Source organism: Brienomyrus brachyistius, chromosome 14 (genome assembly GCF_023856365.1).
Source record: "Brienomyrus brachyistius isolate T26 chromosome 14, BBRACH_0.4, whole genome shotgun sequence".
Taxonomy (NCBI): Eukaryota; Metazoa; Chordata; class Actinopteri; order Osteoglossiformes; family Mormyridae; genus Brienomyrus; species Brienomyrus brachyistius.
Window position 1 is genome coordinate 1,123,196 of NC_064546.1, and position 284,979 is coordinate 1,408,174.

General features: G+C 46.3%; 15 protein-coding genes and 2 long non-coding RNA genes across 30 annotated transcripts in view; 8 read left to right on the forward strand and 9 right to left on the reverse strand.

Moving 5' to 3' along the window:
- The first annotated feature begins 20,833 nt into the window (after window positions 1-20,833).
- LOC125708090 (uncharacterized) lies at window positions 20,834-28,670 on the forward strand. Its single transcript, XR_007382415.1, has 3 exons — window positions 20,834-21,113; window positions 22,191-22,319; window positions 28,567-28,670. It is a non-coding gene; the product is annotated as an uncharacterized LOC125708090 (long non-coding RNA).
- Window positions 23,054-28,133, reverse strand: vrtn (vertebrae development associated). The gene is made up of 2 exons (XM_048975607.1): window positions 27,440-28,133; window positions 23,054-26,433 (listed from the first exon to the last, which is right to left on the reverse strand). Exons 1-2 carry the CDS (start codon window positions 27,513-27,515, stop codon window positions 24,416-24,418), a joined length of 2,094 nt encoding a protein of 697 aa, XP_048831564.1. The 5' UTR covers window positions 27,516-28,133; the 3' UTR covers window positions 23,054-24,415.
- A 3,171-nt stretch (window positions 28,671-31,841) lies between the features above and the next one.
- On the reverse strand, window positions 31,842-35,118 carry LOC125708126 (uncharacterized). Its single transcript, XM_048975690.1, has 6 exons — window positions 35,002-35,118; window positions 34,234-34,542; window positions 33,374-33,649; window positions 32,464-32,589; window positions 32,292-32,323; window positions 31,842-32,209 (listed from the first exon to the last, which is right to left on the reverse strand). Exons 1-6 carry the CDS (start codon window positions 35,057-35,059, stop codon window positions 32,090-32,092), a joined length of 921 nt encoding a protein of 306 aa, XP_048831647.1. The 5' UTR covers window positions 35,060-35,118; the 3' UTR covers window positions 31,842-32,089.
- Window positions 35,119-38,870: 3,752 nt separating this feature from the next.
- On the forward strand, window positions 38,871-42,276 carry LOC125708137 (uncharacterized). Its single transcript, XM_048975708.1, has 5 exons — window positions 38,871-38,978; window positions 39,514-39,822; window positions 40,416-40,691; window positions 41,703-41,819; window positions 42,033-42,276. Exons 1-5 carry the CDS (start codon window positions 38,921-38,923, stop codon window positions 42,089-42,091), a joined length of 819 nt encoding a protein of 272 aa, XP_048831665.1. The 5' UTR covers window positions 38,871-38,920; the 3' UTR covers window positions 42,092-42,276.
- Window positions 42,277-49,317: 7,041 nt separating this feature from the next.
- On the reverse strand, window positions 49,318-57,696 carry vsx2 (visual system homeobox 2). The gene is made up of 5 exons (XM_048975002.1): window positions 57,282-57,696; window positions 56,628-56,712; window positions 55,233-55,356; window positions 52,458-52,638; window positions 49,318-49,631 (listed from the first exon to the last, which is right to left on the reverse strand). Exons 1-5 carry the CDS (start codon window positions 57,694-57,696, stop codon window positions 49,318-49,320), a joined length of 1,119 nt encoding a protein of 372 aa, XP_048830959.1.
- Window positions 57,697-65,778: 8,082 nt separating this feature from the next.
- On the reverse strand, window positions 65,779-80,491 carry lin52 (lin-52 DREAM MuvB core complex component). The gene is made up of 6 exons (XM_048975412.1): window positions 80,403-80,491; window positions 79,725-79,799; window positions 79,572-79,609; window positions 79,382-79,448; window positions 79,085-79,168; window positions 65,779-66,273 (listed from the first exon to the last, which is right to left on the reverse strand). The coding sequence occupies exons 1-6, from the start codon at window positions 80,419-80,421 to the stop codon at window positions 66,218-66,220; spliced, it is 339 nt and encodes a 112-aa protein (XP_048831369.1). The 5' UTR covers window positions 80,422-80,491; the 3' UTR covers window positions 65,779-66,217.
- Window positions 80,492-80,695: 204 nt separating this feature from the next.
- On the reverse strand, window positions 80,696-90,069 carry pomt2 (protein-O-mannosyltransferase 2). Of its 2 annotated transcripts, XM_048975429.1 has the most exons (21): window positions 89,250-90,067; window positions 88,874-88,958; window positions 88,647-88,751; window positions 88,445-88,553; window positions 88,141-88,249; window positions 87,759-87,918; window positions 87,568-87,674; window positions 85,913-85,995; window positions 85,694-85,803; window positions 85,314-85,380; window positions 85,161-85,221; window positions 84,972-85,050; window positions 84,143-84,294; window positions 83,552-83,643; window positions 83,127-83,203; window positions 82,960-83,031; window positions 82,815-82,874; window positions 82,455-82,560; window positions 82,224-82,364; window positions 82,028-82,139; window positions 80,696-81,641 (listed from the first exon to the last, which is right to left on the reverse strand). In XM_048975429.1, exons 1-21 carry the CDS (start codon window positions 89,552-89,554, stop codon window positions 81,536-81,538), a joined length of 2,298 nt encoding a protein of 765 aa, XP_048831386.1. In that variant the 5' UTR covers window positions 89,555-90,067; the 3' UTR covers window positions 80,696-81,535. The 2 variants fall into 2 exon arrangements, 1 of the variants encoding a protein (XP_048831386.1); XR_007382398.1 differs by lacking the exons at window positions 80,696-81,641; window positions 82,028-82,139 and having other exon boundaries at window positions 82,226-82,364; window positions 82,455-82,601; window positions 89,250-90,069.
- A 442-nt stretch (window positions 90,070-90,511) lies between these two features.
- On the reverse strand, window positions 90,512-143,774 carry LOC125707496 (latent-transforming growth factor beta-binding protein 2-like). Its single transcript, XM_048974707.1, has 31 exons — window positions 143,318-143,774; window positions 140,473-140,670; window positions 138,922-139,235; window positions 137,961-138,063; window positions 128,525-128,599; window positions 118,485-118,607; window positions 117,771-117,935; window positions 115,924-116,160; window positions 115,080-115,099; window positions 114,808-114,841; window positions 114,407-114,508; window positions 114,016-114,141; window positions 113,593-113,721; window positions 113,069-113,188; window positions 112,652-112,771; window positions 110,126-110,248; window positions 109,716-109,838; window positions 109,500-109,625; window positions 109,109-109,231; window positions 108,819-108,944; window positions 106,644-106,766; window positions 99,880-100,005; window positions 99,609-99,755; window positions 98,733-98,981; window positions 98,272-98,358; window positions 97,745-97,873; window positions 97,387-97,527; window positions 97,130-97,306; window positions 95,373-95,675; window positions 94,970-95,119; window positions 90,512-92,879 (listed from the first exon to the last, which is right to left on the reverse strand). Exons 1-31 carry the CDS (start codon window positions 143,562-143,564, stop codon window positions 92,704-92,706), a joined length of 4,542 nt encoding a protein of 1,513 aa, XP_048830664.1. The 5' UTR covers window positions 143,565-143,774; the 3' UTR covers window positions 90,512-92,703.
- LOC125707497 (uncharacterized) lies at window positions 143,358-148,236 on the forward strand. The gene is made up of 3 exons (XR_007382294.1): window positions 143,358-143,478; window positions 145,662-146,697; window positions 147,843-148,236. It is a non-coding gene; the product is annotated as an uncharacterized LOC125707497 (long non-coding RNA).
- A 63,601-nt stretch (window positions 148,237-211,837) lies between these two features.
- Window positions 211,838-225,620, reverse strand: arel1 (apoptosis resistant E3 ubiquitin protein ligase 1). Of its 7 annotated transcripts, none has more exons than XM_048974687.1 (23): window positions 225,478-225,619; window positions 225,262-225,320; window positions 223,993-224,269; window positions 222,950-223,118; window positions 221,831-222,051; window positions 221,313-221,384; window positions 220,970-221,196; window positions 219,971-220,208; window positions 219,317-219,486; window positions 218,643-218,823; window positions 218,092-218,336; window positions 217,799-217,876; window positions 217,551-217,692; window positions 217,316-217,437; window positions 217,073-217,148; window positions 216,457-216,566; window positions 216,094-216,273; window positions 215,731-215,856; window positions 215,147-215,276; window positions 215,007-215,065; window positions 214,798-214,887; window positions 214,532-214,707; window positions 211,838-214,405 (listed from the first exon to the last, which is right to left on the reverse strand). In XM_048974687.1, the coding sequence occupies exons 3-23, from the start codon at window positions 224,138-224,140 to the stop codon at window positions 214,303-214,305; spliced, it is 3,063 nt and encodes a 1,020-aa protein (XP_048830644.1). In that variant the 5' UTR covers window positions 224,141-224,269; window positions 225,262-225,320; window positions 225,478-225,619; the 3' UTR covers window positions 211,838-214,302. The 7 variants fall into 7 exon arrangements, with proteins under 7 accessions (XP_048830644.1, XP_048830645.1, XP_048830648.1 ...); XM_048974688.1 differs by having other exon boundaries at window positions 225,446-225,619; XM_048974691.1 differs by lacking the exon at window positions 225,262-225,320 and having other exon boundaries at window positions 225,602-225,620.
- Window positions 225,621-225,622: 2 nt separating this feature from the next.
- fcf1 (FCF1 rRNA-processing protein) lies at window positions 225,623-228,929 on the forward strand. Its single transcript, XM_048974693.1, has 8 exons — window positions 225,623-225,774; window positions 226,105-226,169; window positions 226,449-226,523; window positions 226,662-226,810; window positions 226,911-226,983; window positions 227,121-227,208; window positions 228,059-228,153; window positions 228,451-228,929. Exons 1-8 carry the CDS (start codon window positions 225,772-225,774, stop codon window positions 228,497-228,499), a joined length of 597 nt encoding a protein of 198 aa, XP_048830650.1. The 5' UTR covers window positions 225,623-225,771; the 3' UTR covers window positions 228,500-228,929.
- Window positions 228,930-229,147: 218 nt separating this feature from the next.
- vash1 (vasohibin 1) lies at window positions 229,148-240,839 on the forward strand. Its single transcript, XM_048974586.1, has 7 exons — window positions 229,148-230,389; window positions 231,531-231,619; window positions 232,847-232,903; window positions 234,326-234,400; window positions 236,180-236,561; window positions 238,290-238,399; window positions 238,721-240,839. The coding sequence occupies exons 1-7, from the start codon at window positions 230,129-230,131 to the stop codon at window positions 238,791-238,793; spliced, it is 1,047 nt and encodes a 348-aa protein (XP_048830543.1). The 5' UTR covers window positions 229,148-230,128; the 3' UTR covers window positions 238,794-240,839.
- A 1,458-nt stretch (window positions 240,840-242,297) lies between these two features.
- Window positions 242,298-262,639, reverse strand: angel1 (angel homolog 1 (Drosophila)). 7 transcript variants are annotated; one of them, XR_007382288.1, is made up of 11 exons: window positions 248,507-248,630; window positions 247,230-247,913; window positions 246,671-246,885; window positions 246,483-246,552; window positions 245,520-245,977; window positions 245,065-245,203; window positions 244,603-244,713; window positions 244,467-244,500; window positions 244,203-244,378; window positions 242,960-243,192; window positions 242,298-242,798 (listed from the first exon to the last, which is right to left on the reverse strand). XR_007382288.1 is itself a non-coding variant. In XM_048974581.1 (10 exons), the coding sequence occupies exons 2-10, from the start codon at window positions 247,861-247,863 to the stop codon at window positions 243,032-243,034; spliced, it is 1,998 nt and encodes a 665-aa protein (XP_048830538.1). In that variant the 5' UTR covers window positions 247,864-247,913; window positions 262,500-262,639; the 3' UTR covers window positions 242,298-243,031. The 7 variants fall into 7 exon arrangements, 6 of the variants coding, with proteins under 6 accessions (XP_048830538.1, XP_048830539.1, XP_048830536.1 ...); XM_048974581.1 differs by lacking the exon at window positions 248,507-248,630 and adding an exon at window positions 262,500-262,639 and having other exon boundaries at window positions 242,298-243,192; XM_048974582.1 differs by lacking the exon at window positions 248,507-248,630 and adding an exon at window positions 262,491-262,572 and having other exon boundaries at window positions 242,298-243,192.
- Window positions 248,736-253,867, forward strand: LOC125707444 (leucine-rich repeat-containing protein 74A). Its single transcript, XM_048974585.1, has 14 exons — window positions 248,736-249,062; window positions 249,169-249,302; window positions 249,821-249,996; window positions 250,084-250,191; window positions 250,479-250,572; window positions 250,675-250,724; window positions 250,859-250,940; window positions 251,057-251,142; window positions 251,246-251,440; window positions 251,704-251,799; window positions 251,952-252,095; window positions 252,210-252,314; window positions 252,408-252,493; window positions 252,862-253,867. Exons 2-14 carry the CDS (start codon window positions 249,179-249,181, stop codon window positions 253,448-253,450), a joined length of 1,935 nt encoding a protein of 644 aa, XP_048830542.1. The 5' UTR covers window positions 248,736-249,062; window positions 249,169-249,178; the 3' UTR covers window positions 253,451-253,867.
- Window positions 255,499-264,282, forward strand: rps6kl1 (ribosomal protein S6 kinase-like 1). Its single transcript, XM_048974584.1, has 11 exons — window positions 255,499-255,632; window positions 256,941-257,215; window positions 257,582-257,706; window positions 258,124-258,216; window positions 258,796-258,843; window positions 259,396-259,528; window positions 259,831-261,015; window positions 261,352-261,441; window positions 261,712-261,794; window positions 262,123-262,218; window positions 262,511-264,282. Exons 2-11 carry the CDS (start codon window positions 257,080-257,082, stop codon window positions 262,619-262,621), a joined length of 2,100 nt encoding a protein of 699 aa, XP_048830541.1. The 5' UTR covers window positions 255,499-255,632; window positions 256,941-257,079; the 3' UTR covers window positions 262,622-264,282.
- A 3,257-nt stretch (window positions 264,283-267,539) lies between these two features.
- Window positions 267,540-276,428, reverse strand: dlst (dihydrolipoamide S-succinyltransferase). The gene is made up of 15 exons (XM_048974571.1): window positions 276,268-276,428; window positions 273,305-273,338; window positions 273,098-273,140; window positions 272,695-272,756; window positions 272,340-272,414; window positions 272,194-272,249; window positions 271,639-271,747; window positions 271,227-271,385; window positions 271,062-271,147; window positions 270,627-270,724; window positions 269,394-269,524; window positions 268,929-269,002; window positions 268,691-268,774; window positions 268,374-268,541; window positions 267,540-268,291 (listed from the first exon to the last, which is right to left on the reverse strand). Exons 1-15 carry the CDS (start codon window positions 276,328-276,330, stop codon window positions 268,157-268,159), a joined length of 1,377 nt encoding a protein of 458 aa, XP_048830528.1. The 5' UTR covers window positions 276,331-276,428; the 3' UTR covers window positions 267,540-268,156.
- A 413-nt stretch (window positions 276,429-276,841) lies between these two features.
- The window catches only part of prox2 (prospero homeobox 2), a 10,568-nt gene continuing 2,430 nt past the window's right edge, over window positions 276,842-284,979 (forward strand). The window contains exons 1-4 of the mRNA XM_048975606.1: window positions 276,842-276,942; window positions 279,733-281,298; window positions 282,809-282,919; window positions 284,394-284,588. Of these exons, the coding sequence (XP_048831563.1) occupies window positions 279,778-281,298; window positions 282,809-282,919; window positions 284,394-284,588 (1,827 nt within the window). The 5' untranslated portion in view covers window positions 276,842-276,942; window positions 279,733-279,777. The remainder of the gene's footprint in view (window positions 276,943-279,732; window positions 281,299-282,808; window positions 282,920-284,393; window positions 284,589-284,979) is intronic.

Genomic DNA, 284,979 nt, shown 5'->3' on the forward strand with positions numbered 1-284,979 from the left:
ACATCGCTGTAAAGCACCTCAGGGGGTGCCATGACTTACTGCAAGGCCTCACCTCCCAAACAAAAGATGTGATTACACCTCACATGACATTGGGGAGAGGGGTGCCAAGCTTCCAGGGCTGTAGACGTGACTGGTTTGCTGCACTGAATATGCTGTACTGAATATGCTGCGCTGAATATGCTGCACTGAAGTGCCGTAAAGGCGACTCACTCAATGCACTTTATCACTCCATCTGCTCCTCCGCGTGTAGCGAGACATTAAAAGGGAGGGGGGAAAAGTCACGTGGAGCAGCAGCAAGGGGGGTCGACCTCCCACTGAACACATGTTTCAGACGTAGCCCGGCGGAACAAAAAAAAGGCAGATATCTGTCCCAGCAAAGCCTTCAGTGAGAGGTCACTGACGTAGGAATCTCATTTTTTGTTCTGTTATTTTTTATTTATTCCATAATCACATACCTCTACAGCACCTCTTCATATGTCTGCTTTGATGTTTGTAAGTGCCTTTGTGGTGTTTTGTGCCGTCTGATTCAGCTGGCTGCTATGTGTTGCTGACTGGATGGTGCAAATAAGAATTCCCGTGTGCCGATGTGCAAAAGGCAAATAAAGACCTTTAATCTTGAAACGAGGCAAAACCAAGGGTGAGGGGACTGACAGAAGAAAAAACAGGACAGGTGTATGAAAAGCTGAGACAAGCTGAATTAGGGCCAGGTTTATCTCTGCCATGATAACCTTTAGTGGGTCAGGGAAGGAATACAGTTTCGGGAGGGCTTGGGGGGGTGGATGGCATAGCATTTCAGAACCCCCCCCTCCCCCCCCGCCCCCCATTTCACAGGGCAGGAGGAATTTGGCCAGCAGAACATGAACCCAAACCCAGAACTACCAGCATAGATACCGAGGCTTCGTGTGAAACTCCCAGCTGCCAGAACGAAGCTCAAAAGCATATGAAGGAACCCAGGAGGCCCCAGCAAAGATGGCAGCTCCCCCTGAGTCTAAGAGATTGTGCTTCAAAAGCTTTTAGCGATGAGAGGAAATCTATCGGCAGAGGATTTGAGGACCTCTAAGCCCCAGCCTCATTTACCGTCGGGGTTAGGAGGTGGAGCGACAAATCGGGCTCCTCTGAACCAGCCCCGCTTTCGGAACATTTCCCTCTCTGTGAGCCCTGACCCCCGGCCAGGTCTCCGATTCCACGCCTCCCATCCTCCGACTTAAGCGCCGTCGCCAGAACGAGGTTACCATGGTGATGTTTCCGGGTTTCAACTCACAGGGTCAACGGCCGCGTTAAGTCTCACTTAATTGTGACTTCAGTGCCGGTGAGTCATTCCCAGATTCCCATAGTGAGAGTACAGGGGGACACGCTGTCGCACATTCAGCTAGCGTGACTATTTAGGTCGCTTCCGCTAACATTATTAGCCATCCCTACGCGTGAGTGCCGTTGTCATACTATGAATAGAATTTTTTTCCTCGCCTAAGTACAAAAAATACAAACTAGGCGAACATCACAGTTGCTGTATCTTGGTACCCACACAAGGGAAAGGCAGGGAACCACAAGTTACATCTAAAATAAATCAAGTGTTTTTGGCTCCACGAGTGACAATGCTGGTGGGGGGTGGGTGGGGGGAGGCAGCCCCAGTGAGGAGCGCACATTTCCGCTTACACTGCATCAGTTGTCGTTGACGTGTCTGAGCCTCAGGGCCGTTGTTCCATCAACACCCGTCTGGCGAGTACTCGCTTCCACTGCTTCCTCCCGTTCTGCTTCATTATACAAGCGTCCCTGTTTACGATTTCAATTTCACATTGTTTTTTTTTTTTATTGACCTCGGAGTGGGTGTAATACACTCATCTACCGAGCACATCAAAGGAAAAAATACTTCGACTAGAGAAGAAGCTTCCTTTTCCTGGGTTCTTCCTCAGCGTTAGGATTAGTGCCGCTGGGGAATAAGCTGTAGGCCTCTCCATCGAGTTTTACATTTGTAGGAATGAGGGGATTTGCCCAGTAATTTCCCACAAATGGCGATATCCGTGCCACGGAGAAAGCGAATTTCCCCGTCGACATGCTTTCGCTCGGATAACGTCATTCCCCTTCACCAATCCGTCTGACGGCTCTTTAATGTCTTAAGCCGGTATCATAATCACTCTGAATATGCGGCAGCGTGATTGAAATTTCAAAGCCTTCGCACTGCGATAAAAGAAATTAATTTCGACTGCAGGATGTCGCTCAAAGCAGCCTCGTTAACACGCACTGAAGGCATGTGAGAGCGATAAGCAGCCTCCGTTTGCGCTTCATGCGATCGAATTCTATCGAGTGTCAAAGATTGGTTTTATTTCTTCCCCAATATCACACGATTGTCCCTCCATCACAGATAAACACAAATGCTGCAGGTTTAATTGTTTGCCGAAATCCCATTATAATACTGATGTGGTGCTTTTGATTGTATGTCATTTATTTAAGTTTGAACAAACAAAACTTAATAAGTAAAACAAAACTAAAAATTTATGGTTAGTTGTAATAGGTACTTCTGTGCATGTCATGTGTCGGGCTGTTACATCTACGACAATCCTACTCAGCAATCTGGCGGCACTGCTCTGGCCTGCCAGTAAGAGGCGCTGTAAACTCCAGCCGATTTTATAAACGGGAACAGGAACAGATGAAATTGTAAGAGGTGAGGAGGCGTAGGGGGTGCTCTGCAGGCAGCCAGTGTGGAGGCGTGCATGGGCCAGCTGAACCATTTGGGATGCTTTTATGCCAACGCAATGTGCGAAGGCAAACTACAGTAATCACTGAAAGGTGGCAGATTTCACCCCCTGTGTGAACACTTAAGGGGTTATAATAAAAACTCACATAACTCTAAAATGATGGTTTGGCACAGATATCCCAGAACGGGGCGGGGTCAAGCGAAGACCATTCATTTTATTTACAAGCGGCATGCATAGTGCTGTGTAATGTCAGCCCGTGTTTCACATTCAATACACATTCTTCTGAACACATATGACATTTACGGCCTTTAGTCTTCAAAAAGAAATCATGCGAATACAGCATAAAAACGTTTAAATTTTTTATTTATTTACCGTATTTTTTTATCCAAAAAAAGCAGGATCAGCCAGTCCCTGGAGCAACTGGGGTTATTGGCCCAATGTCGAAATTACCCTGCCGACGCAGAGACTTGAACCGTCAACCTTCCGGTCATAGTATGAGCTACATTTTTAGTGCTACCTAATCACATGTCTAAACTGTTTTGATTGCATGACAAAAGCACCAGCTGTCTCAGTTTCAGCTGCTACAGAGGAGCAGTAGGTCCTTATTAGCAGTTAAAATACCTCTCAGTAAAGGTACCGCTGCCTCCTCACTGGCCCAGTTCCAAAGGCTCCAAACCCATCAAAATGCAAAGTATGGAAATGAACTTTTCCTTATAGTGCTTTGCAGTCCTTTTGAAGTGCCTCGAAGTACTGAGTGAGTACATAAACCTCAGTGAGTGGCCGTGAAGCAAAATCAGGAAGTGTGAAAGGAGCACGGTCCCCCCTAATGCACTTCCAGCGTGTTCTGCTGTCTCATTAAATCCGTTGCTCTGGTACCGCAGGTGTAGATGCATTCCGACAGCATAAATAAGCATATTAAGTACCCACTCTGTCGTTTTTCACCGCTGACGTGTCAGAACCTAAAGCCCAGGCTGAATGTAAAGTACAAAAATATACCGTATGGCCCGAGAGATGGAAACCACATGAGCGGGTCTGTGATCCAGACTCGCTAGTGCTCAAAGACAAGGTCACGTGGCTCTGTCAGTAAAGAAGCGGCATTCGTTTGGAGTGCCGACAAGGAGACCCAGCGGATCAGCCCGTGATCAGAAGATCGCTGGTTTGACCCGTAGCTTTGGCAGAACAGTCACATGACTGTGGGCCCTTGACTGGCCTTGGTCAAGGGCCCACAGACATGTGACTGTTCCTCTTAACCCGCAGCTCCAAGGGTGCCGCACAATGGCTGACCCCACGCTGCGACCCCCCGAGCTATGAGATGGGGTAGGCGAAGACATGTGCTACTTGTGCAAATGGCCAACAAAGGATTTATCAACAAGGCGAAAGTGAGATATACTCAAACACTGGCATTTGTCCTGATATGTGGAGTGAGGCCAGGTATAGTACCGACATCCAGGGTGTAAGGGGTCCTATGCTGCCTGCGATGGCCTCCAGGGCTCCCTGAATAGGCAACAGTTGGAAGTCGGCCTAACAGACCTTAAGACGGCTTTGATTACTCCACCAATTAATTCCTTTAACCAGTACATCAATAATAAGGGTTTGCACATTCACAATTGTGTTAATTATATATGTATGTGTGTGTGTGCGTGTGTGTGTGTGCGCGTGCAAACAGCATCACATATGAAAAAACACTACCGCGAGAAGTTAAAGATGCTAATACTGAAATCCTGTTAATATAATCCTGCGTCAAACTCCCGTTAAATGGATTCCAGTGCTTAAGGAATTACAAGGTGCAAAACTTATAGACTGGGTGATAATTACGTGCCACAACAGTTTAATTAATTACCTCTCCAAGCTTTTGCAAATTCGCGCCAGAAGGCTGCGTCAGCTTCCCGTCTAGCTACAGAGTGGGAATGTGGGAACACGAATCAGCTTCATCGGATTTCTACTTTTTTTCCAGGCTAAATCTATACTGCCTTACTGCAAATTCCACATACATCAAACAAAACAGATTAAAAGTGTCTAAAATCATACTTGATGGGTTCTTCAGCCAATGGAAAGTTTTCCATTATGCTAAATGGGGAGGTTCTCAGAGTATGATAACATTGCATTGGCCAGAGCAGTGAGTTATGCATATTCAATCAAACAGTAGAGGACCAATCAAACTGTGGGACAATTAAGTGAGTCAGCAATTGTGTTGCTTGGTCACCCTCAGAGCGAATGTAGCGGCTGCTGTGCTACAGACATCTGATCAGATATAAATTCCGATGGACCAGTTACCATAACAGCCCTAACACCTCCAGGGTCACTCTTTTCCACACTCTTACTGTTCGGTTCACCGCAGTCACCGAATACACAAAAGGCAATCAGACATGCAAGGCAAGCTTTCAGGCTAAACTTACTAGCACCCTGCAACCGACCTTCTATAACCAAGATTCTCCTATTGCAATCAGTGCTAATTGTTAATACGCTAATGTGATTTTTTTTTATATAAGCATGAGAGTGAGGAGGTATTATTGGTTAGGGTGGGAATAAACTGATTCCCCTGTCAGCACAAACCTCGGTCCCACCCCCCACCCCCCACCACAACACACACCATCAGACAAGCCAAGCCATCTGTGGAAAGACAATGGTTGTCACTCCAGTGGCACTAATTAGCAGGACAGCGAGTTCATCCCATCATGGGGGCCCAGCCATTGGCACGTTCTTCAGAAGGGAATGAAAAATGGGAGTTTGGGAGGGGTGGAGGGTACGAGTGGGACACTTCCTGTTCTACAGCCATCCCAACACACGCTGACTGACATCTATGATACCACTGCACAGCGATGCAGTCTTCCAGAGCCTGGATTGCTTGAACCACCTGACCATAATGATGAGAACACACCTCTACAATCATAAGAGAAAACAACCCTATCAGTCTCCATTAGAATAGCCATAACAGTAAAGTGTAATTATACCGTGATGGTACGTTTTACACCATACCAGGGGGCAAATAAATTTATACATGTCAATGGGCCTGGTTTGGGCCACAATGTGCATATAAAGTGTCTTTGAGTGAAGCTTTCCATAATTTTACAGCCTGAAAAGTCAGACTCCCGTGTTCTGAAGACTAGACCCCGGCTGAGCATGTAACAGACACTGTTTGTCTGTTTATATCGAACCAGGAATTCTTCAGGGAGCTTAAGCACCTTGAACGCCTGCTACCTTCAGAGACAGACATGTCAGTACCTCTAGATGAGCAAGTAGGGGTGAAGCAAGCCAAGACTCAGAAAAGCTGGTGTATAAGGTGTCAGATGGTGGATGTGGAGGTGGAAGGCTAAGCATCACTTGCATAAAGGCAGAGAAGCCGGTGGCATAGAGGTTTAAAAGCACCATGTTTACCCCCTAAAGCCCGTTAGCTTGAATTTAATCTGCTGTAAATCCATCCTCATGAACGTTGGTCGCCATAAGAGCAAAGCAGCAGGATGCAGTGTCTTTAGATCTCCCTGAAGCATCAACACCAATTGTAGTAGGAGGACCCAGCAGGTCAGAAGCCCAGCATGCCTCAGCTCACAGAAGAGCAGACCGAGGATCTCTGAAGCTCGGCTTCATTTCGTGCAGCCCATTTCCAGCAGGCCCGCTGCGGGTGGCGGACGGTACCACATCATCGCCGTTGCTAAGGGCCCGGGCATGGTCGCTATGATGAGTAATATGCAGGGATGAAGTAAGTATCCAGCATAAACATATGTGCATAAAAAGCAGCTTTCAGGTGAGGAGAATGGCCAAAATAAAATACCCCCTGTGAGAGAGAGAGAAATGTCAGGGTCTATTTAAAGGAAAGCCTAATCTGACATCAGATTGTGGCATTTTTCATTTTGTGCGCACACACACACACACACGCACACACACACACACACAAAAGTCTTTCTTTTTCCAATTGCATGCTGGTGTTATCTCAGCCAGAAGAAATCTGTTCATGTCTCTCTCTCTCTCTCTCTCTCTTCTCTCTCTCGCCTCTTCTTCACAGCACTGCTCTGCCATGATAGGGCCTGCACGCCCCTGGGACGCCTAAAGCGAAGCTGACCTTTGAGGCACCCTGCTCAGCCTTCCTGCGGTTGGGCTCCCTGTTTCGGGTGGAGCAAACCCAGCTAGAGCCATGGGGACTGAGCGGCCCAATACGGGATCCATCCATTGTTCAAAAGCGGATTTTTGTACTGTTCTGCAGTACAAAACAGGTCAGAGCCAGGCCCAGAGCCGAGACGCTATGCTGGCACGCTCAGATAACTTCAATGAGGGAGAGCGGCGCTGTTAAACATTTGGGCCTGACAGTTTTGCAGATTTGAAGGGGCTTCATGAAAGGTCTGCTGCTATATTCTTGGCTGATTCCTTGACAAGAAAATCACATCTGTATAACCATCCAGCCGCATAAAACTGGTAAAAAGTAATATTACCTCAGCATGGGGCTTTTGACAGAATGCTAATATTATACAAAAAGTGTTTGTCTGGTCGCCCAATAAACTCCTATTCTCTCTCACGCACAGACACACAAAGCCATCTCTCCCATCGTCTCCTCCAAAGACAGCCCTCTTAACACAGCCAGGACTGTCAGTGACAAAAACGAATCTTCATCGGAGCGAAGCCGACCGGCCTGACATCTAAGCGTTCGTGTCCCAACCCGCTGGTTGCATTAACTGTTTTTTCATTAACTCTAAAATCCCTAGGAAGCAAAAGTTTACAGAAACTCCAAACACAAATAAACATTCAGATGAGTGACAAATAAACTCAAAATCTAGGCTGAGCGCATTTAGAGAGGCCCTCTGCTGGTGGCTGCTGTGCACTGCAGGCCAGCCACTTCCCCTCACCTTAGGCTCTGCACGCATAAGGGGCTCAAAGAAGTCATTTTCTCCTGGCTTGTCTCCTGCTGTCTCTCCTTGCCCTCGGCTGCTTTGTCGCAAACATGCCAGTTCGTTTGGAGAAGCGGCTGTGAAGCCTTTGTCCTCAAAAGCATGGCAGGCACTGAAAACCCTGATGGGTCCATTTCATCGTCTGACTGCGAGTTCTCTGCTAAGTGCCCAGGATTACCAAGGGGGCTGCAGGTCTCTGATATGCTGGCCCCCATACAACATGCTTTTATCTAAGAATAATACATTCATTCATTTTAACACATTTTAATGCGAAACCAGACCTATCTGTGCATTACTGCTTTTCTTGTACAGGATCACAGGGAGCCCGCAGCCTCCAGGAAGCACAGAGCATGGGGAAGGAGACGCCTTGGATGGGGTACCAGTCCATTGCAGGGCACTCTCTCTCTCTCTCTCACACACACACACACACACACACACACACACACACACACACACTGGACTATCTTGAGATGCTAGCTTACCGACTGGGATGGGAAACCATGCTGCCCATTGAAAACTCGCACACAAACACAAGAGAGAATGCAAACCCCGAATGTAGACCTTACTGGAAACAGAGGGGTGTCTTGACCGGAAGGAGAATAAGACCATAATATGGCGTGATGTTTTAGGTCATTCTACGAGTTTCGTGCTGTTTAAGTACTTCTGATGTCCTACATTACTGATAAGACTTTTCAGAACATTGATAAAAATACACATCAACTTGTGCATATCAAAGTCTTGCATTTTTTAATATGCAGTAGAACAGAGATTAGAATCTAAATTTATCTGAACATTTGTTGTTCCTTAGACCATTTGGAATTTTGACTGTCCCAATTAACCATTATGACAATAACATTATTCATTTTGAGTAAACAATGTTAAATAATACTACACTTTTTGAATTCAGATGTCCATATTTCATGCATTACACAATTTCTCTGAAAAAGACTTATATGAAACAGAATTGTTTGCCGTTGTCTTTGTGTTCATTCAACCCTATAATGCAACCACTTTCCCCTCCCCATAAAATAATGGTATGATCCATTTGACATCATTTATGAGGAAATGACATCATCAAAGTGTTCAGAACAGCATGGTACTGCAAGTGTCTCCCTTTCTATGAATATTTTGTCTTTTTTATGCACTTATGGACTTATAGTTAACAAGATTTTACAAAAAAGTGTTATTGTAGCTATGAAGTACAAAAATATCCCAGTTGGATAATACCATGTGGTGCACTGATAGATGTTAGCATCAACACATTAGCAACAGATTAGCACGAAATCGTCAGCCCCGTCACATTTCTTAATGTAATGGGGTTGAAAACTTGTTACTGAATTTCTGTTACGTCTTTGTAATATTCATTTTTTTTATCATTATATATGATATTTAGTTATTAATGGGAATGTTTATTGTTAAAGGTTTTACAGTATCAACTCACTAAACAGGGAATTTCCTGATAAATAACTTACCATAAAAGTGACAAAGATCTTATTCTCTGGCACATTAACGTCTTAATTTCCATCAAACTAATGTTCATTGGTTTTATAAATAGATAGTAAGGGATGTATTAAAGGGCTTTGAGGGGGTCATTGAGATGTCATTGTTACTGTCTGCTTCATCAATGGCGAAAACAGCAACAGAAAGGCAAAGACAGTACAGGGGATAAAGAAAAAGCTGATTCAGAATGAAGGCAAAGGTGCCTCAGGAGTGAACACATGGAAAGGAGATGCTGAGGAGCGAAGGAAAGAAATGAAGATCTAGATAAGAAAGGTCAAAAGAGGAGCAGAAAGAGGCGGAGAGAAGTGGATGAATGGCAAGAGCGAAGTGGGACAGTATTGCCACCCCTCTACAAAGCCCTGAAACATTTCCAGTGTTCATATCACAAAAGGAATCAGTTATCGTGTGTCTGTCTGTCTGTGTCTGTCTGTCTGTGTGTGTGTGTCTGTATGTGTTTGTGTGTGTATGTGTGTCTGTCTGTCTGTGTGTGTCTGTGCCTGTATGTGTGTGAGTGTGTGTCTGTCTGTCTATGCGTGCCTGTATGTGTGTCTGTCTGTCTGTGTGTCTGTGCCTGTATGTGTGTGAGTGTGTGTCTGTCTGTCTATGTGTGCCTGTATGTGTGGGTGTGTGTCTGTCTGTGTGTGCCTGTGTGTGTTTATGTGTGTGAGTGTGTGTCTGTCTGTCTGTGTCTGTCTGTCTGTCTCTGTGTTTGTCTGTGTCTGCCTGTGTGTGTGTATGTCTGTCTGTTTGTGTGTGTGTGTCTGTGTGTGTATATGTGCTTCTGTCTGTGTCTCTGTCTGGGTGTCTGTCTGTCTGTCTGTCTGTCTGTGTGTGTTACAGTGAGTGAGAGAGTATATACATGCATATTAATATGATTTCTGCTTATAGTAGAAAAATATGACACTGACATTTGTTCATTTAACCCTGTTACATGATTCCCAACCCTGCTATTGCACATTCATCCCAGTTATGTGATACATTTTTTTGCATTTTTGTATTAAATAAACAAAACATGACATCAGCACGTGTTTAATTGTGTGCATTAAATCTGGAAAAATAAGTTAAAATTACTTAAAATTACACAACATCTCTGCACATTTCTAGCAGAAATACTGACAGATGACAAATTATTTCATCATAATAATTTTTTAAATGTAATTATAATACGTGATTATTTGCAAGTGACATCTAAACCAAGAAATCATGCCAGAATATGTATTGTAAGCATGAATAGTTGGATTACAAAATGATTGTCACAGGGTTGAATTAAAGTCTGACATGCTTCTGAAAATAATGCAAAATAATTATTTAAATTTTGATGTTAAGATGGGAAAAACAATTTTCTATGAGGTGTAAACACTACTATGTCACATCACATCAACAATGGTTTAAAATTCTAATATACTTTTTTCTCATTTTTGGTACTGAGAACACACCTCTACAACCATAAGCGAAAACAACCCTATCAGTCTCCATCAGAATAGGCATGACAGTAAAGTGTAATTATACCACGATGGTACGTTCTACACCATTCCAGGGGGCAAATATATTTATACATGCCAGTGGACCTGGTTTGAGTCACAGTGTGTATATAGGGTGTCTGTGATGGTACTTATTCTATAGGACCACTGTCCTACATGCAGCAGCTGTGTGATGTGTGTCCCGTAGGGAGGTGTCACCCATGGGCTTGGCTTGTTGCAGAAGAACAGCGGACCTCTCGCACGAAGAAGGAGCTGAGCCGTTTCCAGGAAGCCAGGGCGCTGTCGGCCCTCTGCCCCAGCGCCTCTACATCTGCTTCAAGAAGATTAAGTCTACAGAAAGAGAATCAGCAGCTGCTCTAAAACTGCCCCCCCCCCCCCCCCCCCCCCCCCTAACCTGCAGGTGGCGCTGCAGACGCCCTGGCCGGAGAGGGAGTACAAGAGCTGTATCACGTCACGATACCTGCTACAACTGGATGGAGCAGGGAGATTACAGAAAGAATAAGAATATTTTATTGGATTATTGATAAAAAGAACGTCTTTTTATTCACATGTAATATTTAAGAGCTGATGATTATGAAGTATTGGGCCTGCAGTCATTTAGAAGCCGTGCTGCTCTGTGATGTTTTCATTGTTCTGATAGAGGTGACTCTCTCTCTCTCTCTCTCTCGCCAAGTTCTCTCCGCTAAGGGTCTTGTGCTCTCCACTCAATGCTAACAGCACAGCAGCCATCAGGCCTGACCCTGTCTGATCTCCCCCCTGCCTCAGATACTTGGAACATGTCTGCCTGACAGTTGCCGGACTTAAGTATCCACCTCAAAGCCTCACTTAATCCCTTCCTGCTTTCTCCAAACGCATTAATCTTTCACCCCAATATGGGGCAGCACGTTTCTTCCAGAGTCCAGCAGATCAGATCTAACTTCTGCTCCGCACCAGTCTGAAGGGGGTGGCTGTGTTCGGGCTTGTCCAGCAACGGGCGAGTACACGACAATTCTCAGTTCGCACTTAGAGTAAACATTCTAACCCTCTCCCCAAACATGTTAAGGTCAGAAGTCGTGTGTCAGAATCATGGCCCATTATAGGATGAACTTCTCCAATACAGACTCTCCACCTACGTATGTTTTATATATATATATATATATATATATATATATATATATATATATATATATATATATATATATATATATATATATATATATATATATATATATCTCCAATCACTTCCATAGCCATAGGTGTATAAAATTAAGCACCTTAGGGATGCAGACTACTTCTACAGACATTTCTAAAAGAATGGGTCGCTCTCAGGATCACAAGAGTGGTACCGTGATAGGATGCCACCTGTGCAATGGTATTATAACAATGTGGAAGCAATTGGGAACAACAGCAACTCAGCCACGAAGTGGTAGACCACGTAAAATCACAGAGCGGGGACAACGCATGCTGAGGAGCACAGTGTGCAGAAGTCACCAACTGACTGCAGAGTCAATAGCTACAGACCTCCAAACTGTGTGGCCTTCAAATTAGCTCAAGAACAGTGTGTAGAGAACTTCATGGAATTAGTCTCCATGGCCAAGCAGCTGAATCCAAACCTTACATCACTAAGTGCAATGCAAAGCGTCGGATGCAGTGGTGTAAAGTACGTCGCCACTGGACTCTAGAGCAGTGGAGACGTGTTCTCTGGAAGTCTCTGAATCACGCATCTCTGTCTGGCAATCTGAGGGACAAGTCTGGGTTTGCCGGCTGCCAGGAGAACAGTACATGCCTGACTGCATTTTGCCAAATGTAACGTTTGGTGGAGGGGTGGTTATGGTGTGGGGATGTTTTTCAGGGGTTGGACTTGGTCCCTTAGTTCCAGTTAAAGGAACTCTTAATGCTGCAGCATTCAAAGCCATTTTGGACAATTTCATGCTCCCGACTTTGTGGGAACAGTTTGGGGACGGCCCCTTCCTGTTCCAACATGACTGTGCACCAGTGCACAAAGTCCTGACCTCAACCCGATGCAGCACCTTTGGGATGAATTAGAGCAGAGACCGTGAGCCAGGCCTTCTCATCCAGCATCAGTGCCTGACCTCACAAATGCTCTCCTGGAAGAATGGTCAGAAATTCCCATAAACTCACCCCTAAATCTTGTGGACAGCCTTCTCAGAAGAGTTGAAGCTGTTATAGCTGCAAAGGGTGGGCCAGCTCCATATTAAAGCCTATGTATTAAGAATGGGATGTCATTAAAGTTCATGTGTGTGTAAAGGCAGGTGCTTTTGGCAGTATAGTGTATGTGTATATATACACAGAGAGAGAGAGAGAGAAAGCGAGCTATTACATACTCAGTAATAGTGTTTTTGGTGGTCGATCACATTCAGAGAGTTTCTGAAGTATTTTTTGAGCCAGGAAGATATGTGTCAGGGCATCGGGGGGTGTGTGATTGAAGGCCCTCCGTAAGAGAACCATTCGCTGCTGGTGTTCCTGTTTGATGATTGACAGTCCATGTTCATGCTGAGTCCCTGTATGAATCCTTCTTTATATATAAAAGCCAAAAGTTTTTCATTTTTTTTTACTTTTTCACAATATTTTACCACTGATCATTAATTGTTTTTTTTTTTGGTTTCATTAAACATTTTTCACCATGACCTTGTGATCCCCCACCCCATTACAGGTGTGTATATAAGCCGTTAACAAGCAGTAGACTGTGTGGTTAAGGTCAGCAAGCCCCCCCACCAACACGACAGACCCAAGGCCAATTTTACACTGGTGCCAGCTTCACGGCAAGACTGGACAAGGTGGGCCAGATTAATGTTTCTTTTTCCTTTGAAAAGCCAAGGTCTCGGCTGAGTTCCTGTTTAAAAACAGCTTGTCCTTCGTTCACTGCTAACAGCGCCGAGTAAATGCTGGTTGCAAGGCACTCGGCAGGGAACGGACCATTTCTTTTCCACTCAGATGATAATTAGCGAAGGTTTGTTCAATTATTTTCCCGTCACTATTTTAATTTGGAGGCCTTTAGACAGTCATATTAATTATGGAGAATGAGTGTGTGCAGAAGAGGCTGTCACCAAACCCAAACTTTGCCATGTATTTTAAAGAATATATTATATATTCACTGCGCGACTGAGCTTAAATCTCCTAAAAACTGAACCAGCTTCACCAGTTATTTCCTGTTGGAGGAGGGGGGGGGGGGCGGGTCAACTTGTGGTGAAAAACTCAGCAGTTCTCCCATTATGCACTACATTTCTCTGAACACCTCCTGGACGTTCTATCCATTATGAATGAGTGACTCATCTGTTGCTGTACCTACCTTTTTTTTGCATTTAATAACTCGTCACACGCAAGGATCAGGAGGGAACGTTCTGTCCCTGCCTCGCATTTGACGGTGGGCACAGACACTCACCGTGGCTTCCCGGATAATGCCCAGAGCAGTGAGGCCGCACCATAACTACCACAGTACCATCTTGTCTCAGAGACCCCCAAAAGCAACCAGCGCAGGTATAAGCGGCAGTACGGAGGTCAATTTGGCATCTTCTCAGAGGTGCTAACATCAACCCAGCCCCCGTCAACTTTCATAGCTTTCGGGGGGGCAGGGGGGATGCATAACTGCCACACAAACCCATTAAGACGAGCACCTGGGTTTTCAGGGGAGATAGGTTGCTATAGTTACAGTTAAAACAGACCACTAAGGCTTTATGGTGGGGGTGGGGTCATCAGACCCAGAATGGGCATCGCCTCGTGTCATTGGTTACTCAGATGCAGCGCTGCTATTAAATTTAAGTCGTTTCACAGGTAAAGCTGTACTGTTCTGGACAGCAGGCCTGGAGAGAGCTGTGTGTACGTCTGAAAAAAGGGAGATCCAGATAGGATCCGTAGGAAAAAAACACATTCCATTATGGTCATGCTCACAATTGTAAAAACAGCAGATAAAGCTTCATTTCATATTTCATTACATTTCATTTCATTTTTCATTTCATTTCATTTCCAAATCCCCAAACACACTTTGACTATAAATAAAATGCAGGGTGTTGGGAGCTGCACAGCCCAGTAAAACATGAGCAGTTCGATTAAAAGTGACACATCGGCAGCCCTGCTTGGCTGCAGAGAGGCTGTGCCTTTCCTCTCCATTTCCCACGAATGGCGTGTTACATCTAAGGGCTTCCTCTGCAAGCAGCATGTGGTGACCCCCCCTCTGAGGGCTGGCTGGTGTTCTTCACGTTTGGGGTGAAGGTGGATCCCAGCTCACTGTCTCCTCTCGTCCAGACACAATCAGGAAAATAATGCCGCTTTCCATTAAGCTCAGGAGTCGGAGTGTCACACCTGAGTTAACCGCAACAAGTCGCAAAGCCATTTACCAATACCAGTTCTAGTTCATCGTTAACCATTGTTACCAGTTGATAACTCATTTTGCGGTATTTTGTGCAGTCCTAGTTCAGGGGGGGTGCCAGTTGAAATTCCCGACTAGGGACCTGGAAATTTTGACTTCCCAGTTCAAAAGGAATGCAGCATAACACAAACAAGCACAATATACTCTGCATGCAATAAGTCTGCAAAATGCCTCGGCCAGGTGTGTGTGTGTGTGTGGGGGGGGGGGGGGGGGGGGGGCATAAAATAAAGCGCAAATGGAACTGCATGCACTCACTGAATTTCAATTTGCCATTATTACTCCAGCATCTAATCCTCTCCGCTCAAAGGTGCCTGGCCAGCTGATCTGTGGGCCTCCTCTGTACTGGCTTACCTTCCTGCAAAGGGGGGGCGGAGTGGAGGGGGCCGGATGGTTTCCAACCAAAATCCAGACCCTGCAGCTAGCAGTGTTAGCGCCAAGCCGTTCAGAGATCCCTACCCGACAAGCCTCATCCCTGGATCACACCAGATGCTGAGCTCGTCCACCTCATGCAAACGACGGCCGCACTTGGAGAGGAACAGAGTGCCGACAGAGGACCACATATATTTCAAGAATTCTTTATAAATAAACAGACAAGGCTGTACTCAAAAATCAACGTGCAGTTAAAGACAGGACTTTGGGCCACTAGTGATGTAGCAGACACACACAAGCAGACAGATGGAGAGGTTCGGTTGTTGTGCCCTTCAGCAAGGTACATAACCCAGACTCCTCCGTAAAACACCAGGCAGTGAAAATGAGCTAGAATTCACTTTGTACATTTTGTAACAGTGTCAGCTACGTAATTAAAAGATCAAACACCTGCAATGTGCTTCACTGGCCAGCAGGGAGGTGGGGGGGGGGGTGAAACAGTGGGCAGAGTTCAGGGATACAGTGCATCTCAGGGCACGGCACAGGATACGATACATCTAGGGACCTAGTGCAAGGTATGGTGCATTATGGGAAGTAGTGCGGTGTCTGATGCATCACAGGGCATGGTCCAGGACACGGCGCATCACAGGACACGGCATAGGGTACGGTGCATCATTAGCGAAATCACAGGGTGTGGTGCATCATGAGGCATGGTGCAAGATACGATGCATCACAAGACATGGTGCAGGATACGATGCATCACAAGACATGGTGCAGGATACGGTGCATTAAAGGACATGACATAGGGTACGGTGCATCACGGCACTTCACAGGGCACAGTGCAGGGTATGGTACATCACGGGGCGCAGTGCAGGGTACGGTACATCACGGGGTGCAGTGCAGGGTACGGTACATCACGGGGCACAGTGCAGGGTACGGTACATCACGGGCACATTGCAGGGTACGGTACATCATGGGGTGCAGTGCAGGGTGCAGAACATCACGGGGCACAGTGCAGAGTATGGTACATCATGGGGTGCAGTGCAGGGTGCAGAACATCACGGGGCACAGTGCAAGGTACGGTACATCACGGGGCACAGTGCAGGGTATGGTACATCACGGGGTGCAGTGCAGGGTGCGGAACATCACGGGGCACAGTGCAGGGTACGGTACATCACGGGGTGCAGTGCAGGGTACGGTACATCACGGGGTGCAGTGCATTGCGGCACCTCTCTGTTTCGTTTTAGTGATATGTACTTTTCTGCTGCAGTTATAGTCTGTGTCACCGGTGTGAGTTTGAGTTGATCTTAAGCCAGATGAACAGAACACTACTCAGCTGTTGTTGTCAGGTCCAACAACAGTGGCAGCTCTCAGATCTGAACTGGAATGTCAGTTGTTCATTTCGACAAGAGGATTAAGGTTAGAGACATAACCAGCTTCCCAGACTCGATAAGGCGAGCAGCGTTTACCCAAAGCCATCTGGGCAATCTGTGAGAACACAGTGCATAGAGAGGTGCAGCAGAATGTCCCAAATTTGTGCTTCCGTATTACTGTAATGTTACTCCTAAGCTCGGTGCTTCCACCTACAGGTCGGCCTCCATCTTGACCTGTAGCTGGACTATGCAATGAAGTTTCCTAATAAATGGAGTTTATGCTGATTCAAGCATTAACTACACACAGCCAAGATGTAATACAGCTATACTTCACTACAAACACTCTACAAAAAGCTTAGGTAATAATGCTGAATCTTGGGACTACCATTGATTTGGCTATCATCACCTGCCATCCTGATGCCTATTATGTCTACAGCTGATGCATATCTCGGTCCTGAAAGAGATACAGCAAAATCCATCATGGTCACGAAAAACATCACTGTAGGAAGCAAGGTGTCAAAGATACGTTTATCTGCAAGGGCCTGAAAAAGCAGTCAAGACTGACAGCAGACCCTCAGCCGAAAATAACGCAGAATCGCAGGGCAATGGCTGGGTTTGGTCAATATTCTGCTACACATGCATTAATATCGCATGTTTCCAGGCACTGTGGACGCATTTGCCACGGACAATTTGTCAGGCACGCGCGATCTCAATTTGGAGCCGAAGCAGGATGGGTCAGAGCAAATGTATTAGAGGAGCACGTCAGGATTAGCTGAGGCTTCACCCCAGTGCTGTCGGGGGGAGGGGGTTTAACACTAGGGCCACGTTAAACATCATCACCGCAGAGCTGCAGTGGAGCGAACGCGAATGCACCAACAGCGACCTCATTGCACAGCAAATCCACTGAAGCGAGTTGCAACGTTTAGGTACTGCTGCAGGGTTGCCAGCCCTAGCCTGGTCCCCCCCCTGCCTCCCCATCACGCAGACCTCATCCAAATAAACCCCAAGTGCCCACATCAGCCCATCTGCATGCCGATCGAATGCAACAGCAAAACATGCGCTGGGATTCCTGCATTTGGGGGGATGCCAGACTTTCTATTCGGACTACAAACACGCAGCCAAAGGCTCCCTGCGCCTATCCTAAGTTAATATCCAGGACATGGCTTTTCACATTTACTTTAATTGTTCCATTCCCCCCCCCCCCCCCCCACCCCCCGCACCCACTTATTAAGCACTGACGTTACTATTTTGGTTTTGTACTTATTTTCATTGAAACTCGGGGCTGTGAATGGAAGCCAAACTATATAAAGCATCCTGTATTTCCGCCAAATGCACGCAGTCAGACTTCCAGCATGCTTAACCCCCTCCCCCCCCCCCTTCCATTTACAGTCACCTGCTCCACAGTGTTCAACATTTAACTGCCGACTATCCTCTGGACTCAATGCCACATTTCTCACTCTCTTTATATACGGTGAATTCGCCGGCCCAGTGAAATAGTGGGCGGGCTTATCAAAGCCAGATGCTTGATGGTTAAACACGCTGCTCCAGCTTACAGTAAAGGATCGGGCTTGTTTGGGGAGAAAAGATATTAACTTTATAGTAACATTCCCTGTCGCTCCATTCTGCCTCTTGAATACTGCATGGTCTGTTTCCATAGTAAGTTAAACAGAACTGTTCACACTTAGCTGACCAAGGCTGCAGGGACCTGGATCCTGTTCCAGAAAGGATGGGATAAGGACACACACGTGGGGGAAGGTGTGCAAACTCAGCACATGGTAAATCTCCAGCGGTATTGAGGAGACACACCCAAGCAGAAGTAATGTGACAACATGAAAAGGGTCTTGTCGGTCAATGCAGTTTCGCACCATTAACACTGAGGCGGGACAGGGCAGAGAAGCGTGTTTATAAACACTGGGATTCTCTCCCACCCGAGGCCGGGTCTGCCTTCCACACTGGATCGACATCAGTTTGCCTATCGCTCAAACAGATCAACAGAGGGCGCCATCACCTCATCATGCTCTACTTTGACCGGACCTGGACAACAGCAGCTCCTATGTTAAGATTCTTTTCATTGCTTTTAGTTCAGCCCAAGATCAAGCGTCTGGCGGAGGGGTGTAGCAACAACATCCCGTGCCTGAATAACCAGAAGTTCACATTTCTAGGTGTCCACATCTCCGAAGCCCATAGTTGGGGCCTCAACAAAACCGATTCTCATAACAAGGCATATAAGCAGCTCTACTTTCTGAGGCTACTTAAGGAGGTTTACATAATTCCCCCTCATTCTGGTGAATTTCTACTGCTCTACCATTGAGAGCATCCTCAGATACTGTATCTCAGTGTGATACCACAGCTGTACAGAAGCAGGACAGAAGACTCTCTAACGAGTGGATTAAACCATCCAGCATACTGCTCACTCCCATCCAGGAAGTTCTCAGGAGCTTCTGCTGCCACACCAGCTGGCTGAGGAACAGCTTCTTCCCCACCGCTGTCCATGCGCTCAGTAGCACCGTACGGAGTTCATTCTCCAGCCCACCCCACTCCACACACACTTGGTGCCTTGCCTGATCTCTGCTTTGTTTGTTTGCAATAACTGCTCGTATTGCACAATGATCAATGAACAGTTTTCACTTGTATCATTGCATCTTGTTAGTCATGCTCTCTGTACTTCCGGTCTGCAGCTAATGCTATGGTCTATCATATGCATGTTTTGCACAGAACAATATTACCTATTATATTTCTATGCATCTATTTACACCCTGGACCTCGTTGGACTGACCCTCAACCGTCCAACGCCTCGGCTGAAGCTGACAGTGACCCCCAGGAGCCCATTCTGACTCAGCTTCATTTACATTGAGCATTTATAATTGTGAGCAGACTCTGAGCCTCATCATTAAGCCTCACGCCACGTCTTTGTCTTCAGTAATGTTACCAAGGAAATGTGTTTGTGTTCAAAAAAGTGTTGAGAAACTTAACTATGTCCAATTTCTCTTTTTGTTAATACTATACTTAGGATTTTTATGTTCGACAGAAATATATACACAGAAAGATGCACACGGCTCACAGACACTCTTGGAACGTTAGCTTAATTCTGTAAAAATTTTGCAGACATATTGGTTTCATAACAAAAGTGCATTGGGAAGCAATGTTTAAGATACGTGCACATATCTTCAATGGACTCGTTTACTTTTTCCTTAAGTGTCATAATTTAACTTTGTTCTTTTCTTGCCATTTTTCTATTAATTGCAGGTGTAGTCAATGGCTCCCTAATGGACACTAAACACAAAGTTTTGGTGTTTTATACTATTGCAAAGGTGTAACTAATTAAAAAGCATCTAATGAGACATCTTTGTCAATGAGCTTTTTAACTCAGAACAGCTCATTTAGAACTGGGTATCAATATATTACTGCTTGAAATTAATGTTTTAACTATATATATCCATCCTGAAAATTCCCGGATTAGCATCTCTTCCCATTAACTACTTAATGATTATAGGAAAGTCAATATTTCGAGTAAGTTTTGCCTTTTCAATTAACTGGAAAAGAGAACATTACTATACTTATTCATTGTAACTCCTTCGGGAAGAGGTCAAAGAAATCATTTTAAGAGAAGCGGCAGTGTGGAAGAGCTAATTAACGGAAAGAGCGGTAATGATATTTCGCTTTAGTGTCCTTTAAATTCCCCGGGTATTTACGTTTTATGATTTTGGGAAGCCAATAAACAATGTTTAGGGTTTAATTAAACTGATATTTGCAGAACGAATATAGGCCTACGTATTAAAATAAAGTGACGCTGAACAGTCAAGAAACACGCACGCCGCCTTATATGAAAGAGGAGAATCCATTTACAGCTCACCATCGCCATCTAGTGGCTACATTAATGCGTCGCTGTTCCTGTGCTTAGAGAGAGTTCAGAAAGGTTTATAGAATTAACACATATACTAACAAATATAGTAACTGTAGGAAATAAATGTAAAAAAAAAATGCAAAAAAATGTTACAAGAAGGATCAACGAACATAAGGCAAATATATAAGTTTATACTACGGGACCGTTGAATGCTTGAATCTGATTGGCTGACGAACGTTCTGAGGTGTGCAATTATTTTCAGGGAAACGCACGGCGAACGTAGTTCCAGGCAGCTCTCTTGACCGCATTACAGTTCCATATCACTTCGCATAGTTAACTGTAATAACGGAAATTAGCATACAGTACCTATACAGCACACAGGACTAACAAAAACAACAACATGACAGACGATTTTCCGAAAGTAAATTTTAATATTTACGGTGAATATGAAACTTTCAACAACTGGGCTGCAGCAGTATTAGTTAGCCTAGTGTACCAGCTTAAAGGCTACACATGACATTTCTCACTAGCGAGGTAATAACAGCGCTGCATCTTAAAGCAGACTTACAGTTTAGAGACGGTGCTTCAGAACACTGTTGAGGGACACACAGAGGTAGCCTAATTCATACAAGCTCTCTCTCTTTGCGTCTCTGTCTCTCTCGCTCTCTTTCTAATAACTTCATTATTAACTGCATTAGTCTGCTATCAACGGCTCAAGCCTCCATTGCCAGCTTTAAAATGACGTTTTGGAACTAGCAAAAGAGTCGTTGGATGAGATGCGGAAGAAATAATCCTACTCACAATAGCGATTTAAGTAGAAAAATCCCTTGAAATATATCATCTGATCGATCTCTTGAGGTGTGGCAACCGTAGTATAAGCGGAATAATTGACTCCGGACCGTTGAATTATTAGAAAAATAATGCACCACCTCAGGTGTGCATTATTTTCTAATAATTCAACGGCCCGTCATCAATTATTCCTTACATATTAATTAATATAACTGACCACTACTTATCTATTAGTTATATCTTTTTTTTACTTCAGCAAACCTACTTATTGGTTTATAAGAATCATGATTATCAATACCTAGTAGGTAGATAATGATTACGTACAGTATAAAGTGAGGGGTAACATTTCACGACTTGCTGTCAAGTATATAATCAGTAATTTGCTTGTAACTAAGATTTAATGTATTAACCACAAACTAAGTAACTGAGTTCATCATTATTTAGGAGCATCGTAGTATATTATTTGTGCCCCCTTAAGTAAAGTGTTACTACTCTTTGCCAACTTATGGGTCACGATTCAGATTTAATCATGGAAAGTTCTGAAGGGGTTGTGAGTCCGAGTTGGAAATTTAAACATTTGAAAACCAGCCAGCTCCTAAATGCTAATCTATGATCAGACCCAACAGTCTGTTTGTTCTTTATGAACAAATCCTGGATATGCAGATGCTTAGTGCAAAATATTCAATCACCGAATACTCAGTCACTGAATACTCAATCAAATAAGCCGAACCGCAGATGTTCATTTGCTTGATACGTGTTGATGGGCATAGATTACCGATGCGTCGAGCATTTGATCACCAAACTGAACTCCGTGAGTTCAGAGCCAGCAGGTATACAATCAGAGTGCTTTTGCCTTTCAGTATCATATTTATGCAAGGCTGGCTTCTCTGCTCTCACCCAGCTAAAGCACGAAAACAGAAGCAAAGTGAATGCCGAACAGGACCTCCAGATAGCAGACTTCAGTTACCCCAAACGTATTAAGAAGAGGCAGCTCCAGGTTTCTCATTAATAAGAAGTGGATCATAAAAATGTAAGTTCATTATAAAATGAAAACCCATCACCCGCTTACTTACTGTTAGAATGGCTTAAGATCAGAAACAATCATTTTTTCAATGTTAAATTGTAGCAGGTATGATGTGGAATTTGTGAGTTTGACTACTTCATTTTAGCTTTGCCGCTTTACTATATAGTTTTGTCCCCCAATCTGGTCCTTGGGGACCCGCAGAGTCTACATTTTTGCTCCCTCCTAGCTCCCTGCCAGATAGTCCACATTGCCAGGAGCTGGGAGGGAGCAAAAATGTGGACTGTCTGTGGGTCCCCAAGGACCGTATTGGGACACACTGCTCTGGCAAAGAACTGGGAAGGACCAAAAAAAATAGGGACAGGGTAGGGACACGTTAAGAAATTGGTGGCATGTAAAAATTTTGGCGGTGGAACAAAATAGGTCATGAATCACTGCCCTAAATTATATATTAGCAGCAATTAATATCCTTCCCTTAAAGCAGTGTTTCCCAGCCCAGTCCTCGGGAACCCTGAACAGTCCAATGGTTTTGCTTCCTCTCAGCTCCTAGTGTGTGTGTACCAGGTATTCGATATATGACTGGGAGCTGCGAAGGAAGTAAAAACGTGGACTGTCCGGGACTCCAAGGACTGGGGTTCAGAAACACCGCCTTATAGCTTCATGCGTGACAGAATTAGTGTACAAAATGCCCTCTGGTGAGTCACAGAAGAACACTGTATAAGGACATCACAGTACAAGACAACTTAAGTGGACAGTTTATTGATTTCCCGGTTTCACACTGAAAATCATGTTCCCCATTCCACTGAAGATATACGTATATTTACACTGTTCGTTTTGGTCATGCACAAATCAAGTGAAAAAAAAATACAAGAAAAAGTGATTCAGAGGAACAATCCAAGAACAGGAACCCATTTACTTCATGTTACCCAATATCTGGGGGGGGGGGACGTTCTTCACGTAGAATCCTGGAGCTCATAACATAATTCAATATAAAATCAAATAAAATGTCCCATATGACCACGGTAACCCTAAATCGAAACCAGAGAGAAAAGAAATAAGCTTGATTTTCAGAAAATTAAAATAGAAAAATATACTTTACATCTTTTGGACTAATATAACCCTGAATAGTGGACGAATCTCTCAGATGGGAAACAAACATCATGGAGAGAATTCTAAAAAGATAAAGATTGAACAGCAAACACAAGCACGCTCCGCATTTCTCGCATCAAGAGCAATTCTTAGTGCAGTATATACATACATCTGCTTTGTCTCCTAACAGGACCCAGAGTTCGGCACAAATAGTCTTCAAAAGCACAAACATAGCCAATGTCCTTTTCATTCCTGCCGATTTCAACTTGTGTGATACTTACGAAGCTTCCAAACTCAAGGACAGAGGGTTTCAGGAAAGAAAAGTACCCCTTTAACACAGCTTTAGTACCGTTCTCCACACGGGGGAGGGAAGAGTAACATTCAAAAAGCAGGTATACATTCATAATACTCAATTTTCACCAAAAGATTCAAAGGAAATACCCCAAACCAAGGAAATAAGTACTCAAAGTCCCAGTGAACAGAGAAACAATTTTGCCCTTTAAACTTTCAGTGAGAAGTGTCACAAAAACATTTTTTTTTGGGGGGGGGGGGGTGATTTTCTCCTTTACACTAATGGGAATTGTAACATGATTTTGGAGTTGGAGGGGATTCCAGACCCACCACTTTCAAATTGTGAAAAGGGATTTTAGAAAGCCAGGTTTCCAAAGACAATCCTTCATTATCTAGTTGAAACTGCTTTCAGCCCAGAGGGCATCAGCACCTCTTAAGTGGAGTCAGTGTCTTGTTTCAAAAACATGCAAATTTCGACATGTTGAAAGCAACACTGAATAGGTGAAGAGGTACTTAAGATGCTGAAACTGCAATTAGATATTTTCAGACTTCACTTGGATGCCTGACTCCAAAGAGACTGCCCATTGCAGCTGAACTAACCCATGAAAAAGCTCGTCTTCTCCTACTTGAGGCTATTACCAAAAAAAGCTTTATAAAAAAAAACCCTTTAAGACCTACTGCCAGCTCAACACCCCCCCTCCCCCACCACCAACCCAACCCACCAATCAGCCATGAACTAGTGGAAGCCCATGGTGCAATGCTCTCTTCCACATGTAGTAGGTAGAACGGGGGGTGAGGGGAAAGTAAGACCTGAACTCTTTGAAGGTAGGGAAGGACTTCTCCTCGAAACGCTGCTGCAGGAACAGCTTGGCTTTAGCCTTGAAGTTAGCCAAGGCCACCACATCCATGACAAACATCTGCTCTTCTGCATGCTTCTCTGGGACAGTGTACCCTGACAAGGTAACATTATAAGGGCTCAAGGTGTGACCATTCAGATGCTCTACATTCTTCTCGAATGGAAGAGCATCCGGCTCCATTGATGGTGCCTTCAGGTCATTTGAGACTTCAGACCAATCAGATGCTGAGGTCACAGGCTCTTTGGCCACCTTCTCATGGCTGAAACCCTTCTTCCATTTCCAATAAGAGAAGGATGAAACAGACGGGTACTTGAGCTTGAACTTGGCAAAGGTCATCTTTGACCTCTGGGCTCGTCTCTTGGCTTCGTCCCTCAGTTTCTTCTTTCGAAGATAGCAGGTCTGAAAGCTCTTGTGATTTTGTCTGCAGACCTTCACCCTTGGGGTGCTGGTCCACTGGGCATCATGCTGAGTAGGGTCCGCATCAGAGCCATCTTCACTGCTTCCCAACGAATCTTTGAAGCCAGGATTGGCCTGCATTGCCTCTCTCCTCCAATTGTAGTATGTGGACCTTGAGATGCCAGGAAAACTCCTCTTGAAATTCCTGTATGGGAAGGAGGTGTTAACAGCAATGCAGCTCTGCAGGCATCTCTTTGCCTCTTGCATAAAAGCAAGGTTTTGAGCTCGATCCGCTCCGACCTTCTCGCCCAACTGATTCACTAGGCCAGGTAAACCATCACAGCGGTTTTTGGTGCTTCCTTCCGGGGATGGCCAAGAGTTCTGCTCAAAACTTTCCCCAGATCCCACGTCTTCACCGTTCACTGAGAAGCAACCACCTGACGCTTGCAGCTCATGCTTCCAGGCATAATATGTTGAACGAGATATATCAGGGAAAAACTCCTTGAACTGATGAAGAGGTAAGAGTTTTCCCTCTGTGTAACATGCCTGGAGGAAATGCTTAGCTTCATACCTGGCAGCCGCTTTTTTCCGATGTTCCTGGGTTTGCCTCTTCCACCTGTAAAAGGTACTCTTTGTGATGTTGTACCGGTCCTTGAGGTTGGAGTAAGAGAGTTGAGGGTCCTGATTCAAAAGCTCTAAAGTCTTTAGCGGCAGACCTTGATGTTCATCATTACAGCTTCCCTTCTGAAGGTCAGACAGCTGGACTAAAGCCACAAAATGATGGGGCTTGAATACAGAAATAGACTCTAACTCCCCTGACCACATGATATGGAGGGTCATATGACTGGAATACTGGGGCAAGGACCTCGGACGGATGAGGCGGTTGAAGTATGGCCGAATCTTCAGGTTGTACATCGGGTAGATGGAGTAGATGTTGCACTTGAGGACAGACGCCAGGGCATAAATGTGCCACATGTTGGCAAAGGAGCCTGGGAAACAGGAAGCTTTCACGTCTGCATCAAATATGGCCTCCAGGACAGCCATGGGCAGGTTGAGCATCTCTACCGACTCCTCTGTGCACAGGGAAAAACGAGCGGCCTGGAGCATCACCTTGGAGTCTATCATCCCATTCAGGTAGTACCTCTTCCAAAGCAGCATCTCCACAACAGTCCTCACTTGCAACTCCAGACTGAGGGTTGTATTTCCCAAGAGCAGCATGCTGGCTGCATCAAACAGAAGGTTTCCCTCCCCTTTGCAGGCCAGCGGCACCATGTCTTTGGGGGCATCGCCGGGATAGAGGCAGTGGGCCACCTGGTCCAGTTCCACCTTACCCAAGAACTCCTCACAGAGGGTAGTGGGGAGAAGAAATGCAGCCAGGGCTCGCTCTACTTCCTGGGCCACCCTGACCAGCGAGTCCAGGCCCTCACACTCCGTGGCCTCCTGCAGCTCCCCCAGGACAAAGCGTACCACCTCATTCCTCTGAATCATTTCTGAAATTGAAGAAAATAAGATGGAAAAAACCAGAGTGTGCAAGATGGGCGAAGAAGACTGGTGAACACTGACATTAATATACTTGGTATAGTGCGACCATCACATATGCAAATATCAGAAAACTCCAGTTTAATGGAGGGCAATGTAATATACATTGAAGTTAACTATTAAGCACAAATTCTAAGTATTAAAACTCCAAGCGTAGAAAAAGAAATCTGACTTGCGGACAAAAAAAAAAACAGGGTCAATAAATTGATCTGATCATTATGCTAATTACGTACAAAGCCTAAGAACCGATTCCTAATTTTAGACCTACACATCATGAGCATAAGCGCAAGACTTACAGGTTAAAGGTAACTCCTTTATTAATTCACCCCTATGATTAAGACCATATATGCCTCAGGAAACAAGTTAACATTAATAACCAAACCACATATTTAGGATTTAAATCCAATATCCTATAAATGAACCATTATTAACAAAAGAATTTCAAAATGCAAACAAAATAACTCATTATGGTGTTAAGAACTGAGATCCTTTTTACGTTTCACTATGTAGTGGGCATGCAATGTTTAAAACGACTCCAGAGAGGATGGCGAGTTTAAGTACGCAAACTTGTACTTGTACTTAAAACCACTTATGAACTACGTGGAATTCGTTGGAGGGGTGAAATGAGAGAGAAAAAAAACAAGTTTCGGGGCCTTAATGATTTTATTTCGAACTTTATGATTGTTTCACGGCGTCAATAACGAAGCAACAAACACGAATACCAAACACCAAAGATCCGCCGCGCATGCAAGATTTGCCCTAATTTAACTGTATGACTGAACAAAAGCTTAACAGAACAGTTCAAGCAAAAACTGCCGTGCGCGCTTTTTCACTTAAATCAGTGGAGAAAACAACATTTACAAATGAACAAACATAATGTTGGAATGAGGTCCATGGAGACAAATGAGGCATTTAGATTTGGCTACTCGTTCAACTAAAATTATTTGCTTTCCATACCTGAAAGAAATGTGGTTAACCTCCTCAGGTTTGGTTTCTCTGATAATAAAAGCAGAGCGTTGCGGTAACTTCTCATCCGTATTCAGTGTGAATCCATTTTAGGTCGTGTTCTGAAACCGGTCTACGGACGAACGACGCAGGAATGGAAGCGAATCCAAACCGGACTCCAAACACTTGAAATGATGTCAATGGTACCTCCCTCCAGGAAATAGTCAATCACCAGCTTCTTTTTGTCTTCTGCCTGAAAAAAGAACACCCCCCTCAAAGCCAGGGTCAATTTCAATGTAAAGCGCGAATTGAAGATATTTGTGGGGAAACATTACAAACAATAACTTAGTATAGTTTCGCCCTGCTGTTTATCTTAAGCGATACTCCGATTCGCTGCGTGCCCGGTGTTACAAATTGCAGAAAATGTTTAGTTATACCGGACTAATAAAAGCCCTTGATAAACATGAAACAATGTGGGTAGTCCACAACCCTATATATTAACTTTAAATTTTATTTAATCATGAATAACAATTAGTATTTGGAACCATTAAGGTCCTTGAAACACTAACTGTTTTTGTTATTGGGATAGGTTATGTAGGGCCATAGTTTTACGTGCATTTGAATAATAATAAATGTTTTTTTCTTTTAAAACATTCATTCAAATGCATTATCCTACATTTTAGAGATCTCAGTGAAATATATGCAGCTACGTGTCATAAAAAGCTAATTTAATTTCATATAAGATTCTCTGTCAGTATTTTTGAATCAAATGACTCATTGCATTTTAATATTTGATATGAAGTGTGTCACTGTAATGAGTTACACTGTCATAAAATAAAAGCAGAACTGAGTGGCTCTACAAATATCACATTTTCGCGTCATTAGTGTTTTGACTTTCGTTGAGCTCCTGGCTGAATACAGATTTTTCAAAGGATTTTATTTGCACTGCCAGCAGTTCCGTTACTGTGCCATGTCTTGGGGAAGGTTGCTTTCTGGCACATTTCCATATTTTCTATTACCATTTTTGAGCAAGCAATTGTTCAGCTTCACCAGACACGATTCTAAGTCTTTGTTCGCATCAAATCTCAAGTAATGTCTGCCGCTCGATGGAAGATCAGACCATTTCTCGATTATATTAGCAGGTTCACAGGCAGGGCAACGAGGAGAGAAGTTAGGACGATTCCAGGGGCTCATGAATGACAGGGACCGAAAAAAAATTGGAAGAAAATTGGATTGGTCTGGGTTGGGGGCACAATATGACAAGCTGTCATGGGCCCCGGACCACAGGAACAACCAGAACTGGAACAGTTGAGTGATCTCCCTTCCCTGTTAGGGATGCAATTTGCCCACATAAACAAACGGACTTGACCAGACGGGGTGTGAACGAATGCAAGCCCCGGCACCCTCGCCCTCCACCCTCCGGCAGATAGCTCCCGACACCTCTGACCAGCCTGCCTTTTGGAAGACGTTCAGAATCAAAGCTTCCTCACCCCCCATCACCTTGACACTCGCTTGCCCTCGGCACCCCCACCCCTTACCCCCAAATCTGTCGAGCCAGGGTCTCTGCATTTGTCCCAGCTGTCCAGGCCCATTGGGTGGTGTTTGGAGTTGGGGGGGAGGTTGGTTTTTACTCACAGCTGGACGTGTAGATGTAGACAGCTTGGTGCCGGGGCACTTCAGTCTCTTTCAGAGCGAGGAAAACCCCCCTCAGCTGATTCACCCCTTCATCTGGGCCCATGTGGATTCAGTGCTTCTGTGATTTACCACAATGAGCCCAAAATGCAAATGAGGCCGCAGAATATGTGTACTAATGTAAGGCCCACAATCTGAGTAACCAGACTCTCTAGATCTTTTCCCTGTAAAACTTTACATTTAAATATATATTTTATGCTCAGCTTCACGTTCATTCAGCCCATTATCAAGCCTCCAATATCTTCATCAGTGTATTGTAAAAATGAAACTGTGTTGTGTGTCTGTACGTATTGCCTTTCCTTGGTTGTACATTTTATTCCTCAGCGTTGTCTGTATTGTACCTGTGTCAGCTTTCAGCATTGAGCTACTTAAATTTGTAGAAACCACCATATTTATCACATCGTACGTTTGCCTCTCTCTTTTGTGCATCTTGTGCCTTCTGTTTACTCTCTGTAATTGTTAATTGTCTATTGTAACTGTAGCAAGGTGTGTCAGCAAAAAAATCCACCACCCTACGTCATGTTGCAATAAAGATTCTGATTTAGAGTCTTTCCCTTTTCTAAGCCATAGATGCCTGACCGGCAAGAGGAAACATTTATCATTTAGGAACTAAATAGTCAGAGTTTAGCAGTAAGCACTGGTACTTATTGTTGTAACCAAGTCATTCTTTTATGACTTCAGCTGGGGTCCTTCTGGCCTTGGTAGTGAGGGAACACCATGGAGAATGTGTATTTGGATGACTGACGGCTTTTTTTAATCCAGGAAACCCATCTTTTCAAATGAAGATTTTGTTTTCAGTGCAGACAGTACAGAGGGTCTGGGGCTGGATGTTCAGGTATCTTTCTGCCCTCTTTGTTGCGAACAAGCCTATAAAAACCACCCACTCCCGTTCACCAGACCCCACACCCCCCTAGCCAGCCCCCTCGCTCCATTCCACACCTTAAGTGTGCATATTATCTGAGCTCGGCCACATCTTGGAGGAACAGTGGTGGGCTGGCCACAAGTGTTGAAAATGCTAATGACGCAGCGTCAGGGTCGGCTCCGTCAGTCTGGCATGCGGCAGAGGAGCGGGGGATGGGGGGTGGGGGTAGCACAGGACGACAGGTCAACCCCCCAATCTTCAAAGGTGCAGCAGGGGACAGGACTTCGGAGATGGGAGCAGGAGGTATGCGGCCTACCGGCTTTTGTTCTTGAGCTTGGCATTGTGGGCCGTGCCTCAGTCAAGAGCGAGGACTTCACGCCTCTGGTGGGGGCCGGGGGGAGACCGCCCCCCAGCATACATCCTGAATGTCTGTACAGTTAATACTGGTCATTGTTCCGAGATTCACCCCAAGGTGTCACAGAAAGACAGCCGTTTATTTTTCCTTCTCTTACCATCTAATTTGTTTTTTTTTTGCACTTGTGTGTATTTTCTTAAACAGGACGACCTCGTTGAGAGCATTCTCTATATGACACAATATTGTTCTATTTTTCATGTGTCATTTTATCATTTTATTATTTCCATTTGGGTTTTCTTTCTCTTTGGAAGGTTTGTATGATGCTGAATAAAATTCTCAACCTGGCTTTTTTTAAGTAGGTTTGTGACATTGACGTCACAACAACGTTTTTGAACTGGTAGCCTTGGAGAAATTTATCCTTAAATTAAATTAAAATTAAACAACAACAATGGTGGGCTGAGGATTAATCTTCAATTCCACATATAACATCTCCCAGTCTGCTTGCTGAAATGTGGCCATAAGACTGAAGTATGTCATCACATTATTTTATAATGGTGGCTGGCTGTAGCCAGTGAGAAAGGTTCTTCTAGGAAGACTAGCTAACATATGCAGACACAGCAGAGATCACATGTCAACAAACTACACTTTTTTTCCAGCACAATCGAGATTTCCATGCACAGGTAGGTAATAGGAATTTAGGTCCTTTTGCTTGTGACCACTGCAGGACTCTAAAAGCACAATTATTTGCCCGGGCACCCAGACCTGGCATCATGGGCCTCGCCGCCATTAAATCTGAGGGGGACGTGTCCTCCTCACATTTCATAATAATTCGTTTGGACCCCCCAGAATTTAACATAAAATATTATGCTCTTAATGCTGTTTCTATTCCTTCGAAAAAGAATCCAGTCCACTTTGTCGATATGAGAATACACATACCAATGAAAGATCTCTCCGGATTTTCCAGGTTACCTACAACAATCCACCACACGCAAGTGAAGTAGGTAGCAGTTAAAGACAGGCTGATGAATATGCACTAGTTGAATGAGGACTTATTGTTGAGTCTCTAAAATAGTCATTGAATTAAGTGACTTTTGTAGGTAAAATTAGGTGTTTAACAACATATTTAAAATACACCAGAATGCAGGAAATGGAATCTAATTCATTAAAAAAATTCTAGGGGAGGGTCCCTGGACCTCCCGCCAGTATGTCCCCCCCCCCCCCCACATTCAAAATGGTTCTGACGCCCCTGCCTGGCATACGGGTGTAATACCCTTGTCAGGAACAAGTAGTTCGTTAAATGTGATCAATGTATGCCTGAAGCATAATTTCTATATTTTCCCAGATTATGTAGACTACAGTGGAGCACATGGTAGTACATATTGACCCTATGATGTTTCTGCTCACCCTCTTATGTGGGCCAAACATTATTTAAAACGTTATTTTTAAATGTTCGTGGCTGTGGTATGATTTTTAACTTTTAAAGACACTAGCGATATCAGTGAATCAATAGTTTAATCAACTTTATTTAATAAAATACATAAATCATGAATATTTTGTTATTGCAGGTGATATAAAAAACAGAAGGATCCAGTTTATATATACAGCGTAAAATTGGGAAAGACAAAAGACCAGGAAAGACAAAAGAAATAAAAAATAAATTGCTTTGGGCTCACAGTGGATTTGGATATTTTGTTAGATAACTGTTCTGGGTTCAGTTCTGAGTTGGTGAAGCTCACATACCCCATCCGGGAAGTTAAACGCCGACTTTGAGGGTTGCGTATTCCGTGTCAGGGTGGGGGTGCACTCTGCCCCTCTCCTGCCGGCCGTCCATTCTGACGCAAACATCAGCGTACACCACGGTTCCAGTTTCCACCTAAACGGAAGCAAATGCAGCGTGACTGGAGGGACCATCATAGACGTGAGTAAAATATCAGACTGTAGCAGAGTTTACTCACTTTGTCCTGAGAGGAAGGGGTGTCTTTATCCCCTGAAAAATGGAGAAACCCTATTATTCATCCATCAAGCATGCCTACATGTGATTGTGACCATAAAGTCGGTGAGGTTTTGTAATTAAACTACAACTTCCTCAATATTAATATTATTTTAGTTGGATTTCATTTGTGTCACCTGTTTTTGTCACATCGTCCCTCTTCTCCTTTCTTTTACAGGTTATTATAATTATCGTGATGCACACTCCTGCGCACAGGACCGCGCAGAAAGTAACTACAGCAATCACAGTGAAGTTTGCCGGAGCTGGAAAAGAAAATTAGACAGATTGAGCAAGGACTTACGGTCACAAATGATCACATGATGATGAAGCAACGAACAGAAGGAGGGCAAGGACTTAATTACAACAGAAAAACGAGATAACGAAGAGGCAGATGTGACACGTAAGACAATTAAGGGAGGGCAGGAAGAACAGGCAACAGATTCAGCGATTTATACTAACACACAGTTCCCACACACTGGGAATTAATACATTAGTAAGGAGCACACACTGATTACTGCATGGTGTCGCTCCGCACCCAACACACGGCGAACCACCTCAGAGAAGAGACCAGAAGGCAGCCAGTGATGCCTCAGCACCACACTAGTCTGAATGAAATAGTGTGAGGTTTTTTTCTGGGGGTTGGAACGCCAATCCTGCCACCACCCCCCAAAATTTCTCCTTTAAGCTGGAGGACCTCTTTGCTGGGCAGGATGGCTTCTGGCCAGCTTCAAAGCTATACCCAGAGCGTTAATGGATTTTGAGAAACCTGATCAACCCAGTGAGCTATGGTGGGACAATAGGAACACACTCGGGCTAAGGGACGAGATGGAAGAGGGACCAGGATGGCCAATCACCTGCAGGTCAAAATGGAGCATGTAGGACAGGGTTGGATGTGCGCCAGCACTGACACGCATATGTAGCATTGCAGATGCAGTACGATTACTGCTACTCTGAATGTGAGTCCATGACCATTGTTTGATTCTATATGAATACAGTTTATCTTTTCTGGCACCATTCTAAGTGAGACAGGAGAAGAGGAGTCCCTACCAGAGAGAGAGGTTATGTAGCTGGCTGAGCTCTCCAGTTTCCCATCCACGGTCAGCTGACACGTCCAGTTCCCGTTGTGGTCTGACTGATCCAGAGTCCCAGTCAGAGTTGAATGACATCTGCTCTGTGTGATGTTGTACCTGGTATCCTGCTTTAGGTCACTGCCATCATCCTTCAGCCAAGTCAGATTCATGTCGTTTTGTATATGTTTAGTACAGATCTCATATGTGTGCAGGGAGCAGTTCAGTGTCTTGGGTTTTAGCTGTGAGGAAGTGACTGGGGAAAAAAGAGAAAGAAGAGTAGTTTGAGGGAACCCTGAATTGTCGGCTCTTTATGTATGGAAGGAAGGCGTGACCCTTTTAGTAGGAAAAGCGTGTCGCGGGTGATGAGTCGGTTTTAGGCAGCTAGTGTGAGGCAGTGAATGTGATTTGGACCAACGTCCAGGTTCTTTATCTATTTCATCAGGACTCTGAGCTTCCAGATGCAAATGAAGATGGAAACATTAATATTTCCACTGACGAATGATGAGATTTGCTGCAAGTACATTGATAATTGCTGAGAATCATTCCAGTAGATGTACATCACTGGCCAACTATAAATAGCTGGTCTATGGCGAAATTCGTAGCACTAATGATGCAATGTTTTTGGTTTTAACAAAATTATTTTTGTCACTTGCATTTTTTTTTGGAGAAATTATGACCAAGTATACATACAGTATGACTCTTCTGCCTAAGATGCCTTAAAAACTAAAAACAGAATAACTTTTTCAGCATTTGTTTCCAAATGTCTTTCTTTTAAGTATTTAAAATATTGCTGTGACTCAAACCCTTACATTCCTTGGGATTCACAGAAATACTTACTGCTCAGAACAGTGAGATGAACTAATGAGTCGTCGTATTCTTCTTGATCGTTATACACACGGCAGTTATATTGCCCAGCGTCTGCAGGTGTTACATTAAGAATCGTTAGAGAGCAATTTGGCTCCACTGTCAGGCGTTTGGTTCTGTTGCCAGACAGGTTATTTCTGACCACCCCATGTCCAACTATTTCAATGGTTCCATTCATGTTGTGGTTCCAGGTGGTGGTGGAGCACTTAGTGGACGTCCTGTGACATGGCAGAGTGACCTTCTGTCCCTCGCTGGAGAACACGGTGGTTTCCCTGGCATATCCTTTAAAGAATCCCAGTCAGATACATTAGGAACATTAAACTACTGTTGATTCCTAACAGTACATGTGGTCCAAAACCACTGTTTATCAACACCATAACAGAATTAATAGTTTTCACTCCTAAATATTTTTCTGAATACTACTTATTGCTACAAATAGTCTATAGAGAGAATATTCTGTAGACTTACTCAAACCTGATCAGAATTCACTTTAACTCCAGACACAATAAACATTTAAACATGTATAAAAAGACAAAGTAACATCTGTTTATTCTATGCAGAGGTCACTGAACGATTTCTGCCACCATGCATGTGTGTCTTATGATACACACTCACAATGCTGTGCAGTGAGTACAGCCTGCAAGTGGAAAATGTACAAACAGTGTAGCCCAGGTAATATGAGAGAAAGAGAGAAAGAGAGAGAGCATGAACATTAACAGTCCCATGTCCTGTCCTCCTTACCTCTACACATTCTGAGAAGAGCCCACAGTACAATGCTGGTCCACACGCTGGCTGCCATTGTCTGGCTCTCAGCTGTGTCATTTAATGTGTGTGGGGTGTGACACTGTGTTTTATGTCGAAATTAGGGAACTTGCTCTCAGACTGGGGTAATGGAAAGTTCGGCATTATTTTGTAACACAGGAAATGACAAAACATCTTAAAGATGAGATAAAGAGCTAAGCCACAACTTTCCAGTTAAGTTGTGTGTGTGTGTGTGTGTATATATATATATATATATATATATACTATATACTAGACATATGTAACGGCGTTATGTAATTAAATTACAAAATAAATGGAATTATAATCTGTTACAGTTACTGAGAAAAAATATGTTGGTGAATATCAAAATGTTGGTCGGCCCAATTGCAAAGGTAGGGTTGCCAACTTTTTGCACGCATATTTACGTGCATGCAACAGTTTTATTACCTTGTAAATAGTCTGTAGGGTTTGTTTGTTTTTAACAGGGTAACTAGTAACCTTCCCAACACTTGTCTGCACCAGAAACCTGGCTAAACGTTACTTAAAGGATACATGAGAAAATTGGAGACACAAATTTCAAATCGAATGAAAACGATGGTTGGAACTATTACCGCACCGGATTGCAAAACTGAGAACTGGGAAAGTTATATTTAAAAAGTGGAACTTAACTGCTACATCATAGAAAAATGACTGGAAAGTGGCTGTTTCACTGAGTGTAATGGACAGGAAGATGTATGGTTTAATAACCATTAGTTTAATAACCCCACACAAACCAGCAGACCAAAAGTTTAAAAGAAATCGTTGATGTTTCCCCAAAAGCTCAGAGCACATACAGGTCTGTAATTTCTATGAGCCTGAAACCCCGATGACCTCACCTGGTCAGTCATGTACAAACTCAGATCTAAAGCCAGATATTGGCTGTACCATCTCAGGCAGCTGAGACTGTCAACAGATCTTTTAACAATCTAGTTCTACTGGGAACCGCTTACCACACACATGAAAAATAGGCGCCTCTCTGACTCTCTGGATGAAGCACTGCTGCTGTGAGGCGTGAGACACGCATCACACAGGCAGTGAGGCTGCTCTAATCTGTTAACATGGGGGCCAAAATGAAGATCAATACTTTCCATAGCCGGGACACACACGCCACACATCTGGTGTGTCTCGGGCCTAACTTGCGTCTTTGGCCACTTATCACTATTCGCAATGGCGCTTTTACAAAGTACAGATGACAACAGATCAGAAAAATTACAACCCTTTTGGTCTTCTATAAGTGTGTTCTGGGCCTTAAGTGGCAAAAAAACGCTGTTACAAATGTCATCGGTAAGAGAGAACGCCGTTCTCTCAGAAATATGAGTGAGCGGTTTAGAGTGTACTCAGAAAGATGAGTGAGCGGTTTAGAGTGTACTCAGAAAGATGAGTGAGCGGTTTAGAGTGTACTCAGAAAGATGAGTGAGCGGTTTAGAGTGTACTCAGAAAGATGAGTGAGCGGTTTAGAGTGTACTCAGAAAGATGAGTGAGCGGTTTAGAGTGTACTCAGAAAGATGAGTGAGCGGTTTAGAGTGTACTCAGAAAGATGGCAGATTTGCCCAGAATGCACCGTGCTGTCATGTCACTTGCCAACAAGGGAGGGTCAACCTTTGTTAACTTTATGTTAAAAATTCCATGTTTAGCCAGATAAGTTTGAGGATAAGTAACAGTAACTCTGGCTTTTCAATATGCTCTGGCCTAATTACAAAGGCAGGATTGCCAACTTTTTGCACACGTATTTACATGTACAAAAAACACATTATTTAAAGGATACGTGAGAAAATTGGAGACACAAATTTCAAAACGAATGAAAATGTTGATGGTTGGAACTATTACCGCACTAGATTGCAAAACTGAAGACTGGGCAAGTTACATTTAAAAAGTGGAACTTAACTGCTACATCGTGGGAAAATGACTAGAAAGTGGCTGTTTTACTGAGTGTAATAGACACTGTATCATTAACCCCATACAAACCAGCAGACAAAACGTTTTAAGGAAATCGTTGATATACACCACTGGGAGAGAAACAGTCAAAACAATAAGCAGGTCTGTAATTTCCATGAGTCTGAATCCCTGATGACCTCACCTGGTCCAGTCATGTACAGACTCAGATCTAAAGCCGGACATTGGCTGTACCATCTCCGGCAGCTGAGGAGGTTCAAGGTCTCTCCAGCCATTTTCGAGGCATTCTACTTGGGCGCACTGAAAAGCATCCTCATCACTCGAATCACAGCCTGGTTTGGTAACTGCTCTGCTCTGCAGAGGGTGGTACATTCAGCAGAATGAATCAGGAACACTGATCTGACTTTCCTGTGGGACATGTACCTCAGACGATGGGGGAGCAGAGCTGCCAAAATCTGCAGGGACACAATCCACCCAAACAGCTACCTCTTTACCAGGCTGAGGTCTGGAAAGGACTTCTGCTGTATCTCAGCCAGAACTGAGAGGCTCAGAAGGAGCCTCTTTCCTCAGCCATCAGGTCGCTAAATACAGGACATTTATGTAAACCATATAGATATCTTAACTGAAATGGACCAGTCCCTAAATACACAGTTATTTGTGTTTCTTGACAAACTGCAATAGCAGAGCAAGTCTGGCTTGGATAGCAGGTGCATGGCAGGATGATGCCAGATTATTGCCAGAGTAGCTGTACTATTTTTTTTGTTTGTTTGTTTGTTTTGTTTTGTTTAATAGAAATCAATCCATAAGAAATCAATCAATCGAGACAGTTTCTTAGCGCTCCCCTAAGGGTCTCAGAGGAGGCTAATTGGGGAGCTCTTGTCCTTTTCAGGCGAGTCAATCTCCCCTTAGCTGCTTTGTAATTCGAAACATGGTTGTACTTGGATTAAATGTATATAGCAGAAACCCTTATTATTATTATACACTAGATAATTAATTGGTAAACGACTTAAGGTTAGCATGATCAAATGTTTTAAATACACTACAAAGTCGTTACAATCACTCTTCTGTTTTGAGGACATTATCAAGTTGCCTTTGATAATACTGGGGACATTTTTTTATTTGGTGTTTGCTGCACTGAAAAATGATTGCGTGTTTGTTTTCCTTTTTGCCATTTTGGCTAGTTGGCAAAACACAAAGAGCATGTAGGTTTTTTACCCTCCTGTGTTAGTTTCCTGTTCCTATCTCTTATATTAAACCGGTCGGTGCCGACCCGTGTCTTTAACCATAAAATACCCTCCAAACAATAATTTATCATCCAATTTGTTAATTACCTCTTGGTTACCTTGTTAAGTTTCTTTATCCATGAAAAGATTGGTTTTAATATTTTTGGTGTGGCCTCCTGGACCTTCTGACAGCAAACCTCGTGTTTTCAATAAAAAATAGTGGTAAAATAAGCCGCAAGAGGATTATATAAATAAACTGAATTGGTCTTATCTTGACTTACATGTCTGGTCATGCCTTGCCTAGCGAACATTTTTATTTATTTATTTATTTTGTTTAAATAGAGGTTCCTGATGCCGTACACAAACTTATGCGGTGCTTTTATGCATTTTAAACTTACAAACGGGTCTGTGCCGACCCCAACACCACAAGACGGTTACAGTAGGAGAGAAGCAAAACCCACTAATTAACTAATAAACTTAAAGGTTCACCCACAAGGTAACAGAGTGAACAAGATGCAGTCTGGTTAGAAACACACAACCAACGTTTAAGTGCCTTTGCAGAGTAGCTACTTACTGGTGGTCAGTAACCACTGAGCCACTGACTCTCAGGCTAATGTCTGTGGCAATGACTTATATTTACTAGACCTGCTATCACGTGACTGCAAGTGCAAGTTCCCTAATTTCAACATAAAACACACTGTCACACACTACACACATTAAATGACACAGCTGAGAGCCAGATAATGGCAGCCAGCGTTTGGACCAGCATTGTACTGTGGGCTCTTCTCAGAATGTATAGAGGTAAGGAGGACAGGACATGGGACTGTTAATGTTCATGCTCTCTCTCTCTCTCTCTCTCTCTCACTTCTCTCCGCTGTCTCTCTCTCTCTCACTTCTCTCCTCTGTCTCTCTCTCTCTCTCTCTCTCTCATATTACCTGAGCTACACTGTTTGTACATTTTCCACTTGCAGGCTGTACTCACTGCACAGCATTGTGAGTGTGTATCATAAGACACACATGCATGGTGGCAGAAATCCACTACCGATCAGTGACCTCTGCATAGAATAAACAGATGTTACTTTGTCTTTTTATACATGTTTAAATGTTTATTGTGTCTGGAGTAAAAGTGAATTCCGATCAGGTCTGAGTAAGTTTACAGAATATTTCTCTCTATTGACTATTTGTAGCAATGAATAGAATTCAGAAAAATATTTAGGAGTGGAAAAACTATTAATTCTGTTATGGTGTTGATAAACAATGGTTTTGGACCACATGTACTGTTAGGAATCAACAGTAGTTTAATGTTCCTAATGTATCTGACTGGTATTCTTTAAAGGATATGCCTGGGAAACCACCGTGTTCTCCAGCGAGGGACAGAAGGTCACTCTGCCATGTCACAGGACGTCCACTAACTGCTCCTCCACCACCTGGAACCACAACAGGGATCGAACCATTCAAATAGTTGGATATGGGATGGTCAGAGAAAACCTGTCTGGCAACATAACCAAACGCCTGACAGTGGAGCCAAATTGCTCTCTAACGATTCTTAATGTAACACCTGCAGACGCTGGGCGATATAACTGCCGTGTGTATAACGATCTAAAAAACCACGACGACTCGTTAATTCATCTCACTGTTCTGAGCAGTAAGTATTTTTGTGAATCCCAAGGAATGTAAGGGTTTGAGTCACAGCAATATTTTAAATACTTAAAAGAAAGACATTTGGAAACAAATGCTGAAAAAGTTATTCTGTTTTAAGTTTTTAAGGCATCTTAGGCAGAAGAGTCATATGTAGACATAGACATTAAAAAATGACTTGGTCATAATTTCTCCAAAAAAAAAAAATGCAAACAACAAAAATAATTTTGTTAAAACCAAAAACATTGCATCATTAGTGCTATGAATTTCGCCATAGACCAGCTATGGCCAGTGCTGAACATCTACTGGAATGATTCTCAGCAATTATCAATGTACTTGCAGCAAATCTCATCATTCATCAGTGGAAATATTAATGTTTCCATCTTCATTTGCATCTGGAAGCTCAATGTCCTGATGAAATGGATAAAGAACCTGGACGTTGGTCCAAATCACATTCACTGCCTCACACTAGCTGCCTAAAACCAACTCATCACCCGCGACACGCTTTTCCTACTAAAAGGGTCACGCCTTCCTTCCATACATAAAGAGCCGACAATACATGGTTCCCTCAAACTACTCTCCTTTCTCTTTTTTCCCCAGTCACTTCCTCACAGCTAAAACCCGAGACACTGAACTGCTCCCTGCACACATATGAGATCTGTACTAAACATATACAAAACGACATGAATCTGATTTGGCTGAAGGGTGATGGCAGTGACCTAAAGCAAGATACCAGGTACAACATCACACAGAGCAGATGTCATTCAACTCTGACTGGGACTCTGGATCAGTCAGACCACAACGGGAAGTGGACGTGTCAGCTGACCGTGGATGGGAAACTGGAGAGCTCAGCCAGCTACATAACCTCTCTCTCTGGTAGGGACCCCTCCTATCCACATACATGCCGGACAGCACCAGCATTCCCGAATTTTATTACATTATTTATTAATACTGGTCTTGTGTGACTTAGCACTTTAGGACGCTGTGTCTATGATCGGAAGGTTGTTGGGTCAAATCCCAGGGTCGCAGAAGGGTACAATCTCTGCATCTCTGTCAACAGACAACACCTCTTAAATGAATACAGACAGTCCCCAAGTTAATAACATCCAACTTACCTGCAAATTCAGCTCAAAGTTAGACTTAGGGAATGGAACTCATTGTAACCTGGAGATTGCCTGCACATCCAAGTCCTTTTTATGAAAATGATTAGTGCTTTATTTTCAACATGTTCCAATTCATAGATAAACATAAAAGAAATCTCCACTGGAAAATACGTGTAATAATTTCCAGCTGGTAGTTTTTTACAGGATCTGTCTGTGTTGTGCTGATGGGCACCGACAGTTTTAGCGCTGTCTCTGTGGTGCCCGCGCCAACTCCCCAAAGTGGCATCAGTTTATTTTCACTAAGGTTACTCTCCAGCTCCTCCATAGATGCTCTAAAGCAGGGGTAGGGAACCTGATCCATGGAGAGCCGGTGTGGGTTTTTGGGATGACCTCTCAATCAGCCAATAATAAAGCAGCGATTCTCAACTCCAGTCCTTGGAATCCACTGTTATTGGCTGATTGAGAGGTCATCCCAAAAACCCACACCGGCCCTCCATGGATCAGGTTCCCTACCCCTGCTCTAAATCTTTAACCCATATATTAAAAAATAATACAAATTATCATAAATGACCTTAAATCTACAGTGTGACATGTCTGTAGAAAGAATTGTTTTCTTAAAAGGATAAACATTCACAATATAATAATATTAAAAATTCACATATTTGCTGCTCTTAAAATGTGTATATATTAACAAAGCTATGAAGCTGTGGGGCACCTCTGTCTGCCATCCCATCGTCAGCTCGGTGTCTAACCTGACTGTCCCTCTGTCCCCATGTGACTGGAGAAAGCGGCACAGCCATAGGGCTGCCAATCCGACTGGCTGTTTTTTTCTTTATTCTGGCTCTGCCTCTGATCATTGGAGCTGTAATTTACACCAGGAAGAGGACCCAACCAATCAGAGGTCTGTGTGATGGACATCCCTCTATAGACTGTACACTGACGTGTGTCTTATACAATGTATCAGTCACATACATTAGCAGAGCAGTCACATCAGTACTAAGCCAGTGACCTACATGGTTATGGCAGCTGTCACTTCTCAGACTGGTACCCATGGTGGGAGGCCCTGGTTTACCTAGTCCCCTGTTTAACTACTTGCCTGTTCCCTCTCCTGCAGACCAAGTGTCCTCAGGGACGGAACTTCACGAGTATGTTAATACAAATAACAAGCCCTGATTGATCAACACTCCATCAGTGTTAGACCATCGAGCACCTGCCGAGCGAAGCTTGAGACTGGTGGACATGGAGATGGTGGACAGCCTTCCACAGCCTCACCTCATCAGGTCCATCATTCACAACTGCTGCTTGAAACCCAATAATATGGCTTTTTTACTACCTATTAAAAACTTAGCAATTGTGTATATATGGCTATACTTCTTAATCCCTAATTGGCTACATTTTTAATCCCTAAATGGCTACATTTTTAATCCCTTTCCTGCTTGTTCCTTTTTAATTCCCTGGATTGTGCTGCAGGCTCCAGCATTATCATATCTTATAACCTTCCCAGGACCTGAGATACCATTTAAAATTCAATCATCTGCCACAACAGTCTTTCAAAGATTTCTGGTTAATTTACAAAACTAACTTTAAGACACGACTGTATGCATAAAGGATTTCATTAACTTATTTTCTATTTTCTAAGGTCCAGAATCCTCTGTTACATGGCTCATACCTTATAATAAATCTTATAATATCCCTTACTGATAAATCATGGCAACAATAACAATTTAACTGCCAATAGGAAGTATGCTTGTAGTACTATTAAATTCCCGCCAGATGGAAGCATTTCGCAAAATGATGATAGTGTGGCTGCCAGGACTAGAGCTGCAGTAACTAATAAACATTAGTAAACTAATTAACTAATACAATCGTGGCAAAAAGTTTTGAGTATGAGTTTTTATAAGCTGCCGAACAGAAAAAAAATGTTTTCAAAGTGTGACTCGTTGTGCTCTGTCTCTATTGTTTGTATTCACTCGTGTCTTCGCAGTCTCCCCCGTCTTACTTCAGTAAGATTCCAGCTACTTCAATTTTGTGATGCTACAGTATTTTAACTATTTATTTGACCTGCAGCATGGTTTTAAGTTAAAAGTAAATCTGGCCAACAATTCTATCTTTCGTTTTCCGCAGAATAAAAAAAAACAATGCAAAGTTATTCCGCTAATAAACAGGCTAGTTGTTTCACTGCCTGCACGGACAATGTTAGAAAAACGATATCGGTTATAGACTGAATTTTCCGGGTATGCGGAGGTTTGCACGTTACGGGGCCTTTTTTGCGGAGGCCCGTAAATGGTTGAATTAGTAAATAAAATATGGTGTATCTTATTACTGTTATCTTACAAATGCTACTCGATTAACTCTTATATAAAAACAATAACATCAGTCGTGCGGATGTTACATACACCTGTAAAACGGATACAATCGATGTGTGTTTATGTTGTGTCTTCAGCGATGCCACAGCGCCCTCTACTGTTTAATAATTTACCGCAAATTATTTATAAAAATCCTTCACACTGGCGCAAAAAATCTCAAGTGTGGCAGACGGCTGTTCATAATCTCAACACCCACCCTGTTTAGTTCCTCGCTGTTTAGTAAGAAACCTGGAGCTCTGGGGCTGCAAAAAACAGGAGGCTAGAAGAAAAGCAGAATGAGAGTAGGAGGGATGTGGGAGGGGAGACACAAGAAAAGGAGGGGAAGAGAGAAGGAAGGGAAAGCAGCCACAATATGCTTTTAAGCCAGGTTTTCCATGGCAGATGTCAATAAATGAATTACAGCAGAGTTAAATAAATCTAATTAGATTGGGATTGAGCTGCACACAGGAAGTCAATAATCTGATGGTCAGATCTGAACAGTCCAGGCCCAGCGGGCTTGGGCTGATCTGCAGATGTCAGCACGCCAACACGGGGCCAGCCCCACGTGAACCTGCCATCAAGTATTACAAATAATGCCATTTACAGCTAAGTGTGTGGGGGGGGGCTTAAAACAAACTCCTGAGAAAATAATCCCATCAATGTTAGTATGAACTGGGCTGTTTATGTCTTGCTGCAGCAGACATGGTCATATTCTGGTGATGTTGAATTGTGTATTATGTGGAGATTGTTAATATTCTGTTACACGATAAACCCTAATTCATACCAGGTGAATGTTCTTCTCCGGTCTGCAGCTGGAATTGTGCGACACCTTTTGTGAGCGATGTGGACTCCAGCTTGTGGGAGGATGTGACAGATGGAATCTCCCAGTCACCTGCATACAGTGATGGGTGGGGGGAAAAGGGCAGACATGCTTATATAGCCCATAATACTCTCCACAGATAGACATTATAGACTGACATACAGAGCAGAACGAGGGTGTTTAAGAGGCATTGAATTATTTAATCCTTTTGCAGAAGCTTCTCCCCAGAACACTGACACATCGCAGTGTTACAGTGGGGCATGGCAAAGGCGGGAAAATGGTGATGATCCACTTGTGACACCAAGACAAAGTGGGTTTATTGAAGAAACACAACACACTAACAAAAACCAAAATGACCAAGAACAGGAGAGGAGCCAGAAGTTGCAGCACCCGGTAACATACCACAACTGATACACAGGAACATAGCACACAATGACAGGCTACAGAACTGAGCAGGGGCAGCGCTTAAATACTGCAGACTAACGACGGGGACAAAGTGGGGAACAGTCAATCAATCACAGAGGGTGCAGGAACAACGAGCAACACATGGAACAATTACCTACTGTAGCACTCAACCTAGAAAATACAAACCAGGAAGACTACACTAAGATAACAAGGAACAAAAATACAAAGAGGACTAGACGAGAACAGAACACAGGCATGGCAAACCTAAGACAGGGAGAAAAATGAAGAAAAAAAAACAATATAACAGAAAACTAATAAATAAAAAATAACAGACTCTGACCAGCTTCAAAACCAAGACTAGCAAGGAAACAGTCTCTGAGCCACTTGCTAAACCCACTGAGCTACACAGCAAACATGTGGCATGCACTGGGGCCGAAGGGCAAGAGACAGAGAGGAAGACAGGATGGTGAGTGACACCGGCTGGCCAAAAAGGGGGAGGCATGAACGGCAGGGTTGGACAACACTGACCCTGATGTACGGTTCTTCTGCTGATTTACACCACTAAATTTAGCAGAATTCAGGTATTTGGCACAAAGGTACTGTTCTGCAGAGCTGAAGTATCTGACCAGCAAATCTTAGACACCAGTGGTGAGGTGACGGTCACTGCAGGTTGTCCTTGTGGTGGACATTTTATTTCAGCCCTTCTTTGTTGAGACACTCATCAAACAATTTCTGCAGGACTGTGTGTTTATGCCTGAGTATCCATTTGGTTATGAAATAAAAATATACCTTATATTTTGCATCATATACATTTTATTGAACAATTAATAATATACTATATACAGAGATTATAAAATAGTGCCAGTAATGTAGATATCGTATCTATCGCAACTGTAACACAAAAGTGGCCAAATAGGGTTATTCCTCCAATGACTAATATTGGCCACAAGGGGGCAGGATCTCCAAAGAAGTCTGTGCCTTAAATGCTTTTAACATCGGCTAGGCTAACAGTAATGTGAACTATGATTTGTTGATTAAATAAGCAATAAGTTTGATTGATATTGTTAGAACTGCGTGGGGTGGGGTGGGGTGGGGGGGGGTTATATAGCGTGTTAGCAAAAATAACAGAATATAACAGAGTTATAACTGGGTTAACATATTGTGACGCCTTGGGGCCAGGCAGCAAAGTCTTCATTATTCAAGTTGACAGCATGCCTAGCTAGTGTGTGTTATTTCATAATATTATGTGTGTATTTGCGTATTTACGTTGAGAATAGTAAGTGCCCTAACCGTGTAGTCATTCACTGTGGAAAGCGTGTTTTTGCTTGCGTGTACCTAACTGTGAGTGCTGTGTAAACTTTTGGCTTCCCCATCTGTGCTGCTACTATTCGAACACTTCCAGTATGCTGTCGGTAAAAGAAATTGTCTCCTTTACTGAAATGGACCCCTTATTCACCACACTCGGTGTCAGAAGTGGAATTTCAGGTCTTTGATAAAATCGCAGCACATTTGGCTGCAAGCACCAGGTATATTGGCTGATGCTTTGCTGACACCGGAAGCCCCAACGGGAGAATCAGACTGAGCAGCATACAATGCCAAGCACTGGCGGTCACAGGGTCCTCCATCATTGTTATCTGCCTGGATATCCTCCCAGGCACTGACCAGCCAGACAATGCACAACAGTGCAACAAACAGCGGTAGATGCAGGCAATGAATGCCTGAGAGCTTCCTATCGTAAGTGATGGCAATATATAACAGAAATAAAGTATAACAGTAAATGGCAATAGCAAGACAGTAATACTCGTATGTATATATATCACTAAAAAATAAAATGTGCAAATTGCCCATACTAATAGCCTGATGAGTCACTGAATAGTCTCACTGCTTGTGGGTAAAAACCACTGTCGAACCTGTTTGTCCTCGTTCTGACAGCGGCTGGCATGGCTGGCAAGTCAAAACACCTCTCAGCAACGATGTCAGAAGTTCTTACCAGCGCCACTTTGTTTGTATGAGACTAAATGGACAATGGGTGAGTTGATTAAACTCAGTATATTTGTTAATTTGGATTTAAGTGTTTCTTTGTATACTCACCGGAGTCGTTGGCCGCTGTGAAACTTCCATCTGCTTCAAAATGCATGAATTTCGCTCATAAATAGTAACGTTTATGCAACATACGTTTAAAAAAAACATTGGCTATGTGTTACTGTTACACATTGGCTATGTGTTACTATGTGTTATGGCAAATCGCCTTTAAACGCCCGCAAAGCGATTATGTTGTCAAAAACACTTGTGCTTTTTAAATTCTACGATCAAAACGTTTAAATCTTCTTTGTATTTTTACTTAAAAAAAAACAACGGGGTTAAGTCATATTAAGCGTAATTTAACCTAGGTGGCTGTAAAAAAATTAGGCAATCAAATTAGCGGAACAAAGCTCCACAGAAGAGAATGCATGCAAAACCAGCTTATTCGTAATTGTAAAATATAGGACCGGACATAACGCGACAGGATTCGTACGAATATCCCGAGCTGAGATGCTATCGTTGTAGTTATTATACGTAGATTTTTTTTTATCATAAATAATAGTATAGAACAGTATAAAAGAGCTAACAAAGTATATATGTAAAAATAATGAACAGACAAATACAACAAAAAACAAAATACAAACAATTATTAATAATAATAATAATAATAATAATAATAATAATAATAATAATAAAGGGCTAATAATAATGGCGTATCCTTATTCTTACTGCTACTCAGACGTACGTTTATTGTAGGTGATGCATTTTAGAATTCGTAAGAAAAAGTCGCACTATAATAATAGACATTCCTTAATCTCGAGGAAAAACTTTTAAATGAATGCGATATTAATTGCGTATGATGGAATTCACAATAAATAAATACATATCTGTTTTAAGCTTATAGTAAAAAATAGGCCTATTTGTATTTTGTTTTCGTTGCCCCGCTTATGAATATTGATCATTAAAAGTATTTGTATATAAAATGTGTTTTCCTTCTTAACTATTCCATTAAAATAAAATGCTCAGTGCTTTAAGCAGAAGCACACCTGAATTATTTGTGTACGAAACCTGGCGACTGTAAAAATGCCGACAAGTAAAAACGGAAATAGTCTAAATATCAAGCGGCATTTATCTTTATTGTACAGAAAGTCAAAACAAGAACACGGTTATTTAACTACATTAAAGTACAACTTTAATCATTTCAGTAAGTATGTAGCCCCCTCCCCAATTATATTTACAGTATTTACATAAAAGTACATTCTAAAACCAATAAGTCACTACTGCCTTCTTGAAAAGATCAGAGAAATTACAAAAGTCTTGTTTAGCTTTGTGTGAAATGTAAAGACTCTCGACTGTAGTTTTTTTTTTCCCCTGGGGGAGGTGATAATATCACAATGACTGAGGAAATAATGTCCTCCTCTTTGAGGAAAGACAACGTGTAAGAAGTTTCCTTGGTTTGTCCTAAAGGCTAAACCCTGTGCCGGGTGTCTATGGAAGCAGACATTTTAAATCATTTCTTCATGCCTAGAATAATTTTACAAATGTTTTTATGTCCATCTTGCTGGTAATGCTATTTACGAATGAGACAGTCGCTGATAAAATTGATCGGAATGTGCTGTGATTTTTAGCCATTGAATGTTGCCATAGCATTGCTCCAGGTAGAAACATGAACGTTTCGCAAGGCTCCTTCCCTTTCTGTGTTCCGCGGGGTGCAGGGAATGAATCGCATTCACTCACAGTCCATACAGTAAAGGATGTGAGTATTATTTTGGGGTTGCACGAGTCAACTACCTGCTGACTTGTTCACCAAAAGATGATGATCATTTCTTCTAACTAATTAAAACAACACATGGGGCCCCTTTGCCATGTGTAGTAAAATATCATATGCCCTAATGAAGACAGGATACTATTGGAATGGAAATTAACATACATTAAAAGGACGTGAATGGGAATTTTCCAGAGGAGGAAAGTTCAGGCACAGAAAGTAAAAATCCAGACCAACACATTGTTTTAACCAACCAGTTGAATACTCCATGTCTCTTTATAGTCAACTTGACTATAAAGAGTCACAGAGTACTCAACTGGTACTCAACTGGTTGGTCTTTATAGTCTTTATAGTCAACTTGACTATAAAGAGTCACAGAGTACTCAACTGGTACTCAACTGGTTGGTCTTTATAGTCTTTATAGTCAACTTGACTATAAAGAGTCACAGAGTACTCAACTGGTACTCAACTGGTTGGTCTTTATAGTCTTTATAGTCAACTTGACTATAAAGAGTCACAGAGTACTCAACTGGTACTCAACTGGTTGGTCTTTATAGTCTTTATAGTCAACTTGACTATAAAGAGTCACAGAGTACTCAACTGGTACTCAACTGGTTGGTCTTTATAGTCTTTATAGTATAACTTGACTACAAAGACTCATAGTCACAGAGTACACCGGTTGGTTGAAACAAAGTCTAGGTCTGGATTTTTACTTTCTGTACCTGAATTTTCCCCCCTCTGGAATTTTCTCATCATAATGTGTAAAGTGAATCCTGAAGGATGTGTTTATGCGTTTTGTTCAGAGGAATTGCTTTTCTGTGTCTGGCAAATGAGTTATTTTTTTAAAGAGAAGACAGAGAGATTGCTGCTTTGAGAAACCTGATTGAAGCTAAAAAAAAAGCAAAAACTAAACATGGGATCAAGTACAACTGTAATAAGTAGGGAGTCCAGTAGGTCTGGATGACCCAGAGCACAGGTGTAGGTACACTCGCGAGGACGCTTAAAGTAGCAGACAGTCAATCCCTCCGAAAAGGTGGCGGTCTTATTGACCTTTGTCCTCTTCCGCTGGGCTTATCTCATCTCTAGACCTGTCGTCCAGCAGCTCGGCCTCCACCTTCCGGCCCGGCGCATCCCCCGACACTGTCCCCAGAACCTTGGCGCTGTGCTCCTGTGCTTTGGCCCTAAGAGCCGCGATGCTGTTCTCCCTCAGTTCTTCTTTGGAAATGGGAGACTTGCTCTCTGCCCTGCGCCCTTCTGCCTCCCGCTCGTCCGCTTTCTGGGTGGCGGGAGGCGGGATGGTCTCTGGCTTCCCAGCTGGCAGGGCAGCCACACTCTCCATAGACTTTTTGTGCATCCCTGTAAAGAATTGTGGGTACTTGGATTTAGACAAGCGTCCTGTCATTGGAAAGCCATCTTGAACTGAAAATGGTAAGCAAAGAAAGAGTCCAGAGTAAGCTACAATATGACAGACACATTCACTGGTTTGTTTTTTTTTTGCTGAACAATACAAATGTATGGGTATGACATCACTGATGACGATATCATTGCATCTCCTGATGTTTCAAATGGATTTTTCTTGGTGGCTCTCAAAATGTGGACATAACAGCATTATTTTATCATTTGAGGGACATTTAAAGACATGTCCACATTACGGAACAGCACTGGTAAGATATCCTTTCCACTGTATCATCATAAAATTCTTATTGAGTCATTCATATGAAAGTTTTATAAGTACGATTGCTACTAATGACGCTTGTCCACTGGCATACAGGAACCGACCTGTACCCGAGCTGCAATACGAAGCGAGGCTTGTTACAGTGCGGTTCCAGCTCGCTTCGGTTTTCCACTGCAGCAGGGTCGGCTCGGTAAAGGTGTCGGTAAATTTGAAGAGCGACGGTGACGTAAGACCGAAGAGATGCTTATATACTGCCCACCCAGCGTAGATCATGACTTACTACCTGCGATCGTCATTATTTAATTTCTGTGTGCTCATTTCCACTAGCACATCTGTGAGAATCGTTTCTCACAGTATCAAATTCTAGCAGAACTGGCATTCGCTTGAGTAAATCTGCATTATGAATCCATTCCGTCAGCTGTTTTATAGTCTGCAGTTTGGAATTTTTCAGGTGTTCAGGACTGCATTGTGATGTGCCATACTACTAATAATGAATAATATATTCTGCACAATATATGCTGTTTCATTAATATAATCCACAAGCAGAACATTGGTATCTCCGTGCATTTCGACCAGTCGGATGGTGGTGAACAACCAACCCCGTCTGACCACGCTTTCCACCCTGTTAGTCGGCAGGGTCATATCGGCGGCGCGACTACGGCTCGGGTGTAGCTCGTATGTACTTTGCAATGGAAAAAGCACCAGTTCCTGGTACAGGTTACGGCTTGGTTCCTGGTGGCAGTGGAAAAGTGCCATAATAGTTGCACAGAAGGAATGGAAATGATCTGAGGGACAGGTGAGGAAATGTATGTGTGTATCAATGCATGTGCTTTTTGACACATTAAAAAAAACACCTGCAAACCTATAAGTGAGATTCTAAAATATAGATGCAAATGAATGGCTGTCTTAACCCTCACTATAACGAGTTGGAGCAGCACTCAGTCTGACCATACCTGCCCCTGCCTGATGCTGCAGAGCACCGCCCATCAGATAAAAGGCAGGAAAAAGCAGGTTTTAGTGTTTTTCCATTCATCTTATCCGTGAGATTATAAATAAGGGCAACACGCGATGAAAAATAAAACTAATCACACTATTCAGGCTGGATTAAAACCCAGCCGCATTCCGACCCCCGGAAAGGGTGATGGAAGCCCCTTGAGCTAACCCCAGGTTCCACAGGGCGCAATGCTGGGCGCACCCTGGATGGAATGCCAGTCCGGGGCAGGGCACATACATACACTGGTAAGCAGTTATACTTCATGAGCAACACAGAAACACCTGATAACCTAACTGTCTGCACTTGGACTGCAGAAGAAAACTTGCTTGAGACTGGAAGAATATGCTAACTCCACACACACATATATACACGCACACACACACACACACTCGACACAGACTCACATCCACAGACGCTCAGAAACATATATAGATCCCCTTTTCATGTCCACTCTGGGCTTTTTCAGGAAATTGCGAGGTAGGAGAGCCTTCTTCCCGGATTACTACAATCATTCAGGAAGAGCAGAGGTGTCCTTCTGATTTTCAGCTCTGTAGTCAGTCTCTGCAAACTTTGCACTTTGTGATTTCAACTAATTACTCTTAATAATGGTTCAGTAATTGATAGTTCTAAGACAAACAGGCAGTGGTGCTGTGGGGGACTGGGATCGTTTGAATCTTGTCTCGATTGTGCGCGTCTGTTTGTGTGTGTGTGTGTGTGTGTGTGTGTGTCAGAGAGAGAGAGAGAGAGAGAGAGAGAGAGAGAGAGAGAGAGAGAGAGAGTGGGTATTCCTTACCTTATGGGAACACAATGTCCCCACAATGTGATGAATACCCATTGTTTTCTCTTTAATAAAATCTGTGACTGCAACGAAAAATCTAAAACTGCAAACACTCTTGTATTTTGCTTGGTCACTTATGGTCATGGTTAGGGCTGGGTGGGGGTTAAGGTTGTCATAGTTAGCGTTAGCATTTTTCCCATAGAAATGAATGAGCGGTCCCCATAAAGATATGTTTACCCGACATCTTTGTGTGTGTGTGTGTGTGTGTGTGTGGTGCACCTGCACCTGCCAGCTGGGATGAATTTCAGGCAAACTTCACATTGATTTCTGCTTCTCAATGGTCTGACGCTCAAGACAAAATGAGGGATTCTCATTATCCAACTCAATTAGCCAGGGCGAAACTCTGTAAGACACTGCTAGTCATAGTTGCCGAAATAATCCTGTTCAGAATCTCCAAAACATGGAGACATAATCCCTTAAAGGAAAACCAACTGGTGCTTCAAGTTCAACAGGAATTTATATATACATTCACATTTATCCATTTAGCAGACACTTTGGTCCAAAACACTCCAAGTGTGACACACTGAATAACTGCTCAGTCTACTTGTTTCCCTTTAAATATTTTGAAGGAACCTACTATAATGTCATAATGACTGATTTAGGGTGCAAATGGACAGAGGAACAAACGAAGGGGTGGAAATGGGGATCAATCGGCACAAGAGTGCAATTACATACCGAGCAGCCAGGGGGCGCAGGAGTCCATAATGCCATCCTTAGCTGATTTGAGTATGGACTCGGGCAGAGGTATGGAGTGGCGCACCATGGCGCCATAAAGGCCGTACTCCGCCATCACGCTGCTGCGGCCCCAGCACTTCTCCCGCTTCCTCCACTTGGCCCGGCGGTTCTGGAACCAGACCTGCGTGGAGACACCGTGGAACATCAGAATGGATCCAAATCAAGTGACAGAGCAGGATAACTGCCAGGAACACTGACCGACAGTCTCACCGTGCAGAGAAACACTGACATCACCCAGAACGACCTACAACAACAGTGACACTAACGGAGCCACAGACACGTCATGAAGAGCAACCTACCACTGACACTGACCATAATAACACTGACACTAGTCAATTCACACTGGTAATTATAACAAAACCTAGAGGAAGACCCACAAGACAATCAGATGTGTATTTTGAATGATTCATATATAATTGTGGAATTTTCATTATTCCATTACAAATACAGCCACACTCACATCATTTAGGTTTTATATTACCTGAAATATGCACATGAAAATGCTTTAGACAGACGTAAAACTGGCTCGCTATGCCAGGCAGCGAGCGTGTGTGTGTGTTTTGTGTCTGTGTGTGTGTGTTGGCCGTTGACAGCCCCAGCAGGTGAAAGATGACACTTATGAATAAACATTGTGTCAGGACATCCCATAAAATGGTCCTGTGCAGCTGGTCACGGCGGGGGGGGGGGGGGGGGGGGGGGTGGCACCCATAAGCGTATACACACTTATACACATGCACAGATATTTACAAATGTGTACAGCTCACATACACACATGCCTTGCACTGACACTAACACACACATCTCACTTATATCCTATTCTTTAAAGAAGATGAGTATATACCATCGCCACACAACCAGTTAATAGGATACCAAACGCTGTTACAGACTCTTTCCATGTTATAAAGGGAAATTGATTTATTTGACAAATATTTTCATTTAAAGTTGTTCACTCAGCTTTCCAATGCTTAACAAGAATAAAATATCAGCAGTTTTTTAAGATACATGGAAAAGTGGTACCTGTGGCGTGTGTGTGTGTGTGTGTGCTGTGTGTGTGTGTGTGTGTGTGTGTATAAATTTTTTGGTCATCCTTCATGTAAATTGCACAGACACAAACCCATCTCACATTCACATTAAGTAATTCTACCTCACCCCGACCCCTCAGTGACAGGCTGTTTACGCCACTGTGCGTCTGACTCCCCACCAGCCGCCGATGCCTGGGGCTCCCAGTCAGATCGCTGGTTGTCTAAATTGATTTTCACTCTGCTCCTGCAGTGTTTAGCCGTCGTACTTTCATAGATGCTTATGTAAGGGATACAGAAATTGAGAACGGGGTGGTGGAGGGTGGGGGGGCGTCCATAGGATAATGCTTTAGTGCTATTGCCTCTGCCTGTATGTGTGTAGAAAGGGTGTTGGGTATTAAATTAAAAATGATCAAAACCGTTTTAGAGCCTTTTTTCGGGTAATTCCGATGATAGCCTCTATCTCGTACACGAGATGTGTTCCTGATGAAAAATTGCTTCTCCAGCAGTCAAAGGGAACCGAGAGGGAAACGCGAGGCAAAGCGACCCCTGGGGCACGCGAGGGCTGATTGAAAAATAAGTTAATTTCAAGCCCAATCGATGGTCGACAGGCGCGCAAATATCACGGGAAATTAAACCAGCTGGTCCCAGGGGAACTCCGCCATTGACCCATGCTAATTAATTCAATGTAGTTATTTCATTTTAACTCCTCGCGTCTAGAGCTGGCCTCCCCCCCGGGGAACGTGGAAAGCTCATCTGATTTAACTAATTACACCCGATGAGAAAATTGGGTGTTAATTTTGTTTAGGGTCGAATTTATTTTATTATTTATTTAATTCGCCAAGTTATTTATTTCTTTTTATTTCGCCACGAAGAGCCGTAATGAAAGTGGAATTAAAAGGCGATCTGACAGACGGATAGGCTGGGTCACCCTGCAATCTCCTCCAATCTGCTGCAGCGTTCATTGCCTGATTAGGTCGTTAGCACTCGTCGGGGGGGGGGGGGAATTACATCCAACTTGCGCCTGATGAGAAAGATCGGCCGCGGAGTGTTGCGCTGGGGAACGGGGGGTAGTAAATAATCTTTTTTAAGAGTCAGAGAGGACACGAGGCACTGAACGCAAATCGATATACCGGGAAAAGTTGACAGTAACAGAAGGCGGTTTTACCGTCTGGCATCTTTTGCCAATTATTTTTGTATAACTTGTTCTGGCTTGCAGGGTTCCTTAATGCTACTGGACGTTAATAGATCATAAAACGCACGGCCATCTAATTTACCTGCATTTTGTTTTACATTGTTTTGAAATATTTCATACTTTTATAATAAATATTAAAGCAATATTCCTCCACATATAATATTAATATAATCAGTATTTTCACATATAGGCCTATTTAGCCTATTGTTTACATGTGAACACATATAATTCCTTGATTCTACATTGTTTTAGAATTTGCACAAAAATTACATTTTTCACTTCAGTGAAATGCGATATAGGGCCTACGAGCCTAACGAACAGGTGGAAACTTGTACAGGCATAGAAAATGTATAGGCTAATCGTGATATTGCTGTTTTCCAAAATCTCATTTGAGTGGCCTTACCTTTGAGAATGATTATTTCTAAGGGAAATCATATATGGATCGGCTCCCCCCCTCCCTCAACAAGCAGACAGGCAACCGGAATGTCCTGCATCCTGTACCTGTATCCTGTCCTCGGGTAGTTCCGTCTTCATGGCCAGCATCTCCCGCGCGTACACATCCGGATAATGTGCTTCGTTAAACGCTTTCTCCAGCTCCTCAAGCTGGTAAGACGTGAAAATGGTTCTAGAAAGAAAATGTGAGCAAATGCGAAAAATTTAGCCCGGTATTATTTTAGATATTCAGTTGTACTAATTAAAGCATGCAATCGCACATCTTCCTCCAGTAATTCAAAATTGACAGCATATATACAGGTGTTTTACCCGACGCGGCGAAACGTCTTATACAAATCAGTTAGGCCTGTTAAAGTTATTAAACGTATTAAAGCTGTTATGTTAAAACTCGTAGCTTTTAAAATACAATGTAATTACCTGCTAAATAGTTGAAACGACCTTCACGGAGATGTGATCCTTTAAAAATTGCGTTTCATATTTTTTTCCACATATACAAAATATGAGGAATAAAGTGCGAATGGTGCCACTCCTCTTATACCCAGAAGAAAGAAGGGTTTTCAAATCAATGCCGATGACATGATGCTTACCCACAGCCACGGTGTTATTCCATCACGTGAATATTGCGATTTATTCGAGAAAACAAATGTTTCCGCTCCATTCCGGCCACGACAAAACGCCCAAAATCAAATACTAGTCTGTTTAAAATTAAATTTCACCTAGTGGATGAAACGAACGAGCAAACTCGTTTTCAACGTTGTATAGTTTCGTCATTATTATTTAGATTAAAAGAAAACACGTTTTTCAGAAAGACGGATCAAATAAAATGAGCATGGGTTAATTCACAAATCGCGTATATAATTTTGTGCGTGGTTCAGGGTGTATTACTTAAATTTGATGCAACCACCGAACTAGTTCTGAAAGGTTGTGGCGTAAGGAAGACTACACAATTTTGTTAGGTGGATTTCGGCAAAATACACACAGGGTATTTACGATTCGCGCTACATTCCTTCAAATAATGTACAATTTCTGACGTAGAAGAAATTATGTCGAATTTGTATTAAAAAGTCCTAATTTAATTTAGTTATATTGAAATAATGTTAATGCTGATTTCGTTATATTAAGTTATTAGAACACTTTATCATAATACAATAAAACAAAACTGTTTTCTATATACTTATTTAATATAGTTTAAAGGTATATTTTATTCCTAATCAAAAAGAGTAAAAAAATGCATGAAATCAATATTATAAGTTTGATTTTATGAAGTACGAAAGTAAAATAGTTTAAAAACTAAAGCAAGTTGATTTAAGAATATATATATATATATATACACACACACACACGCATTATATATATATATATATATATATATATATATATATATATATATATATATATATATAGGCATCTAACGAATAGTTTCACAATGACGTTCAAGTTTACCGATGCCTTCTCTTCTTTCGTTTCTTGTTTTGGCTCAGCGAAGACTTCGATAATTTTCGTTCGCTAGGTGACACATCGTCAGAATCTGTAGAAGATAAAGATAGAAAAACTGCATTAACCGGCTATTCAAAGGAATTTAATTTTTAAAACAGTATACGCTAGTGATTTTTTTAAAGGAAACCAAAGTGTTACACGCGGTAAGTGTAGCGTTCAATGCAATAAATCATCCTTTGATGAAATTGTTCTGAATTACAAATGCCCTTAATGTCAGAATTATAACATACAGTTTAAATAGAATTAAAAAATAAGCTCGATCTGTAAAGCTGAAATTGCATTTACATCCTTCACAGAAAACAATTCATATGAAAATATAACTACTCGCATATAAATTGTTCTTATAAAATTTGTAAATGTTCCAATAGACTATTCGTTTTTGATTAGCAATAATGACAATGGAAATATTTATAGGGTAATAATTTTAAGGAACGAATCGAATTCATATTTCAAATATATTTTTATGATTTTTGAACAGCGAATTTTTTAAAAACACGAAGTAAGGTATTCTCTGAAATATTGTTCACGATCACAAATACAACACATGCTGTCGGTTTTAGTCTCCGCAGGAATCCCTAATTGATGTAAACGAACGGGTACCTGAACTGGCAGATTGGCTGGCGTCCAGCGGACCAGTGGTTCTGTTAGGAGGCTGCAGGTGGACGTTCTGCGCATCTGACAGGACCTCCAAAAATGCAGGTTGGCTGTAGAACGAGGGGATTCCTCCTGGGCCAATTAATCCCATCCCGACCCCAACGCTGGCGGGACTTAGCATGGACCTGGCGGCAAGCAGGTGCGCCCCGGGCGGCAGAGACTCCAGCGTGCTCCTCGGTGCCGAAGGGGGCTCTTTATTCAGGCCTAAAATCTCCTGGATTCCGAATCCTGTGCACCTGGGAGTGTGGGTCGTGATGTTTTTCGACGGCTGATGGCTGGTTGGCACCGCATTCTCAGTGGGCGAGCCTGCTTTAGACTTATTTAAACCCTCCGATATCACGGCCCCTTCTTTGCCTGTCATGGTGTCTTTGATGATGCTTCGTATTTCCCTCTGCACAGGTCGGTCCCTAGTGCACTCTTCACTATGAAATGCATATTATCCCTTTAGAAATTTCCTTTTTATCCAACAGGTCCATCCCAGCAAGGGTCAGAACTCGGCAGCCAATCAGCAGCGAGAAAGCAATTAGGAATTCGGGAGAAAACGGTCTATCACAAGTAAGCGGCATCGAATGCTGGTACATATATTATTTAGAGAGAATCGACCACTTTATTCATTCGTTAGCTCTATGAACCCGTTTGACGTATATGAATTTGATAGAGAAAGGTTGGGGGGGGAGGGGGGGTTGGAGTATACAACTTACCGACTGAACATAACGAAAAGAGTTTTCGTACATCAAGACTTTCTATGTTAGCGGCTAATCAAAATTAAAATTATATATATATATATATATATATATATATATATATATATATATATATATATTATGCCAGTCAGTTTTTACTGAGGTAAAATCGTAAATTTTAAATAAGTAAAAAATAAAAGGTAAAGGTAAGAATGACAGGACTTATCTAATAATCTGTATTAATGATTACTGTAAAATTAAACCGATCGACACGAAATTCGCAAGTACATCGATTTAATTGAATAAGATAAAAAACGAGTAGCTATTTCATTTATGGCTTTTTTTTTACAGAATTAATAACTTTCAGATTGCCGATAATAAGAAATGGTCTACTGATATTTGCAGTTATTTGTGATTAAGAATAAATCGGTCGATGTTGCAAAATATTCGACGGACTACTAGGCCCAAACTGGTTCACTGTATTATCTTTAGGTGCTTTCTAAGCAAATAGACGGATTGCTGATTTCACGATTGGTTTGAAGCATAAGCGGATAACTGATGGTCTTTCCAGAGGTGACAGCTGTACGGGTCAGTGTTCCTGCGTCCAAAGCCTCACCAGTATTTTTCGTGTGATTGTATGTAGAATGAATGTCTTCAGGAACAGTCAGATAATCCATATAATGCAGAAGCCCAAGGAAATGAAATGTAACTATGCTGGAAATCAAATGCGTTACGGGGCAATGTAATAAAATCAATATAATATAATCGTCGTTTACAAAACGCAAGATACTATCTTGTTAGCGCCATGTTGAACAAGCGATCGGTCCGACATGGAGGACAGCGAAAGATGCTTTCTAAACATCAAGTGGCTCGAGATTTAGAGTGGTCTTGAACCCAATCCGGATTCCTGTCCTGACAATCCGGATTCCTGTCCTGTCCTGATAATTAACTTTAAAGATTAGAATAAGTAGACGGCGCAAAAATTTACAGGATGGCATGGGAAAGAAAAACAGGTGAAAACATTCTACCATATTTAAAAAAATAACCGTAAAGCTAATTGTATAAGTAACAATTTAAACGAACAATTGGAAATACATTTATGTATGTAATCAAACTTATTTGCAGATTCCATAATTATGGTTATCATTCCTGTGTATATCGTTATTTGTACTTGTCTTACTAGTGGATTATTTCCATTTTTTATTCTAATCCACGGTGCAATCCCAAGCAATTATATTGCAGGAGCTTTGCAGCTACGGCATTTTGAACATTAAAGGCACTTATTTTTGGATGAAGGCATTCTGCTTACTTTTAATATTTTAATGGAAATTCCAGATTATTGCTTCGTCGTTTATGCAAATATCATCCGGCTGATTTAAAAGCTCAGTTTAAAAGAAACGGCAAAAACAAACAAGCGCCCGCTAGCCATACTCGAAATTAAAAAATATTTTCTTTTTTCTATGGAAGCAACTGTTTTCGCATTATCGATGTATTCATGCGCAGTTTATAATTTTTTCTGGTTTTCTAAAATGGTGATTATTAAAAAAAAAAAAAAAAAACTCACCTAACTATAGCCTACGCAGCGATGTAAAAGGTTAAGATGGTTACGTCGTACATTTGCTCGTCACACTAATGAAATAGCACGCGCAAAGTAAAAAATCAATGAGTGTTACTTTCACTATACGCCTCATCTCATACCCCCCTCCCTGACTCTCAGTTTTTTCCTTTTTTTGGCAAACATAATCCCTACCTCATCAGGTCGTAAAAGATCCTCTCCACAAAATAAAGTCTTCATTTTGTGACAAATCAGCTTAATTTGGAGCAATTCAGACCGAAGCCAGACTTGATTTGAATAATAAATTAATCCTTTATAGCTAATGCTTCATTTGCTTCATTCCCTGATAATGCTTCATATAGTAATATGTAAAACAACGTTCCCAGGAAAAACATAAAATGCAAATAATTTTAAGTCTTTCGCGTAATATACTAGGTTCGCGTAGGCCTTCATATAAATCTTTTTTTTTTTATCCCGATAAACGTAATTCGCCTGTTTTGCCAACGGAAGAACCTGTAAAGCAAGTTTTTTATTTATTTATTTTTATCCCCTCTGGTGACAGTATGGCATTACTTTTGGCAGAAGACTGCCTAATTTTTTATAGCCTATTTTCCAGATTAATAAAGATGTGCGAGTTCATTCGTAATCATTGCTGTTAGATGCATTTCCATTTCCCAAAGAAATCAGAAAATTGGTTAAGCAAAGGAAACAACAAAATGCTTCATCGCTATTGTCGTTTTCGTATTCGCTCTTTATTGTCTTCTTTTGCATATTTCTATCCAAACAGTTGAATGGATATCTTTCGCAAATCTATTGGCACAATTATTACTTATATTAATCAATAACAAATCAGTCACAGAGGGGGAAAAGGCTGCAGTATTGTATTTTAAAACTGTCTAAAACAAATGTTTGAGTTTTTGGAAAGGTTCTATTAACACATCAGAGATCAGATTCTAGACAGTATTTCAAGCGATAATTACCAATCAAATAGGAATAACTAATTAATTGGATAAAGACGGCTCATAAACATTAATCCCCAACGTGTAATTCATTTGCAATTCATTAGCATATTCTAATTCGCGTTGCATACTAAATATTGTTTTTGTTGTCTTGTAGATGGCGTCCGTCTGAGCGTGTACCATACATCTGTTGATAGTTATCCTAAAACTTTTAATCATTAATATTTTTTTATAAAAGTAAAAGGCCAGATTGCGATTACGCCTCCAGAAACCGTAGTAAATCGATGTGCAAAAAATCCGGCCGCTTTTGACTCGCAGAGACAAACATTGAAAGTAATTACTTCGGGGAACATTTAATTTAAATGAATCGACGTAAAAATTGTCACAAAATCACAGATCTCTAAAAGCGATCATCAGATTAGAGCTAAGCGAATACATGATGCTTAGGGTTCTCTTGACTTTCATTTGCTCCCAGTGTAATTTATAAGCTTCCGTATTTCCCAGCCACGCCTAACATCGTCAGTTAGAAGGTCTGCTTGCCAATAATCTTCCTTGGGCGGCATTACTTCACAATGATGAGTAGCTATCCCACTAAAGTAATTGACTTTTTCGTTCGTAACACGTTGGTCTTTATCACACCGTCATCCAAAAAAAGCATTTGTTTTAATTTCCCTTAACGGTTAAGCGGTTACGTTTTTTTTTTTTTTTTACAAGAAATTTAATTGATAAAGGAAGCGGATTTGTGGTTAGTAAATGTAAATAAGCAGGAAAGACTAGAGCGCACTTGTTGATTAATATGTACTTAGCGTAGTCAAGGTCGCTAGAGAAATTGGAGGATTTTGTTTAACAGCTGGATATGAAGCAGCGATAAGCTGGTCGCCTGAGGTTACAGTAGATGGCGAAATAATGTCAAAGATCGCCATGCGTTATCTGATGCAGATCCTTTCTGTGACCCGTGGAGTGGCGTGGATTATAAGTGGGTATTTCATGTGACATAGTTACATCGCATTTGCCACATATCCACTAATTTCATGGTTATGTTATTATTTAGAGTCTTAATCCTATCTAATCAGCTGTTATTAAATTACATCCGCGTTTCGTTCATTTAGAGGTAAATTGTGGTACACTTTGGACATCTGGACATATAATTACGCCGAGATAATTTATGGAAATAAGCAGAGGGCTTCGTAGGAGGCGGAGATAACAGCAATCTTATCGAGGTGCCATGTGGTAATGAATAAATAAACGGCGCTGATTTATATACCACGCGCTTGGGCAGCACGGGTCAAGCGTGAGGCTGTACCGGGATCGGCACGTGCGCGTCCACACCACGTTTCCTAATGGAAGATGCAACCCGTTGCTTTGCAATGCATTATGTTCACACGAAAACGGAGAAGACGTAGGAAAATTAAGGTGGGCATATGGCTAAAGTCTAAAATAGACCCTGCGTGATATTCACAAGTGCAAGCTACATAGAGGGTATTAATAAAGAGAAAATATCCACTATAATCCGGTCTGAACTCCTGAGGTTAATCAGATTTAGAAAAGCGAAAAAAAACTGTGCGGTTTCGACACTGTGTCTTCTGTTTTTATGTCCCAGCATTAAATTACTATCACATGCAAATGGTGATGTTGGTCTGTCGCCATGACTACAGAGTCAATGTGCTTTGTGGGGCATACATTTCCTACAAGAGCAGGACAGGTGTTGTATGAAAATGAGCTATGGGACGCATACGCATTTGTGTGACGGTATAACTAGGGCGCATCGCTGTGAACTGTAAATACATTCAGCTATCGGACACAAGAAATAGGATATGAACGGTTTCTGAAATAATAAAGAATAGCTTTCGAATTTGTCAGAAACATGTAAAAGTAGGCCTTGTAAAGTGCATTCAATAATTAAACATTTAACCAACATGGTGCTATTAATATTCAATATATATATATATATATTGTAATTACACAATAGACAGCATATTAGTCTGTCGATTATTCAAGATGATGTAATCATATGAATTAGTTAAAAAAAACAACTACTCTTGAGTGACCCTCCCCCCAAAAAAGTGTCTTCCTGGACACATGAGATTTCTTGCCAATTACATCAAGATAAGCATAAAACAGCAAAACTCTCTGGTGCAAACCAAGATGGAAATTAGAGCCATTTTTTCTCCACATCAAATGGTTAAATCAGAGGGGGTGATTAAAGAGGGGAGGAAAACAAGAGGAGGGGAGGGGGAAAAATAATTCGCCACTGCAATTACCTGATCACCAGTTGAAACTAATTAGAAGCCATTAAGTGGAAATTTCATTACGGATAATGAAGAAATCAATGCTATCGTGATATGCTAATGACACATCAGGCGGACCAGACAAAAGCATCTATTCACTCGCGGCTCGGCGCTCCGGAGCGCCGATTAAACCCCTGGTCACGGCAGCCTGTCAATTTCGCCGTGACTGCCGGTCCCCGCTCCTGCGCTGGCTCCGCTGTAATCTGCGGTGGCTTTGTTGTTTATCGTCAGCAGGAACCCACTTCCCCCCTTAATAATCCACCTACACACGAAAACGCCTGCTCCCTGATTTACATGCATAAAAGGGGGCTGGACTAATAAGGCTGTAGATTAAGGGAAGATTTAGTTCAGTCTCTCGTGTAGATTGGGTGGCCCATCAAACAGCAGAAGATCTGACGGCCACAGATTAAAAGAGGAACAGCTGTCGCGGAAACGCGCTCGTTTGCTTCATTCCACCCCACTTCGCCCCGCTCCTCTCCATCTCTTCTCCGAGGTCTCGTCGTCTTATTTGCATGGGGACGATCCAGCGTCCGAGGCTCCTGGCTGGACGGGCTAACGGCAGCCAAACAGTTGAATGCAGCGTGTGGACATAGGAGCAGGGTGGTGCTGAGGAAGGATGACAGACAGTGACGTTCCTAAACCTGTGTCAGCTTGCACTGCATTGTGGGAAAACAAAGCACAACAGACTAAAACGGACCATTACAGGGATGGGTGACTGAGCTGAAGCTGGACTGAGCCTGAGGAGTGGGACAGGGACACATGGTGATGGACAGGGCCAGGATACAATAAAATGACGTGGACCTCTTACAGCCGCCCTGACAGCAAACGTCAAAACCCTGCCACACAACCACAAAGGACAAAAGATACCAAACGGCTTCCCACCTGTTGTTCCGCCATGAGGCATCGTGGTCCACCTAGCGGCAGATGATTAGCTGGCTCTGGTCTCCTCAAATATGCAAAGACCTCTACTTCCCCGGAAGGTCGCACTGTAATGAGCTGCCTGATAGGTTGTATTTTTCATTCTCCTCCTGCAATCTAAATGAAGAATCACTCATGTTTGCCTCCTAGTGCTTCCATATTATATTAAATATTACATATTAAATATGATAAATGTGCCGCACGGGCTCAGTTGAATTTGTTACTTTGATGGATACCATTTTCAGCCAAATGAATCAGACCTATCAACACCTGGGAAACTAAATTGAGATCGTCACCGTGGAGTTGAAAAAAAAAAGGTCAAGAAGTTTTAAGAAGAAAAAAGGATAGAACATCCCCAAAACTTGCAGGCCCCTTCACTTCCAGCTCTTTCACTTGAAGGGGGACAGGAGACCACAGCATTCCTGGCTCTCTGATCCCCTTGAAGACCATCAAGTCACACCATATATTTTGAAGCAATCTTCCTTTTAGCTACCTGACAATCACTGGAACTCCTGCATGGAGGGAGTGGTGATGGGGGTGGGGTATTAAAAAGCTACACAGCCCAGTACTAGTTGGTAGCAGTAATTGCTTAATGAGTTCACTCTCCTTTAGGTTCATATAATGAAGCAGGTCTTTCACTGAAAGACCTTCTACCTGCAGAGCTCCTCATGTGAAATACAAGGAGTGAAGTAGCCATTTTGAAATGTTAAGTGCGACAGTTCCATTGGTCCTTGTCCAGGGGAGCCGGCTGCGAGAAAGTGAGCTGCGTGGGGGCTCCCTGTGGAGGACCGGACTGAGTTCGGTGTAAACAGGAGGCGGGCCTTTCTTCCCAGTGTACTGTCAGGGTAAGCGATGCACTGCTGACGCAAAGTGAGTTTGCCAGGTCCAGTTTTCTCATGGTACACTCACAATGGCGCGTTCGGGAGCAGCCTAACGGCCTGGCTTAATTAGGCAAAGGGCAGATCCGCTCGCGCTAACTGCTAATTAAGGGGCCCAGGAAGGCCACGGACAGACATTCGGTGGGATAATGCTGGCGCATAGCCAGCTCACTGTTACTGGTCAACATGAGGAATCAAAACGCATTTGCATGTCATTCCAGCTGTTTGTCAGAAAACACCAGAAGTCGTTTTATTGAGCTGCTGGGAACCATTTGAACACAAACATCCCAATGCGGGTCAGCCATGATGATATGATCCCACCCTCATTGCACAGCCCCCTAAATACTTGTGGTGGGTGTAACATAGGCTTGCACTGGGGGGGCAATTAGGGGCTTATTAGCGACCTGAGGAACTGTGTGTGCAAGTTGTGGAGCGACCAGTCGCCATCGTAGCCACGGCCCCTACCTCATCTCCAGCCGGGAACAGTCCGGTACCCTGTCTCGCCTAATTACGGCCGACGGGCCCCTCTTTGTTTCCCCTTGGCCATGCCTGTCCGATCCCCTCTCCTGCCCGGCCGCTAGCTCTGTCCACGCTGGAAGTGTGCTAATTAAAAACGAAATGGCCCCAGTAATTATGTCAACTCTCGTTACAAGGGACGACAATGCGCAATATTATTTTTACGCAATGTTTTGTGTGGGTCGTCTGTTTCCAATTCTCATTAAATGGGGGAAAAAAATGGGTACCCCCCCCCCAACGGAGCCTATGTCAGAACTCCTTATGTTTTCCATAACTAAAAAGCCATTTTATCTAAGGTTGACTATGCAATGGCAGCATGAAGTTATTGCCCTAATTAATCGTTTTATTTTTTTGTTTGTCCCCCCCTCTCTCTGCCCAACTGTTGCACTGCCACTAGTTCAGAGAATTTTTTTCTGCGATTCTCTTTGCGAACCTAAAAAACCACGTTGGTTACAGCCACTCTCACCTTCAGCCACCACGGAAGGTGCTCATTCTCTCTCTCTCGAGCCGGAGGAAAAGCACGTGTCAGCAGATAAACCCAACCTAGATAAACCAGGTTGCCCACACGGCTCTCAGATCATTAGTATTGCTCCCAGTGGCACCACACAGAGATACAGACAACATTTCAGACACTGGGACTAAGAAATTAACTTGGGATTTTTAATACTTTATTACACAATTTGGCTTGAGGAAAAAAAAAAAAGTTAATTTCAGCTATGGAGAAAAATAGATACAGAATATACACATTTAAAAGCATGTACTGAATTATAATCCAACGGGAAAAGCTACAAAAACTAATTAAGCCTCATAAAAGAGAAAAATAATGGTTTTGTGAACAAAGGGATCAGAGTCGATGGTCTCTGTGAGAGCAGAGGAGTGGTACAGTAAGCAGTCAGAACCTCGTACCACCTTGAACGTACAGGGAATAGCGTCACAGCGTACATGAACACACACAGACGAACCTAAGTGCAGTTCAGATGTTTGTGTGATGGACTCCAATAAAATGACAGGTGGTGTCTGTGTCCCACTAATTACCCAGCCCTGGGACGTCTGATGGCACTGACACTGAGCCCGTCCAGAGCTTTTCATTTTTTGGGCTTTTCCAGGATGTTCAGGAACTTCCCTCTGGTCATTTCCCGAGCTGAAAAACAGACAGGAATCATCTCATTCGTCAGTTTCAGTTTGCCAGTATGATGCTACCTGAACATGAAACGGTTAAAACTGCTTTACAAACTCTCCACCGATCACAACACAGTTCTGCTCTTTGTACAGAAATAAACAAATAAATACTCGGTGACTGTCTTTTGTTTAGATTGATAGTTAAATCTCACAAGCATCTAATTACCAGTTGGCCAAATCAACTAAAACCACGCATTATGTTTACAGCACCATTTCCAAAGACTGTCAGCACCGAGAAACAGAATTAGAACCAGCAGAGAACAGATCACGCAAGGACACATTTTGAGCAGCGGGTTCCTGAGCGTCCCCAGCACTGTCCTGTACCCCTCTCCCAGGACGCTGCAGTAATCAAATTCAGTATGACAGGGAGGGTCCAGTACTGCATGCACTAGAAGCCCAGCGGCCGTCAGGTCGCCACACCCAGCTGAGAAGGTTAGGACGCTACCCCAAGCCCCATCAAGGATTATGTGTGTTTTCTGCTATCCCCATGACACAGCAGTCCACTGAACTTCACAGTACTCTGAGCCACTGAGCAGCAGGGAAATAAAAACAGGAAGAGGTTGTGGGTGACCGACGGTACCTTTGGCCCTGAGAACAAACACAGAGGCGAGTCCCAGCTTGTCAGTTCTGTAACCCATTTGCGTCCGTTTCACACAGTCCACCATGCTGAGTTCCCAGCACACAGACGGATCCGGCTGCACGCACACAAATCCACTCATCCTGGAGGATTAGGCTTTTTGGATTTTCAACATTTCTTCCCTTGTTGTCATTCAGTCATGCCATTTGTTGTTTACCCCATACTCAATCCCTAACCCCCCCCCACACACACCACCAACCCAAAATAAAATTAGACTGCATGCACGGTATGGTGGGAGATTGGTGTCAGAATGGCCGTGCACATTCTGCTGTGACATGATTAGTCTAAATGACTAGCAGGGTCACAACAAGGCGGTAAACCCTGCTGAGGATGTAGAACACGGTCCCTGGTTAACACATCATTCATTGTGTCCCTACCACAGCAACAAAACTGTATGCATCAATTAATTTTATTTAAAAAGGTACATATGGAGTCATTTATAAACAGGCATAAAACAGACAGCGTAATTTAGCAGGGGAATAATGCCAGTGAGTTACGGCTACCATTGTTTGGTTTATCAGCAGGTAGTAAAAGTTTGCTGAACGTGCACTAACGGAGGTTAGGAAAGGGACGGCGAGCTGGGCTCGCTGACTACAACAGACCTCCTCTTTCACCTTCCACAAGCACCTACCCAGCATAAGGATGCGGCGATACTGGAGTCCACTGGGTCAGGAAAACCCACACACACAGGCACACACTAGGGGCCATGCAGGGGGGCCAAGTCAACCAAATACTCATTCACATCGCAGAAAATAACTGAATATAGACAGATATTAACAGAGAGACTGCACATGCATGCTTTAGCTAACGGAATGAGCTCTAGAACCTGCAGAACTAACCGATGACTAATGGTCACACTCCAAGATAAAACTGTACCTCAGTTTAAATCAATCTGCGTTACCCCAACCTCCCTCTACACCGAATGAGTGCCCACCAGCCCACTACCTTTTTTAATCTTAAAGAAGCGGCCTAACATCAGCTTAAAATCCGGCCCGCCCTCATCCCACAGCACGTCAGCTGCAGGTCCCGCCCCCAACCACGCCGGACTTACAGACCGGAGACGTATTTAATTTGCAAGATGTCGGTATGGAAGGTAATTTATACAAACATCTGTTCATTTCTGACCGGCGAAAACAACGTGCCACACAGCCCAGGGTTATCAGAGTGACACAGCACATGTTACCGCTTCTGAGGATACATTTCTGAGTGTGGGAGAGAGCGAGTCATCCAACGAAGGGCGCAACGGACCTCCACCGACACCCGGGGATCAGACGGAAGACGAGTCACGCTCCTCTGCACGGTGCCTACATTTCCACTGTGAAAGATCTCCGTTCCACTCGTCGCCAGCCAGCTTCTGACTTTGTGCGAGAGGCTCTTGATCCTGAGCACTCTTCAACTGGAGTCAGCATAGCAGCATTCACAGTGAAACAGGCATTTGTGATAAAGACTACTGCATTTTACAGTACAGTCCAAGCCAATAGCATGTGAACGATCTGGGACTCATGGAGTTAAACGCATCCAATCTTATCGCACTACCTGTGCAAGCCATGAATTACTGATGAATTATAACCTCCATCCTCCAGGGGGCTCCCCTGTTACAAGCAGGTCATCAGAGTAGCACTCACCCTACAGTTGGTTTACCTCACAGGGACAGATATACCGCTCGGTATCCCAGGTCCTTACAAGTTCCCCCCTTGTAGATTCCCATGAGGCCCACAAAGGACTGCCCCCCCCCCCATCTGCAACGCTTGGCACCGTAAAGCCCGATGCACAGATCCAATCTCCCGTTTGGCCCCGATACAGTTTTACAAGCAGGATGGGTAAGGAATGAGAAGCGAACGTTGGACCGTAAACGACGCCAATCAGGGAGGTGAAGACGTGACCCCAGCAATCTGTCTGCTGTACAGTGTAGATAGTAAGGAAATATTAAAACTATTATTACATTCATTACAGACGACAGTGTCTTCAAAACTTAAGAGTGTCCCCTCTTCACCAAGAGTGACATTCAGCAAATCACTCAAAGCAAATCGGAGTATGGTAAATAAGCAGGGCTAATTAGTTAAGACATTATTTCTCACTTTGACCACCCAGTCCCAGAAAAACACCAAACAGTAACTGTGCACCACAAGTCCTCATACTCAGACACTCAGAGGGACACAGAGACACACAGAGGGACACAGAGACACTCAGAGGGACACAGAGACACAGAGGGACACAGAGACACACAGAGACACAGAGGGACACAGAGACACACAGAGACACACAGAGACACACAGAGGGACACAGAGGGACACAGAGACACATCTCTGTCATTCATTTCATCCTGGCTGGAGTTACCATGGCAAAGTGAGCCTCGTCGCCCTCCCTGCGAGGGTGAGCCGCCCTCCACGCCCCTCAGCTAATGAAAAGCCGCTCCGCCTGTAATTTAGCAGAGGCGCCGCGCGGAATACCAACGCCCCGCCGCCGCGCCGCCCGCTTCACCTTGAGGTGTCCATCATCGGGTTAAACATGATGCTAATTGGATTCGCATTGATTAATTTCTCTCCACGCTGTCTATTCGCATAACACTTAACAAAATAATCAGAGTCCTGGACAGACTGGCCAGGTCTGAAAAGAAGTGGATCCCCATGAATCTGTGTGGGTGGTTGGGGGCGATGAATCAGTATGACCCGTAATTACTGCTGTCCACATACCATTTTCATATCTCGCCAGGATTATGGCAAATGAGAGTCACCGACTACATTTCCAGAAACCACATCTGACCCCACAAGTGTGGGGGGGGGGGGAGAGATTAAATCTTTCATATTTTGTTTCTTCGTGACATTTACTAAAGCTCACAGATATATAAAATATGACTTCTCTAGGTAGGAGTATGTGAGCGTGAATTCAAGTGGGACACATGGTCAGGACTGCCGGTAAACATTTTTGGCGGCACTACGCTGATTAATCTGTTTCTTCTGACCAGGGTATCTGCTCGTCACCGAGGTCCCTACAGCCGGGCCACACGGACCCCGAGGGTACAGCTCCCATCAGCACCCACACGCGGAACCCTCATCCTCCGCTAGATGCAAGATCGGGAAACTCTCCCGTATTGATACAGACATTGGCTGAGCCTGCCTTGGGAAATTGGCCAAATCGACCGCCGAGGGCCCGCCCCCCCACAGGAGGCGAAAGTGAGACGCACCGCAACGTGACGCCATCGATCTCGCGTCGGCCTGTGCGGCAGAGACACAGCCCTGCGGCCGAAACGACAAACTAAATTAGAGAAGCCAGCCAGTCAATCTGGTCGCATGCATCAGTGTAAAAACAGTGAAACACTGATTAAAAAGCAAACAGGTAGCCTGTCCGTAACTGGTCCCAGAGCTCTGAGCCTAAATGAAAAGTTTAGGAGTGGTGCATGTCTGAGTGCATCTGCATGTGCAAAGAGCAACTGCATCCCTCATTTCTTCCAGGCAGAAGAACAGAAAACAGTGAAGTCTTTTACTGCTTTTTTTCCTCCCACCCTAGCAGCCCCCCCCCCCCCCCCCCCAACAAATGAAAAGGGCTCGGCTCAGCTCCCCTGAGATCTCCCTTCGTGTCACCCTTCTGCTCCAGTCATTAATTAGTTTTCAATTTACCCTCCATCTCCGCCGGCCCCGAAAGCGGCATGATTTGCATTGTTGGATTCAGATCGAGGGGCACAACGTAAAGAAAAAAAAAAATTAAAAGATGAGATGGTCCAGCCAGCATGCTGCCAAAGACACACGCGCAGGCACACTCACGCACACACGCGCAGGGATCTGTCAGAGGCCAGCGGGGATCGATACTGATTAGCACGGGACAGAGATTTGTTTAGCTGATTGGAAAGGTCAATTACTAATTTTGTACTTAGTTAATCAGCAACTTGTTACAGCCGCCAACTACATCGAGGTGCATTTTCATGATTTAATGACCCTCTATTTTAATCTATCCGCTTTATGTCCACCCTACAAATACAAAACTTTTTTTTTTTAATACATTTTTCACTTAACCCTTTCTTGAAGAATACAGCACATCTCAGGCAGCACGTCGTTATGCGACGGCGACCTGTCACTTTCCCCATACACACTCAAAATGCGCATGCACTGCGAACACAGCACATGTCGCTGTTAAAATCTTTTGGTGACCCCGGAATGGATACTTCTAGGTACAGCGATCCAACTGAGCAGAAAGGATGTCAGCACTGAGCTACTTAACCACAAACATAAGCAAACACTGGGAAATCTCCCCCCTGTTTCATTAAGGGACTGCATATCACTAACAGTTGTGCGTTTTCCTCTCTGTTTAACATAAGCATACCAACCCTAATAACAGGCACTATTCCAGAATCATGAATCCACTTGTCAGATTCCGCCCCATGCCGGGACTGGCTGCCAGTATGGATCGACCCCTCTGGCCTTGCATGCCAGCTCATGGGATCCAATGGGGGGGGGGGGGGGGGGGGGTTCTACTGGCTCTGGGACCACCACCGTGTTAGATTACCTTGTTTGTAAACACAGCTGAAGAGCGGCTCCCACTTCCTCATCCCGGTCTTTGTACACTGTTTGCAAATGGAAGTACCAGAATTATTACAGGGGAGGATTACGAGGCCATACACCCTGTGCGCCATCGTCCCAAAACGCATCATACATACAAACCAAGCAACCATTCCCACCAGTGAACAAAGTACTGGGCGCTCTTCCTGGGCAGGGGAGACAGCACCGCTGTGGACTGGCAGACTGGCCTCGGCAGGTCTTTCGGCCTGCTGGGTTTGGGACATGACCGCCTAGGTGACTCCACTAATGCACTTTCATTAAGCCTCAAACAGACTGTAATCCCAGCCCCGCCGCTATCCTTAAACTGCCACACCGAGCCATTACGGAGTGTAATCTTTATTTAATGGATTTAACATCCATTCTCCAGGCCCATGTCCCCAGGGAAAGAGGGCTGAACAGCGGAGATGACATCCCAGCCACACCAGCAGCCCCCTCTCCCACCCCCATCCTGACCCAGTCCCTGCACACACAGCCAGGCGCAGAGAGATGCACGCGAGCACACACACACGCACGCACGCACACACACACACATGCACCCCCACCGGACGCCAATGTTTCCGCTGAAAATTCAATTACCCACTTATTGATACTTTGCGGGGATGTTTAAGATGCGGACACGGGTAATGATTTCCCCAGGGGGGGGCAACACCAGTGCGTCTTTACACCCCCCCCCCCCCCCCCAACCCCGCCTCCAGCTCAGCTCACTGCTGTCTGCCCACGTGCCGTGAAGACGCACACCCACACGCACGTATGCACTAATGCACACAGATGCACACCCCTGCCCATTCGGTGGCCCCACCCCACTAAACACCCCCCCCCACACACACACGCCAGCTCCCGTTCCAGAGGTGTCCTTATAAATAGGCAAATCAGCTGAAATTCATTCATTAAAACGCATCCAGAAAGGTTTCACTCCAGCACTGCGATTAGCTATGAAAGAAAATCCTATGAATTCCTAATTTATTTATGCAGATGAGCTTGTCATCTCATATCTGTCGGGGGGGGGGGGGGGGGGGGGGCACAGACAGACACAGAAGAGACCTGCTGTAGCGGTTTACTTACTGTAACCCAGTCCCAGCGCCCCTGAAGGTCCAACATGCCGGGGCTTTGGGGGGGGGGGGGGGGGTCTCATTGCAAGACGGTAAAAACCAGAATCATCTCCTCTCATCAGACATTGTTACACAAAACAGAACAAGGGGGGAAAACTCTCCCCATCAGCCAGCAAAGTGCAGGCTTCTCGCTAATGGCATCTCAACAGGGACGCATTAAGCTCAGCTATTTATCTAAAATGCAGGCAATAAAAATCCTTCAGTGCAAGCTTGTCAGGGGCTGCACTCCATAACGGCTCATCCTGCTGATGATGGATGGTCAGAGGGGGGCGCTGGCGGGGCAGGCCAGCAGCAACACAATCATCCGCTGATACCCGCGGTGTGCTCCACGCAGAGGGTGGAAATTGATCCCCACAGCGTGTGGAGAAGTCAGGGCTGACCTTCAGGGTCCCCTTGTGTGTATGAGGAGGGGTGGCAGGACAAGGAGCTGTAAATCAAGGCGGACGAACCTCAGAGGAATTTAACCAATCATATGGGATAATGAAGGTGGGGGGGGGGGCGGGGCAGGGTGCAACTCTGCTGCCCTAAATGCGACAGTGCAATGAATAAAGCAGCCCATGCCGCCGCAGCGAGGCACGCATCTTGTCTTTATGCGTTGCAATTCTGGGGGCCACACAGGCTGTCGAAAAATTTAAATGAAGCAGGTGGTCGGTGGGAAGGATTACGAAGCCCACACTCGAAATGACAACCACCATTAAACATGAAGGTACATTTCTGGATTATTTCAGTTTGGGGGGAGGGGGGTAAAATCAAAGCTGCAATATACATGGAGGCAGAAATTGCTTTTTTACGGGTCTCCGGCTCCGAAAGGACCCGAGTTGAGCCGCGCCCTCGTGTCCGACTGCCACGCGCCCCCCGCCCTAAATTCAAGATGACTGGCTCTCCTATGCCAGCCCCTTCATGCTCCCCCGGACCCCCTGTCCCTGACGCCCCTGCGACATGAATACCAAATACGGTATTTAAATGAACCCCCCTTCGTCCTTCTCCTGCTTGACGGTCTAATTATCCGTCACCTGCGCTCACATTTTGATTAAAACTTTATCACTTAGGCATCACATCTGATATTCCCGAGATTACGGGCTGTGATGTATATTAACCCCCCCGACCCGGCTGGGCAGGAGGGGCCACGCGGTGTCGCTCTGAGCCCAACACCCAGGCCGAGTTTGGCAGGAATGCGGCATTTGACTGGTTGGCCAAACCGTCTGCTGTTCACCGTCAGCTATGTACAGTGCTGTGCACAAGTCTTAGGCAGTCAAAGGAAATGTTCAAAGATACACATCTGTGTAATAAATGAATGAAATTCACTCAGAAGAAAACAGACAATAACATTAGAACATATGCAAATAAAAAGTAAGACAACAGATACCAATAAGAACTACTTCTGTTCACCAAAAGGTCGCAGGTTCTTTGTTACACTGCTTTGGGTCCCTAAGCGTCTCCTCAGGGATTCCATGCATGCATCAGAACCAGCTCAACTAATTAATTAATTTAAAATAAGTCAATGAGGTATTGATTAGCCATGTGCGGCGTCGTAAACTGGCACTTCAAACATAAAGATCATTTCAACATTTTCTTTCACAAGCCTTTTGTACGGTATCACATTTACAGAGGGGTGTCGCTAATTTTATAAACATACAATAATCATTATATAAAAAATATATATGGATCAACAACATTTTTAGACCGGTTTCAGCACAGGGCAGCGAAGCAGCACCACTATATTACCCCCGAAACACCGAGCTCCTCCTAGGCGAGCACATTGGTTCATTCTGCACAATCACTAGATCCCAACACACTTTCTACAACGTTCAGCAGCCCTAATCATCTCAGCAAAACACAAACCATCAAGTAAGCATGTAAAACATGAACAAAGTTTTTGAACAGTTTTCCCCATCAGTTATGCCTCATTCACATTTCCTTTTAAGCAGTTCTTACAATTCACATCTTTACATTTGCGCTCAGAGGCTCCCGCTGGGAAAGGCCTCACACACAGCCTCCAGCTTACAGCCCTCCTCCGCCCACCTGTAGGGGAAGCGGCCTGATCAGTCACTGTGAACACTTCCAGAAATCTGGGCCGTGCTACTGGGGAGCCAATCAGAAAAGCCTCGGGGAGTACAGCTCAGCCAATGAGGTTGCCCGTCCAGGCCCAGGTGGGCCACACAGAGCGTGTTAGAGAGGCCTGTTCCCCACGGGGACCCTTCAATTCAAGTGTCTCCAATAACAACACTTATCAGCCTCTTCTATCTACTACCCCCAAGGGGACTCCAATCTGTGACACGTGATGCGAGACATTCATATATCCATCTGGGGGCGGGGCCAAAGCAGCTGCAGTCTGGAAGAGAGGCACGCGTCGGGCCCTCCGGGAAAAGCCAGGGACGCGGTACAGGCTTGGAGAAAGGTGGGCAACCAAGACCCAGGGGACATCCCCCAGGGCCTCGTCACATCCTCTCCCACTTTCACTGATCTTGACAAACGCATCACACAGACTAACAGGACGCCAGATCACCTCTGTCTCACCATTGTAAACTGCGGCACAATTACCATCGCCTGTGCCCATATTCACTGCTGGGGGTCCAAATGTCACCCATCTGGTGGGGTCACACCCCTTCTAGATCTACTAACTCAAATTCATCACGGGCTTGGACAAATGGGGCTATTAGAATATTGGCAATCAAAGACCAAGCACTCAGGGTGGAACGACCCCCTGAAACATTTAATTTTTCTTATCAGCATGATCGAGAAGGAGCTTCAAAACAGCAGACGGCCTCCTGTGAAATGTACACTGTGGCTTGGTGTCATTTATGCAGATGCTGACTGAGGGAATCAGAGACACACACACAGAGCATTAAGCAATGCTGAAAAAAATCCTAACAATGTCTGGACTATGCAGCAGAGGTCCCTCAGAGGGGGGCAGAGGGGGGCTGTCTTAGAAAGCTGGGAAGGTGCAGCTGGACAGAGAGGAAGCCAAGAAAGGTACTTGTGGTTGCTGGTTGATGGCAGAAAGAGGTGGAGAGACTTCACCTTCATCAGAATCCATCAACACAGGTAAACCAAATGGACAGAGCTTAAGATTAACCAATCAGCACCCTCCATCTGGAGCTGCACCCCACACAGCTAAAAGGACAGGTACACCCTGCTATAACCTAATCATGAGCCCCCCCCCCCCCCCACAACCACCACCACCAAACCACTGCATCCCTCTAAAGTGATTGTGTTCTGCTCATTAAACAGCTGAAGTGTTTAATGATCCGCGTCGTTCGATGGCGGGTGGGGTGGGGGGGTGGCAGTAAATCGTGGCCCCGCCCCACACCGCTGCCTCATTTGAGGGCTGTAAAGAGCATGTGGGACGGAGATGAAAAGTAACCGAGATTTACAAGCCCTTCTCAGGCTGCAAAGGAGAAAATTAAACCCTGGTCACATTAGAGAGACACCATTAAAAAGGCCTCTATGCCTCTGTGTGAACTAATAAGTGTCTGGGAGCTGCCATCTTGGCAGACGCGACCAAAAGCAGCTCAGCGCCGCAGGGACTCGAACACACTCAGGGAGGCAAAGAGCAGCTCAGCGCCGCAGGGACTCGAACACACTCAGGGAGCCAAAGAGCAGCTCAGCGCCGCAGGGACTCGAACACACTCAGGGAGCCAAAGAGCAGCTCAGCGCCGCAGGGACTCGAACTCACTCAGGGAGCCAAAGAGCAGCTCAGCGCCGCAGGGACCCGAACACACTCAGGGAGCCAAAGAGCAGCTCAGCGCCGCAGGGACCCGAACACACTCAGGGAGCCAAAGAGCAGCTCAATGCCGCAGGGACTCGAACACACTCAGGGAGCCAAAGAGCAGCTCAGCGCCGCAGGGACTCGAACACACTCAGGGAGCCAAAGAGCAGCTCAGCGCCGCAGGGACTCGAACACACTCAGGGAGCCAAAGAGAAGCTCAGTGCCGCAGGGACTCGAACACACTGATGCTGATGCACAGCAAGTGCACAGCAAGATGCTGGTGCACATGGATCTAATGAAGGTCACTGTCATGCAATGGTGAGGATTTTCATTTAAGTTACAGACTTAGCGGGCCCAGCTGAGCGTGACAGAGTTGCACCCTTAGCCCGCACGACTTCCAGGAAACAAAACACAATTAATTCAGAGCTGAAGATCAGTCTTCAGCAATGAAAACTAATCCAAGCTTTGCTATGGATACATGGGCTGACATGCCCACTGCATGAAACTCCAAACAGATGCTGATATTTAAATGAAAATTAGTTCTAAGTAATAACAACGAGAGCATTACGGCGGTTCAGTATTTAACACCTACGCCTCAAAGTCCAACTGGTGTTTTCAAATAGTGTGTGAGATTGTGTGTGTGTGTGTGTGTGTGTGTGTGTGAGTGAGTATGTGTGAGTGTTCTGTGATGGACTGGCATTACATTTTGGGTGCCCCCCCTGGACAGGCTCCAGTGCTTCCCCCGACCCAAATCAGGAGGCTAAAAGATGGATTGATGGATGGATGGATGAATGGCACACAGACAACTCATGATATTCTCATAATTAAACGATTGCAGCTATTAAGAGGTTAAAATACTCCACCCTGTTATTAATTTTACAGAATACTCGTGGTCCAAACCACTTACAAGTTAAAGTACAACGGTGCCCGCGGTTCATGAACACAATCTGTTCCAGGAAAGTGGCCGTGAACCAATTTGTACGCGAACCACGGCAATTTTTCCCATAAGAAAGCATTGAAATTCAACTAATTCGTTCACAAGCATACAAAATAATTTTTGGTAATTAATTTTCTGGTTTTTATAGTAAAAACTTTAAAGAAAAACACAATATAGTGTGGCGACGGGCGGACCGAGGCATCGCGGGAGCAGAGAGAGACATGGAGACTTGCTTCCCGGGGAAATCACGTTCTTTATTAACCCTTGCATTGCTGCTGTTGTTGTTAATGTTGTTGTTATTAATGTTAATGGTTACATTTCCCTGTTGTAATGCGTGTGTTCGCCCGTGTCTTGTGTGTACCCGGTCTGATCCTCACGTGTATTTAGCGTGTGTAAATCTCCCACTGTACGTGCATCTTGCAGTCCGACATCTGACAGCCTTGTGTTTCCCGTCTGTGTATTTGGGTTCGATGCTCGTTGGTGCCTGTTGTGTTCCTTCTATCTACAACTGCATGCAGGGCAGGCTGGGATATGCCCCCAGCCGATGCTACACTGGTATTAAAATAAGGAATCTGGTCGAGGAATCTGTTTGTCGACCAGATTTGGAACGCGAACCAATGTATTTTTTTCACTAACATTTTGGTCGTGAACCAAATTGTTTGTAGACCACAGCATTCGGGTTGTGCGGGCACGGCTATATAATTGTGCAAAACAGTGATAAAATACATTGACTCCATAATAAATAAAGAGATCACAATAGTAACAATTTGTAAACCAGACAATTTTATCAGTTACATAGTTATCTTAATAAATCAGTATTATTTTGGTCAATTAGGGAAGCAGATAAGACCAAACTAAACGTCTCTAATTGAAAAACGGCAAGGCTGTAATGATGTAGTCTAAAAACAAAGAAAGAAAAAAATCTACAATCTTCTGAAGTGCTAATATATCTCTCAGAATAACAAAATGTTCAGAATGTCATATTCTCTGTGAAAAATAGTAATGACAATTAAGAGGGATTTCCACGGCTAAGCAAATTACTGTAATAAAGGTTCATTCTCACAACAAGCCACAGGTTTGTCTCCTGGACATGACATTTCCATCCTCATGACTAAGTTCAAATCCACAGACAGTGTTAAACAGGTTTCACAAACACGAAGCAAAGAGTCACAGTTAAACACTCATTTCCCCAGCAGGACAATCAAGTTTGCCATAATCTGTCCCGAAAAGCCTGGTTTAATCAACCAGCCTTGATGGAATTTGACAAATCTGCAGTGAGACTGCAACTGCAGTATAACTGCAGGAGGCTGTGGAGGTCATAAGCAATATTTTGATTTCGATTGGAAGGTTCATCTCCTTTGCATGCGTCTGTAGACACACTCAAATGAACCCAAAGCCCACCTACACTGCAAAATCACTGGGATACAAGGCGCATGACAGCATCAAAAAATATTTTTAAAATAGGTTTTTTTCTCCAGATTACCATTATGTCAGATAGCAACAGTCAAGTGTTCCATCTGTTCCTTTTAATAGCATCCCAAAATTTACTTCAGCACCCAAGCCCCTCCCAGTTGATTTCAATTAGGGGTGAGCAACAGAACAGCGAAGGTTAAGACAAGGCCCTGCACGTCAAACTTAAAGCTGATTAAAGAAGACCAAGGTGGCAACATCACATGGGCCGTAATTGAAATCTTAATGCTAACTGACATAATTATGTACACTAAGGCTATCAGTGCCACCCAGTGGCTATAATAAGCATTGCAGCTTGCATACACACCTAGAAAATGGACTGAATGGGATGGGGGGGGGGGGGGGGGGGGGAACTTACATTCCTCCAAACCAAGTTGGTAGGCCAGGTTCTGCAGACCTTTCACCTTCTCCATCAGGTTGGCTGTGGTCAAGCTCCCCAGCTCTGCAGAGATTGGAATATCATGTAATACAGTTTTTGCAAAACAACTCAATCATTTAAATTCCCTAAAAGGTGTCATGGTACAAAATACTTGAAATTATATATCTGTCAATAAGAAAAAAAAATGGATGCATGAAACCCAAAACTGTCCTGAACATAAAATTGCTGAATTCTCACCATGAATTTACTGCAAAGATAGTAAGTGTCAGCGTTTACCTTTCAACATCTCGATGTCATCATTCTCCAATTCTGCCATCCACTTGGGGGGGGAGTTGGTAATTGGCTACAAGAGCAAAAATTGTGAAATAGCTATTTTAGACTTACTTATGCATTACTCTATGGAGATAAGTGGAAGGAGGTATATTAATTCATCTGCCTTGTATAAGGTCGTATGAAAACCACTTACGCTTTTAAAGGAAGCTGCAAACTCAGCCACTCCCGGCACTGCAAACATAAAACTCACATTATACACCCACACAAGACATGTGTTGTCGAACGATACATTCCTGCCGGTTAAAAGAGAAAGCGGTCCAATAACATCATCCGGCTGGTCACTTACACTGCTCCGGCCACAGATCAGGCGAGGCTCTGTCCAGCTTTTCAAAGCTCAGCAAAGAGGACTCAAAGTCATCATCTTCCAAAGCAAGAGAGATCAATTTGAGAGACGAAATACGGAACGAATCTTACTTGGTGTTACAACTAAATGCAACTCACAAATAATATCAAATCTAACGTCAGGTGCATTTGATTTATCTTTAACTGGCTGCAAACATACAATACAAAAAATCCGTAAAGAAAGATTGTTTTTGAAAACAAACGCCTTGCCATCTGTAAGAATCCACAATAAAGGAATAAGTTTCAAGGTCGACAGAGGAAATGAAGGCTACTGTAAAAATAACGTTGCATCCAGCAACGTGCATTAACGTAAATAGCAGTCATTCGATCATTTACAGTGAAGGATGTACGTTTCTGGCCTGTTACAGTTAACAATATATGACTATACGTATTTACATGGTTGCATAGCAATTATGGGTCTACAATTAGCAAAACAAAACACTGACACAGCCAGAAGCGAACAACTACAAAATGTCTTTCCATAAAAAATTCTTTCAAAAATCTTTAAAAATACCGCGATGCAGTTAACGAACAATTTATTGAAGATACGATGGATTACAAAACCCATTGTTTTTTTCTGAAAAATACGGCGGACAGCAGAGACACAGGAATTAAAATTTACCTCCACTTGGAGACGCCATCTTAACAATGTCACATGATGCCCGGCAACCAATCGGCCGCTCGTACGGTATGGGGCGTCCTCCTGTCGGTTACGCCTTGCGGCGCGAGCAGAAGCGCGTCCGATTCAACATTAGTGTGGTCGTATAACTTGCATTGCAGTTGCACCATTTTTGTACTACTTTTAATTTCCTTTCGTATGCGTGATGCAATATATGTTCATGCGTGCGTTGTTTTTTTTAGTTCAGTACAGCTGTAACAAAAACTACCAGGTGAAAAAGACGACACAAAATCGCGTTAATTTTTAATAAAATTTAATTTATATATAAAAAAATGACTCAGTTCTGAGTACTGCAGGAGAAAGAAGTCTTAACTCACATACACATCTTCCAGAAACATGTAGTGAAAAAGCAACAGTACTGTATTTAAAAACTATGAAAACTTCCTATATTTAAATACATCACTGAAATTCCCGTGAAACAACAGTAACCAATATTGTGTGAGTAGGGACTAAACATAGCAGCATTAATACAAATAACAAATATGCTAAGAAAAAACACTAAACAAAAGGATATAGTAATACTGGAAATACTACATTAGTTTTTCAAGTCCAAAGTTTTTCTAAAGGCACTTAGCTGGATATTGCACGTTTTTGTAAACTGCAATTTTAAAGGCAAATCTAGCACAGTGATTTCTCAGGAAAAAAATGACTTCAGAGATCACACTAAGTATGTCGGTTAGAAAAAAAAAAAGAGCCTTTTATTGGCTGTCGTGGTTCTTCAGTTGCATAAGATGAAATGAAAATACGGTTTCGGAAATGTTTCATTTTGCAACCAATTACACCTTTACAGAACACTGAATATGCAATATGCATACCAAGGCATGGTATGAAAATACCTTATGAATTAAAAGCTGCTTCAGTTTCAGGATAAGCCTGCGTCTGACGCACACCCAAGCAGAAAGCTCATGCTTGGAACAGTCACATCTCTAACATCACACTTCACAGGTGCAACCTCTATACCTACAATCATTATTTAAACTATAAGAGTAATGTATGACGAACACTAAGATAACTACTGTGAGGAAGTTCGAGGTCTTTGCTGCTGCTTTTTACAATAAACAGTCTTGTTGTTGTTTTTAAAATTCCCAGGATTCCATCCACCTGAGGCCAGCCATTGCACTGGCTGGGTCATGGGCTAGGGGGCCTCTCATGCCGTAGGAAAGGGGGTGGAACAGGTAAAAACTGCAGTTTTGGGAGAACAAAGATTGTCATTATTAGAGTCAACTTAAAACTTAAAAAGTACCCAATTCCTATGATTCAACAGGACCCAAATGTCTTCACTGATCAGCCAAATCCAATCATTTTTTTTGCCTATAACCTTCTTAAAATATAAGCAACAAAAAGGAAATCAGATCAAATTAAATTTAGTCTTTAGAAGCTTTACTGACTTGTATAATCTTTCATTTTAGTTCAATGCATTAGCATTCTACAAGCCAGGGGCTTAAATTTGTGGCTTTTTTTTTAACTTAGATATTTATTAAAGCAAATCAGATTATTTAGTTAAGGTTTATCTGTTCCTGTGTCAGACAAATGGCCACTAGGTGGCAGTGCAGATATTACCCGCTCACCTGTAGATAAAGGCTGAGAGAAGCAGGCCTTGTGTCGCTCTGTGCAGATCGCGGGCCACAGCAAGGGGAAACAGTAGATCTCCACACTGCAGTAAGATGTCCAAGGTGATGCCTGAGATACAGAGAGAGCCATTCTAAGGCCTGCCCATCCAAATGGTCCGTGCGAATTACAGGAAGGAGGGGCGTCATCTGGGACCTGTGAGCATGCTGCTGAAGAGCATGGCGGGGAAGTAGTGGTGGTAGTAGAGGATGCGGCCCATGGTGTAGAAAGGCAGGTAGTGCAGCAGCCAGCCCAGGAACAACAGCCCCCCTCCATCCAGCAGCACCCGGCAGCGCTCTACAACACAGGGGTGTGTCTAGACAGGAATAGGTCTCAAACCAATCAAATCCCCTCACAGGGGATACGTAGATAGATACCCTGCCCTACCTTGACTCCTCCCACCAAGTTGAACCCCTCTCTGGAGCAAAACAGCAGCAGTAGTAGCCATCAACAGGTATAGGCCAATGCTGAGCAGGTTCAACCACCAGATGACCTGCCAAGGTAGGGGAGCGGAAGCGTTTCCTGAAGATGGACCTAAAGAAGCACCCAGACTGGGAGCTGACCAGATCCATCACACTCATTTCACACAAATTTCAACCCTGCATCCTCTTTATAACATTTCATAGACTTCTGAAGTCTGAAGAGATGGTCCTTTGAAGATCTTTCTTGCCAATCAAAAGGAAAACACTGTGCTTTGGCATCTACCATTTCGTTCCTAGACAGATTGACAGAGGCTGTGACACTTACAGGATTCCCCAGCAGGTACACTCGATATTCCGTTTCGTTCACTCCAGAGAACCTCAAGCCCTCAAAGGAAACCAAAGGCTTGGATTACGAACATTTCTGCACAAGCCGCCAATCCCATAAGATCTGACCATGACACGCCATCTACCTGGTAGTTAACAGGCCAATGCCAGGGTTTGGAGCTGGCTTCGTGGTCTTTGGGTTTCAGTCCGCTGTTGCCCTAGCCGAAGGTGACAACATTCAAGAAAGCGTTCGGCGTTTGGTCAACACAGCCATCAAGTAGCCAAAGACATCAAGTTTTCAGCTCAAGCTCACCCTGATCATGACGATGTGAGACTCCACAAGGATCTCCAGGAAAGATGGCTTCAGCAGCGACAGGCTGATATTGGGCACTGTGGAAAAGAGAAACACACCAGTACTGCATCCACTGCCTTTACACCAGGCAGCGACAAAGCCTTACTGAGAGGAGCTTGGCAGTACAGAGAGAAGGATGCATGAGAGCATTAACTGGAGTACAGTTGCTGGAGACCATAAGAAGCATATGACCAGTGGGGTACAAAAAATTGCTATAACAGGGTAATGCTTCTTTACATTGTAGAGAGGTGTTGATAATTATGGCACTGTAGACTAGAAATAACTGACCAATAATCTTTGACCACTGCACCATGAAACATCACAAGACAAAGTGAGAGACTACCAAGTATTTAAAAGTATTGCTACAGTAAAACAGCCAAGCCTACACTTGTGGTTTATGTGGTCCTCGATGTTCCACTGGGAATTGGGGGTCTCCTTCAGGTAGGGGCTGCACGTCACCTCCACCTGTTCCCAGCCCCTGGTCAACAGACAGACTCACAATGAGTAAGTCTCATGAACCACAGTACAACTCCAAGTGGTGTTGTTTTAATCCTATATGGGATTTCATCCATTTACAAAGGAGCAGTTCAGTTTGAGCACCTTCCTACAGCAGGGTCCCTCACGAGCTTCAAACCAACACCCTACTGGTTACACATTCATGTGCTCTACCTACTTGCTGCTACACATCCGTATGAAACTATGTTACACACGCTAAACGACGTTTATTTTCTGATCTCACTTATTTCCTAATTTGTTTATACTAGAGATACTTTACTTACAAAATGAAGATTATTTTCTTATAATTATCAGATTTTGCATAAATTTTATGCAATCTAAAGTTGTTTAAAAAAAGGTTAGAGTCATTCTGTTTTATCCATACAGACTTCCTTTAGACTTACAATTTACTTTGGCAGTCAGCAGATGAGTAGGGTAATGACCAATAAATGTGGTGGTTGCGGGGCACCGCCCCCCCTCACCATTTGGGTAGTGTCTTGCCAGTGGAGTAGAGCACGCAGCCGGTGGCTCGGTGCAGAAAGCGCACCTTGCTCCGGAGTACCTTCACTGGGTCGCCCCGCCGGCCCCCGCACACCTCCACCTGCCATAAGTCATTGGGGTCTCCAGTCCCATTCTGCAAGGGTCAAAAGATCTCTATTGATGCACCACCGCAGAGAAACTTAACCAAATGTTTCTAAAAAGCTACCACTGGGTTTCCATTAAGCTAAACCTAAACATAAAGAGCACCAAACTGGACTGATTTATCTAGTGCCTTATTTTTATAGATAAGTGAAACACCCGGGGTCGACAGGCGGATCAACTGTCGATTTCATAAGCGTGACTATTTCTATTTTTTTTAGACCACGCTCATTTTTACCAAGAGGGGGCTGGGGGGGGTCCTCCAATGATCAAATCTGCAAAGTGAGTTGGGGGGAGGTGCGTGGGATACAAAATGCGCACGAATATATGGCACACATCGCAATTTTCATGGATCAAAACAGCATTTTATTATTCAGCATGGGACGATGCTGTAATATACCCAACGGGAGGCAACTTTACCCCCAGCTCCAAGGGAGGTGGGACACCTACAGAAATCAGTCAGGTATCTCTCATCAACATTACTGAAGAAACACTGTACATTAAACAGATTTCCAGTTGCAATTTTTATGCCTCAGTGTTTATCTTCATGAAAACAGCTGGTAACATATAGCAGGTCAGCATTAATATAGTAATTCCCCACCCCCCAGTACCACACTGTAGGTTTTACAGGTCATGACCATCATCATGGAGATGAGATATACCCCTACTCACAATGCCATAGCCAGTGACCTGCAGGTGCTTCTTGGTCAGTGGTGCTTTGTGGAGGTGGCTGTGCAGGAAACGAGTCGTCCTACAGAGAAACAGAGAAGTATTATTAAAATCTCTCTTACCATTACATGGACCAATACGTGGGAAAGAATGGCTTCCACAAGCCAATACCAGTTGGAGGGTGTGGCTTACTCTTTGTGCTCCAATCGGATGACATCGCCATGGCGAACAAGGTCTGGCATTCGAGACAGATCTGGAACACAGACAGGGAAAAGGTTGGGATAGCAGTGGCTGAAATCCTCAGTCTGTAAATGGTGCCCAGTAAGCAAGCTGCCGCGCTCTTACCCTCCGAGTTGTTTGGTCTCTGGACTAACCACAGGTTGTTATAGTCCTTATGGAGGTATCCAGTGACCTGTAGGGCGAGACAGAGAGCAAATTTAAACAAGAACATCCCAGTCATGCTTAGCTTGTGGGAGTTTTACTTGGACAAAAATGTTCTGAGGGCAGAAGGAAAAGACATCTGATTGGTTGGTCCCGTCTCCCTTAGCTGCTTGGACCCACCTTCCCTACAATCTGATTGCTTATCTTTCAACTAATCATTTTTCTTTCAGCCCTCAGAAGTAAAACTCCCATGAGCTCCTGCTTATTGTCAGTACTTGGGAAAACCCAGGACTATATCAACACAGGGCTACAGGGGCTGATCAGAGATCAGGCTGTGTGCAGACCTGCTGCTGTCGTGCTCCAACGCCTTCTGGGTACAGGTGCCAGTGGGAATGGAGGTATCCCCCTGCGATACGGATGTTCTTCACCGTCACCGTGGAGCCGTACGCCAGGTCTGTGACAGAACAGGACTCTGAGGACCGAAACCTTAGTACCATGACCGGGGAACCATGACTCCCAGCGATGGACAGGCCACAGCGCCAGCTAGGTGGTGGTCAGCTCACACTCAGGCATAGATGCGTTGTGCAGGTTGTTTCCGATCAACCGCGACTGGAAGGCCGAGCTGAAGAAGCCATCCCCAGGACCGCTGGGAAGGAGAAAACAAAGGACATCAGGGAGCACTTATGCAACCCACCTCTAGGGGCAGAGTTACAGTCTCTCCTATTCAAACAATGTCATAACGAGGGCGTGCACATAACAGGTATGCAAGTACACATTTGGCATATAAAGTGATATGTGTGGCAATTTCTTGTCAAAGCAGCCCAAATGCTTTGATTTTATGTGCATTCACACTTATGCCAAGAAATCACTGTGCAATTTAGCCTTTATACCATGAAAAATACAAATTAGCCACATAAAGGTTAAAATGCATGGTAATTTCTAGGAATGCACCAATACCGATACCAGCACTGGGCCGATACTCTGCTCATACCAGTATTCATATGAAATGACCCATACAAAGAACTGATACCACTTAATTGCAGCATTACGTTAAAACTTAAAGCTGCTGCATTTCAATTGGTGTTGCCAAAAATTTATATCATGGTATTTATAAGTTATATCGGTATACAACGGTATACAAGTGTGACTGGGCGTTACAGGATTTAATAGAACATTTTTGCATTGTTCCCACATTAGCTACATTATTTTATTATTAGCCATTGCGCCTATCCACTACCTTAATGATAGCCAACAAACACGTTACCCGTATGTTAACTGCTTATAGATAAACGGCTAATGTTAAGGTGTGCGCCGGCCAAGTTAACATTTTTGATAAGTGTTAAATAGTTCAGTGTTGCTGAAACGCAAGCTTTACTGACCTCGCGAAATTTATCATAAAGACTGGGATGTCCGTCTTTAAGATGCTTCGCCAGGTTTAATGTGCTACTTGACTTCATCGCCACAACTCTGTAGCATTGTTAGCATAGAGGCTTATCGACATCCTTAGCCTTTCCATGCTCATCTGCAAAATACTTCCAAATGGCACTTTTGCGTTTTTTTTTTTTTTTTTAATTAAACCAGCTTGCGAAATGCCTTCAACTGCAGCATATGCCATAGTCAGCCAACTCGGTATGTGTGTACTAACCAGCGCGCTTGTGTTCAGTGGCCATTGCATGCATGTGTTATTTAGTTTTACAGAGTCAGTAAAGCTTTGTTTAAGGTTTAAGATAGGCCTGATGTTGCCTTACACATAAATGAATGATCTCAATGTGAGACAAAAACCTAAAGCTTATTAATTAAACACTGGTATTGGATCAGTACTTGGTATCGGCTGTTACCCAAAGCACAGGTATCGGTATCGGACAGAAAAAGTGGAATCTGTGCATCCCTAGTAATTTCTTGTCATAACGGCAGGGATGCACATAAAATAAATCCACATTTGTGCTGCTATGACAGGAAACTGTCCAAGGGAATCGCTTTATATGCGGAATCCATACTTGCATAGCAGTTACGTGCATTCCTTTTTATAACAGCTCATTGCTACAGCTTGCTAGTTTTGCGAACCATCACAGTTTTATATTATACATCTGTAGATTTCAAAACCTCCATTTTCATTTACTAATTAATATTCTGTGAAAAACTTTGTGATAAGTACCATGCTGGATGTTTAAAACTTTGGTGATAAAAGGTACAGGTTTGGTTTTGACTTCACACCAACCTTTTTTTTAAGACGACAAAGTGCACAGCGAATATCATGATGTACAAAGTCAATGGCAGCAAGATCAGGCCAAACACCCGGGCAGACAAGTGCTTCCAAAACTCCGCCTGACAGACACAGATGACAACTTTACTATACTGGCACTCCCCAGTTAGCAGAATGTCAGCAATCACATCCCTACAAATCAGTACCAGAGGGATATCCAGGTCTCCGAGTAGCCTCCAGAGGTCCCACGCTGTATTCAGTCCCACCAGCATGATAACAAACAGCCCCACAAACTTCACCCCCAGAGCCCCCGCCAAGTTCACCCCTGTCAGCACCAGCCACAGCCACCAGGGGGTGCTAAACGGCCTACACAAATACACAAAACCTCAGCATAGACAGCACAATCATTAGAAAACAGAAAAGATTCTCCACTTTAGTATTTTTCAGTTATGTGAAAATAATAAACACAATCAGAAGTCACATGATCATCAAGAGGGCCCACACAGATAACACAAACACCAAAACCACAGTGACAAAAAGCAAGACACATAAATAACATGCAATGAGTAAGATGTGAGACATCCCTACCTGTGCCTCTGCTGGTTGAACTTGACCGTGCACAGCACTGAGCCCATTATGAAAAACATGAGAATGGGGTCCAGTAGGATGTACTGAGAGATGGTGATGCAGCCGGTATCTGCATTTGATAAAACAGGAATAAGTTAACTGCATGGAGCTCTTTCCTTATGTGAACTTGCATAGCTCACACTCAGAAAGCTGCCTGCTCATAGACGCATACCCATCTGATGCCAGGTAGCTCACATACTCGGACAGGGAAAAGCACCTTACAAACTTGGGACAAAAGTCTGTTACTACGGTAACCACCACCCACCAAAGACAAGCGTGGCAGCGGCTATGAGGGCTGCAGTTGAAGACCGTGACAGCTCCCGCACGGTGAGGTAGGCGAAAGGGGGGAGACAGGACCCCAAGAGGGCACATAGCTATCAAAAAAAAAGACGGTGTCAATTCCCATTATCCTCCAGTAAAAAAGTGAAAAGGTCAACAATTGAAGCAAACCATGCAGAGGTGCTTACCCCTCTCATCCCCCAGTAATTGTGATGCTCATATTTATCCCCAGGCCGGATGAACGGGAAACTGCCATCGTAGCCAGTCAGGTGACCAGCTAAACCAATCAGCATCTAGCAAACAAGCGCTCAGTGTCATCTGAATTTGGCTTATGATGTCAAACAGAATTTAGCTTTCAACACCAACAGCCGGTTCCATGTTAAACTCAATCTTAAATGAACAGTAGGTCTCTTACCTTACCCAGCGGTGGATGAACATCAAAGAAAAAGGTTCTGTTGATGTAAAAGCTGCCCATTTTTCCAAAGTGGGTTTCATCCCAGCTGAAACATACATCGTTTCACACTGCATTTCACTTCTGGAGAAGCAGCCTTGTCACCAGGAGGGCCGATAAGAGTATGCAGTCAACTTGAAACTAGATCAAAACGCACCTGCAGATCTAGACAACCTTTGTAACTCTGATGCGGATTATATCCTCTAATCCATGTAGATATGAGAAAGTACACAGGTTAAATTTACGTTACAATAGTGCATTGTTAATGTGCAGCGTTATCATTTACCCCATCACTGTTACCGCGTATTCTCAGTAAAAGCAGAATAAAACCCCAGCTCACCATATATGCGGCGGTTCCAGGATCTTGTAGAAGCGGGTGGTTAAGGAGAGGACGGCCACCAGCGCCAATACACTGCATGTCCCAGTCCTCCTATGTACGTCCTGCAGCGAGCGCTTCCCCTCCACAGGCTGCCCGTTCGCGTCCTCCGACGCCGCCGCAGGCCGCCCGTTCGCCCCCTCGGAGCCCCCCAGTCTTCCGGCCCTAATCGCCTCCCGTTCGTTCGTCTTCCCGCCGCCTTTCCGCCTCCGCAAGGTACCGAGATCCTCCTTTCCCGGGGGCTGCATTTGGCATCGCTGGCTCTCCATTGACACAAATAAAGCGATACGAGCTGAAGAGAAACTCCTCTTACACTTGCAACGCCGGCATTTCAACGCTCGGTTCTATAATACTGATGCCGTTAATATAATGATCGTGTTCATTGTGGGCAGTATGAAGTGTTAAAGGACGTCAACCTCTGAATTCAGTAAATAGCGATGGCTGCAGAGTCATTTCAATGAAAACGTATATATTATGCAGCATCTGAAAACGGCACAGAAATGATTAGCGTTCGAAACATATTTTGAGATATTGGCCTTAAAAACTCCCATTAGCAGCGTTTTAATCACCGCGAGAGAGAGAAGCGGCTACTTGTTATAATAACTATTAGTAAATAATAACCGGCTACCCTCCACCAGCCTAAATAAAAGGATTACACGAACACAGCACGCTCACGCAATTCTTTCACACACACAGGGTATTTAAACTCTGCCGAAACACGCACCTAAAGATCACAACAGCTGGTTAAGAAGTAACGGACATATTGATATGTGTGTTGGTGGGAGATGTTGTTTTTCCCCACCGGATCTCGGCAGGCTGGGAAGGCGACGGAAGACTACAAGTCCCACAATCCACTCGACAGCATGGTTTCTGTGCCCGTAACCAATCATAAAGAATCGAACTGTAGCCTTGAAGATGTATTTCTCCGCTGGATGGCGGTACAACACACAAATTCACGTGAACAACTTAAGTATTTCGTTATCTTTAATGCAACAGTGTTATAGTTTTTTTTGTTAAATATATTTAACAATTGAATGGAAAATTTATTTCTGCAATGATAGTGTAAACATAAATTTATCACATGAACATATTCTATTACACAAAGTGTGCACAGGTGTATATAGTATGCTAGGATATGTTTCTTAGTAATTAATGTTTGTGTTTATTGTTTATTATTGTTAATGCTTATTATCATACTAGATGGGTGGGAATAAACGCAACACATGTCTTTTCTCTAATTTTATTTCAATGACTGAAAAAGTTGTAGAGGTAAACATGGGGATGTACACCACATTGAAGATAATCACAGTGCTGGGTAGAGACAGCCAGTTCTTATCACTGATGGTTTACAGAGTTCATTGCCCCTGATAAAACCGCAACGGAAGACTCACTAATCAGCCAGTGGAGTTGGTGTTGTCTGCTTTGTACAAACACCGTGTACGGAATTGGGAATGCAGGTCGAGGGCATCAGTCATTAGAAAAAGGCATCGTCCATTACCGGGAACAGTGCCTGCACTTTTTAGGGGTCGACAGGACGTTCTGGGACACAGGCACATTCCAAACATCCATGACACAGCCGTCATGGCAACCCCTGATTCCACAGAGGGAACTGGCTCCCATTTCTTAACGAGTCTGATATATTCTGATTCTCTGGAGACGGCCATGCAGGCCTGTGGTACAGTTACATTGAAGGCACATTAAAGGCGCGGAGCATTCTTTTTAAAGTGTAAACTAATATAAACTAATCCTACGGTCCTGGAGAAGCATCCTTGTGACCATGTCGAGTTGCCAAGGGTAACAGGCCAGATTCTGAGCCGGAAAGGTGGAACAGCGGTACACCTGTGTCCAAAAAACTCTGCCAGGCCCTAAAATCACTTCCATTGTCTGCACCACAGGGCAGGATACATACACTTTCTATGGTACAGTGTAAACCACTTTTTTCCATACACAAACAATGTTAAAACAGACACAATATTACAGAAATAGAAAAATCTAAAGTTATTATAGAAAAGGAATATGCATTTTTTTTGTTCTTTGATCCATTTTTGCACAAATTCTGGTCGCACTATATAATTAGAATGTGTAAATAATTGTACATTAAATACTTAGGACTAGAACTGTACAGATGATGTCAAACCCAGTCATCAGAGCCTCAGTTTGCTCTCTGGGTTCTCCCAACTGGAAGAATCATTTCCTGCATAGATTTTGGGAGTACAGATAGCAGGTGGACGTGATGAAACACCTAAAGCACAAGCATACTGGCAGCTGTGGCACTGTCTACCTCTCACTGACTAAGCCTAACCCTACCTCTCACTGTCTAACCCTAACCCTAACCCTAACACATGACGACACTGCCATACTTTTGCCGGTGATGATAGAGCAGACAGGCTCTGAAGTGATATGACTCCACATAAGATATTACAGCACTCCCCCTGGTTAGCTGGAGGGGGTGTGTCATTCCTGCCCGCTCTTCCCATGAGGGGCCCCACAGAGCGAGCTTTTGACGTCTAAGGTTGATTAGGGGCTGCTCTACTGGGTCAAGGGGCTGGCTGAAGGTGGTCTCATGAATATGAGAAGATCATCCTCTGGGGCAGGAGCTTTGAGATGTCCGGAGAACAATTCCGGCCCTGCACTGGTGGCGGTGTGGTTTGGGTGGGGGTCTGGTCTGGTATTAGCCACTTCAGGGACGTTCCTCGAGTGGGGGTCGTGTGCTTGAATGTGAAGGGGACCCAGAGAGGCTGAGCTGCTGTGTCCATGCGCTGGAGAGGAAGGTTGGGCGATCGACAGAGGTCGATCTCACCACGCCTATTGCACGGACACACTTACGGGGAGTGCGGTGCACATACATCCTCACCGGACCTGTTACCGTGGAGATACAGGAAACGCTGCGCATTTCATATCTCTCTCCCTGCATCCCTGACGAAAGGCCGTATTCAGACGTAATTCAAAACACACAGCCACCCAGTATTTATTCATATATATATATTTTTGTACAAAACATAACTTAGCATTGTTAGTTATTTTTTTTTAAAAAAAAGCTTCCCTAAAAGAAATAAATAATTAACAGGACAAAAGAAATAAAATCAAAAAACGTGTATGTACATAAAATTCTGCCTGGTGGCTACAGAGGCAGGCCGGGGCTGGACGGCTGGGGAGGAGGGGGTGGGTTTCTCGTATGCATTTCATGGGGGTTAGTACAAACAGAGGGACAGGAGAGATCCCGGACTGTACAGCGACCGACGGGTATGTCTGTGTGTGTGTTTGCATATGTTTAGGCCGAACATTCTTCCTTTGTTATTGTGGTAGGTTTTAGTGCCAGACTGTGGGAGTGGAGTCAGCGGGAGAGAGACGCAGGAAGTGAGACTGGGCCATTGGCCTGGCAAGCAGTGATCCCCGTCTCCCCCAACCCATGTCCCTTTTACTTTTCGGCCTCCCTCCCCGCAGGCTCCCCGGCCTCCGGGATGCACTCGTGGGGCCTGGGTGTTGCGATGAAGCCAGGCAGGCAGGTACACTTGTAGGAGCCCTCGGTGTTGGAGCACACAGCATTCTGGCACAGGGGCACGTTGTCGCTGATGTCCTCACACTCGTTTATGTCTGTAATGAGAAGGTGGGAAGTCATTTGGGCAGGAAAACGGATGCAGTTCCCCCAAGGGTGTGATGAACTGTCAATCGCGGCCTGGGGGGGCCCAATAGCAGGTTGATAGCAACATCCATATCGACTGACAGCACACGGCTAGCCCTGCTAATGCAGGTTTTTGAAGCCTCACTTGCATCACTGTTCCTGAACACTACTGAACACTCCCCAAAGATGGGTGCAGGTATCATGGCTACAGCGTACGGCTGCGTGTAGAGCAGCCCTGCCTGTCTCAGTGTTTTTGACCTGTGGGAAAGGAGGGGGGGGGGGCAGTACAAACAGTCTCATCTCAATGGAACAGCTAAATTGGAAGCAGCCGTGAGTGGGGGTTGTTTTGGGGCAGGGGGTGGGAGGGTGGCACTTTCCTGGCAGAGAGAGCACAATCCCTGGAGGGGGACCTTGGGAATTCCCACCCTCCGTCCCATTTTAAGTGACAGGCTTTTTAAAGGCAATTAATATCTCTGAGTGGAGACTCCCACCCACCCCATACCTAGATCACTGGGTTTATCTGCCCCCCATCCCCAAATGCTATCCATGATAATGGATCATCTCCGTCACCTTTAACGAGCAGATGACTCAAGAAGCTGGTTATTCTGCACGTCATGGTGTGTCTCAGTGCCTGATCTCCCACTGGGGGGGAGGGAACCTCTCTATGCCTCTCTTACTCCAGGTTTCTGAGCGACATCTCCCACAGATGCCGCTAAAACCAAAACAGGCTGGAATCCGCTTGCCATAGCGTGTGGGCCGTGCCGGGATTAAGGAGGGGCCCCACTTTTCAAGTGGAATGCTGCAAATTCCGAACATGCAACGTTCGTGTGCCAGCCATTCAGCTCTGGCTGCTGCCGCCTCTGACGGGATAGGAGCTGCTCTGTCAGCCCAGTCACGCACGCCTCTACAAGAAGGGATGGGTGGCAGGGGGCTTGGCATAGATCTGATGGGGGCGTGGCATGGAGGGCGTGGCATAGATTGTGGTGGATGCATGGCAAAGAGCATGGTAGGGGGCGTGGCATGGAGGGCGTGGCATAGATTGTGGTGGATGCATGGCATAGATCTGATGGGGGCGTGGCATGGAGGGCGTGGCATAGATTGTGGTGGATGCATGGCATAGAGCATATTAGGGGGCGTGGCATGGAGGGCTTGGCATAGATTGTGGTGGATGCATGGCATAGAGCAGGGGTCGGGAACCTATGGCTCGCGAGCCAGATGTGGCTCTTTTGATGGCTGCATCTGGCTCACAGACAAATCTTTAATAAAAAAAATAATAACGTTAAAAATATAAAACATGCTCATGTATTTCAACCCATTCATTTCCTACCGCTCATGTTCATGGTTGCAGGTGGCTGGAGCCAATCACAGAACATTAAGACCAACCTACGATCACGTTTAACGGATGGAAGTCTCAATGCCTGCATGAAGCTTAACCTCACGACGTATCACCCAGACTACAAAGCCACCAGCAGAACCATTCAGCACCATAAGTCGCATTAATGGTAAGAAGTACTTTATTCATCATTGGTTAGCAACAGCATAACAGCGTTATTAAAAAGAATTCAGAGACTTATTGTACATTAAAAATGTTGGTCTTTTACTTGTATTTAGTTTTAAACATATTGTATGGCTCTCACGGAATTACATTTTTAAATATATGGCGTTCATGGCTCTCTCAGCCAAAAAGGTTCCCGACCCCTGGCATAGAGCATGGTAGGGGGCGTGGCATGGAGGGCGTGGCATAGATTGTGGTGGATGCATGGCATAGAGCATGGTAGGGGGCGTGGCATGGAGGGCGTGGCATAGATTGTGGTGGATGCATGGCATAGATCATGGTAGGGGGCGTGGCATGGAGGGCTTGGCATAGATTGTGGTGGATGCATGGCATAGATCATGGTAGGGGGCGTGGCATGGAGGGCTTGGCATAGATTGTGGTGGATGCATGGCATAGATCATGGTAGGGGGCGTGGCATGGAGGGCTTGGCATAGATTGTGGTGGATGCATGGCTAGAGCATGGTAGGGGGCGTGGCATAGACTGTGGTGGGGGTGGGGAAGGCTTACCGACACAGGCCATCTTGGAGAGGTCCAGATGGTAGCCATCGAAGCAATCGCAGGTGTAGCCCTCGCGAACGCGCACGCAGCGGCCGTTCTCACAGCCGTTCAGGATGCCGCACTCCTCGGCTCGCAGGCCCTCAAACCCCTCGTAACGCTCTGAAGGAAGGGGGGCAGGGTCACCGGTTTTCACTCGCCGCATCCGAGCGTCGCCAAACATCATCTGGCAATACTTTATGGCTGAACGGTTGGACTTCATTTAATTTTAATTTTCACGTTAAAAATCAATAATTCAGCATTTAATTAAATTACTCTGGCAGCCAAGCTGATCTGGAAGTACTCCATTCAAGTAACATTTAATGCTCGTACGTATGTGCCTGAGTGTGTGCGTTTGTGCGCTGGCGAGTCACACCGTTGTAGCGTTCGAATGGGCGGGGCCGATGGACGGGCACTCGCACCAGCTCCCGTGGGCCGTAGTCCTCAGGGGGGACCTGCCGGCCATAGGGAGGGCCTCCTGGCGGCTCCTGGGGGCCATACTCGGGGCCCAGGCTGTTGAAGTAGCTGCTTCCCCCGACGGGTCCATAGCCCCCCCAGTACATGGGGCTCTCTGGACGATCGAGGCCATCAGGGCCATATTCGTAGCCTGGCCTCTCACGCAGGCTGTCAGAGTCACCGGGGGCCCTCCTGGGCAAGTTACACAGCACGGCATAGTCATCTGCAAAAACAGAACACATATGTACATGCCCCCCACACACAGATATACAGACACACAGATGGACAGAGACATGTACAGACAGACACAGGCAGACAGACATACAGACAGACAGAGACACGCACAGACAGACACAGGCAGACAGACATACAGAGACACGCACAGACAGACACAGGCAGACAGACATACAGACAGACAGAGACATGTACAGACAGACACAGGCAGACAGACATACAGACAGACAGAGACACGCACAGACAGACACAGGCAGACAGACATACAGACAGACAGAGACACGCACAGACAGACACAGGCAGACAGACATACAGACAGACAGAGACACGCACAGACAGACACAGGCAGACAGACATACAGACAGACAGAGACACGCACAGACAGACACAGGCAGACAGACATACAGACAGACAGAGACACGCACAGACAGACACAGGCAGACAGACATACAGAGACACGCACAGACAGACACAGGCAGACAGACAGAGACACGCACAGATAGATACAGACAGACAGACATACAGACAGACAGAGACATGCACAGACAGACACAGGCAGACAGACATACAGACAGACAGAGACACGCACAGACAGACACAGGCAGACAGACATACAGACAGACAGATAAACGCACAGACAGACACAGGCAGACAGACATACAGACAGACAGAGACACGCACAGACACAGACAGACAGACATACATACAGATGGAGACACGCACAGACAGACAGACATACAGACAGACAGAGACACACACAGACAGACACAGGCAGACAGACATACAGACAGACAGAGACACGCACAGACAGACACAGGCAGACAGACATACAGACAGACAGAGACACGCACAGACAGACACAGGCAGACAGACATACAGACAGACAGATAAACGCACAGACAGACACAGGCAGACAGACATACAGACAGACAGAGACACGCACAGACACAGACAGACAGACATACATACAGATGGAGACACGCACAGACAGACAGACATACAGACAGACAGAGACACGCACAGACAGACACAGGCAGACAGACATACAGACAGACAGAGACACGCACAGACAGACACAGGCAGACAGACATACAGACAGACAGAGACACGCACAGACAGACACAGGCAGACAGACATACAGACAGACAGAGACACGCACAGACAGACACAGGCAGACAGACATACAGAGACACGCACAGACAGACACAGGCAGACACACATACAGACAGACAGAGACACGCACAGACAGACAGACATACAGACAGACAGAGACACGCACATATAGATACAGACAGACAGACATACAGACAGACAGAGACACGCACAGACAGATACAGGCAGACAGACAGTGACATCAACATCAAAACTCAATGGCATTTTACAAAAGGCAGGCATGTGAATGAGACAGGTGCAGAGGGCTGGGCCTGTGACCCAGGGGCGTACCGGACGTGCGTGTGGGGCAGAGGGCACACTGGCTGCCCCAGGCCACACCAAACAGGCAGCAGCACTCTGCATACGTGGTGTGCCGGTCCAGGATGGGCAGGGCGCAGACGTTCCCATCCGTTAGTGATTCCCAGCAGATTTCCACCATGTTCTCGTAATCGTCTGGGTCATAGCCCTCTGTCGGGGGAAGGGAGTGTAAATGGGCTCAGGTGACCCTCCTAATCGGGTCGTGACACTTTCCCCCCCAGTCGACTCACCCTCTGTGGTGTTGATGGCCACACAGCGGCGCCGGGTACCATCCAGGACCAGCGGTGGGCTGCAGAAGCAGGCGAAGGAACCCTCCATGTTGATGCACATGCCGTCCACACAGACGTTCTCTGTCTCGCACTCGTTGTGGTCTGGCACACAGATGGAAACACATCCTCATTCACGGGGATGGGGGCAGCACAGCGTGGACCCCCCCAAGACACCCCAGGAATGGCTGACTCATTCAGTGCATTTTAAGTAATTCATTAACTGCATGACATATTTATTTAGTATTAATTTAACAGGAAGGGCAGAGGCACTGAGAGAGTTGGTGGGGGGCGGGGGTGGGGGCTGGGGGGGGGCACTCACCTACACACTCGAGCCTCACGGTGTCGTAGTAATAGCCCGTCTGGCAGAAGCAGGAGTATGAACCGTATGTGTTGCTGCAATGCCCTTTCTTGCATATCTCCTGTCCGAACATCTCGCACTCGTCCGCATCTGGGGTGGATGGAGAGGTGATGGGGGGAATGATGGAGGGAGGGGTGGAGGGTGGGGAAGACTCATTATTATAATGCACTGATTATTATAATCCCATTAACGTATCTGCCTGACTGAGTGAATTTAGTAAATGCGTCCTTCAGTTGTACCCATTTCAGCAGTGTATATGCTGGTGTGATTCTGTCTCCAGAACTGAAATCGGATCACCAAAAGTGCGAGGTGTCTTGCAAAAGCGGATCCAACAGAACAAGCTGCGGAACCTGCGAGCTGCTCATTTTTGGGCTGGCCGAGTGTCACGGGCGAGGATTTTGAGGCACAGTCCTGGCCAATGTTAGAGCACAGCCCCAGACTCCTTGGAGAGGTGGTGTGCCTGGAAAGGAATCGATAGTCTTGCTCACCTTCAAATGGCTGCTGACTGAGGCTCTGTGCTGAGGAACGTGGGGGGATGAGGCCAAAGCCATGGAGGCACAGCTCGCTGTACTCAGCTGAGAGACACAATGAGGGGTCGGTGAGCCAGAGAGAAAGACAAAGCGGGTTTCCCTGTGACACTTCGTTGGATCATCCAGGCTCTCCTGTGTGCAAGCCCCGCCCTCCCCCTCATATTACCTGCCCAATGGCCTTGCCCTCCTGTTGACATTGACCTGCCCCCTGGCAGTGACCTGCCCAATGGCCACACCCTCTCCCTCACATTGACCCGCCCCCTGGCAGTGACCTGCCCAATGGCCTTGCCCTCCTGTTGACATTGACCTGCCCCCTGGCAGTGACCTGCCCAATGGCCCTGCCCTCTCCTTCACATTGACCCGCCCTCTCTGACCGTGACCCGCCCAATGACCCCGCCCAGAGGCACAGCCCCTCGCACCTCTCCCTCTGATTGGACAGGGGTGGATCTCGCAGTTGTCACCCCAGCCCTCGCCCACGGTACAGCAGCACTCCTGCTTGGTTGTGTTGCGGGACAGAACATTGCTGCAGATCATGTCGTCGTTTAAGTTGTAGTAGCACTCCTTCTGATCCCCTTCGTCAACTGCTGCTGGGGTGCTTGGAGGTAAAACCTTGGGATTCCTGGGGAGTCCAATATTGTCAACCTCACCCAACCCCGTAGGAAAACCCCCTGCGGCAGGAGAAAAAGCAATTTCAGAATTAAACCACAAGAGGGCAGAATTGAGACCACTTCCACTAACTGACAATAAGCTTGCTTGTCGAATTTGTTCATTTGTTAGTGAATGTTACGTGTGTGTCAGCAGCCCATGGGATTATAAGTCCCCAAACAAATAACAGAATGGTGAGTCAACAGAGCCCCCCCCCCATGCTGGAATCCACTAAACGTACACAAGCCATTTTGGAGATTTAACGCATACAACCATACAGCAGACATTCTGGTTATGTAAATAATCTCTACTCATGTTAAGAGGACAGACAGCACAGTGTTGACTTAAAATCAGCCATTCCTCTCACAGGCCTTTTTAAAACTGCCTTCGTACTTCTAACAACTTCTACATTTACAGACGTGTTCCGTTTCGCTGGATTAATAGACTGGAGGTCACGTCTGCCAGAAGCTATAGCTTTTCCCCTTTATGGCGCTGGGGAATCGGCTGGTGAGTGTTCACTGTTTTTTATTTAGGAGACACCCTAGGTACCTTCCAGTGGAACGACCTCATGGAGGCTCCCCAGCTGAAGGGCTTAACTCGTTCACTTGAGGGCTGTGAGACTTGCTCTGGGCACAAGTTCGGGGAGTTACCTGTCATGAGGGAACGGTCGCGGCACTTGGTGGTGACGGGGTCGAATTCCTCGTTGTCGCTGCTGCAGATGCACAGGAAGCTGCCCTCCACGTTCTCGCAGAAGGCCTCGCCACACGGCGCCACGCCCATCTCACACTCATTGGTGTCTGCGGAGGGGAGAAGCAACGGCAACGAGCTCATTGGGGAAACCTCTGGCCAATCGGAAGGGCTAAATCCTATAAAGGCTTTATCTGTGAGAGGAGCCGTAAGAGGGTGCCATACTGTACGTACCGATGCACCCAGGTATGCCAGGGGATTCGATGTAACCGCGGTCACAATAGCAGCGGTATGAGCCCTGGCTGTTCTCGCAGAAGCCATGAGCCCCGCAGACTGTGTAGTTCGCACATTCGTCGATGTCTACAGGGAAGACGGGACAGAGGTGAAGAGGAGTAGACGGACATGAACAGAGGTGGATAGCGGCGAAGAGAGGTGAAGATAGGAGGAGAGAGGTGAAGAGAGATGGATAGTGGTGAAGAGAGGTAGAGAGAGGAGAAGAGAGGTAGACAGGGGTGAAGAGTGGTGAACACAATTGAAGACAGGTGGAGAGAGGTGTGGACAGAAGGACAGAGGTGAATAGAGGTGAAGAGAAGTGAAGAGAGGTAGAGACAAAAGGGCAAAGGTGAAGAGAGGTGAAAGAAAGGGGATAGAGGTGAAGAGAGGTGGAGAGAGGAGGGCAGAGGTGGACAGAATTGAGGAGAGGTGGACAGAGGGTGGAGTTTTCTTCACTCCCCCACTCCCTACCCACGGTGTTGTGTATGTTTTGGGGGCTCTACAGCACAAGGATCTAGACACATATTGTCAGCTGTCACAGCTTCCAGTGTGACACCTTGCAGGGTTTGCCTCCACACTCACCACATGTTCTGAGCCTCAGAAGCATCTGGAAACCACTGCAGCCCACAGCAGACAGGAAGTCTGTTCTGTGCTCGATTACTGGGCCGCCAACACCGAATTATGTAACGGCGGGGGTCATCTTGAAGCCATAGGGAAGCCTCCCGCTCCCATACAGGAGCATCACTTTGGCCAACAGACACTCCCCCCCCCAAAAAAAAGTAAATAAGCATTCCTAAGCCGGAAAGCCTCTTTCAGTGGAACAACCCCATCTGTGATTGTTCCCGATATTCATCAGTGTAAGCCTATTACACCGGTGTGTGCCAGAGGCCGTTTGATACCATTCAAATAGGCTCAGGTTTCTAGAATGTTCTCTCCCCCTGAAGCTTTTTAGTAAAGGAGCCGATTTGGAACAGCTCAGGGCCACTATTATTCCATCAGCCCGTCAGGAGAGCGTCTGTGATAGGACCACAGAAGGCTCATTCACCAGCTGTGAAGGAGTTATCACCTTCCCTTGGGGAGGGTCATGAGAGCAGGCGGCGAGGAATTTCTGGGGCTCGCTAAGCCGGCTACGATGGCTCACATGCATTGGGTCGGATTAAGATACGACTCAAGTCGTGGCCTCGGCAAACCCCCCCCCCCCCCCCGGCGCTCCTAGTAGAGCCGGGAGACCAGATCGCTAAGCACATTGCCACCCAAGGAGGACGTAGCACTCTGTGGGCGCCCAGGGGCAAACCACATCGTGCTGCAGGCCGTCCGAGCAAATGGACACCATTTTATTTTCTGCTGGACATTTGTTACAAATTTCATCACTGTGTTACGGAGTCCGGAATATTCCCGGCTGGGCAGAGACCTCACCGGCGAGCACGGTCTTGAATGTAACTGCTGAGAAAACAAACTCGATTTTATGCTCGCATTTTATGCTAGCTTGGGCCTGAAAGCCCACTGGCCAGCCTCTCAGCTGCTCCTTTTGGCGCCCCCTACCTCACAAAATGTCTAAGCTACATGAAACATACGCTGTTTGACAAGGTGGATGTGGCCCAGTCCAGAGCCCAAAGAGCCTCGTTCAGACAGCTTTGCTAAGCCCCCCCCCGTAGACCACATGCTGCGTTTTTGTTTGCGTTTTGTGTAACACAAAAGCAGCCCAATCAGCCCAGGCACAGTTAATCCATCACAAAGAGCACGGACAGCTCACTGAAAAGACTGCCTTTTATTGAAGCACTGGACACCTGAGAGGCATTTGTGCCAGTTGGACAAGCACACGCTAATCTTTCAGAGGGAAGAGTGGCTCCTGCACAGAACTGGGGGAAGCTGGCGAGGGCGCTGATGGTAGCTGGACTGCCAGCCTGCACTCCCAGTGCCCGAGTAGGAGTTATATGGAGGAACCCAGATTTCTGGAAAAAGCAGGCCTCATTCTCCCTTACACTTCATGCAGGTTTGCTCACTGACAGAGTGAGGAACCTTCAGAAACGAATCTTCTGCATTTACACTGACCTTCTTGCACACGACATATCTGTGGCCTGTAGTACGAAGCGGGGTTACTTATCGGGTTTAAGGTAGTCTGGGCAAAATGTAAGTGAACGAATATAAAGTGCATTTGAACCGTGGTACCTTAAATCCGACAAGTTACCCCGATAAGCCAGTAACCCCGCTTCGTAGTACAGGCCACCGGAGCATAGCCAGACACCATGGTCCCTCCATACAATTTTACATGTAAGTTTTCATATTCAGGGGCCCGCATAAAATGCTGGGGCCCCTGAATATACCAGGACATGCAGATGCTCTCCTTAAGCACTGACCTTACTTAGTACAGACACTCTCCCTAATGACAGACCGTACTCATTATAGACACTCTCCCTAAGCACTCACCATAGTACAGATACTCTCCCTAATGACAGACCGTACTCAGTACAGATACTCTCCCTAAGCACTGACCTTACTTAGTACAGATACTCTCCCTAATGACAGACCATACTCAGTACAGACAATCTCCCTAATCACAGACCGTACTCAGTACAGATACTCTCCCTAAGCACTGATCTTACTTAGTACAGATACTCTCACTAAGCACAGACCTTTTTACTCAGTACAAACACTCACCCTAAACGCTGACCTTACTTAGTACAGATATTTTCCCTAAGCACTGACCTTATTTAGTACAGACATACTCCCTAAGCACTGACTTACTTAGTACAGATACTCTCACTAAGCACAGACGTTTTTACTCAGTACATACACTCTCCCTAAGCACAGACCTTACTCAGTACAGATACTCTCTTCAAGCACAAACAACCGATGGAGCGCAGTAAGGGTCAGTCATCAATGGCTCCAAAGGGTTTAATTGTTAAAACACAGCGGGAGACCTGCTGGTTGAGACCTTGTGGTGGTATCCTCAGCCGCCCTCTGCTGACAGAGCTCCGCTTTCACTCTGCTCAGACAGCTTCTCTTTCCACAGCTGTCACTTTTCCAGGGAAAACAGCCCACGGCTACTTTGCATCGCTATCTTGCTGCAGGAGTACTTGACGTGGGGAAATGTAGGTTACTCCTACAATGGGGGGGAGGGACTGCACGACGACTTGGGACTCTGGAACACTTAATAGAGACAATGGCAGGAGTCCGATGAGGCAGGAGACCCTAAATGCCCAGGCCCGATAGACGGGATAGAGTTTCTGTTCCCCAAGGAGTGGCGGGATTATGAAAAGTGAATCCCGGGGATGGGGTGGGGTTTTGTTACGTGTCTGGAAAACAGGACACTAGAAAAGACATGGTATGGGGTAGAGGGGTGAAGAACTGAAAAAAAAAGAAAAAACATAATAAAGTATCACAGATAAGTGGACCGGTCAAGAGAGAATCAGCATCACGCTTGATGTCAAAGACGTAGCCCTGGCCGGAACTTACCGGCACGCACATAAAACCCGAACATCCATGCCGGTCTGAGCGGTCCTAGCCCCCACCACGTCACGCGGCACGGCGATGCGAGTTTTTCGACCGACCCATGTTCGGGCTTTTGACATTCGGAGCCGGCGCTCCCAGCATGCCGAGCTCGCCGAGGACATTCTTTGGTGCCGACAGTCTGCTTTGCTATCTGATCTGGCAGACCGGCGAGGCCGGCCGATGGCTCACGACCAGGGGCCGAGCGGCGCACCCCTCCGGCGGGGCATCCCAGTGCTAAAAAAGTCCGCTCTGTGTCAGTGATGACTAGGAAGCCCTGAAGCCTCCATTTACAAAGCCGACATGCGACAAAGGTACTCACACCTCCTGCCTTCACCGTAATGGCTGCTCCGCCATTACCACGCCTTTAGGTTTTGCCAGTTGAGCAAAGTAATGTTTTTATCCTTTGTTTTTAATTTGTTAGTTAACTATTTCGGCTTTCTAAGCAGCTACTGTGCCTGGACTTGGGCTTACAGCAGTCATTTTGCCAGTCCATTTTTATCAAAACCCTCTGAAAAATGAAAGAATCATACAAGCTATGTGGAGGTATTTAAAGGAAGTAGTTGAGCATGGGGGGCAGTGTTTGTGAGGGAGACACCACACAGCTTCCAGACCCTCCCCAGCTCTCCTAAGTGCTGTTTTGCTTAGGGATCTATCGTCTGTTAGAAATATTAAGCCAAAGCCAGGGAGGGGTTCTGGCTGGGACTCTAACCCCCCCCCCCCCCCCCCCATCCAGTACAGGATAGCGCTTCCTGTAATGAAAGGTTAGCGTCAGGCACTGTATGACCTTTGCCCTGCTGGATGTAGGGTCACAGCATAGGTCACTGGCAGTGAGACAGCAGCAGGGATGATGGGGGTGTAAATCTTGTGTCGCAATGTTCTCACAGAGAACTTGCAGGTTGCCTTTGAGAAGCACTTCAAAGCACAGTAGTGCTGGGCACAGGTAAATGTGTGTCGCCTGTCTGTCTGACGTTACGTGGGGGTGGGGGGGGGACACTGAACAGCCGAAAGAATAGGAAACAGCTGCTGGGCTGCTGGTACGACACCTGCAGCCCTGCAAGTCAGCACCCATCCGCAACGCTAAGTACCGTCTCATTGCGCCCACACTGCCATCCTCACCAAGATGGACCCTGATGACAGACACCAAGGAGGGTTATTGGGACACATGGGAAATAAAAACCTGCTTGAGGGGTGGGGGGCAGACTCTCACTGTGGGAGGCGAGCGGAACAGTGGAAGCCGGGCACTGCACTGCATTTCATCCAGCAGCACTGCAGAAGGTGCTTTTGTTTACGGTTCCACCCACAAGACAGGGTTGAAAGGTAAGGCACCGTCGCAAACAAATGAGGTACAACATGCTGCAATCCTGCGGCTCCACAATGAGACGGCGATCAGGGTGAAGGAGGTTATGAGGCATATTAAGCCCCAGCGTCTGTCCACCGGACAGTTCTGTGCCCCCGGCACGCTGGACCTTGATTAGACCCACAGGCCACCTGACACTTCGGGGAGTACACATACAGAGCGGGATCCTTTCTTGTGGACAGGAAACATTCAGTGTGTGGCCTGAGGGAACATGGCTCCTGACAGCTCTGAAAACAACGTGACTACATCTGGCTCGGAGTATGATAAATCACGGCTGCAGCAGACTATGGGAGGGACACTGGTGGGGTGCGAAGGTGCGTCCCCCCCTCCTACACACACACACAGACACACACACACACAGACTTCATTGCTGATCATTTTGTGCACAGAGTCATTAGCTCATTTGGCCACAAGGAGGCGTGGAGCCGCAGATGCTCCGGTTCCCTATGGTTAACAGATCTGTCACTTTGTACCCAGAAGCCCTCTAGCTGGAGTGACCAGCACCTGCTGAAAAGCATGCTGGGGGAGTCAGGCTCCATACTGGGCACCATGGAAACAAGCACTAAGGGTGCCGGGCCTCCCCTCCATCTCCCATTTATGACCCCCGTCACTTGTCCTACAAGAGCCATCATTTACAAGAGCGTCGAGGATGAAGTGGGGGGGGAATCAGGGGAACCCCCTCTACACCAAACTTTGGTTTTCCCCCTTTACGCTTTAAAGCCATTGACTCTGAGCCCGACTGAGATAAGAAAACGAGGGGAGCTGACAAGACGCCCCCTGGAGGTGGAAGCGGCAAACTGCCCGGCTCCCCACGCACCACGGCGCTTTTGAGAATCTCCCCTATACCTTCCATATTTGCAAACAAGAGGCCATTGTGCATGGCAGGGGCGGCAAGACGGCGAGACTCGGGGGCTGGGAAGACGCTTTTTTTTCGGACTTTACAGTCTGGCTCAAGGTCAGCAGGCTGGCCAAACAGGCCTGTCCTTTATACACTCCTCCATACAGCATCAGGGGGGTTTCTGTGCCAGAGTGCCTGGCATGGAGACAGGGGCAATGGGACCCACTTACCCATGACTGTGTCTGGATTCCCAGAAGGCCTAATACGGGAATGGTGACCAGCAGCACGGACCGGAGATGGATGATTTTACCCTGCCTGAAGTTTTAGTGATGGCTCCAGAACTGCGACTTGCCCTAGAACAAGCATGATGTATTTGTCTGCCCCAGAACCAATAGGCACTGGTGTCTAGGTCGCCCCCCCCCCCCCCCTCCCTCCACCCCTTGGAACGGCACGATCAACAACTTTAACAAGTACAAGAAAAACGAAGATGTGCAATCCCTAATGCAGCAGGAATGACCGGCAGCTGTTTACAATCCGACATATTCGCAGCCGCATTGGGACCCGACAGACAACATCGCGATCCTTTCAGCTGTCAGGACCAGCCGCCCGTTAATGTAAACGGTCACTCTGAGCATGGTGACGATCCTGCTAAGTTGGTTTCATCATTGACCTTTTGGAGAAAGAGAGGAGCGGGGCGCCAAATATTATACCACTGACGCAGAGATTCCTGCATACAATCAAGGGCAATTTTCAAGCGGCGATTTCGGACCCTCGTGCTGACACACACACCGGCATGACACACACTGAGGCAGCAAAGGGACCCAAGGAAGTTCTCAGACCATCAGATGTTTCACACACCATAGCTCCTAGTTAACCTGAACGCAGACATACACTGACACACACATCATACTGTATCACCCTCCCTCCCTGAGAATCAGTGGTATGGGAAGAAGTCAGTGAGTCTCACCATGGGGCAAACCAACCTCTCCAAGGGGGGGTTTCTGACACTACGGTGGGACTGGTGATAGGAGGGTTTACCTTGGCAGTCCAGCGTGGTGACAGAGAAGACGAAACCAGCGCTGCACACACACTGGAAGGAACCGTCCGTGTTGAGGCACTGTCCCCGGGGGCACATGTCATCTTCGGCACATTCGTCCACGTCTGGGGAGAGGAAGAGAGGCCGGTGTGTGAGCACCCCCTTTCGGGGAAAGTGTGGTAGGGGCTCACTTCATTCCTCATATGTGATCATAACGAAAGGTAAAATGCACTCCGTTCGGGATCCGGGAAATGCACGTTAGATTTATAAAGTTATACCGCTGAGTTACATAGACATGGTGGTCCTCGTTAAAATAATAATCACTGGGATTTCACCTTGGCCAGGTACTAGTGGCACCTCTGTAAGCAACAGGTACAGATATCTTGGGGAAAGGAGCTGTATAAAAAATGGGCTCTGTTAAGCTGAAGGTTTAAACTCTTTAAGTGCATAAAGATCAGGAAGGTAAGCACTTTCCCCTCCTGTCTGGAGCCCCAAATACCTTCTGTAAAAAGCCCCAGGACGCATGGAGCACTGCGAACGCTGAGCCCGAGTCATCCGAAGAGAAAGAAAACAGGAAACAGCGGCGCATTCGCAAACATCCCCAGATCCCTCAGCGAAAACCCAGATGTAGGTTCAGCGACCGGGGAAAACAGGGCAGCTCATCCCGGAACATCCCGGAGTGATACGGGAATGAGGAACGAGTCAGCCCGCTACCTCTGCTGTCCTGGAATGTGCCACGGTTACAGTAAACCTGGGTAGCGGCAGGTAGTAAACCACCCCCCCCCCCCAAAAAAAAAAAAAAAAAACACACTACAAAAATATACCAGGCATCTGATTTATAGGATAATTAAATTCCAATATTTTTAGTGGCAGCAGGCCAAAAGGGGGGGGGGAGACAGGGAGGGGGTTTTCTGGAACCACAACATTGCAGATGAGATGTCGTCTCATGATTCAGACACCTTTGCACCTGTATACCAGCCGCGCCGACCACCCCCCCCCCCCAAAACAACATTTCCACAGTGGAGAGACAATCCCCATTGCCACATACCTGCTCCCCAGAGAGACAAACTGTGAAGTTCGGCGCATTTATTAATCAGCGCTCATTTGTTTGGCGGCCTGAGCTGACAGCTCTCATAAAGAACTTCTTTCTCCTGCGTTTGATCGCGTCCAAGCCGACCCATTAGTCTGTGTTTTCATGGCGACGCCTCCAAAGAACAGCCCAGATTCCCAGTTTGTCTGGCTTTTTTGACGTGAGCTATGTGGTGCCATATGAGCTGGCTAACTCAGCACAGTAGGCGGGGAGACTGTTGATGTCTGGTCCTGTCCTGTCAGGAACAGCAAGCCAGTTCCCTGTACAGAGAGTTGTGACCTGTTGTCCTTGCCCAGTGGGACAGAGACAATTCCCATGGAGAACAGGATGGAAATCGACCAGTAAACGTGAAGGATCTACTGGTCCGAGGCCAGACATCGAGAGGCACCTCTCTTGTGCCAACAAGTTAGGAATCAAAAGTTCTCATCTGACAAAATAAGGGCAAAGGTCGTCACGGACGGTGAGTTTCAGAAGTGATTAAGAAGTCTAGGTCATTGGGAGAAAGTTCAGCTATATTGGCCACAAATCACTATGAATCACTGTGCTCTTAATTGAAATTGCCTATGGAAACATTTTGCATAGAAGATTATGAAGGATTATGTTCTGTTTTTCCAGGAATCTTCCCGGATGGGCTATAAAGCCCCACAGGACCGCATAACTGCCGGCTGACGTCCTCAAATCTGTTTACAACCCAGGAGGTGGGGTGGAGTCATACAGATAGTCAGCAAGAGCACGCAGGTTCTGCCCAGGGGGGACGGGGGTCCCCAGCCAAGTAGCTGACAAGTAGCTGCCTTCGATTTCGGCAATTTTCCTATTAAGATAAACTAATTCTGCCGGCATGTGGGAGCACAGACTCCTGGGGCCCATCTGCAGACAGACGTCATATTTCCGATCTCTATCTCCAGTCACTCAATGTTATTTAGTAGCTAAATCGATTGCCAACGCAGGCTAAGCACTAGCAGGGAAAGCAGTGGCCATGCTGCACTGTTGTTTATACCCTAATCAAATCAGGCCGAAATCTATGCCGAAACTCAAAGATACATTTGTAAGAGACTCCCCCCTCACCCCCGACCCCATCACTGGTTACCATCACAGCTGTGTCCGTCTGCCGATAACGCATAGCCGTCTGCGCAGCCCTCACAGGAGTAGGAGCCCTCTGTGTTGACGCAGATGCCCGCAGGGCACGTCCCAGGAACCTGGCACTCGTCAACATCTGTAGGGGGTCGTGGAGGAGCAGAGTCAGCAGTGGGGGAAGGAGTTTGGGGGAGAGGGGGGGCAGGCATTGGACACACACGCATCACGCATCGAAACAGCTTCATGGTGTTAGAAAGAGACCCACTCTTTACCAGTCCATTCCAGACCTAGGGGAGCACTGACCTTCACAAACTGTCCGGTCTGCAGACACTGTGTATCCCGAGGGGCAGGGGATGCAGGAGTAATAGCCTTCGGAGTTCAAGCAGATCCCATTCGGGCAGACATCCGTGAGGCACTCATCAATGTCTGTGGCAAAGTGGGAGTGTTCAGGCACGTTTGTCAGGATGCATGTCCAAGTAGAGCTCTTGGATTCTTCTCATCCCAAACCCCAAGCCAGTCCCTCACGCTTCTAGTATTTGCAGTAGTATCTCATGGTGACTGACCTGCTCAACCCCAAGCATAAGCTTCGTGTGAAACATCTAAGCCCAAAAGCCGTGAATGGCTCACTATAAGTGAGGTCTACAAAGATGATCGCCTCAAAGGTGAAGCCAATGTTTTGTTGTCCCCACCGTACCTTCGCACACGAGACCATCCGCTGAGGGCGTGAAGCCTGGCCCACAGCTGGAGCATTGGTAGGACCCTTGTGTGTTTTTGCATATGCCAGCAGGACATACGCTCCGCGTCGCACACTCATCAATGTCTGTGGGGGAGGGGGGGGTGATGCAACAGGAAGTCAGACAAGTGCCCGACACAGCAGATGCATTTCGTGACGATCGTGCCGCTGTCTTACCTTCGCATGCTTTGCCATCAGGGCTGGGCTGGTACCCCAGGTCACAGCTGCACCTGTAGGAGCCTTCCAGGTTGACGCAACTGCCCTGGGGGCAGATTTCTGGGAGCAGGCATTCGTCCTTGTCTGGTGGGGGTGGCAGCGACAGACAGGGGGGAGTGAGGGAGGAAATAAAAAACAAGAAACACTTAGTAAAGATTATTCTCCCTCCAACCTCAATGTGAAAAATAATTCCCCATTTCCTTTGCAAATATACTGCAAGGCTCAGACTGGAGTTTAAAATAAGTTTCCTAAATCAATAAGCAAGAGCTTGGTGGAGGAATTCTGGCAGTACAGACAGGGATCTTCAACGCTATGGCGGATACACCGCTTCAGCTCTCGGTCACTCCAGCGTCTCTCCGCGCCATCTCTACCTCGGCAGGTCTTGCTTTCCAGGCCGGCCACGAAGCCCACATTGCAGATGCATTCATATGAGCCATCCTTGTTGACACACCTCCCATGGGCACACACGCCTGGACTCAGGCATTCGTTTATATCTGGAGGGGGGGGGGGGTGACAGACACTGCATTTCAGGATAGTGACAAAAGGGAAAGACTGATGGCAGACTGTATTGCAGGAGACTAGCGGGTGACAGATAGCAAGTCCATCCAAGTGACCCACAGTGAGAGCGGACACAGGGGGAGCCGCAAGGAGATCTCCGCCCCGGAGAACGGCGCCGCAGCGATCCCCGGGGCTGAAACAGGATGCATGCAACCCCCCCAAGCACTTATTCTTTTCCCCACATCATACTGTGGGCCAGAAATCATTTAAAAAAAGATGTGAAAATAATTGTGTTTGTACTGAACACTCAAGAAAGAAAAACAAGATTTTCCCCGAAATGCAGCGAGGAGGACGGGTGGGCAGGGGCCACATTTTATGGTGCGGCACTCGCCAGGCAGGTATAGCTAACGCGGTTAAGGAGCGGCACGGCCGTGACAGTCTGGAGGGCGGGCGCCAAGGCGGACCGCGTCCCCCACCCTGCTGCCGTGCGCTGGGAGGCCAGTGGAAAGCTAGGCGGTGCAAGTATCTGGGGGGGGGGAGGCTGAACAGGCACGTCTGACAGAAGGCCGCATGGGGACGGGCTTGCGGGGGCCCCAGGCCCCGCTGTCTGCTGGCACCTGTACACGACGTGAGCCCTAAGGATGTGCCTTATCCAGCTGGCAGCAGGCTGGGCATCACTTACCACACCACAGGCAGGTTGGCGACTGTTATGCTGGCTACACTGCCGTAGATTCAGGCCATCTACCCCCCCCCCCATTCGTGACACCCTTCCAGCTGGGAGGAGTCTGATGGAGAGACGTGTCGTTTACAAGCCACCGGTTCATGGAGGCCCACTGGCCTCAGTTCTGTGATTGAGTATACCTAACCGCTCGGGTTCATCGCCCCCACCCAAGTCCATTACCCCCCCCCCCATCTCAGGTTCATTGCCCTCCTTCGTTTTAGTTCATCACCACCACCCCGTTAGGGTCCATCACCCCCCTCGCTTTAGTCCATGCCCCCCCCCCACACACACTAAACTCCATCGCCCCCCCCCCCTTGCTTTAATCCATCAACCCCATCCTGTTTGGATCCATTGCCCCCTCCCACTCTCCTGCTCAGGTCCTGCACTTCCCAGTTCCACTTGAATCCATTATCCCTGCCCCCCCCCCCACCCCCCCCATTTTATTCATGGCCCCCTCCCACTCGGGTCCACCACCCACCCCCCTCGCTTTAGTTCATCGCATGGCCCCCTGCTTGGGTCTATCTGCCCCTTCCCACTTGGGTCCACCCCCCTACTTCACTTTAGTTGATATCACCCCCCCACCCGCTTTAGCCAGTTTTAGCTATAAGGAGCACTTTGTTTATATATTTATTGAAAATTTTTGGAAAATATAAAATATGCCAAAAGGCTGTTCATAGACTCCATGTTCCCCATGGCCCTGCACAGTAATAAGATGGATGGATGGATGGATGGATGGATGGATGGAACACTGTACTGTCACTTGGAAGGACTTTATGGAATATCACGGCAATAGAAAACAACTTAATCAGTCAATCTAGAGGAGCACTTCACTCTGGCTGGCCCCGAATGATTCAGTCCAGCGCTGACCTGGTGATGGATCATATTTGTGAATATCTGAGCTGTTCTTGCAGTCTAGGTTGGACCATGTGCATGTAACATACGGTTACCATATAACCAACTTGGTAAGGAACGGTATAGCAATTGCATGGACTTAAAAAAACGAGGCATTGAGTGGCAGAGTACTGATACTTCAAATGATCTTTGTTCCTGACATTTGAACAAACCCCCCCCCCCCATGACTCACCACACTTCCCTCCTCTCAATGCCTCTTGATTTTTTTTGTTCACTTCCCCATATATCAGCACTGAATCCGCACCCCCTGGCTAGGCTCGACTGTGGTGCCCGCACACATCCAAAGATAACACGTTTGTCTAAGGCCGCGGCCAAAGGAAAAATATTTTGACTCTCCCAAATTGAAATATTACAAACAACCTTTTTATGGTGGCAAAAGATATGAAAAGATCAGCAATAACAAAGCCGGGGTGTTGAAACAACGTGGGTTTGGGCCCCAGAGCCTGAGATGAGGTGCAGATGCACTTGACCCATGGATTAATTATTTGTAAAGGAACCGTCTCCGAAAAAACATCACTGACAGCTTATATTACGGTCTGAGGAGCACGCTTCCCTCCATAATTCAGTCTTTGAGCAGCGGTTTTCGTGAAGAACACGCGAATGGGGCGGGAAGCTGAGCAGCGAGGCGAGGCTTGCTAGGTGTACACAGACGGCGGAGTTCAGACATGCACACTGGCTGCCGAGAGGGTCAACGAGGCTTAGCACCCCCCAAACAAAAAATTAAAAACAGAGAGACGAATCTCGTCTCCAGGGGAGACCTCCTTACCCAGGCACTTGCCGCCGGTGGCTCTGAATCCTGCTCCGCAATCCTGGCACTGGAAGGAGCCCGGTGTGTTGGTGCACTTCCCGCTCGGACAGACGCTAGGGTTTCTGCACTCGTCCACGTCTGGCCAGCGGGGGCAGCGATGGGGGCAGCCGAGGGAGGGGAAATTCCATTACAGCAAGCACTAGCTGAAATAATATTATATTAACTAGGCTTACATTAGCCTTCCATGCTCAGGGCTGCCTCTCTTCCAGTTGGTTCCTTGTTTGTTTTCCCCCTCTGGCGAGGACCCCAGGGGAAATTAAAACAAAGGCTATTCTGTGGCTGGGCAGCCAGTCAAACTCTGGGTATTTGTGGCTTACAAATACCAGGGTTTAATGGCTTCGCATGCTAAATGCGCGGCACGGAGGCCTGACGCACCCTCGCATTGCCCCCTCCTGGACAGGGCATAGCCGGCGTCGCACTCGCAGGCGTAGGAGCCCTCAGTGTTGACGCAGCGGCCGCCTGGACATCTGCTCGGCATGTCGCACTCGTTTACGTCTGCGGAGGGAGTCAAAAACAAGGAAGGGAGTCAGGGGCCGCCGGCCTCGCTATACCACGGCGTCGGGGGATTTCCGAAGGCTTCACACACATCATGCAGGGAGAGACTCGCTCTTGGCAGAGACTAGTAAGATTTTTGGCTTTGAGGGTCTTTTATAACAAAACAAACCAGCACACCTGGAATCTTGGGATAATCAACCGTGGCATCATGGACAGGGTGTGACTGAAAGGCTGTCATTCTTAAGAACCCCCAAAGTATGCAGCTGTATAATTATTCAACATTATGCTATTACATCAAGCCTTTCAGGAAAGGAAGGCGCCTATGGCATGCAGCACAGCAGCCTGACAGAGGACATGGCAAATTAAAGAGAACTACATTACCCAGCACCCCCTGTACCTCTTACCTTGACAGAACTTCCTGTTTTGGGTGATGACCTGACTGTAGCCTGTGTAACAGTGGCAGATGTATGACCCATAGCTGTTCACGCAGCGTCCCTTGCCTTCGCAGGGGTCGTTCTTGCATTCGTCCACATCTGCAGACAGAACGGGGTGTGCATTATGTATCGGTTGGGAGAGCTCCCTGCTCTCCGACCCGCTAACCCGTTCGGGAAAGCCAGAATCATGTTTCGAATAACAGAGCTTGGATACAGGAGTGAAGGAGTGAGGTCATGTGATCTAAGCATCACATCCGAACTTTGGAACACTGTGGATGTCGGTCTCATGTAAGGATCAGTCCCACGGAACTTCCGGAATAGCCTACATCCACGCATTGTAGGAAACACATGGCATTAAAAGCTCTGCAAGCCAAGCCTGTCCCCCTTTCTCACCGATGCAACGAGTCTGCAGCGGGTTCAGCTGGTAGCCAGGGTGGCAGTAACAGGTATAGCCTGTCTGTATGGGGACACACTGCCCAGGTCCACAGATGGTTGGTGTGATGGAGCACCTGTCCACATCTGGGTGGGGAGAAGGGGAGGCACAGGTGAGGACAGAAGCTGTGTGTATATTGCCAACATCTTATGGTCCTTTAACTGAAGCTCTGCTGGTTCTAAATGTCCACTTGTGGAGACTGTGGGCGGGAAGCAAATTTAATATGAGTTTTGATTAATTCTGATTCAATCCTAGGTGCCCTTGTGTGTCTTAGCAGAGAGTGAAGCTCAGAAGATGCCGAAACTCATGTTGTTATTGTGTCAATCACAACCAGTGTCAGCATTCCCTTACCGGTGACCTGAGTGGCCACGTTGATGGGTGCGGTGTCCCGGCCCTCTGTCTCGGGTCTCACGTTGACCAGTGAGTGAAGGGTGGTCTTCTCCACTACATCTACTGGAGAAGCAGCAAGCCTCACTAACACACCAAGTCAGCATCGTACCAGCCCACTGGGACACTCCAACCCCATGGAAATTAAATTGCAGTATTTCATAAATACAAAAAAGCGGCAATAAATCAGTGAGGTAAACTAATCTGGAGAATGACGGTTTATAAGCCTCGTTTCACAAGGCACTGAGGCTGCCATAATACGATAAATGTTGACAGCCCTAGATAATGTAACGTAACGTGCACCTTCTCGGAAGTTACAGCGTAAAGTGTTAGAGAGGGAACTACTACGGCCAAGAGGATGTTACCTGGAAAGCTCGGCGACTCTGTGACTGAGGCGGGCTGACAAAACAAAACGGCAGAACGGTTACTGCTGTGGTACATGTGCTTCTGACAGATGTTCCACTTTTAACTGTGCCGCTGAGAAAGAAGAGCATGCTTTAATGAGCCCGGCAAGCACACTGGCAGCGCCGGGGAAACAAGCAGGCCGCCTTCGCCCATCAGGCCTTCCTGCGAAGCCGATGAAAACCTTAACAAGCCCTCAGCGCAACGATGACAAGATGGGAAAAAGTGCACTTACTGGAATCAGAATCGCAAGATCTGCAAAGACACAATAAAGAGAGAGAGAGAATGTTATTTGGTCACCAGGGGACACGGACGTTCCTGTTTCTATGACGATACTCCCGAGGCCTGATGTCACTGGGTGTCACTCGGATGTGGCCTTGGACTGAGCGGGTTCCCTGGCAGAATGGAATCCCAACGCGGACGGATATATCTGAAGGTCGTTGTTTTCAATAAAACTCAGCTAATTGCATGTTTATCCTTTAAGCCTCGAAAGCAGAATTAAGATCTGAACTTTCCCCACACCACATGAAAATATGCACGTAGATGGGGGGGGTGGCAGTTTCAGATAAAGATGCGAGCATAAATATTTACAAAGCCACTCTATAAATCATTTTTCTTTGCCGATGCCAATGTATTATGTCATGCATGTAAATCATAAGAAGGTTTTGCTGAAAATCCGAGGTTGCAGATGTTTTTGAACTTTCTGGATCGGACTCTGCTGTGGAGCCAGACGCACTTTCAGGATGCGCACGATGATTTATATCGGCGGACATTTATGTGACGTTTCGGTATTAATAAATAATTACATTTCTGAAGCACGAGTCAAAATGTTTCACTTTTTAAAATTTTTTTGTGTTTCAGTCTCTCCATCAATATCCATCTACTTATGATCCCTGCACAGAACTTGGAGAGAGTCATCTCTCTGAAGATTAAACCAGAGCCCTGACTCACCAGCTAATTACACAATGAGTATGAGTCTGCTGTCAGGTTGACACACCGCAGCTAAATTGCGCCCAGACTTTGACTGGGATCCATATACCAGGTCTGGAGCGAGAAGGCGAGTCTCCATCCTTGTTTACCTTCATGATATCGTACGGGCAGCTTGGCCTGGATGTGAACGTCGGCGGTTGGGTGAAGGTGCTGATGAGGAGGATGAGGAGGATGAGGATGATGATAGCGAGGATGATGGGGGCGGGGTTGGTGGGAGGGGCCGGTCCGATGCAGCTCCTCCTCTTCCAACTGCCGCAGGGAGATCTGTACGTCGGACCGGGAGTAGGTGTAACCATGGCCAGCAGGGCAGATCTCTTTAAAATGGTCTGCAGGCAAGGAAAGCACAGAGTCTGAGGGGGAAGAAATCATCTGAAAGCCCAGGCAGCACTCAGCTGTCTGGTTTCTCGCAGTAACCGTGTGAATGCATTATGCGCCGCATGCCGCAATTCATCCTTGATTACCGGGCCGCATGTGTCAGCCGTCTCCATGGCTTTTTTGACGGTAACACAGGAAGGGGCAAGGGAGGAAGCATGTGGTGAACTGGCTCTTCCCTTTCGCACCCGGAGCTGAGCTATGGGAGGGACCCGGGGTGACTCAGGCAGGTTTGGCACTCCTCCATCATGCAAAAGGCACAGACTAAACCCTGCATTACGCACTAGAGGCACATAGAGACCTCCAGGGCCGAGAGGAGGGGACTACCCAGTGCGTGACCCTGGAGCGAGGGGGTTTCTCAAATATTTACATTGGATGAGCGCATTGTAATAAATCAACTGTGACATCACTGCGTTTGAACCCAATAGAATGCAGCTGAGGGAAAATGCAGCACCGCCTCCTTCTGGTTTAAAGCTATAATGTTTCCGATAAACGTCAATCTGAAAGATGATGGGCGATGGCCGGATAAGGGGGAGAAACTGCGGGAGCACAGTCGCTGCTCCGATGGCTGCCAATCGCCTCAGAAACGGTGGAGTCATGGGACATCCCTTAGCCGCCAGCTGTTCGGTTGCCCCCAAGGTGGGCCAATCATCGGTCACATGACCGATGTGGTTCAAAGTGCTTTGTGATTTACAGAACTTCAGCTTTTCAAAAATGACCTGAGAGACAAAATGGGCTCGTTCCACAGGCTTTGAGGATCAGCAAGATTCCAGAGATCCAACCTTTCTGTGTTTCTTTTGGCTATTTTTTTGCTTTTTTTTTTATTTTCCTTTTAGCCGGGCCTTTGCTGGTAACTGTCTCTATGGCCTAGTCTGAGGACAAGAATGGCCCATCTCTCATAATGGGACATCTGATGAGGAGGGTTATTTTATTTTGGTCTTATTCCACCTCAAATATATTTGATCATCTGTGAAGTGTTTTACAAGACTTAAGTAGGCTTCGCAGCCAAAATAATGATGAACATTAAAACATAACGTGATTCAATCAGAATGCGAGCATTAATGTGATTGACTTCAGGATGCAAAGAACAGACAGAGAAGGAGGTCAAAGTTACACCCAAAGTGACCTTGTGAGCTGAGTGAGTGGTCTGTTGGCTCTCCAAAGTATAACATTGAGAATATGCCGGAGATCACTGTACAGATGGGAGAACTTCAGTCTGTCAAAACATCAGCACCTGCTGTCAGCATAATGAGCTGTCCCATTCCCCCCGGGTAGGGCGCTACCCTGCCCCCTTCCACCTCAGGCAGCGGCACTTCCAGGGTAAACAGGCGCCGAACTGTCCGCCATCCCAACTTTTATACATGGACAGGGTGGGGTGGGGGGTGGTGCCACATACAGTAAGCGGCTCTTGCTTTGTGTCTGAGTGGCAAAACTGCATGGACCTCTACTTCAAATCCCTGGAAACATCTTGAAAAGTGCCCGAGTTAGAATCACAGCACTGCGTGACGCAGGGTAAGTATGGCAAACCGCGTGCATGCACCCGTCAATGGCGGACTGGGCGTACCTGTGTCAGGCAGGGGGCATCGCTCGCAGGCCGCACCCCATGCCTTGCCCACGCGGCTGCAGCAGCAGATTTGCTTGGTGATGTGCTGAGACAGGGGCAGCGAGCAGGAGTCCGACAATGCCGAGCGATAGCACAGATCCCGCATCTCTGAGACGGCCTTGTCCGCTGTGGGAGAAGGAGACGGGTGATCGGCTAGTTCCACTGAGGACAGCCTCACGCACGTGCACGGACGACGGGGTAAGTGCACGTGCGATTGCGCGCATGGTATACAGTACATGTAACACCATACACCATGTGTTTAATATATAATAATCCACACAATTACATTTATGTGTGCATCTGTTCACAAACAACGAGGAGGATAGGACGAACAACAGGAAAAAGTGGTCCGCCCTTGAAAACCTGACACTATGGGACATCCTCAGAAGAGGAAAAGAAAGTAAGAGTGTTGATGAATTTTCATCCATTTGGGAGGATGTTAATTTCAGTGAAAACAACAATAGGACCTGTATAAAGACTGGGACTGTGGTTGTGAGTGTGTGTGTGTGTCAATGTGCACCAATAGTATCAAATCGAATTTGTTACAGTAGAATTACAACAACAAAGGTTGATCAAAGTGCTGTGCTGTACAAAGTGAATGAAACAAAGTAAGACATATAGGAATAAGAACAAAAAGACAATAAAAGCTGTAAACAGACTGGCAGGAAAACTCACAGACACATTGGCTGCGTGCTGCATCCAGCATGTATCCCGCCTTGCACGTACACCTGTAGCTGCCCTTGGTGTTCAGGCACTCGGCGTTCTTGCAGATCCCCGTCATCGTACACTCGTTAATATCTGCGGAGTGAACACGCAGCACTTGTTAATATTCCCATCGTCAAAGCGGGAGGGCAGACATCCTTCGAGAGCCTCCGCTGTGGCAGGGTTACTCAGAAAATTTCCCCGAGGTCTGAATTCCATAACAGACATGATAAACTTGTCCCCTTGACAGATTTCGCCGATCGAGGGGGGGGGGTTTAAAATGTCCATCAACTGGGTATCCCTTCTGTAGCGCAACGCACTGCACGCCTAAATCGTTTAAGATGTCATGGACCGTCATGGACATAGGAAAATGGATTTCTCATGTACACCAGCAGACAGGAGGCAGGACTCTGCAGCACCTGAGGACACTGCAGACATCAGTGCCAGGTTGCTACACAGAATTAATTTTTATTACACAACATTTTTTTCACCGTGCATAACGAAAGCCCGGTCGGTACAACTGGCCTTGGAGACAAACAAGTGCAGTAATGACTGGAAGGATATTACTCTGAGGCAATTCAACACTTCAAGTCACCGGGTTCAGCTGTTTTAAAGGTGAGTCTAGTTTTATTATATTGGCATTAGCTTGTACTGTTAGTATGGCCATAAACCAGGAGATCTAGAGAGAAATTTATACATTAAACTCATCTGTTCCTGAACTGCTTTCTTGTGTTTCATAGGTGTTGTTGCTATCTGCGTGGTGCCGAATGAGTTTGACATATTGTGGAAACAAAGGTGATGTGTCTTTTGCTTTCTGTGTTGTGCCAACCAGCGGTGTTGACACCCCTCTCCCCGCCCCCAAGAAAATACTGAGGCAGACTGTTAGGATTGTTTTAGTACTGACACTGCATAAACCAAACTGGTGAAACGCAGGTAGGGATTTGGGCCGAACATGACCCCAGACCCAGAGATATCCAAAACCGCAGCTTCATTCACGCATACCCAAAAGAGAAACACCAGGCCAAAGCTCAATTTTAGGATGTTTTCAAAAGGTTAATCAGCATCGGGGGGGGGTAGAGTGGGGTGGGGGTCAGGCCCATCGCTGCGTGCCACAAACCCGCGAAGAGGGACCAGAACAGCACGAGGCTGCCACCAGCACCGACTTATCGTCCACGTAAATCAGGATGCTGACAGCCTAACAATGGCATCCTTCTTTCGGAATAAACAATAGCATTCCTGCAGACATGTAATAAGATAATTAAAAAAGCACGGGGAAAATGCCATCTATTCTTAGCATGCATTCCACCAAATGATGAAAGGCACATCGGTTGTGGGGCTTGAGATGGGGGGTGCGTGCAACTATATGCTTTAGATTAAAGCTTATGCTTTCTAGAATATAATCCTGCACAGATGACGAAGGCCTCTTCAGGCTGGCCTACTTACATAAAGGCCTCTGCAAAGCTTGTTTCCTGCGTGATCCTTCCATTTGCCACACTCTGCGGTCTGAGACATTGTTTTATTTATCTGTTTGGAGTCGGTGAACAAAGATGGGTGTGGGGAGGGGGTGACGAAGGTGATAATGGACCTGGACGGAGGAGCCTGGCGGACAGAGCAGGACTTGTTTTTACACCCTCCCATGGACCAAAACAAACTGAATCATTACTCCCCCCCCCCCACCTAAAGCCACGACACCCAGCAGGCTGCCATCACAGACTTTCCCGTTGGTCATTAATCAGCAAAGTGGACCGGATCGGGCCGGTCGGCCTCCCTTCATGGAAAAAGTGAAGCGCAGGGGTGAGTAACAGTGGTAGATTACACGGCAGCTAGGCCCGATAAACACGTTTGTTTGTGTTTATGCATTCAAGTCTCTGGTGGCCTTGCAGGGGAGATGAAAACGCCCCCTTTGAAAGAACAGCTGGCGATAACCAGATGCTGTGGGAATTTTTTTTGAAGCTTAATTCTCTGCTTTTTAATAGGGCAACGGCCTGCAAACTTTCAGCCTGTTATTACTCAGCGTCTGTATTCGGTTTTGCTGTGGCAAGGGGGCTGGGGGGTTGGGAGTCATTAATCGCGTTAATCTGAGAGTCAATGGGAATTCCCTGCAAAGGCAGAAATACAAGAAGCACGCGTGCGCGTGTACACTGGGGAGTTTGGGAGGCAGCGGGTGGTGGCTAGGGACCCCCCCCCCCCAAACATATAAAAATATTAGTGCTGGGCGTAAAAATGGGATGACAGTGGGGGCAGCAGAACCACAGACATTTCCGCGGCTGAGGCTCTGCTCCCTTGGCGTGTGCCGGCACGCTTATCAGCAGCTCAGGGAGGCCCCCCCCGACCCCCCAGGAACTGAGCATGAGGTCCATTTCTCTGAATCTCTGAAAATACCCTCATTATTATCCAACTTCCAGTCTTGGATGGCACAGAAAAGAAACACATAAAAAAACAGCTGCCAGGGGTACCAGGTCCGGTATTATGGTCGATGTTGTGAATAATATCTTATTCACCCCCCCTCCCCCCTGCAATGACCCAAGTACAACACTAACAACACTAATACCCATGTTTCTCTCCATGGAGAAAGTTTCAGGGGAAACACTTGTACGAATTAAAGGGTGAATAAGAGTGAGTTTTAAATTGGCCAGAACACTAATCACTACTTTCAAATGCATTGTTACCATGATCTGATGAGACGTGCCAATATCTCCAGCCCAGTTCCTGAACATGTGCTGGAATTGACATTCTAAGTGCTTCACATGACTCCCGGGCAACAAACGGCTGTTTTTCTTCTTTTGCCAAATTAGCAGCTCGACTTTAAATAATCACACGCACAAACACCACTAAAAGATTAAGGCCTTTGTATACACAACGTCTGGCAATCCATTAAGACAACTAATCTGGATTTCACTTGTATAAGATTAGAATGGCACTTTGGTTAATTCGGTTTTAAGCTCACTTAAAAAACACAGGCAGTTATTATTTCGTGTCCTGAATCGGTAACAAACCTACAGTCCAGATCGTGGTGTTCTGGACAATGAGGGTTTGCTCCTATTTACAAAGCGACAGAAACAGCCCTTAATCTGAAGCATGTTGCCTGTTGCCCAAAGGTCCCGACTCAGCCCTTCGCAACAGTTTTATGACAGATTATCTCCGTGTGGGAAAATCCCACACGCTTTAGCGTGGATGAGGAACACGTGGGGGCAGCATGCAAGGAGGTGAAATCCGTCTGTTGTTGAGGCTACTGCTCCACTTCATGACTAGTCTAGATTCACGGTCATTCTGTTGATCCCAAACCAGAGTGTTGTAAACCGTGGGGAGCAGTTTCACTTTGGAGAACAGTCAGTGGGTGGGGGGGGGTGGGGGATGGGGTGGGGGGGGCAGTGGTGTCTGGCCTGACGGGGGTGGGCCGGCACTGTGCCATCTTATCTGCTTCCCCAGCAAGCGTCCAGGCAAGGAAGGTGAGGGTGTGAATCATGTCTCTTCTCTGAGCCACAGGAAATGACCAAACACCCCCCTTTTCCCACTGTGCAGCGCCTTTGGTGGGGGGGAAAGTCCAAGTCATTCCTTGGCAGGGACACGACTGTTCTGATAATGAGGACAGAATCGTGTAATAATCAGTTACTGCAGACTTGGCCTCTCTTCTGAGGGCCCAAATTAAAAATAATTCTAGGCACGCAGCTCTGGGAGAATGGACTATAGAAGCCAGTTAGTGAATATTGTACAAAGCTGTTGGGTCAGTTCTCGGGGCCCTAAAATACAAGGTACAGGGAAAGGGAACATCTTGAAAGGATAAGGCGGATCGCTCTGAATTAATACACCCTGAGTTGGCATGCCAGGGCACTCCTTTGAAATGGGGAAACATTAAAAATGTCCCCGTCAACAAGGAAACTCATTCTGATGGGAGATTGAAAAAAGCAGCCTGCATGAAGCAGAAAGGAAAGACGCATAATCTGATAGAAAGGACAGGCAGGTACTCAGCGTTCAACCTGGAATGCCAGGTTAAACCAGTAAATTTGACTCCAGCTGTGGTTCTGTGGCGTCTCACCAGCTGTTCATGGGAATTATAATCGTCTGTTGAGCTGGCGCATTTCGTAATTACAAGCTTGGCTGCTTGTAAGCCTGTCAGGTAACAAATACATAGATGAGCAGCCCATCTCTCTTCCCTGTCGTACTAAGGCCAGTAAATGTCTTTGTCTCTGCAGACTGAGAGAACTATCAACTGACGGCTGCTTCGGTGAGTCCGATCAAAGGTCAGACACACCTACAGGATTTACCTTTCCATTCTTCTCAGTTGGTCCGGGTCAACTATACTTTGGGGTGGGGGCCAATGGATATCTGTCAGAAGGCGTGCTAAGCCACATGCATGGGTGGTTGCATGGGGCATGCCAAACTATGAGCGAAGTTCTTTGGAAAGACCTTGGTAGGCCAGAGTTTGGATTAATTACAGAGCACTTTGCCCCCTTTGTTCAAGCACATTTTGCCCCGTTCGTTCCCCATCTGTCCCTGGCCTGGCACCCCGACTGCCTGCACAGGAGCTTGCAGAGCTCCAGTTGAACAGGTATCCGCAGGATCCTGCAGAATCATAATTCATAAGTCTTCTTCACGGTGGGAATTTTCGGTAATTCCTGCCGGGGCGGCATAGCATTGAATGCCGCTCGTTGGGGAGTAAAGCAAAATGCTCCATTTCTGTTAAAAATAACATAACGTGAAAGCCAAATAAGTTTGGGTGTATATACCGTCTGCACAGAGCCAGTTTATGACAGAGCCCAGCTGGGAAACACTCAGACGAAAGCACTTTGCTCTTTATTCAATGCATAAAAGGGCCGTCTGGGAGGAAAACAAACATTAAGTACTGACTGCCGTTTCCCACATCTGTCTGGTAGATGTAGAGTTTTGAGTTGTACCCCTAAAAGATGATGCAATGTCATGCAGCAGAGTTCTGTATGTGTTACTACAGATTTAACAGAGTGAGAAAAATAACTACTGACTTGTATTCCTGGATATCGTTCAATTGTATTCAAATTGAGTAAAGCAATTTAGTTATTACACTGGTGATGGGGATTACAGTAAAACACTTTTGACCTTCTGAAACATTACTATGGTAAGAGACTGCTGAGACATAGCAAAGAAAACCATTCTCGCACATCAACGATGCCAGACTTTGACCATGTGGAAATGTGCTGGCAAGTGAGCAGAGTGAAAGCTACATTACTGTAAGAGCTATTATGACTAAATTTGCTAAACCTGACGAGCATGAACCCTGTTTCTATATTATGCTGGTACGCAAGTTCAAGACATTTTTGAAACATTTCTGGATAAAGTTGATGATTATGCTAAAGCAGTAAAATTACTTGCAGACTACTCCAATTTGTAATACTGAATGTGAGATATTCATGTTTTGTCAAGCCAGGCAAAATCCTGGAAAGCTTGTTGATACCGCCATAACCTCTATGACGGCTCACCTGAAGCTGTTAGTTTGCTGACATAGACAGAGAAATATAGTGTCAAATAACACTAAGCCGTTCATGCACATGCCCTCAGGAGGAGAACATAACATGAGTTAACCATGAAACTGAAAATTCTCCCAAGCAGAAACGTGTCTCAGGCATCTGACATGAAACATAGGCAGCAAAAAAAACTGATAGTGGCCAAATCATAAAGAAAAGATTAGCCCACTAAACACTGAAGGCAAGACTTACCTACTAACGAGATAAACAATACAACACGTCAAATATTTGGGGGTACATTTACCCATCAGGGTGGTCCATCAACATGACCAGCCAGAAACCTCACGCGTAACAAAGTTTTAATAATGACATCCGAGTGTTAGGCTCCACACTACAAGGTAGCAGAGCAGAGTGGATGCTTTCTTCCAAGGTATTAATGCTCATAATCTAATGATCAATAATTAGAAGTGTGAATTCCATCATCCCTAGAGTTCTACATGTACATCTCTTCCAGAGATGGCATTTTCCCATAGAACCCAAGTAAAGTCTATAGCCTGCTTGGTATAGCCAGAGCATGCTTTATTCCTTCTTGTGCCATAATAATAATGTGAACTTACGAAGAAAGGCGTGGGGGGGGGGGGGGTATAGCAACCCAAACAAAATAAGGCATCAAACAAAATGAAAGAACTGGTTGAGCAATGCAGGTCCAGTACGCCTCAAAGCCATTAAAGTGCGGACAGATGAGTCAAACAGCACACACACATAGTAGCCTATGCATGCATTGCGCAATAAAGCAAAGATTCTCCGAAAATGTGAGGAAAGCTCTGGATATAGCATAAAGTTTTGACCACTTTTACCTCTATGTCTGCTCAACTTGATCACCAACTAAAAGGTCCTGGACCTCAAATTCAGTGTAGCCAAAGTCAAGCCTATTGCAGGGACTGGACAATGAATGCTTAGGTTGAAACCCTATCAGTTTAAAGCAATCCACAGAAAAGAAAAATCTAACCCATGTCACATTCCCCAGAAACTTTGTTCTTCTCTGATCCTAAATGATGTTGACTCTGAGAGACACATCCAGTCCATTGTAGCTGATGCAATTCCTGAGGCACTGAAGCTGCAAGAGGTCAAAACAGAGACGCTGAATGACTCATTTTTATAAAATTAGTTAAGATGATTCGTTCTGGGGACTGGAACACCCTGCACAACCTTTTCTCAGACATAACACAGGCCACTCCAAGAACATGATGAAATTAGATACCCATCCGCATCCGGTCAGCTCCAGAGCTCCTTTTCCAGGAACACCTGAACTAACTCATCTGAGCACTTCACTGCTCAGTCTTCATCATCTATCCTTTGGTTATGATCATTCAGCAACACTGGGTGCTCATATTTTGCATGTATTTAATAGGAGTCTTGTCATTTTGATTTGAACGTCAACTTAATTTTGAGCATCTACAGTGTGAGGCCTGAGCTCACAGCTGTTGAAGATGGCAGTCATATTCTCACAGAAATCAGACTAGTCTGGTCTAAAGCACTCCAGGTCTGAGCACTCATGAAGGCCACGAGGGCATTGATAAATCCAGCTGCTTAGAGAGAAAACCTGGTTTCTGGGTATAAACAAACTGGCTGAGAAAATGATCTCCCATTGCATTCCCTATCAGTCATCCACACAGAAGACAGAACACCAACGTCTTCAGATGCTGGAGTTACCTCAGGAACAACAGATCTTTGCCATCAGGTGACTGTCTCCTAGTAAATCTTAACAATCACTTCAGATTCCCATTCGTGGAAATGCTGTCTACCTCTGCAAGCACATTCATTCTTATTCTAGACAAAATGTAATCTACAGCCAGCATGCTAGACAAAGTCGAACTGGACTATGGCACTTCATTCCAAGTTGAATGTTTCAACAGGACCCTCACCAAAGCAATCATCACAGCAATAAAGAAAGGTAGGTCCTTGAAACAAGAGTCTTACAAGTTCTTGAGAATTTTTTTTGAGAAGAGTTACCCATCACCACGCCACTAACCAATCCCCTTCGGAGCACTTAGGGAAAACTCCTAAAGAACAAGCTTCTTTCATGCTGCTTTCACAGATGGTGAACTATGCTGCACAGAACGGCTTTGCTAAAAGAACTGAGTAATACAGAATCAACACTTCAAGATGGTGATGTCACCATCAGGAGAACTGGTGACGATATTTAAGGCCAAGTCACGCCAATGAAAGGAATAATGATCACTGAACAGAGACATGAACATAGAGTTAAGAGAAATTAAAGATGCTTCAACCTGCTGGAATGTCAACTAGAAGTTCCACTGGGAATGAACTGGTACCCTCTGCTCAGTTCACGGGGTTCAAATTGTAAGGCATCAAATTAGTCAACAGAGAGTTCCCCTAGAGATTCATAACCGAAATGTCGAATGAGTTTGAAAGCCTGAGTTAACGCTCGTCGGTTAAATGGAAGTGTCAGTTAACTGAAGTTATGAGATATATATGTTGTCTCATGCCTGTTGATAAGTATGTCTATAAACTACTGCTGCTAAGACTGTTTCCAGTTTTCATTCTTAGAATGAGGGGTGTATTGTAATCTACTTTTAAGGGATGACACACCATAATGTGGTAATACTATGTAGGTATTAATAGAAATTGCATGGCTTAGATAAAAGAATTGACCGTTCAATTTTTGGATGCTATTCAACATAGAATGCAATCCAGCTTTTTTCAATTGAGTGGGCATTAAAGGAGTGGTACGTGACATCATGGATATAAGATGTAAATGCTCAAGCTGTGGCTTCAGGTGTTATGACCTCGACTGGATTCTGAACCAGCAGTTTGCGATTCAAGGACTGAATGTGAAATGGGAACATCCACTCTCCACTTTTTTCCACCACTTCACTCGACCACAATAGTTTTGATTCCTGGCAACAATAATAAACAAACATACTGCATTCCTTCCTAAGCTGAAGTTAGTAAGATCAACTCCATGACAGTTCTAAGAATCCAAGCCAAAGCATCCTCGTGACCAACCCTACACTACAAAGTCCTGAACACATGCGTTGAACGGCAACTGAATTATCATGGCCACTGGGATTTGCTATTTTTCCAAACGGCGTTCAACTACAGGAAGCCCAGTATCTGTGCTCTGCCATTCCCATGCAAACAGGGAACGATGACAGCCATGTTCAGAGCAGATTTTGGCAAGTGTTATTTTATTATGTTTCACTAGGGTGTTCTTGATTCTGTGTGAAGCATTAGAGAAACAAGTCAACGGCGTGTACTTCCATTCACGAGGGATGTGCTGGTCGCTCAGTGCTGCCAGGAACATATTTTTTGTTCAGTTTTTTTTTTTTGGGGAACAACATGTTTTCCCACAGAGAGCAAAATTATCCTATGGTAGGATTAATATTTAAATAAGATTTTAAATAATAACAAGTTAAAAGTGCATTTAACAAGTCTAGTGAGTCATGCAAAGTGTTAACTAACATTTTTCTGGATTCTGACAATTTTCAACCTGACTAACCTACTGCAAAAATCTCCGCTTTTGCTGGGCTTGATGATAATTGAATTTCGCAAGAAAATTGCTGACTAATTTGAAATTACTGCATCCCCTCTTTCACTATTCCAAACCTTCCAAGTCTTCAAAAGCTTGTAGTCACAACTACAGTCCAAGCCTTCTAAATGGTACAAAAACTCCATATACTGTCCGCCTTATCATTTCCTAGTCATTTCCCCAAAGCATATTTAACATTCTAAGCCAAGGGACCACAGGTAGCTAAACTCTGACCCTGGGCATACTTAACAGCTGTTCCTAAAGGACTTAGCTTGAAATACTTTTATTGGTGCTACAAAGGTTATATTCTTGAGGTAGACTAAAAAATATGGATACTGAGAACAGCTTATATTGCTTTACAAACAGACTAAAGGCCAAAGTCACAGATGTGGTATCACACGGTTACAATTTGAGCTACTGCAACTAAGGGGGGGGGGGATGATTCATGTATATACCTCCCAAAAAAACCTAACTGGCACAAGTCCCCTTGGTTCTCTTGTTTACTAAAGCGCATCAAGTGAAGCGACTGAATAAACAACAGGAATAGTTGAAGTTGGACATTTAAATGCTATGAACTGAGATTGAACTGCCGCACGCACTCACGACAACATTAACCTTTATACCAAAATGCATTCGTTTTAGGGGCAACTGGCTTGGGAGGAAATAAATATTATTTGTGCTGCAATAAGAGATAGAGAACAGTTGGAACATTAGTTAGTGTCAGATTACCTCCCTGTTTACCAGTCAGTACATGACAGATCTAATTTGTCACAGCAGGTCTTGTCACGTTATGGGGAAAGAGAAGGACAATACTGTGCCATACTCTCTTTGACCTATGCTAGAGGAGTGGTACGTTGCCTTAAATGAATGGCACTTTGAAGAGACACTTTTGATCTAATTTTAGCAACCCTAACAGCCAATGAGAGTGAAACAAACAGGAAGCTCTCATTTCATTCAAGATACAAGCACAATTGTAGAATGGAAGGAAACGGGAAGCACACTTTCGTTGTGGCCTTTCTCACCTTGACAATGGGTTATGTTCATCCTCTTGTAGCCCTTGGGACACTCAACCTGGCCGTGTGCGATCACCGCGTAAGCTGCAAGAACAAGACAGACACAAGTGGGAGCGTTAAAAAAATAAAGAAACTGGGATTTTGAGCTGAGAACTCTAGAATGTTCTGATGGTGTGCGTGGGTGCCCAGATTTTGGTGGGGCTGAACAATATGACTTGCAGATGTGTGCTTCCTGGCTGGAGAGAAACTGAAGGGACCCGTGTGCAGGCCCTGAGGGACATCGTAGAGCACAGAGGCATATCAGTCAAAGGCGTTTATGCAAGATCACGGCATTACCATCAACACAGTGGCATGACTACAAAAGGAAAACAAGAAAAACATACATTATTTAGCATCACATTATCATTTCAAACTACCCACAGAGAAAGAGAAGATTGTAAATATTTGTGGGCATCTGACAATAATAAAAAGGGAAATTTTTATGAACTTTGGCAAGTTTGAAGCACGCTGTGACTGTGGTCCTGCCCTGGGTCCTCTGAATAATGCCATTATCACCACATTAAGCCTAACCAGGCCACATATCTAAGGGCTATTAATCTTTTCCCTGGATTCCTATATATTTTTGTTCTTTTCCGCACAGGCTTCTCCCGGAATGAGATGAAGTAATAAGGGCCCCTTTTCTATAATTCACACATCTTTGAGCGGGCCCTCTGATTCCCTGAACGGCACGGCAGTTACACAGGGGCTGAAAAACAGGCCAGCTCCACACGACTGCCCGACGGGAGCCTGACGTGGTGAGGTCGCTGTCGACCCCTTCCAGGAGGCATTTTGGTCATGGACAGATCTTCTGGGGTGATGGGGGGGTATCAGGTGCTCCGGGATGTGGTTTATGATCCAGGGAAGGGATTAGGGACAGGAACTGCAGACAACGGATGGCATGTTTCACTACTTATACAAAGGGAAACTGGACCCATGGAAGGGGATTGCTCCTAGGGTGCTGTGAAGGAAATGAGTATAAGGTAACTGGCCCCTTTGTGAACTAGGGCATTCGAGTGAAGGACTGGAAATCAGTGTGCGATACACATTGAGTCTTCCTGAAAATTCACAACCTCTAATACAGTATGTAAGTGACTACATAGAATATGGAACAAGAAACGCGGAACAAAGTACGTCTCCAGAACTTTTTAACATTACTAAATGAAATAAAAAGCAGATAAACGGAACGCTAAAGAAATTTCACTTGCATACGGGTGTGACTTGCATGTATAGTCAGTGCAATTTCTACACAACATCATCTGAATGTCGGTCAATGTGCCAATAAACACAGCCTGCTTAGCCATAACTTGGTTGGAATTTCCCCACTGGCAGCGACATGAAGTTCCCCACTGTTGCTTCGAATCACAGTCTATGTTAGGAGAGGAAATTTGTCTTCAGCCTAAACCTAACAGATCCAGAGCCGGCCAGGCCGCTGTCAGGTGGATGCCTGGCTGGTAGACGGCAAGTAAACATGGGTTGGGGTGAGGGTTTGCAAACAACATAAGTTCTATCATACGTGTCACATCTGTGCGTACGTCCATAGTCCAGGAAAACACAAAAGAGGTTTGCGCAGGCTGCCCCAATATTGATATGGGAAGGAGTAAATCTGTCACATTGCTTTTCTATTCCATCATGCAGAGTGTGGGCTGGGAATGTCAAAAGTAAACGAGTAATAAAGATCGACTGGTAGACCATGTGCTCTACACTGTCTGAAGTTTGTTTTCCTTAAACATGAACTTCTAAACACATCGTCAACACTGAAGAGTCTTTATCAAGATCGGGGGCCGAGTGTCCATCCAAAAACGTGTCATATTGAAGGAACGGATTTCACAATGGATTATTTACGACAAAGACTCACGACTTCTCCTCGCGTCTCGTTATCACAGTATTATTTTTGGGAGTAGTTTGGGGGTCATATTTCTCTGGGGGTCTTGGAAGGTCCAAAACTTAGCTCTTTACTCTATGAAGCTTTTGTTACATAACTCAGAAGACAAGGTAAAACTGCAACAGACATCGGCCTGTTCCAGCCGGGGCCTGTTCTGCCTTTCCTCTGGATTTTGGGTGCTGAGTTCTAAAGCAAAAGCAAATGCAGCAGAACCTGAACAAGAGGACAGCAATGACTGGCTCTGACATCCGTATAGCAGACGTATGGCCTTTAAAATGAATATATGTAGTACATTCAAGGCAAGCGTGTATATTTCACAAGATTTGCAGGAATAAGCCTAGAAGGTTTTCTTCTAAGTAGTTTCAATAAACCTTCTACTGTGTTTCAGTGACCCATGCACTCCTCACACATTCACACACACACACACACACACACACACATACACAGTGGCCTCCATCAACTATGGTGCCGTAAGCCCTTCGTCGGGACCTTTCAATGATACTAATCGCTGAGCTTCTGTTCTTCATCCAGCCACGTGGCTGTCCTTCACCAATACACCGACGTGTGCCATTAGCGTCCACTCCCTGGACGCGTTGCTAAGGAGCTCGCCGCCAATTCTCGCAGGGCCTCTTCCATCTTTCCTTTCCTTAGGCTAGTAGCAATGCAGTTCTACTGCTATGCCCTGCTACTTGCTTCCTCCGGCCAGCTGTCACCATTTCAGACCTTTGGGAAGAATCCGCACGGGACAGCGAACAGCACACAGCATTAACATTCCTCTGACATTCCTCTTCGGGATGTAGAAGGGGAGGCCTCGTAATCATATCCAGAACAAAATTAAAAGGGGGCGATTGTAACAGTGGATTTGCCACCACTGCACCCCCACCCCCATTGTCTTTTTGTTTTCTTAACCTGGTTCTTCAATGATCCATTTCGGTCCACTGGCCCATTCCTCTGGTCTGGGACCAGCATCTGGGGATTCATCCACCAGATCAAAAAATAACGTAAAAGTAGTGGGCGAAAAACAAATGTTCTGGAGCAGGTCTCCTTCATAAGAGTGAGAAGGTAGCACCATCCAGAGAAAGGCCACCGAGACAACAGGAGGCTGCCATGGTAGGAGAACAGCAGGGCATATCGGGCATCATGTGGCATCAGATATGGTACAGGTAAAATGTCTAGTGAATGGATGGGTGAGAACTGCCAGACTGGGCAAATGGGTGCTGTCCGGTGGGAATCAAAGCTTTAAATTGATCATTTACCCTATGGCTGAGTGGTCCACCCTGATGTCAGAGGGCAGAGGGGCCTATTTAACCGCGTAGCATATTCAGGGACCACCCCTGTCATCAGTCATCATCCTGGGCTCACCATAAATGGGCCCCAGGGACCTGTTTGGGGAGATTGATCATGAAGACATGACTTCATGGCTGTGTGGGAGGGTAGAGGAGTGAGGGTGTGGCTCGAACCACAGGGGCGAATGGGAACACCCCTCATTTAGGCCAGGGCAGCCAAGACACTGTGACCTGATGGAGTCACAGTGGAAAAAGCCAATCCCTGTGCAAGCAGTCCACAGATCTTTAATTGCAGGTAGAGCCGCTGTTGATTAACACTGAAAGCAACCGCTAATTATGAAAAAGGACTTATAGTTCTGTTCCAGAGCAGGGCTGTTGCATGGGTAGGATAAGTCCGTCAAGCAAGGCTGGAGTCTAACTTTATGGGCTGGCAGAGTGATTCCCAAAAACAGTTCTTACTTTCAAAAAGTAATGAGTCATATGGAGAGACAATGCAGCAATTAATGTCAAATTTTGGAGCAGCAAGATATGCCAGAACATCAAATTTAGGCATTAGCACAGCGACGTCAAACCGGCACAGTTATTATTTGAAATTGCAAGTGAATAGAAGGCACATTACACTGCTTTTCAGTTGGCAGGGCAACAACACAGACTTTGCCAGGCAGTCCTACGACGATTAGGTCATCGATCTGACTAGTTTTCTGCTTCATTGAACTCATAATGAAAGGACCTCATTATCGTCCAATTTCCTACATAATGTGATGTAATTAATTTGTCTTTTTTATATATGGCTGGCTAAGTTCTAAATCTTGTCACTTTACTTGTAACTGTCATGGGGAAGCTCATACTTCTCCATCACTGGTCACTAGAAACCATCAGATACCATCAGAATCCCATGTAATGATTATTATTTTGGAGAAGGCCAGGCAAAAACGGAACTATGAATTATGGACAAATGTGTGCCAACCTCATCAGATGTTAGTATGCTAACTAAGTATGGATATGAATTTGACATTTTGGAGATATCTCCTGGAAGACGTGAAAAGGAGCTGGACTTGGACCATGCGATCTGTCAGTTTGGCCCCATCAGGGTGGAAATCAACCATTGTGAAATAAGAACCAAGCCTGTCAGCAGCTCCTCAAAGACAGTGGAGGGGTCGTCAGATCACTAGGAATTTTGGGACCAATGGGAATTTCAGACAATGATGGGCGAACTTTTGCAGCGCAATTGCACTTGTGATTTCATGTCAGTCATCAGTTGCCCAAAGTGAAATAATTATGGAGTTTAAAAAGTCAAGCACATGTCAGGCTGACTGGATAGTAGATGAAGGAAAGACAGCAGTGGAGTCTGTGGATCTGTGGTCATGGAGAAGATCGATCTCATGAGGGACTAGACGGAACTCAGCCCCCCATCCCACCCCCACCCCAGGCTTTTGATCCAGAAGCTCATTAGAAACATCCTGACAGTCAAACAACCCTGGTGCTGCTGAACTCGAGAAGAGAGGTGTGAGGCGATGGAGGGCAGCTTTTGTGGGATGACATCATTCTGACCTTGCCTACTCCGGCAGGAAGTACTTTACAGGCCATAGTTCCTGTGGGAACCTGAGTGATTTATTTCACACCCATGGGACCCTTCATCCAGCTCCCTGGGAAGAGTCCCAGAGCAAATGAGAGAGTCACAGGGAGCAAGCCTCTCTAGCAGGAGCAGAAGGAAGGAAAATGTATGGAACTCATACATGGAGGCACTGCACCAAGCCTCCTGTTCAGGCTAACTGATATTGCCTCAAGAAGCAAAGCAGGCCATCCAGCATGGCACTGTGAAGGACCATCCTCAGAAACCTTCTCCGAGGCACTGATGAAGCCACTGCACTTATCAGGTTATATCAAGCACCCACATACAAAAACCATGTCATGTTGACCAAAAACCTCAAAACCAAACGTGCTAGCTGTCCCAGCATTGTCCGTTTGCTGTTTATCTGCCAGGCTAACGGGGCGCTCAGGTGTCCTTTGTTATTTTAAGAGACCCTCACTGTAATTCCTCAGATCTTGAAAACTCAGTCTGGCAGGAACACCTGTCCCTGCAGACGAGTCCCAATGGGGATCTAAAATAACCACCCACGACGTGATGTGATGATGCCTAGATGGTACTGCTGACCTACATCATGTGACCAGGAGAAATAAAGATCCACATATGAAAAACACTCATGACAGGAGGCTCTTCAACCAATCAGGGGACCACCGACACTCCAGCCAAAAAGCTGCTGTCCAGTGTGGCATGGTGGTCAATGAATCATTTGTAGGTTGAGTAACTCATTTCCAAGCCAACAGAATATGCATGTTTTGAATTGCTTCATTGGTTGAAGAAGGAGCTCTTTATCATGCCCAAGGCGTTAGTACTTTTGGTCCAATAATAGCAATAGCAGTAAGTCCATGAGGATTTGTGTAGAAGAAAACACATAATCCAATTTTCTTGCTATTGACACTGAACCACACTCTGATCTCTCATTATAAGTGCATTGTGTTGTATCCAAGAAATTCATATAAATAGAAATACAATAGAAAAGTCTGTCTGGATAGTTTACAGTACTCAATGGTGGATCTAAGCTGTACAATGACGTTTTTAGTGAAACCAGTCCAGTCTTATTGGTGCACTTTTGTCACTTCCTTGTTCAAGTTGGCAATACAGATCTTCAATATGTAACGACAATCAGTAGTTATTACTGAGATGAAAAAAAAAAGAAATGTATTCATACCTATAGAAGGTTTGAATGCACTACAGCATTTAACCAGCTATCCAATCCTGATTGTATGACCCGCCCTTGAAAAACTCTCAGCCAATCAGTGCACCATCTTACCACTACCAAGACAACCCACTACATCCATTATACCAACAAAAAGCCACTCCTTTCTCCTTTGACAGCTCAAAGGCCTATACCCCATGCTTTCATTCGAACCTCTGGTGCTTTCATCACCGAGAAAACGGCACTGCTGGGTTGATACACAAGAACAGGGAGCCGCGGTGTGTTCCGTGTGAGCCGTGACCAACTGCCCTCCCGATTCTGCCTGGTTGTCATCACTGGACGTTTACACAATGGAAACACAGACCGAACATGCTTGCAGTGCTCTCTCCCCCCCCCCCCCCCCCCCCCCCCCCCCCCCCCCTATTTTCTGCGCTAATCACGGCTGGAAACAGTCACACGAAGGGCAGCTGAGTACTCAAGTTTGGCGTTATGTTTGTCTAGAACAAATAGAAGCATTTTAAAAATTCCCTGTGAACGCAATTATTTATTTATTTTTGGGGGGATTTTAGCGTTCTGGAAATAAGACGAAAACAAAACGAGTCTCTTTCTCTTGGTCTTTTCCTCCAAGATCATGAACAGATGAGGCGGGAAGTACAGCGGGCCCACTGGACTTCTTGGGTCCTGGTTCTCATTACCGCGCGATTCTGTCAGCGCAGCTCCGCGATCCGGTTCTCCAGATTCGTTCTGTCAGCCTCGCCGCACGTGGCAGTTGCTCTCCGTGTCAGACACACTGCCAGATACTGCACGGCTGGTCTGCACGCAGGTTCAGCTCGGTGTTGGTGGGAGGAGGGTGTATCACTGCAGTTTAATCAAGATGCTTTTGCTGGGATGCCCGTCGGTATCACGGTGGCTTGGCACCGCATATAACCATGCAGAAAGGCCCTGGGGATGGGAGACAGGGACGCTTTGGTGTTGCCACATTCACACGGCCGTTTTTAGCCCTGTTCCCAGCCTGCTAGATGGCTGCACTCGAACATTAAGAGTGCAGTTCTCCCCATGCTGCCCACGATCTTGCGCTACTTGTAGAAACACCGAAGACGCCAAGCTTCAGAAGATGAAAATACCACCTCTGATGCCTTTTCCCCAAGTCCTGCGAGTGACTTAACTGCCAATACGTGCCTACAAGTGACAAAGCTGTAAAAGTTTATTAAGGCTTTAACTTTAATTCACTTTAGAGTGTGTGAACTATTACAGTAAACATCCGGATCCATAAATGGGAAGTGCTGTAAACTGTAGAGCGATTAAATGGGTTAGACTGGAAAAGAACTTAAACCCATTTGAATATGGCACATAAAACCAAAGGTAATTTTATAGTGTTTACACTATAAAAGCACATTAGCATTTTTAATTAAAGCCCTCTTATGGCCAAAAGAGGAAAGCCAACGTGTTAAATTTATATAAAACGCATGGCCTTCGAGCACGGCAGGTTGGTTTAAAAATGTCTGCTTTGCTCTCAAGATGGCAGAATAAACAACATCCGCACTGTTGCACAAGCCGAGGATGATGAGGACAGTGGCTATGCAGGTGCCAGTCGAAGCGAGGGCTGGTTTCCGCAATGAGAGTGTTCCCGAGTGAGAGCTGCGTGGACAGGCTTGCTCTATAAAACACGCGGGGGGGGAAATTAACCACTCACTCTGGCAGAACACGGCGGCCAGCAATGTGCGGAATGACAAAACAATTACCGTTCCCAGGTGTGCTGGAGGGCCAGGTGCCAGCGCATTAAAACTCATGTTAGATGTTGGGGGTGTGGATTTGGGCTCTGCTTCTGCGAAAACTCGCTCGGCACAACAGCGATCTGATTGTGCTATAACCTTAAACTTTAGATACAAAAAGTGGGACCCCCACCCAGAGCCCAAACACTGAGAAGGATGCCAAAATGTTCCCTGCTTTAGGCTCACACAGGAATCTCGCTATATTATTATCTAAACACTAAAGCCAAAGCAACTGTTTTACCGTGCCCTTGTTGAGAGGGTTAAAATGTGCTTCTCCACTTTCTTTCTGGAAGGTTCCATGTGCGGCATGCAACAAAGGCACATTTGTTCCCATGCTGGACCCAGCGGGAGATGACAGACTGGGCTGAGGAAGAGGGAGTGAGATGCGGAGGGGGGGGTTCCATGTCCCCGAAACTGGCAGAAACTTTTTTTTGGAGGCAGACAAGAGGCTTTGGAATCAGAACGTGGACCACGGGTGAAACAGAGACGCAAAGGCCCGCATGGTTGAGACTGGAGAGGGGATGTCTGCTTCGGATCTGAATGCTATTAAACGACTGGGCAGAAATAAAATGGCACAAGCCTTTCTGACAAGCAATTGACGTCCACCATCAGCAGATAGTGAGGACAAGCTGGTTTTGTAATTGGATTACAAATGCTGCCCCTCCTCCCTAATATAGCAATACATCCCTGTATAAGAGCCCAGAACACGGGCAAATATGCCTTGAAAGCCGCCCCCCCGCCCACCCTCTTGACTATGTTTATATTTGATGCTTCCCTGTTCAAAAGTCCACAAAAGTAGGCTTTCCATCTCAGGTGGGGGGGGATACTTTTCAAAATGGTTGGGAGGTGGGATGTAAACAGTGTCGCAGCAGGGAAATAGCAGGATGCCAGGGAATCTGATTTGGCGGGGGGGGCTCACAAGCATTCCTGACACATTGCGTTATATATAAGACTGCTGCTCTTTATTTCAGGGGCTTGTTTTCGTATTGCAAGCACAAAATGCTTTTTACGAGGTAGGGGGCAGCTTGCTGCGGGTGAATTCGCGCCACGCACGAGAAGCTGTGATAATTACAAACGACTGTAACTAGGCATGGCTATAAATTAGCTTTGTAGGACCTTATTAGAGTAAATGCAGGATTGTTGTCTACAGTGGTTATATAAACGTCCCTTGTAAATAATATGGGGAGGAGGCTCAGTTTACTCAACACCAGAAAGAGGCTTGTCACCATGGAAACAGGAGAAACTCAAAATCTGTCCATTTGATTGGATGAAAATGTTTGTTATGTGTTTACTCAAAGAAAAGAAATAAAACAGGACGTAGCAGGCAGGAATATGCACAGCAGTGAGCCATTAACATGCATAGTCGTATTTGGCAGGTTAGCATAAGGAGAACCATGCATGAACTAAGCATGGACTAATATCCTTGTAACTAATATCTCATTACCACTAATCCTGGTCATGGCTGTGGGTGAGGGGCTGGAACCAATCCCTGGCAGCATAAGGCACACGGCTAGGGCACACCTCAGATAGGAGGCCAGTATAGACCTACTTCTGCATATGCATGCATTTATGCAAATTTATGGCCAGATGTTGGCCTCATGTAGGGAAGAGGGAAGCACCCCTTACTACTGGAGGCAAGCAGGACAAGGAAAGAGGGTGTGTGTGTGTGACCCAGAGGTAAAGTGGGTGCAGCGGAGTGGCCACATGGGGGGGGGTTAGGCTCACCTGGTTTGGGTGGACATTCCGTGCACTTGTTGAAGCCCCAGGAGGTCCCCACGCTGCCACAGCAGTCCTCCTGTTTGGTAAGGCCTGGGAGTGGCCTGCCGCACTGTAAGACATGAGGAAAACACATTCTTCAATATGCGTTCAATATACAGGGTACATAAGCAGGGGGAGGGGGCGCGAAAGTGGTAAGCTAAAGCTAAACCTTGAGACACCAAACACAAACATTTGATTCTGGGGCAAAAAATCGCAGGCATCTGATTGGTAAAGCCATTAAATTTCCAAGCGAATCAGAATTTCTTCGTGGGTAGGAAAATGTGGCTGTCATTCCCCCAACGGTTTTGCCGACAAATCAGTGTTCAGCGTGAGCTCTGAGAGGCCAGAAGCAGCTGCGCATTCTTGGGCTGTTCGTCTTTATCACAGCGATACAATTCACAGCTTCTGGACAGAGCAGAAAACCAGAGCAACAAGCATCCCCCCCCCCCACCATGCAGTATCTCTTCATCCCAAACATAATGTTGGAGGTATTATACTGTATGTGACCCATCACCACGAAATGAGTCTTACGGGGGTACTTCTCCCAGTGCGACTTAAGACTCATTTCGTGGTGATGGGTCACATTTTTGGAATTGGGAAGTAGCGGTGGTTGGGTGGCAGGCTTCAAAGACAGAATCGGCTGATACATTTAGCGAGAGGGTCGTGGGCACGGGCTCCTGAGTAGCTGAATGGGGGGCTGGTGCACTAGGAAGTGAGGAGGATTGTGAAGCGACAGGCCCAGAGGGTTACTGTCCTAGCGTTAACCCCGACTCCTGATGGGGACATAATTAACAAAGGGGCAGACTTCCCCTAACAGGCAGCTGTACACAGGCAGAGCAGCACAAGACTTGCAGCAGGGACCTGGGTGGACGTCCTGATGCTGTCAATCATCCCTAAAGCCAACCCAATCCCCTTTTGACCCACCTACCTTCCCGTCAACTGTCTCTTGGAAGCACCGTCCCACATATCCGTTCAAGCGGGTATGGAGCCTGGTGTGGCTGTAGATGTCTCCGTTCCCATTGCCGTCACCGTAGCTCAATATGACCCCGTTATTGTCGCTGCTGCCGATGCTGTTGCCGTGACCGTTACTGGGCTGTGACCTCTGCTGTACCGAGTGCGTTCCGCCTGTGCCGCCTTCCACCTCCACCTGGCCCGGCTTGACACGCGCCACCTGGTGGACCTGCACCTCCGCCTCCGGGGGGTGCTGGATGTGCACGTTGACCAGCGACGGGTGCATGGAGGCTGCTCAAAAAACACTTACTGTCAGACTCCAGGATCATGATCTTTGGCCACCAGACAAAGACAGGGGCAGGACACACCGTGGTCAGGTATGGGTCTAATGTATCCCTCTCATGACTGGAGAAAGATGATATTCTCAGTGGACAACTGTCTTTCATACCAGAATAGCTAAGATTCAGCTTTTTTAACTACTGCAATTATAATGTAGGTGCTCTTGTGTGTCGTTAAATGACAAGGGAATCCCATCAGTGATGATGCTTCAGCTTCGTCGGGCTGGTTGGTGGACCAGAAGAACATCGGCGAGCATATGCTGATCCATCGTCTCATAAAGAAGCAATTAACATTATCAAAACCCTTAATGTGAGAAGCAGGGTAGGAGGGGGGGGTCTGTCGGCATGTGCCCAGCAGATAGAGGTCTGTAGGGTCATGAGTGTTTCAGGAAAGACACAAGAAGAGGCCATGCGTTTTGCGTTAATAAAAGGCCGATGGTGATGTTTAGCCGCCTGGCAGGAGGACGGCATGCCTGCACGGTGAGGTAGCCGTTCGCAGATGTTGTCTGGGCCGAGAAACACCAGGATGTTATTGCTTCTGCCAGCACTGGGGTAAAAGCGGGAGGAGAAAGACAGGAAGGAGAAGAGTTTACGGCTGCTGGTGGCTTATTAGGGTCAACATCGAGCAGGGAGCCCCGCTGCGCTTCTAAAGTTTATCTGCTGATAAACAGCAGTCTGCAGACAGCACAAGCACTTCGAGAGCACCCCCATTTCGTTAGAGCCAGAATGAAAGCTGACTTTAATTGTGGCATGATGCAGCAGGAGAGCACGTGCTTGAGAGGGGGGAGGGGGGCGAGGCAGAGTGGAATCTGTGTCAGATCAGATCTGATCAGAAGTTAATCTGTGCTCCATAAATTTCCGCAGCGATGAAAAGAGGCGGCTCTGGGCGTTTCACGGCTGAATCAGAACAGAGAATTAAAGACAGCAGAGAAATAGCATAAAACCCGAACTGATAAGGGAGGACAGTATTGGAGGGGGTGACATGGACAGCGTAATACATTACGTAATAAACGTTACAGAAACAAAAACAATTGCACAAAAGCGTTACAAACACATCACAATGTGTATGGCCAGGATTCCCAGGGTGTAGGAACTCTGCTCCTTGTCATTCTTTGTGCTCATTGCGGCTGTGTTCAGACTGTCTGCGTTCAGGGTTCGCACCACCTCTCCCCTCGGTAAGAGGTGCTTACCTTGCTGGTTGGAGAGGGGGAGGGTGTACGTGGAGTGTGCAGAGGAGCCCGCCTGGCCGCCCTGCTTCTTCGGGGAGGAGGGCTTCGCTGGGGGTGGCGCCGGGAGGTGGCAGAACTTCCCTGTGGAGTTTGATGGGCACCAGCACTGGTCCCGCCCGATGCAGCGCCCCCCGTTCATGCAGGGGATCTGACAGAAGTCTGTAAAAGGGCAATGGAGGGGGGGGGGCGTTAGCAACTGAGAACATATGAGTGCCCGGGGCTCAAAGACACTTGATTTACGCATCTTCACAAGCAAAACAGCTGGTGGCAACCAGGTAATGAAAAGCAGTGGAGAAGTTGGAGGTAATGAAGTTTAAAATGGAGGTAATGGAGGTTAATGGGAGGTGCAGGGTGTTAACTTACCAAGCTCCGCCCTCCTCCCATTAAAGGCCGCTTCTTTGAAATAGGCTTATGAAGTTAGTCCAGGCAGGAACTTCATGTTACTTTGTTACAGACCCCCCATGATCCCTCAGGATCTTGCCCCTCCCGACATCCTTAATTAGCACCAAAATGGCCGACTGTCCCGACGGCACACCCCCCGAGCAGTCCGCCAGCCCAAAAAAGCCCAAAAAATTCATCTGTATCAGCTTGATGTGAACTTGCCCGAATTCTGAGAATGCCCAGGGGTGCTTTGGTCGGGGGGGGGGGGGGGCAGGGGGGAGGAGCAGGCCAAGGAACTGGATACTGAATTGTAAACATGGTTTTGGGCTGATGGAGTCCATTTGGCCCCTTTCAGGACCATTTCTATTCCCACGTCCAAGGATGGATTTTACAGAAGTTAAAAAGAGGCCTTTGTGTCTCCATGTAGATTAAATTTACTGCTTGTAATCTTACAAGAGAAAGACACGTTGAGAGGTATGCAGGTCACGCTGACATTCAGCAGGTGGGCCTGACGGAGATAAATAAAATCCTCCTTCGGGATTACAAACATCCTACATACCTGGGGTCATGATCTATAGGCTCCAACCTGCTTTCAGTTCCAGATCTCAGAGACTGAAAAATACACGTGACCTGGATGCTAAAAGAAGGCCTTTTATGAGCACTGACTGCAGCTTGGGTTACACCGCGAGGCCGCTTGGCATGCGGGCGGCACCGACACAGCGGCCAGTGTCAGGGGGCGGCATTCTTGCTCCTGGGACGCAAAGTGAGGAGCGAAGCGTGGGTGTAGAGGGTCACGCAGATACAATGCAGGTAACGGCTCTGGGTTTGGGGCCCGGAGGCACAGGAGAAAGACCTCTTTCCTACAACATTAACGATGACACTGCGATCTCATCCCAGCTTTTCCTCAGCACGCCCCCAGCCACATCCTCTGCTTCAGGAGTTGACACTCTAGCCCACAGGAAGTGGCTAAATCACCGACTACAAAGAGCCCCTAATTTCCTCGAACCAGAGCCTCACTCCTTTGCTGGACAGCTTCACCTTCCTCTCACCTCAGTGTCCGTTGGCAGTGACTCTCCCCCAAGCACACTCACACTCGAACACAGCCCTTGAACCGACCCCCGCCTCTCCACCTCCCGGCACCATTTGCGACGTAGCATCAAAGGATCATCTCCAGGGTAGCCGGCCCCCCACTTCAGCACTGGAGCAGAGGGCAAGTCGTCTGTTCAGAAATGCAGGACCCTGAGTCTTCATCTCAGCTCAGGGTAACTTTTTACCGTGAAAGGATGGAACGAAGCACTCAGTACTTACATGAGCCTGTCTGCTCTCGCTGTCCGACTGCAGCATAACAGCAGCATGACATAAGCACTCGCTGCACCCTACGCGTGCACCGGAGAATAACAACGACAATAAAGATGTTCTCGGCTGCACAGCAATGGAACTCCATCTACCGACATTAAAAAATTAACAAAAAGGAAAAAAGAGCCAGTGGAACAGGGCTCAGTCCGTTAATGTTATTTTAATGCTTTAGATGAGCAACAAGATCCTATGGGTTACTTTTCAGTACGTGGGTTGGGGGGGGGGGGGGGGGCAGGGACAGCTGCCAAGTAACTGAAGCGTTTCACGTCTCTTAACGCCTTCCAAAAGCCTATTAATGGGACTGTAAATTCGGAAAAAATGAGAAATATTTTTAAATATAAATGGGGAGTTGCTGTGTGTGTGGTATTGGGGGGGGGGGGACTTAGTCTTGAGGTAAATTTCAGTGCGAACCCAGGCTTTCAGCAGCAGCGTGGGGGGTGTGAGCTTCTCCGGCTCTCGTTAAACCCGGTATGTAGTTGCTGGCACAGATCTCCCTGCCCGAGAACCACGTTCCCTGTGCGGTTTGCGGTAAAGCCCGCGGTTAAATCCCCGACTTAATGTAATCCTTATTAATCCCTCTTTGCGGTGAGGCGGCATCTCCTGGCCACCCGGCACATTAAACGGTTAATTTGGAGCCCTTGAGGGGTGGGGGGCCAACCCAGACGGGAGTTGGGGGGGCTACATGTCTGGAACGTGAGAGAAGCCAAATCCACGTGCATGGTCCTATATCCCCTTTTTTTAGCAGCTCGCAGGAAACGTGGTACTTTAATCCCCGTCTCCTTAACAGAATATTTGACACCACTCTCAGCCGCTCTAATCTCCAGGACTTTATGCCTTGCACTTTTTTAAGCTGGTATTTATTCCATTTTACTTTTTCCCCCATTAAAATATTAGGATGCAGAGGTATTAGAGGGCACTGTAGCAGCAGAGACTGTGCTTGGCAGGTCGCTAAAGCGTCAGCTTTTACAAGTAGCACAGCGTGTTTCGAGAAGGAGAAAGAGTGTGAGACAGCGATGGGAGGAGGAGGAGCAGTGCGAGGAAGGGCAGTGCGAGGAAGGGCAGCACTCACAGAGGCGGAAGCCCTGGTTTTTCGGAGGCTGGCTCTGGTTCTCACTGTAGACGGTGGTGGTGTCCCCCTTCTCACAGCTGTTGTGGCAGCGTCCGTTAGCATTGCAGACCCGCCGGCACACCATCGGGGTGAAGACGATCTTGATACGGTCCAGATTGGAGGTGAGGTTTGCGCCTGGCAGGGAGGACAGAGGTTGGATGAGGAGGTGCAGGAGGAGGAAGACCGAGAGGCCGGCGAGGAGACACATCGTCCGAGGCAGGGTGTTTGCTTTCTGGGAGCCGGAGGAGGAAGAGAGAGGGAGAGGCTTCAGTGCGAGAGTGCGTCTATGTCAGCGCACTTCTGCGTGTGTGTGTGTGTGTGTGTGTGTGCGTGCTCTCGCGTGCAGGAGCAGCATCTGGGCAGGGGCACACTACGCTTATGAGGGAAGGATGTGTCACAGGGCCATGAGGCGGGAGCGGAGAGGATCCAGTCGACAGTCGGGCGCGTCTCCAAGGTCGTTATCGTTAGGAAGAGGTGCACGACAGTGGGAAAGTTGTGTAATGTTGGGAACCTATTCAACTCCTGTTATACTAGGGATAGGGGGCGGAGGAAAAAAAAAACAGATTGTGTTTATAGCTCTGAGGATTTGGTAGAGGAAACCGTTATGGAAGGCAGGGCGGCAATGCCAGCGGAGTGGATGTCGGACACCTTGGCATGTCTGCAATTTGCCCCCCTATATTTCCACATGCAGGGAACCCCCACCAGAGGGAGTTAAGGGGAGGCTTAGATGTGTTTGGGGAGGTTGGGGGCTGGGAGGGGTATTAGCTAGAAGCTTGTACTTCTGTATCCTGTGTGTAGGAGTGGATCCAAGGCAGAGTGCCTGACTCTGGCCCCCAGAGAAGGGAACTGAGGCAGCAGTAAGAGTCAGATCAGTAAGAAGGGGGAAACGCTAGGAGTCATGTTATCTATTTCCATCCAGGAACAAGACTGCAGCCCTGCTCCAGGAGGTCCAGCGCCCCGCAGAGCTTTGGTTCAGCTCTAAGTTAACACACCTGATACAAATAATCACACCTTTCAGTAGCATCTCAGTATTACAGCCAGCCATATAGAAGCTAAGTTGGCTCTGATATTGAGATGCAACTGAAGTGCCTGATTATCTGTATCAGGTGTGTTAAATTATGGCTGCCCCTAAGCTCTGCAGGGTGGTAGACCTCCAAGAGCCTTCTATATTGGAATGACGCATGGCCAAGTGCAGGGTCACTACCTGCTGGGACGACGGCATTATTTAGAGTTTCAGTGGCCCGGTCTGCAGTGGTGGCTCTGTGGTGGCCCTGGGGCTGCCCATTGCCGTTAGTGCTGGGGAGTGCGTTGGAGGTGATGGGCCCAGTGGATGATGGGTAGCGCTTCACGGTCCGAGACGTCCCGGTCTGCTGAGAGGAGGCGTCAGCTGGGCCACGTTTCGCCAGGGTCCTGCCAGTCAGAGAAGACAGACCTTTCACACGCTTCTGCACACACGTGCCTGTATTACTGAGCACCCAAGTCCAAAATAACCCCAAATGACTCTGCCTGTCGTTGTGAATGAGCAGGAACAAAAACCATTTTACATGAGGTCATAGCATTTGCTAACAGACTTTAATAGATAAAATGGGATTTTTATGATTGTTTTTTTTTTTAAGCACGTTTCGCTATAATTGGATCAAGAATACTAAATTCCGGTCGGATCTGCTGTGATTCATTCACATCTGTTAGAGCTCAGAAAGCCATGTGCCTTGTTAATTAACTGAAAACATTAAAGGCATGCTAACGTAATACGAGTCATCACTAATCAGCATTAAACAAGGAACTTGATGGCTTCACCTTTTGGCACCTGCTGCTCTAACTTAGTCTCCCACAAGTTTGAAACAGAAAGAATGCAGAGGTGGAAAGTTCAGGTTCAGAAAGTACAAATCCAAACCAAGATTTTATTTCAACCTTCCAGCTGAGTATAAATGTCCCGTTCACAGAATACTGTTCTGAATCTGTACTTTCTGCACCTGAACTTCCTAACTCTGAACTACGGTGAGCAAGAAGTTGAGACAGTGTGTTTGGGCACGTGACTGCAAAATGCGTCTGGAGTGTGGTGCCCCCTTTCTCTCATGCATCCAGGAAACTGGCAATGAGTTTATGAAGCAAACTTCTCTTTGAAGATGCCCCCAGGGACAGTGGTCTGTGCAGAAGATATGGCTCCTGAAAGAATTTACAAACAGATCTAGAGAGGGCAAGGAACCATCTCCTTAATAAAGGCCGGATGGTAGCCCCATACCATGTAAGTGTAAAGTGAACAGGCATGCTCCACAAGTCAACAAAATTGACCTTCCCCACACAGGACACGGAAGTCGTCGGTCTTACACGATTGAAAACAACAATCAAGTGAATTGAAGAATGGAAACAAACGGACGATGCCCTGATACATAATGACACCAGCATTCCTGTGCTAACATCACCTGTCAATGGGCTCCCACTCTGGATGACAGCTGTTCACATCAGAACTGGCTGCACCTCCTCGTGCTCTATCATCAATGACAGTGGAAAACAAGCCCAGACGTCGTTTATCTGCACTACACACAAATCGCCGTAGCCTGCCCTGTCATGACGGCCTTTTTCCATTCCTCTCTCCATGACACCTAGCTTTTCTTGTCTTCTTGCGCTATGCCAGATGGTATATTTACTATCAAAATATCCCTGTAGTATGAAGTAACCTGTGTCATCTCTATATTTGGACAGGGGAGTAATATTCTAGTGGTTTGATGTCATTGCTGCTTCAAGGCTACAGGAATTACGAGGAGGACTCCTCAGCTGTCAAAATGTAGCCGAGTGAAAAATACAATCCAAACATCTCCTTTTTTAGCTGAGCTTATTCCTAGTACGCTTAAGACATCAGAAAGTACATTTTCGGAATCAAAACTGCAACATATTATTCTAATTAAAGTCAATTTATGATTACAGCAGTGAGACACATTTAGACCAAACAGAAAACATAAAGCAATGTGAAATGAATGAATTAGCAGAAACACATTCAGCCATTCCTGAACTGCTCTCTCTCGCTCTCTCTCTCTCTCTCTTTCTCTCTCTCTCAGGCTAATCTGTTAGTCTTCACCTTTTTCTTTAAAGTGAAATCTTGTGGTATGGGATTCTCTCGTTCCTAAATAACCCCCCCCCACCAGCAATGTATTCTTGAGGTGTCCAAGTCAGGATGGGCTGTGTTTGTCCTTAAAGACCATTGAAGCAGCCTACACTAACCACATTAAAGGATTCTCCAGCCCCTCAACACAGGAGGACAACATGAGAGCCACATGAGATCCTGCTCATGGTCCCTCACAGCAGCAACTGTAAAATGCAAGGGTGACGAGTCTCTCTCTCAGGTAGAGTGCAGCGTTCCACCATTCAGGCATAGGTGCATGATGTTTTCACTTTGGTGGGGAGGTGGGGGGTGCAAAAAATGCACTTTGGTTTCCTTACCCTATAACATTAACAAGACTATTCAAATCATGGTCCGCAAGGTCTGAGCCCTGCTCATTTTCCAGCTTTCCTTTACCTGTGAGCCTGGTTTGAAGCCTCTGTGCATGAAGCCCAATCAGAATTAGTGGTTTTTATAGTAAGTCCCAGGGAGAACTAAAAACAAGGCCTGGATTTGGAATCGAGGTTCAGATTTAAAGAGCCCTGCCCTGTATGTTAATGCACACATCTGATGCACATGGACTTTTGTCTGCTTATAGCTTATGCAAAGGTTCAGGGTGCCAGGTTCTTGCCAAATAATTGTAAGAGTGACTCAGACGATTAGGAGTCCCCCCCCCCCCCCCCCCCCAATTCTGCCTATGCTTTCAGGGACACCATAGCATTATGATGATCATACTTATGACTGAGGTGTCTGCATGACAGCAAATTTGTGTGACAGCTGTACTTAACTATTGACTGGATGCTGTAATGAGACTGATGGGTGACTGGTGGAAGGTGTGCCTGTGGAGGGGGGGGGTGGTTCCACATTGCAGCTGTTCGGCCGAATGGCTTTTACAAGCCGGCCCCTTCGGCTCTTCTCTACAGGCCAGACACCGGCTGTCAAGAGGCCTGTAATAGAGATCTAACGTTTCTCCTAATGACAAGGCCAGAAAAAGTCTCACAGGGAGATATTATAGCACAGTGGGCACCTATGTGCCAAATTTCTTCTATGTAATGCTGGAAATATAAGATTATGAATATACCAGCAGCATTAGTCAGTATGGAAACATAAGTGGAAGTTCCTAAACTTAAATCCAGGATAAGAGAACATGTACCAGGTTCACATACTATGTTTACTCTACACTGCACGTCTTATCTAGAAGAATTTTATTTAAAAGTATATTTTAAAAAAACAAACCACGGAACCACAGCCTCAAAAGTAACAGAAGCCACGGGTAAGAAAAATATATCTTGCACTGGCTTACTTCACTGGATGAAATTCCACTTCTACTGCTGGTAGTTTATAGAGTGTTTTTGAACCGCTGCTTATATAAGCCTACTTGCATTGCAGGAACTGAGACGGGAAATCCAACAAAAGCTCACAAGTTGAAGTCCAGGCTCCAGTTCTTGTCCAGACTGGAGAAAGGTGTGTGAGACCTGGACAGAGGGTAGTCAAGAAGCCAGAAGCATTCCTCGCATACCCTTCGCCGGTCTGCCTCGTTCACACATGAACCCACCGCAGCAGGACCTACACGCGGACGACTCCCTAGTCTGGGTGCAGAACATACAGATGTCTCGCTAAAGAGGTGAACACGCAAGATGAACCAAGGGTCTACTCCCACCCTAAAATCCGGCAAATAAAAAAATATGTTTTTTTTTTAATACCATGTTAGGAAAAATTTGTTACTAGCAAACATAAAGAAAAGCCAGGATTGGAGATTAAAAAAAGCTCGCCTTGTACCCAATCCAATCATTACGCAGTGTAGTTATTTTGGCAATGTGTCATGATACTTCCCCCAAACAAGGTACATCTCGCCATTACATCATGCTTGTAGCTCAGCTTGTAAAACATGACTGGTCCGCCGCACTCCCAGAGCTTCTTGTGCCTGCTGACCCAGATTAACACCACAACGAGTGAATGAGTCCTCATGGTGGCCTGTTGAATTTTTCGCATGGGATTGATCATTATCGCCATAAAACATATGAATATATACAATCCACATCCACTCCCAGAAACAGTGTGATACTCGGGGGGTGATTCTAAGGAAAATGATCGCTAACTGGTGAAACTAGGGGTTAACATGGACATTGTGACCAGTCCCACGGCTTGAAGGAATAATATTTATCCTTAACAGTTATCTATAAGCGATTAAAAGTAGAGTCAGCTATAAACTGTTTTTGTGTGTTGCTGAAAAATGAGCCTGCTGTTTGCCAGAGAACATAACTTCTGGCTTATGGAACCACTGGAATTGATGTCCGCCACTGACGCCATTAGCATCGCAAGAGAAAGAGGGGCACTGCAAGCGAATTCAAAGGGAACAACACGGGTGGAAAGAGTGATCACATGGCCGTGAGAAAAGAGTGAATCTTGGAAATTGTATAGATGGCACCTGGTTACATAATCTAGCTGAATGACACAGTAAGTATTGCTTTTTCTGTGTGACGACGGGAGGCTAAAGATTCATTCACGATATTCCGGCTCACTGGGCTGCAAGGAGCTGCCAGATAGCTGGGGGGGGGGGGGGGGACGCTCAAAACAGATCATTTCCTATCAGTACATTTTTTAGATCGCTATTGTTTTTTGGTTAGTGCTAGTCGGCCACACCGCCGAAATTAATTTGATGGCTGCGGGGAATTAATCTGTCTCCAGTCCTTCTTTTGAGATGCCCCCACTTTTGGAGAGCAGACCCAGAATGTCTTTATGGGGGCCAAGGGCTTCACAACTGCTTCACATTTATTACAGGCCAGCATAAGCTGGCAATAAAAGTTTTTCTTCTCTTCAACCAATAGCAACCTCTGGAGAGCATTAACCAATAAGAGCCCCTCAAGACGTTTTCAACGAATAGGAGCCTCTGAGGAGAATTTCGACCTGGCCCAACGCAGCGCCTGGTGGTGCAAAGGGGCTGTGGTCTTTAAACGATCTGGACAAACCGTGCTTTTCTGTAAACCGCTGCATTCTGGCAAGTGCTCTGGTAATTCAAGTATATCTGGGTTCCCCCCCCCCCTTTTTTTTTAAGCAACAGAACCGCACTTGATGTCTTGTTGAGGAAACAAACACAAGGTTACACAAACGCACTCCAAACACGATCCACATGAAAAGTGCAAACAAGGAATGTTATACATTTCGGCACGGCTACGTAACACATGCCAGTCCCTCAGGGGGACGCGTTACAAATGGACAAACAAACGAGTCCACTTTCTAAACACATTCAGCATTTCGAGTGTCAGGCAAGTATGCCCTGAAATCATCACGCATGCCAAGAGGCACAGGAGGTCTCCCAGCGGCGGGCAAATGGCTCTGGCTCCATGGAAAGAGTCAATCTGCCATCTAACGTTTCCTCTATGCATCCTCGCAACAGCTTGGACTAGCCTCCCACTGCTCAACTGCACGTTCCGCACGCGTTCCCTGTAACTCTGGAATCCTGAGACCGATACATTGCACTCAGTACCCCGTGGTTGGCGCCACTTACAGCAACTATGGCCCAGGCCCCTGTACACAGAGAATCAGTGAATCACGGTAGGCCACGCGAGGCCATTTGTACCACAGATTGGATTGTTTTAATTAAATTTTTTCATTATGCCGCTTTTTTGGAAGCTCCCTGATAGTTACTGGGACAGCTGAGGATCTGAGGAGGATGGCAGGGGCCCTGCATGTTGAACCCGAAGCCCAGGCCTGGATGGGCAGGAGCAGAGACTTGGCTCTGCATCGCCTGTCTAAACAATCACGCCTGACAGCAGGCAGCAGCCCCACAGTGGTTCCAGAGGCCTGGCACAGGCACTTTGAGTCTGGGCTCCTCCACTCTGTGCCTGGAGGTCTGGAAGGACAGACATGTAGTAAACCAGCTCTTTGTTGCCTGCCTTATATTTAGAAAATTTCCTAGCATGACCCTGAGAACAGCTGAGGGGATTGGTGGGGGGGGGGGGTGCACGGGGGGGAGGGGGGTGGTGGTATGAGACCTGAGGGAACCATAAAGGTGTTATAACAAATCACACCTGACTGAGGGATGCATTTTTGTCGGACCAAGCACAAAAATGAGCATGGAAACCTCATTGCTCACTGGGACTATTGTGGCCCACTCTGTACACCCCATTAAGGGAGTGCAGAAGGGGAACAGCAGCATGTTAGTCCGCTGGAGCGAACACCGGCTTAAAAAAAAAGCAGCCCTGGATCAGCCAAGGTGCTGGCCGAATACAGATCATAAGATTGATTTGGAACAAGAGCAAGGGTTCTGCCAGAACTCAGTCGTAATTATTCGGTTCCACATGTTCAGGCTTGAGCAGAATCTTTATTGTAATGTCTCAAAAATTCTCGGGGGGACTTAAAAAGTATCCCTGATTGTTGAAACGGGCAAACATAGTGTTCCCTCCCTGATCCAAACACTAAACTGAATTAGAGTTGCATTAAGGAATGTCTTAGAGTCAACTAGAATATTCTGTTTTTAAAAAAAAAAAAACAGACCTACACAGTTAATCCGAGGTCAAACTGAAAGAATGAAAACAAAAGTTAACAGGAACAAGAAGTGATGCCATTGATGTGGCGTTCAGTTGGGTACCCAAACCCCAAGAAGTGCTGCCATTGATGTGGCGTTCAGTTGGGTACCCGAACCCCAAGAAGTGATGCCATTGATGTGGCGTTCAGTTGGGTACCCGAACCCCAAGAAGTGCTGCCATTGATGTGGCGTTCAGTTGGGTACCCAAACCCCAAGAAGTGATGCCATTGATGTGGCGTTCAGTTGGGTACCCGAACCCCAAGAAGTGCTGCCATTGATGTGGCGTTCAGTTGGGTACCCGAACCCCAAGAAGTGATGCCATTGATGTGGCGTTCAGTTGGGTACCCGAACCCCAAGAAGTGCTGCCATTGATGTGGCGTTCAGTTGGGTACCCGAACCCCAAGAAGTGCTGCCACTGATGTGGCGTTCAGTTGGGTACCCGAACCCCAAGAAGTGATGCCATTGATGTGGCGTTCAGTTGGGTACCCGAACCCCAAGAAGTGCTGCCACTGATGTGGCGTTCAGTTGGGTACCCGAACCCCAAGAAGTGCTGCCACTGATGTGGCGTTCAGTTGGGTACCCGAACCCCAAGAAGTGCTGCCACTGATGTGGCGTTCAGTTGGGTACCCGAACCCCAAGAAGTGATGCCATTGATGTGGCGTTCAGTTGGGTACCCGAACCCCAAGAAGTGCTGCCACTGATGTGGCGTTCAGTTGGGTACCCGAACCCCAAGAAGTGATGCCATTGATGTGGCGTTCAGTTGGGTACCCGAACCCCAAGAAGTGATGCCATTGATGTGGCGTTCAGTTGGGTACCCGAACCCCAAGAAGTGATGCCATTGATGTGGCGTTCAGTTGGGTACCCAAACCCCAAGAAGTGATGCCATTGATGTGGCGTTCAGTTGGGTACCCAAACCCCAAGAAGTGATGCCATTGATGTGGCGTTCAGTTGGGTACCCGAACCCCAAGAAGTGATGCCAGTCTCCGAGGCAAAAGTGCTCCAGGGTTTTGGATACAACCACATCATGTATGCTTATTTAATTCCTCTTACAAATATCTGCATGAATTCCAAGTTGGCAGGGAGGAATTCTGCTGGATGTTATGAGGCCCTGGATGTTATTTTAAAGTGTCTGGCCAAATATGCTGGTGATCACGGCTAGCTGCAAAGAGGAAGAGGCAGTTTGGCTTGTCAAAGAGGCGCAAAGGGGCCAGCTTGAAGGGCTCCCACCTTAATCCAATTGCCCACTTCTCATAGGATATATCAGAAGATATATCCATATATACCATAACAGAAGACTCAATGTAAGATTTGAAATTTGATTAATTTAGGCAGTGCCATCATGGCCATCATGGTCGAGGAAAATGGTGAGAGCATGCAAGAAAATTTGAAGGCACCTATGGATCAGATGAGGTCAGCACAGCAGGAAGCACCACGATGGCTTAAAGAGCCACCCACTGTAAGAACAGTGCCTTGCGACTCATTCTGGAATACTCCTCTTCTGGTTAGGAGTCTAAAGTCACGCCCGGACTGTCACAGTCATGCGTATTAGCAGATGGACAAAAGCCTTCCTGTGTGAACGTGCCTCTCAGTTTAGGCCCCAGCTGTGCCATGAATCAGAACCAAGCTCTAAAGCCCGGTGTGGGAATCCCTTCCCAAAACCGGTTCCGATACGTGGCAGGAAGCTGGCATGGATGCTTAGAACAAATGCTCCTATTTGTCTGACTTGCTCCCCAACTTGAAATTGGCATTCCCATGCCGCAGACACGACGTAGTTGCGAAAACTGCCTTTCCGTCAAAGAAGTACTGAAATCAACTTTACTACCCAGGGGGCTCGATGCCAGACGGTTTAGCGAACCACCCCTTGATTTGGCAGAGGTAACGTTCTGCTCACTTTCAAACGATATAACTGTATATTATGAGAAAAAGGCCTGGAGTATATTTTGGACACCCCATCAGCCTCCGCAGTACCAGAAAAAGCAATGTGGAAGCATACTTATGACTATATCAGGTCCAGCGGCGATGACCATCGTGACAGGGGAGGGGGTGGAAGCGGAGCTAGGGGAGAGAATGAAGGAAACAAATCTTGAGTCCACATCGAAAGTGTTACATGACCTGCAGCTTTTCACCGGAGATGCCCTGCAGGACAGTGACAAACTGCATGGAGGCCTCACTTTAGAATAATGAGGGAATCAGTTTCTTGGCTTCAACTGCCTCCATGTAAGCTTTCTTGGTTGATTATATAATCAGCTGTCCCTCGCTGAAAAAACACTACGCACCAGTTCACTCTTGACAGATTCTGAATGCTTTACCTTTGGACTTAGTATTTATTATTCAAACCTAGATACTGAAGGAGTGCAAAACTCCAGAATGTCCCCAGTCTGGTCAGGCCTTGATACAAAGTCAACAAATGCAGGGGCAGGCCTCTGTGACAAACAACTTATTTTCATGAATATAAACCACGAGACACGGTTATTTCTGGGCGTGAGGGAACCCAGTGTTGTTGCCTGTAGCACCTGGCAACAAGAGCAACGTACAGCCCCAGGGCGTTATATCTAGCAACCGAAAATAACCAAAAAGTCTGAATGACATCAAAGCAATGGCCACAAAATTACAGACCATGAGGTCGTTCGATCTCTGGCGGCAGGACTAATGACCACGGCGTTTCTGAAGCCGCCGTTTTGCGGCATGAGGACATACCAAAAATAAATAAATAGGAAAACCACCCGGGCTGACAATCACTAAGCTGTGGCTTCTTCCACATCGGCTTGGTGAAAATGAAACTGAAAAATATTTTAAAACCCTATGTGGAAAAAAACCATGTCAGGGATCTTCTCCCATCTTCTTGACGGTTATCAAGCATGACGAGATGCTCCCTCGATCACTGTGTTAAATGACAACATTTTCTAGGCACACGTGGATTAAATGGAGCATCTTGATCCTGACGACATCGACCAATCCTCCTAACATTCCCAGGAATTAGGGGAAGCTGGGGAAAAATAGCCAGGAAAAGTGAGTGACAGTTTCATTTACCTTTTAAACTCCTGGCTGACTATGTTACAAATCGTTGATAAATGTTTTACACTTTATTCTGCACACAGTTAATAATACTGACCCCTTGTTTGAAAGCCATTATCGCCTCTGAAAAATGAAGTAAAAATAACCAGCTCCTAGTACTACGTGGCCATCCTGTCAGATACTCCATAAGCAAACCGTTTGGCCAAGATTATAAAAATATATGAGACACCTGTGGGCATGAAACGTAGAGGATGCCTGCGCTCTGGGGTTAAATCACTGCTAGGTGATAACTGTGATGATAACCGTGTTTGTATAAGATGAGCTCTTGGGGAGGAACCATCGAGCTTTTGGGGGGGTGATCATCATCTGGGGGCCGTGCCTGCGGTATGGTCAGTGAGTGGCCCTGACACCACTGGAGGGGTTTCCTGGAAGGAGAGCATCTGGTTTATGTGAAGCATGAGGTCCTGCCCATAAACCAAGGGGAAGGGGGTTAGGAGACAGTCTGAGGACTATGACAAAGTACCTCTGTGCAGGAGCAAACAGCAGAGAGCGATTAGGCCTGCCATTATGCTATTGTGCTAAGACACAATCCCTCGCCATTATGGGTAAGTGTGGCTTCTGGCATGCCCCCCCCCACCAACGATTCCATGGTATGTCTAAATAACACCCCCTCCGAACGCATCTCAGCCTGGGCACTGAAAATTAGGCCGATAACTGTTTATTTAGACTACGCAGAATCCTTGCCAGCTTCTGCGTTAGGTTTGTGGGAGGGGGGTAAACTGCCATCCTGGGGGAGCAACCCCTTCCCCTCCACTTGCCTCGGTCCGAGCACTAACTACCGTCATAAACCCAGCAAGACAACAATCTACCATCACGTACAGAACAACTTTAATTTCTACAATTCTGCCATTATGCAAACGAGGTACAAATGAATCCCCCCTTGCTCTACGTCCGGTGAGTAAAACAAAACCAGACAAACTTCAGTTTGAACTTAATGACCATTGGACTGGGATTTTTACAGATGCATTGTGCTAGACGACGTGGAAAGAAATTTGTTGCAGCAGAGCAGTTCATCGAGGTAATCACACTCCGCTGGGCTCACAGTAGAACTCCGTTTTGGCTGGGGAGAGTGATAATTAACCATCCCACGGCAGATCTTAAATTCAAGAAAAATGGCTGGAGCCACAAGAGCTAAAATGGGCTGGTTTATGTGTATAGGTATAGGAATGTTTATAGCTGCTTTGCTCGCGGTTATGTATAAAAAAAAGGTGACAGTGGGCAATTTCCCAGCATTCTTTGCATTCGTTTAGCATGTTTTAAATAAGATCTTTATGTCAGGTTCCCCCATCTAAACATAGCAATATGAAGACATTTTGGACAATTCTATGCTCCCAGCTTTGTGGAAAAAGTTTGCGGAAGACCCCTTTTCTGTTCTAGTGCCTCTAGTGTTCTAGTGTTTCTGTGCCCCAGTGTACAAAGCAAGTAGAGGTGCAACAATTAATCAACTTAGTTGACTAAAATCGAGGACCAAATTGGTTGCCAACTAATTTAATAGCCGATTATTTGGTGATATCATCACGAGTGTATCTCGCCCTAACTTGTAATGTTTTGATATTGCCGCTCACTAGGGAGAAGTTATCCAAAGCGCTAGGCTATCTTCAAAAACAAAAACCTGCAGAGTGTTGGAGCATTTCACGTTAAACTCCGAAAAAACTCTGTTGTCAGTTGCACTTTGTACAGCTGCATGCTCTAGGCTCGTGCATCTGAAGAAGAAGTACGTTGGCTCACTGAATGAAGAGGACTTTGTAAGATCTGGGTAAGTCAGTTAGCTAGTTAGCTAATGTTAATATTAAAAGCCATTCTACTTCATGTTATGAGCTGCAACACTTTCTGTTTTGAAATGTATATTCTATTCAATTTTTAATTCAGTTTGATAATCCTGGTCTTAATTTCCGTTCTCAGACTAAAATCATGTTGTTGTGCACTCCTGTCATCTCGATCATTAGTTGTAAGGTGGTCAAAATAGCTGTCTTAAGTCCGTCTTTCTAGCATTCTGTTTCTATTAAATCAAATGTTTAATATTATCATAAGTTTTAAGTCTTGGCTTATGCAAATAGTGACGTGGGTCAACTAAACATCCTACCTCTCTCGTAAGTTCTAGGAGTTTTCCACATATCAATAGCAGCTCTCTGACTCCCGCAAATGATATACAATATCCCAGAAATGAGTTGTTTTTTTTGACAGCGAGCATGTGCGAGAGAAAGCGAGCGAGAGAGAGAGAGAGAGAGAGAGAGAGTGAGTGACAAAAATAGCGACAGAGTGAGAGAGATCTGCTTTGTATTAGACTGATGTCATGTATACAGTATAGGCTAATGCAAAGTTGTGATTCAGGGAATGATTTAGGGAAAACTGATGTAGTTTTGGTAAATTTAATTGCTGCTACATTGATTATCCTTGGTTTTAAATTTTAACATGACCAATGGATATTGAATATTTTATTTATCTTTTGTATTATCAGAAACACTTCCAAGAGAGTGCATTTTTGAATAAAGTATTCAGCTTTACTGTCTTGATTGTTGGCAAACGCATGAAACATCCTTAAGCTAAATTTAAAAGCTGATACAAAACAAGAGTTACTTGGGAAGTGGACGATTTATCTAAGTAATCGATTATTTGTTTCAATTATCAACAGATTATTTGACTATAAAAAGAAATGTTTGTTGCTGCCCTAAAAGCAAGGTCCATGAAGATGTGGTTGGGTGAGTTTGGGGTGGAAGAACTTGACTGGCCTGCACAGAGCTCTGACCTCAACCCCTTTAAACACCTCTGGAATGAAGAGTGGCAGCTGTTATAGGTGCCAAGGCGGGGATCAACTCCATATGGGAGCCTATGGATTTAGAATGGGATGTCATAAAAGGGGGGGTCATTCCTGTGGGTGTAATGGCCAGGTGTCCCAATATTTTTATCCATATAGTGTCGCCCATTCCCGAGCTTTCTGTCCAACTGGAAGGGTTTGTCCTTTTGTTAGAGACTAAAGTATGAGGCTCAAATTATGTTGGTAAATAGACAGAGTTAAAGCCCCCCTAGGTGGGCTGTATTCCCTTGGATTAATTACATAGGAAATAGGGGGCAGGGAGTTTGGAGAAAACCACGTCTACAAGGCAGAAGTTCCCCAACTCAAATTCCAGTGCTGGCAGAGTAAAGGCAGCACAGGGCCCTTGAACAAGGCCCTTAACCCCCAGCGGCTGGCTGATCCTGCTCTCTTTAAAAAATGTATGTCACTCTGAATAAAAACATCTGTTAAGAAAATAAAACATAAATGTGTCGGGCAGAACTCTGACCACCAATGCCAGGTCCTAAGAACGCCTGACATTCCGCTCCTTTTATGTCAGAATTACAGGCCCTGACACCCAAACAGGTGCAAAAATGACGGTCTATGCTGGAGAGGGTGAGAAAGGTGAGAAAGCCATTCTGAAAGGAAAACAAATATTCATACGGTCTGGCCTGCACTTCCAGGGCTGTGTTTCCCCTGCCACACAAGCACTGCAGTGACTGACACTGCTCTTGGGGTCCATAGGGCAGAAAGGCAACCTATGTTAATCCAGCACTCCAGTGCTGTTGACCCCACCCGGTCCTCAGCCGGTCCTCAGCTGGTCCTCATTGCCATGGTAACAAAGGCCAGCAAGTGACTGGCTATACTGAAGTCAAATCTCAGCCCGACTTCTCAGCCAAGCCTTAAAGGAGCCTGTTGATCACAGATCTCCTGAATGTGTGACATTCAGACACAGTCACAGAAGGTGAAGGACCTTTTCTGTGAAATGACAGGAGATGGTGATGCACAATGAAGAGGTCAGGCCATGTCAAAGCTGAATCTGCAGCTTTTTCTGTTATATAACCATGCTGGAGCTGAACAGGTGCTGAACAGGCAGGACAGACGAATGTTGCTCTCACACCCGGCCGTGTGCTATTCACTCTACCAAGACTACAGAAACAGGCCTCCATGGTTTGTAGTGCGTATAACTTTCACAGGTTACCTTTATGAGGTGAGGTGGTGGGGGGGCTCGCTCAACTAAAGAGACCGCAACATGTAAACCATCTGGAGGGATAGCTACGGGTTTATCTCCTCTATGACCCCCACCCCCCCCAGGCATGCCACGCCCGTCATGTGGCTGTAAGTCGCGGTGACCGCCTCCACTGGCACTTCCTGTCTGATGAGGATAGCAGAGCCCTGGCTGGTAGGATGACTTTCCCAGACTGCTGCCCACTGCAGCTACTTCCCAGGATGCATTGCAGGTCTCTGAGGGACCCTCCCCCCTTGGGAGAGGTGACAGTGTACGAAAAGAACGGAACACCTCGAAATCCACAGCCATCCTCTGCTTGCTGAGCTAAAATCTTAAAGACCAGCATCGCCTTACTGCTGCATTCATAGAAAAACCTTGTGAGCCTGTTTACAGTGTTACAGGTAAGGAACGAGGAAAGAAAACGTGATGTGGAGAACAGGGCCGGAGAAATATTTCCTAGCAAAGGGGGCAGCACAAGGATCCACACAGATCCAACTCTCGCGTGTCTGGCATGACACTCACACTTTCAGACGCTCATTGTCACGCAAAGAGTGTTACGGCAAATCTATACTATTCGTAAAATTAGGTACGTCAAAAATATTGGGGTAGTTTGCAAACCTTATAGACCATTTACAAGGTAATAAAACTATTACATGCATGTAAATGCATTTCAATGTGTGTGCAGACTTGTCTCAAATTGAAAATCTCACTCCAGCCAGCTGACCAGAGTTGTCAATCCTGCAGATACCATCAGGTCCACATGGTCGTCCACTCTACTGCCTGTCTGCATGACCTTTGTCTTGTTACACTACAGCTTCCGGCTAAACTAGCAAGCCGGCCTGAGAATGGCTTCTGTCTCTCTCTACATCAGAAACACAGCTCTCTGATGTTCCTTCTCCTCGTCCTGTTTTATTCGCTTTGGCCCCAGCCCACCTCCAGCTGTTCTCCACCTCATCAGGGGAAACAGTCACTGATTTTATCACCTCCTGAGGCAGTAGGACGTGATAGAGACATGTGCCCATTCCCCCTCCCGCTCACCTCCTAACGAACGACATCTAATTCCAGGCATGACCACATGGAACATAGTAGTTACATGTACAAAGCTTTAGATGAGGCAGGGTTTGAACTCTGATTTTTAGGTCTGGGTTTGCCAACACAGGTGTTCCACGCACTAATGACAATGGAACGGGGCCTAATATGCCCCCAGGCCCAACCTTGAGTAATACCGCTGCCAAGGTGACCAGGAACAGGGGGCACATTTCCTGCCACTCCCAGCCCCTCGTCCCATCCACAGTACCGACATCCTAGAGGAGGGGAAACACTGGGGAACCGGACTTCCAACCCAGCTGTGCGGGAAATGGTCCCGTCCAGGACTGGAACCCGTAAAAGAGACCCATGAGGAGGTCTTACTAGGAAGGTTTCAACAACCCCCAAGGAAAGCTCCACCCCCACCCCACCCCCCGAGGGGAGCTAGGCGTTTACTGACCCAGCAGTGAGGATGGGCTGTGTCTGCGGCTTCAGCCTAGACAGTCTTACTAAACCACAGCCACAGAATGAAAATCAAGATGGACCATCACCAGTGCTTGGATGGGAGCTCCTATCGAAAAAGCTGCACTTTATTTCATTTCTGACACACTGGCCTCGCCGTCTCTTCCACCGAGGGAATTGGCCCAGGGAAGAGAATTCAAACGCGGATGTAAATTGGATTCGGAGAGATCGGGGGAGTTTTCTGTGGGAGGAGACATGTAGGCTGGAGATGCCGGTTCCCAGCCCCCTAAATCAGTTTGGCTCCCCGTGTGGTTTTTCGATCCATTCTGGCTTTAAAAGCCTACCGGCCCTTTAAAAGCCATCGCTTGAGTCTGCAGTGACATTGCGTGGGGAGCCTCAAACCGCAGGACTCTCTCCATCTGGGCGTCTGACCCTCAGCCTGCCACGCTCTCGCCACCCATCATGCTCACGTCCCGCTCCAAACTGGAATGATCACACTGCGGATTACAAGGTCATGTGTCAAAAGCATTGGAGTGGATGTTCAGCGGTAGCCTTCCCAAGTAGCCCCAACAGCCCATAACCACGCTTCATGCATCATGCCACCATGCTGGGGACCACATTTCATGATCTGGCACCTGCCTACCCCTACCCCAAACCCTAGTACATCCCAGTCCCCGGGGAACCCGAGATGGTCTATGGTTTTGGTCCCTCACAGCTCTCTATCGGACAGAGCAAACACATGGTCTGTCTGGGGATCCCCAAGGATTAGTTTGAGAAATATTGCCCTAGAAAATGGGCTCTTACCCATAATCTGCCCACTGAAAATAATTCTCTGGCCTTCTGTTGCCGGCATTTGTGGTGATGGTAGCAGCATCCTCCGGCATTTTTATAGCCAGTCTTTCCATTTAAAGAGCCCCTCCACCTGGAGAAATCATCAAAATCCCTACAAATACTGAAACCACAATGTGGGAGGGGGGGGGGGGGGGGGGTTTCACATACTGGCGAATGGCTCAAAGAGGCAGACCAGTAATTCAGAGACGTCTCTTGCAGCCTGGGGTCGCCCAGACATCTCCAAGGAAGACTCCAGCAGACCCTATTAATGGCCGCCAGCCGTGAAGAACTAAACCAGCAGGCTACAAAGCACATTCCCGAAATGGAGAAAAAATCTGAATCGCCTGGCAAGACAGACAGAAACACGGAACTGACATGCACTGAAATCCGAGGCGCTGACAGACTGGCTCGCAATCACAGGCATCATGTTTTTATTTTCCCTTATCATCAGCTGCTGACATTACGCAAACTGAGATTGCTCAGTGGCACCCAGCCAATGAGAGGGCCAACAAAGGCTGTCTGAACCAATCAGATTCTGGAGCTGAGGGCTAGCTATCCAGGAAGAACTGCTGCCCCTCCAGACACATGACCCAGCCATTAAAAATCGAGAATCGTCATAAATGACAACGACCCCACCCACCATCACAGAGACCTCCCCAACCACATGATATTCTGGAATGTCCTATGAGAAGGGGGAGGGGCACCAACAGTCTAATGGCCCAAATCTGCTTCCTAGACAGAGACAGATCTCACGCCTCTCCTCAGACAGTGAGACCGAACTGGGACAAGTTGGATCAGGGTTGAACTTAGGGCTACTGTCTGCAGCAACGCTTCTACGAGGCTCCTCCGGGCAGGCAAAGGGATGGGGGTAAAACCAGCAGAACATCATAACCGGAGCAGGGCGGGAGTCTGCTCACTTGTTAATTTGTGCTTGGCACTGGCCTGACGTTTCTCACTGACCTCACATCGCTCCGCTGGTTCTGGAAGCATGCAGCTTGACGGCTGATACTTGAGACAGAGGGCAACTCCCCAAGCCGAGATTCCCGCCGCTCCCCGGCCTGCCCCTGACCTCGCCCCAAATCTCCACCCACAGCTTAGCCTCGTTATTATAATTACCGCTATTATCTGCTTTGCGGGAGCTCAGCTGTTAGCCCTCGATGTTGCTTTCACATCATTATCCTTTCAGAGCCCCCATGTCTACAGACCAACACTAACTCCACCGCAGGGACTGGATCTCGCAACCTCCTGGAAAAAGCCCAGCTCCATAAACACCAGACCAGCTGCTCTTCACTCTCATACCCTCAGCTGAACCCCAACCCTCCACAATGTAATACCGCATCCTAGCCTGAATACCTGCTGGTATAGTGCGCCAATTCCACATGCCTCCTTCCTCTACACAGGTCCACATGTCTGTCATTATAACTTTATATTATCACAGCCCTCTGGAAAGCTGCCAGACACAACATTTTATCAGCATGATTCACTGGGGGAACAGGTGAGGGTACGACTCATTAATGCATCATCAGTGCCTCCTCATTGGTTGATCTTAGCTGGTCCTTCGAGAAGACGGTTCCCATGACGACCCTCGAACCATCGCAGTGCCTCTGTCTGCCATCCGACTCGTCAGGCTCCCCACGCAAAAACACACTCAAAAACAGCATGTGCTGGGACGTGTGTAGCACATAGACTCTAAGAGCCAATCACAGTCTGGGGGGGGGGTCAGCGAGGCTATCGGTATGTGCTTCAGAGTGAGCCAAATGGGTGAGGTGGAAACTCATCCTCTGATTAACGCCACCTGTTGCTCTGAGCCGGTGGCTCATGGTAGTGGCAGGCATGACTCAGCGCATGTGATTCTGCATGCATGACTCAGCATGTGTGACTCAGCACACAGGGCGAGCTTCAGCAGGCCTGACTCAGCTTGTGTGACTCAGCAGACATGACTTGTGGCAGGCTCCTTCATATCCTGAATTCATGACTCGGGCCGCAGGAATGACACTACATCTGCGTCGAAGGCAGCACGTGCGCTGCGACTCCCGACCCCCCAATCCTGGCTGTGTCTGAAACCGCAACTTTGAAATAATGAATATCAAGAGCGCGCAGTAAATACCAGAGGCGTGAATGTCTCCCTGACATTTTGTTTGCATATATTTTTAGCCAGTAAAATCTGCGGGCAAATCCTGAAAGGTGTCAGCTGCAGGGGTGAGAGGCCACCTGCTGCCAGGGTGGAATAAATCTGTCCACTCGCTTATCTTATATAGGGGTCGCAGGGGCGGGGGGGGGGAGGGGGGGGCTCTCCGAAGGAACACAGAACATGAGGAACACAGAGGAACATGGTGGACAGGATGTCAGCTCATCACAGGGCACACCTACACACACTACAGGCAATTTAGTCATGTAACTGGACTGCGAGAGGAAGCTGGAGTATGCAGAGGAAACCCAAATGGCACCGGGAGGCCAGACGCAGCCCACACAGCGAGGGTGGGACCTTAAGCCCTGGGTCTGGAGCTGTGAGGTAATAATGCTGCCCACGGAGCCACCATGCTGCCCATGTATAAATCCACACACTGTCACAGGTAGTTTGGTGCCTCCAAGATATGTGAGCTGTAATTGCTGTGATCCAACGCCCGAGCCAGACCATTCTGCACACTTTGAAAGCAGGTAACAAGCGCTTAACAAGCCCTTCATCAGGGTCTGAGTTGGTGCCGAGACTGGGTACCATGGCAACCGCCAGGACCGGACCTGAGGTCATCTATGGCCAAGCTCCCAAGGTCATATTCACATATCCCGGCAAAGCAACACAATTCCGTGCCATTACTTCTCTCAGGAAAAGCGGAAATGAATGTACTGTAGGAAGGCCAGCCCCCCCCTTTCACGGTGGTCGTCAATTCAGCAGCGCCAAGAATGTCACCGCACAGAAATAACGTTTTTACAACTAGACGCCAAAGCAAATAAAATAACAACACGGATCACATTTTTCCTTTCAGAATGGAGCGTAAGATTGATCTTTCGCTATTATCAAATGCGTTCCAGGAGCAAACCAAGTCTTGGTAAACGGACGGTTCCTTCACCTACCTATCGGCTCATCGTTTATTTGGGTGAAGAAGGTTTTAATATGTCCCAACGATGGCCAGCTTGTCAGAATGAGATCAGAAACGAAGCCATTGCGTGTCTGAATCGGAGGTCATAAGGTGCAAGATGTTTGTTTTCATTTGTCAAAAGCTGTCAAGACCTTCGAGGCATCTTTGGGACCCAAGACCACTGACCTTTACGGTCTATCAGAATTCCACAGGCGCTGAACACGTTTCATTAAGGGGTCATGTTTGGGGCAAAGTGGGGGGTGAATGTCAAGGCAGAGAGGAGGAAGAGAACTGAGAGAACAGCAGCAGGGAGACGGGGGTGATGATGGACTCACGCAGTGGGGGGGGGGCTGCTTGGTGGCCGACGTCTTGGAGCTGCTGCCGCTGTTGCCAGCGTGACGTCGGGGCGGCTGGGCCGCAGCGCCAGGCTGGATGGGTCGCAGGGTGCGGGAGTTTCCGGAACGGACGTAGACCTGCTCGGGAGCCACTTCCTCGCAGCGGCGGCCCTGGAAACCGGAGCGGCACACGCAGGTGTGGGGGCGGCTGCAGGAACCCCGGTTCTGACAGGGGGGCTGGCAGTCCGCTGCGGGCGGGGGGCAGAGGGGAGGAGAGAGCGGTGGTGAGTCGTACAAGCAGAAAGGGGACACGACTAGGAGGACCCGGTCCTCAGAGCAAGTGAGGCGTTCATTGCTGGGCCTGACACTAGGCGCCGAAAAGAATCGAAAATATGGGTTCTGGTCAAGTCAAGCGGACTTTACTGTCATTTCACCCACCGTACAAAATTGTGCTCCCCAGCACCATGGAGTGACATACAACAGCATAGACAAGGGGAGGGTTTTCACAGTACCTGAATATACATAAAAGAAACCTTAGTGGCTGGATACAAGAGTTGTGTAGTAGTGCAGTGTATAAGTATAACTTATACGTATAACTTCCTGAACCTTCAAAATAAGAGCAAAATATGAGCCTTCAGGTGAAGCACTCCAATGCTTTTGAGCAAATAGGGCTCCTGCTTGCAGATGGTACTTTAATTTTGGATTCCTTTCCCCTTTCTGTCCTTCTTTCAGTGCAGAAGCCACAGAAACCCATTAACGGAGTTGCTCTCGGGGAGCGCGGTGCTGGAGACCGGGGGAGCTCTCGTGTTACAGCGTCACAGCTACAGTTACGGCTGGGGAGCGCCGGCGCTAACCTGCTCAAAGCTGCTAACAGAAAAAGAAACAATTAAAACGCTCGACTGACAAACTGTCAGGGGGAAGCGGGATTCCAGAAGGGAATTCCAGGGCTGTTTCACGCTTTGAAAACGGAATGAAATGCAATTTCTCTCCCGAAGCAAAGAGCCTTAAAACGAGGGGTTTTATTTTCCCTGTCGGGTACGAAAGATGGATGTCTGAAGCCTGTTGACCGATTGTCTCCGCAGACGCTGGGGGCTGAGGTAACGGGCACGGTTGGGCACAGCTGCCAAGATATGGTTGCTGGTTGGCCCCCCAGCCCCTTGGCCCCCGCAGGGGACACACACACGTGATTATAAAAATAAACGGGTTCTCCTCACCGCAGTTCACACATGACACTCCTGAATGAAGGGAATTTATGACTGTGTCCAGTCATAAGATCTCGGGTGGCTAAAGAAAACAGCCCCCCCCCCCATGTGAAGATTACCAGAGCACAGTAAAGGGCAGCTCTCCAATGAACCCCCACCTCAGCTTTACCTCCAAGGATGTACTGTCATCCACCTTACACGCGTACCGTCCTTCCCTTTCGCTGCCACCAGCCACACCAAACAGAAAACTGAGTTTTTAGCGACAAAAAATAATAACAAGTAGACCAGACGCATCATAAACCACCAATAAAAAAAATAAATCTTCCCCGCAACACTGGGCCCAGAGATTAAAGGCCTCAGCTTAACTTAGAGGGAGGACATTACAGCTAATTATGTAAGATAATAATGAAAAGTGCAACAAGGCAGGGGCTGTAATAACAGCCCATGACAGCATTCCTAAGCATTACGGCGGGATACGTTATTATTATTATGTTTTATTATTTTATTTTTTTCAAAAGAACTAATTTGTTTCAAAAATTCGTTTTAACTGCTTTTAGGAAAATAAACCCCCTTCCCCCCCTGACAGAGGGAACCCAGGGAATCGTGCTCATGAGGCGATGCGAGTGTGATGCGAGTTTTCCAGTCCGCATTAAAATAAGAGGCGGTCAGGCTCTGTTTGGCCACGAGTTAAATATGTCATCTGCTAACTAGGATTATAAGGCCGGCTCAGAGTCAGTGTTTAAGTGTTATGGTTTGGGGGGGGGGTGTAATGGGTTTACCTAATGAGAGCAAGGTCAAGTCTGTACGCATCACCTGTATATGACCATGCAGTACAGTAACCGGGGGGGGGACTCTGAACCAGTGCTGGCGCCAAAACAAATGTGACAGCCAGGGACAATCTGACTGGGGGCACCAGAGTCGACGAGGGGGGGTGTCTGTTGGGCATCATTGGGTGATTCATTTGGGAGGGGCACAGCCAGTCATTTGGGGGCCAAAACAGCTCTTAACAACTGCTGAATTTTCTCTTACCCCAACCTCCCCCCTCACAGTTTCCAACGGGAGACTGGCATCAGCTGACGAGGGGGGTCACTACAGTGTCACTGGATCTTGGCTGGGTCCCGGCCCGGCGTCAGTCCCACACAGTAATTGCTGCCCTGCCAGTTTGTCCTACACTTCATTAAAATAATTGCCTCACATTCTGTCCATTTGACAAATATTCGGTTTAATTATTGCACTGGGGAATGGTGGAAAAAAGAGAAGAAAACATCAGAAAATGGGAAGCGGTCAAAGCACGCATCCAACGTCAGACGTAATTACACAGAGAGTAAAGAAAATGAAGGAGAACTTCAAATACAAGGAGAAAATAAACAGGCCGAAGCAGGCTAGCACAGCGGCCATGATGGGAGAGGCATCTCTCACCGGGGGCGGAGCTACACTTTCACTGGCACTCCTATTAATGACTGCAGCCAGGACAAGAGCACCGGGGAAGGATCTGGCTGGTCCAACCGGGCCAAGAAGAAAAGCACAGAAAGCAGAATGGAATCCGGCCGGTCGCCCTTATCCCTGGGGTCGTGCCGGAATGTTGTATGAGGACATGAGGGGCCATCTTGGGTTTGACACAGCTTTGTTTTTGAAGGGGGGGGGGCAATTGAGGGGAAATGGGGGGGCAACGTCAAGGTAACAGCCCTAAACACGTTCATGACAGCTGAGCCCCGCATTGTAAGCTAAGCTTGTCAAGTGCTTTTAACGAAACCCGTAGGACATCGCCACTCTGCTTAAGGCCAAGAGATCTGGCACACTCCGTAATCCATCCTTCGAAAAACCTTAGAGTGACATCCATTTGCAAGCCGTCACCATCGCAGAAGCGTTCCAGCCCGTAGCCCCAGCCAGCCTGTCTTTTCCAAAATAGCACGACGCAGTCCGCTGGCGACGAAGTGAACTGGTATAATTTATGGACCCCAATAGGACCAGCTGGCTTGTAAACCCAAGGGGCGACCCTGAGATGAAACTGCAGAGCACAGTGGACCGCATCATGGAGGTCCGTCTCTTAGACCTACAACCAAAAAAGGTGGAGCAGAGGAGGTTGGACAAACCGTTCATAGGCTGACTAATAGCTAAATAAATAACAAGGGTTACATTCTGCTGGCTGGAGTCGGTTTGCTGCTGCGACTGAACTCACAGCGATGGCTGCATCCAAAGAAAAGTCCTGAATAGGCTTATGGCATTTTCATTTTGTTCCGAGAGCACATTCCTCCATCTTAATCCAGTTAAGGACACTGTCTCTTAGGAGGATGTACCAGACAAAGGACAGAAATTTTCTTTAAATGCTAAAATATGAATTATGCAGTAACAGAGTCACTCAGAATGCCAGATTAAGCAGCTTAAGGGCCGTGAGCTTACTTAACTAGGCCGCTGTATCGAAGGCGTCCAGTATAACTGCCTGTCCTTCCAGCAAAGACCACGTCTGCCATAATAAAGCATAGCAGGCTGATCTTGGCTTCCCTGGTGGCCATCCTGGCAGTATTTTGGCGGAAACTCTGTGTTTATTTACAGCCCGTTATTAAATCTAGAGCTAGACTCATGACCAAACAAGACCTTTGTCATTGGGAGCAATTATTTTTCATGCCCCACTTGATGTGCTGTAAAAATATCTGACCAGGGACAGGGACAACAGCTAAATACCCCCCCCCCCCCCCATCCTCGCCCCCACTCACACCACCGGGCTCCCCACACTGCATAACTGATGGTAAAAAGTCTACAGAACAGACCAGTGTGTTTTCACAGCCCACAGCTACTTAACACCGTAGCAAATGTATCTATGTGTGTGGGGGGGGTGTCATTTTTCAACCCATCTGACATAGGAATCCCCATATACAGGGGGATTATATTTAATTTAACATTTCCACTACAGATTTTTTCAAAATACCTCATATCATTAAACTCAGATTGAGGCCATCGTCAAACCGACCACAATAATATGCCCCGTTCAAAGACTTGTTTTTTTTATTGTGCCAGTCAACTCTGCAATATTACAATATTATAATGTCCTCCAGACATTGTCACCCCCCCCCCCACCGTTTCCATCCCGCGACACCACCGCTTCTGGCTATTCAGTAATTCAACCCATCAAACTTTTACAATCCATCCATTCAACCCATCATGAAATATTTGAGATTTCTGGAACACATATAAAAATTCCTCTTTCCTTACAAAGGTCAGCATTGCTGCCTGCTGCTCAGTTGGTTAAAAAAAGATGCCTTTTGGGGAAATTCACTGTAATCGAATTATCACACAGCATCAAACATCAGGTAGGGGGTCTGACCATTTATTATTAATTTTAGCTCCCGTATATCAATGTCAACTTTTGGCAACCATGCAGACAGCATTCCTGCAGAACTTTGCCTTCACTCCAGGTCTTGAGGCTTATCAATGGCATGATCACCGTAATGACGACTAAGTCCATCCACATTTCTTCTAGTCATCTTCTTCTTGTACATTCAGCTTTTCCAGGCATTTTCCAGGGCACTGGGTCTCCATAATATGCACCAAATAAACTTTGTCAAGTAAAACTTAAGGTTGATACATTGTCCTCCAAAAAAAGTGAAACTTGAACTTTGAGCATGACTCGATGGTTAATCATAACTAACATGGCAGCAAAACACTGACTAATAGGTACAGGTATTTCCTTCTGCGGTAGGTCTGGCTGGATCAGTGTCGTTTTCATGTTATTCCTGAATTTCCGATGCAGTATTGTTTTTCCATCTTGTACTGCAGTTTACATGTCAAGTCACCCAACCAGTCCATACCTAACTGTGGAAAGATTTTGAGCCGCTGCCCACCCGTGACATGGACTACCTCCCGCTTAGTTTCACTCTGACGTGCACCAGGGCCCCCAGTTAGGTCCATTTGATTTTCGAGGGCTGAATAATGACAGCAATGACCTATGCCTGTGGACTCGAGGAGAAGCTGTGTTACATGCGATGCACACCTGAACTAACAGTTACTTGCTCAGTGGATGCATTTACTAGTGATGTAGTCAAGATCATCTAAACCAAGACCAAGTCATTACCAAGTCCACAGTGTATCGAGACAAGACCAAAACCAAGGCAGGGCGAGACTAAGACAAGACCAAGACCAAGGCAGGGCAAGACCAAAACAAAACCAAGACAGGACTAAACCAAGTCAACATGAGAAACAGACATATTTGAGTCTACATAACATAACACACTATAAATTGCAGAGCATGGGCACCATCTTGAGGCTAGGCAGCATGCCATAAAATTAGAATCACAGTATCGTTTGAACCATGACATTTTTTTCTTAAAATCTCAAGGTAAAATGCTCCTGTACAAATGTAACATTTTTTTCAAATAAGATACACCTTATTGGTTGCATTTCAGCTTTGAAGCTGAACCCTTTCAACACTTTTTAGTGTTCTTCTATCTATAAATTTTGGTTTTAGGCTTATTACATCGTATGTTCATGAGTTAGCCACATGTGCTTTATGATATTCCAGACATTCTGGGCTATTCAGATATATCAGAATTTGATGTGCAAATGCTGATACGGTCTTGATTTCATCCTTCTTATGGGGAAAAACTACTTGCGCCTATTGAAATTTCTAAATTTTTTGTCTCATCTAATACAAATATTTGAGGCACTACAAATCCATCCATCCATCCATTTTCCAAACCGCTTATCCTACTGGGTCGCGGGGGGTCCGGAGCCTATCTCGGAAGCAATGGGCACGAGGCAGGGAACAACCCAGGATGGGGGGCCAGCCCATCGCAGGGCACACTCACACACCATTCACTCTCACATGCACACCTATGGGCAATTTAGCAACTCCAATTAGCCTCAGCATATTTTTGGACTGTGTGGGGAAACCGGAGTACCCGGAGGAAACCCCACGACGACATGGGGAGAACATGCAAACTCCACACACATGTGACCCAGGCAGAGACTCGAACCTGGGTCCCAGAGGTGTGAGGCGACAGTGCTAACCACTGCATCACCATGCCGCCCTGTGGCACTACAAATATAATCTAATAAATGTTGAGATTAGAGTCTTTATGATGTGATAATGCAGGGGTTTCTTTGGGGACCTTTTTATGGCTTAGTACTGTGAAGGAATACAGGGTTAGTGCCAGGCGGAAATGAATACCTGTGATTTTGCATCCATTTAGTAACATAAGTTATCTGATAGACAGCAATGCATTAGTTTATATTTATATATTTTTTCTTATCTATTTCTTTACAACATCTGAAAAAAATTGAAATAGAAAATAAATGTTTTTTTTTTCCCAGAAGGGTATTGAGTGGATCATCGCAGAAGCCTCAGATTCATGGGAGCGAAAATCTGCATGTTTTGCATTTGTCGGGTTCTAAAGGGTTAACAAACAGATGAATATTATGCCATTGTGATTAATATTGAGGTGCTTTTATGAGTGGTCTTGACTGGTCTTGAAATGAAACCTCGAGTCCTCTGTGTCTGACTGTGTCTGAGACCAAGACAAGACCGAGTCAAATTAAAGTCGATCCCCAGACGAGACCAAGACCGCAAAAAAAACGGTCTCGAACCAGCAGTGCTGCACTCAGACATGCTGTTTGCTTGGAGCTGGACTGAAACACAGACCACAGCGGTCAAGCTGTATTCATAGAAACAAAACAAGAAGGCAATTAAAATAGATTTTCTGGAACACACGTGCGTTTAATTGCCCGTGTGCTGATTAAGACCAGTGGAGAAGTAGTTATTTCACTGAAGTATCCATTATCTAAGAAAACTAGGGTCAAATGGAGTCTGGAAGCAATAACTGTGCAACTGGCCATATTTACAGTACAGGAACTGGAGCTGAAAAATATCAGTTTAAGTGGGATTGTTCTACCTTCCTCCTGTATGGTGCCTTCAGACATAACGAAAAAAAGTTTTCAATTCATTCAGAACAAATGTATTTGACAAGGGTCAACCTTTGAGGCATACTGCACAGATGGAGTTAACAACCACCACACCTCTTCATACACTATAAAAGTATACAAGGGCACCTGGGCATTACACCTACAGGAACTTTCATGACATCCCATTCTAAATCCATGCAGTAGGCACCAATATGGAATTGATCCCTCCTTTGCAGCTGCCACTCTTCTGGGACTGGCCAGCACGGACTTTATGGAGTGTGTCAGTGGGGATTTTTGCCCATTCATTCAGAAAAGTCTGTGGGGTCGAGGTCAGGGCTCTATGTGGACCAGTCAGGTTCTTCTACACCAAACTCACCCCACCATGTCTATATAGACCTTGCTTTGAGGCACAGTCATGCTGGAACAGAAAGGGCCTTCCTTCCCCAAACTGTGCCCACAAAGTTGGAAGCATAAAATTTTCCAAAATATCTTTGTATGCTAAGTATTAAGAGTTCTATTCACTGGAATTAAGAGGTCTATTCCAACCCCTGAAAAACAACCCCATACCATTATCCCTCCTCCACCAAACTTTACAGCTGGTACGACGCAGTCAGGCAGGTAAAGTTCTCTTGATATCTCCCAAACCCAAACTTGTCCATCAGACTGCCAGACAGAGAAGCATGATTCATCACTCCAGAGAAAACACATTTCCATTGCTCCAGAGTCCAGTGGTGACATGCTTTGCATCACTCCATCCAACGCTTGGCATTACGTCTGGTGATGTGAAGTTTGCATGCAGCTGCTTGGCCATGGAAGCCCATTCCATGAAGCTTCTGATGCACAGTTTTTGCTGGAGTTAATGCCAGAGGAAGTTTGTAACTCTGCAGTTATTGAATCAACAGAGTGTTGGCAACGGTTACGCACTATGTGCTTCAGAACTCCGTGACCCCACTCAGTTACTGTACATCGTCGAAATTCTGTTGTTGCTAAACACTTTCACTCTGCAATGGTACGACTTACAGTTCACTGTGGGATATGTAGCAAGGAAGAAATTTCACGAATTGGCTTATTGCAAAGGCGGAATCCATGCCCGATTTCACCGAACGACCCATTCTTTCATAAATATTTGTAAACCTGAGTGCATGGCTAGTTGCTTCATTTTATACACCTGTGGCAATGGGTCTGAAAGAAACACTTCGATTCAATGATTAAAAGGTATGTCCCAATACTTTGTCTATATAATGTATCTTTCGAGAGAGTTCAAAGCAGACCAGTGGTCACAGGGATCCAGTTCAAGTTACTGCGAGATCTGCCATGCAGAGGCTCAACGTCACTCCCAGTGAATAGGAAACCAAACCACAACTGGCCGAGGAGCAAAGCACAGAAAATCAGTTGCCATGCTCCAACGTCTGGCTGCCATCGGTCACAGGAGGGAGCAGCCGTGCTTGGAAAGTGAGCAGGGCACCACGACTAAACCAAAAGGCCTTGGCGGGAAAAGACAAACGAGAGCACAGAAAGTGTAAATTCAGGAAGCATATCATATCCCGCTTGGTACAATGCGGGCAGTGTGCCCTTAATGCCATCGGCTTTCAGGGTTCCAGAGCAGGCGTTTTGCCATGTGTGGAGCGCAGTGGCACGTTGTAGGGAGGGCGGCTCCAACCCACAGCATGAGCCACACTTAAAAGCAAACATATGCGTTACTAATGACATCTCCAAATGATCCCCCGGCCCCCACCCCGCAAACTGGAAGACTTTAATCATCTTGCAAGCAGCTTTGGATATGATCAAATTAAGGAGGAATTCTGTACAAGGGTGAGACTTGCGAGCTTTCAAAAGTAGGGGGGGGGGGTATTTTAGGTCTGGATCTCGGGCCCTGGGCAGTCTGGGGAAAGATGGAAGGCTCAACCCATCAGTCATCCTAGCTCCCCCCATCCCAAAGAGACCAAAAACGACTTTGTTCCCATGGCATGAAAGATGTCCCCCACATCTCTCATCAATTATGTGAAGCGCTTGAGGGGGAGGGGTCTCCAGCACACGCTCGCCAGTGGCGACGAGTAGCATGTAATAAAACACAACAGGCGCGGCAAGTTTACGCGCCTGACAGGCCGCTGTTGATCACATGCAATTAAGCCCCATTAAAGTTGGAAATTCACCATTAGAGCAAAGCTGAGCCCGCCCCGCTCCTCAAGGCCCCCCCACGAGGTCAGAATGCTGCCTGCTGCAGCTTCCCCACCACTGCCGGATCATGTGACTTGGGTCACTCTGCATAGACCGGGGCCTGGGGTGGGGAGAGGACGAGAAACCCAGAGAACATCGGCGTCACAGAATCTAACAAGACTGAACAACTGTCAGCCAGTCAGAACCAGTTCCAGACTTTTTGGGGCCCAAGGTTCATACTGCAGACTGACAGACCATCTGTTCAGGGGGTAATTTTCAAAGGTCTGCCGTTCTTTGTGACCCATCACACCTGAAACCGTGAGGCAAACCTGACATTTCAGACCTATAAGAAGCAGACAGACACCATAAATAAGACAGATATTGTCATTTTGTCAGGTATCTCACCAACAGACAAGGAGACAGAGATTTTTCAGTTCCTAACCATGTGGCGGTTTGGGACTGGAAGCATAGGTGTGTCCAGGCCCTATTTAGGGGGGCTTCAACGCTCTTATCACAGCCCCCCTGCAAAAATTTCTAAAACTATTTAACAATTTGTCCTGGATTTTCCTACATTTCACAACCCCCTGCTCAGTAAACTTTATTGTGGGGCTCCCCCCACAAATTTAATCATGGGGGGGTAACATCCCATATCTCAGACCTGCGTCCCCTTAAGGGTCAAATTGTAGAATCACCCCTGACTGGAGGGGCATACATTGCATTACATTAAGGCCCTTTGTGCCGAAAGGCTGGAGGAACAGCGGCAGTGATCTACAGCCGACCCCCCCCCCCCCCCACCCCCGGAAGGTCAGTAATCTAACACGTGACGTAATTGCCGACCGACGTAATTCCCGACCGACGTAATTCCCGACCGACGTAATTCCCGACCAACGTAATTCCCAAGCTCGGTCCACAGCTCTGTGCTCAACCTTAGTAAGACAGAAGGGGGGACAAAACAGTCCATGCAAACTCTTTTGTGATGAGGATTTCTGCTCCAAATAGACAGGAAGACAAGAAAACCTGAATCACCAAATGTGACTTTGCGCGACATGTTTCCCTATGAAGTTATAGGTATGGAGTCCATATCCCATCAGGTTCACGGCTGCTGTTTGTGCACTTAGTGACTGGGCCACTGGCAGTGGTGCAGGCTGAACTGTGACTGGCATCTCAGCCCAACCTACCCGCCTCCCACCACCCCGTACACACAGACCTGCAGGTCCTGCTGATTTTCCCACAACAAAACAGGACCCTGCGGTTCTCCTCTCCAACACAGCCCCCAAAGGGGCTATCAAAAAACTCACTGCACTCCCCCTCATCGCATCCAGGTTCCATGTGACTCCGCATCCTCCGCCCGCAGACGTGCCCGTCTCCTGTTCTGGTGGTGGTGGTGGGGGGGGGGGGGGGTGTTTCAAAGAACAGATGTGAAGGAAGGTCTGGCACCCGAACTCTTGGCAGCAGAGGAGGTATGAAAACCAGATGCAGGCTTGTGGCTCCAGAGGGTCTTAACTTCGCTTGTAAATAAAGACAGAAATCACACAGGACCTTCACTAGACCCTGGTCACACCTGGCTCTCTATTACGCCACCTGTTAAGAAACACCCCCAGCAACTTCACGTTTCATAGCGACTACAAGCCAATGAAACAATGGGAAAAAAGATCAATCTGGCCAATGAAATAATGGCAATAACCTCAAACCAGCCAATGAAACAATGGCAATAACCTCAAGTCAGATGTCCAGTCAATTACACCTAAATACCTCTTCCAGAGCTTGGGTTTGAAAGACAGACTTCTCATCATTACTCAAAGCCCACTTCTATCTGACTGACCCCATCCAATTTAAGATGCTGGAGCAAATCACCAGAAAGTTGTCAAATGTTCTTAAACTGCAGGAGAGGACAGAGGGGCCTAGTGGATACAGAGCAAATATTTTATCCTCGAGAAGCAGTAAGAGAATCCAGTAAGTTGACAGGTCCACCAGTGTCCTTACGTGAAAGGACCACACAGTAACTGTCTGTCTTTGTTTCAACACCCCTGTCACCTGTTCATAATCAAAACAACAAGAGTCTGGTTCGCTCGACCCTGCTGTATAAATGTTTACTCAGTATCCAGCCAGGCCCCTCCAGCCCCCCCCCCCCCCACCCTTCTCTGTGAGAAGGACCACCAGATTTCATCAGATTCCTCCCTTCTCCCCTGGATGTAAGGTTGTTGGCATACTAACAGGCATGAACACATGTCTGGTACGGCAATACCAGGCGAGCGGAGAGCCGTCTGCTAACCATCACTTTGAGAAAAGCAGGAATTCCATCGACGTTACTTATGAGAGGCGACGAGGCCCCTTGGGGTGCAGCCCCAGCATTAGTCGTTACCTGCATATCGGAACCGTACCGCGGCACTATCTGACCATCTTACGGAATCGTCTCACTCAGCCATAACTAATACTCTTTCGCATTGTATCTTTTCATCTTCACGGATGATGGCATTTCAATTACTGGGGGAGATTACAGGGGTTTTCCTACCCTAAAGGAAAATGCACGAGCTAATGGTTGCCCCAATTGAAGAGTAATAATCACGCTATAACCTTCGAATAAATGTCCTATTCTTCACGTAGCTCGCCGGGGGAGGAATCAACGGGCCTTTGTCCTAAGCCTCTCAGAATACCTTCTGCTGGAATTACACACTCCGTTTCACACAAGGTCTCCAACGGACATCGAAGAGGGAGAAAAAGCCACGCTGGATCTGGACAATCTCCCTGCCCCGCTTCTCACCCCCCCCCCACGGCCCCCCGCCCAGCCCCAGGTGGCTGAAGGGTCAGGGACTCTCCTCCAAAACCTGCAGTGCCTCTTCCCCGCTGACAGCCGCACCCTGTCGCTAAGCAGACCTTTGATCACTCCCTATACGGCTCACTGTCCCGCTCCAGCAAACCCAGTCTGTTTCAAAATCGATCTTTTCTGAAATGAGTTTTTGAGCTCTCTGGACAGACATCAAACAAGCCGTATCGGTACGCTTGCGGAGCCGGGAACCCGCCCAACTACTGCATGATCCACGGTGGGGGGGGGAGGGGGGGGGCATCAAATCAGTGCACCTCAGAACACCAAATATTCCTAACAAGGCAAAACATTTGCTGCCAGTTTTCATAACAGCCAGTGGCTCAAATTCTCATGACTTCTTTATATTCATCTTCAGCATCATCTTTCTTTTTTATCTTTGTTTCCTTTACTTCTCTACCGTTTCTTTCACCTGCAGCTTTTCCTGTTCTTGGACCTGAGCTGCTCATTCGAGGCGTCCAAATAACTGCCTGTGCACCAAGCACACGTATCCTGCTATGCCAGACATCCCAGTACAAGGGATCCCCAATCTGTCCAGATCGTAGGGTAGCGATTGTTCTGCCCATTGCGAGGTCACACCTGGGTGGGGGGCCAAGATTTTAAAAAAGAGTAAATGAAGGATGGGGGCTCTAAACAAATTGAAATGAATCACTGCCAAAATGCAGTTTTGCAGGTGTGATTTCAGAGAATCCTGCACCACTCCAGAATTTAAAATACAGTCGACGTGTCATTAAGCCAGACGCACAGAACCGGGTTGGGTTAGACCTTGTCTCAGGTGCAACAGAGTAGGAGAAGCACCTTCTATGGCTTGGAGATGTGGGCCTAGTCATTACTTTTATTAAGTCTCTAATGAACCATGTCTAAGGAATGTAGCAGCCATTGAGGAGAGTCAATGGCCTACAGCAGTGGTTCCCAATCCGGTCCTCAGCGGCCCACAGCCAGCGCACGGTTTTGCTCCCTCCCAGCTCCCTACCAGACAGTCTACATTTTTGCTCCTTCCCAACTCCTGGCAGTTGGGGGGCAATAAACGTGGACCAGCTGTGGGTCCCCGAGGACCAAATTGGGAAACACTGGCCTACAGTAATAAGATGTTTGTAATATTGGGGTGGAGGGCATTTTTCTTTTTCCTCAACATGGGATGTGTTTCTACAGGGACCAACCCCTTCAGACAACTGGCTCCCTCGCGCTACAACGCAGACCTGAATCCTCTGTATGTGCCAGTGCTCGTAAAAACATAGATACCAGTTTGACCATAAAAGAGGGTTATTGGCAGACCCTGTAATTTCCATATGAAACAAACTACGGTGCCTCAACATAGAAAGAAATCTCTCTCAAACTTTTAAGAAAGGTCTTAAATTTTAAAAATGCACATCACAGACCTTTTTTTGCTTATTTCCTGTACAGTAACTGCCAGAAGCGCAGCAGGATGGAAGGACTTTTTGCAGCGATATTAATTCCAGGCCAAATCCAGTCAGGTTGAAGCTCTGACGAGCACCCAGGTTAAGCCTCCAGTGGAAGACACTGCACTGTACAAAAGCTTTAAATAAAGTTTACGTAAAAATAACTGCACTGTTCCAGGAGAAGGCACTGCAGTTCTCGCTCGCTGTTAAACGTGACAGTGAATTACGTCGCCCATTCACTCCTTTTTTTTTTTTACTCACACCCCGCCTGACGTGCTGCATGCTTGGGCGGTCGCTGGGAATAAATGGAGCCATCAGAGCCCCCATTAAGGTCCGTGGACCGACGGCATGATTTACTGCATGCAGTGAGCACCCCAGCAACGCCCATCTCTAATCCATCTGCCTGAAACATGAGCAAAAACTCTGCCAACTCACAAAAATCTGGAATTAGAATGAATTCATAGAGAGGACAGTGAAGAATAGAAGAAATCCCCCCCCCCCCAACTGCAGCCCACCCCCACCCAGTCTCCCAACAGGCAGCCTCTGGATTTAGTGGGTTTTTTTGGAATCTTGACCATAAATCAACAAGAAACCCAGATTGGTATTTTCTCCGTTCATTATGGGTCTGCAATTGCCAGATATTCTGCCTCTGTCTGGCAGTGGAGAGAGAGTGAGAGTGCAGAGTGTGAGAGAGGTGTGAGGCTGAGAGAAAGTGAGTGTGTGAAGGAGTGAGAGTCAGGGAGGGAGTGCCACAATGAGAGGACACGAGACTGAGTGTGGTGTGAGAGAGAGACCCTCTCCTGCCGGTGCTCGTTCTCAGAAAACCCTGCAGTCTTAACGAGCTGGTGACATTTCAAAATAGCCGTTGCTATATTTCCTCGTCGTTATGGCGAGTCGCGGGCAGTGCTGTTAGGCAGGACTACTGCTCTGCTTCCTTACTGCCTCGTAATTAGTCACTTTTTGAAACAGGAATAACAAACCCATTTACCCGGCAATTTTTAGAGATTCCAGACAGAAGCCGCCGTCCCCCCCCCCCCCCCAGCGGAAGACAGAAATGGCAGAAAGCGATGTGTTTTTTTCCCCTCCCTCCATCTTGCCAACTCATTTTTTTTCTCCTCTTTCCACACCAGTTCCTCTTTCTCGCTTCAGCTACACCTTGGCAGCACCGCCTCCTCTCCTGGGTTTGGCTTTTCCCACATTTGCGTATTGTTCTTGAACCACCACACCATAAAATCAGCTTCAAATGGCTTCACAAAAAAAAAACAGGCACTCTTATTGCACCAAATACCTGCACAATGTATTACGTTTTTTTCATTATAATTATTCTTAAGACAATGCTATAGGCTAGCATCTCGCCAAGACATTCTTGACAGAGGAGATGGGTGAGGATGGGAGTATGAGCAGAGTAAACGAAAAGCCCGTGATAGAAGTTCTTGCCTTCCAGGGGCCATGGGGGTTTCTCCCAGTCAGTCAAGATCTATGATGCGTCCTCAGAACACAAAGGGAAACCAGTTGATGTTTAAAGCGTTTCTCACTCCTCAGGTCAGATGAATGGCAAAGGCAGAAGCTTCATCCATCTTTCCCCTCTCGGGAAAGAAAAGTATCTCAGAGCACCGCCTGCATGGTTCTGTGAGGCTGGGCGGGCGGCCCCACGTTGGTGCCGGGAGACACGGCACAGCTCTTCCTCTACGTCCATGTTTCTACAGTTCCGCCACGTCAACAGACAGACTTCGACTTTCCCATTAATAAAAACACCGTTGGGCTTTGCTTCATCACCGCTCCTGGTGAAATGGCGCGGATGTTAATTAACAGCCGCAGATGTCTCCAGAACTGAAGCTCGTTACAAATGTAACAAGAATCTACAGAGGCTTCAAGAAGGTTCTCAAAAAAAACGTATAAGAAAACAAAATCATGATAAATTGCCTGGAAACGTGCAGTTGGCCCGCATTTTGAGGAAAAACAGTTGCAGGCACTGCGTCATTGTCAACTTGTGTATCTGCACATGAAACACAGTCATCACATACTAAACACGCTTACAGAGCCTCTGGTTTTACAGGGGCAGTTCAGGTGAAATGTTTTAATGGAAAAAAAATCCCCCTGAATCGGCAACCTTTCACTCAACCACACAAAGACGGGGTATGGCGGAAATATCCATCGTACATCTTCATTCATAATTCATCATGCACTTGTCTTCTACATGCTTTTGTTTGGATTCTTGACACCATGGAGCAAACATTTAACAATCTCATACCAGGTTCTTCTCAAGTTCCTCATCCATCTTTTATGTTCTGTGGGTCAGCTTGCACTCTTTACCCACACTAATTGGCCAATTTTTTTGATGTGAAGCTGAAGATAAAGAGTTAGTAGGTATAATTGACACATAAACACTTGTCTGCCTTGACACTCACCATCACTTCTAAGAAAGGTCCAAATTGAGTCGTATTTATTTTAGAAGGAAATTTGGAGAGAGTTGTCCTGCCATGTTTCAATGGTAACGGCACCTGTACTCTCAGCTAGCTAAAAGGGGTCAGATCTCAGGAACAAATGAAACGTTACCGTTTAAACATAATGCGTGAACATTTGCAGTTGTTCCCCAACAAGCTTATATTCACTTATAGATCGTGGAACCTCAGCTCTGGTCTTCATAGAGTGAAGTCCATCGTTAATGCCACTTGCGCGAAGGAGGGGGAAAGACAGAGTGATACAAAAAAGGCTGCTGAGCATGCATTGGAGGGAGGAGTCAAAGGTGAGTCAAAGCACATAGCTCTAAAGTCGGATGGATTCAGGGGTTGAGTGTGCAGCAATACTTACGTTTTATGCACCGATTTGTCCCTGGAGCCACAGCCCAGCCTGAGCAGCAGTGCTGTCCTCCACAAACATTTGCTCTAAAGAGAAAGAGGAGTATCTATTAAACGAGTACAGAGACTCCCGAACATACACATCTGAGGATCAACGGCGGCGAATGAGGTCAGCCATTTGTGTCCAGTGATTCTGAAGCCTTAGAGCCCAGCAAGGGTATACCTTACAGAAATGTCATAATTCTGTTTGACTGCATTACAGCTTTCCACTGAGGATGTAACCCTATCTGTGACAGCAAGACTGACACCCGGAGGCTATTGCGAAGCTGACGTAGCACTCAGAAATTTCTCTGGGGCAAAGGGAGGAGTACGGACCACGAAAGCAGCCTACAGCTCAAGCCAAACAATACCAAAAGACAACAGATCTCAGGCTGTACTAGCCGAATTCCTCACATAGTTGGATGCACTGAAGTCCTCCGATCTGTATCGAGAGGATGGGCTCGGAAAGACCAGAGGGATGAACATGCCCATGGAGCACTCAGTGGACTTTGGACTGCTTTCTTTCACCCTTTTCTGGGTTACATCTCTCATGAGTTGCCTGATAGGTGGCTATGAACCACAGGAGTCCATGAACTTACCAAACTAAAAAGTGGCCAAACCCCCCATAATAGGGTTTAGTGACTAACCCGCCTCCCCTTGGTATCAGTCGACATCAGCCTTGCAAAGACCGTCGAAAGCATGATACCTTCTCTGAAAAAGCTGAATTCATGCCAGGCCACTTAAACAGACCCCTACTGGATCTTTATGGCCTGTGTTCATACCTTCTGAAGACAAATAAACACATTAAAAACAATGAGCGTGCATATTTTGAACATCACAGCCACCTCGTAAAATAAACCCGGCAAACAGAACAGGCCATTCTGTGGTGGTATACCCCCCCCACCCACCCCCTCCACGAAAAGAAAGGTATCAGCCCTCTAGTGTCCGCGGAACACAGTGCCCAAAGAACCCAACGCCACGGGCTGTGCAAAGGGCCGGCTTTCGGTGCGAGCCGCTGCTCCAGGATTCCCAGCAGATGGTAACGTTTTCGAATCACGACAAATCGGGCCACCGATTTAAATGATCAAGGGGAAACCAAAACTATATCCATAGCAGATGGACGATGCAGAAACATGCTAAAAGGGATTTAAAAAAAAAAAAAACCATTTTGGCTACATGTTCGCACTCTACTAACGTTACCGTGTCAATGGCTATTTCGTAGCCTCTTTCAAGCCGTCAGCCAATATATACGGTAATAATCATAAGAGAAATGGGGCAGAGCATTCGCGTGTCTGCCTTCTCCACTGTACTTTCGAGAAGCGTAACAGTGGGATCCAGGGATCCCTGTCATCCAAACATATACAGTTTCATTGTGCAGCTCCGTGACATAATCTCGCGAAATGGTTTCCATTTGCAAGACCGACAGAAGCTTGCACATGTATCTCCAAGCTAACCGCTAGCTAAACTAACCGATAAATGACGATTAAGCCACGGCAAGGTCAGGGTTAAGCGGGGAAGGGCTTAACCGTCCACGACACAAGACATCTCGAGCCTCAGCAGTGAGGAAATGAGCAACATTTTCAAAGACTTGCAGGCCACTTATTACAATCAAGGTAAGGAACGGCCCCCACTACCTTCCAAATTAAAAGTTGCAGTCCAACAAAGCTAATTGTCTCTGTTTACATAATATGCTTCCAAGTTCTCTACGGTTGACAGGAAAGCAATTAAAGTCACTCTGTGAAACAGATGTTTTTGTGTGAAAAAAATGATGCCTTTCTGCCTCCATTTACAAGTTTCAACCACCCCCCCCCCACCCTCCCCCAAAAAAAACTTTTTTTTTTATTTGTCTCAAATTGGTGTTTGGCAATGAACAACAACAGGCTTCCATTGAGTAAGGGGTCTCAACAGTTTACAGATGGTCCATACTGACCATCCGCTGAGATCAGCATTTATCATCCATCAGGATATACTACAGTCGTGTCACACGGCGGGTGCAGAAATTGAACAGCCATTGCCAGCTTCCCCAGTTAAACTGGAATGGATGGAAACAAACGGGCAAAGCAGGGCGACCGCAGGAAAGCAACCCAACGGCAGCCAAAGTGCCACACCGAGCTCCAGATTGAACAGGAGCGTCGCAGAGTCACATGAGCAGCACTGCACACTGCCAGGTCCCCATGACGGGCCACGCCCACCAACCACTCGTGCTGATTCAGCAACTGCACCTCGACTGCAGCCAGTCAGAGTACAGTGAGTAGGTCAGCATGGGGCATGCGCTCCAATCCCTTAGAGACTTAGAGGAGTAAAAGGAACAGACTGGAGAAAAATTGCCACTGGAACTGAAGGTCACCCCCCCGGCAGCAGATGTTTCACATAAAGGTAATGACTCAGAGAGAGACTAAACACTAGACTTACAAAAATGTCACAGTATCTCACTGAGCTCGTTGCGAAACACCATTCCTGTAAGCTTCTGGAACCCTCAGTTACCAGATTAGGGATTTCCCGGTGGCACACCTCCACAAAGCCGCACTCACTCACAGAAGCGGCTGGGAGCAGCGTGCACACGTCCGCATGCCCGGCCCGCACAGAGGGCCGTGCGGAATGTCGCAGGCGGCCGTCGAGAGAGTGCGGTCGGCAGTCGGAGCCGAGTAGGGGGGCCAGACCCATGGCAGGAGTTGAGTAGTGGAGTGGCAATGCAGTGTAGCTTTTTGGAAATGCAGCAAAGCCTGCGCTCGCTTTTGATGCGTCCGAGACCGCAGCTCTCAGGTTATGACGCGGCCAGAAGGGCGACACAATCGAACCCAACTGCTCCGCCAGGGATGGATGACAGCGTTTCCACCACACCATTCAACTCTGGGTAGGTGCAGCACATTTACAAGCTGCCCTGAATGCTGAGCTGAAACAGCAGTCAAACATCCTCGGATCCGATGGGTGGGAAAAGAACCGTCTTTGTAACCAACACAGACCGGAAAAAGTCTCCCAATTATCACTCGATGGGTGCTTCTCGTCAGTCCGCTAGCCAGCAGGCAACCCAGCCGCAGACCCCAAGCTGCCCCCCCCTGCAAGCCGCTAGCGGATGGGGCAGATGGGGCTGTTGGGAGAGGGCGGAGGGGTCAAGTGGGGAGACAGGAGTGTGGCACAGGCAAATGTTGAGTCTAACAGAGGGCCAGGTGGGTGCGATCCATAAGCGTGCTTATAGAGCTGTTCAGTAAAAGTGTGGGACACCACAGCAGCCTTGGGTATAACCAGCCAAGGCACTCTGCTATGCGCTGAGCCAAATATCCATGCCTCTCTCCCCCTAAAAAGGATTCCAGATTTCATAAGGAAATTCATTGATGCTTCCCAGCACTGTGAAGAAATTACCCATTAACAACATTTCCAAAGAATGGATGAAACACATCGGGCTAAACAAACCGATCTGACTCATCATAACGGCATGAATTACTATACAAACGTCCAGCACTTTTTACTTTTTACGTTCGAAACTGAAAAAAAAACTGATCTCCTAATTAGAAACATATACACGGGATTAGTGTCAATCATTTCACACCGTTATGTGTTTTATAACACGACAGGGTGGAAAAAGTGATCTTAATGCTTTATTACATTTTATTAATAGAAGAAAATTGGGGTCATAAACACCTTTAGTAGCGTAATTGGGTATGACATGGCGCATCGGAAACCTGTATGTCATTTTTAAGAAGAACACTGTTTAGTCTTGCAGTTTATCCAAACAGCAAGACAGAAAGCCTTGCCAAAAACACTAATCTGCATTTATCAGAGCTTCCACTGTTTCCCAGCTGAACGAGTGATGTCTGAAAAAAAACAAGACCAAAGTGTCCGAAGACATCTATTCGAGACGATTCCTGAGACGCGTTACGGTACCAATGGGAGTTAAATGTATGTTTATTTTCATATTCAAAATTATAGTACAGTAATCCATTTACATATGCATTAATCCAAGACTGCCGATAGTGTAACACCGGGGAAACGACCAGTTGTGGCTGATCAGGATCATTCGACACCGGTGGCGCAGAACGTCAATTAATTTGCTATAGTTGATCGTCCGAGTTGACGAGTGTAAGCATAACCGAATAAATCGCGTGAAGAGTGACAGCATTGCTTTGCAGAAACAGTTCACAACACGCAGATGCCTCAAATTGCAGCTCACGCTGACCAAGTTACCACTACATAAAGTGAAATTATACCCAGGAACTGATACAAAACTGAAGCATGTACAGTGCCAAGAGCAGCGTCGCGCTGTGTATGCGCCTCTCTGAACATGCAGCATTCCCGATGTCACGATCATTACTGAAGAGATGATGATGATGCTTATCTATGGTCGTCATTTGATGTGGCATCTTACCCAGTAAGGCGCCTCGGAGGGGGGGCGCCGTCCCCGACTTCCGCGGGGCTCTGCCTGCCAGCGATCCGTGATCCCTGCCGAGATGAAACACTCGCTGTCCGTGGTTTCGGGATGGAGCGGGATACTGGGGCGTCAGTCTCACGGGTTGCCGCGGCGCTGTCACCCATAACGGCAGGTCTCTGTCCCTGTCGCACCGCTGCGCTATTTTGGGGGCTCCCCAGTCCCGATCGCAGCTCAGCGCCCTGCGTCCTGTGTGGGCTTTCAACTGGTGGCCAGGAGCCCCCTTTGGTTTGCGCTCTGTCGTTATCGTGGAATCCAGGTCGGTCCCGCGAAACCCGCGCTCCCGTGTTCTCTTGCCGGTCACCTGTTGGCTCCCTTTGACTGTCAGACGTCTGCAATTGCAAAAATGCCGAAGCAATAAATGCTAAAACCCACAGTCGGTTCATTTTTTCCCAACTCAGCTAGCAAAATAGTTCGTCCTGTGTTACTAAATCAATTTATTTCACAAGATCCACTTCTAAACTAAAGTCATCCACATTCACTGACTCTCTGGCATGTTCGCTCAGTCGGGAGAAGAAAAAGAAATCTCTTAATAGAAGTTCATATGCACGCAATAACGCAGATTTCTTTGATTCCTGGTTTTCATAATGCACAGGTAAGAGTTTCCTGCAGCGCGCCTGCCGAAAGGCTGTATCGTGAACGCGTGCAAATTTCAATAAAACGGTATCACGAAATAAAAAATAATGTCTGTCGTCTGTATGGAGTCTGCAAAGTCTTTCACTGATAGAGCTTAGTTGTTATCCATTAGTTGTATTGCACGCTCTTTTCTCCAGTTGCTTTTTTTAGAATTTTAAATAAGTGCATCCGATCCCAAGACTTGAAGCGCAACTATGAGTCGAAGCGAAAGTTCTCCAGTTTGAATCGTGCTCACGCAGATCTGACCACCTCCTTCGATCTGAAGTCACCGGGACATTTTTGGGGGCTTTGGATGGGTTTCATTTTTGGAAACTCCCACCCGTCCTTAAAAGACGCTCAGCCCCCCCGAAGCCAAAAGCCGCTAGCCCACACGCTTTGAGGGAACAGCACGGTTTTTAAACGATCCTGTGGCATCATATTTGTCATTGAGAAAAATAAAACATATCCATATCGTTATATAAACGTCACATGTAATAGGACGTTTAACATACAGGCAAACCAATAAAAGCTGTGTTTGGCAAATTAAAGTTATACTAAATTACTATTTCCGTACGTATAGAATAACCTAAAATAAAACAATTAGTGAGCTAGCGTCGCTCTGTAATTTAAACGTCAACATACATAATAGTTTCCAAATTAGTGAAATGAAATAACTATTTAACCCCCGCGCGTCCCTATTATAGAAGATTTTTACTGTCGCCCAAAGGCAAAAGGGAAAAGTCGGGCCAAGAAAAGCAGCGCGGCGATGAAAACAAATTGTCACTCTTTTTGAATAAGCGAGACATTTTCAAAGAATGTCTAAAGTTATTTAGCGCATATTTTGCATTGTTACTGCAGTCAACGCCCGCAAGCGCTCCGAGGGCAGTGATACGCATGCATAAGATGAAGCATTCAGGCAAGAAGAGTTCATTCATAACTGCAAAATTAATGGGCAGTCCCTAAAAGGAAAAAGCATTGGTAAAAAGACATTTGGGTATAGTGGCGCTGTTTAATAAACGTTTGACCTAATTCCCCCTAACCAATCCCACACCCCCAAATCCAATGCACATGGTTGCCACATAAGTTGTAGGAATTTGAGACCCCAGTGATGTTTTTAACCATAAACTGGCATCGGAACAAAGAAATGCGAAAGTCCCGCGTTAATTTCTGTTTTAAGTTTCCATTTGCCGTACGCACTATACACAGACCAAGCCTAAAATAACCGCTGAAAACGATCAGTTACACCCCCCCCCCTTTGCCAACAAACACTCACACACACACAAACGTTTTTAAATATCAGAAAGAACTGCAGCACCAACAAACAGCAGATGCCAAGGATCTATCCCGACTTGCTGTTCCAAAATCCAGTGATACATCTGTAAAGTGCTAGACCCCCCTAAGCATGGCAGACCTGCACCGGCAAAGGTGGTCCGACTCTGTCCAGACCCCCAACAGCGTGAGGCGTGAATTGACAGCAGCATCACTCACCACCTGTTGTACATCCTCAATCCCCTCGTGTAGAATCCTACTCTTAGACATGAGAAAAGAACCCAAGTCAGTTAGACGTTGGCTATAGCTACCTTCCATCCGCTTATCCCAGTCAAGGTCATGTGGGACATTAAACATTCTCTTTACAAAAGTTCAAAGCTTTACTGTTTTGCCTTTGGGAATCTGTACAGGGAGATTCCGTCACTCATGACTGAAGTGCAGTCACAGATTGGCGGGGGGGGGGGGGGGGGGGGGGTGTTTTGAACAGGGCTTGTAATGAAGATTGTCTACAAGCAGGTGTAAATGATTGACAGGCTCTAGTACCAAATGGGGAAAAAAATAACCCTACACACCCACACAACAGTCTCACGATCTGGCACAGAAAAGAAATGACGATGACCATGTGATTTTGGCTTCATAGTAACAAGCAAATTTGAACAGAATTTCTATAATGCTACAATTTCCATCATTCCCTTGAATATTTCAGTCTTCAGAAAGATCAAGCTGATTTCTAATACACAAACTGTACATACCTTCACAGAAATGCATGCTGCAATCCATTTTTAAATTGCTATTTGTGTCTGTTATCCTTCCTTTTCAGCGAAATGGTAGCGTGCGGAGGGGCGGCATGGTGGTGCAGTGGTTAGCACTGTAAGGGGCGGCATGGTGGTGCAGTGGTTAGCACTGTAAGGGGCGGCATGGTGGTGCAGTGGTTAGCACTGTTGCCTCACACCTCTGGGACCCGGGTTCGAGTTTCCGCCTGGGTTACATGTGTGTGGAGTTTGCATGTTCTCCCTATGTCGTCGTGGGGTTTCCTCCTCGTACTCCGGTTTTCCCCCACAGTCCAAAAACATGCTGAGGCTAATTGGGCTTGCTAAATTTCCCATAGATGTGAATGTGTGCGTGAATGGTGTGTGAGTGTGACCTGTGATGGGCTGGCCCCCCATCCTGTGTTGTTCCTTGCCTCATGCCTATTGCTTCCAGGATAGGCTCCGGACCCCCCGCGACCCAGTAGGATAAGCAGTTTGGAAAATGGATGGATGGTAGCGTGCGGATTGCTTGTTGGTTATTAAAATGGACCAATTCATTAGACAAACAATGACCTTAAAAAAGAAGACGTGTTGTTAGTATAAACTGTTATAATGGGCACACATATCAGCATTCCAAGATAATTTTAAGACATGATGTGGAATGGGATTTCAGGAAGGGGATTGGAAGATACTCAGTCGGTAGTTTTTTGGGTGTAAGATTAAACCTGAAAGATTTTCTGAACAACTCGAGTCTAGTGTATGGTTCTGCTACACCATGGGTAAAGGTATTTCTTAAAATATTTGTCTGAAAGTCTTCTGGAGCCACTGTTCATTCATCCTTAATTGACACAAATTAGTTAAAGGGATAGTTGAAGTATGGCCTATTGGAAGTTGTTGACTCCTGGGGAAGAACGTTTCCTCCATCCTCTTTCTGAAGGGACTGAACTCTGAAGAAAGTCGACATTTAACATTGTTTAATCACCCTGCATCAACATGGCTGTGCAGGTCAGCAGTGACCGGTGGAGGGGAAAACTCCTCTATATCGCATGGTCCCCAATTCTGCAATGCTTGAGAATAACAAGTGGGGGGGGGAGCGGTGGGTGTATTTCCTATGGGAATTAAAAAGTCTGTCAAGCCAACGACAGAGGATAGTGTGCTTTTGCCAGTCCAGACAGCCTTGGTCTCCCTAATCTGATCTGACCCAATTGGATGTTCTTTTAACAGCTCAGTGAAAAAGTGCCTCTCACTGCTTCTTCCACCTTCTTCCATTTGCAGCCCAAACTGGTCTGGTGCTCCACTCTATTAATTAAGGACCTTCCTCTGACCCCAGATTAACTTAGAAGCAGCAGTTTTTTACGATTCTGCTTTGGCTCTGTCTGTGCTCTTCCCATCTCCCCTGAGCACTAACCCTCTTCCGCGGAGGTCGCCGACTCTGCGAGTCCGACTCCTGTACTGCCTAAGGCCAGATGCTCCCCATGAGCCAGGCCAAAAAAAAAAAAACCCCCATCCAAAAATCCCACTTGCTCGACGCGTCCCTATATGAGTCTGCAGCATCTGGAGCAGTTCAGGGACGAATATAGGGAAGATGCTTCTGGATGCGGCTGGGATCTGAGAACACAAAGGTTCCTCAGGAAATGGAGCCTTGCCCGTTGAAGCTACACTTCCTTACCAGCCCATTATCAGAAAGCAGGCGGCGGCCAAACAGTTTAGCTTCTGAGTATAAGTAAATGACAGTCGTGAGAATTCATCTCTGCGATCTAATAAAAAGTTATCCCAGCTCACGGCGTGACTCAAAAGCACAAAGACCAGGACACCACTCAACCAAACAGTTTCTCAAAGTTTTTTTTTTTTTTTTTTGAACAGGGGGATCATTATGGGATGTCGGCACTGTGCCTCCAAATAGGTCTGTTTGTTTTATATGTGGCTGCATTGTCAGTGTCCCGTGGTCCCCTCCCAGTCCTCAGCCAATGGAGCCCTGACCTCTGTTCTCCTTCCCGGGGGAGTCGTGTCACATAGACTCTGAGCAGATTGTTAATGAGTCATCACTAAATAGTTGGGGGGGGTAAAAGACAAAGGCACCGACTTCTCTCTGTTACCCCAAAAGACAGGAGACCATCTAAACCCCATTTTCAGAACTCCTTTCTCCAGGGAATCTATTCAGCATGTCCCTAAATTCCCTTTGTGTGAGCGTTCATGCCGAAGGGAGCCCAGGCTCCTCCCCTCAAACTATCTCAAAATCCTTCAGCAAAATGGTCTCTGTGTCGCCCCTAAGCCACATTGTCTAGCCCCCATTTTGTCCTATCCGACGCCTTTTAATAAATTTCATCTGGAGAACTAAAGCAAAGGGATTGTCCCGTTAGAGAAAAGAGGAATCTCCCAGCAGAAAGCAATTTGCAATCATTTGGTCTGAGGTACAATGACTGAATGCCTGGCCTCTCTGAGAGTGCTGCCGCAGGGTCGGAGTTCAAGTGTACCCATTAGAAACCCAAACAGTATTGCTACACTAACAATGCAACACCCTCATTGCAACAGATTATTCTGCACCCTGATTCCGGAATTTTAAGAATTCTGCTGGAAACGACTGCAGAGAGGATGTTCCACGGTCACTGGCGGTGAGTAGTGCGATGGTCTTGACATTCGCTGCTTGGAGCAGTGTTCCTAAGTCTCCTCTTCTCTGGCCCTGTGGCAAATATAATGCATATATTGTGCGCAGCAGTAAAACAGCAGGCTGAAACAAATCAATCAAAGGGATACGTGATCTTTGGCCAAGTGACATTTCGTTACAGTGTGTAGTAGAGCATATTCGGATTTCCCGTTCAGCTACACGGTCCAGATTTTATGTCATTATTGTGGAACTCATAATTAAAATCAGACTCAGGGGCTCCGTTGAATATAAATAAAAAAAAAAAGACATCTGTGGAATAATATTAGCACCGAGACTAATGCAGTGCTTCACCTCAGACTGTTAAAAACTGGGCGTACGTAAAACAAATATTAGTAGGGAATGAACGGAATGACGTGGCAAAGAAAAAGTGGACTTAATGAGTCATTCCCGGATTGGAGGGACTTTCCCGTACGCATGAGCAAGTGGACCATTCATGTGAATGTCGTCTGCTACACTGCCTGCAGACACACTGCGCTAACCTTTACTGTACATCTCATCTGTGGCACTAGCAAATCCATATCCCTTGACTAAAGCCCTGGACACTCGATGTGCCACAATGGCACGACTTAAGCAAATGAGAAGGGGCTTCCAGCCCTGAATCCCATGAGACGCCAATCACTCGGCTCACACTTCATGCATAACCAAGCTTTCCCACTGGTGCCGGATGCCATTGACTAATTCCTTCTGGCATTGCCCCTCTGGGGGGTAGGGGGTACATTCTGGGGGATAGTGGGATGATGCAGGTGATTACGCCAGTCCCTGTTGGGAGGAGGCACATGGGGAACCCTAAGGAAGCTGTTGTCAGCACCACAGCCCACATGCGAAACTCCAATCAGGTTCTGGGCCCGGTGTTTTGCCGACAAACTGATAAGCACCTACAATGTTCAATAGCTGTGTTTGCGTGTATAATTGACACATTGTGAGAAGAATGTCCTCACAAAGATAAGAGGTCCTCAGTTCGTAATCAGGTGTTATTTGTTTTTGAGTTTTATTGGAGTGGGATAAATAATTGTTAGATTCTTTGAACCCAGAAACTGGAATTGACAATAAGGTAGAGGGGCATGTACTGTACGTAATTGTGAGATTACAAAGCCAGCTTTCAGTTCCTGGATTGAAGTGGAAAACTGGAAGAATACTATTTAAAGAAAGTCAGTAAAATGTCCAGCAACACTTCATAATTACGGAACGCCTTGGCACAGACAAGAATCACTGGCAAACAGTTCCAAAAATGTCGTTAAGCGCTGGCATCACCGTAGCGCACTATAGTTGCGATCAATTCTTTCTTTAATGGCCTTGATGTGTTTATATTGAGGAATTAAGAAGGGAAACTTTCAAAGAGATGGGCGAGGCCCAGGAGGCTCAGGAGAGGCGTGGGCTAATGGCAGCGTGTCGGCATGGATCACACTGGAGAGCGTCGCATGTGACGCGCGGAAGCACCACGCAGCCGGGACGCCTCTTGGAGTGGGCAGCGTCAAACCGGGGCACACGCTATTCTCGGAGTGGTACCTACGATGCGGGCGTCTCCTGGCAGCCCTGTAGGAATTGGGGGCCAAGGGCAGCAAATGACGTCAAGACCTGAAGTCACCATCTTCTAGCCTGAAACAAAGGCTGATTTCATTCAGGAAGAGTAACTCTGCCCCCTTTCTGGTCTCGGAGGCATGGTGAGGTCACAGAGGCGTCTTTGCGTAAAGGAGCACGTAGATGCGGTCAAAGAGTTTACAGCAGGCCTATTCAAATCAAAATAGGTCATTATTAAACCAACTACTTGGGAGAACTGAAAGCAAGGTCTGGATTGATAGTCGAGGTACAGATTTGAAGAGCCCTTGTTTACGCTTTTACCACGAGAAAGATGTATTTATCTGGGGGAATGATTCCCAGATTTTTGGGGGTCTTAGCATAAGTGGATAGTTCGAGTCTAGAAAGTATAAAATCCAGTCCAAGATTTTGTTTCAACCAACCAGGTGAGTCTAAAGAGTCATAGTCAAAAAGCACTCAGCTGGTTGGTTGGATCCTGGTATACCTTTTGCAGTCTTAATGAAGGGCAGCAGTGACAGAATGAGAGCCCGTCTTTGAAGGCAGTCCTAGCAGCCAGGGGAAACAGAGTACCCATAGCGACGCTGCTTCTGATCTGAATACAGCGGGGGAGGGGGTCTACCCACCACTTCCCCTTGTCTAGGTGATAAAACTGGACCTGAATCGGGCTATTATAGATTGGACTCATCTGTGCCCAGGAATTTGCTAGAACAAGCGTAAACAACTCCCCCAGGCCTGTTCTACCAAACGTAACGACTCTCCAGCACAGCTGCAACTAATTAGCACAAAGCCTTCTGATAAGGTGCTCAGCTTTTAATTGCCCCCCCCTGACCTTCCTCTCATCTTTTCCTTTTAAAAAATTCCGGCATCAGTAGTACAACAAACTGTTTAAGCCGGAGTCACGGGGGGCTCCTTCGCTTTCAATCCCTCACGGCAAACATTTAATGTACAAGAATTATGTTACCTATTAACAAAGGGCTCCAGAAGGCTGTTATCGGCAGGCGGATGACAAAGCTGGTTTCCTCAGGCACCTTAAACACGTCTCCCGCTTCCATCCATGGTCACGCGTCCAGCGGAAAATGTCGGGCCTTGATTTACTTATCCGCCTGACTCATTTGCAATAAGGCGTCCTTCTCGTTGCTGTCAATTTGATTTAGCAGCATCCCAACACGAACATCACTCGCCATGACGTCATTGTCCCCCCATGACAGGCGTGGGAGTCCATCCAAAGGGCGGGTGCCCCTGTGGGCCAGCGCAGCAGTGGTAAGTTCCAAGAAAGGATGTACATTTTCCCGAAATTAGTGGCTTTCCCCTCATTAGTCTGATTTACACTAACTCACTGAAAATGACCTGCAGTATAAATCAACAAAGAGTTAAACACGTCAACGTTTGGGTTGCTGGTAAACGTCAAAATATTTATCTCATTTAAAATACAAAAGAGGAAAGGAAGATCTATTTCTATACGATTTTCAGGTTTCAGGTCCTTCCTTAGAGGTATCCAGGGGCCGGCTGGATACACGCAAAGCAGAGGGACCGATTACCCTACAGAGTGACCAAGGCTCCAGCAGATTGATGCTCATTGGCTGGAGCAATCCATATGGTTATCAAAAGAGGGGGTAATGAGGAATAAGCTGGACTACCCCATTTTTTTTGTGCATTGTCTTCATGACGGATGTCACCCCAGCACTGCTTCCCACCACTCTGCTTCAATGGGGCTTCGGGATGTGCTAAATGCAGGGGCTGTGGAGCTGGATGGCAAGAGAGCCAGGCCAGAGGTTTCCATCACTCTTTCCAAGTGTTTGGCGCATTGTAGGGGAGGTTGAACCACTCCACACCAACTCTATTACAGGTTAAGTGAAGACAGACATGTTGTATTTCACAAAAATGGGCCCCTGGACTGGAAACAAGAGCTGGGCCCGCTACAACGGAGAGAAAGCAAGCGGTCAACACCTTCGGGCATCTGCTACGGTCGCCGTCGCAAACAAACGGTTCTTTGCCCCTCATTTGTTCAGGCTACAATAACTGCTCTGCAGCCGTATACTCCAGGTCTGTGATCGGACCAGTCTCAGAGGAATTACAGACAGGCATTTTCTAAACACCTTTGCTCCATGGCTGCCAGAGGGGTCCTTACTGCTCAGCTGTTCCTATGGCAGCTGAAAAAGGAAACTGATCAGTAGAATGAAGCACATCCAGGTAGTATCAATGCTACGTACAGTAAGCTATTCTCAGCCTGGGCAGAACCTTGGTGTCGCTGGTCCTCCTCAGGACACTCACAATCATGGAACCCGGAGTGTATAGGCACACACGCACAGACCAGTAATCATATTTTTGCGGGGTCTGCTCATTCATTTCTATGGGAAAAATGCTTATGCTAATGCAACCATACCCTCTACCCAGCCCTAACTATATGTGACCAAACAAAATACAAGAATTTTTGCACTTTTAGCTATTTGATTGCAGTAAAATGGGTAAAAAGGGTATCCGTCATGTTGTGGGGACATTTGATCTCCACAGTACAAGGTCAATCTGGACCACGCAGACACACACAGGATCCAAACCCATAGCTCATGTCTGCCCTGCCATCCTCTAAATCAGTGTTTCTCAACCCAGTTCTTGGGCACCCCCAGACGGTCCACATTTTTTCTCCCTCCCAGCTCCTAGCACACTGGAACCAAACATTCAAGCTATCAAGAACACTGAATATTTGGTACAGGTGAGTTGGGAGCTGGGAGGAAGCAAAAATATGGACTGTCTTGCGAAATCCTGCTGTACATCATATATACATAAAAGAAATGCGACATAAGTCAGCGCATGTGTTTGTGCTGGGGTGTGGGGGGGGCAGTTATGCAGAATCTTATTATGACAGTCAAACTCCCCCCCCTGGGCAGGGTTCACCAGTTTACCACACCCAGCTATGCAGACAGATTCTGAGCATGATTCCTACAACAGCACGGAAGCCACCCATTCATACCGCAGCTTTTAGGGAAATAATGGCAGGGGCATTAAACTAGACGCCCACATTGCTGCGGCCGGAAACGTGCAGCCGCAAATCGCAGCCCACTGCGCAGCTATGCGGCTGCAGTCGGGGCTCGCCTGACAGACGTCGTCATCCTCAGAGGCCGAAACACACGCTCAGTAATCCTACAGCGTCTGGGGGGGGGGAGAGGCAACAGCCCGGCGTCGTCATGAAAGGGGGCCACAGCAGATATGAGGCTATTAAAAACATTTAAAGGAACAGCATGGGGCCAGTGGGGGGGGGGGGGTTAAACAGCTGCAGCCTGTTGCAGCTACCAGAAGCCTGTAGGCCTGAGAGAGGAGCATTTAAACAGAGCTGCTTATATGAGCAGGACGTGCTTTCAGCTTTCAAATGAGAAGCACATTAAAAGCCTGGCAGGGAAGGTTAGGGAGGAAAGGAAGGACATTGGACGGGACAAACCCCCCCCCCCTCCGCCCCACCACCACCCACCGTCCAGATTACGGAAATCTGATTAGCATAAATTACTGGGTGTATTAAAAGCCAGCTCCTGACTGGGGGCTCAGAGCCACCTCCAACACAGCCGCTTAGAGTGCAGTGCTCTGCACCAGCCGCCTTCCGCCAGCACCAGGCCCCGTAGGGATGACAGGCGGCCTGGATCCCAAACAGGATCCACAGCCCAGACATTCCCCGTTACACAGCAACCAGTGCGGCCAACCTCACCTGCCCTCCTGGGGGGTTGCCAAACTCCATTTGTTTCAAAAGGATGGCGAGGATGGCCGTTTTAAATGTAATTACTGTAATTAACTGTGGGCATGGTGGGGAGATGAATGTTTATATTGTTGCGGGGAGGAAAATACAACAGAGGAGCTTTGTGAAGGATCCTGGCAAACGCTGAAAAGGAACATCGACTGCACCTCAAACACCAGAGACAAAGATACCTGTGGAGAGAAGGTCACCTTGCAAAGGTCATGCAGTTACCTCTACTGGATGCTGATTGGCTGTGAGGCACAAAGAAGCAGCTCTGATTGGCTGAACTGTACAAGAATACTTTGTAGACCTTTCTCACTGTCAGACCAATTTAATCTGTCTTCAAGGTAACCCAGGGCGTGTGCGAATGCATAATATGCTAAAAAAATAAGACAAAAAAACGGCAAAAAGGAATTGAAAAGTTAAATCATTTAAACCATTTAATAATCAAATGCATTACTCACAAATATGCTGAGAACGATAATCAGCCCATCGCACACATAACAGGACCTCCCACTGAAGTAATAAAATTATTTATTAGTGCCAAAAAATAAAGTAATAACCACATGAGTCCATATGAAAATATTTTGGCCTGTCGCTCCACGTCTGAAAGCGTAACGGGATGTTATAAATGCAAACTGGCGGAAATCATTAACGCAGCCCGGCTGTCTGTTGTGAATACAGTGGCCAGGATTACTCGACTCATTTATCAGTCATCTTAACTCATTATCAGACTAAATATCTTCACGCTCCGTTCTCAATCTCGTTATGCAGTCACATCGGCTCTGTTATGAGTCAAACATTCCTGTAAAACGGTAGGAAGAAAAAAAATTATCCCAGAGAATATTCCGGAAAGAACTAACAGAAGATTCCGGATAACGGGCCGGTAATTTAAATGATGTAGCGTCAGCGTAAATGATCTACTCCAGGCATCCAGGGATGCCTTGACATGTATCTGCTTTAACTTTAACATGTGAACACGTTGTTGTGTTGTTTTCACCGTGTGTTGATAGCTTGAGCTGATGTGTATCCTGTGAACTAAGACGCAAGATCACAAGGTTGCTGGACCATCTGTAATTAGTGCAGAATGTTCCAGAAGATTTTTACAATTTGAACCCTTTGATGAAGTTTGACCCCAGTGGATTCCCTTTGGGGGGGGGGGGGATATGCTGGGATTTCTAAAAGCATTGAACATGTCCGTTGCCTGTAAGCCCCCCCCCCAGCAGTGAGGGTACTAGCTCTGCTTCCTGCTGACTGGCAGGCAGACATAATTCCCCAGATGTGGAGTGTTGGGGGGGTGAGGAAGGTGTAAAACAACAGAGGATGACAAGGTGAACATGAGCCCGGGGGGGCTCCAGCAAGAGCCCGCTTGCTGCTGCATTCCAACTGCGAGAAACGGAGAGGCTCACACAGGATTCCAGGGCTGTCCCGCAAAGGATAAGGTGGAGACAGGGTGACCACCTACTCCATGTCAAAAAATAAGACAACTGTTTCCTTGATTGAAAGACTCATCCAGCTGTTTCACATTAACATTAGTGACACAAGCATGATTGCAGGAGACTGACCAATCAGCATACAGCAATATCTCAGTGCTAAAGTGAAATCCGGGTCCTTTAAATTGAAATGGTTGAAATGGTAGTTCACAAACTCAACTTGTCCAACCCTGAAATGGAATAGGTGGTCACGCTAGGTGGAGAAGATTGAGTGGATAATGACACGGCATTTATGGCCAGAGTGATGTGATCTCCAGTGATCATTCCAGCAAATGGAATGGGGGAAGCAGGGGTTCGGGGAGTGGGCAGAGGTGAGAGGACTGGACTGCTTGGGGTGTCGAGGGACTGGGTCTCAGAGGAAGTTTGAGTTGTTGAAGTTTCAGTCATATACTCTCTCTCTCCCTCTCCATCCATCCATCCACCCATCCATCCATCCATTCATCCATCCACCCATCCACCAGAAGACACACAAAATCCTAAGGGCAGCTTTACTGCAGAGACCTTCAGGTCCTTGCACACCATCTTAGGCGTTCTGCTCCAACACAACAGCACAGCTATTCCGAGACACAAGGATGCTGTAAAGCATGGTAACTGCACGCCCAAACTGGCTGCGGGTGACCACGATGTTTGTTTATTGCAGTGAGGCCCCTTGGACTCACAGTGGCTAATCCCGGCCAGGTTCCATAGTGCCCGCCGTGTGCAAACACGCTTGCTTGGTACAGGTGCCGTTGCGCAACCTAAGAGTTTCTGCATTCCCCATGGAGCTCCAGACACTTCCTCAGAAAGGCAGCTTTCCCCCTCGCTGGCCACACAGTAAATCACAGTGACAGAGGCGGTTGTGTAATGCGCTCGGCGAGCTCAACATACAGGCTGCAGTCTGGGGCCGCTGGAACCCCACCGAACCCCGCAGGCACGAGGGCGGGGAAACGCTCATCATGGAAACGGCTGGATCCTCATGCTCGCCTCTTCCTCTTTGAGGGCTGGGCCAGGCATCCTCCTCAGGGACGCATACATCATTTGTCCCGTAGCCATGACGACCGGGCACGAGCCAAGATTGACTACAGGGTGAATCTCAGTGTTTGACAAAGTAAAAGACAAAAAGCTGATCTGAACAGTAAACAATGCTAGCATGGGCAGTGTGTATACAAAGCAAGGAGACACTGAGCAGAGGGGCTGGTGGTCCAGTACCCTGGGATGTCGAGGAGGCATGGACACCATGACAGATTCAGGAGACACAGCACACCCACGAAACAAAATCAACTGAGCGATTGAAAGTACCAACCCAAACGATGGGGCCGACTGTGACATTTTCTCGGGCGGTCTGGACTGTTTAGCTGTTTAGCCAGTGCCTGACTGCCCCCACCAAAGACAGGCCTTTAGCACGTGTAGATACTATCACATCCTCCCTGTTGGGCTCAGGTCCAAATGGGTGCAAGTTCCCAGGGTTCAGGTCACATGTCTTTCAGCTCCGTGATCATGAGAGGCCGGCTCACTTGGTCTCACTCGAGGAGCCCATCACCACCTCTGGGGGGGTCAGAGACGAGCAGACAGTTAGCAGAACTGCCGACAGACAAGCTGACGTCCAGGAGCGGGTCGGAGGTCAGCTCCCGCGGGAAGGGGGCCCTCCACCGCAGATGCGAGTCACCATTTCCTGCATTGAAAACACTCATGTCACATGACCGTTGATATTAAAAGACATGAGAGTGGCTCATTCAAATGGTAACCACAGTTCCCTTTGATGACAAGTAAGTGTCCCCACCATCCTCTCGGTTTGGGGAGTGGGCTTTTGTCCTACGGCACCACGGCCGGGGAATCGGTGTGGCCGACCGGCCTGCTGCCCAACCAGGGCAGCTGGAATAGTAATTTTCATGGCCTCGCACACGTTTACGCCAGATGTGAGCTGAGGAATACCTTAAATACTTTTGTTTTTCCATTTAGTTTCAGCCTGAATTACAGATGCAATAAAAAAAAAAATGGAGGAGAAGAGACAGCTTGTTCGGGGTAAGTGAGACAAGCATGAAGGTATGTGAAATAATCCCGACTGATGTTCCTCAATGTATCGTCCTGCTCCCTCAATATGCAAACATCATTTATTTTTTTCCCAGTTTTTACAATCACCGTACAGCCACCATTGAAGCCCTCACAGGAACAAAAGCTAAACATCTCGCAGATGCAATTCGCACACCGCCGAAAGAAGCAGTGACCTTTCCATAACTTTAAACAGGCCGTTGCTGCCAGCATTTCCAAGAAAAACAGCATATTTTAAAAGCAGTAAGAGCGACCGAGCTCAGATGTGGTTGTTGTGCTTGTCATAATTCCCAGCTCCAAATATCAATGACTTCCATACTTCCGCACCGGTGACTTAGCGAATTCCCATTCTTTGGCTCCCCAAAGCCATCTTCGATCGCGGAGGGGGGGAGCTTACCTAAGAACACCACCCAACCCGAAACACACAGACCGCGAGTGCTGAACTCGAGCCTGGCGCTTTATGTTCATAGCAGACGAAGGAACGTCAAAGTGCTGAACAGTCATATTGCGACCCAGGAGAGCAAAACCGTCCTGAAAATCAGAAACCATGAATGAATGAGATAATAATTCTCCTAAGTCGACATTTTCCATTTAACCACACAGGATTGGGACTCGTGGTTTATGAACAACATTACAGATGACCAGTAAGGCCCAGAGTACTACATAATTGGAGAATAATCATAATTTTTGCTGAGGTCTACTGAAAATTGACATCATATTGGGTGTAACACACGCTAAACCTTTGAACTAAATGAGAGATTCTTCGCTTGATAGCTGGATCTACTAAACATCATTAGAGCAGCAGCAAGTAATTTGGCTGAAATTGATGTTGGGCATTTTAGGCGTGTTTCACAAATACATGGGTACAATTGTTATTTTGCAAATTCATGCTTTTTACTGACTTTTCCAGATAGTCTCAATGTTGCTTTCGTCTCAGTGCCTGGGATCCTATATCAGTCCTGCATAGCCTGAGAACCCATCTGACAAAGAACTTCTCTCTGTGGCATAAAAAGACACGTAGTACCAGGCTGCACGCAGGTTAAACGCTCCAGAACAGCACAAGCAGGAGGCAAGATGCCTTTCCACCATTTTCCAATTTCAGCTGAAAGATGGCTGGTTATAAATGATGTTATAACACATGGTTATAATGCTTTCATGCATCAATTAGGATCCATTGGGCCAATTTTTTCTGCTGTCCTGTTTTCTTCTCTGAAGGAAAAAGGGTATTTTAAAGTCATTTCAACTTTGTAATATTTTAAGCTATACTTAAGTTATTTAGATGTCCACTCTAGTGGACAGCACGCATGAAAGGGTTAAAAAGAAAAGATTTTCACTCACAAGCTTATGGCAACTGGATCGGATTTTTATTCTAAGTTAAAACTGGCAACAGTCTGTGACAAAAGCAGAAAGCAGAATCCGTATCGAACGGTATTCGTGAAAACAGTGATCCGAACTGTTAATTTCATTGTTCCGGCTCAGTGTCACCTTGAATACCAAACAAATGTGTAAGACGGGTGCTTCTTCCAAATCTCAATCAGCACGAGTCCACAGAGAGGCTCTGCAGCACTTTAATCAGGGGCTGCCGACCGGCAGAGTCAAAGTGTCTCTGAATTAGCCCGGGCGGTTAAGATAAAAGTTAGGGGGAGGTGTGGTTTAATCAATACGCCCATCGGATCGTGTTAAAAACTACAGGCCGGGTAGCTTCCCTAGAGAAGATGGTGGACAGATGGTTGGAGGCCTTCGATGGCTTGACTGCCAGCGAATAATCCCACTTCTCGGAGCGGGGTGCGAGCTGGGGAATTAAAAGGAAAATAATAGCAGGAAGGAGCTAATACCGAGATTAAATGAGCGAGAGGAGTAGAGCTGTGCGATTTCCCTTGGTCGCACTCACATTCCATCATCGTACTCGCTGGATCCTCGCTGTGAGGCAGCCTCGGACACGAGCGAGTCCATAAAATACAGTTTACACCCCCCCCCCCCCAACCTCTGTATCTCACAGGATTCACCAGCTCACTAGTGGCTATAACAACACACTTAACTCGTTGCGTAACAAAAGAGTCCCGTTTCAATAAAACGTAGCAACGGAGTGTCTCGTTGCCAAGAGCCCTTTCACAGACATCATGTTTGCTTTCTGTGGTCTCAGCGAAGGCACAGCTTTCGGAGGAGCCCGGGCAGACGAAAGGGAGCTAATCGGCTGGAAAATTCTCCGTTTGTGATTCACACACCACACTTGTGCAGTTTCAAGTCCCCCCCCCACCCCCAGCACCCCCTTTGGACTACGCCAACTGGTTAACCCAACAAGGCTTTGTGAGCCCTCAAAATTAGATGCGGCGTGTCAGACTTGCGGCAAAGCTTTCACTGTTTTTAGTGAAGGATCCCACTGTCTTGTCACATGTACATGAGAGAAAACGCCCTAAAGATCCAGCCTGGAACATCCCCCAGGAATATCGCTGCTCTCACACCTGCTCTCTCCATACCCCCCCCCCCCCCCCCATATAAACCCTCACGCCACACCTTCTCTCCCAAAATGTCTCATTTGGGTTTGACTTGAAGCAGCAGATGTACTGCACACCACTTGGCTGATCCAGAAACCGTGAGCTGTCTGGGTAACATCCAGTGACTGTTAATGCCCTCTGCCCCCAATCAGAGCCCGTTCCATCCCACACACCCCTCGTACTAACAAGGTGATCATTATCTCATGAAATCATGCAGCACACACAGTAATTTCCAAGATATTTGCCTTTTTCTGGACGCTGACTTGCGTTCCTTTATGTTTCGGTGATTATTGCACACACAAAACAGGCCGGGTGCACCATATACTGAGGGGTGAGTAACATTTGGACCGGTACTGGTCTCTTCTGAACTTTAAAGCCACCTGCAGATGTCAGGTTATTCCACGTCCAAACCGCAGTTGGTAATCCGGCCCCAGAAATCCATAAAAGTGTGGCTCCCGGTCCCATTCACATCCCCAGCCAGAAAGCGCTTTAATGCAAAACACCAATGAGGATGCGAGGTTTGGTCGGTCCCTCAGAAACCTGCGAGGTTATTGATGTTAAATAAAACAGCACTTCTAGGGGGAATCCTGAAAAGCAGATGGAGGGAGAGACCAACAATCTGATGAGCTGCCCACTCCCACAGCGGGACCTCTCTCACACGTCTGCCAGGACCTGCGTCAGCTTGCCACAAAAACATTTAATTAAATGATGAAAACACCAACAGCCAATACCTTTTAACATCACAGACTCTGTGCTGGAACCTGCCGCTGCTCACGTCCCCAACTCTCTGTTTTTAGGCCAGTTTAGAGGCTTATGGGTGAGTAAATGACCTGAGTGATGTGTCTAGGGATGGTTGCCATCCCCATGGCACCCAGGGAGACCCGGTGAGACCCCCGACTTCACAGACCTGGCAATGAAACCATCTTTGTGTCCCCATGACTTACGAAGTGGCATACAGCTGTGGCAGGAAGGTGGGTTTAGGGCGCTTAGTCATGCAGATTGTCTTGCTTTATTGATCGGAAATTCACTTCTTCTTTTTTTTATCCTATTGGGCTAAACGGCGTCCTATTGCCCTCCGGCTCCGCCGCCTCCATACGGCCCTTGCTGACGACTGTACCGCTGTTCTCGGCCAGACTGCCGAGAGGAATGAGCGGCTCGATTCGTGGTACAGGCTCTCAAACCGGATCGCTGACGAAAGACCCTGAATACTTGGCGTCTGAAATACGACGTGATATCTGGCAGGGAGTGAATGAGCCTCAGATGATTAGCGAACCTACTGTGGATTACGGTGTCGCTGTGGCGGAGACGCTTCTGTTCCAATGCCCGGTGATATTTGGCACCCCTCTGCTGCATGCGGGGATTATTAATTAACGTTTGTGCCCAAATCCAAGGGGGCGGTGGGAGGGTGACAGTCTCGGAGGGCTGAGGGAGCTTTGCTATGCTAATTGCCCTCTGTTGCCAGACTGAATAGTAACAGCCCCCCCCCCTCCCCCCCACTGCCCGAGAGAAGGTGGCTGGATCTCAGAACGAATTTCACGGGTGCAGAAGCAGCCCCGTCATACGGTGAGGCAAGCAGATGCTTCCTTCCACGCTCCTGCTAGTCAGATCCGTTCGCAGGGTTTATCCGCGAGCTGCTTCCCGTGTGGAGGCCTGGGGCTGTCCCGTGCTCCCAAATGGGTCTCTATTTCGGGTCTCGGTGATGGGCGGCGCCGGCGGGTGTAAGAAGGGGCATTGCAAAGGATTATTAAAACACATCATGACTATCCTGTTAGTGAGTCGCAATGGGGGGGCAGGGAGCAGGATGCCATGTAAGGATGCTCTCTCAGCAGTTTCCAGCAGGTGTCTGTCAACCTGCCCCCCCCTCCATCCTTCCCCCTGCCCCCCCCCCCTCTGCCCCCGCAGATCTTCCGATCAGGGAGCACCCCTCCTCGCCCATCCCGTTTCCGCCTGACAGTCCGTGCCCCTGTGTGATGGGGCTGAACTCCAGCCAAGAGACTGCGAGGGCGGCGTTGCCAAGCTGGATGCCAGGCAGAGACACTTCCTTATTCGGCTTATTTTTCCATGTTCTCTCATCACTGAAGCTTCTCAAAGTCCCCCACTACCCCCCCCCCCCCCCCCCACACACACACACACACACAGAACCAAGCCTCAGATACGGGGGGGTGCCAGGCACTGCTGCCAAACCCCTGGAGTAGTTCACCCTGTACATGTGATGGCCAGATGACCCCCATATTCCTGATTGCCTGCTATGGTTATTGTTATGTTGATATATTTTCCTCACTGCTATTTGCAGTGAATCTCATTCACTGGTGGATAAACTTCCATTCTTCCGGTAAATTGTTTGTCATATTACTCAACAAGACATGCCCTGACACGGCTGCCCAGGTGCTCTCAGAGGAGGCCAGCACCCTCACGCCACCCCCCATATCCACCTGCTGGGCACATCACCCAGACCCCCCCCAACCCAAGGACAGCAGCCTGTGTGCTCAGCTGCCCCATAGACCTCCAGGCCCAACTGTCCCGTTACGGACAAAGTAGAAGAAAGAAAAAAAAAAAACACATGGTGACCACTTAAGAGGACTTCTGGGCATGACCGGAATCATCCAGAAAATAAAAGAGCAAAACAGCACTGCCTTAGAGTTCCACAGGATCAAGGCGCGATTTATCAAACTCACCGCATGTGTCCAAACCTGATCTGAAGGGATTTGCTATCACTTTCAGGAAAAGCACAAATACATTTTTGTCTTTTGGGATAATCTCAAAGAGCAGAGGGTTGAAAAGAAACACCACAAAGGCAAGAAAAATGAAAAGCAGGAATGTTGTGGAGAGGTTTGGCACGTCATTGTGTAAGCAGGAATGGGGTGGAGAGCAGCACGGTCCTGGACATGATCAGGTCTCATCAAAAACCCATATGTTAGGTAACACAACATTCCAGGCAAACTCTCTACACATCCCAAGACCTTGTACCTCAATTGATTTTTCAGGTCAGTGGATAAGCTCTCCCCTGAATGATTTCAGATGGAGGAGAACGACCTTGAAATTCCCACCACACGCATCTAGACTACTCCATTGTCCCCGCACCCATTCCCACTCTGTCAAAGTTCTTCTAACCGTGAAGACCTCCGCCCAGCTCGGCCACGGCACTCGGGACGCTCATGGCTCCACAGGGTCCTCGATCTGTCCCTCAGGACTCGTACAGGCCCTCCCACACACCATCCTTTAGCATACCTGCCTTCCTACCCACCAATAAAGAACGATGAGTATGTACTTCCTTCCATCGCAGTCATCTGTGCTTTGGGACTTCACACTAATCTGGGGGCCCGTCATCTTCTGCCTGGGCCGCTTGAGCGAAATTCAAAGAGCGTAGACATTCTCCGACCCTAACATGGGGGGAAAAGAATCTTCGAGTGCATCCCAACAGGTTGGCCAACCTCATGAATCAAGCAGGGCCACCCCAACACTGCATATATAACACGGACAGCCCCTGACTGGGGAGCACTTTGTCTCTTTCCAGACATCCTCTACAGGATGCTATCATCTGAGATGAATGATGGCTCAGAACGGCACGAACGTCTTAAACGAGGTCTCTGTTTTGTCAGCTCTCGGCCGGCCGACATCATCTTAGAAAGCTCTGTATCACCCGCGTCCTGCTTTTCCGGAGGCTCTTCCCTCTGAGATCACTTTTGAGCCGACGCGCCGAGGCCATCCCACTCGCCGGCATTGCGTGAACGGAGCTGCCTGCTCTTTCTTGCGTCTATTTTCCTGAACATGTCCCAGAAAGACAAGGGTTAGTGCAGACTAAGGACACTCAGTTCACGCCACTGAGCCAACTCCCAAAGTGTCAGAAATAGGGCAATACTTTCTATGAATGCCATGCGTATAAGAATCTACTAACACAATCATAATGCATTATAATGCATTTATAAAGCGTTATAAACATGGCTATTAATATTCATAAAAAGCTATAACACATTATAACCATGTTTATTATGCATTATGAATGCTTTATGACGCTCCCATCTATAATGTACGATATCTTCATAATGCAGTACAGAGCATCCTTAATTCTTATACTGACCATCATAATGCATAATAAAGGTATCTATAGTGCATTGTAGATGACAGCTTAAGTAGAGTGTTACCACAGATAGTTCAGATCCATCTGTACCTCTTTTCCAAAGCATTCAGTTCTCAAGAAGGACACCTCTCTGCACGTGGAGAGGGAACATACCACTGAGTGGGCAAGTGAAGTGCCAAAAGGCAAGATTTCTCCCTCTCATTCTCCCTCTAGGTATCCGAAAGCCCCGCGGTCAGGAGGGGGTCAGCCTTCCAGCCCCACGCTCATCCCCCTTTCCTGAGCTCCCAGGGGACCAGCATCTTCTTGGGCCCCTTCCAGCCCTTGTACTTGGACCGTCCTGCAAGTTTGATGCATTCCAGGTCCCAAGGAACCAGAACAGCTAATCAGTCGCATCCACTGGACACAGCTTGCCAAGGGCCATCGTCACCCCGCGGTCCAGCAGACCCGCCACAGACCAGCCCAGGGAGCAACTGTCACTTCCCCGACATGCCAGAGCTGCTCTGTCATCCTTATGTAAAATAGGAGTGAGCTCTACAGTTGCTGGCATCAGCTGGCAGACCCACAGTTTTCCGGGATGCCTTGAGAAGACAGGACAGATCCTCTCTAGGTCCAATTTCTTTGTCAAGGCTATTATATAGATGTGGAGCAGTAATGGTTAAGCATGAGATACCAGACACTACAAAGGATCCCAGCCCCCAGGGTGTCATTCAATCAGGGACTAATTAACACCTACGGCTTTTGTTGTTCCAATCTAATAATCTCCTTTGAAGCCACGCCGGCGATATCACTTCTGCTGTCCAATCTGCAACCCAATGCAGCTTACGGAATCTTTGACAGCACGCCATGACAATCATGTAACCCCCCCAGGAGCAAAGGAAGCAGTTTCTTTGCTTCTCCTTCATCACTCAGGTCTTCACCCCAGTAATCATACTGGAAGGTTGGGGTGGGGCTGCACTTGCAGAGAGTGAGACACATACAAGTGGACCAGACATCAAGATTGGGTCATGGGACCAGCAGCCTTGCTGAAGAACATTGTTGGTCTGAACATGGGGCAGGGTATCCGTGAGCTGGAGAGTGGCAGACTAATGAAGCCAAATGCAAAGACACCCCCCACCCCCCCAAAATGATTGCCCTCAGCTCTTGCGGTGAGAAGAGGGATGGTGACACACCACTGACCTTCCACTAAACCAACTTGGTCAGAAGTGATATTCCATTTCCAACCACAGGGGGCACTATCTACCCATATCAGTTACACCCAGTCATCTCTTCTCACAGCAGGAAGCAGTGAAGATAGAGATTCCTGAGGTTCTGGTTATACCACACACTATTAGATCCATGCAGTACTTTCATTACTTCCAGACTACATAAAGACATCTACCCAGCCTCACCCTGCTTAATGTCATTTCATCTCATCTCATCCTATATTAGCTTACACTGCTACCATCATATCTTCTACCGCTCACACCCTCAATTACGAAAAAATGCTGGCCTCATTCCTTGATGCGTGTCAATACCTGATACAGCTGTGCATTGTGGGAAACTGTAAAGAAACGACAACGGTCTGATTCTGCGATAGAATGGCACGCCCTGGCCTTTTAAAGCAATGTTAAAATGGTCCACCAGCCAAGGACACACAAACACGCTCGTCTGAACAGCTGGCCCTCAGCCAGCGAGCCACACATGATTTTAGGTCTCCTTTTAGCAAAGGAAGAGATGGGATTACGTTGTTATGAAGCGTTTTTTTTTTCGTGAGGAAGATGAATGTCTTCTTTCTGTCTGGGTCAGCGACTGAAGTAACACTCATTCTCACATACATCACACAGTCTACACTCATACTGCACACACCACTGACCCACGCCGCACACAGATACTCCGCGCTCTTACTCCACACAGCACAGATACTCCATTCATACTACACACAGCACAGATACTCCATTCATACTACACCCAGCACACAGATACTCCAGTCATACTCCACAAAGCGCACAGATGCTCCACGCTCTTACTCCACACAGCGCACAGATACTCCAAGCTCTTACTCCACACAGCGCAGATACTCCACGCTCTTACTCCACACAGCGCACAGATACTCCAAGCTCTTACTCCACACAGCGCAGATACTCCACGCTCTTACTCCACACAGCACACAGATACTCCATTCATACTCCACACAACATACTCATATTCCATACACTATACAAGACCACTGCACTGAATATACCTGGAAGACCACTATGTGAAGGAGGTGTGGGAAGACAGTGTTATTCAGCTTGTGTAATCCGTATGGCTGCAGTTGGGAACTGTGCGAGAGGCAGAAACCTGCCCCCGCTTATATATCCTCATCCCTCACCCCACCCCACATACACATACCCACACACATGGGACGGTGCAGCCTAAAATGAAGACTCTCATCCAGCCCCAAGGCCTCAGACATTTACTTGGCACTGCCACAAGCTTATCCAGGTTTGTCCAAAAGCATTAACCTTCTCAGAAGTTCTCTCAGCCCCAACCCCATGGAGAATCACGTAAACCACAAGTCGGTAAGCCCTGACGACAGGCGCTCCGTTTGGGTGGGGCGTGGTATCACCGGTCACAGGGACATCTCACGGCCATTTCTCCGGTTCCTGCCTAATCTTTGCCCATCACATACCCTCCGCTTAAGGCACCCACCTTCCAAACTCCTGCACTGGGGGGATTTCGATTATGCAAATACAGGACCCGGTGGCGGGAATGTGGGTTGGCCCCGCCCACTTTCAAGTACTTCAAGATGCCTTGGCCTTGGTTTACGCCGGCATCCATGCAACAATCGTGGGATGGAAGCCTAGGCACGTGAGAATCGTCTGGAGGGCCAGGGGAGAGCTTGCACCCCCCACCATCCCACTGGAAGCCTCTGGTGACGATGCGGCAGACACCCCGGGCCCCTGGGAGTCAGTCCCAAGGGAGCTGGAGGTCTCCTCCCCCCCAGCAGTCATCTCAGCAGTATCTACAGAGAATCATTAAAGTTAATCACATCAAACACAAAAAAAATCAATATCATAAGCGAAACTGATACTGCTGTGCGCTGTGCAATGGAAAATTCACTTTCTGTAGAGTAAATGCAATGTAATTATGAATTGAATTAAGGCTGGTTAAAATGTGAAGTCCAAATTTTTGCAGCAAAGCTTTTTTCTTGTTTGTTGCGTGTTCTGCTCAAATTCCACTGCATCAAATGTTAATCTGATTCTTGGGGTAAGACGTTACGCTCCCAAACATCGCATGACGAGCAGACTAGCGTGAGCCAATCGGGCAGCTGAAAAAAACTGGCTCAGCAAAGCAAATCTGCCCGTGCCCAAGATCGCTTGTAAGCAAACTCCCCCAGGAAAGAAAAAATACATTTACAGGCAATAAAAATGATTTGGCAACGCAAATAAATTTATTGAAAATGTGCAATGCATTTCCAAACCGTCCAAAAACCAATTTGAGCGCGGAAGATGAACGGTCATTACGCGAGATTAAAGCCTGCGGTTCGATAGTGTCCTGAGTCATCGTGCAGTAATCTAGCGAGAACAGCCTGCTGTCTCCCTTAGTCACTCTGCCGAGCGAGAGACCGACGGGGAGGCCTCACGCTGATGTCAGGCGATGCTGACGGAGCCTGGATGGAATTCGCTCAGTGAGTGATGAGCCTCACCAATGCCAGGTAGGACAACAGGCCGGACTTCCTGCTCAAGAGAGAATTCCCTCGGTGCCATGATGTTCCTCAGGCATGGGGGGGCTGAACATCCCAGTTGACTAACTGTGCCCCAAAATGCCCATCCTTCTAAAAGCCCGGCAAGTTGTAACCTTCGACCCTCTCCAAGCCTTCTCAATCCCTTGCCTGGCAAATCAAGCACCACTCGCCACCAAGAAGCCCACAAGCCTCCATGCGTTGTACAGAGCCAAGCGATAAAACCCACGACTGTTGATGTTGATGCCTGTCCCCCTTCCCTCCCGCTCTCTGTTGCCAGCCATCAAGTGGGCTCCATCACACAGTCAGAGAATAACAACCAAACGGTAATTAAAGGCTGGTTTGTCAAGGAATAGGAGCACTTTTAGAAATTACGATGTAGCTGGAAAGAGCAAAAATTGGGAGAATGCATGAAGAATTTGGCTTCAGATATTTTTCTCACACCAGCAAATTGCATTGCTGTCTTACTTATACCTTCTTTGGCCTATAAGGGCTCGCAGACTGAGAAGCTCCAAGCCAAGGTACAGAAGAAAGTTTAATTGGTTGACAGAATTAGGTAGCAGACAGAGGGTTGCAAATCTAATTTTCAGAAGGAGGAGCATTTGTTTTTAAACAGTAATGAAGTGCATCTGGCCAAGGAGAGTAAATAATGGACAACTGTTACTGTAACAACTTGTGTATGATTTTTTTTATCGTCTTTCAACATGTTTGGGGAAAATAAGACAATCAAACAGCAGCCTGGGTCTACTGGTAGGATAAAGCCCAGCCTTTAGCAGGCAAAAGGTTCCCAGAGGTCAATGGTGATGGGTAGTATCTCTGAAGAGGGGGGGGGGGGGGTGGCACAGAGAAGCAGCTGACAGCTTTAGGGGTTTTGACCTTTGCTTGCATTTTTACTGCCCTCTGGTGGACAAATCAGGCATTCTTCCCGGAAGAGAGAAAACGTGCGTTATCCAGTCAGTAAAATTAAATCAGTTTAAACACAGCCCGATGCGGCAGTGCTATTCTGTATTCTTATAAATATAATAAAAATAATATTCTTATTATGAATGTGAAGTGGGGGAAACCTTTTAAGATGCCTACAGATAATAGCCCACAGGTCATTTTAAGATGTTTTACTTCACAGTCAGGACAATGTGGGGTTAAAATAGTGTTTGAGTATAACAACACCCTGCATGGAGAGACTTCATTCATCACTCTGTCCCAGTAAACCACACGCAGTAATAATGGTTTTCATCACAACTCTCCACCGGGAAGGACTTCTTCACCTTGGCAGTCCTTCCAGAATGTTCCTCCAGCCTGATTAGCAGATAGGCGACACTACAACCCCCCCCCCCCTTCCCATTATTACTGCTAATGGGGATAATGACGGACACTCACTCCATAACGAGCAGCTCAGCATTCCGCTCCCAAGTGTGGCTTGAGGGGGGGGGGGTATATTCCACAAAGCAGAATATCTGTTAGCTGGATAAATTAAGCTGAACATAAAAAACTGTCCAATAGGAAGAGATGATGTTCCTATCGGACAACCTAATGAAGAAATCCGGGAGACTGTTCCACAAAGCAAGATTTTTTAGTTAGCCAGGTTAACTTAAATCTTATTGGATAATCATGGCTCCTAGCTTAAGTTAGCACAGCTAACTTAGGCAGGATTTATAAATCCTGCTTCATGGAACACCCCTAAGGGCTGGCGGGCCTGAGTCATACAATCTTACGTCTGTATTTAAATCTGGGTATTTTTATGTGGTTAACTTGCTAATAGTCGGTTAGTATTAGAAGCCACATTTACCTGAAGCCACAGCAAAGCGAGGTTTCTGCAGGACCAGCTGGGATGTTGGCCCTACATTTATCCCAGTGGCAGGATGCTACTGACAAAGCACAACGTTACAGGAGCTGTGCTGTGCTACCAAAACACAAACCCCATCCCACCCCCTCCTCTCCTCTCCTCTCCTGCAGGCAGTGGGACATCAAAAAACTGAAAGGCATTAGTAACAGGCATTAAAATCACCCAAAAACGTGCATTTTATCTTTTATATCACCCACCCCAAGAGGAGAAGAGAGGAAAAAGTGTCAGTTGACTGTCTGCGATGATGTCACCTGGTGTCCAGTCTGCTTCCAATCGCTTAGCACTTAGCGGGAGCTGACGCCCTGGCTTTCAGGGCAGGAACACGACTTCGCATTCCACATCTTCAGCCTACACTTACACACTTACTCTAATTCGAAACAACTGCTACAAACATCCACACACATTTGTAATTAAGTATCGTGAATTAGGTCCATGTGGGGTAAAAGCTCAGAAATGGTGTTTAATAAATCAGCAGGCGCAAACTAAGCTATTTATCAATGAAATGTTGATCACAACAGGTTTTATTCTTCATTTTATTAATCGCCCTCCACACAGAAACAAACAACTATTAACTGGCACCTATTACAACAGATAACCCACCACCTATGAGTAACACAGGTGCCACTGCCCCCCCCCCCCCAAAAATAATGGGTACCCAGGGTGGGTTAACCAGGTTAATCAGTAATGAGTTTCCCAGGGGGCAGCGGTGGGAGCCGGCCTGATGGCCCCACATCTTTGAGCAGCTGTTCCTCATTTAAAAGGACAAGGTGAGTCTGGGACGCCTTAAAGGCGGTCGATCTTGTACGGACTTCCACGGTAATGCGTCACTTTCAAATCCACCTGCACGCGAGCGCACCACCTAGTGGCCAAAAGGAAGAACTGCCATAAGCAGACAGAGCCACAGTTACAGCAGACATTAACACAGCTTCCATCAGGAATATATCATATTTGAAAACAAACAAAAAAAAATTGCCCATAGGTCTCAAAACAAATTGAGGGGGGTAATTACTACAATCAAGGATTCTATGGGATGCAGTAATTTTCCAGTTCCTTAAGTTACCTTCCAGGGTGGGGGGGGACACAACTAAGCAGGGAACAGATAGACTCCATGCACACGCAGGCCTCTGATTCCTTCGCTTTATTTAATCCATGACTGACAGGGAGCTGCCTGAGCCAACCACGACATTCCAATGACGGCCCAGCATGTCCCAATTTAACTAGTAATAAAATTACAAAAAAAAATAAAAAATTCCACCTTAGGCAACTATTTCACAATATTTACAAGGATTAAAACAACCCCCTCCCCCCAGTTCATGCCAACAGAGGCTTCTTGTCCAAATCGAAACACAGAAGAAAATTACCTTCATATGAAAGCCAAACAACTGTAAAGGCTACAGGCACCCGCACAGAGGTGATGTCACTGTCCGTCAGGGATAGAGCCGCCCTCTCCGGGCTCCACTGTGCGAGACCTTCCTCCCTAGTGACCTCTCACTTTGAGCGCAAGTCACGCCCCTCGGTCGAGGTCTTCACACGACAGCCTCCGAAAACTCAAGAGCATAACATCATTTCATTGTTTGTTTAAATCAAATGGCAATTCGACGGTATGACATCGGAACACATCACGGCTCTAAATCACATCAGTATTCAGCCACGCTGCGAAGCGATGAAGTAAAAGAATTCTTTAAAAAATAATAATAAAAATAAAAAAATCTGTACAAAAACACACAGGGTGACCAACCAAATATGGGGGTCCTCCAAGACCCCAAACAGACACCTTATACCTGGCACTGAAAACAAACTGTGATCATTCAGATATTTCTTCTTGTAGCTTATGAAGCTTATGGTGGTGATGGGGGGTGGGGAAGGGTGAGGAGAAAGTGCTAGCTTGCAGTAAAGAGAGTCATCATTGGACAAAAGTGCAAACATGGCCTACAAGACAGAACTGGATTTTCAAATGGATGCGTCCATCTTGGGGAAGGACAGTGCCGTCCACAGAGAGGAGGAGCGATCGGACCTCGCAGGAGCCTCCAAGTCTTAAAGGATGATCGGACAGCACTACATTCACACCATGAGGCAAGGAGACTGGTGTGCAAGACCACTAGCCTGTCAGGAACCAGATGTACCAGCAAGATCACATAAATATCTTCAAGCATTTAGCAAGTATATCATTTTTATAAATATCTTCAATGCTGACGTGTACCACGCCCACGATCGGTCTTTCCTGCACCGGGCGACTTGGCGCTTTTAAAACTACGCAACTATGCGAGACGGGATCTACTTGTACCGTTTTAGGAGGAAATGTCTACACAAAGTCGGATACATAGAATGAGGAGCCAAAAAGAGGAGAAGCTGTAAGGGAACCACGATATGCTCAACAGGAGCATCAGAACCCCCAGATCATCTGTGCAGACTCCCGTCTCCATGGATCCAGGAGCTCTCAGTCTTTAGAAGAACAAAAACACTAAGTGAATTATGATACATAACGGCTCACAGAAATATTTAACCCTTGGCATCCTGCGATTAGCAACCCACTGATCCAGACTGCATGGATGGATAAGACGTTCAGCAGTCAAACATAGGTACAAACTTTGGTGTTGATACAAAAAAATAATAAAATCATAGTAGGTCCCAAACTGAAGAAAAATTACAAAAAAGACCTTTTCACAGCTTGAAATTTAAGTGCATAATTGTTGCACCCGTCAAAGTATTACAGTACTATTCATCGTACCCTAACATACAAATCCTTCCCTTGAAGACACATTTCCCTACACAGGCAAAAAAGGCAGAATTTAACAAAACAGATACAACATCCTAAAAAGAACATGGCTTTAAAAAAAATACCCTTAACTTTACACCCACCACTGCGCAGGGTACTAAGCATGCGATCGCTCTGCCGGATGAGACCCTTCAGGAATCCTAACCCTCATACTGAAATGCTGAATCCTAAACTTGGCGAACTTCTTTCCCAAACCTGCTTGTTGTTTTGGGAAGCGCAAGAATTACTGTTCAGATTTAAACACGAGACGGGATCCGGTACGAGGGCATGACCTCCTGCCCTTCCCCAGGACCCTTAGGTCCCTTTTCCAGTCACAGGTACAAAAAACATTAAAGAATCAGGCGTCAGCATCCCAGCGGTGATGGAGGTTTGTAGAAATGGTGTAACAGGCAACAGCAGACTCCCTCCCTGACTGGTGAAGGTCAGCCCGCCCCCTAGACACACCAGCAGCCACATTTCCGCTAACCTGTCACCTTTTGGGTCGGAAGTCTGCCACAAACTCTCTGGACCTCCGCAGGACACCCGAACACTCGCAGGCATACAGCTCAAAGCATCTCTACCATCTACAAACAAAACTCCATTGAGGGTCCTTCTTGCCTTCCCAGGGTCGTCCATTTCTGTGCCAGTACAAAAAAAAAAAAAAGTAAACTGTATATACAGGTAATGCCCACGCGCGCCTCACAGCGCGAAAGCATTCACCGGCCTTCCTGTGCTGCTCTGGCGAAGGAAGTCTGCCTGGCAGAGGGGGGGATCGGGCCCCGCAGGGGCCGGCATCCGGGGGAACTCTCCCCCCTGAGGACAGGGCAGTTCAGAGCATGCCGAAGCCCTCGCTCCCCTCGCTGATGGCCAGCTTCACCATTTTGTGCAGCTCCTCATAGGAGTCATAGGTGGGCAGGCACAGCTGGTTGAAACTAAGGAGGAACCACAACGTCACATGAGCCTCAGTACAAGATCAGGATCACAGATTATCACGGGTTTTTATCATGTATAGGAAAGACGACCACCAAGTCAGGAAGGAGCACCGGGAAGGGACTCACCAGGTATGGGCGGTGGGCAGCGTGCTGTGGGTGGGGGCGGCGATAATCTGGAAGGAGGGGCAAAGTGTGTTGAATCCCCCGGGGGGGAGCTGGGAAGAGCCCGTGGTGAACTGGAGAAGACGAGCCAACTCCTCCTGGGTAAAGCTGGACACCACAGCCCAGAACCACTTCATAACCTGAGGAGGAGCAAACCAGGCAGTCCTTCACACCTGCATCTTATTGTGGGATGGCTGTTGCCCAGGTGACCAGGAGAGGGCACTACCCACCTTCTCTCTAAAATGCCATGAGCCACCGACAATCACAGCATGGGCTTTGAAGTCCTGGACACTGATGTCGCCTGTGCCACACATCAGTAGCTAACGAAACAAAGCAACACTAATGAGATCAAACCACCACCAGAGGACCTCAACACTAATGTTAACGATCAGGCCGTAAACAGGCTGTTCGTAATTAAAAACTTGGAACCCTGACATACCTCCAACTCATTCTCATCAAATATGGCGAGGAGGTTTTCTGGAACGAGTTCATTTAACCCTGCAAAAAGACAAAGAAACGGGTCAGCAGGTCTTCTTGAAGGGGCAGACGTGGCCCAAGATCCACCAGAAGATCTCTTACCTTTCAGGAAATGCTCCACCTCATCTCGCACCTGATTGGCCAGCCTATGCTGGGCTAAGAGGTTAAGATAGTGCATCTTGTTCTCATTGGTGACTGCAATCTGAGCGCCTCCAGAAATCAGCTCCACAACCTACACGAGTGAAGATAAAGGTGAGGCATGTACACACGCACGCACGCACACACACACAGATCATCTGCTGGCTTTGTAAATTCTGCCCTTATGCTGAAATATCGAATCTTAAACTTGGTAAACTTCTTCCTCAAACCCGCTTGTTTTGGGAAGTGCAAGAAGTTCAGATTTAGTCATTCGACCTAGTGGCAAGAGGAGGTCACCCAGTCATCGCACAACCTTCAAGCAGAATGACCACAAGACGCCGTCCAATCACACATCTTTCTCACAAACGCAGAGAAACCAGCAGAGGTGCCCCAGGCAAACCACCTTCTCTTCATTTGGGTTTTGTTCGCCATTAAAAATAAACCAGCACTCAGAGCTGGTTGTAATATCACTGGTATGAGTTGGGGGCTGTGCAGGATGCCGATGAGAGGCCGGCAGTGCGGGGGCCATCAAACACATGCCACTCCACCTTCTCCAGCTGGCCCGACTTGTTGTATTTCTCCTCAGCGAACACCAAGTCCATCTCACTGACGTCATTGTTTAGGATGAAGGAGACTTTGGTTTTGTAGAACTCCTCATCATCCGTCTCGAAATACTGAAAGGAGAGAGCAGCGGGGAGGTGTGTGAGCTGACGGCAGGTCAGATAAACAAAACGGTGATGTCACAGGAGTCCATGACGACTGCAGCGCTCGGACTGCCATGGCCCTGTACGAACAGCCGCAGCACGACCCGCGAGGACGGCTCCGCGGACCAGGCACAGCACCCAGGATACCTTCTCAACCGCTACGGTGAAACACAAGTGCAGAGTGCCCCCCCCCCGAATCCGGCTCACCTTATAGTTCATCCTGAGGCCGATGATCTGGGCCAGGAAAGATCGGGTGAAACGAGCCCGAACCAACTGCTTATAGGCTCCGCCCAGCGCCGACTCGTACAGACACTTCCCCACCACCCGGCCGGCGAACTCGTACACCTTCAGGCGGAGGTGGGCCGGCCGCTCCGCGTTCGGATGCACCTGAGGGCAGAAACTGGCTGCTGTCCGTGTCTGACATCCCCCGTATATGGCAACCCAAACCCACTGGGCGCAGGCACTGCCACCAACTGCATTCTTGTCCAATAGGAGCTTTGCATTCTTTAAAGTCGGACATCGACCGAATAGAGGAATAGGAGGTGGGGGGGAGGGAGGGAGGGGTCTCACCAGGCCCTGGTTGCTGTCGCTGAAGCGCGTGAATAGCTGGTTGGACGTGTCGAACAGTGTCTTGCAGATCAGCTCAAACCATTCCCGGCGAGGGCCCCCCCAGTCCAGCGCTGCGGGCGGCAGTTATGGCAGACAGGTGATGCGACCTGCTGCTGTCTCTTTTATCAGCTAATACAACTCACATGTGTTACAGGGTTAGGTTATAGGCATTCAGTGGGTTATAGAACACATTTTAAAATCTCTTGTAGATGTACAAAAATATATTTAGATTCGGTACTTTCCAAGGCAATGAAACACTATGAAATTTATAGCACACTTTATCCAGATGCTGGGAGACACGTGAAGACTGCTGGAGAACCAAAATGCAGAAAAATGGCAAACAGGCCCTCTGGTGGCCACTCCAGGAATCAGCCACAAAAACACGAACACTCATTTAGGGACATTAAAGGCGAGACTGATGCCACTGACGTTGAGATTGCCCATTTACGTGCCATTTACGAGACTGTACTGTACCAAGTACCACGTCGGTTCCTTAACCAGCCTATTATCCACAACTCACTCAACCCATGAGCAAAAACGGACCTCAAACTCACACCCAACGGCCTGACCCACTCACCCTCCTCATCTTGGAACACAACCTCGAAATTCTTACTCCAGTCAGAAACGGAGAAGTTCCTGGTGGCTTTCAGAGACTTGTGAGGGAAGGAGATCCACAACGATTGGGAAAAAAATTAAAAGAAGGGTCAACAACAATTAAAAGACTTAAAAGTGCGTCCCACCAAAGCTGACTAGGTTTGAGCGTTGAACAAAGCAGGTCTCATTAGCACGAGGCTGGCTGGGGGCAGAGTCAGCCACTCACCGAGTCCAGGAGGACGTGTCGGGCCACCTTCAGGCAGGTCTTGGTGCGAGGTCGCTTGGAGTGGATGTGCCTGAGCTCACGCTGGAAGAAGTTCACCTTGTCCTGGAAGGTCTCCGACCCTCCTGTGGATCAGACAGACATGAACACAAACCGCACAGATCTCCCGCTCTCCCAGCTGGCAGAGACTGGTCCAGGGTTCCGTCGCCCACTGAGATCATCGGAAGCTCAGACTCACCAATGTTTTTGTGGAGGAAGCGGATGAAGGTGGCGGCCATGATGTTGCGGTCCTTACAGCTCAGCTCCACGGGTGGTTGAATTCCATCGTCCACCACAAGGGTCAAGTATTTGTGGATGGGGTCTGGGCCGTGGTATGTGAACTGGGGGGGGAGGGGAGCAAGTTTTTTTTCTCATGATGGATGCCTCATATAGGTAACAGCTAACAGAGCAGAATTCTCATTCACCAACACCATGGTCGCTGCCTACCTTCGTGCCTGGACACACCCGAAAGGTGAAAAGGCGCCAGGGGAAGATTTTCAGGTAAAACTCCTTCACTGATAGTTGCTAACGGAAACAGAAAAAGAAGATCGCTGAAAATGTGATTTAAAAATTAACATGCCAGCATCCGACTCATCTACTGCTCACAAGGTCTGACCACACAATATAAAACTAGACCCAATAAAAGAGGCCTGGCTGTTCCATTCAGAACCGGCCCATCAGAACCAGCGCGCAACGGGTCAGCACCAAACAACACAGTGACGGGGACCAAGATCACCAACCTTTGGCGATATGTAGCAATAGACCTTTTTTGGTTTCTTCACTTTCTCCGGCTGACCCTCCACAGGGGAGTCGCGGTCGTCCTCCTCGTCCGCCGTGGAGAGCCGCCTCTGCGGCACCAGCAGCGACGATACCGGAAGCTGCCAGGTGGAGGTGCTATAGTTGCCCGTGCTGTAGAGGTACGCCTCGAAGTAGACGCTGGTGCCCGGCGTTGACACGTACTTCTCCACGCAGTTCTTCTCGTTCTCTGGAGAGACGGGCGGCATCTCGCTCAGCATCGCTCGCCGGCCGTTGCTTCTCCCGTTAAGTTTACCGACGGCGGGATTAAAGCTACACTTGAGCAAACACTTTATTTCCTCTGAGCATCGACAAGTGTGCTTACACAGATAACCCCATGACGTCTTAAGGACAAGAATAAACCGAGTCACCCTGTCACTCTCACCCGGCTTCACGTTACAATGCAGCGACTCTCTGAGAAGTAGGGCTTTCCCGGACGCAACCCAACACCCTGCCGGTGTGATGAGGTCCCGCCCCCCCCCCCCAGCGCACGCACCACTCAGCACGATGATGTCGAACTCGCCGTTGCTGAGCAACTGGTTCTGGTAGGTGATGCGGGCGTGGAAGCAGCCCTTCCTCCTCACGGTGAGGTGCAGCTGCACCTGGCATTGCAGCCGATTGGAGGACACCGACTTGCTGAAGAAGTCCTCCGGGCTGTCTTCGTCCTGAGTGCCCAGCTGGGGCGGGGGACACACACACACGGAGTCACCATCACGCACGCCAACCTCGGCCTCAGTGGGGGTCGTTCATACGCTTGCCTGCTCAAGTGACAACAGAAAGCATAGACTCGACACCCGTTTACCACGACACCTGATGCCTGGCTATGGTGTTCGGCCGTCAGGATCAGCTAGTACAATCTAGCTGCAGGGACCAGAGAGGAAGCAAAAACCTTGTGAATCTGCCCTCACTGCAAAGCTGCAAGGCTCCATGGGAGCTTGGCAGTGAAGACCTACAAATATAGTTATGGAGGAAAAAGCCCTCTAATGGAGGGGGAGTATTATGCGCTGTCAAACACCGATTAATGTAGTAATTGGATCGAACCAGTGAATTAATGACTTTGTCGATACGTAGAAAACATAAAGCCTGCAAACATGAGGCCATTCAGAGTACCGGAAGTCGGCTGCAATGCAGGATAGGCTCCCAGGGACCCAGAGGCCCAGGCTCCCTCACCGGCTGGACGCTCGCACCATAGCTGTCTTCATCGGCGAGCGAGGTGGAGTTGCTGGTGGGGTTGCCGTACTCGTCGCGGGGTTCGATCTGCAGGGTGTGCTGCTGGCCGTGGGTCAGCACCAGGGTAGAGAAGTGGCACGCGATCTTGGTTTTGGATGGGACCACCACGCCTGCAATAACAGCAAACCACAGCAATATGCGGAATGTTAATCCCACCAAAATCCTACAGTGCAGGCATTTTCCTCGACAAAAAAAAAATGCACTTACAGCAAAACACCCCGTTACTTCCCACAGATGATGACTAGTCTGACTTTAATCTTTAAAAGCTGTCAGCCTCCATTTCATGCTCCTGCACTTCTGTCACTGCCATCCCATAGTAGCATGCAGGATCACAAAATGTATGAATGTAACGACGACTTCCTATGTACCATAAGTCTCCTTTAGGTAAAATGTATCCATTTGCCAATTGCTTACCCTGGTTAGGATGGGGAGGGGCACTACAGCTTACCCCAAGGAGTATAGAGCACAAAACAGGGATACACCCCAGGGAAGATGCCAGTCCATAACAGACAATGAGTAAAAACTAGTCCTGATACATTAACATGATCAGCATAAGAGAAGCAGCAGAGACAGAATCCGATGGAAGAGACATACCCGGCTGGAATATCTTGTAGTAGGGGCTGTAGGCCACATTTAGACCCCCCAGCTTGACGGCCACCTCGTAGCGGCCTGCCTTGCGGACGGTGAAGGCCACCTTCACCACGTTGGCCTCAGGCTCCTGCAGGACCTCCTGGGTGACGGGGATATCCAGGGCCAGCTCGATGTGAGTGATGCTGACGCGCAGACCCACAGGCCGGTGTGCTGGGAACGGCTGTCCGTTCTTATAGAACAGCTGGAGGTGAGGAGGGGCAGGAATGAAGGGCTGTGACGTCCCACCAGACGTCCAAGTGATGCACATGCTTTATGCGACCTTCCAATGCAGGAAATTCAAGCTGGGTGCGTCATCATGGGGGGGAAATAAGGCTTCGAAACCCACGACATTACAACACACGGCTTGTTTTAGCGTGAAATAAGCAAAACAGCTAACAGGAAATGGGCTGAACTAGACTGACAAGTACGATAATCCCACCCACTGCGGCACATGGAAGCCATTACCTACTACACAGCAAACAAAGTTGGGCAACACTTGACTTAAGGAGCCACAAGCAACCTAACTGCTATTACAGAAGTACAAACCATGAATAAATATAGTGACTGCATGAAATACATGAACCGTTATTAGTGATTAATGATGAATGAACATGGGATCAGTACGCAACCTGTACCTACTTTCTGGTTAATTAATGCATTAAGTAAGAGTATACTACTGCATTATTTGTGCCCCCCAGTACAGTGTGACCCAAAACTGTACGGCGGTGGGGTTGGGTGCACTGAGTCACAGTTTGAAATAATGTATTGCAGTGTTTTCCGACCTGATCCTTGGGGACCCACAGTCAGTCCATGTTTTTGCTCCCTCCCAGCTCTCTGCCAGACAAACTACAATTTTGCTCCTTACCCAGGAACTGGGAGAAAGCAAAAAACATGAACTGCCTGTGGGTCCACGAGGACCGGATTGGCAAACAGTGATATATTGTAATGGCTGTAATACCATACTTGGACACGGAAGGTCATGGTCTGGCCCACTTCCTGCGGATCCTTCCAGTCCCAGGACACTTTGCAGGAGCGGGGGTCCAGGTAGTTCCCCCGCACGTAGTCATAAATGCTGCGGTCGCCCCGGCGCCCCCGGTCCTCATTCTGCAAGAAGCTGACCACCCGGGCGGCAAGCTCACACAGGAACTTGATGGTGAAGACGAACGCTATGATAGACACGGTAATTCCGCCTAGGCAGAAATTGAAATCGGTAAGACGGCATGAACCCGGGAAAAAAAATCACAGGGTGTGGTTTTTTTATCAAATTATTCCAACAGGCAGAGGCGATGTCTCCTTGCCAACTCACCAATCACGTAAAACATGAGGTCTCTTATCAGGAAGCAAAGAGCAATGGTACAGCCGAATATCAGAGCCCCCGCTGGGAAAAAAAAAAAAGAGAGGGGGGGGGGGGGGGGGGCACAAAACGTGAGTGGCTGGAGAATCCAGAGAGCAATACATCCGTCATGCCAAGGAACTTCCAGTATAGCTGAGGTTTGGCATGCAGATATGCAAAGGCTCAGCTGCTGGAATGATGCCCAGCTGGTTTATATCAGCGAAAGTACATGCTCAACTCCTCAAACCAGCCAGGCTGCCCAAAGCATTTCTAAGAAGGCGGTAAAGAGCAGTTTTAATTAGAATACGGTAAAGTGTCTTAACTGCAACACTGGAGAAAATTGTTGTAGTACCTTAAGTTAAATTAATCCATTTTTAAATTTAAAACTCCGAGGTAACTTACAACAAGCACGGTCAGCTTCCTCGTACCGGTTGACAGTTTGAATGTTTTCACAACGTACAGTCAAGTCACTCGCCACCCCCGCAGCTCACCTATCGACCACTTCTCAGTCAGCCTCCTCTCTGCCAGGCTGTGCACCAGCTGTATCTCGTAATCCTGGTCGCGGTGCCCCTTGGAGGCCTGGAGGACTTTCACGCCAGAAGACAGTTTGATATAATCCTCGTAGTAATATCCCCAAGCAGCCAGGGAGAGCTGCAGCCGGCTGTCAAATTTGGCTAAATCATCCAGATTTGTGCAACCAAGGGTCTTCAGTCTTCAAAGCAGCCAGAAAACATACAAAAAAATGAATGAGATGGCCAGCAGACTCACACAAATTTCCAGGAAATACAAACTACAGTGGCAGGGGGGGCTCCCAAGCGGACTGTAAATTCTGGGGTCCCAAACCAGGGTAGTAACACCAACCACATGAGAATCTGCCCTTGACATTCTGCACAAAGGGAACCACAGGCAGCAGCTTGTCAGTCACGGGGGCATCAAAAGATCCCAAGTCTTCTCTGACGGCATGAAGGCGTTTTCGTGAACCAGATCCCCATGACAGCCATATGCTCAGAGATTGCTGCGGTTGATTAATGCCTCACACACAATCTGGCACACAAAAGCTCTGTGGCACGATGAGAGCGTAACTGGCATAACAGTGAGACCCAGTAATGCTGTATCACAGAGTGGAAGCCCACATGCCCAAAAGGGTCTGTCACCCCAAACCAGCGTTTAGGGGGATACAGGACGACCACCGCATAATGCGAGCGAGTGGCTGGAGCACCGTGGCAGCTGGTGGGAGCTGCATGCAGCCCTGAATGACCCACTGGTGCACCCATGGAGAGCACAGAAAGGCAACTCAGCTCAATGTCACCCAGCTCACTCAGCCATAAATGTGGAGCAGCTGCCCTCTAGTGGCCAAACCACCAAAATGACTTTTCACTCCTCGTTATAAATGGATATGCCAACGCAGACTTCCTGAAACTAAACAGGACTTACTACCACAAACAAATGTAAAATATTAGTAAATCTGTTGCCGTTTTTATCATCATACGTAATGATTGTGCCGTTTCAATGACAACTGGTCAGGAGTCCTCCACAGCTGCACTCAAAGCAGGACACAACATACATCTACCCCCACATCAGCCCCCCACCCGGCGGCAGCCCCAGCTCACGTGTGGTAGTAATGCTCCAAGCTCTGGTAGCAGAGCCACTCCTGAAAGGCAAAGTCCCTTAGCAGCTGGATTTGAGCCTCGGCGATGTCCGGCCAGCGCTGACGCTCCTTCTCCACCTCCTCCAGACGGGCCAGCACGTGCAGGCTCAGCTCCTCCAGGGTGTGCACATCTAGAGAGGGGGCAATGAGGTCAGACCCGAGACTCCATGTGCCGTCCCTACCCCAGAAATTACAAGCACGGCCCCATGACCCAGCAGGATGCTTCTGTCACAGTAACCCACTAAACCGACACGCGACAGTAGCCGCGACACTGGCAGCCCTAAAATGCAGCGTCCCCCGTTCACCGATCAGCCGACGCATGGCAGCTAGTGCAGTAACGCAGCTACTGAAATGCGAGCACAATACTTCCTGCCTGTGGCTGCGACAATGACACCCGACACAGACAGTGACGTCTACAGTACAGCATCACCACACTGGGGGGCATTTCAAGCGACAAGCCATTCAATCATAAGCACCCTAGGCTGTTAGCTATTGTAAATGCCCATTAAAATAAGGAGGACTACAGTAACATCGAGAGGCTACTAAAGACTGCAGACATCTGCTCTTTAAATGAGGAAGAACATGCTGGTCAGTGGAATACCCAATGCCGGCAAACAGCTGACACCACTGCTTTTGTCCTCGCTATCCCTGTCTCATCCTTGCCCTCAGGACGGCTATCAATCCCTCCATTAGTCATGCATTTCAGGGCATGAGCTGAACCCGGCCAGGCCAATCCCGGTTAAGAGCGTCCGCCACAACATGCCTGGCACAGCAGGGACTGTCCTCAATCTCCCCACATCTGTGGGCCTGACAAAACATCCCGGAGGGAATGGGTCAGTACCACCAACAGGGCCCCAGATCAGTGCCTCCCGTGTGCCAACAGGGTGAGGCAGTAGATCAGCCACTTCACGGGACGGCTGCCCGGGCACCTGTGCCACCAGGTGTCAACTCGCCCGTGGGACAGCTTTTTAAGCGACTCCTAAAGCTGTTGCCAAGGAAACTAACCTTCAAATAAGTGCCTGTATTCAGCGAGGCCGTGCTCCTGGAGCCATTCCTCGATCTGTCCCTCCTTCCCTTTCTTCCAGCGCACTTCCCAGAAGAGGATCCACGAGAACGAGCAGAAGGCGAAGGTCAGCAGGAAGCGGCGGTCCATCGGACCATCCTCAGCCTCGGGCTGGGACTCCTCTCAGAGAACGGAAACGAACGCCATGTGAAGACGGAGAGCGCAGTGGCTTCCCTCCCCTGCCGACCGGGTGCCAGAGACTCCGGCTCCGTGAATGACCTTCGGGGAGGGGGAGGGGTGGAAAGAACAAGAGGCCGGCCTTCTAGTGCACGCCATGTGAAAGTGTATCGAATGTCAGACACACACACACACACCGGGGATCACACAGGCCATCGCAGAAACCCAATGACGTGACACGGCCCACCGGAAAAAGGAGCCGTGCTACGGCCACGGAAGGCATTAATATTTATAGTCGTCATGCTGGCCGAGTGGTGCGTAATGGGGCAGGACATGTAATCTGGAGAAATGAAATATACATGAATCACTGCCTGGTCCCCCTGCAAAAAGAGGGGGTCTGAATACTTGCCCTGTAAATGATACGCCTTGTATCAGTGTCAAAAAGAAACCATTATCACTCTTGACTCCTTTCACGACATCGGTGCAAGCGCCTCCCCCCTTTTACCTCGCGATACTGCTCCGCTGCAGCAATGTACACCACCAATGCTAGAGGTTTCTCACGTTACCCAGCGGTGGGAGTGTCAGCGTTATCTTCAGAAGGAAGTAACGCTTGCACTCATAATTCACATCTACTAGCTGTCCCTTGCAACATCTGTAGAGGTAGGACATGCGGCGCAGCTGCAGTGATTTGCATATGACCCCTTGCTGCGGGACAACTACTGATGGACCACTGCGGGCAAGAATCCACAGGCTGAACGTGCGCGTAACCGAGATCGTTGTGGGTAGAGTATTCTAAGGAACTCTAACACAAGGAGACCAAGAACACAGGACACACCCCCATGTCCCCAGCCCACCTCAACATCACACCGACGCCCGCGTACGGCAAACTCAAGACATATATACCACCCGCGTTAAAGCCGCGTTTGCAAACGCCTCATTTAAAGCCATATCATAATACCGTTGGCACATCAAATCAAAGCATATCTCTCACTTTATCAATCGACTAATCCTCACAGGCACCCCATACATTTGCCCCTGAACAGTTATCGGTGTGTTACCGAAAGTAAAAATATAACAATATCCAGCGAACTTACGAGCTAAAGATTTCTCTGGAAACGGCCACGGGAAAGAGTAGTTGTCTACGTAAAGAAAACTAAAATAAAAGACAAAAACATAAAGAATCAGCATAGAAGTTAGTGATCACTAATAACGAGTGGTTACCTATTAGTTTCTAGCTTAGCTAACAAACGTATAATAAACTGAAATCAGCCTGCTTACGTTAATTGTTAAAGCCACGATACTTGTTATACCTGCAGATAAAACACGCGAGAATCTTCTTACGCCCTCGGTAACCGCTGCTTTTCAATCACCCTATATCGTTGACAGGTTATTCAATGTGTAAATAGACACTACTTGTACCTTCGGAGTACTTACGAACAGCTCACCGGAAGGGACGTAAGGCACGCAAAATACCGCGCAAAATGATGAGGTCATCCTGCGGCGATCACGGCGACTGCTAATGACGCCATAAATTGCTATAGGCAGATCTCGCACGCGGACATCAGCAAAAGGGAGGCGGAAGGAGTTGTAATTGAAGAAACATCATGGTTCGTATTAATATCGAGTAGTTAGTTATTTAAATATAAGCATATTAGTAAGGATAGTGTTAGGGAATGATCGATTAAAGTTTCCTTCTGGCAGTAAGCTGGAAATAAGAAAATGATCGCTGTCTGCCGACATCAGTCAGAAGGATTTACTTGTAGTAAGATTAACTAATGTGAATGTCAACAATATTTAACTGCTGTTTTGTTTTAGGGTATGTATGTTTGTATGTATACATACATGCGTGTATGTATGTGATTAGAATTGAGATATTTCGTCAAGTGTTCATAAACGATGTTTGATTATAATCTTTACTGTTTCCTTTCGGTTTAAAGGGTAAACAGAAGACAAAAAAGTACGCAGTGATGAAAAGAATGATCAGTTTAAAGGATAACAGGATGTAAGTTTCTTATTTATAATTAATACTACTAATAATGACATTCACAATGGTTCAGTGGGTAGCATTTTGCCTTAAGAAAGCCGAACCCGCTCTTTGTTTGCGATTTGCGTGTGGCATGCGAGGATCACTCTCTCACTAGATCGTCACTCTAAAAAGCCTTAAATTTTACATTTACATTTATCAACCATAAAGCTGTCAAAAATATTGTAGTAGGTATACTTGCAGCATCCTGACAGAACATTAATTTGTCATAACTGTTTCTTTAATGTTGTTCCCAAGAAAACCACAGGATCGTGCAAAAGAAAAGGTGAAGAAGAAGAAGAAAGACCCATCAGCCCTAAAAGAGACAGAAGTGTGAGTGAAGCTAAATAAATTAGAAATAGTTGTCTCAGTAGTTGTACTTGGATGGAGTGTGCGGATGTTAGATTGTTTAAGCCGATTTGAAATCGGATTTTTATGTGGCTCATCCCGAACCTTTCATTCTGTGTCCAGGACGAAATACCCATCATGTCTGTTCTTCCAGTACAACACACAGCTGGGTCCCCCCTACCACATCCTGGTCGACACTAATTTCATCAATTTTTCAATTAAGGCCAAACTCGACATAGTGCAATCCATGATGGACTGTCTCTACGCCAAGTGTAAGTACACTTGGAGACCGAACTGCAGTCGTTTTACAGCTCTAATCAGGTAGTACGTGTTGAAATTGAATATCGTTTCTGTCTGAATTTCTGTTCCAAGGCATCCCCTACATCACGGACTGTGTCATGGCTGAAATCGAGAAACTGGGGATGAAGTACCGAGTCGCTCTAAGGTAGGTAAAGTGCAAAAAAGGGACACGTGGATTTTTGGACCCCAGTACGTCATTCAGGGATGGGTTCCTATGAAAGGTATGTGTGATATGTATAATAATATGAATGATAATTTGAAATTGACATGCCTCCTTCACAGGATAGCAAAGGATCCTCGCTTTGAGAGACTGCCCTGCTCACACAGTGGAACGTACGCTGACGACTGTTTAGTCCAGAGGGTCACACAGGTAAAAATGCTGGCACAGAGACCCTGGTATTTAGGTAGGAATGCGCCGATACCGTTACTAGTATTGGTATGAAGTCCGATCTAAATCCAAAGCTTAGAGAACAGCAAACTGCTCAAATGAACTATTAAGTAGAGGTACGAAGTCAGGTTCATGCAACAGTATTAATGTAATTAAATATCTATAAACATAAGAGAGAGTGTGTAATGGCCATCAGCGGCGACACTCTGAAACAATCAAACCTACAGCACAGAGAAAGAAAACGGCGAATGATAAACCTCAGGCAGTGAAAAATTCTGAAACTCGGTATCGATCAGGCACAATGATGCACAGGTGATGTTTTATGAGGAGGTACACAGTATAAAACATCTGGGAACCACCGCTTTTAGCGTGACATTTCTAAATCATAATTAACACCCACAGATCCAGCATACTGCCAGAGCTTAAAGAGCGATGATCAGCTGCCCCCCACCCTCCGGTTGACAAGCCTTTCTGTCGTCTCTCTAGCAGATTGTCTGTATATTGTTTCCTCTTTAAGGATTTCAAATTTTCTTTTTCTCCCAGACTAAATAATAAACCCTGCTTGGTGCCGTTGTGGTGCGGATTGCAGTATAATCATTTCCCCCCCAATATTTTTAAGTTAAAATACCACACATTATTTTTTAAGACATCACACAACCCTATTTGTGGAGACCAGAAAGCAAGCATCGGTACTCATACTCGGTCTGAGAAAATGGTATCGGTACATCCCTAACTGAAGCCTTATTAAACATATAAGCTTGTGCTGATGTCTGTGAAGTGGCAAATCAGTCACCTAACAAATAACTGTGGTACTCGCTCTACACTTATACAGCACAAGTGTTACATTTTGGCCACGGTGGATAGAGATCTGAAGAGGAGGATCAGGAAGATCCCCGGAGTGCCAATCATGTACATCTCCAACCACAGGTGAGGATTTCCATCAATAAATGGCCCTTACTGCCTTCATTTTGCAGAGCGTATTCACCTCCATCCCCCTAAACTTCAGAAACCCTGTGAGCTAATCAGGTGTTAATGCTTTCTCAAATACCGTTATGTGAATCTGCACTGAGTAGCCTCTGACCAAGGACCCATTCTGTAGCTCCTAACCTGGGATGATTTGACACATGATTTGACAATTCTCACAGCTTGGATCGAGATATCCTAACATTTTGGAAAATCTTCTACTGGACTTTAATTTTTATGCGTCTAATTATTTTTATGCAGGTATAACATTGAAAGGATGCCAGATGACTATGGTGCTCCAAGGTTTTAACCCCGGATAGAGATGGACATGGAGGAGACCATCTACGTACATGGAGCTGGTGTCGGGATCATTGTACTACTTTGGATGCAAACTTCCCCTATTTACAGCATTGAGCTTAATGTAAAAACCTATTATTCTGGGTTACAAGTCTGGCCAGCTGATATAAGTGGATCTTGAAATCAGTTTTCTAAAATCCATTAACTTGGTTTTAATTCAATATTAACTTCATTTTCTACTATGAGCAGTTATCTATACATTCACAATACTATTTATGTAGTGTTTATATGCAGGATTTGTTTAGGAAAATGTAATTGCATTCCTTTGGCCTCAAAATACCCAGACTTTATTTTTTGGATGTATGAACAATGTTGTATTTGGATCAAATATACAATGCAATTCACTATACAAGTATTGTTGTATTAAAGTTGTGTTTCCGCAACTCTTATGCTTTGTATTGTTTTCTATTTATCTTAATTTGTTGCTTTTAGATAAAAACTGATGAGGCGAAATAACGTATTGCTTCTGGGTACTGATAAAATCAGTTAATTGTCACAGGTAAAATCGTACTGAGGTGTCGGTACGCGACCACCCAGCGGCACGGCGAGGATCGGCGGGCGACATGCCGGCGCGCATGCGCGGAACGAGGCCGTCTGGGCGTGTCTGAGCGGCACTCGGTGTGACAGGAGCGTGGGGTAGTTTGCATGCAGCCTCCGCGGGACTGCGGTGTACATCAAATTGGCGTGGATAAAATCACGTTACGGCAGGATGGATAACGGTGGAATACTGACGGCCAGGCCGAACATCAGGCTACATTGGCCGATTTAGAAATAGCGCACGGCGTTTTGATCGTGGGCTATATGACCTCCGGTCTAAATGCAACTGATCTCTAACGGTGTTTTCCTCCAGGCGATGATGCTTCCCTTTATGCTTCTAGTCGCCGTGCTGTGATGCTTCATGTGTCAGCTGTAGTTTTTAATTATTTCGAGTCGTTTGTACACGTTGCTGTACCGATCCGCAATACTGATCGCCAGCTTTAACATTCGTGAGGATTTTATACTTGGCGACTGACTCAGCGCATTGTCTTAGTTCTGTGAACTGTGACAGATTTCTGCAGGATACATGCGGGAAATCGGCAGTTTTTATACGGCTTAACTTGAGAGCTGTGTTTTTTTTCCTGTGTCGTTTCGCGTGAAGCTGTAGGCATCGATTTTGTTACTTATTAGTGCTGTTACAATTTGTAAGGGTATTTTAAAATCAAATTACTCTTCCTTTACTTGACTAGGCGTTCCCTATGATGTTAAGAAATAGTACAGTGACAAAATATACCCAGTTCAGCAGTAAGTTATTTTGTGTAACAAGTAGTAATTGTTAAAAAGTATTTTGTTATTTCAGGAATGTGTTCTGAATGTATTACGTAAGTATCAGTTGATCTGAATTACTGTGGTTTTGGCGACTAGGAAAGCATTGTGCTACATCCGTGGTAAATTGAAAACGCTGACTATACATACATAAATATAGCTGTGAAGTTGGGCTGTGCCCATTGTCGCTGGAGTTGCTGGATGCCACTCACCTGTTGTGGCAGTGCTTGCTTCTGAGAGCCTGTTTCGGGACGGAGACAGGCAGACCGGGGGTGCCGCCATGCCAGGGGACAGGACTGGGGCTGCGGCAGGCGTGCAGCGGAATGCCGTCTGTGGCGAAGGGGAGGCGCAGAGAGACGGGGAGCCTGAGGACGAGGGGGATGAGGATCTGCGGGACGGAGGGGTCCCCTTCTATGTGAACCGCGGCGGCCTGCCTATCAACGAGGAGACGTGGGAGCGCATGTGGAGGCACGTGGCCCGGATTCACCCCGAGGGGGACGTCGTAGCAAGGAGGATCAGGGGAGCCACCGACCTGCCTAAGGTAAGGATGGTCCCAGCTGACCCCTGGGGAACTGCGCATCAGGTCTGGGATGGGGCAGGCTGCTGTACCTTTGAGAAAGCACCTGAATCAATAGTAAACATCTGCATCCATTAAGTGATGTAAAAAGTGCTAAACTTTTAACTCTTGAGCAAAGATCATGTGACACTACAGTAATAATGATGGAATTATTCCTGGTGACTGGTTATGGCCTGAGTCTCAGCTTGGCGAAGAGGATGGTGCTGTGCCTTCATCACGCACGGTGTGTTCATGCTCAGAGCACAGCATAAGGGTGCAGATTTCACACTTACGTTGAAGTTACAGCAATGAAATACAAGTGAGACACTTACCAGTCTGAGGAACAGGGACAAAGACACATCCCTTCCTCTGAAGCCATTTCCCATGTGACTTTTAGTCTCGCTTACCTGGATATTTACTGCAGCAGCACCACCACTGACATGCCTCTGTACAGAGGAGAGTAAATCCCACAGGTGTGGTAAGATTAGCCAACAGGTAGCATTACTCTCAGCCTGCGTTGAAAAGCTTAGTACCTTGAACAAGGTACTAAACTTAAATTGCTCCATTAAACTATACTGATCTATATTTAATGTATTTTAATATGTCTGCATTGCTATTTTTATATTGTATTGCGTGTATCAATTTTGCTAGCTGTCTGGTTGCCAGAATCGAGGTATTAGCAGTAACCAGGAGATGTTAAATCCCCAATGACATCGCATGTGTCTGTGCTTGATAACTTGGTAACAGACATGTAGGCTGTGTAACCTGAGTTGTAATGATCTGAAGCCATGGGCCAGTGTCACTTACTCTGACTGTTAACGTTACTCAGCAGACCCCCCCCCCTCACCACCCGCCAGAGGAGCCTCCACACATCCGCAGATTCTGGGATTGATGGGGGGGGGTGAAAAATGCCATCTCTGTCCTCCGAAGGGACTCCGGTCTCCACTTAATCGAAGGCTTGCGAGGCTTGTGGGGAGCGTTTTGGGGTCACGTCGCGCTGCAGAGAGGACGTGGACGACTGAACAACGGGGCATTCTCCCTCTGCCGTGAATGCGTGAATTGTGCGACACCCCCCCCCCCCCCCACACTCCCCCTGCAGCTGCCTCTGTCTCCCTCTGCCCCACAGATTCCAACACCGAGCGTGCCTACGTACCAGCCAGCCGCCAGCGTCCCACAGCGACTGGAAGCCATACAGCGATACGTCAGGGACTTGCAGTATCCTTTTTTCCTGCTCTCCCATAAGGCCTTTCTCATTCCCGGATGAGTCAGCTGATGGTCTAAAAGGGGAAGCCTCTGGCAAAATAAAAATAAAGGTCCCTTAAGGCAACGGGAGCAATTTCAAACATTCACATAACGCCACAGCTCAGATACCCCATGAGTTCTGCTTTCTAGCTTTGAATTACTTGGCTCAATGTTCTGTCAAGATAGCTGACTTTTCAGTACATTCCTATTACAAAATATGCATGATACTCACTACCAGTCAAAAGTTTTTTTACCCTGAGATTTTCTACATTTGCATGTTACTCACTTAACATTTACTAAAGTACACTCAGTATTTTTTGTTAACATATAACAAAATATATAATTTATATATAATATATACAAAATATATAATTTTACAGTGAATTCACCTTTATTACCAAGAAAATGTGATATGTTTGATTCATCAAAGTAACCACCTCTAGCAGTTACAACAGCAGAGAAAATCTGAGGCATACTTTCTACAAGGGACATTAAACTGCTCTGTTTCATGGGATGAAAGTTAACTAGCACATTTAAAGTTAAAGGACAGCCTAGAATTTGGCTATACCATCACCACACAAGTCAATAAGATGTCAGACATGCACTGTTACATCCTCGTTCAATGTTATAAAGGAAACTTCTTTTATTTGACTATTTTCATTTGTAGTTGTTCACTCCATTTCCCAATGCTTAACAAGAATAAAACATCTACAGTGTGAAATTAATGGAAAAGTGTGAAAAACGTGCAAATTTTTTTTTTGCCTGGTAGTGTCTACATGATATCCATAAACCTTTGTACATTGCATGAGAAAGTCAGCTAATGCTTAATGGGACTGAAGACTTCCCTACATTTACACCGAACCCTTGTTTCATATGTCAGCACTCAGGTAGCAAGTGAGGAGAAGATTAATATCGGCCATCAAACGAGACAGCTGATTGCAAATGACAATGCAATCATGGGTTCACTGTAAGGAGGAATTTCCCAAGGGGTATAAATGTAGAAAAGCAGAAGTATCGCATGCTGACCCGTGATGTTTTTTAGCATCATGAGGTCATTGGTGTTTTAGAGAAGCTCTGGGCCTCTATCTCAGGCCCTCAGGATGCGCAGATAATTCCCAGGGAGGGGATGCGACTTGGAAAGTACTGCTGCCCTGTGGTTGAACTCACCCTCTGTTGTGCAAACTTAACTGTGACTTACAGGTACAATCACACTGGGACACAGTTTTTCGAAATTAAGAAGAGCAGGCCTCTTACCGCGTAGGTACCACGCTTTCTTTGCCTCCCAAACCGGCCCCCCAGCAGATCCGTGGCTACTGTGGGAGGTCCACTCAGGGGCTTGTTCAGAAAAATACATGAATAAAGGCTGACCTTGGAAGGTTAAGATCAGCAACACATTCCCTGCTTGCCAGTAAGGCATTTCCTGTAGTGTTTCCGGTGAGAGCTTAGCCAGGAAGTGGGGGTGGTGGTGAGAAAGGAGAATGTTTAAGGTTTGGCTTGATACCAAGCTGCCGATTAAGTCCGGCAGCAAAGCGTCATCAGTCATGACCTCAATAATGGGACAGCCATGTTCTCAAGGTCAGGCAGGCTTCCATGACCCTGGGATGAGAAACTGGTTTGGATTTAAGAGTTTTGTGTGAAACTGGACTTTCTACAGCTCACATATCCATGACCTCATTAGCTGATACAAGTACAAACTCAGTGTAAGAAACCCACATGTTTTGCTCATGGGAATTTTACTTATACAAAAATGCTCTGAAAAATAATTGGTTCAGAGCAATAACTAATCAGATTGTAAAAGAAGGTGGGGCCAACCAATCAGATGTCTTGGCCCCACCTCCTCTAGTTGCTTAGACCCACCTGCTCTACAATCTGATTGGTTATCTCCCTTCACCAATCATTTTTCTTTCTGCCCTCAGAACATTTTTGTTTAAGTAAAACTCCCACAAGCTTATCTTTTAGCCACGGAGCTGATGCTATGGGTGTTAATGTAATTTTAGAGTGTATTGTTTTAAAACAGTGTTTAGAAAAGGACAGGCATGACATCATTTATATTAGAAGACGTGAGAGATCATGTGATATTAGACTGACTGCATGTTAAACTAAACACCTGCCCCCTGATCTGTATTTGTGTACTGATTACACAAATAATATATTATCTTCATAAAGCAATTAATGTTTCACTTAATTGATCAGTCAGTCAGGTTTCTATTGGGATAAAATACAGACAGGTTACGCTGGTCCATGTTATGATATTTTGACTTTACAGTGGGTATCAAATTTCATGAGATATTCAACACTTTGTGTTACTGACTTTGCACAATTGTAGGCTAATGCAAGTGTTGTAAGCATGTTTAATCTAGGCTAGGCTATTATGTTTGTTAGCTTAAGTGTACTGTCTTAAAATGCATTTCTGTCTTAAACTTATCGTGAGATGATAATATTGTATCGAAATGTAACCCACCATAACCCGGGGAGCATACACCAAAGCTGGTACATGGTCAAATATCTGTTTGAAATAAATGTTCCCAAGGAATGATATAATTTAGTATTTATGTGCTGTATTATATTTGTGGTTTTACTACATTGTGTATTGTAATGCTGTAATATTTTACATATCGAAGATTATTGGTCCAGAGCTGGAGTGACAGTGTGGTCTGACCAATCCCGTCTCCCGTACAGGTTAATGGACATCGCCAAGGAGATGATTCGGGAGTCGCTGCCAATCAAGTGTCTGGAGGCGGTGATCCTTGGAATGTATCCATCACATTGGGCCTTTCGCTTGGGTGCCCATTCCAATGTCGCTGTGGTATCTCTTAAATGGAGTCAGGCTCAGTTAATTTATACATCATTTTCACTATTTACCCACCCCCTCCCTTTCCTAAAGGAGTTCCAGGCCTATAACGCAACTGAACTATTCCCCACCCGCGTGGGGAAATGTACCGAGATGGCTTGAAGTGCATCGTGGTAAAAATGAGGTGACTGAACGCGATTTGGCCATGCTGTCCCCACCACGCCGTTCAGCTGCCGGATGCTAATTAGCCTCTCCAAAGGCCTCCCTTCTGGACAGGAAGCAGGTGCCAGGTCTGCCGGATTCGGCTCCGTGCGAAGCTAGCGGCTGGAGAGCAGGAAGCCAGCCTTAAACAGGAAGCGTGGCTGTGTCCAGACAACAACACACATGGCAGCAGGGCGTGATGCGAAGGCGGAGCCACCAAGGCAGCTCTGGCCATAAATAAGCCTTTGATGCTTAAAAGCTCTGATTGGCCTGTTCACTTGGTTCCCCTCACTTATATTAGGGATTCGCCAAGGGCTTTGGGACTAGAGTATGCTGGCCTTATTGGGACCACTTAGCGTTTTACATTCATGGTGTATCTGTAAATTACAGTGTTGCAGTTCCAGAATGCAATGCAACAGCTGTGAAGCACCTTCTAACCTATAAAACAGATTTACGACCAGTCAGAATGGCAGCTGTGATTAAATAATGAAGGCAGGATACTGGTGTAGATATTTCCAGCCGCAGACTTGGTTTGAATACAAGGAGAATATTTTAAAGTGCAGTAATCCAGCACTGCATGCATTTCCCCTTTACTGCTCTTGTAGGGCACAAACACCTCAATTAGGTGTCGGGGTGGCAAGCAGATGGACGACATCTCAGGCCAGTTATAGGGTCTTCAGGAGGAGTCCGATTACTGCATATTAAGAGGTACTACTGCCTTCACAACATTGTATCACTAGTTTTTGCACTTGGGCCTGAATTTGAAATGAATTTGTGCTCCTTATCATACTATGTTCAAGACTAAGAAGGATTAGAGCAGGGCTGACCAAACTTATCCGCAAAGGGCCGGTGTGTGTGCAGGTTTTTGGGGTGACCTTTAGGTCGGCTGTTCAAACCCGGGTGTGAGGCCCCTGCAGCGAAAACCCACATACACACCGGCCCTTTCTGGATAAGATTGGCCCCCCTGGATTAGAGGAACAAAAGTGGGTTGCATATCATAAGCTGCATATCAATTTGTGGCTCAGACGCCCATAGTTTACAGAAGCAGAATTACCTGAGTCTTCAGCTGTGTTAATGAACTCGGCTCAGTTTCCCTTTTCCTCCACAACATAGGCAGTCCCAGGGTTGAGAACGTCCGACGTACAAACGACTCGCACTTGTAAACAGACTGCCATAAAGCCCATCATGTTAAAAATAAAGGGGAAACACAATGGGTCATAATAAGGAACACGCGCACTATTTCGTGAAAAACTACTGAAGCTGCGGAAGGTTATCGGCTCGACATGCAGTACAGTTACCATATTACTTCTTTTTATTATTATTACTGGAATTATTATTTTTGTGTATATTATTATTTTTCCAACTAACCTACAAATGAAATACAGAAAACTTAACCTGTATTTAAAAAGCAATGCCTGCAATCTGCCAAGAATGCTTGACACTCTGGCAGTTAAAGAAGTCTGCCCCACCACACACATATATAGGGGTGCTCCAGTATACCTATAATGTGAGTGTGCCATCCTTGACCCCGCCTCCTGCAGTTACCTCACCAATAGCATGCCGGGGGTGGAGCGCTTCCCCCTCAGCTTTAAGACACAGTTCTCAGGGAACCACTTCCGGCACATCGTGCTGGGCGTGCACAGCGGGGGGCGCTTCGGAGCACTGGGAATCAGCCGGCGGGAGGACCTGATGTTCAAGCCACTGGAGCACCGCACGCTGGCCGACCTGGTGCAGGAGTTCGAGAGCGCCTACCGCCGCTACTGGCACACCATACGCAAGGTGAAGATAGGTCAGTATGTGTCACATGACCCCCACACCGTGGAGCAGATCGAGTGGAAGCACTCCATCCTGGATATGGACAAGCTGTCCAAGGAAGAGCTCCGGCGCGAGCTGGAGAGGCACGCCCGGGACATGCGGCTCAAGGTAACTCAGTGTAACGTGGGGTGAACGCAGCCGTGAGGAGGGAGTGTTTTATTAGGGGGCAGGACTCTCAGGAAATGGGGTGGGGGGAGGGGGGGGTCTCTGCTCAGATCACATGGGATACATTGAACTAGATGCTTGGGAGTCAGTGTAGGCAAGGGCGTAACTTTGGTTTGAACACTGGGGGGGGGGGGGGGGGGTTGAGGACTCCACCCTGTAATTTACACTCGTGAGTGCAGGTGATGCATTGCATTCCAGCCACGGCCTTCAATAGTGAAGTTATTTTAGAAGGTTCTCTTACCAAGGTAACTGCTTCGATGCAACAGCTAGTTTCCGGATCATACCCAAAGCATTTATTGACAACTTAATTATTTATATCTAACCTGTTGTCAGACATTAAATATGCAAAAGATATTCAGATTACATGTCAACCACTCTTTGCAGAATTACAGATTATATTGTACAATAATATACCATGATAACAAAAAACTGTTAACACTTCTATTCATATTTGACATATTTCAAACATACATGCTTTGTTATGGCATTACGATCTGCAGACTGTATTATTACTGAATGAGCAGAATGTCCGAAAAGCATCGGACAGTTGGAAAAAGAATGTGATTGGCCGAACTCGACACATGTGCTGCCAGGTGTCGTTCCAAAGATGTAATCTCTCCCCTGCCGGTAATAACTGGAACCTACCTATAAATAACCAGGACCTTCACTGATATTTGGTACTAGGTTCTAAATAGCAGCATTTACCACAAGTGAGGCCAGATTGGTTTCACTGATGATCATTAGCACACCACTGGCCCCAAATGCTTTGACACTAGAGCTTCAGAGCAGTCATTCTGGACCTGGCAGCAAATCCGGCCCAAAGATACTGATGACCACTTTTGCACATTAAGAGACAAAATAGCATGAAATGAAATCTGGACACATCTGGGCCGTTACGCTTTTGATTCATACAGAATGGGTTTTACAAAGAGCTGACAGACCCTCTACACAGACCAGATGCCCCCCCCAACATTAAAAACATTTTTTTACCCACTCATTAGCAGACTCGGTAATATCAACAGGGAACCCATTGTTTAAAAATGATAACTCAGAAGCAGTGATCATTACAGACCTAACTGATGCACGTGTTCCATGTGTTCGCTAAGCACGGGTCGGGCTGCTCCAAACAGCACCAAGTCCTCCATATATCAGCAACAACTGACGATTCATACGGTCGTGACTGCACTGCCCAGTCATGGACCACAATGACTTCAAATGCTTTAAATATCAAATACCCCCTCTTCAGTGACTCTGAAAAAGCCATCTACAGGAGCCAAGTGCAGCTCCACAAAATAAACATTAAAACCACTCTGTCTCTATTGATCTTCGTACTTTGGAGTTTTTAATTCAACCTGGGATTGTCCCAGTGTCCCAACATGACTTTCAACAGCCAGCACATGAAAGCCTGTAATTTACATTAGAATATTTAGTTGCTAAGCAGCCACTTTTATCCAAAGCGCCTTACTAATTTACATTTTTTTCTGTGGAGTCGATTATAGTGAATTTTTACGCTTCACAGAACCTTCGGCGGGGAGCTGAGAAGGGGGGGGGGTTCTCTTCATTACTAGTGCGGAGTTCACCATGCCAAAGGCGTTTTTAACCTGACGTAGCGGTGCGCCACCTAGTTGTTCTTCCCACACAATCCCGTGTCTGCCACCTTCTCCGTTCCAGATCACCAAGGCCGTCCCCTCCTCTCCGACCAAAGACAGGAAGAGAGATGTGGGCTCCCCTCAGCGGGGCCCCGGAAGCCCCCTGCGAAGGAACAGCCGCAGCGAGAGACGGTATGTGTAGAGATCATGGGTTCTATTGGTGCCAATGATCATCTTGGCGATGCCCCTGCAGCTTGGTTACGTCACCCAGGAGTCACGGTGATCGGCAGTTAATCGGAAATCCTCTCAAAGGGCCGTCCAGATTAATTATTTGCTACCTGACGAAATTCAGTTGACAAGTTTGGCATACTGCTCATCTTCTGCGATGACCGTAGTAATGGATGCCGCTTAGCCATTCAGTACGATGCTCAACTTTATTGGAGGGGAAAAAAAATGCAGGCCGGCTTTCCATTTTCCATTTGTTATACCTTTTGAACTTGTGTTTGTGTGCAGACCATCAGGTGAAAAGAAGTCGATGGACCAGAAGGCCCCTGCCGATGTTAATGGCTACCAGATCCGCGTATGAGGAGGGGTAGCCCGAGGCTCTCCGCTGCCTCCAGAGGCTGGGAGGACTGCAGAATGCGGCAAGAGAGAACGAACTGGAAACGACTCAAACTCAACAAGTGTCTCTGTGCCACCAGCACCCCCCCCACACACTAGGGGAGATGGTACCCTTTCAAGGTGAATATTTAATGGCTTTATAAGACAAACTTGTTAAAGAACCAGTTATGTTTTTCATTTAGTTACATCACTTTTCACATATTTTGATTACTTGATGTGAACCTTTGGATAACTTTTTTGGAACTGAAGTGTTCAACCAGTCAGCGTTTCAACTATCCTTGCAGACAGTCTGTAGAGTGCACATCTTTGTGTCAATCTTGATGTATATAAATGCCATTAATCTTTAGCTCTGCTGGACAGTAACCAGGCTTTTGTAGAAACTAGTTTTCAAGCCAAGTCTTTGGTGCCTTTGATGGGTAGTGAATGGGTAGTGAATGCATGTGCGAGCCAGGACACTTGCGGAAAGCTGAAGTACAGACTTTCGTGACTTGTAGGGAGTAATGACTTTAGCACATGAACACCTCAAGAAGTGTGGGAAGGATTCAGCAGGACACACCATCGGTGCTCACAACTAGTCCAACAGACCAGGACACAACAATCTTGATACAGCTCCTCTATGGGGAATTCCACACCCTATTGAGGCTGTTTAACACATAGGTAGCATCACAGCGACACCGTGTGGCTGGTTTCTTACCTGCATCCCAAGTACTGAATGTATAAGTCACATATCTGGAATTTAAAAGCTTTGTTCCAATCAGTCCCCCACCCTGACTGACTCTCCATTCACCCTTGGGCCTTTTGCATTATGAAGGATCTGTGGTCAATGCAATTCTCATTGAGACAGACAAACCAGCTCTTTGTTCAAAATGATAAGGTTCATGTCCTATGGATGTTCTCTAGAACATCCTCCTCCAGTAGACTGCACTTCATGGGTACTGTTGAGTTCCAGGAGCATGTATGGAAAACGCTTTCCTGTAAAATGTTTGTTTGGAAAGGTGTGTGCTTATTACTTGTGTCTTAAAGGCAACTTCAAGCAGTGATCTAGTACTTCTCAGTATTTACCAAGGTTTGTCAGGTCTTAAGGTGCAAAACAGTTCTTTGTTTACAATGTTTACGTCTGTATTTTTTTAACACGCAGCACAGGGATACTGCTGCTGTTTCACACATTATTGTGAGAGTAGACATTTACACTGACTAAGAAAGGAAGGTTAGATGCGGTTACAGTTAATGAGATCTGTTTACTACACAAATGCAGCCGGTTTTCTGGAAGATCCACTCAGTCATGCCAGTCAGCCCAAGATTTATACAAATAGGGGCAAAATTACATTGTATTTAGTTGCTTCATCATCCAATGAAAAGCTTTCCTGGTGACTGGGGAGCTTCTCTTCAACCAAAGCATTTTTCTGGAATGCAGATGAGTGTCTTCTCTTTAATGCCCCTGTTCCATTTCAGCAGAGTCAGCAGAACTCGGGCTCAGCACCCGACCAGAACAAATAACTGAGCAGGTGTCCAGACTTAATTTTGACCCTGTTCATCGGGCACCAGCTTGAGCCTTGTTCCCTCGGCCCTGACATATATCTAGCTCCGTTTTCTGTGTTGTGAAACATACTGGGATCCTTGGTTCTGAAAACAGAGGAAAGAGTTGCGGTGTTTCGATGCCATGCGGCCCTCAAGTCGACATTCACTTACATTTGTGCTTTGTGGCAAATCACTCATTCTGCTCTACTATGATGGACGGAGAGGAAGAACAGACTTTTGGTCTTACTGGCAAACTATCAAAAACACAAGGATGCAGCATTTAATTGTTGAGTTTGAGACACAGCTTCCAGAAACCAGGCGGCAGATTTGTGGCTTTTTATACACCGTGCTATTACTTATTTCTGAGTCCAAAAAAATGTTATGTGGAGCTACACAGCAATGAAGCAGACACATGTTCTTAGAGAGTACTGTGAGATCACCAGTACTATTCTTTCACTCAAACAGTAATAAAAATTACTTTTTCTATGTTTCACAGTTGACTCCTGACTTATTTTACATAACCACTTGTCCGGTGTTGGGTTGAGGCTGGAAGCCTGATCTCAGCAAGAATGAGAACAGGGAATGGGAGACCTTGGACAGGAGGCCAGTCTATTATTGGGCTCACAGAAAGAGAGACATCAATACATCTTTGGGTTGTGGGAGGAAGCCAGGGTCCCAAGGAAACCCTTACAAACATGGAGAGGACGTGTGCAAAGCCACAGTGCTGAAGGCGCAAGGTCACAGGGTCACAGACTGTCCAATCCCACCTGTTGGCTGCGATGAAATTATTACACATATTACCTCTTTGATTTCATTTCCACAGAGAGATGAGCTTCTGTTCAATTTGCACACAAGAATTCCTCCATTTTTGGTGTGGCATCTATTGAACACATTTCCTGTCATGATGAATCCTGATACAGGCTTGCAAAATGAGATCTGTCTACAGGATTTTACAAAGTGTCAGTTTTGTGATGAATGACAATATGAATTTCTTTTTCTTTTTGGAGGGGTCAATGAAATGCACGTCCGCCCCTAATCCCTAACTTTGTCCACCGCAATATGGTCCCAGTCCCAGAAATGCCGCAGAATCAGTTACCTTCACTGGATGCCTGACAGCTCTGATCCACAAATGTCAGCCTTAACTGATGAGATCTTGCTGACCTGACATGACTGCTATCCAATCAGATGAGTGGGAAAGGGGAGGGGGCAGAGATTAATAAATGTGTCCTGGGCGAGCAGGGAAAGCTGCATGGGGGGAGGGTGAGGAATATATGATTGAATAACGGAGGAAACCCTATCCCCTACTGCAGGGCTGCTGTTCTCCAGAGAGACACAGAGCTCCATGCTACAGTCAGTGATGGTTGCTGAAATGTTACTCCATTGTGTTTGTGTGTGTGTGTGTGTGTGTGTGTGTGTGTGTGTGGGGGGGGGGGGGGTTCACACACTCCCACCGCATTTCCCTCTGAAAAATGTAGGAGAGTAGGAGGATCGGTGAACATTAACCTACTTTGAGATCATCTTGACCCAATTCTGTAGAACGAGTAGGGGTATCCCTGGGGATTCGGGCTGTGTGCCCCTGGAGCACATGCCATGGGCTTAGCTTTGTGAAGGAGCTCCTCAGGAATGGAGCCAGCCCAGTTGGGGGGGGGGGCGAGTTAGGGGCAACAGGCAAGAAAATCACCGGATCTAAAGGCCTTTCCACAAAAGCACCACCTGCTGGATGATAGGAGAACCTTCGCTGCATCTCTTTCATGAAACCCTTACTGCATGCTGCTCACAGCAACCTTTAAAGCCGTTTGCTTACATGCGAGATTATCAGCCAAAGCCTGCACCGGGAGCAGAAACGCCTCTTATGCTTCAGTAAATAATGAGTCTTGGAGATGTGTGGGATTAAGTCATTTGAAACAGGGACATTGACAGGTGCAAATAAGGACCAGAATCTCACATGATCCGAGGTATCAGAGATGTTCATTTTTACAAAGGCGGTGACGGACATCCGGAGGCATTTTTGAAGTTTCAAGGTTCTTCTGAAGGTCAGTAATGGATTTGTACTTATGACTACACTTGTCTACTTGATGTTAAAGCTTTGTGCCAAATTCCACCCCCTGGTCCAGCCCAGCAAGTTTGCCCCAGCTCTTTCCCTCCCTACTGGGAGTGGGGAATACATGTTTTATGACAGGAACTGCAAAATGGTTACAAAGAAAGCATTTACACATTCTCATACCGTAAATGTAGATTATGATAATCCTGCAAAATGAAAATACAAAATACCCACACAGTGCTTTCATGTGATACCACAGTGGAAGGACACTGTGGCCTTTTGATACTGATCTGATTTGATTGGATTCCTACCTCTGTGCTGATCTAGCTTCTTGAAACTTCATCTTTTTTGGATAATGTTTCTGATGCAAATCTTTAAAAGGACCATCCGACGTCTGTTCCTTCACAAAACCTTTTATGAACAAAGCTTAACTGTGACAGACCATAGACTGCCTGACTTAACGCAATACGTTGTTCAGTACTTATTTTACAGGGGTACGTAAAGGGAGTCACCTACCATATGTAACAATGGAGAGGAACCAAGCAAAAAAAAAGACTAAAATATGTGCAAACCTTAATTAAACCAGAAGATGGCTCCCTTTCCTGACATGCCAACACCAAGATGGCCAGACATCGGGCACTCCATTACGCGTGGTCCAGTCCAAGCTGGAATTTGGCCAGTAGGCAAAGATGGTCTGACGAGAAGATCTCACTGGGCAGTCCTTTCATTGGCCACAGATCCTCCTGTGACAGGAGGGAGAGGCGTCCAATCAGCTTCAGGCCCCCTCCCTGGTGGGCCCCGCCCCCTGGAAAGTAACATTGCATTATAAAATTTAGCAGCTGAATATGAATATATCACTGCATGTCACAAAAATACAGGCAAATTAAAAACAAAAAAAACTAAGTAAACCCATTTAACCTTGTAAGGTGAAGGTGTATTTTGGTAAAAGTATTTTCACATAATAGTCACAAGCTACTTTATTTTTGAGGCAAACCTGACTCTGACATGAATGACTGTAATGGGATAGATGCACCATTAAAATCAACATTGCAATCAAGATAAACATGATAATTAGCCAAAGTACACTAATCAGCTGTGAGCTGGCAGGACTTCACTCTAAATATCCTTATTTGAGGAGATCTGAGGGGAGAGACATCACACCAGCATGAATGTTATAAGGTGAATTAAGCAACTCCATCTATCAGCTCCATTAAGGTGGCTGCATACTTCAAACATCCCTACAAAACAAAATCAAACACGTTGGCGAGAGCAAACACTCATAACGACGCCTTGTTTGTCTGTCACGCCAGACCCTTAGAGGGCACAGAATGTTTTCGATGCAGCAGACTCATATACAATGCACAAATAAATGCATGCTTTTTTTCTTGCAATTTCTACTCATGAATTGCAGGTCGTCTATAAACGAAAATCAAGATGACCTGTCACAAAAATGTGGATCACTTCACACAAGTTCAGCAAGCCTTCCTTCAAAGGCATTCGTGATTGTAAAGCCCTTTTGCCCTTAGTTCTGGAACATGGCAGGACACTGGTGACAGCCAATCATGGAAAGGGGGGTGTGATCAGAACAAATAAAAAAGTTCACCTCAGGGTTTGCACAAGGGGTGCAGCGACACGTGCTGGGATCACCACTCATACGACGTCGTATCGCTAAAACAACGTTCATTCCGTTGATTTTGTTTGAAGTACGTGGCCACCTTTATAGTTCTCAGCCAAATAAGATGCAATGCCGGCTATTAAGCGTGAAAAAGTGGATATTTCAGTCTGGGCACGGCCTACAATCTCCGCATCATTCACCTCGATATTTGGCATGGTGACGGGCATCAACGGGGGCATCGGAGTAGAAGATGTAGTCCACTGTGCCAGCGAAGTTTGAGTGCAGTGTGGTGACTTCAGGTCTGCCTGTGTCTTTCACGTGGGGGCTATAAACCGACCGCAGGTGCAGCCCATGGTGGAGAACGTTCCTAAACCTGCTTGGGGGGGGGGGGGGGGGGGTAACACCTAGTGTGAGTGCAGGAGAGTGTGTCACTCTGAAATCAAGAAGACGCTAACCCAACTGACCTTGGAACATTCCACGGCTTTTCCAGGGAGGGGTCTACAAAAAAAGACAGAACATGAGATGTGTTCTATCGCGTCTGGAAGCTACGATAAATTAATCACAATAACCATGATTAAAAAGCAAACTGCGCTTATTCACCTGGAGTAGCGTCTGTCACCCCCAGGATCACGTCTAGGTCGGGGGGGCGGACGAGGGAAGCCTCACAGAAACGAAACTGAAGCAGGAAACTGTGGCTGTACCGGATTCTCCCTGTGCAGGAAATGTGCAAGAATAGCTTGGCTAGTGTCATTAGAATAGGACAAAGCAGTCACAAGTTAGCACCGATGTCTCAGACAATGTAAAATGTACATGGAAAAACACACTGAAAAGTTATAAAAACTAATTCCCAGAGCATAACACATGATGGGAGTTTTCACAAGGGCATCAAATCCAACATAAAAGGGACTCCTGAAGGTCACATCACACAACATATAAACAGGAAGTTACTTATTAACGTTTTGGGACACAGCACTCACAGATGATGAGGTGGCTCAGCTGGGGCCTAGGGGGGGTTTCCCCCAGCGCCAGACCGGCACCTTGAAAGCCCACCCCCCTCCTGACCTGATGAGTCTGCCTCCGCCTGCCTCTTGCTGCCAGGTACATACTGACAGTTGTCGTTGATCCCCAGTTCGATCGGCCACAAGGGGGCGCACAGTATGTGGTGATGCATTTTGTAGGAAAAATCCTCCTGCCCTGATATCTAGAAAAATATAACAACAATAATATGTAATGATATATAAAATAATAACATTAAATGACATCCAAAGACCAGGCTTTGGAATATTCTCCTTCACCCATCCAGTAACGAAATAAAAAGTCTACATTTGCTTGATGCCCCATAGCAATCATACTGTAAACATACAACATGGCACTCAGTACTGGGGACAGCTACTCATTCAGCTGCGTATTACTTTATGCATGGTCAATATTCCAGGGTTTTCCGTTACAATTATTTGGAAACCTGTTAGTCCTGAATTATGCAGCATTAACATGGAAACCAGGAGGGTTTGGTGTACCATCCATGCCGGCAATCCATGGTAGTACAGCTGTCCCGTGGTAATGAGCTGGTACAGTGGCATGTTGGGGACGGCGTTAAAGTCGCCGCAGAGGATGATAGGACTGGGCGAACCACTGGACCTCCAAGGCTTCACCGCATGGTCGATCTCTGCCAGGAGCACAGCCAGCTGGGCCAGCTTTACGTCACCCCTCCTGGGGTTGAAAAGGAGGTGCGTACTGGCCACACAGATGGGAGTCCCCTGGGCCGCCGCCCCCGGGACCGCCGCCCCTGACCCCCGCGCGACCACCGGCTGGAGAAGCAACACCACAGCCACATTGTCCCGGTCCATCAGCGCCAGCTCAGGCCGGCGGAATTCCACCAGACGGGCCGACACCTGGCAGAAGCGGGACCTCTGGTAGCACACAGCACATCCGTCCGTCTTGGTACCAGTGCGACACTTATAAACACAGCTATAGCCTGGGGAACGAGAAAATGGTCAACCAAAGACGTTAGACGTTATCAAAGCTTTCTGGTAAATAACAATATATAACAGCGCCAAACTAAGTACAGGCTAACAAGTTCCTTAATCTGCTGAATGGCCACTAATCCTCTGGAAGTGCCCTGTGAACCCCACTAGTTACTGGCAAACTGCTGCCATTCCCCCCCCCCCCCCCCCCCGCAATATGGAAAAAAAAAACACTTCATCCACCTGGAATAGAAACTTTCCTACAGCTTATTTTGTTAGCCATAGCTAGAGTTGGGTAATTCAGGTCCAGAGAGTAAAAGTCCAGACCGGGATTTACTTTCAACCAACCAGTTGAGTACTCTGTGATTGTGACTCTTTATGCTCAACTGGTTGGTTGAAACAAAATCCCGGTCTGGATTTTTAATCTCTGGACAACTCAGGCCATAGCTTACGCTAGTATGCAGATTCCACTGGCTAAAGCTGTGCCCCAGCAGGCGATGGGGCCAACATGCTTACCCCGGTCTGTCAGTACGGGCAGGAGACCTTCAGCATAGTGGTTCTCCTGGACTTCTTGTAAGCACATGATCTATAAAACAAAAAATCAAGAAATAAATTAAGATATTTACAGAGTTACTGAACCCTGAGGTTTCTGTGGCTTGGGAGCCCGCATTTGCTTTCTCCTGGGTCACCCACATCCCACTCACATCTGGTTTCCACTTGTCAAACTCGAGCAGAATGTTCCGGAGTCGGAAATCCCAGGCCAGAACGCCCGGAGAACAGTGACTGTACAGCTCTAGGTTGGCTTCCAGCAGGTCCTGGGCCAGAATGTTGTAGGACATGACCGTGAACTCGAACGGGGCCTGGGGCCCCACCGTAGGCTCCTGGGGCTTGGAGACGTCCTCCCACACCCTCCAAGTCACTGCAAAGCACACTGGAGAATTTAGGGACTACAATACTGGGCAAGTTGGACAAGACTGTACATTCAAGAATATGAATTATCATGTAATACGTACTACCAACTCTAAAAGGAAGTTTACATTTGCTCAGTTATCTGACACTTTCATCCGAAGTGACTTACAGTAGAAGAAAGAGTTATAATTTATGTGTTCCCTAGAATTTGAACAGACAACCTTTGCATTGTTAGTGCAATGCTCTACCTGTTGACCGGTACACACAGCAAACATGACACTAACCACTTCCTACAGTAAAACTGACAGCATACTTAATGAAGGATCTTTGGTGGATGAGTCCTTCAGCGCTCACCTTCAAACGGCACCATCTCTTGGGCCAGGGGGTCATAGGTCATGACTGGGGCTTGACAGGGTGGGCAGTGTACGACTTGGCTCAGCCCAGGCCCTGAGGAGAAGTGCCAGCCCCCGCTTGCAGGCTGCTCACAGCCCGCCCAGGCCCAACTGCCGGTGTCAGAGAACAGAGAGCTGGACCCCCAAGGTGAGGGCATGCCAGCCACGGCCCCCCCATACTGGAGCCCACGGGAGTCTGACCCTCCTCCATCCCAGGCAGACTCCGTTCCCAGCTCCTCCACACCCATTAACCTCCCTTGCTGTAAACACCCATTTCCCCTCACCTCGGCCGGCTCCAAAGCTGGGCCTTCCTGCTTATCCTCCTTACTCCCCGACTCTGGACCACTTCCTTCAAGCAGGAGAACGGCTCCCTCTGGGGCCACTTCTCCTTGGGTTACCACCTCCTTTTCTACAGCCTGCACCCCACCACCCACCACAAGGACCACCCTTTCCTGCTGCTCCCTCTGGGCTGCCCCCCCTCCCACTCCACTCTTCTCCTGGTCACTGCCGCCAGTAGTCAGCTGCTGGCCCGCCTGCTCCTCGCTGGGCCTTGGCGTCACAGGTCCTTCGCTATCCCAGACACCCTTGCCATTCATGACGGAACAGCTGGCCTCCGCTCTCCAGGGACCATCCTTCTGTCTTCTATCTGTGGGAAGTAAACAAATGTGCTTCAGTTAAACACTATTCTCAGTCAGCTATTCCTTTTAACTCATGTCAGTTTAAACCATACACATATGCAAAATTTAGTTATACGATGACGTTCTGCAGTAACATTTAAATGTTCCGTTACATACGTCCCTTTATTTCCATTCTGACGGAAAACTGCTCCCTCAACGCACCGAAAGCTTAAGTCAAGATTTCAGGCTACGATCTTTCAAAAATTGCACAAATACGCAAATCTCATGTACCGAAAATAACAGACGAATACAGGTGACATGTGCTGGGTCTGAAAAGGCTTGCGCAGCACGCGCTCACCGGCGGGGGTATCGGGAGGGGGTTAACCAAACCGACCACGTGGTTATCGCTACTACGCTTTCCACAGCACCACCATCGCTTTGGGAAAAGTACAGGATACGTCAGGGGGTGGTGTTCACACGAGCAACCCTGCGCAACCGTCAGCCTGCAGCGAAACGTTTCACCCTTTGCGTCCTCGCCTCTTCCCCAGGAATGTACCGCATTTCCTCTGTGCGCCATTCTTGCACGAGAAAGCGCGTCTGTCATGCGTGCCGGACACGTTACCTGAAGCTGCGCGTGTAACACGAGCTAAAGGGAAAAGCAAGTAACACATGAGAGTCCCGATCATTCTCCAGCTGACGTGCGCGCTCCTTGCGTGCTCCCCGCGCGCTCCAAACTGTGCGCGTTTGCTCAGTGCGCTGTGCTAGAGCCCGACATCAAATCAAGACGTCAAAGTGATTAGCAGAGTAAAGGGAGTGAAACATAATTTACCGTAACTCCAGTGCTCACGCAGTTGCCATGGAGTCATTATCCCACGTACTAGAAATTGCTGCAATGCATTATAAATAATGAATCATAAATAGTCGATTTAATCGACCACTTTATTACGGTTGGATACTAAATTTAAACATTTAACAACGAAAAAATGTGCATTTCCACAAAAACAACCTTCCCTCGGGACACAGCCAATTCTAATACATACATGCCAGCACTCAATGCTTAGCGTTAAAATTTTATTGGACCCTTACTCATCTAGGTTCATCTTACAGTTTTAGCCGACTATAGATAAGGTTTCACATGTGATATGGTTACCAAGATAGCCAAGTCTCTACACTCAAAGGTAGAAACACACTAGTAGGCTAAACAAGCTATGTTAACTAGGAATTAAACAGAAGCTCGATCAAACGTAGACGTAAGTACTGTAACGTTCTCTAACATTTTTACAGATCGCACGTCATGAGTGCTGTATCCGACTGTAGGCTGTTCCTGGAAAAGCTCCGCCTGGAGGAAAGCGACTTCTCACGCCTGTCACGGCAATCAGCTGCTGGGGACGAGTGGGACACAGACCTCGACACTGACGGTAAACCGATTATGGGGACTAGCGTAGATATATAAGACTAGCGGGGGAATTTATATAATCTTCTATTCTATTGTAATATTCAATTATATTCCATCATGATACAAATAACCAGACAGGTTATTGGCATGAGTGCACTAAACTGTAGATTTCCATCAGTTTACTAGGGCTTCTTATAAAAGTCCATATAATCACTTAATTCAGATGAAAAATGTTCCGACTAAAACTGAAAACGTCAACGCATTGTACTGCATGTTATTTTCCACTGGTTTTGCTATTATTATTTAGATGTATAATCCCCAATGTGATCGTCCTGCTTAAAATATAGACCTACAGAAAATAAAATTTTAATTGGTATGTTTCTGAATCACATAAAATGTTAATGAGTAGAAGTATCAGTTTTGTAATTTTACGTTAGAAAGCGTTGGTTATTGAGTTAAGTAACGATGTTGGTAAGCATTTGTAAGGCAATATTTAGGTAAAGATTGGATTTAATAGTTTCTGTTTTCTCGTCTCCTAAGAGGACCAAGGGGACAAAGCTGACTTGTCGCCAGCTGAGATCTACAAACACGCCTGCCGGGTGGTTGGCGTTGTCCCCGTCAGTTACTACCTGCGAAATTTGAGCGACAGCACTCTTAACCTGAACCACCGCGGGTTGGGCCCCCTGGGGGTCAAGGCGCTAGCCATCGCCCTGGTGGTGAGTGCAGGGTGACTTCCAGGGGGGTCACGGCACGCAGCGTCTTGGGGACTTTACTAACCGCAGTGTAATCATCCCCCCACGCAGTCTGACGTGCGCGTCACAACGCTGGAGCTGAAGGACAATTACTTGCTGGCCGAAGGGACCAGATACATCGTAGAGATGCTTAAGGCAAATGTAACTATTCAGAATCTGGTAGGTAGGAAACGTAACTCCAACAGTGGAATCTGACAGCCATAATCAGTAAATCAATAAATAGACAGATGGCTTGATAGACATACGGAGGGCAGGCAAAAGTTGTGGTTAAACATTTGGCATACTGGTCATAAAGTTACTGGCTGAATAGCACCAATTAACTGTGAATTATTAAATACAAATTGCTCTGCCTTAAAGTGTCTGCTATCTCATATTTAGCCACTAGATGGAAACGAAGAGCAAGGCACAAGTTCTTCCCGAATAAAATCGCTTTCTGTTTATTACAGAACCTCTCAAATAATCATTTGCAGACTGCAGGTGCCGAGTGCATTACAAAATTTTTGGTGGACAACATCTCAATCCAGTCACTCAAACTCTCAGGTAACTGTGACAACCGAGTCCAGTCATCCCTCTTTGATAAAAACACACAGCTACATCAAGCTGTGTGACCACTTACAGTCACCGTTATTAATTGCCACCCAGGAAACGGATTCAAGGAAGATGATGCCAAATACTTTGCAGACACCTTTTCTGTAAGTCCAGAGTAAAATGTACTTTTTTGCCTTAGACAAATATTTTAAGGAGTCCAGCTCTGCACAGCAAGGTTGTTAAATGGAGCGATAACTTCAATGTCTGATAAAATTAGTATTGTTTCCTAATCTGTTAGACTAACTACAGAGTAAAGGAGCTGGACCTGAGTCACAATGACTTCTCTGGAAAAGGAGGGGAGCATCTAGGCCAGCTGCTGGGTAAGGTACCCATTCTGCGTCTTGGCTTGTGCACAGTAATATTTACCCAACACTGTAATTCAATAGGTAACTAATGGCCTGCTTTCTGACTCCTTCATATTTACAACCCCTCCCAGCAAGCAATGAGGGTCTGGAGACGCTCGACCTGAGCTGGAATCACCTGAGAATGAAAGGTGCTGTGGCTCTTTCTGCAGGACTCAAGGTAGAGAAGGCAGCCACCTTCAAAACAGGATCTCCATTCCTGCACTTACTTGCACTAAAAAAAAAACAGTAATATTGAAATTCCCTGACTTCCACCAAACCAGGGCAACATCACTCTGAAACACCTGGACCTTTCCTGGAATGGCTTTGGGAATGAGGGGGCCCTTGCCTTGGGGGAAGCCCTCAAATACAACAACACCTTGGTGCTCCTGAACCTGAGCCACAACCGGATCACCAACGAGGGAGCAGAAATGTTATGCAAGGGCTTGGAGGCCAACGACACACTGCACACGCTCCGGGTGGGGGTTCTGGAGGCACTGCTAAGACAACTGGATGTCAGTCAGACAGTTCAGTCGTGTAGAGCAGTTTTTCCCAATGCAGTCTACAAGAACCTCAAGACAGTCCACATATTTGATTGGGACCTGGGAGGGAGCAAAAACGTGGACTGTCTGGGGGTCCCCAAGGAACAGGTTGGGTAACACTGATGTAGAGGAAGAGCTCTCAACACTATCAGTGGCTCAGGCAACAAGGGTCAATTGTGTATATGTGTGTGTGTGTGCAGCTGGCCTATAACACTCTGACAGTGGAAGGAGCACTGGCACTCCTAAACACAGTGAAGAACAGCCACAGATCTGCCCTAGAGGAAATCAACATCTCAGTGAGTTACCTACCTCTCAACCTAGCAAACTAGAAAGATCAAAACAGTCAGGAAAGTCATGACGTGTTCATCGCATTAAAATGCAACTGCTGCATTGGGGCCATGCTGCACGCATGTCACTAACATACGGAGTGCTGTGTGTCCCTCTGAAGAACGTGCTGGTGAACGAGAACTTCGTGCAGCTGTTGGAGGTGACGCGCCAGGAGCATCCTGGCCTGGAGGTGCATTATGGAGGAGTAGGTGGATTCATGGCCAAGAAACCCAACAAACGCCCAGACCCCATGAAAGTCATCCAGGTACAACTATGAATCTAGTTCAAAACACAGTCTATTAACTTCACAGGTGACAAAGGTAAAAGATAATTCCTTTTGGGAAAATCGGTTACCACCTGACCTAACTTTCACTTACAGGACTACCTTGATGAGCGCAAATTGCGCCTCTGGGACTTTTTTCGGAACATCGACAAAGATGGGACAATGCGTGTCTCTGTCTCAGACTTCAGGAGAGCAGTGCAGGTCTGGGACAACCCCGGAGTGTTGCTACAAATAGGAGGTGGTGACTAGGAGGGTACACTCTGAATCCTCTCCAATGCTGTGTGTCCGTTGCAGCAATCCACCATACCACTAGACCGATACCAGATTGAGGAGCTCATACAGAAGCTGGATAAGGACAGAACAGGATTAGTGGACTACAGGTCAGGCTTTTTCAGACCTTTCTGTCTGCCCAAACCACACTGCCCAGATCAAAATGCAAGCAAACAAGAGCAAGAACTTTCTTAAAGTCATTTCTTAGTTTTCAGTATTCTTACGTTTCAAAGGTTGTCCTTAAAATATGTGAGAATAATGAATTTACTGTAGGGTAAGGTGCTTAGCAACTGATGCTGATTTCTTACAGTGACATGTCTAACTACAGTCAGGATAAGTCAGGGGAAGACTGGCGATGATGTTTGAACACCATTCCTCTAGTTATGTGCAGGAAACAGTTGCTCATTGTACATGTAATAAGCTGGTTCAGCTGCATGATCATGCCTCACTTTGCTCTCACGATGCTTTGCTTATGCAGAGGCCTGGCAGACACCAGGAAGAAGATGATGCGGGATCACCGGCGACAACTGCGTAAGGTGGAGTCACGGCAGAAGAAGGAAAAGCAGAAGAGCGAACGCATCTTGAAGACCTTCCAGAGTGCCGTGGAGGCAGTGACACCCCGCAGTTCCGTGGTCATGTCCCCAGATGGCGCCAAAGAGGACTCGAGTGGCCCACAGCAGTTCTTGGCCACGCCTCTCAGTTCCTGGCACCATGTGGTCATGTCCAACAGTGCAAACTACTCCGTGACCAACATGAGCAACGAACACATTCACCTGCCCTACATTGGGGGTCTTGCCACTTCCTGCCCACCCAGCTCACCATCAACATATTCCTACTCTCGTCCCAACCTGCAGACCCCCTCATTGAAGCTCCATTTACACCAGGTCACAGACTTGTGCGCCAGTCCTGATGTTATGACCCTTAAGCTGAGCCCCACAACCGATCAGCTAACCAGGTCCAGGCCAGCCCTCAGCCTAAAACAGTCAGGCCCAAATGTCAAGACAACAAAGACGAAGAAAAAGAAATCAAAGAAACATGTGGGCAATGCAGTTCGCAGGGTCAACTAAACCCTGAGCCCAGAGCATTGTTCATCTCACTTGTATGAAGTGTTTCTCTGGGCAGGCATCATGGATGTGTGTGCGTTTCTTCCTGGTCATAAAGGCCTGTTGTGCACAGAGAATAATTTGGATGGATTCCTCTGACTGGCAGAAGATGAAAGCTTGCTATATACAGCTGGCATAATGATTTGAACTCGATGTATTGCAGCATAATTGACTCAGAAGTCGGAGCAGAAAATGCAACAAATCAGAACTCAGCTCAGGCCCTAGAGGACAGAAGACTGTCATTTTCTGACTAAATCAAATATTCATAAAACCTACTCTCATTCCCAGGGACTTTTATTGTCTAGTTAGAATAGTACAAACAAGCCTAACAAGGGGACCCTTACATTTTTTTTTCATTGCACATTCTAATATATGTGTATGTGTGTGTATATTATATTATATAAATAAAAAAAAAAAACATTTTTTGAATACACTATCCTTGCATTTTGAGAGTTATTCTGTAGCATAACCTTACCCACACCTGAGTAAATGTAACATGCACTTTATAGAAAAGTTTGGTGACCCTGTGGGGTCAGGGTTTCGTGGTCATACTACATGCAGGAACTCAATAACATAAGCATAAACTAAGCAAGTAAGACAAGGTGTGAGAGCACCTTGGTAACAGCTTTAGGGAATATTGTCAGTTATACACACACACACACACAGACCCAAATGTAACTTTATTGCCACCCTTCCATTGGAGTGTCGCTCCCTATATCTATGTAAATCTTTAAAGGGAAGCTCACAAACAACTGTAAAGGAACTTCAGGAAAGATTACATGTGATGGCTTTGGGAAGGAACATAATCTTCTCTAAGACAAGAACCTGAAACAAAGGCATCCATTAGAGACCTTGTCAGAAAGTGAAATCTGGGGCCACTTCAGTATCTGCACCCCTGTGCAGCCGCTGGGACACGGGAGTTGGAGGAACAGGGAGGTGGGGGAGGCAGGCCAATGTGCCTGTGAGGCCATCATGTCCAACAACCCCTACCCAGACAGAGAGCTCTTTCCGGTGCAGGACACCATGCCGATCAACCACAAACGGGACCTGGAAGCTAGCAAGGGTGTTCCTCCATCAAGGCAGCAGTGGGCAACATCTTTCTGGTGTTTGGGGCCATTTACAGCATCTCCTCTGTCAACCTGTGCACCAAAGGACTGATACTTCTGCAGTCCCTTTGAGAAGTCTGAGGACAGCTACCTGGACTACAGCCCCACAGATCCGAACCTCCACATGCACAAAAACAAAGGCTACCATGTCTGACAGTGTGAAGTTTAATAACGATAAGTTATTTCAAGGAATTCTCACTGTTATACTGTCACTGATGTTGAACGTTGACGACTGTGAAAAGCTTGGGGGTTTCCACTTTCCTTGAAAAGACTTAAGACTGATAATCCTCCTGGTAATTTATAAATGAAATTAACGACAAACATTGCCACCTACTTGAAGTGCTGCTTCAGTTGTAATAATAAAAAAAAAAAGTACCATGTTTTCTGAAATGTCCTCAGCATGTGACACGGTGCTTGGGTGGAGTCAGGTTTCAGTCCCATCAAGCTGACAGCTTGTACTCTGTGCTAATGGCCCCCCGCCACATACCACTCCCTCCTAACACAGTGTCAGCCTACAGCCCTCCCTAAGAGGTCGGATGGGCTAGGCTGCTCCCATGTGTCCGGCCCTTTGTTTGTCAGTGAGGGGGTGGCTCCAGCTGGCACGAAGGAACAAACCCAGCACTGATGACTGACACTCCTTACACTGAACCCCACGAATGCTACAGACATCATCATCCAGTGAAATGAAGAGTCAGGTTGCACCCCCTTTTAACAAAAATCCCCTTTAATCTGACAAAAGCTGGTGCTGTCATTTACAGTAGTCAAAAATATGATTAAAATCATACATCAGGGATAGGTTCTTGAAACGTAAGTTTGTACCAAATTATAAACAGTCGCGCTGTCTCTTTAAGAACTGTAAAAGGGAGGAACAGAAGCACAGGGTCTGTGACTAATCGTTAGGGTAGGTGACATCATCTACAGCCAATAAGCTGCAGTGCTGAGCCTGTCCTTATTTCTGAGAGGATCGGTGCTGAGGCAGGCTGCAGAGATACAGGCTGACGCTGAAGCGATGAGGCCAGGACATGCGGGACTCAGATAAGGTATGACAGATGCATGATTTGGTGTGACCTCCCATATCCTTTTTTGCTGCGCGTGCAGATAGATGCAGAAGGGGGGGGTGGGGAGGCCGTGTTATCGGTTAGGGCTGCCGAGATCTCACAGGATGCGGGCGAGTTTCTACGCAAATGCTTTCGAGCATCCGGATACGCGTTCCTTCACACTGTCCCTTCTCCCAAACAAACGTGGCGTGATAAGGCATCACACTTCATCCTCTCTACGTCACGCCGTAGGCCCGCAGTGCTGCCCGGGATGTCTCTGACTCAGCTCCAGGAGAGAGGCTGCTGGCGGTGAATGTTATTTTGATTAAAGGAGGGTGTGGGTGAGAGAACAGGATGGGGACTGCGCAAAGGTCACAGGCACTGTCTCTCAGGGGGATCAGGCTGCTCGATGGGCTCAGTCATTGTTGGATCAGTAGCACACAAAACTTCAAGCCTGGGGTGCATTCACCCAGTCCAGGAAACACCTCCGTAATTAAAAGCTTACACAGACACACTGATCATTTACGGGGAAAGATGTTTACATAAAGATACGCAGGACCCACTGACCCAAAGAACGCACGTAACCTCACCCGAGTCTGCTGGATTTCCGTTACCGGAAGGGCTGGAGAATGATGTCTCTCAGGGGAACCCTGACTCCCCTTCAAATTACAGGAAAGTGGCAGGTTAATGGACTGAAAGTGGAAAATCATCCTGCTGAGAGAGAGCGCCTTCCACACCCTGAGGGGGGGCTCATCTGGTTTTTAACGCAGGCTGCAGTGATGTATGCCATCGACTCACAGAGATTTCAGTAATCTGGATTGCTTAGACGTTCAATAGATGGTCCACAAAATCACATACAAAAGCTAATTATTTCAGCAGAACACAGAGTTCACATTACAAATAAAACCTGTGACTGCAGAGTGTGAAAGTGTGTGCCAGCGTGTTGCCCAGTCAAGGCAAAATTATCCATCCACTCTTTATGGTTGAACTGTAGGTTCAGTCACATGACATCATCCCTTAGCCTTCCACAATGACACAGGGACCGCTTCCTGGCTTACGTAGCAACACGGTGGGCAGGAATCTGAACAAACATATTCGGCTTCATCATCCCTTACCTCCCAGAATTTGATAAGCTGGGGGAATGAATAACCTCTTGTGCCTTTGTATGTTCTGTCTGGTCTTTCCCCATTTCCCATTTTTATACATTGGACTCTGCCTGGGTTCACAGTACAACCTGTCATGTGCCTGTGCATGACAGCCACCTTCATCATTTTTAACTCTGTGTGTGATCATTTGTTTTGTGACTGGCAGGCTGGCCAGGGTTTCTCTGCAGAACGACTCTGCAGAACGACTCTCTGGGGACATGTGGGTCTGCCTGAGGCACAGGTGACGCACGTCCGTCACCTGCCCGGTTTCATCCGGAACAGCACAAGTCTGGGCCGAGCCAGTCATGGCTAAGAGGGACTACTTGGTGGATGCGGCTAAGCAGATCCGCATGGCGCTGGACCGGGAGGTCAGCGAGGACTACGAGGCTGCCTTCAACTACTACAAGAATGGGGTGGATCTATTACTGAGTGGAGTGCAAGGTACTACGCCACAGGGGACCACCACCCATCTCCATGGCAACACTTGCTTTTGCAAGATCCACAGCAGAATATGACCAGTACAAGCTAAACACGGGAAAATGCTTGCAAGAATCAGGTTTAAATAAGAAACTGGCAATGACAAGGTAACTACTATTAAAAGAGGAAATAGAACCTACAGAGGGTTGTAGACGTCTACTTCTGTGGTTCTGGATTTCATCTGCACATCCTGACAGGAAGCACCGTGTTTTGTGGTCTGGCATAGATGCTAAACACAGTGTTTAAGAATCAGGTGCTAGCTGACTGATATGGGTTTGAGGGGATGAATTTTGTGTGGTTGGCTATCTGTCCATGTTTTGCTGTCTACAGTGGACCCTAACAAGGAACGGCGGGAGGCAGTGAAGCGGAAGACCACTCAATACCTGAAGAGAGCGGAAGAGATCTTTAACTCACACCTTCAGGGCAGCTTGGGAAATGGGACGTCCCTGTCTGGGGTAGGGGGTCGCCAAAGGGCAGTTAAGTTTTTACAATTGTCTCAGTATTGAGCTATGAGGGTCATTTCATATGATGTAGGCAGAGGAGGGCCTTATCCTCAATTTAGATTCACCAGAAACCGATGTACACACATCCTGTATTAAATCAATGTAGCAAGCACATTCGCCCCATGTGGTGCACATGGCAGCTTCTGACGTGTACAGGCAATGGTCAGAAAGAACTACGTGACAGGATTCTGGTTGGACCTGATTCACAGACTCGTCACTCCTTCCCCTAGCAGCGAGGCAAAGGACGAGCAGGCTGAGTCTCTTCATCGGGGGAAATTAGATTATTCCCAGGCAGCTCTGGGTGGGCGAAGGGAAGCGAGCGCTAGTTCAGTGCTCAGTCAGTACTCAGGCTCCGTCCCCATCTGGCAGGGCTACAGCAGCCTAAGATTTCGGCCAATCAGAAACCTCAGCACACCAGTGGAGGACTTGAAAATGTGCAAAGTCATCGGGGTGATCGACAAGGTAAGCGTGCTTATGCTGGTCTATTTATAGGAGTCAATGTCCAGTTAAATTAGCTATATGCTGATCAAAACAGCCTTGGGTCATGTGCGAGAGCATTCCACACTTCTGCTTTTTAAGACTGCACAACATCCGTTTATCCAGTGCTCATCCACTCCAACTGCCATGCTCTCTGAATCAGCGCCGAACTAGGGGCGGCAGAGGCTTGCTCCGTCAACCTGCTCAAGCAATGCGATCAGGGCCGATTATTGGCATTTGTGAAAATCTAAGCGGATTCACCTGCCAGTAGAACGAAAAAAACCGAAAGGGGGAAGTTACTAAGTGATCCCAGGTCTGACCTGTTCTGACAACACTGCAGCCAGCGCACACAGGCGTGTCATGTGATATTCTGCTACCTTTAAATCTAAACTGGTGTTTGAGTGCTGCCATAGGAAAAATACCGCACGTGTCTTTGGCTTAATCATCTCCCGAACACACCCTCCCCTGGTCTGGCCACTCCATGATGACTTGCTACGCCAGGCCATAAACAAACCAAGCTGACTTTCAGCCATCTTAACACCCTCCTCTGCTTTTCTGCCCTAGGTCCTGACTGTCCAAAACCTGACCACCAAGGAGGTGTTTGTGGTTAAAGTAAGCACAGAAACCCTGGCTTCGTTCCTGCTAAAGGCGTTAGGGCAGGGGACCTGATCCATGGAGAGCCGGTGTGGGTGCGGGTTTTTGGGGTGGCCTCTCAATCAGCCAATAACAGTGGATTCCAAGGACTGGAGTCGAGAATCGCTGCTTTATTATTCGCTGACAGAGGTCATCCCAAAAACCCGCACCCACAAGGGCTCTCCATGGATCAGGTTCCCTACCCCTGCGTTAGGGCATCATACAATCAGACGGCAGCAGGAGTAATGTTCCCCAGCAGATGGGGAGGGCGACGCCACAATGCTGTCTGGAGCCCTGCTGGCCATCCAGCTTTCCTCATTGATCTGGATAAAAGCTGCCTGCTTTTCAGCACAGGGTGGACATATGCATTACGGATGTGAGATTGGTATTGGACAGAATAACAACAACTGCATGGCAGTGGTAAATTTAAGGGCACATAACAGGTTTATCTGTATTTTATGTAAACATGCACTACTCTGTAATTCTTAGGAGGAAAATCACAGGCGTTGCTATTATTCTCCATCTCTGCAGAGCCTGCCTAAATCAAGCTGGGAGAGTCGGGAACAGCCTACCATCATCCCCCAGGGCGTGCCCTTCATGGCGAAGCTGCTCCGTTACTACGTCAGCGAGGACGTCGTCTATCTGCACCTGGGGCATGTCCAAGGTGAGTAAATCCTCAGTAAATCAGTAAATCCTGTTTGGCATCATAATGCAGGGGGAGAAGCGAGAGCTGGCAGTAGCCATTTTTGGCCAGAAAGTGCCTGAGGACATATGAATGTTTTGGGGGGGGGTTTATTTAATTTGGAAACCCATGTTTGGTTCACTATCATGAATCACGGACGACACAAATGTCTATGTTGGTAGAATGAGGATATGAAGATTTTTAATGCATTTAAAGCAAAAGCCCTTTAATAAAAAAAAACATGTCTTTTTAACCCTAAACATTTGTTCGTCTACATGGAGCAGGGGGGAGGCTTTTCTCTAAGCTGCACAAGTCCAGGAAGGACAAGATGAAGGAACATTCTGAGGGCTGCAGCTCCAGCCACTACAAGATCCGGATGAAGACCAGCTACACCACCCCTGCTCTCAATCTAGAGCAACACGACGAAAAGTCTAAGAGGCAGGCCCAGGCGGAGGAGGACTCTGGAGATAGCCCAGATGCTGTATCCCCCTCCACTTGGGAGGAGGTCCGGCAGCAACTGGAGGATGGCCGGACGCACCCCTACTGTGAGGAAACTGGCTGCCTGCATAGCGCCAGAGCCAGCCCACCCAAAAGGAGCTGGGTATCTGGGTCACTGGGGTGGGACGACAGGTTCCATGGTACCACTGGCACTTTTTCAAGCACTCAGGAAAACCTGGTCATCCCACCGCATTGCTGCCCTGGCAAAGGAACTACTGAGGCCTTCAAGGGGATGTGGGAGCTTTCAAAGACAGACGCGGAGGAATCCAGCATTGTGCAGGAAGCTGCAAATGGCACTCAAGACCCAGATAAAATACGCTTGGTGATCGAAGACAGTCCAGAACCAGTAGGAGGCAGCAGAATATCTCATGAAGCCCAGCCTTCCATGAATGACCAGGTGTTACAGGTAGACAAAGACAGTCAGGGCATTATTATGGATCTGCAGTATAGAAAGACAGGACATGCAAAAGGTCAGGTGCCCTGGAGATTGTGGACAGGTGGAGAAGGGGTAACAGGATCCATAGGGGCAGCTGAACCCACTGGGTGGGCAAGCGCCGCTCCAGCAGTTGAACAAACAGAAACGTCCTCAGGAAACCCCCCCTCCTACCACCTCTCTCCATGGTTTTCCACGCATGCAGGTGACCCAAAGGATGGGAACCAAGCCAGAGACAGAAGGGAGTACATGGATGAAGGATGGGAACTGCTAAATCCAACAGCTGCTGCCATTCACGGCACTTCGGGACCAGAAGGACCTGGAACAGACCAGCCCATCGAGGTGGACGGGTGGTGTCTCCTTCCCCGGGTCCCAGCACCACGACCCAAAGAGAACAGTATACAAGGCTACTGGGGCCTGCCTGAGGGGCAGGTGCGGCTATGGGGCGCCCAGATCCTGTTGGCCTTGGAGAGTTTACACCAGCAGGGAATCTTGTGCAGGGACCTGAACCCGAGGAACATCCTGCTGGACAGCAGTGGTCAGTCATGAGCATGACAGCCCCTGTCATTAGGTTCCAACACAAAGGTTCTAATTATGGGGTATCCTAAAGAAAAAGGTTTTGATAGAATGTAACACAAGGTGTAGATGAAAACATTCATTAATTTCACCTCTGCCTTAGTGGTCACATAAGACTGGGTTCCGTTTTCCCATGCACTCCGTCGTAGACATTGCTGTATGTTTTGTCTTGCATGTTTCCCCTAGTACTACTAAAAAAGGCAGTTCTCTTTGTTTCTGTTCCTCCTAGCATGAGAAAAATCTTATCCAGTGATTCCATCTTGGGTGCACAACTGAAAGCACGTGTTTTTCTGAGCAGGAAACATATGTCTGACGTACTTTGGTCAATGGAGTGAGGTCCAACTGGAAACCAGCGTCACAGCCATGCAGCGCATGTATTGCGCCCCAGGTAACATCACACTCTCGTAGACTACATGTTCGGTCACAGTAAAACCACCCTAGACCAGTCAGGAGTCGAATGTGAAAAACAGAACTAAATGACACCTGTGAGGAGGGCGTGGTCAATAATGTCTGGAAATAACTGACCTTATCATCTTAGGTTTTTCCATTAAATAGCAAGCAGGGTGATGTGCTCGTACATATCTCAGCTTCCTCTGGCAGAAAAACAGGTCTCCTAATTCTAAACTGCATCCCTTGTTCTCGCCATTTTGGTTGGCAGAAATTGGAGGCGTGGCAGACATCACAGAGGCATGCGACTGGTGGAGTCTAGGGGTACTGCTTTACGAACTCCTGACCGGAATGGTGAATCAAAAAAAAGTTTTTACAACTTTTTCATGACACTTTTATGACTGGTTAACTGCGGAAAACAGTGACAAACTTCAAAGATCACTATAACAGTATACTGTCTACCGAAACTAAATTGGATTTCAACCTAATAATCAGCAAAAAATCATTTTTTCGTGAGACCATTAAATCAATGTAGCAAATACTGACTGCACTATTTGGAGAGATCACACTTATTCCGTTTATTTTATATTGATCTGGTTGTCTCAGCCAAGATCCCTTTACTCTATCTGATTTTGATTACTCCATGCCATGCACCCTAACGGCGTCCCTCCCCCTCCCCCAGGCCCTGTATCAGAGCCACCCGGCCGGCGTGCTCCCGCACACCCAGCTCCTCATACCAGATCATCTCAGCACGGCGGCCGCCTCCCTGCTCACAGAGGTGAACCGGGCTGCCTACAATTTCTTGGTGTCATCAAATTAAACGGCTTAAAGCAATTTTTGGAGATGGGAGATAACAGTCGTTTTTATTTTGTTTCTCTCTTTAAATATCATTAACGTATTCCGCAAAAATATCTGGCGCAAAACCAGATTAATGGGAACCCTCATTGATACCGATGCCAGCTCTCCTCGTATATCCAAAGGCAGCGGGAAAGAAGTGAAGCGGTTGGTTAGGCGGTCATGCCAGTGACTTGGTGCTGCTGTGTAACTTACTCGACTTACTTTTTTTCTAGCTGCTGCAGTTTGACGCTGGTTACCGCTTGGGCTCGGGCGGCGGCGGCGTAACGGACATCAAATCACACCCGTTCTTCGGCACGGTGCCGTGGCAAGCGCTCACCAGCTAGCACCGCAGTCCACTAGACCCGCCCGCTCTCATTCGGCAGTAGGCCGCACGAGCTCTTAGAGTCCCAGCTGGTGCACTGCCGCCATCTGCTGGTGGAAGGACCGAAGCGCCGCCATCTACAGGGATAAGAACCGAACTTGGTTGGCGGAAGACTTAATGGAAGACCTGAGCATCTGTAGTGATTTAGAAGCCAACAACAAATCCAACCCCCCTGAAACAGATATGTTATCAGGTTCAGAAGCAAGAGATGTAAGAATGATAGCTACTGAAAAGTACTCAATGGTAGCAAAATATGTAAAGAACCATTGTGAATTTACAGCACTGTGATGGGTGAAACTGTGTGCAGGTCTTGCATAATCAGCAAGACCCAAAACCTTTAACCTAACAACCCTACCCCCAACAAATCTCAGCAGAAATCTTTCACGCAAGCTCTTATGTAGAATAACCATACAGCTCAATGGCCATACAACATTGGTTTTAATGAAGAACAACCCACCCAACCAAGTCTTTGACTGAATTGATGGGGGAAATTTCCTTAGTCCAGCAGCAACAGTACATGGAAAGGATGATAGTCCTCATGAAAGACATTTTTTTAAAAAAAGGTCATGATACAATATTATAACAAAAATAAATAAGCCCTGAAATGTAGGCTTATACATAGAAAAAAATCCACGGTTTAACCAGAATATATAGGAAATGACACAGTGCAGCACAGAAACCTGAGAGAGTTATCTCACAACATCAAGGAGGAACTTTTCAATCCCAAATAATGGTCTGGGGGTTAGTGAAGACGTGTTCAAAAGTGAGAACTTCCCGAGTAATGTCATGTGCCCCTCCTTCCTCAGGCCACAGGCTGATCCACTTCCTGCTAATCTGGTCACAAAGTAACCTGCTTCTCCTAGTGTGTGGTGTCTCCTACACACGCACAGCACGGGTTAGCCTTGGCATACGTGACACAGCACCTTAAGCAAAGTAACTGCTACACACATGGAGGGATTTCCCCAGAAATGTCATTGCGATCACACACACAATACTGGCTGGCGTTTCTGTATTTCCAGTTGTGACTTTAGTGGTAATAGGTGGGGCACCTTGGGCATTTGGAGCTGCTCTCATGCTTCAGATAGGAACTTCTCAAGGTGAACTACAGTGCGGCTGTGGAACTCTCCATGAGATACACGTTATAGGGTTTCAGTTCCTCACAAAGACCAGAATTTTCAGATTTTACTTAAGCTTGCTTGAGCTGAAAGGTGGAACACGGTGAGATGAGCCATTTTTAATGCTGACATACTGCTCAGAAAGTGCTTATTTATTCATTTCACTAAATATTTGGTCATTTCAACTTGAGCTGGGAAAAATGGACTGCACCTTTTATAACTTTTATTCCGCATGCCATAAAGTGTGTCTTGGGTGCTATCTACAAGAGAACTGCATTTCCTGTCCCTTAAAAATTTTTACTACTTATATCAAAAATTACAATTTTTAAGCTTGAATAAAAGTTCCTTCAAGTACATTTGTTTCTGCTAAAGATCTCAGTTCGTTGTTTAACTGCTGGTCAAAGGTAAACAGTTTAAGAGTTTCACAAAAATGCTTCCCCACCTTCAGTGACTAAAATATCAGGTACATACCAGACTTGCATGTAATCTTATTTCAGACGCTGAGTACTTTACTGACCCTCTATGATCCAAGACAGCAGTCTTTGATTTCCAGTGAATTAAATGACATCTAATTAAACCTCCATGTGTGTTGGCGAAGTGCCAGATTATGAAGGCAGCAGGAAATGAAATGTCTAGTGAATGTAAAGTTTTTGAGATATATTCAGGAAAGTATTTATAATGTGTTTCTTTGGTAAGAAGACACACAAACAGGCAAAATTCCTCCCAATGGGAGTCGATGAATCAAACAACAATGCCACTCTGGTTATGCTTGTATGATTCAATAATAAAAAATAAAGTATACATTTTCAAGCATTTATTTAATATTTGCTGTCATTTTCATTAATTGGTTTGACACACCATAATACTTTTGAGTAATATGTAACACAACCTGGAAATGGCATTAAAAATACTGAACATTAAGAACAACAAAAATGAGGAAAGCAATGTGTGGTACTTGTTCATTTTCGTGGCAAACATACTGCTTGTCGGGTTTTCAGAAGTTCACTGCATACTGTCCAGATATGCTCAAGTCTATTGCTTGGTGGAATTGATCTTACTGTTAAATTAAAGCTTTTTTCAATAGATTACATCATGTGTTAGGATGGGACTTTTAAATGACAATGTCTGTTAATTGCGGGGTGGCATGGTGGTGCAGTCGTTAGCACTGTTGCCTCGCACCTCTGGGACCCGGGTTCGAGTTTCCGCCTGGGTCACGTGTGTGGAGTTTGCATGTTTCCTCCGGGTACTCCGGTTTCCCCCTACAGTCCAAAAACATGCTGAGGCTAATTGGAGTGGCTAAATTGCCCACAGGTGTGCATGTGTGAGTGTGCCCTGCGATGGGCTGGCCCCCCCATCCTGAGTTGTTCCCTGCCTCGTGCCCATTGCTTTCAGGATAGGCTCCGGGCCCCCTGCGACCCAGTAGGATAAGCGGTTTGGAAAATGGATGGATGGATATTCACTCAATCGATGGTCTGTCTTTTTTGAGTTTCAGGTCTGCATTAGTCATACTTGGTTGACCTGTTGGAAATAGGTCACCTGGGCCATGTTTGTGTAGACTGTCTGTGCTAGAGGGACCACGGCAATCAACCTAAAGAAGGAAACAGGACTACGAGATAAACCCAGTCATATCGTCTTTACGCCTCACACCTCTGGGTCCCAGGTTTGAGTCTCCGCCTGGGTCACGTGTGTGTGGAGTTTGCATGTTCTCCCCATGTCGTTGTGGGGTTTCCTCCGGGTACTCCAGTTTCCCCCCACAGTCCAAAAACATGCTGAGGCTAATTGGAGTTGCTAAATTGCCTGTAGGAATGCGTGTGTGTGTGAATGATGTGCGAGTGTGCCCTGCGATGGGCTGGCCCCCCGTCTTGGGTTGTTCCCTGCTTCGTGCCCATTGCTTCCAGGATTGGCTCCAGACCCCCCGCGACCCAGTAGGATAAGCGGTTTGGAAAATGGATGGATGGATATCGTCTTTACACAACACAGTTTAAGTTGTTCCCTGCGATCATTGTGTTGAATATCAGGACAAGATAAATCAAGTTAAGTAGCAAGCATTTCCATAAAGAAACTGGAATTAATTAAAATCACATCACAATCAGAAACTGGCTGCTTCAGTTAGATCCGATACATTATAAAAATGCATTAATGTTTCTTTTAACCTGCTTACACAAATACATTAGGCCTAAGTGTAACTGAATTTGAATTACAGTCATTCAGAAATTAACCTTCTGCTACAAGTCACACTGCGCTAATTATAATACTATATGGCTTTCAGATAATCTGAAAAACCAAGAAATGCTGGGGGGGGGGGGGGGGGGGCTCTGCTTGAAAACGTTAAATCTTGGTTCAAGAGGTTATGCATGTGTTGTTCAAACTGTTAGTGTATTTAAGTTTAAATACATTCCAATTCTCTAGGGGACTAAAAGATGACCAAATATAAGAAACAAGCCAATATTACTGAATTATTTATATTGGGACAGTTAACTCAAACATTACACTATCAACCACAGCAGAACTGCAGTTTCGTGTAGCCATTCCAGTGTCAGAATATTTTAGAGGAACTTCTGCATGTAATAACACATCTCTTATAAACTGTTTGTTTTCACCTGCCTGAACACACACAGAAGGTAACCACTGCATTGCTGGATTTTCAAACGTGTCTTTTTTTTAAGACATAGGCTACATTAACATACTCAACATGTCACTAATGCAACTATAAGTGGCTTTACAAGTCAATAAATACGAACGGCATACTGAACCTATTTATCCTAATTATCTATTTTACAGTGCTCTCTTTTATTATGATAATTTGATGCCAATTTTAATGAATTTCCATCTTAGTACCACCAGTTTTTTGAAGGTGCTGTCAGCTCCACACAGCATGTAATGTGGATGCTGGGTGGCTCTACTTGCCTCTAACGTAATAAGATGGTTTAAATTATATCATTGCATTCATAGGCAGGTGCGTTAGCTAACCGCTGTTGCAGAGGGCTAATGGCGAACAGCTATAGATACTTTACTTTCTCACCTATCTGAAACCAGGGGTACGACGTTAGAACATAACATTCATGCGAGTCCTCGATGGTTACAATGTGTGATAAATTTCCGGTTCGTCTCATCACAACACGGTATGACTGAAGTCATTATCACCTGGTGTCTTAGGTGTAAATCAGTCTGAGCGAAAGTCACAGGGCTGCGAAGTCCTCAGGAACTGCTGCTGCCCGACACTGTCCTCATAAACACTTTGTGTGTGCGTGTGAGGGGGAGGGGGGTATTAATACTCTGGAGCGTTGTGTCCACACCAAGTCACAAGTAACCTCTACTACAAATACATGAAAACACAATTTTCACACCAAAATGTTAATCTCAAGGAGAGTGGAGTCTAGTCAGAGTCATGTGATTTGCCCACCTAATTCTTTCACCAGAGCTCAGACTAAGAGTGTCACTAAACCACATCCTCTGTTCAGACTCAAGATCGGTGGATGTCTCATGTATTTATATTAAATGGGTGATACCTTTTTTTCTTTTAGGAAGCAGTGGTTTCTAAAATATCAAGAGGTCACATGATGGCGCGGACCATACACCGCGAGTGTCATTGACGGTGGCCGTCGTTCCCATCGCTGTATGGGCCTGCATGCAATAACATTCAGCTTGATACTGCAAGGGAGAATTCAGACACTTCATTAAAATCACACAAAGGACTAAAGGACGGAACTTCATAAGCCAGCAACGCAAACAGTGGGGCAGACTTAGACAAAAAAAAAGCATATATAAATTGCATGTTTCTTTAATGTTTAAAATTTCATTTTTCATAAATACACCCACGACCATATGCAGCAGAGATGGACCTGCTCTCAAGGTTGTCGATGACTCAGCGAAACTCATGAGAAAGACACGCTGCTAACTTGTGCGTATGAAATAATTTCATTACATAAGGACCATGTAGTGAAATATTTAAAAAAGAATTGACAGGGTTCAATAGCACGGTTTCCGGTGGTAGCATTAAAAAACTGTGGTTCATACGTTCCCTTGTTGCTGTCATTATTCTTTAGGCAAATATTGGATTAATTATAGTCTCAAATATAATGAGAAAAGGGAATAGGCTGGACCAGAACAAGAGAAAATAAACGAAAACCCCCAGAGTCTTTACACTAAGAATACACCCAGTCCACTAAAATGGTCGGCAATACTGTACATTATAACCAAGCTCTTCGCCACTAGAATCCATGCAGAAAGCCAAACCACAGTCGTCACTGATAGGTGAGGTACCAGAATATTCAAAATCACTTTTTGTTTTTTAACCAATCCAATTATTCAAATGCATTACAGAAGATGGGGGTGTGACATTGCTTGTGGCTTTTAAATAGACTTTAATTTAGTTGGACAGATCACATGTCCAGAAGCAGTACTCTCGGATCCTCCACCACGCTCTTGATCTTGCGCAGGAAAGTCACTGCCTCTCTGCCATCAATAAGACGGTGATCGTACGTCAGCGCCACGTACATCATGGGCCGGATCTCCACCTGCGAGGGGAAAACAGCGCCACTTAGAGGCCTCCTGGTAGTCTAGCGTGCCGTAATGTGGATCTCGGCTGAGCTCACAGACCTTGCCTCCTATAGCCATAGGCCTGTCAAAGATGGCGTGCATGCCCAGGATGGCAGACTGCGGCGGGTTAATGATGGGTGTCCCGAACATAGAGCCGAACACTCCTCCGTTACTAATGGTGAAGGTTCCTCCATCCATGTCTTCCACGGCCAGTTCATTTTTTCGTGCCTGAGTAGAAATGCGGACTTTTAACTTGCACACCTACCCTGGGGTCAAAATGACCCCAAAGGCATATTTCAGGGGAGTTAAACACTTGATTCCAATGATTCCTAAAGCAGCACCAGCTACTAACAGAGAGCCAGCCTCGTGGTGGGTACCTTCTCTCCCAGCTCATTGATGGTTTTCTCAATGTCAGCAAAGTTCATCGCCTCCACTCCCCGGATCACCGGAACCACCAGCCCCTGCGAGGGAGACAGGAGCCTCAATGTGAGCAGGACCAGAATTCTCAGCAGCCCGTAAGCGAGCCTGAAGGGCAGAGCAGGACAACAGTGCGGCCGACCTTCAGCTCCCAAGGCCACAAACGACGGATCTTCTCAGCATCAGCCTGTTCATTACCTTTGGTGTTGCTACAGCCACACTGATGTCGATGTAATCCCTGTAGACAATCTCTTTGGTAGTGTCGTCAATAACTGGGTAGCGAAATGAAAGAAATGATACATGCCAGTACTAAGAATTTTACACATTTACTTTTCACTTAAGTAGTTTGAAGCATTGCCTAAAACACAAGGTTTAAAAGCCCACATACAGCTGTAAATAGTTCAAAAATGATTGAAGAAAGGAAAACAAAACCCAAGTATAAGCTGTGGGGGGAAAAATGACCACAGACACTTTTAGAGCGATGGGAGAATAGGTAAGCAGATCAAACACCTGCATGAAACTACTGTGGCCTCTCTAAGGCTGGGGGAAGTTGGGGGGAAGAGGGAGGTTTGTGGGTCAGCCATAGAAGAGAGTAAAATCTTCAGAAAACAAACAGTCAGAACCAATAGGCCCAGCAAGATGCCGGGAGGAGAGGCCCCATACCGGCGTTCACAGCAGGCTGCTCGGCCAGGGCGTGTGCGGCTGCCTTCACGAAGGCGGACATGAAGCCCAGCTTGACGCCGTGCTTCTTCAGGAAGGCATCCTTGTGCACCTTTCTCATTTCCTGGATGTTGCTGTGGGGACGGACAGCAGCATAGTCACATGTGGCCAGTTAAAAGGACGACAATCAAAAGATTCCACCACTGTGCCAAACATTCTGGGCCTTGGCAGCAGATGAGGCCATTACATCGGTACCTGGTCGACCTGGGTTCATCTCTCCTTGTCCGGGAAAAAAAAAAAAAACAAAAAAACACAGGAATACAAGTACTGGGGTTTAATTGTTTATTTTCCTGCCTGTAACTTCGTTTAAACTCTAGGGTTACTCTGCTAACGGCATTAGCCCCTCCCAAGACACGCACTCTCCGAGAAAGGAGAGAAGAAGCGATAAAAATCTTCACTTCTGAAAACCCGACAAATGCTATTGGCTTGCCCTAAAAGCCTATTCCGTTTCAGGCCGTGCTTCCAGCCAGCGGGCCGGTCTCTGCGGGCCGCCGCCCTCGCTGTGCCCTCCTAACCTGGCTCCTTCCTTGGCCTTTGGATTAGCGGTGGTCCTGGGGAAGTCTCCCTCTGGCCCGTCAATGCCAATTGGATTACGACACATAGCAAACCCCAAATAGATGAAAGATGACACCTATGTTTGCTCTTGGAAGAAAAGCAGAGAGTGTGGTCTTCAGGCACGGGAGGGGAGGGGGGACAAAACAATAGCTGACATTTCCTGATAAATTAATAAAGCTTGTTTTACCAATTGTATCTGTTTTACTGGCATTAGGACCAAATATTTACATCGGCCTGTTTAAGAAGGTATTATGTTTCACAAAGCTCTTCCTCTGGGGCGAGTCGACCCACGCAAATGTTCGCTAAAAGTGTTCCTTCGACGATACATATTAGTGCTAACAGCTAAAGTGTTTCCCCCCCCCAGCATGCGACAGCGATCTCCCATTTCACCGAGTGCAAATCTGGTGCGAAAATTTGTCGGCATATCAGTTTTTAATCTTGCAAGTTGCAAGGCGTTCACTCCCATTACAGCGGATGGGGCTGGGGGCATTAAAAGAGTTCGTTTGGTATTTGAAGACCACTCACTTCCTTTATAGAAAAAAAAACAATTTTTTGTGTTATGACTGATATTAAATGGAGAGGCGGTTTGGTAGAAAGGAAACCGTGTTAAAAATGGGCTACCTCATGTCGACCTCGTTGAAAGTGGTCAGCATAGCACAGGTGTTTTGGGCCTCTTTAAGTCTCTGGGCGATTCTTAGCCTCATGCGGTTCATCTTCACCTGTAACGTCAGAATTGGGGGGGGGGGGGGGGGGGGCACAGAAAAGCACTCAAAATTATCCAGCTGCTGGTTTTGGACTAGTGAGATCATACTCAAAAGCTTCAAAGCATGGTGAGATGCACTGGTCACTGCACAGCCAGCCCGCCCTCCCCCCCACCAAACGACATGAACGTCCACAGTGTAAGATGGAACAGGAAGTTTAAAGATAGTCTGTGAAATGTAGGCCTTTCAGACCAAAGCAGTCCAACGCCCCGCTGCAGGGCTGGGTGACGTTCACACCAGTCGGGAACCTGCAGAGGCAAGGATCTCACGCTCTGGCACATGAACTGGCCCTTACCCGGTGTTCTGATCTGGACCCCTTGACGGCGGCATCAGCCTGGGGTGCTGGAGCAGCCGGGCCCACCGTGGGCTTAATCGCAGACACTGCAAGGTAAAAGACAAGGGTCAGCCTGGCGGAACCCTGGGTTGGGGCACTCGCGCTCGATCACAGAGGAACACGCACCAGGCTTGGTGTCGACGGCCTGCCCTGGCACGGGAGGCACAGGGGGCATGCTGGTGGGAATGGCCCCTGCTGGAGGAGGAGGTGGAGGAGCAGCAGCTGCAGTGGCCTCCGCTTTGGGGGCAGCTGGCTGGGGAGCATCAGCGGGTTTAGCAGCGCCCGCTGCCAACAAACAGACGAACACACATTAAGCGTTTAGAAATCTGCCATATTCCGATGACTGCGACACTAAGTGGGGCCTGGAAGGCACAACTCATGAGCAAGGGACATCCTCCATGCCAATACTGCTAACATGGTGACAGCTAGCCTGCAATTAGCCAAAAAGCCACAGCAAATGCCATTCTCCTTTGGCTAGCTAACTGCGCGGACGTCACAGGATGGCCACGCTGAGCAACGCCGGCAGAGAGAAACCGACCTCCTTTGCGGAGCGTGAAGAGTGGGGTTCCACCTTCGACTTTCCCTCCATCCGGCACCAGAAGGGCCTCAATCACGCCTGCAGCCGGGGAGGGGACCTGCACTGAAGTCTGGGGAGCAAAACAAGCTCATTGTAAGGGGGGCTAGAATCATATATTTTTATATTTAAATATGTTTCAAATTAACTATATAAATACATTTTAATTAAGTCACTTCAGTTCAGAGCATACAATGAAGTAATAAAAATCCAAACTGCTAAATATAAGAAAATTAGTACTTCAGTTAAATCAATACATTGTCAGTAGAACTAAAATTCACATCGTTTAAGGATTTTAACCATTTTAATTTGAATTATCATATGTCAGACTCCAGATCCCTCTAAAATATACTTAAAGCATTGTCGAAGCTGTACGACTGAGTTCTCCATTTCTATACAAGGTGCTCACTTGTCCATCATGACACTGCCCACCCCACGGCTGCCTGCGGGCTCAGTCTGGCTGCTCTGCATAAATGGCACACAGAAGCCAGCAAACCAGGCATCCAAACTCCATCGTACCTTGTCGGTCTCGATTTCACACACCACTTCATCCTCAGAGACGGTGTCCCCGACAGCTGCAACGAGGAAGATAAAAATGAGCCCGGTCCCTTCGGGTGAACGGGGCAGCAGGGTGATGGCGACCGCACATCAAGGCTGAGCCCTACCTTTCTCCCACCTCACATCCCCCTCTGTGACAGACTCTGCAAATGCCGGCGTCTTCACTGTGATCACTTCATTCCCTGTCAAGGCAAACAGAGAAACAGAAGGCAATCATAACAGGAAATTCACCTGTGGACCTGGATACTGTGGATGTATATACTGAACCAGTTTTTCTCAACCCAGTACTCGGGGGGGGGGACAGACGGCCCACATTTTTGCACCTTCCCAGCAACTCAACCGGACAGTCCAGATTTTTACTGCCTCCCAGTTCCCTTCTAAAAACATGGACTGGTTCCCGAGGACCCAAATGAGAAACACTGTACTGCAATAAAAACACAAGGAAAAGAGCCAGTCGCTTACTGTAAGCTGCTGACGTCCTTAGGTAACGAATGTGGAATATGTTGGATGTGCTGACGCAGTCCCTGAAACAGAATTCAGCGGGGGTTTCTCTACAATCCACAACTTAACAGGAGGCAAATCTCTCAACAAACAAATCTTTAAAAAATTAAACAAAAACTAAAGAAACAAGGAAAGTGTCCAGAAAGCTGATAAAAATGTACATTTTTGCAGATTCCATGGAATTTCTCACAGCAGGATATGCAATATATACGTAATTTTATGACATTTTCACAGCTCTTAACCACTGCATCATCATTTAAAGACAGGGAACAACCACACAACACACAAGTTTATCCCAGCTGGGGTCAAGTGTTTCAAAAGTCTATAATTGGTCACAATTGTGAATACTGAGAAAAACACTTACAATCTGCTCTCCTTGTAAGTGACGTGACGAGCAGCTAAGAGGCCTTCAGAGCAAACAATGACAAATGAGATTTCAGAAAGGGGGTAGTAATGAAACTCGACAGCATTTTAAAGCACGCTATTATTCACTCAGTGTACTATGGAAGCGCAGTCCTAGTAATTATTGTTTTGGTTTCTAAAAAACACTAGTAAGTTTAACCCATCTTACCTGACAAAGTCCTCCTCCCCAACACATTATGACCCTGTCAAACAGAAGTGTTACTTCATGGAGTCGACACATTGCAATAAATACCCAGATCAGTCAAGTGCCAGATTTACAGCTAGATAAACATTCAGAAAATACTTCAGCGCCTTTAATGCACACCCCTTATGGGGGAGTGATGTCCAACCTGGAACCATGTGACCAATATTAAGAAAAACATTCGCAACATTCTGCAAAACAGCAGCAGGTAATGTGTATTTGGAAATTTAGAAACAGGACTGTATAAGCCATCGCAAAACTGCGCAATAACCAACAGGTATCATGTAGTGATCATATTTCAATGGAGAACTGAAATGTATGTACAGGCATTCAGGGATATGAATGGTGGAAGGTCATACTTGGACACACTGAACAAAACAAGTCAGGTAAATTGCTCCGTTATCATGGTGCCAGCTGCAATGGTGCCAATGAGGCCACACAACAAATTCTCAAGCTCCAATTAAAGACACATCGGGGCAATCGCACGATTACAGAATGGCACGGCAAATACCAATGGCTAACATATTAACCTGGCGCAGAGACATGGCTGAGCAAGGATAACTAAGCACACAGCTAAATAGTTTTTTTTAATGCTACAGTATCAGAAGATTTCTCTAGTATTTATTAAGCGTGTGTCATACAAGCAAAGACTAATTGCACAAACAGCCCCTATAGAGTGTTTATATTAATAGCAAGGCCACCGCAGAAAAATAGAACAGAAATTACAAATAGAGCAACTGTTGCTGGTCAAATTCTGCAGTATAAATACGTATACAAAGACTGGGCAATTATTCCATAGACTGAGCCCCCCATTCCCACCCCACCAAAAAAAAGGTCATCAGACAGAGAAATATCTAGCATCATTTAAATTTAATTGAAGTTTTAAACTTTGCATGATATTTGCAATTTAAAAATTTCTTGCTGAAATATTTACTCAAATCAGAAAAAACTAGACCATATTTATTGTCTTCCAAACATACTACTATCCAAGAAGTATTCCATCAGTGCACTGGTTAATAGAAAATTGCACATTCAAATCCCTTATGAAGAAATGAATACAGCCCTTGATAAGCTGCATTTCACAACGAGAATCAAGTTCACCTTAGTAGACAAAAAGAGAAAGATCTTGCTTGATTCATTAAATGGCAAAGAGTATAGATCGCAAAACGGCACCGGAATAGTAGACAATTCCATTATACAGAATTACAGAAGAATGCAGTATTAGATCATGGTACTTTGGAATCCAGACACTGGAAGAGCCAGTTTGTATACATTTTACCCGGACCAAAAGATATTACGGAATTTTCACCACATAAATATCACTTTCACCATGTTCTTACTGACTTTACTGTAGAAATGAAACAACTGACCCTGACCATATCAATACAGTCATGAAAAAAAAGGGTTTGTTGGGCAACACAAACTATCAATACAGCTTAATGAAAAATCTATTTACATCTGAAATGTTTGGAAAGTAAAGCGTAAACCCTGCACATGTAATGCATGTAAATGCAAGTGTGTGAAACAGTGGAGCACGCATTTAGAGTTATCTGACATTTTCAAGTCTCAGAGACTAAGAGGCACTGGGCAATAGTATAACAACTATCAGTGAATGATATTTTAAAACCAGAACACAGTGTCAAATTAAATGCAAGGTGATCCCACAATTCAGTCAGACTATAATAAAGGTACCATTAATCAAAATTGAACAAGTGGCAATGAATCGGCAGTGAGCTCTACGTGAGCTCAAACTTTTATATTTTCAGCCCTGTTCTTGGAAACTGACCAATAGTTAGAGGCCAGTGATTACATACAGAGTTTTTTTTCTTACAGTGAAACTGACTTCTTTCTTACTGCCATGGCATTAATATGTCAGGGAGTTACAAACTCCTCCCACAGCTTAGCTGCAACGCTCCTGGCAATGGGGCGGAGTACATCGGCCCCAGTCAGTGGAGGCTGTGCTGTTACGCACGGCGGTGTGCACTCTGGACCATGGACTTCATGGTTTGCATCTCAGTTCCGGCACAAATACCTTCACCACTCACAGGACCCTCCAGACAAAATCCTTCATAAATAAATAAAACCTCAAATCAAATAAGAACAAAAGACATCAGGATTGTTGGAATGACCACTAAGTAAGAATACAAGTGATCACAAGTTCAGATAAACTGGGGCATATGGATATGGCCAACCTGACAGTACCCCCTCCAGTCATGATCACAGATTCCACAACTGTAGATCCATCTACTGATAATGGCAGCCAATACACTAGACACTATGTGACTGTTCCCAGACATTTTAATCTCAAATTAGCTGCAAATGTATTTAAGCGTTTGCAACAGGCAAACCATTTAAACTAAAATTAGTAATCCAGCCCCACACAAACGTCCCCATATAGCGTCTCTGTCCTTTAGTGACATGCAGTAATGCAACACCGAGATGAAACAATGTGTCACAAAATGTTACGAGTTACCTTTTTAAAAGACTTTTAAAAAAATGTCTGTTTGGTATTCAGAAAGACATGCAGTACAAAACGATTACCTACGTGTAGTCTGTGTGACTGTATGGGGGAAAACTGAGAAAGTTTTCAGGTGACCTCACGATATCCTAACCTACGGTCTGACCCGCTAACTTCCCTACTAGCGGCTAGCTAATTAGCCACGGGACATAGGGCACTTCTATAAGGCAGCGATCTTTGACTCTATAACCCACCAATGCCTTTCGTTAAGCATAGATGTTTACACCCCAAGACCCATATTAACTCCACTACCCCAGTGTCTTGTAAGAAAAAATTTCATTTCTTTTCGTAGAAGGTGTGTCACCCTGTCCTTGGGTCGGCGTGTGAGGCCTACCCGCGGCCTAATTACTCTCCGACAACATTAGCGATACAGCTCGACTCCGGGATTATTTGGTTAATTAACGTCGCCTACCTGGCTAAGCGCAGAGAGGGAGCGCCCAAGGGTGCGTGTGAAACACCGACAGTGGGACAACATAGCGCCTAGAACTACAGCAGCCACCAGGGTGTCGCACGAGCCGCACAGAGATGCTCGGACGGGAGGGTCCGTCACTCAGCGCGAGCGGAACGGAAGCACCGCGGAACGAACCATCTACGGGAGAGAATGATAGGGGGGGAATGGAGCAGACCAATCTCATCCTCCGTATATCTGTACGGTATATATAGAGATGTATAGTTATACATATATGCATTATAAGTACTGCAACTAGTAACTGCAGTAATTTAATCTGATTTAGCATTAAGTCTAATTTTACATGACGATATAAATCACAAACTGCTTACCTGATCTTGAATATATATTACAAGTAATTACTGTGAGTCTGATCAATTTCATTCTTATATATTTTATTAATTTGCCATATAGTTGAAAGCTAATTCAAACAAATTAAATAACTTACTAGGTTTTACTACAGATGGCTAGCCCATTTAGCTTCATGTGCAGGCGCTTCCCTAAGCAGGTAGCCACGCCTACGCGCGCCTTCTGTGGATTCAGTGGCTCTCACGGATGCTCTCACTCCACGGTAAATGAGGTTTTTAATTTCGATCTGACTTCTGGACCAGCATCACTTCCTTCCCATCAAAGCTACAGGTAAGATGCGATCTTTATTCACTCTCTTCTCTCCGTGTTCTTGTGACCATCTTGTGCTTTATTATAGAAGATGCCGTAGTCTCATTCATTAAGAGGTACTACATTAATAAGCTAATCTGAAAAGTTTTTACAAATTATAACCTATAGGGTTTAGGTTGTCGACGTTTTGTAACAAGTATAGAATATCACGCACCACAAAAATCTTATATTGCAATTGAAAATTTGCTGGGATTTCATACTAGGCAAACCCAGGTTTATGACTATATGTTTTCTAGGTTTTAGGTGGTTCGCATTTCTGAAACTGAGCTGTCAAAGTTTAATAACTTAAAGGAATGACGTAAATGGCACTATATGCTTTTTCACTTTTAGTTTCTTGGAACTGTTAAACATAACCGTTGCTCTGAAGAAGATAGAACTTGAATAGGCGTTCAGATAATAAAAAATAACTATTGAAACAGCTGTACTATTGCTTAAAAAACTTTATTCGTAGTAAATCATCATTATCAATTCATCCACCGGGGGTAGCCTATTGTTTGTTTTATTTTTGGGAAGTTAAGTTATTTATTAACGACGATGACATTCTTGTTTCCTCTTTCTGAAACAACCAAGAAACGATTGACTTGTACGTGTTCATGACATATGTGGTAAGGTGAAGGTTTTTAACTTAAGCTTTTAGTTCCGAAAATGACCTTGTATGTCGCGAATTTCCGCGTGTAACCCCGGGACCTTTGAATAAATAATAATTTGTGGGTTTTGGATTTAGTTTAAGCTTAAATTGGTTATTAATCTTATTTTATATGTCAGAAAACTTGCTCAGAACACATTCATTTAACTTGCTGGGAAATTCCCCAGAGTTCGCTGGAAGCACAACTATTAAAATTGATTTAGGCTATAACTCTCTTCTCAATAATAACTACCACAAACTTTGAATGTTGTGTTGAATTAACAAGTCAATATAAATCTTTTCGGACTATTCCCATACAATATATGACACAATATTAAGTCACATAACATTTTGCAGTACGGATGATAACATCTGCCAAGTATTCAAATATGTTTTCTAATGTTGTCATTCTAAGAGAATAAGACTATAGAAACCATTTCTTTCGGTTGGTCAAAATAGGGTGAACTTAAGACTGCTACTCTGTTTCTGTATGTAAATACTGAAGTTAGAATTTAGCTATTAAGCCATTGAGTCTCTACATATTGTAGAATAATTGCATTAGTTATTAAAACAAAGCCAAAGGAAAAAGAACAACTGACGCTCGGTTGTTACAATGCTATTTCCTACTGGTGTAAAGCGTTTTTTTCACCCCCCAAAGAGGCCACCATGCAACTGCATCATTAATTACAGGTAACGAATGTATCTGAGTTTAAAAAACTCGCCATACAGTATGGACACCATGCAATTTTGCCACAGGGATTGAGATGGACAAGGATTTATTGCTAAAGCGGCAGTAGAAACATATGAGTTTGTGACTAAGGTGCGTGATTAAGTGATAACGTAAATCTACGCAGAGCCATTTTAAATTCCTTCTCTTTAGGAGCAACGATGTGTTCGGAGTCGAGTCTGTCACTGAAAGTTATGGCTGGATACCTTCAGAAACTCGAGTATTAACTTTTCAGCACCCATGAAAGCACTGAAAAGGTCAAAGAACGAATGAATGTAAAGGAATAAAAACTGGCCTTCGGTGCGGTCTTCGGGAAATATTTCGCAATTCATATTTCAATTAAAGCACCCTTTATGGTGTTCATTAAACCTTTTATCGTTTTCAGAATGCCGTTTAAAATACAAGATGAGAGAACGCAATGTTTTTCTACTTAGAAATCCCTCCGTAAAACTCCTCATCTTCCATTTCATTATATTGAGTGGTTTAACGGATAGAATGAGGATCCTTGGGGGTTCCTCTATGGTTAATATTTAATAACTCAATTTAATTTTTATTAAAGTGAACTTAAGAAAATTTAAGAGGATATTTAAAGTACAGAAAATATATTCTGAATTTTACCTGTTAATGGCATGGCAGCTGCGGACTTATTCTCTAAACTTTAATTCATTAACGCAGCCAAAAGACAATGTATGAAATCTAAATAAAAAGGTATGAGAAATAGACGTTTTTAAATAAGAAAACGCTTATATACAGTATGCTACCTGTAGGTTAGAGCTTTGACTATCTGAGACATTTTAAATCGTTAAGTAACACCGATGAATTAGTCGGATTCAGGGGACAAGGTCAGTGGTCATTCATGCAACCCATCACATTTTACCATGCTCACTAGTACTGCAGGACTGCGGAAGTGTCCGCTTTTGAGTGATGAGTGTCCCCGAAGTTATTGTGTTGAGGGAAGCTGTCTTGGACAGACTTTCAGTGTGCCGGGCACTGGTGCGTTTGTTAAGAAGGAAAAAGTTTTTATATATTATGCCGGTAAAACTCCTAAATTCTACTCTCCCATTATTTGTAATTACTGATGAAATTTCGTCATCGTAATGCAAACATACAACAAAACGCAGAATATTATAAACGTGAGAGTTTATCTGGAAAGCTACTCTTATGGAAAATCTGCACCTTGCTGTAGACATTAGTAACATGGTCCTGAACAAGGGCGTCGTTAGGCCTATTTTAGGAAGGGGGGGGGGGTTAAGACTCAGTCCCCCATCCATTCATCTATAACTATACCCCTGTTCCTGAATTAAATGCATTGCGGGGGAAAATGTGTTTTTTTTGTGTGAGTAAGGTAAAGTAAATTCTCTTTCGCATTGTCATCCATCCTTTTTGTCTTTGCAACAAGGCGCCCGCAGATAGAGTGGTCAGTCTGCGGTGAATCGTTTTGATCATGAATCTCAGCCTATCCGACCGGAGCGTGCAGGGCAGTAAGGGAACCCTTGAAGAGGATAAACCACAGCTGGCCCACCCGTATTTCCACAGAACGATGTATGATGACTCCTTGACCAGCTACTCCAATGGATCCATTATCTCGCAACTCCTGAGGAAGACCATCCAGAGCAAAAATGGCTTGGATGATGGCCTGTTCTACCTGCCAGCTACCACCCTGTCCACCACAGCCTTAGTCGACTCAGGCCAAGAAGACCAAGACAGCACATCTTCTGGGAACAGCGCGACAGAGCCTGGTTCTCCTAGTGGTTGGCCCTCCTCATCTGGTGGCTCTGAGGGTGAGAGACCTGTTAACGAGCACCTCCGGGCTAAGCGTGCCCGAGTGGAGAACATCATCCGGGGCATGGCGGGCTCCCCTAGTGCGCGGGTCCTAGGGGCCAATGAGCAGGCTGACGAGGAGAGCCACGACAACAGAGAAACCTACAAAGAGAACAAGAGGAAACAGAGGCTGCCACTGCATCAGGACCTGGACAGTGCTTCAGCCAGCAGGGGTCGCAGCAGCAAGGACGAGGAGTGCCACCGCCTGCGGGGTCAGCTCCACGCCATGCAGAACCTCCTCAGGCAGCTCCAGGAGAAGTTATTCCAGGCGCAGAACCCAAATGATTCAGAGCATGAGTACGGAGATGAAACAGTCATGGTGGGAACTGCAGTAAGCGACGACGTCATGGAAAACCAAGAGTCACTGCACAGCTCCGAGTGTGAACTCCACACGGACCTGGACGAGGAGTTTGAGAGAAGGTTGCAGAATCAGAGGGAGTCGGGCAAGACAGACAGTGAACAAGTAATGATCCATTCAGGGGGAAGGAATCTACAGGAAGCTTTAAAGTGTGAGCTGTCCAAAGCCATAGCAGAGAGTGTCGATTTGGTTTTCAAAAAGTTCTCTCCTACTTTACTGGTTCCACCGAGCCCCTCACACATATCACAGGCCCCAGAGCTCAAGAAAAGGACCAAAACACAAAGTTCCCTAGAGATATCAAAAGCCAACGGAGAAGGAACTCACAGGTCCCTCAGCTACTATGAAGGCCCCGAGGGTCATACTCCCGAAGACCAGACGGAGGCGCTGTCGTTAGTCGTTCGCAAGCCACCCATGAGCCACCCAGTTACAGCGAGCCCAGTAGCAAAAAGGCCCTACCCATTATCCCACGCTCCTTTCCAGTTCAGTTACTGCTCCCCCCTCCAGGAGAATCAGATTTTAGGGCACCTCCTGAAGTACGGCCCACACAGCAGCTTTGGGAGCCTCTCTTGCCTGCCCCCGCCCGTAGACAGGTCCTCGTCGGACTCCATCAGCCTGACGTGGGACGCCATCGCTGCCAGAGCCAAGGTGAACTCCAACCCCATGGGCCATCGCCCCCAGCCCGCCACCATGGGGCAAGTGATGGTGGACAGCCTAAGCCTCCCCACCATCAAGGTAGAGTGCGGGGACTCACAGACGATGGCAGAGAGGAACCCCTACATGTCGCTCAACATATCCTTTCAGGGCCAAGAGAAATGGCAGAGTGCTTGTCAGGTCGTATTTCAATCGCCTAATGTTTTCTGATAAGTTTCCTGATAATGCCAGGTCATATGATATATGATCCCTACAACAAGCATCAAAGATAACGCAACTTAGTATACATGTCCATTGACAGCTTATGGAAAATTCCGTTTTTCCCCTTGCATAGCAAAGCAATTGCGGTATGCAATATATGGTTCGCTTTCTCCTCGTATAAGTAAGATTGCTAATCATTCGCAAAAGCCTTTTTCGATATCTGAGCAGATTTTTGTTCAGCCTCTCACTCGTTTATAATAATCTTACTTCTGTCCTCAAGTTTATTATTATTGCCATGCAGTGCCTTTGAAAACAAAGGCAAACCAACAAACAAATGGCAATTTTCCTTTCTTCCTTCCCCAGTCAAAAAATGACTCGGCGAAGCTCGGAGCTGCATTAGGAGCTCAGTAGTCTGGACTTCAAGGAGAATTTTCCCTTTGATCTTGGTAACCCCAAAGAAAATTACGGCATCTTCTTTAATCTGAGCGGAGTAATGACTTTAAGTCTGGAAAAAGACAAATAAAAAGGAATACAGGGCTTTGATAAGAATTGTTAGGAACAAAAGCCAGTGTTTCAAAGGCAGAAAAAGCAGCATTTTCGGCTCAGGAAACTCTTGTTTTTTTCCCACTTGAAAAAGTGCACTCAGAATACACTTACATGTCTTCAGCGTAAGAGATGTGTACCTTGAAGGTCAGATCTGGTTGTTTGTGAAAAATAAAAATGCTTTTTTTCCCTTATAGTGACCTTTTTGCATTGTTTTTCAGAGCATGTCCTCAGGAGCTATGCACTTGTTTCTGTTTGCCAATATAGCACTGCATCTCATTACTGGCCATACCTCCAGTTCATAGCACTGCATCTCATTACTGGCCATACCTCCAGTTCATAGCACTGCATCTCATTACTGGCCATACCTCCAGTTCATATATTTTCTAATTTTATCCGATTTAAGCATAATAAAGTCTAGCGACTAAAAATAAAGACTATAACTAAATATGGAATGTCTTTTATAGGCCGAACTATAATTAGAGAGCAGCTACTTGCCTGTTAAACAAACAAATCTGTCAATTTGTTACAGCTAAATTGTAACGAAAACACTGTCTATACACCTGTCGCCTTACGCTGGAAGGGGTGCAAAAGCAATAAATCAGATGTTACCATTCGAATACACCGACCGTCTCTTCCAGGCATCAGCATGGCTGTACGTGGACGTCCCTAATTAAAATCTGTAATTTAATTTTTGAAGCCATTTCGCCAGCTCACACGAGATGTTCCGTGGCCGTCAACTCCATTCGCCCTGTAATGTGATTAATTACGGGCCGGAGAGTGCGCTGAGAATCAGGGAGGGGATAGATCAGCATCCGTATCGGCCAAGAAAAGAGTGGATATCGTATGTAGGCAGGGGCCACGAAGCTCTCTGGTGCGTCTGGATTCCTTAACATTAGGAAACATCCAGGAAGGCCTCACCCCCAGCCACCTGAAGAAAGCAAAGCTTATGTTCTTCTACACCCGCTATCCCAGCTCCAACGTGCTGAAAACCTTCTTCCCGGACGTGAAGGTAAGCGTTCATCCTCTGGAGTTCCCAGATATCTTGAAAACACCAGCGATCTTGAGCTTTTGTCTCTGGAAAAAAGATGTGTGGCCGTCTTTGTTTGATGTTTCAGCTCAATAGAAACAGATTATATTTACTATCCTGGAAGAGACTTTAACTCAGCTTACAGTTTTACTTCAACAGAAATAACAGCTGAACAGGTTTATCAGCTTCAACAGAATATTTACAGACTTAATTCGCATTAAACATGTTCCTCAAACGTCTTGCAGTTCCTCTAAAGGGATTTACTTATAAACCTCTTAGACCGTAGTTCCACTGTAATAAGTAATTATAGTTCATGCTTATTTTATTTTATGGTAATTTAAGTAAACAGTTAATAGTAATGAATGTCTTATTACAGTTGCTACATGTAACGAGAATGAAAGGTGTATGAAATATTTATATGGATATATCTGTGTAATCAGTGAACAATACAGCTGTAACTGTTTCGCTACACAATGGGTGTTTTGGTAAACTGGAGACTTCAGTAGTAGAAAGGCCTTCAGGTAGGGAAATCACATGATCTTTATCTAGACGTGAACACAAAGGATAGATCCTCCTCCACATGAGCCCCGGCGTGTTGGGCAAGCTGGGGTGGGGGGAGGTCATTATGTCACTCAGGCTAAATGTCACTCAGCATCAAACCAAGTGACGGTTTGAACAGAGATGCAACAAGCCAGAGAAAACCTGCATTTTGTATGGGGGCTCCGAGTACGACTCCCCCTCAGCAATGAGACCTAGGCAATCATTTGCAGTGGGGAGGTGGGTCTCCTGTGGGAAGTCACCCCAAAAAACCTGGATGGCTAATCCCCATGAGTGGGCTCATCCAATCAGTCACTGAGAGGCCAACGTGCCACTTACGCTTACAGAGTGAGGAAAATAACAAAGGCAGACACGGGTCTTGGGTGTCTACTTTGCTAATCTGGACCAGGAAGTCACAGACCCCGAGGCTCAGGCTTCCGATGTTCTGGGGTCTGTAGCAGAGGTAGGCAGAGACGGGAGCTCTGAAATGTGGAAGTTAATTCAGTCAGCCAAACGAGGAGGTGAAATGGTGGCGAGAAAAGTGACACAGCTGGGAAAACAAAAGGGCTATGAACAATACTGCCTGCACTTCTCAGTTTTACATCAGAGGTACAAAGGGAGCAATAATTAAATAAAATTGTCAATAGAAAAATCAAAGTACCCGTACTGTTTATTGCGCCATGTGTCACGACAAGTACAGATTTGCCTAGAAAATGTAACTGGAATGATGGCGAATATATTCTGTATTTTGAAAATTAACTTGAGTTGACTTTATTGTTTTTCTAGCATAATTTCAACCAGTTTCGAAGACCAAAGAAACCCAAAACTGAACCATACGTCCTGCACGTTCACCTGCATGCTGATTTTATAGCATGCCCTGGAACCGTTTGCACCCCTAATCCTTGTTTTGCATTTCCAGTTTAACCGCTGCATCACCTCCCAGCTCATCAAGTGGTTCAGCAACTTCCGCGAGTTCTACTACATCCAGATGGAGAAGTTTGCCCGGCAGGCCATCATGGATGGTGTCGGCGGCACCAAGGACCTGTCCGTCACCAGGGACTCTGAGCTTTTCCGAGCCCTCAACATGCACTACAACAAAGCCAACGACTTTCAGGTAGGCTGAGGGTGACAGGCCTCTGCCTTGCTTGTGGTCTCTCATGCGGTTTTGCCGTGACGCCTGACATACTTTTAATGCTGAAGAAAGAAAGCAAAAAAAAAATGCAGCCTTCTTCCCAAGAAATCGTACTGTGTACTAAAGCAAATCTCAAACATAGTTTTCATGATTTGACATAGAATGTTTCGTAACGCTTTACATTAACTGCATCTTCATTATGAATATTCATAAGTAGCATCCCAACATACCTTAACAGCTTTTATATACATTATATGATTATAATGTTTGCAGTGTTGGGGAAGTTAATCACAAAAGTAACCAGGTGAAAAGTTCAGGTCCAGAAAGTACAAATCCAGACCAAGATTTTATTTCAATTAACCAGTTGAGTACT

What these genes read in the sequence shown, in the direction of transcription:
- LOC125707444 (XM_048974585.1), top strand. Translation starts at nt 249,179, where the DNA reads ATGAGTGCTGTATCCGACTGTAGGCTGTTCCTGGAAAAGCTCCGCCTG. An exon ending in CACAGACCTCGACACTGACG is followed by an intron (nt 249,303 to 249,820) that starts GTAAACCGATTA and finishes TCGTCTCCTAAG; the next exon opens with AGGACCAAGGGGACAAAGCT. An exon ending in ACAGGATTAGTGGACTACAG is followed by an intron (nt 252,494 to 252,861) that starts GTCAGGCTTTTT and finishes TTGCTTATGCAG; the next exon opens with AGGCCTGGCAGACACCAGGA.
- arel1 (XM_048974691.1), bottom strand. Translation starts at nt 224,140, where the DNA reads ATGGACCGCCGCTTCCTGCTGACCTTCGCCTTCTGCTCGTTCTCGTGG. An exon ending in CCTCATGTTTTACGTGATTG is followed by an intron (nt 221,197 to 221,312) that starts GTGAGTTGGCAA and finishes ATTTCTGCCTAG; the next exon opens with GCGGAATTACCGTGTCTATC. An exon ending in ATTGCTACATATCGCCAAAG is followed by an intron (nt 217,877 to 218,091) that starts GTTGGTGATCTT and finishes TGTTTCCGTTAG; the next exon opens with CAACTATCAGTGAAGGAGTT.
- LOC125708137 (XM_048975708.1), top strand. Translation starts at nt 38,921, where the DNA reads ATGGCAGCCAGCGTTTGGACCAGCATTGTACTGTGGGCTCTTCTCAGA. An exon ending in CTACATAACCTCTCTCTCTG is followed by an intron (nt 40,692 to 41,702) that starts GTAGGGACCCCT and finishes ATGTGACTGGAG; the next exon opens with AAAGCGGCACAGCCATAGGG. An exon ending in GAGGACCCAACCAATCAGAG is followed by an intron (nt 41,820 to 42,032) that starts GTCTGTGTGATG and finishes CCTCTCCTGCAG; the next exon opens with ACCAAGTGTCCTCAGGGACG.
- lin52 (XM_048975412.1), bottom strand. An exon ending in TGATCTGTGGCCGGAGCAGT is followed by an intron (nt 79,610 to 79,724) that starts GTAAGTGACCAG and finishes TTATGTTTGCAG; the next exon opens with TGCCGGGAGTGGCTGAGTTT. An exon ending in TTGCAGCTTCCTTTAAAAGC is followed by an intron (nt 79,449 to 79,571) that starts GTAAGTGGTTTT and finishes TTGCTCTTGTAG; the next exon opens with CCAATTACCAACTCCCCCCC.
- angel1 (XM_048974578.1), bottom strand. Translation starts at nt 248,570, where the DNA reads ATGATCGGGACTCTCATGTGTTACTTGCTTTTCCCTTTAGCTCGTGTT. An exon ending in AGAGATGGTGCCGTTTGAAG is followed by an intron (nt 246,886 to 247,229) that starts GTGAGCGCTGAA and finishes TGTGCTTTGCAG; the next exon opens with TGACTTGGAGGGTGTGGGAG. An exon ending in GGTGACAGACGCTACTCCAG is followed by an intron (nt 244,501 to 244,602) that starts GTGAATAAGCGC and finishes CTTTTTTTGTAG; the next exon opens with ACCCCTCCCTGGAAAAGCCG.
- rps6kl1 (XM_048974584.1), top strand. Translation starts at nt 257,080, where the DNA reads ATGGCTAAGAGGGACTACTTGGTGGATGCGGCTAAGCAGATCCGCATG. An exon ending in ATGGGACGTCCCTGTCTGGG is followed by an intron (nt 257,707 to 258,123) that starts GTAGGGGGTCGC and finishes CCCATCTGGCAG; the next exon opens with GGCTACAGCAGCCTAAGATT. An exon ending in GCACCTGGGGCATGTCCAAG is followed by an intron (nt 259,529 to 259,830) that starts GTGAGTAAATCC and finishes TACATGGAGCAG; the next exon opens with GGGGGAGGCTTTTCTCTAAG.
- LOC125707496 (XM_048974707.1), bottom strand. Translation starts at nt 143,564, where the DNA reads ATGTGTCTCCTCGCCGGCCTCTCGGTCTTCCTCCTCCTGCACCTCCTC. An exon ending in ATGCCCCCTGCCTGACACAG is followed by an intron (nt 116,161 to 117,770) that starts GTACGCCCAGTC and finishes CCTTGCCTGCAG; the next exon opens with ACCATTTTAAAGAGATCTGC. An exon ending in ATCTTGCGATTCTGATTCCA is followed by an intron (nt 114,842 to 115,079) that starts GTAAGTGCACTT and finishes TTGTTTTGTCAG; the next exon opens with CCCGCCTCAGTCACAGAGTC.
- vrtn (XM_048975607.1), bottom strand. Translation starts at nt 27,515, where the DNA reads ATGAGAAGTTACCGCAACGCTCTGCTTTTATTATCAGAGAAACCAAAC. An exon ending in GTTAACCACATTTCTTTCAG is followed by an intron (nt 26,434 to 27,439) that starts GTATGGAAAGCA and finishes CTTCAATTTCAG; the next exon opens with AAATGATTCAGAGGAATGAG.
- vash1 (XM_048974586.1), top strand. Translation starts at nt 230,129, where the DNA reads ATGCCAGGGGACAGGACTGGGGCTGCGGCAGGCGTGCAGCGGAATGCC. An exon ending in AAGAGCAGGCCTCTTACCGC is followed by an intron (nt 232,904 to 234,325) that starts GTAGGTACCACG and finishes TCTCCCGTACAG; the next exon opens with GTTAATGGACATCGCCAAGG. An exon ending in GAGGCGGTGATCCTTGGAAT is followed by an intron (nt 234,401 to 236,179) that starts GTATCCATCACA and finishes CGCCTCCTGCAG; the next exon opens with TTACCTCACCAATAGCATGC.
- dlst (XM_048974571.1), bottom strand. Translation starts at nt 276,330, where the DNA reads ATGTTGTCCCACTGTCGGTGTTTCACACGCACCCTTGGGCGCTCCCTC. An exon ending in GGATGTGAGGTGGGAGAAAG is followed by an intron (nt 272,250 to 272,339) that starts GTAGGGCTCAGC and finishes TCCTCGTTGCAG; the next exon opens with CTGTCGGGGACACCGTCTCT. An exon ending in CTATGGCTATAGGAGGCAAG is followed by an intron (nt 268,292 to 268,373) that starts GTCTGTGAGCTC and finishes TTCCCCTCGCAG; the next exon opens with GTGGAGATCCGGCCCATGAT.
- fcf1 (XM_048974693.1), top strand. An exon ending in AGTTTAAAGGATAACAGGAT is followed by an intron (nt 226,170 to 226,448) that starts GTAAGTTTCTTA and finishes GTTGTTCCCAAG; the next exon opens with AAAACCACAGGATCGTGCAA. An exon ending in GCCCTAAAAGAGACAGAAGT is followed by an intron (nt 226,524 to 226,661) that starts GTGAGTGAAGCT and finishes TTCTGTGTCCAG; the next exon opens with GACGAAATACCCATCATGTC.
- vsx2 (XM_048975002.1), bottom strand. Translation starts at nt 57,696, where the DNA reads ATGACAGGCAAAGAAGGGGCCGTGATATCGGAGGGTTTAAATAAGTCT. An exon ending in CAGCCAATCTGCCAGTTCAG is followed by an intron (nt 56,713 to 57,281) that starts GTACCCGTTCGT and finishes TATCTTCTACAG; the next exon opens with ATTCTGACGATGTGTCACCT. An exon ending in CTGCGCCCCCTGGCTGCTCG is followed by an intron (nt 49,632 to 52,457) that starts GTATGTAATTGC and finishes AATTCTTTACAG; the next exon opens with GGATGCACAAAAAGTCTATG.
- pomt2 (XM_048975429.1), bottom strand. Translation starts at nt 89,554, where the DNA reads ATGGAGAGCCAGCGATGCCAAATGCAGCCCCCGGGAAAGGAGGATCTC. An exon ending in ATCCGATTGGAGCACAAAGA is followed by an intron (nt 85,051 to 85,160) that starts GTAAGCCACACC and finishes GTTTCTCTGTAG; the next exon opens with GACGACTCGTTTCCTGCACA. An exon ending in CTCACATCGTCATGATCAGG is followed by an intron (nt 83,032 to 83,126) that starts GTGAGCTTGAGC and finishes ACCTTCGGCTAG; the next exon opens with GGCAACAGCGGACTGAAACC.
- LOC125708126 (XM_048975690.1), bottom strand. Translation starts at nt 35,059, where the DNA reads ATGGCAGCCAGCGTGTGGACCAGCATTGTACTGTGGGCTCTTCTCAGA. An exon ending in TCTTCTCAGAATGTGTAGAG is followed by an intron (nt 34,543 to 35,001) that starts GTAAGGAGGACA and finishes GATTCTTTAAAG; the next exon opens with GATATGCCAGGGAAACCACC. An exon ending in GGACGATGTGACAAAAACAG is followed by an intron (nt 32,324 to 32,463) that starts GTGACACAAATG and finishes TCCATTTTTCAG; the next exon opens with GGGATAAAGACACCCCTTCC.